Raw genomic sequence first — 243,793 nt, 5'->3', positions numbered from 1 at the left:
TTTTATTTGTTAATACATATACAAACAGTATTGTTATGAAAATTGAACAGCAGAGTATGTACTCTCTGGGAAACTGATTTTTGCATTTCTCTGCTCTACTGACAGGATAACAGCTTTTTAGTCCTATCAAGATTTGAGATGCGTAGAGGATGCACAGGCTAAACCCAGAGACAATTGTCATACTGGTTCCGTCAAAAAAAACCCTGCAATCAAAGCGTAATCACCTTTCTTTAACAATTTGACAAGTTCTTAAATACCTAAAAGGTGAAGAAGGTGTATGTGCATAAAACTTTCATATACTCATTTTAAAACAAATACTAGAAGAGATAATGTTAATATTTCAGTGTGCACTCTTATTTATGAACTGTACAGTAACTTCCATAAAAGCCACCTAATAGAGAAGGGTCCTTAAAAGCTTCCACAAATTATAAGAAAAATTCTGAAATATTGGAAACTTCTCATGTTCTAAACAAACAGGATTATCTAGACTCACATGAACGGATCACTAGAGAAGTAATTTGAATCTACAAAAAATGCATTTTATTTCCCTTCCCTGTATTTCAGTCATAATCTGAGACCAAGCACAAAACATTTCACACTAAGAATAGTAAAAAAAATAAATTTAAGAATGGCCAGCAATGTAAAGCGGGATTTCCTGACACTGCAAATTTAGCTGCAGTGATTTTTGCATGTATTTTGCCTCTATACCACAGAGAACTTTTCAGCTTATTCCCCTGCGCCTCTACTCTGTGGTCTGGCCAACACAATGGCTAAGTGAATGTAAAATATTAACACACTTCTGAAAGTCAAAGCTAGGGAATGACTATATTACCTTCAACAGAGTAATTTTGTTCTTGTCAAAATTCTGAACCCAAGTTGTTGTTCAAACTATGCCAAGAGTGGTTAACAGAAAATGTTTCTGTATGTTCACAGTGAGATGCAGCTGATGGATCAACAGTTTGCAATGGCCACTCCAGACATCCAAGAGTTGTAGAATATATCTGCACAGAGCAGGCAAATGCCATGCAAAAACTAAGAGACTAAAGTGAACTTCTGGAGATTCAAGTGGAACACCACAAGGCAAGTGAATCCCATCCTTTCTTGTGCTTATCAACTTGTAACAGTGACTTACTAGGATCAAGCAATGAATTCGTTCTAAACAATAATCAGATTTAGCATTGGCTATATAGGATGATACATACCATCTTGTAAAAAGTGACTGCAGCTCAAAATGAGCCAGGCCTCCTAGATAAGCAAACAACCCAGCAATGTCCACCTTTTGGCTCTGAGCCCAAGAGTCATGTTTTACTGATTGTTATGATTTGGCCTTTGAGCTCTGGTGACAGTCAAATAGGGACTTACTTACAATGCACCAGCCTACAAATTCCAACAAAGACGGCATGAGATCTGGGATGCTTCCTGTTTCTATAAGGAAATTCTGAATTTATCTGAGTGCTTAACCAATAATTCTCTGCACTTTTAGAATGTCTTTCATCTAAGCAACTTGAAGTATTTGACTACAAAGTGTTTCATGACTTCTGAAGAGTAGGAAACAGTGAAATGGGTTCCAGGGCATATGATAATTCAAATACATGCGGCTACTATATTCCAGGAAAAATCTCCCACACTCAACAGAAAGACTGTGGGTAGGAGGGACAAATGAGAGACAATGAGTCATCCACAATCAAAACAGAGTTTAGGCTTTCTAAAGTGAAAAAGGACTATTAGAAAACATTAAGAAATTGAACATTGTAGTTTCCTTTTAGAGAAAAGGCACAAATAGCAATGGACAGATTAAAAGAGAGCCTCTGAGAATACCATAGCAGGGAAGCACAATGGTCTTTGTGTGGGCAATCAACAACCACTGTAGCACTGCTCTGTCCTTTGCTTGGGATGAACACTGTTGAGCAACTCAGTCTCATCTCCAGAAGCTTTCAACACTTGCACGGCTTAGTCCCTTTCTCTTCTCACAGCTTTGTAGCCCCACATATTTCTCTTCACCATTAAAACAAGGATTTACATTTAATAAAGAATTGGAAAATATAAAGTATTTTCAGCAGGTAGAAAAAGATGACTTTAGTTAAAAAAAATAAAACAAAACTCTGGCCTTTTCAGATTGATTATTATATTTTCTTAGAAGGCCAAGCAATACAAATGTTTCATGCTCATTACTGCAGTTTTAAAAAGGCTGAAGTTTTCTTATCATTTGTTTAGATGTTTTCTGTCCAGTTAAATATATGTTCCTTTTGTAAGAAGCGCTGCTCTGTAAGTACTGAACATTAAGAACCATATGCAATACATCACTAGCAATCCCACAGTGTAAGTCAATATACAAATGCATTCACATTTCACATGTAAAAAAGAAAAGTTAAATTAATGCTTCAGATGCATTTTAAATTCTGTTTTAGTCATAATTGAGAAGAATGGCTAATTTAAATCTATTTACAAAGTTAAGACTGTAGCAGTAACCAATACACTCTGGTATTTTACCAAAACATGGTGCACCTGAAAAACAAAACTTACCTGTTTAGCTGTCAGCTTTTTGCCACTGTGGTGGCCAAAATAAATCTGCAAATTTCCCAGATATGAACTATTTATTTTTTTTAAATCCTACTGTTTAGGTGAAAACACTTCTCACTATGGTGAAAAGTAAAAATACTGGTTATGTATCTTAGACATAAGTATGTAACACTGTATTTTTAGCTACAGGTAGAAAATTTTAAAAAGCTGCTGAGGGCACTACTGTAGCTGAGATGACTGCATCAATTAAAATGCAGAATGTTATCCTGGACAGTTTTAAACTTAGGCATGTTGCTCAAAACAAACAGAAGGTAAAAAACCCCAAATATGTCTGAAAAAATGGTCTCTCAATATTCCTAATTTCCAGATATGATTATACTGTAATTTTTTTAACTTGAACGTGCATTAGCTGGATTTCCACTGGCAGGTATTATATTAAACAATGGTCAGTTCAGTGACCCATAAATCTGGGCAGCATTTACAGTAATACACACTCACTGCTACTCCCACCTGGCAATGTGGGGCATGGGCTGGCTACCAAGAGGGACAAGCCAGAAGCCACTTGAAATTCCCCCCTATGTGAGCACAGAGCTACACAGCTAAGGTAATAATTTTGTGACAGAAATGGAAAAGTGTCATATCCTAGCACACTAACTGAAGCCATGGGGCTAGAAAGACTGAGAAAACACTGCATGGTGTGTTTCAAGAAATTAGTTGGCTTCTTTTATTGACCTAGGAAGAGCATCAATTACTGATAATCCACCTGTAAAATGCACTAAAACAATGCAAGTGTTTATAAATGATGAGGTGTAGGAATATTATGAGTTTAGAGGCAAAACATACCTTCAAAATACAAGATTCAAATATGTTCTGTAAATAGTGTTGCCCCCCCGCTTTTTAAGTGCTGCTATGAAGACGATAAAGTAGATAAATTTTATGTTTACAATGCAGTACCTCAATTTAGTTTTCTCTCTGTAACTGGTAGCATATTTTGTCTTTTCTATGCCTTGTCAGATTGCTTTTCCTTTCCTCCTTCTAACCATTTTCTGCCTTTCTCAACAATGCTGTAATAAAACTGACATACCTAAGACCTCATTTTCATCTCCTATTGGACGGTGAGAAATGAAACCCATCTCAACTTTGTTTTTAATGCACAGAGATTCCTCAAGAGCACAGCAGAAGCACCACCCTCCCTAGACAGACACACCTTTTCTTCTTGCTAGAAGGCTATCTTTTCTAGAAAAATGTCTGAAACTTAAAGAAACTGCATGTATAGCCACTGGAAACCCATGGAATTTATCTACTCAAAAGTGCAATCTCATAGGCAGTAATTCTATGATGATCTTGAACACAGCTGTAATACACTCTACTACATACTGATTTACATTTTTTCCGTGCTTAACTCTCTGGCAGGCAGATAAGGTGAAACCCAATACAGAGGTACCCCTGCCCTGCCTAACTATGGAGAGTTACACAAAATGCTTAGCATTTTATCAAGCAGAATTTAGTCCCCTCCATCCTATCCAAGGAACAGTGTCCTGTAACAGTGACTTAAGGTATATGAAACACACACTTTATCAAGAAAGCTGACAGGTACAAGATTTAGGTCAAAAGTGGAAAAAAACTTTTGATTCACTTAGTGTTGTTCTTTCTCCCCAGATTAATGATTGCATAATTAATACACAACCACAGGAACACTGAGAATGTAGCTCTTCCCACTCTTGTGTAAGTGGATGAATCACAAAGGTCTCTCCTCTGGCTCCTTTCTTCCAGACTGAGGAAGAGCCAGTTCTACCAGGAGTTGATACTGTGGCTTACTACACCCTTCTTCACGGTTGTTGTACAGCTCCAAGTAGCTTTTAAAGTATAAGAGATACAAATCTGAATCCTTCCAGACTAAGGTGTGCTTAAAACCTTCATCTTTCAGCTCTTCAGCAACCACATAACAACCCTACTGGACAAATACAGGCATTATCTCTTCCAGGATTACACAGAATACTCGGACATGTCCCTTCTGAACACTACATCATCTGCTTACTTCTTCGAATGACACATTATTATAGCTTCTGCTTGAAAAGTTACCTGTCATTTCGCTTTAATGTCAAGGGAAATATGTTTTTGTTGTCAAACACCACACAGAATTTTCACGTAATTGGTCCTTGAAATTTTTAGTTTGGCTCTAGACCTTACTCTGTTAAGGCATTCATCACTTTGCAGAGATAAATGTATTTCGGATGTTCATCTGGTTTTGGGCATGTTTGATTACAGTACTATACTCTTTGTACACCATGAATGATTCTATACTGAATCACACACACAATATATTTTTTTCAAGCGAGTGTAATGGGTGAGTGAAGAATTGCTTCTTTCCCTAAAGAAGAGTAGTACAGCATATCAATACCTTCCTGTTACAGACAGCATCACAGAAGGCTGAGGACATCCAACAGCCTATGCCTATGATTTGGCCAACAGAGACACTGGAAATAACAGCCAACACTTTTGAAAGAGCATGCTTCCCAGTAGTCATTAGCCTTTGCCTCTATTTCCAAAGGTGTTATCAGCTATGAACATTATAGCAGTAATTGAATTTGCTTTTTATGATCATTGCAGGCCTTTACTGTAATACACAGAGGCTGCTGCTGGCATTATCATAATTCTTCTAACTTTGAGATTAGATTAATGCAATAAAACTTCACCTTAAAAGAGAAACTTGGAGAGTACTACAGGTTACATGATACAAGAAGGGCTACCTAGATGAAAACAAGCTGAAGATAGGAATTTCTGCTTGTGTCTAGATAGAAGTTGAGACATTGGGTAGTTACCAAAAGAGCCTTACAAGACCACAAGACGTGGTTATCTTGAACAGACTAAGCAACCTCTACCTCCCTGCCCCCTCCCCTTCCCCCATATCAACACCACACAACCTCTCCCCCATATTCACAGAACCTGTTTACCCAGGCCTGTCCTCCCCCCAGCCTTCCTTCCCCATGGGAAAGCTGTAAGATTTAAAGTGAAAAAGGATTTCTACTGTTTTAATACATCAGGCTGTAGTCATGCCAGTCTTGATGGAAGCTATGCCTTCTCACAGCTCTTTAACCTAAATTAATTCAACTTTATTCTCTCAGGAATTCTTAAAACACCCTTTTATACAATGTGGGAGTGTGGGAATGTAAAGGGAAAGAGCAGAACATAATGTATGCTGAGAGAGGCTTTCAGGTAGTGTTTTTGGCTTTTGCTGTATGCTTGCTAAAGAAAGATACCATGTTGATTTGCCTATCTGAAACCAATGATGAGCTATTTGCATTTTATTAAAACATTCTGCTTTTCCAAGGGCTTTTTTTTTAAGACTTAAATTCAGAGTTTTGAAGTATTTTGGAAAAAATCAAGGATGACAACTTTTCCTGTCATTTATGCCTAATTAAACAGACAGCTTCATCACGTAGCTTTGCCTCAATTTCTGTACTGTTCTGACTGAGAAAATAATTCAGCTTAACAACCAGGCAAACTGGAGCTTGAATTTTGCATTGCACTGGCATGAGTGATTCCACAAGTGTTGGTGTGCACCATTTCAGTTTTCACTAAATAAGAACAAAACACCTTAGGACGAACTATATTGCTCCCATTAGTAGTTACTGCACAACAACCTGCGCTGGTCTTTCTTACCTTGTATTGTCTGCTTACATTTGAGCACTGGAAACTCTTTGTGTGCAGGGAGCAATACTGAAGGGGTATGGGAACAGCTGCACCAAATCTGCTGAATAGCCTCCGTATGTTATTTTTACTGTGAGAATCATCAGTCCAGAACAATTATTCTAACATCACCTACGTTCACCTAATTTTAAGAGGAAAGCTTGCTGTTCAGCAGATGCCCTTCATCAAATGGAAGGATTTGACAGCATGGTTTCTCAGGGTTAAAAACAGCCTTCACTCACCAGCTAAAAATTAACAAGCAAAGGGCTACAAAAATGCATCATTGTCCAGACTGATGTACAAGAAACCAAACGATGGCAATTTTGTTAAGCATGTAAAGTTGTATTTTAGCTTGTCACAATCTTAAGACAAGGTTAAAACAGAGCAAACACAATCATGTTACTAAATAGAAACCGCATTGTTTTGTCATCCGTAAGCATACTGCGGTGTGCTGTGGGCAAGCTATTGATGAACTAAGAATCTATATTTAACATAGTGGTTTGTAACACTGCTATTCTTTGATAACAAAGATAGTATTTTCTTACTGAATATATAATTTTTTAAGGATGGAAGCAGTAAGACAGACCTTACATAGGCTGTTAATTTCTATTAATGTAAACGAAACCCTGAAATGACATCAAAACTCCAATGTCCAAATAATGAGTTCTGCCTACCTGTTTAAAGGGGCAATATACAATGAACACTGTACATAATGCAATAAACCAAGAACTACTAGAGAACTACACATTCTCTATATTTTTGTCGATGCACATCTTTCAGGAAAAGCAGAGTTAACACTGCCTGACAATACCCAATGACACTGTACACCTGTCAAGATGACGTGTGTCTGTTTCTTTTTAGTTTAGGAAGCATTGTTCATTGCCATTTACCTAACATTCAAAGTATCTTCAAATACTGCGCAGTATGTATTGAAATGCATTTGAATTTTTTACAGATTTCAAGCAATAGCTAGACTTTACCTAGTCCTATGACATGAGACTGTTTTCAGCGAGCTACGTGAAGAATGCAGCGATTTTTATCCAGCTTTGTTACAAAAGCTCTGCCAAGCTACCGCGAACTGCCTCAAAGCTTCCTGATAGCCTCCGAAGTGCTAAACACCAAGTAGGAGCACCGAGTAGCTGCGTGGGGAAGGAGGAATACGTACAAGCAACCGCGTCGCGCTGCTTTGCCTCTGCAGCTACAGTGGATGGAGCACGTTAGTTTTGGTTCTGGCTGCCGGACACCGCTGCTCCCGTCACGTCTCCCATCCAAACCCGTCAAACAAGCCACGGCTGATGCCAAAACGCGGCGCTGCCCTACAAGCAACAAGGGCGACGCGCAGCCCTGCCGGGGAGGCTCGGGCGGAAAGGAGCTCGGCGGGCCGGGATGCGGCCCGGGCTGCCGGCCGGGACAGCGCTGCGCACTCGGGGGAAAGGGCCGGCCGTGCCCGCCCGGGGCAGCGCCAGGGCGGACGGACCCCGACACCCTCCGTGGCCACCCGACGCTCCCGTGCCCCCGCAGCCGGGGAGAGCGGCTCCCGGCAGCCCCGCTCCTTCCTCCCCGCCCCCCCGCGGAGCCGGTCGGCGGCAGGCTGCCGGGGCACTCTGGGGCTTCCCCGCGGTTCCGCGCTCCCCGCCGGGCCCCGGGACCGACCGGGAATCGCTCCTCGCGCCGTCCGCGCCGCCCGCCGCCCACCGCCCGCGCGCGCAAGCGCGGCCGCAGCCCCCGCGCACACCTGCCCCCCCCCCCCCCCCCCCCCCCGCCCCCTGCCGCCACGCGACACCGGGGCCGCGCGGAGCGGCGGGAGCGCGCGCGCCTCGGCGCGGCTCTCCCCGCCCCCGGGGGAACAGCGCACGTGACGTGTCCCCGCCCCGGAGGTGCCGCGACGCGACTTTGTTTGGGAGAGTTCCGTGCGCGCGCGCGTGTTTCCGCGCGGCGGGGCCGGGCGGGAGCCGCACGGGAAGCCGGCTATCCCCACGCCGCCGCCCCGGGCCCCCGGAGCGGAAGGGAGGGAAGGAGGGAGAGAGGGAGGGACAGCTGTGGCTCCGCCAAGCGGCGCTGCCGCCGCCGCCGGGCAGCGGCCGCCCCGCCCCTGGTCCCGCCCCCGGCGTGTCCCACCCCCGCGGGCCCTGCCCCCTCCCCTCCTGCCGCCGCCGCCGCTGCTGCCAGCGCAGCCTGAACTGAAGCGAACTCCGGAGCGAACTGAGGAGAAGTGAGGAGGCGGCGGCGGGGCTGAGACTCAGCAGCCACAGGCGGCGGCGGCGGCAGCAGCAGCAACAGCGGCGGCGGCGGCGGGAGGGCGGGCGGGCGGGAGGCGGAGAGGAGGAGGAGGAGGACACACGCCAGGCGCAGCGCGGCGGCAACAACAGCAGCAGCGGCGGCAACAGCGGGGAGATACCGGCGGCGGCTCCTCGGAAGCGGCAGCCGCGCCAGCAGCGCCCGCCCGCCCCGCGCGTCCCCTCCCTCCCTCCCTCCCCCCCCCCGCCGCGGAGACAGGGGGCAGCGCCGAGAGGAGAACCGGGCTCAGCGTGTGTGTGCGCGGGAGGAGGAGGAGAAGGAGGGGGGAGACACCGAGGACTGCGCCGGCCGAGGGCGCACGGAGCAGGGAAGCGGCGGCGGCGGCACCGAGAGGCGGCGGCGGGTCCTTGTGCCCGGAGAGGAGGGCGCAGCCCGCACGGGGGTTTCTACCGAGTTTCCTCTTTTTTTTCTTCTTTTTTTTTTTTTTTCCTCGGTCCCTGGGACTCAGCGGCGGGTCTGCGTTTGTCTCCGGATTTGAATCCTCCTCCTTCTCCTCCTTCCTCGGGGAAGCTCCCCTCCCCGCCCCCTCCCCTCCCCCACCGCCTCCCTGCCCGCCCGGATCCAGCCGGGCGCCCCGTGCCGCGGTCGCGTTGCTCGGCAGAGCTGCTGCGGGCGCTCGCCGTCTCTGCGCGGGCTTGGAATATGGTTGGGGAAATGGAAACCAAGGAGAAGCCGAAGCCGAGCCCTGATTACCTGATGCAGCTGATGAACGACAAGAAGCTGATGAGCAGCCTCCCCAACTTCTGCGGGATCTTCAACCACCTCGAGAGGCTGCTGGACGAAGGTAAAAGCGCTTGCCCGGCCGCCCCCTCCCCCGCCCCGCCGCCCTGCCCTGCCTTCCCCGGCCCGGGGATCCCGCTCGGCCCCCCGCCCCGGCCCGGCCGGGCGGCGGGGGCGGCCCGGGGCCTGTTCCGCTCTCCCCGCTGCTCCCCGCACGCTCCCGGCCCCGGCTGGGGAGCCGAAAACAAAGGGGAAGTGCGGGCTCTCCCCGCCCTGGCCGCCGCCGCCGCGCGGTGCCGGGGGACTCGGGGAGCGAGTGGGAGGGGACAGGCAGCCCCGGCCGCGCGGGTCCCCGATCCCCCGGAGGGTTTTCCCCCTTATTTTTCCATTTTTTTTCTTTTTACGCTTTTCCGCACTACCTCCTTAAACCGGGGGAAGGGTAACTACAGCACGGAGGGGAGGGAGCGAGGAGAGGAGCTCAGGAATGCGCTCTGGGGGAAGGCAGGGAGGAGGGGAAAGGCTGGCTGGCGGCTGGCGCTCCCCTCCCTCCATCCCTCCCTCCCGCGGCGGCGGGGGACACTGGGGTCCTGCCGGCGCCCTCGGAGCGCTCCGCCGCCCGGCCCCAGGGCCCCCGCCGGGGGGGCGCGGGGTGTTTGGTTTCGAGATTTGGCTGTTCTGGAAGCTGCTTGGACTTGAATGACTAAGGCGGAGGGGGGCTGAGCTCTTTCTTCTGCTCCAGATCTACCCCACCCCGAACTGGCCGCAAACTAATTACGATTTTCCTATATCGCAAGGGAAGCGAGCAAATTCTTGTCTCAGCTATCCTTACCTTTTAAAGAAACTGAACTTGAAAGACTCCTACGTGTGACTTTAGTGAAGGGGGAGAAACAAAAAGGATTACGAAATTGCCTGATCTGCCCCTGCCAAACGTCCACCCCAGCCTCGCACCCTCTCCTGGCACGGGGCGAGGCCCCCCCGTGCCCCCAATTTTTTCTCTAATAACTTTGTTTAGGGTTAAGATTTCACAAATAAATAATCACGGTTTAGAAATTAACAAGAAAAGTACGAGCTGGGAACTTCCTGTGTCCCATACTTTTTCCCACTACAGTAACAGACCCACTGTGTATCAAAAATTAGGTGAAACACTTGTTCTTAGTATGTTAAATTCACCTTGTACTCGGGTTCACAGGTTTGTTTTTCTTGTCGAAGGCATTTCTTTTCCTATGGCTTTTAACCAAGGCTTTCTGGAGACTTAGACCTGTTTGTTTAATCGTATTTGATAACTTTGTAGAATATGGTATGACCATAAATAATTTATACAGTTTCAACTTGTTGAGATTCTTAGTATGAAGTACTGATTTTCGAGATTTTGAGTTAGGGTTCTTGTTTGCGGATGTATTCCTCTTCGCTAAAAGAAGTTTGGGAAGTTGTTGACCTCGGAAGATGAAAGAACTGGTTATATTTGGTAGAACAACTCCCCGCCCTCTGCCAAGACTGTAAAAATGAGATAGCGACTGTAGTACGACACAAAAATAGCATGTCGAGAAAATGCTACCTTCTGAAATAAATGATAGAGGAATTTAAAGAAACCCAAACAAACGGTGAAGAATACTGAAATATGGACTGTGGGAAGCCTTATAATTGGAGAGTCTGTTTTTATTTTGAAGATACTTGGAGGAGTTTGAATTTATATTGGAGCAAATGTGGACGTGAAGAGCAAAACTATTTTAGAACTTATATTCTTGGTCACCACAGTGAGCAGCCTCTTCGGAATAGTTAGATTTTCAATAAACATCAAGAAGAAACTTGACTGAGAAGACTCCTTTATAGCACAAATGAGCCTTCCAGAGGTTTGATAACGGATTTTTAAATTCTTGAATCTCTTCAACTTTATGTATTTGGCCAGAGGAGGCCTGAAGCTGTTTTTTTATTTTCAGAGAACAAAAGGAAGAAAAACATTTCCCGATGCAAAAAGGACACTGAAAAAGGAATTCCCTTAATATTTGTGTCTTGTCATATATTTTGAAATACTGAAAATTCTGGAAGTCTGTTTGCAAAGTATTGGAGTTCCAAAACCAGGGCTCTCATGACTCTTGCTGACAAAGTTTAAGGACTGTGTTGGAACTATTCTTCGCTCTCTTCTTCAAAAGAAAAGCAAACAAAATATAATCTGCGTTCCTAAATGGTCTCTGGAAGAAGCCTACTATCCCTTTAAGCTTTTCTGCTTTTCCTGTTTACGTTGGCAAATTGGTGGAAGTATTGTGGAGGCAGAAAACTTTTTGGAATGTTGAAAAAAAAGTTTCATGCAAATCTAGTAAATGGCTTCAAGACTTCAGAATTTGAACACTAAGGGGCGCCAGTTATTTTTTTTTCTGAGGCGTGAGTCCGCGAGCACCTCTATTGACTCGGGCAGTAAAATGATCAAATCTGGTAGAAGACGCCAGAGAATGACAAAATACTGGTGGATTTGTGCAGGTATCTGTATTTGCATGGACCTCCACGTAATGTATGCTTACAGGCAGTATTGCATCGGTGGAATAGGCAGTAGCAGTGAGCAACTGAGAAGCTGGAACAACTGTTTCCCTGTAAAACACCTATCCTGGGTACCGGTGGGGGCTGTGTTAAATATCTTGAACTGTATCCTCCACTGACATCCTCCAGCAAAAGGATTTAGTAATAGCAAACTACAGGTTTGCTGGAAAAGTCTGCAGGATTTAATGTGCTTACTGAAAAGTGTATTATTGCAAGGTTTCATCAGTTGTTTCCTGGCACCCTCGAGAATTCCAAGTATTTGGGGCAAGTGCGTGTATATATAGGTATATATAATCTAAAAATAAAGCTACAGGGTTCACATTCCCTCTTTGCCCCCTCCACCCTGTCATTTGATTTGCTTCTTCTAGTTTGTTGTTGTGTTCTTTAGGTAGGTGTTTGTTTTTGTTTTTTGTTTTTTTTTTTCTTAGTTATAATGCAACCATTTTCCTGAAGGTTTTGTTTATGCTTGAGAAGAATAATATTATGATCAGCCATTGTCTTTTATTTTGTGTGCTGATCAAAATGAAGAAATAAAGTCACAACCCTAAGAATTCAAACAAATAAAAGGTGGGATTGCCTTCCCTACTGGAATGCTAGGGTAGGTTTTTTTATTATTACTTATTTATTGTTACATGCCAGTATTTAAAAACAAAACTCAAATGGTCTTCTGCTGTGGTTACTTCTTATAGTGGTATGCAGCAAGAGATAGAGAGAGACCTGTGGGTTTAGATGAACAGTACATTTGATCTGGTTCAGTTACAGAATGTTCATCTGCTTATTTCTATGCTGTGTGTATTATCCAAAGCATGTTTTCCCTTCTGAACTCTATCCTACTTTTTGATCTCAGAAAATTTTAGTGCTTAACTTGATAGATGATCTGTCTTGAAACATTTAGTTTTTGAAGATTAGCTTAAATGTAAGAAGTGCATTGAGGAAACCTTTTGTTTTTTAAGAACTGCTTTCATAAAATATGAAAGTTACAGTTTTGTTTAGGTTACAGTTATTTTTCCATATGTGTGCTTTTAACTTGTTATGTGTAAATAAGTCTTCTGTGGATTAACAAGGATGTTTAAAGAGCACATCATAATAACTAGGAAGCTGAATTGTTTTTATCAGACTGGTGCAAACCTGTGGGAAGAGAGGGCTTTTCCTGAATCTGGAATAGGCTGTATTTCCTGTAATTGTTTGCACCATCAAATGTGACCTGATTTTTTTTTTTTTTTTTGCTTAAGCTTTTGAGATACTAACTTTTATGATGTTAACCTGGATTTTTTTTTTCCTGGATAATTTATATATTTTAATGCTTCCCTTTGTGGACAGTGAATAGAGCTGTACCTGTTTTCTTGCACTGTTTTTAAAAACTGATTTGGACATTTCAAACTCCTCAGTAGCATGTTGACAGATTGAAATTAATGAGGTACTTCAGTTGTATTCTTTCATCAGACTATGAACAAATGTGCCTGAGCTATTAACTGGAATCTGAGGAGTCTAATTTGTAAATTTACATTTTGTTTTCTTGAACCTGTAAGTGCACAGACTCTTGCACCTGATCGGAATGTACACAGATCAGGCCTGTGGTCTGAACTGTTTTCAAAAAGAGATTGAAGAGGACTTTATCAAGAATTCATTTTTCCTGGTAACATTTCCCTGAAAATCTTGCGTCTTTCCTTCAAAACTGTGTTGAAGGTGACTTAAAAGCCTGTCTACCTTTAAATATAAATTTAACCATGCATCTGGCTATTGGAGATTAATCTAATTTTGTGTCAAATAGACTGCCTCTTTCTGTCTACCAAGTTTAACAAAGCTAGTGTAAACACATCCAATTAGGCAAAATGAGGATAAATTTTTGGTGAATGTTGCTCTCTCTTTTTAGTTTTCTCACTGAGAAAAGTGCATGTGAACTTGGGGAGCTTAGTGCCCAAGAATGCAGTTTTTGCATTGGTCTGGTTGTGTTAAGCAAAACATCTGTGTGAAGTAGGGCTGAAGAGCTGTGTTCTGGTGTTGTAAATGAGTTCTCCCTGGAAAGTTATCTAGTTACTTTTGCACATGACCTTATTGTTTGTGATTATGTAAATGTAGCCTGTGCTTAGCTAGGGTTTTGCTGACTTGTCAGATTTGATGGAAGGGCACTGGCCACATTAGCGTGTCAGTTTTTTCAGTTGTATCAGATCTTGCAATGGACCCCCATTAATTCATTAAAAATGTGCTTCTTAGTGCAATATTCAGGGATGAATATTCTTTGGGATAAAGGCCTTACAAAAGGTGTTTGCCTAGAGAGTCTCAGACTAAGTTTTAAACTTGGTGTATTAATGTTAAAATTGTCAAAGCAGCATGCCACAAGAGCATGGAGTATTGTTTGTGTGCTGTTTATCATTAGTACTCTTTTGAATTTGGTTCTTTAATTATCTCTTAAAACTTAATGGTCTGAGGTGTTTTTTCTGATTTATGAATGTTGTAATGCTTCTAGAACTTGTGTTCAGAAACCTTATAAGAGCTATTTTGAGGTGTGGGTGTTTGGTTGTTTTTTGGCTGGGGGAGGGAGCGGCTTTAATGCCTTGGCACAGCCTCTTATAACGCCAAACCAAAAGCTCCATTGCACTTAAGAAACAGTGTGGCAGGTTTTTGGCTTGTGGAAAAATACTTAAACCAGCGACAGTTCAGTTCTTTTTAAATTTCGTTATGTTTGGAGCTGTATCTGCAGCATTTATAGGATTGCAGTCACCTGGCATGTAACTAAAAAACAACAAGAGTATTTTTTAATACTGATACAAGTTTTAAGTTAGTAAAACAAACTCCTACTTTGAAAGTGGTTTGTTCCATGTTGCTTACCAAGAATTATTTGCTAAAATACATGTATTTGGATTTTATTTTTTTTTTAAATAAGAGTCATCACAGACTTAGTTCTGTACAGAAGTGGCTGACTTTTTGAACTGGGAGGGGCCTGTTTGAATTTAATGTTTTTGTTTAGTGAAACTTGTTCATTAAGGTTGCAATTGAGTTGCATTTTCCTCCTCTGAAACTGAATGCAGTCATTTAGATAACTGGTGTCCTATAAAAATCCTTTGCTATGGTTAGAAAAACTGACCAAGTGCGGATTAGATTAGGGAGTGGCATGCGGTGCTTTTGTGATCCACAAGGGGAAGAACTGGAGATGTGTTGGTTAATACTGTAGTGAAATGGGAAAAAATCCCTAAACCAACCACCACCAACTGAGAAGAACTGTACTGATTTTAAGAGAGCACTTAGAATGTCCTGATTATGAAAATGAAGTTTATATGCATCAACAGACAGAAAGAAGTTGCTGATGTTCGATGAGGGCTGGGGGTGTGAAGAGAAGGCTGGACATTAAATGGATGGCCACTTTTGTGGGTCAGTCATGTTTTTTGACCAGGTTGTCTGTTTCAGTCATTCTTGGATTAAAACTTTTTTCCTCTGAGTATACTGTACAATGCCAGGTCAGGAATGGGATGCTTACAATGATTTGAATTGTGTAGACTTTGTTAGAAGAGCAAGTACATTTGAGCTGTCTTTTATTACTGTCTGTAGCCATAAAGTGTTCTCAGTTTTTGTGAATGCACACTGATGCAGGTATCCTATTAATTAGATGTATTATTAGATGCTGGTATATTTCTGTGGCTGATAGGGTAGACCTGTGTTAATGTTAATTACCAGACCATCCGACAGCTCAGGCTGATTGAAGTACAGCAGCAGTCTGCCATGGAAACTGATGGTTTGTATTTGACTGCTTATATGGAATGTTGGGAGGTGGGAGATGGGGGAAATGCCTTGCCAGGAGGGCTGTTAACTAATGAAATGCCCTCATTCACTGACCCTTGTCTTTATTGAAACAGAACTCACAACTTCTCATTCCTGCTTTGTGAATTTTCCTGTATTGATTTTAGTCAGAGTGCAGACTCTGAAAATCTTCTGTTGATTTTAACATTTCATTGAAATTTAATAACCCAGTGCTAAGAAAACTAGTAGGAACAGTAAAACTGCTGGTGTTTTTAATCTCACTATGCAGTTGGTTAGGTCAGTAGAAGTGCCACACAAGCTACATCTGTGTCTTGCTAGCAGGAGGATCTGTGTCTGTGAGGGATATTGAAGTTACTGTTTGAATCCTGAAATAGGTAATAGATCTAATGTTTATAGTCTGAATTATATACCTTTGCTTTGCTGAGAAAAAGAGTGGGGTTGCTGAAAGTTAGGCAACATTACATTTTTACTTTGGTTTCAGAAAATATCCTGTATAACCCTGTGCAATGCAGTTATTGTCCAGGTTTTTGTTTCTTTTGGTTGTTTTTCTTGGAAACGTTTAGTAGAAGTGGAGTTAGCTTTTTAATAGCAGAGCTTAAATTTTTTGAGACAATTTATGCATGAATGAACAAAACAGCTGTGGCAACACTAAAGAGAAATAATATCTGGCTTCGTTAGCAGAACTGCCCCTCCACTTTGTTATTCTTGCTTCCATTAGAAAGTGTCTTTTGCAGACGAGCTGCATGTCTGAGAACAGCAAGACAATGCAAGTTGGAGTGGAGTTGTGTTACTTTAACTTCTCTTTTCTGAGTTCGGCTCTAGAAGTTGCAGCTTTTTTGATCTCTGCAGTTATTTTAGCAGTGTTAGTGGTTGGAATGAGTGTGGTAATGCTAAAAGGTTTTTTATTTATTTTATTCTCGTGGTTTGAAATAGTGAGTAGAAATTGAAAGTACATTTTCAGTTAATTTTCATTTGAGAATTGATTTTTTTGTTTTTATACTTGGTGTCAAATAGTAAATTTTGCATTTCAGTTCAGTGCAAAAAATCGTTCTCTTGAAGGGAAATGGCAGTAGGTAGCTATTGATGTTTTAATGTTTTTGGTGGTGCATAGTTGAGTAGCACCCTGGAAGTAAATTTTTTTAACTGCTTTTAAAAATATTTTAAATTGTTTTGCTGCTACACTTGAATACTTTTACTTTACTCCTTTCTGTAGTTTGAGGGGTTTTCTGTGTCTCCAGTGCAGGCCATACCAGAGCAAGGTTTTGATACTGTGTACTATAATCGCAGTGCTCCAGGAAGTCCCCATGCAGGAAAGTCCTCAGGATACTCTTTTTTAGAAGGGATAAATCATGAAGCAATTTGTGTGGTAACTCACTGAAATCTGAGGGTATTCATAGTTGGGACAGGTAACACTTCAGTGATGTATAACCTTAGAAAAGTTGACGTTTCTTTAAGACTTGATTTCAAAAGTAAAAGCATCCTGGCATGACAAACAATTAAAATCTTGTTATTTTGCTGGAAACTTGCTTCTTGGTAATCGAGTGAGTAATGCATCAGAGTGGCTGCTGATGTCAGAGCAGAGGCAGGGGAAGATAATACAGTATTTTATACTCTTATCTGGTAGATCACTTTCTGGCTTAAAAGGTCAGCTGATATTCTGTACCGGTCAGGGGTTTTTTGAGTTTGTTTTTGTGTGGTGCTGGCTTTCTTTTCAGATGGATCAGAGCTGTGATCTCGCTCCCTGTGTGATCTCAGAGCAGCTGTGTTGGCACGGTGGCTGAGGTGGCTCGATACTGAAGATGTAGAGCAGCGCCTTGGGGAGGGAAGTGCATTTGCTTAAACATTTACTTAAAAGTCTGAAGCTCCTAATTGATGTCAACTGATGGTGCATCTAGTCCATTCAGAATTTTAAGGATGTGCTTATTTGCAGACTAGCTGACACTAGATGGAAGTCAGACTTTGCTGAATTCTTTAAACCCTTTAGCTATTGAAATAATGAACCTATGTGGCTTTTTTTCCTAATTCCAATTAAAGAACTTATTTAGAAATCTCTGTAGCCATTAGTTGATCAAAATGTCCTTTCCTAGGTATGGTATATTTTTTTCATTAATGTGTCAGAGATGGTAGGTACCTGAAATCTTAAAAAATAAGCAACAGATCTGCTAGCACAAGTATTAATACAACCCTAATATTCTGGTTCGTAAGCTTAAGTGGCAGCTAAACTAAAACATTCAGCTCATGTTGCATAAAGCTTCCATTATTTATCAGACTTCGAAGCAGTAGCAAATCAGTTAATATTCTCAATGCTGCTTAATCTAATAACCTGCAAATAATTATATTAAAAGTTGATGCACAATTTTCAATTTTTATATGCAGAGCAGGCCAAATCCACTTCTCTTTGCTGTGAATATGTTAGGTTTCTCTGCAGGAACCGGGAGGAGGAGGAAAATACAATTCTCTGACCCGATGCTGTTTGCTTTTGAGCAGTGTTGCTAATCATACTGCATTTAGTTAGTTTCAGTTTGCCTAAATTTGAAGGAGCACCGCATAGAGCAACATGGACAATTTCTCAGAAAGTTGTTGCAGTCGTCAGCCCCCGCCCAAACGTACAAAATAACTTTGCCTAAATACTACATGTACAATCTGCTGTCAGGCGTGTTCCCGTAACAGTTTGTGTGTTAAAGTTGAAGGTTAGAATGCTGTAATAGGCCCAGCTGTCTTGCTTAAAGTGTGATGTTTTTGCTGTGCAGATTGGCTGTGCAGTGAGAACGTGGTGTGTGTTAGACATTGGTAGAGACAAGTTGTTGATAGTTCTTTAATTGCTTAAGTATCTTATCATCTATGAAGATAAGTATAGTCAGAGAAGCTCATATACAGTCAGTTTACGAGGGAATTACTGCTGCTTTAAATCACTTGAGGCTTTTATGGAAATCTGATACTGCCTCTGAATCAACCTGAAGCAAAACTTGTTATGCGCGTTCTATTGTTCCCACTTTTCATGTAGTTATGTTAACTTGTTAACTCAAGTCAAATAGACTTGAGCAAAATCTGAGCACAGATGATGTGGTAGGGATCAGAAATGAATTCTAATGAAGATTCTATCAGGAAGATTGATTATATGTGCATTAAAACATCTTCAGAGGAAGAATGATACTTGAGTATCTTACGTATAAAATCAGTGACTGTAACTGTGTTTAGAAGGGAATTATACTTGGCTGTGCTAATAACATGTTTACAGAGATTAGAGTCATATTTTGAAATTTCTTGCAGTGGTTTTGTGTTCATTGCGTGGGTAAATTTTATTTTTCTGACAAGCATAATCCTTTATGAAAAAAACCCCTAACTACCAGAAAAAAACATAACCTAAAGATTGGATCCATCCTAGAAGGGAGAAAAAGTGTAAAACTTGCTTTCTTGAGTAAAGATTATTAAAGTTAGAAACGTCAAAAAAATTTTAGAGACCTGTGGCATTTAAGATGTATACTGACCTTTTGAGGGGGAGGAGGGGGAAAACTTCTCTGTATCATCTTAATTATAGGTTTAATTGAGGTTAAATTCTGTACGGATCAAAGTATTTCTGACTTCTAATAATTGAGGTGTAGCTTCCAGGGAAGCAAGGGACTACATGGAAGCTTTGTCTCTGGATGATGGGGTACATAAACTTAGTGCCTATTGATTTAGTAACTGTATGTTATTCATAACTATTCATGGGGAATCATGTTGGTTCCAAATGGGAGGTTTAATGCACACTGGGGGCACTTGGTAGTGCTGAGTTTTAATACTGTTAAGTGTCTTCAGCAAGGTATTCTTGCGTCAGCCTGGGATTAACATAGGATGAATAACAGAGCCATTCATCAGCCAGGCAGCTCTGAAGAGTGTCAGCAAGAAGGCTGACGGTGATGAATTGGAGAGAGATGGATGCTGCAGTAGATGGCTGCTCCAGCCAGCGCTGGGGTGTTGAGGGATGGCAGTGGTGTTCAGGTGTACACTGAGTGAGTGAGGAGGGACCGCGCGCTCGCGCTCAGCTGAACAGAGAAGAAACGTGTCCCTTCTCCAATCCAAAAAGGTTACTGAATTCAACAGCTTAAAATGACAGGGGGACGACTGGTTTTTCATTCATTGAAAAAGATTTGCGTCAGTCATTAGTATTGATAAATGTGAGGTATTTTTTGAAGACAGACTTGTGGACTTCTCTTGATCTCTGCAGTTTTAGCAGCCTTCTTTGACTTAAAATATTTGGATAAATTAACCTTGAGGCAGATTTAGTTTATTCTGAACTTAATTTTCTTTAAAGTTCCGCGTCAGCCTTTCTTGGATGTCACTGCTTTCAGTTGCTTTGTTGCTTCAGTTACTGATTACTTTCAGTTTTAACTTTTAATTTTTTTCCCTTCCAGTATAAAGAAAATAGTTGAGAATTGGAGGGGGATTTTCTTCTATCAGCCTAATAGCATAACTAAGTGGTTTTTGTTATGTGCACAGGTCTTTCTAATCCCATTTAGTATGGTTTGTACTAGAATTGGTTTTGGCTGCTTTTTGTTATATCAAACTGTTGAACACTTGATAAGTGGAGAACAGTTCAAGGTAATAATCACGTTTTGTACTTTATTTGGGCTCTTTTGGATTTTTTTTCCTGCTGGATTTGGGTTCTTTTGGATTATTTTTTTTTTGCCTGCTGACTGACTTTAGGTTACTAAACCTGTATGTACCGGCTTTCTGAGCCCTGAGCACAATTCAGTACTGAAATCTGTATCAAACATTTCAGTATGTTGTATAGTAGCCATAATTAGTACAGTGTAGTGGTATATTATAGCATAAATTGCTGCACAGATTAAACTACATTTCTAGTGTATTTTTCTGGATTGAGCATCTGGGCTGCTGAAAGTTTTCATAACTAAAATATGTTCATAATAGTCTGAAGCGTATTGCGATGTCTTCTTCGAACTTTGATTCTTAGTCTTCAATTTCAGATAAAATACAGGATACTAATAAAGCAGTAACCTTTAAGGAGCTTTTTTTCTTAGTCTAGTCATGGGTGAGTAGTTTCTTATAGGACGTGATATGGTTGAAACACAATTTAAGCTGGTGTAAACTTTTATCTTTTTCCACACCTTCCCCTGCCATGGAAAGTTGAGGCCTTTTATTCCCTCCATAGAAAGTGAAGGAATAAATATTGCTAGGAATGAAATATGGATAATTTACAGGTTGTTGAGCTAATGAATGAAACTTAATGCCACAAATATGGGTGCAATAGTATGCACCTATTAATATTGGTATAATGAAAAAGTTAATGGAAGGGACAGAGTATGTTTTAAAAACACGTTATTGTATAAGTAACAGCAAAAATCTTATTATATGCTGATTTTGAAACTGCTAAGTTAAACAGATCATTATGTGAAAGGCACAGAAAAATCATATTTCCTTGAGCTCTGAGATGTTTTTTTGCTCAGAAAATGTTACTAATTTTAAAAAATAACACCACGATTTACTGAGCCTTCAAGTGTTATGAGATTATACACTTAATACCTAAGAGAGATTGAGATATTTATATTGAAGTTAGTCTTTGTACAATCTAATCAAGATTTCCTTTGCAGATAGTGTCTTTTTCCAACACAATGTATGCTATTTTTTCTCATGCTTGTCACACTGAGCCACTCTAGCTATTCCTTGCCCATACCTTTTCTGACATAGCAAAGAATTCCAAAGCAATCATATTTTGTTTTGCAGCACCATTAGCGAAACTGTACAGTCACTGGCACCAAAAGTAACATCAAAGAGAGTTTTTTTCCTAAACTAAAGGGGTTGGTTTTCAAAAATGCATGAAAACAAAATAGTCTTTGACATGAGACCTTTGAGAGCACTTTCTCTGTGAAGTAGACAGCATCTTTTTTGTTAGCAAAGTTAATGAAGCTAAGTGAAAAGCAATGTGAGTTACCAGAATGGTGTTTTTCAGTCTTCTGTTTGCAGACTCACTGCATATGAAGAGTTGCTGCAGATAACAAAAAGGAAATCTGTTATTGGGAGATTTTAAATAGGCCACACTGACCTTTCACTTTTTTGGGAACCTTTTGTTTTAATGTGAGTGAAAAAGGCTGAAGACCACTGATTTAAGGGCATATGTATTGTAGTAATTGTCCTTGGCTGTGGGCTGAAGTAAAAATTTGAAACAAGAAACTTCAGTGAGATCACAAAACAAAATTGTGTTCACTTTTAAGTGAATTTAAACTTGTTTCACCTATCTACTTTTATTCATTTTTTAGGACTTCCTGATGTTATATATTTACTGAGCTAGTGAGTATGATGGTGTTTTCCCCAGTTGAGATGTAGAGAATCTAATTATATTAATCTATAGAGTCCAGTTTGCAACACTGGAGCTCCAAAATGTTAAGATGTTAATTACCGAAAGTACATGTAAGAGATGTAACCTACTAAATTCAAATTGGTATGCTGTTATTACAGAATAATTTCAGTAGTAAACTGTCTTTAGGGCATCTGAACCTTTCAATTTAAATGCCATTAAAATAGCCACACTGTTGTCATTCATGCACAAGGATATTAAAGCCAGTTCCAGATGCTCAAGTACCTTTAGCTTTAGGTAAATATTTCATGAAATGTTTCAGGTTGTTATCCCCACCCCCCTCAACTCTTTCTCCACAATGGACAGCTTTATGAGGTGATAGAACCTGTTGTTCGGTGTTAATGACAAATGGGTTTGGGAAAAAAAGAACTTATAACATGTTTAATACATAGTAGTCAAGGTACAGATCCTGCAGATGTCATTAAGTCTGTTCTTTAAATCAATCCTGAATATAAACTCTTAATTTGTAAAGTCTTTTCAGGTAGATTTAAGAAATAGATGGAAACAGTGTAAATTAAATCTCTGCTGTGAAATTCTGCTAAAAAATCACGTGCATTCAACTTAGCATTCAATTTAAATATTGGATGTTTAGTTTCTATGGTAGGTTACGCTTTTTTCGAGTTGTTTTTTGACTTTTTTCTACTTTGTTCCTAAAAGCAGCTGTTCTTCAGTGAGTTTGTCAGCTGAAGAGAAAATTGATGATTCTGTAGCTACTCCATAAAAAACTTACATTATCTTCAACATTCTAATTATGCAAGTAGCAGATTCCTTGGCTACCAGACTGTTAAAATAAATATTAGTTTTGTTTTAATATTCTCTGTCTATTTCTACCATGTGTGTATACAGACATGAGTACACTCTATCTCCTGTGCTCTCTCCCTTCCCCCCTCCCTTTTGTAGCAGTGGTACTTGTTAGCACTTCTCTTGTATAGTAGTAGGGAGTGCTTAGTGAGTTATAAATGCTGTCTCTAAGGGCAAGATTTAATTTTATTAGAATTGCATTTTTTTCTAATGGAATTAAAAGTTATACACCAGGTTGCTGAAGTGTAAAGCCAGAGGGGTGGAGGGGAGAATCTGCTGTACTTCAAAGAACTAAAATGTTTTCTTTGTGAATGAAGAACACGTACATTAGAAACTCCAGCATTATAAATCTTCACTTCTAAGTGCTTTTTCTCTTAAAAATTTAAAACTATCTGGTTTTAATAAGTAATGTAAAAAGTTTTTTATTTTCAACAGGAAGCAAAATTCATATTTGCATTTATCAAAATGCAACATTGAAATTTACTTATGGGACATGGTGAATGTTGCATGTGGATTTTTTTTTTGTGCTGATTGTTGCCTATTGTCTGATGTCCTTTGGTGTCTTGCAGAAACACCTTCCTTTATAATAAAAAATGTTTTAGTTAATGCTACGGATTATGACAAAACAGTTACCCTTCTTTCATAGTAGTTTCAGCCAGAAAAGCTCCAGTTTTAATTTTTGCTTTAGTGGCAAGAGGTAAACACTGATGCTGCATTATCTTATCTAGTTGATAATTTCATTTAACAGTCCCGGAACTTGTTGTGCCAACTGATGAATGCACCGGGCTGTGAAATAATCGGAACTTCAGCTTGCAAATACCAAGCTATTGTTTGCAGTAAAGTTGAGTTGAAATCTGCTTTCTGTGCTGCATTGCAGTGGGAACCGATTAGTTACATTGTGACAAGATACCATTTTTTTTAATTGTCAGAAGAGAGTTTCTGGTGTTATTCAGAAATGTGAACAAATGTTTGCCAATTTTTGTTGCAATTTAAGTTAATTTTGTAGACAAATAGGACTAAAGAGCCTTTGGTTGTTTAATTTTGAATTTGAGGGTTCATATTCACCAAATGGCTTCTCAGGTGATTTGTCTAATTTACAGTGATGCTAATGCCATGCAGTATGTAATTTTTATTAGTTTCTGAAGTCTAGATGGCACTTGCATTTCATATAATTTCATGGAACCCATCTTGTACAGTGCAAAACACCTTAGTTGTGCCAGGTTTAGTAATTTTTTGTATGTGCCCATAATTTATTTAAGTTTTAAACTTCTGACAGCTAGGTATCAAAGACTTAGGGTTTACCATATTTTTCTTGCATTTTCCAAAGGCATGTAAGAGTTAACCAGAACGGCGTTCTTTTGAATGTTATCTTCACTTAATGTGGCCACATAAAGTGAAATGACTTAAGAAGACAGATTGACTGTTGAGATACATCAGCTTTGTATGAGATACTGTTTGCTTACCTGATCACAAAATATTTTTGAAAACTGGTACACGTGATAAAAAATGCACCTTTTCAAGTACACCATTAGTTAAGATAACGGAGTAAAAAATAAGCTAACGTGTGAAATTGTCATGCTGTGCATATAAATGGGTTACTTCTAATACAATTTGATTACCTTTCAGTGTGAGCAATCCAGGTGTTTCACATGCTAAAATGACATTTTTGTGCTTCTTTTTTTCTTGAATACTAAAGGGTAATATTTTTAATCGCTTATTGCGTATTATCTTTTATTGTTTTACTGGAATTTATAGTCTTTTATTTGATGAAGCTGAAACCAATATGGATTTAACTCCCCTGCTTCATAAAAATTTGGCATGTGGCTTTTATTTAGCTCTTACTCCTATTGGTAGCTATCACTTTTCTGCTCTGTTCTTCCAAATAGTGTATATATATATTTTTTTTTAAGGTACAAATTTTGTATTACGTCCTGCTTAGCTCAGGAAGCCTTTATAAAAAGGAAACAAAGTGAAGATTGGGCCTTTCCTTTTAGTTATCAGAGGAGGACCAAGACTTTTAAGAAAAAACGCATCATATGGATATGGGAAAAAGCAGTGGAAAAGTCTGAAAAAAGTTGGTGGGAAAGAAAGGGACATTTACAAAATAAAAAGTAAATGTATGTAACAAAAATTCATAAAGAGTGCTTGCTCAAAATTGTATTTTAGTAAGGAGTGCAAGGTGTATGTGAAAGTGTCATTAGTATGAGGACAGATTTTATTCTTGGAAATGTTTTGATTAATCCAGGTAGGCAAGTTTAATGTCAACACTTGTTTTTAAACCCCTGCACTTAACAAGGGAGGTGTAATGGTGGCTTTAACTGAAAAAGTTGCAGTAAAGGTACCATGTGTGAAGAAGTTCCTCTGAGGTATACCTGCTGTTAGGGCTTTTCCAGGTGAGCGATAGGTCCTTGCATTGCATTGGAGGCGCTAATGTCTGAATGGATGTGATGGCTGCCTTGGAATGATGCTGCTGTTAGCAGTGAAAAATGTCTTCCTTAGGATTCTTGTGCAGCAGGCCGTGGAGTGCAGCACATTTTTATAATAAAGGTGATGAATTTAATCGCAAACTGGCAGCCAAATGGAAATTGCAGACCTTGATACTGGGAGAAAATTGCCTATAAAGCAACTCCTGGGAGAGCAGGCTTTAAATTTATCCACCCATTTCGACATTGAGGAGAACACAGGAATTGCAGGTTATTTTGCTTGGGCTGTTTAGTTCAGATGGATGACACTTTAGTCTTCCTTTATTTAAGAACTAGTTACAGTGTTGCATTATTTTCCTTTTTTATTAAAAAAAAAATTACCTTTCTGCTTAAACTTTACACAGCAAGTATTTTGGAAAAATCTGTTCCTTTATGTGCTTGATGCTTGCTCCTGTTAGAAAGTAGGACCTAATGTGCGTAATTAATTGAAACTTAGCAAGTGCCTCACAGATTTCCCCTTATGCCAGATTTAACCCTAATGTGATAGGAGGTTTAAAATCCACATAGCCTTGTATTTGAAGACTATTTGCATTGAGGCAGTTCCATAAATAATTGAACTGGTCTTGAAGTCCCACTGGAAGTCTGTAGCAGTATGTTAACATAATTTCTGATAGCAGCACAGCATTTTTCAAACCTGTTGGTGCTGATAAATTTCAGTAAATCTTAACCCATTATATTTAGTAGTGCTAAATGCTGATGCTCTTCCTATATGATAACTAGGAGCTAAATGTACAAATATGATTCCCGTGCATGGTGAGCACTCTATTAAAAAGAGAAGACAAAATGTTGTGTAAGAAGCTTAGTAAAAGATGGTATGGTTATAATCTGCTCATAGAAAGAATTGCAGATAATTAATTCAGAAATAAGTACTTGAATTGGACACTGAACTGAATGTCCTCACCACAACACTTTTGGACTGCCCTTTTGAGTGCTTTGAGAAGTGATCATACAGGTGGGAGTAAGAATGAATAGCATTGGATTTTGACATAGGCTTTAAGATGAAGAGAATAGGAATGCTTAAGACATCAAGTGTGGCATCTGTTAAGGTTATTCTTTAAAATGTTTCATTGGTCTGGTTTCTCCTCTTAAGTGACATCAGAAGTAAGGTCTGTGTTAGAATGGTTCTCTTGGTTATATGATCCCTAAGGTAAAATAAGGCCTAATTTCTTGGCCAACATGAAGAATTTTTATAGCAAGTATATGAAACAGGAGCTGCTCATTTCTTGTTCATGATTTAATTTTGTTATGCCCTTTAGAAAATCAAACCTGTTAGCAGTTTCTGATAACAGAAACTGATTCTGATTTTATTGTTTCTTTATTTTTTAAATTATTACTTCATTTTTTGGTTTTTTTCCTAAAGTAAGGCTTACTGGGAGGTAATACTCTTATTAACAAAGACATAAGGGTTATTAAGTCACTGTGTGATGAAAACAGTTGAGCCTGATTTGGGCAGTTGTTAGAAGTCAGTCCCACACTGTATCTGTAGTTCATGAGTATCTCACCCATATTCTTTTGCCAAATGTGTAGATTTGTAGCAAAAGAAAATAAATGGTTGGCAAGTTCTTGACTATCTGTTACCATATTGGATTTTTTTTTTTTTTTTTTATTTTTCTAGAGAAAATACAGAATAAAGTTCCTATAGAATATACTTCCAGTATAATTTTCTATATTTTCTGATAATGGAAAGCTGTGGCCTAACTTGCTTGAGAAATGTGCAGTTAGATTTGTATTCTTGTTATGTTCATGTTCTAAGACTGTAGTTCAGATGAATACATTAATGAGTTCAGATACAGACCTCCAGAGTTAGTTGTATAACTTTTACCCCTGTTACTTTGCTTTTTATTGCCTTCTGTCTGGAAGCATGCAGAGGCATCTCTTGAACTAGGAAAGACTTAAGTACAGGAATAGAATAGAGATGAAACTGGAATGTGTTTACTTACTATCGAGAGTGAAAGTATCCAACTGGTTTACTGCAAAACAGCTTTAGAAACTGTTTTTGTTTTGATTACTGGAATCACCTTGGAGAAAAGCTATGGAGAAGAGTTTTGAAGTAATTGAGCAGCTTTATGATGCAAAAAGTAGATTCTTGTTGGAGAAGGTGTCCCTTTTTCTTTTTGCTAATTCTGATATTCAATGAATTCTTCTGTGATCTCTTTCAGCTCAGTAACCTGGAAGAAAGTTAATCAAGCAAACCAGAAAATGACTAAGAATAGTCTTTAGCTTGATTAGTGAGTTGAATTGGCCTAGTAAGACAGAGCTGGTGTGAGAGGTGTTAAGAAACTTCATTTTTCAGCAGCAGTGTGTTGTTATGATTAGTTATGACTCTTCTTATCCTCCAAAGGAAGGAGAATTGGTGTAGCAAACCCGACTTTTGGATTAATAGTCCAAATATCTAATTTCTTCTGGACTTCTGTGCTTAATTTGGGATTTGTAGTTTCCCTCTTCCAGAGCAGTGAACTTTCTTGTACTGTCATTTTTTAAAATCTGTTTCTTACAACTCTCTCAAGATATGCAGCTGTTTTCTGGGATGAGTGGTATGTTGCCTTCTTAGTTATGCAATTTTTTTTTCCTTCTATAAAAAGAACTGAAATAATTTAATACAGCTCACTGTTACTATTCTTTGCATCTTCCATTTGGTTATCATTAACCTTTTTTTTCCACAGTTCTTTCTTCCTGTTGATTAAATGTCTTTGTAGACGTAGGCTTCTGTATTGCTATTCACCTTTGCTAAGTTTCAGATCAAACAAATATAAAACCTAGAAACCAAAATAATTCAATATCCTCCTAGAAATGAGTTGTAACGTGTGTTACAACTAATGGTAAGGTGTAACAAAACAACCAGCAGTAGTGTTTTACTTTCAGTGCAGTGTCTGGTTAATGCTCGGTTATCTTCAAACTGTTGTAGATTGATTTTCAAGTTAATTTTTTCCTACTGTTTTGGTTTGTTTTGTTTTATGCATGTATCAAGACAGAGAAAACACCCATTCTAACTTTTTTTTCACTATTTCTGTGTGAGTGTGGTGTTCTTATGCACCTATTGGCCTATTTCCAAAAACAGTGATTACATTGGTGTTTGCCCTCTGTAGTTGTGAAATGGGTTTCCTTTTGCAGCCTTCCTTTGATCCACTGTGGTTTTCACCTTGAGTTTTAACAAGAGAAACTGGCTTGAGTGGCTTTCTTTATGCCATTCATCTGCTCTTGTCTTCTTTATCTTTTCACTAAACTGGTTTTCTTAGGTCTGTGCTTGTAACCAGATTTATTATGCTGTCTACTTCCACCTCATTTTTCTACTTCCCCTTACTGATACCTACATTTTAAGCTTTCAGGAAGCTTTTTCTCGAGGTGAAACAAGATATCTACAATGAACAGTACAAAAAGTCTTGATATTATCATAAACTGCCATGAAGACAGTCTGTCTTTTGGCTTTCCTATTTATTGAAACTTGTGTGTTCTGTGCTGCTCCCTTAGTAATGATAACCATTGTTTTATTTTAAACATACTCTGTTTCTTATTTTCAGTTCTGTTTCTTTAGGGGTCCTAATATTAATTGTTTTTTAAGTGTCTTTGTTATCCCTCTCAGAATGACGTGTGATTTATTTTGAGTTGTTACCATTGAGCCTTACCATTAGGTATAAGAGAGCACATTTTTTTTCCCCACTCAATTTGCTTTTATGTAGCATTGGATTGAATCTGCTGCATTTTTTATTCCAGTCATCCTGTAGAGTCTCAATCTGTACTAACATTTCATAGTTTTCATAAGTATTGTTTACTGCAGCCTTACTGTTCAAAGTTGTTTCTGTTTTGCTTTGTTGACTGAATTTGTAAAGCTGTTTTCAGTTTCTCTCTAGTAAATAATATACCTTAGCATTTGTCATTAAGAAGACTTTTAGGTAGGGCATCTAGCCATTCTCAAGTTAAGGAATTGATCTCTGCATTTGATTGTGCTAAAATCAGTTCAACTGACTGGTAATGTCTTCTGAGAAAACTTTGTGAACATCTTGAAGTCCAGTTTTGTTCTTGTTGTTCTTGGTATTTCATTGTGATGTTTTTAAAACCAAAAAAAACCCAAAAAGCATCTTCTCCCTTGCAACTTTTTATCTTTCATGTTCTTAACCAGACATAGAATAGTGTTAGAAGCAGATGTTTGCTTAGAGCTGTTTGTTTGTTAAGGTCAGAGTGTGATTCTGTAAAATTAGAGTTGTCTTTTGCTTACTTTTTTTTCAAGAATGGAAAAGGAATAGAAGGAGGTAGGAAACTGAATTTACTTCCTGGCTTTACTAACTACTGGTACTTCTCTGAGAGATCAAAAGTCAATTCACTGACTTTTGGCAGAAACAACATAAATTTTAGTAGGCTTCTTCAGTGCAAACTGTCTGGTTCACAATTTTGAAATAATTTGGTGAGGTTGTGGTAAAGAGAAGCAGGTTGCTTAAATACACTGGTCTCTTAATTTCATTGCAGAATATTCTTCTATATTGATATCAACTAAAAACTTTAATTTAGGATCTCCTCCCAGTATAGGAAGTTGTGAGGATGTGATGAGGTGCATCATCATGCAGTCGGCAATATCTTCATGTTTCACTGTAATTTCAGTACTGACCTACAGGAGAGGTGTTGCAAGTGACAGATCAGTCCCAAAACATTGCGGTGGGTTTGTTTATTTATTTTTTTAATTTGCTCCTTGAAGAGGAGTTGGGGGATCATAGGAGACGCCTAAATGGAGTGCAAAGCTCCCAGTGTTCAGTCTCCTTCTAAAGTGCACAGCTGCAATTTGCAGTTCAGTGTTAAACTATTTTTGTCAAAGTTTTTAGAGTCATCATGAGAGTTGATTCCAAGGCTGCTGCTTCTTCTCAAAGCTAAGAAAATATACCAGCTAAGATGTTTTCATTTGATATTGGCCACAGTAATGAGGGAAACTAATAGAATATTACTCATGTAAACTTTCCCTGTCAAGCTGAAATGTATCCACCATGCATCCAGGCTGTTTTGAATAGTAATTATAGCTAGTGTTACTGGTTCTATTTCTAGTTCTTCTCTACATTGTATGGAGCTTTATAGACTTTACCAGAGTGCTTTTTTGGTTCTTCAAGATCCCTTTATGGTGTGATAGTGTGGTTCCATGCTCTGTAGGAAAATCACATTGAAATTGGTTCTGAAAGTGTCAGAAGACCCCAGAAAGCTCTTCTATATTTTTGTGTGTGTTTGAGTTTCATTTTGTTTTGCCTTTGTTTTTTTGGGGGGGGGGGTTTGTTCTTTTTTTTGGTTTTTTTTTTTCCACTGTGCAATGTAATTGAAAGCAGTCAAGCTCCGTACCAGATGTTCTGCAGGTCTAGTGGCAAGAGGGGATTGCCTATTTACAGGTTTTTTTTTTCGTTATCCTTCAAAGATTATTAAAAAAAGAAAAGTTTCCCCCTGCAGCCAGTACGTGAGAACAGGTGAAAGAGAAGAGTTAAAGAGCCAGAAAGTGAAAGAAAATGGTAGCCTTAAAGGCTGTTTCAGGGTTTAGCTGCTTTTTTACTCAAAGCTTATAAAAACAAGTCTGGAATGTTAATTGGAGGAAGAAAATGAAACTTTTCTACTCCTGCTCAATACAGTATGTGTTAAAATTTTATTTCCCTTCTGGTAATGTAGTCTCAGCTATATACCATTACTATTCGTGCATGGCTGGGATTTAATGAGTGATGGCTCATCTGCTTGGGTGGAATATAGTCTTGGCAATTAATGTTGGAAGCAGTAGTGTAAGCTGGTGTGTAGTTGAGGCCTCATCTCAGTTCCCTTTTGATACCCTGTATTTAAAGCTGAAATACATCTTAGCGTAGTGGGGGCATGGGGGCAGATAGCAGGGGTGGGGAGAGAGGGGGAAGGGTAGGGAGGGATGTTTCTGTGGGATGCTTGGTGTTTTTTTGAGTTTTACTAGGAGGTGGTTCTCCTTAAGATGTGTAAGATAAACCATGAAACAAAATTAGAATAGTGACTTTATCTTTCACTGTAGTATCTGGTACCAAACACTATGACACTGAAAAGAAATACACTATTAACATGGTACCAGTAATCCTTGTATTTCTAGTGAATAAATTGAAATCCTTTTTCAGTCATTCAGAGTATGGGTGTGTTTCTGAAGAAATGGATGAATTATGTAATGTAAAGCTGCAGATATGATCTCTGGAATGTGCTGTACTATCATTTATATTTTAAATAGCTCTGATACAACTTTTGATTAAGTTTGCATTATACTTTCCACTAAATGGCCTCTTCTGCTGTTTTAACTTTGCAGAACTACCTGAAGCTTTTCATGCCAAGTGTGTGGTCTAGGCTTCAGTTAAAGCAGTGAAAAACTTTTCAAGAATGAATATGGCAAAAAAGTCCTAGTATTTCAAACCAAAATTCTCTTAATTTTTCTGTGAGAGATTGCTAAAGTGAGTACTTTTATTGTTTTGTCTGGAAGTCTGCCAAGATTTAAATGAGATTGCATGGAGGATAACCTTTTTGTGCTCAAATCCTAACATGATCAATCTCCCTTACTGAGCTGTCTTATAGAACAGGGATGCTTTACTCCAACCTGAGAAAGCCATGTAACTGCAGTTGTGAGTTTCTGTGATTTGGGGAACGGACTTGGGAGAACGGGCTGCGTTTCCTGTGTTGCAAGCAAAAACATGGCTTTCTTCTGAAATCTCCACTTTTATGAAGCTATTGTTTTTTAGACAGGAAGATGCTGTTTTAGAGCACAATAGTCTGGAGGTGTAGCCATCCTTTGTGGTTTGTGGACTCTTTGGAAGAATGCAGTGAGGGTAAGGTTGGGTGAAAACTAGAACTAACTGAAGAAATGAAGAATTGTAGCTTCCATAGGTGGAAAATGGGACTTGAGTGTGGACAAAAGACAGTTTACGAGTATGAGAAGATGAGAAGGTTTGGGATGAGGAAAACAGAATGTATGTGTCTGCTAGAGGAAGCTGTTCTCCAGAGCCTAGAGTAAACCCAAAGTTTTGGAGTCTTGCCATGTCTTTGCTGTCAGAAAAATCTGTGAAACCCAGAGGCAAATTGTCTCATTCCTCCTATGCTGTGGGACAGTATCTTCTGCTGCTGTCAGTTAATACCTTATTTCATGTGGCAGAGGTCTCTGGATGGAAAAATGCCAGCCTAGCTGACTGGTTGAATTTAGCAAGTTACCAGATAGGAGTGCAGTTGTTTTGTGGCAGTAAAAGTGATCCATAAGATGCACACAGATGAGAACTTTCAGGCATGCTTGTTTTGGAAGAATGATGTTTCTGGTACTGGGGGAGTCTCAGGCAGCAGTTCTCTGAAGCATTACTAGTTTTTTTTGTTTTTTTTTTTTTTTTTTTTTTTGTTTGGTCAGGTCTTGAATATCATAGGGGAAAGATCACATCTTTCATTGCTTTGGAGTGTTTCACAAGATTGTTCATAAAGGTCTGCTTCCCAGCAGAGTGAGATTCAGACTTTTTAGAAAACGCCTCTTGGTGTTGAACAAGCGAATGTTAACTTAGACAATAAGCTAGAGACCAAGACAGTGCATGTTTATTTACATGGAAAAAAACATGGGGCTTGTTGTTGAGGGTGATATTGTATTGATGTGGTGTCACAAGGCAGGGCCTGAATATGCAGTAATAGCAATAATTGTTACTGATTAGTAATAGTGATGAGGATTAGAACGCTGAAAAATTATTTCAGTTAATGGCATTTTTTGCTGTTTTGGAACCAAGAGTACATGATAATATTGTCATAGTTCCTAGGATAGTTACATTGTGCAACTGTAAAAATATTAGTAGTAGTTTATCAAGGAATAGTCACCTCTTCACATTCCTGAAGAGTGTGCAATTTTTGAGGAAAGGCTGTGGTTTTGTTTTATTATGTGTGAGTGGATTGCTGTTGTGAGAGCACCCATAACCATGGCACTTGGAATCTTCTGTCAAATGGCCTGAGTTACCCATGAACCTTTACACGGACATCTCCAGGGTAGTTCAGACTTGTACTGACCCAAATCCTCTGAGGGCTGTTTTGACTCTGGCTGCCTCGCCTGTCAAGGCAAATCTGCCTAATGGAGAACTGATGTTATATGCAAATCAAATGCTGTGTGTAACATGGAAAAGGAGGATGATTAGAAGGCTCAACCTAGGCTGTTTTATTCTGATGACTTCTAGAGTAGTACCACTCACCAAATACTAACTTCCATTCGCATAGTAGGCAGGCCAGCTATATTCTCATTATTGTGAGTGAAAGCTCTGTTATGTTTGAAGGGGGTGAGCTAGTTGTGTGTTGGTTGAAATGAGAATCCACTTAATAGAGCAGGTAGCACTGTAGTTTTTGAAAAACAGGTATCTGTCATGTGAAGGAGCAAAAAGAATGTGACTCTGCGTAGACCTCTGAGAGTGAATGGGATTTTGTTGTAGTATAAAAATACTCTTAATGAAGGGGGTATTTTGAAGAGCTTTTTTCTTGACAGAAATGGAACTTTATAAGATGATCCAAGTAGGTTTTCACATACTCAACTGCAATTAAGTTGAACATTCAGTTCACTATGTGGAATAAAAAATAAATAAAAAATAGAACAGGACAAATAACAGTTAATATTGCAGTAAAAGAAATACAAGTAACAATGTTCTTATTTCTCACTTTGTCAGAGGGTGATGATGGTAGCTGTAGTTGATTCTGTAAGGTTTTGCTGGCTCTGCATGTTTAGAAAGAGTTGCCTTTCTGATTTCCTGCTGGTTGGTAATGTGTTGAGTCAGATGGCTGAACTAATGTGTGGTACAAAAGGATGGATAACAATTAGATTAGTATACTAATATGTCACTTCATTTTAACTTATGTTCAAGTCTGAAAAAAGTACTCAGCTTTAGGAAAAACTACAATTGCCAGCAGCCTACTTTTTTAACCTTGAATTTAGGTCTCAGTCATGTGAGATTTAGTTTGATTGTTGCCAGGTTTCACTTCCCTGGAGAACCATGTTTACATAGGTATATTTATCTTTTAGAAGATTATTGAGGTGTATGTATTTGCAGTGAACTCAAGCACACTGTTGTTTTTTTTTTTTCCTCTACATTGATGAAAAATGATCAGCTTTTCAAAGCTGACTGGTTATCTTAATCACTTCAACATGATATTGAAGTTGTTTAACAGTTGTAACAGAGGAACTCAGTGACAATATTCAAGTAGTTTTTTTCTTTATGTATTACCTAGCATAAATACAAGCATTTTTAAATTCCTCTGAACACCTTAGTTAAAGTAATTAATGACATTACTAAAATTTTTTTACCAGTTACATTTCTCATATATCGATTTTTGTCACTAGTTGTGTTTATGTAATAAATTACAATTTGCAGTAAGGTAAAACCTGTTCCTCTTAGCATATGTATTGTTCTTAATAGATTTTTTAAAATCATGTTTTGACAACCTTCTTTTAATCAGTTCTGCTTTTGGCACAGCTATTGTCACTGTGTTTTAGCTTATACCTTGAAGAGCTTTTCTAGGAGTACCTATTTCATAGAGTTACAGAATGGTTTTGGTTGGAAGGACCTTAAAGATCACCTAGTTCCAAATTCCTTGCCATGTTTTAACCGAATTTCTTTAGTTAAATTTTATGCAGAGTACTTCATGGGAAACCCAACTTAGTGTTGCTCTGCTTCTTGAGCACTCATAATTATAGTGTTGGTCTAGTGCTGCCTGTCTGTTGTAAACTTGTCATATGTATTACAGACTTTCATGCTGTTTTTAAAAAGTTCTTCAATGTGTTTGAAATATGGTGTAAATAATAAAAATTGGACTAATATAGCTGGATGGAATATTTGCTACAGAACTAAATTTTGGAGTGTTTTCCTGCACGAGTACTTGTTTGATTATTCTATATCCAGCTCAAGAGTTTTCAGGTGTGTTGGATATATATAATCTTTTAACAGAGGTGGGTAATGCTTAATTTAGGGTTGTAGTTTGGTCAGCTGTGTTGTCAAATGTCTTAAGCTGCGGTGTTGGTTATGTATTTGGTTAAATAGAGATTAGGATTACGTAGAGATCTTGTTTATGTACTGACTAACTCTGGGAAGTCTTCCAACACTTAGAAGTTAAATTGAACTTGCACAGTGCATCTTTGCGCTGTAATTTATATCAGAGCAGTGCAATAATTAATGTATTTAATGTTGTGGATGGCTAACTTGTCGGTGCTGGTAGTTGTCAACCAAAAATGGTTACTTTTTTAGTCTTGTGAATAAAATGCTGACAGAGGTAGGTAGGGCAGCATTTGCAGCAATGCTGTGTGATGGGGAGCAGTGTGTATAAAAGTGGGATTGTGTTACTGTTGTACGTGATCAGCTAAGAAAAAGTAAATTGGGAATGAGAGGCACTAGTCAGTCCTATTCAGATGGATTAGGTTCCACTTGAAGTGATGAAAGCTGTCAGGTTGGCCTCTTACGAAATTGTTCTTCAGAAATACATAGAGAATGACATTTCTTACAGGTACTGGAATAGCTTTGTCTTGACATGCTAGCAGGTTAGAATTGGAAATGTTCACTTATTAACTAAGCCGATTATCTCTAGGTATGCTTGCTTTCTCACATTTTGGTGTTTCTTACAGTATTAGGTAAATTCTTTAGTTGATAACCAACAATCAGTTTGTTTAGATGTCACAGATACAAAACCTTTAGTGCCTAAATACAATTTTTTATGATTATAAAGTGCTTTCATCAGCATCTCAGCAGCAGTATAGTTTTTATATATTCTTTTAATAAAGAATGAATAATGTCAGTATTTCACAACTAATCAGCTAATAATGACTAATTTTTTTCTCCCCTTTATCCCATGAAGCATATAGGGCATCTAGTGGTTTTCAATGTATCCAGTGATCACTGTGTGCATAAACTGTAGAAGATTCAGTTTTGTGAGGCAGAAATACATACAAAATTGTGAAAAATGGATAGAACACAGAGGGATGTGAATCTGCACTTCCCAATATTTCCTGTAATACTTAATATAAGTGACCAAGTTTAGTGTTTCTTTAGATTGCCTTTGTATGCTAAAATGTATGAAATTTACTTTGGCCTTAAAACAATTAATGAAAGAGAGAGAAGGTTCACATAACATCACTGTATTAGTGAATAGGTAATTATTTTTGGGTGGTTGTGGAAGTTAAAAAAAAATCCCTCTCTCTTTTCATACAAAAGACAAAGAGTACATTAACCAATGGAATGCTTTCTTGTAATTTCTGACTGTGGAGGATCATTGTGGATGGTTCCCAAAGACTGAGAAAATAACTCTGTATGTGCTCTAGGTTGCTCTTTGAAATTGGTCAATCTTAACGTGCACCCTTGAATACAGGAAAGAAAATGGTGCTGCTGTTTAGTTTTCAAGTGGAGTTCTATTAGTTGTTTTTACCCTCAGTTCCAAGAATAAGCAATTCTAAAGTTTAGGTAACTCAGTTGTAATTTTAATTCTACAGTAAACTTCAAAACTCATTATTTAGAAGGGTATATTCCACAAATTTGTTTAAATTTGTTTTGTTTGTTTTAAAGGTTGTAAAATAGTGTCTTGCCCTTTACTTTTATACACTTCTTGCACTTACTGGAAGAATAGCATAGAGTGGAATTTTGGTGCTGGTATCTGGGTGATTCTGATATTAATTAGGTTCTTCTGTTCTGAAGTGCTCAGCATACATTTTGAGAGAATGTTCTGGCTTTACTGGAGAGCTTCCTGTTACATAACTTCATAGCCCTTGAATGTAAATGCCCTATTTCATATGCAGGAGATAGCTGTGGTAAGTGGACAGCAGTGATTCTGGTGTGAAGGGAGCATGGGATTGTGTGTGGGTAGAGAGGGTCCATTGCAGACCAGTCAATCTACATTGCTCACAAAGATCAATTTCAAAAAAAGACGGTAAACTGAGGTAATGTGTTTTTTGTAAGAAAATACCCACCTGAGGAACTAAAACCGTGGAAGTTCTGTCTGAGCTGATACTGTCCAGCTGATGTTTTTAAAGTGCACCAAGTTAACGCTGTTGTTTAAATCTCATAGATGGCTCCTTTCTTTAAACTTTCTGGCGATTAGTAGTTCACACAGAGTAGTATTACTGCAGATTCTCCCACATTTAAGACATTTGTTTATAATTATGGTTACCTGACAAACATTGGTTGATGCTGCTGGGTATGGAAAGAAAAACAAACAGACAAGAACTTTGAATAGCTCTAGAAGCTTCATATATGTTTCACAGTGCTGCCTGGAACTAAGGAAGAACTTGAGGAGCTGGAGTGAGTCCAGAGGGGAGCAGAGCTGGTGAAGGGTCTGGAGCAGAAGTCCAGAGAGGAGGATCAGCTGAGGGAGCTGCTGGGGATGTTCAGCCTGGAGAAAAGGAGGCTCAGGGAGACCTTATGGCTCTGTTCAGCTCCCTGAAAGGAGGGTGTAGCCAGGTGGGGCTTGACCTCTTCTCCCAGGCAACCAGAGACAAGAGGGCACAGTTTAAGGAAAGATCAGACATGGCATTTAATGCTGTGGTCTAGCTGATATGTTGGTGTTTGGTCACAGATTAGACTGGATCTCAGAGGGCTTTTCCAACCTAATTGATTCCATTATTCTGTAAGTATTTAGGTGTAACTTGCTGCTAAAGGGAGCTAGAGTAGATTTTTGAGAGGGTGCTAGTTAAGCCTGATGCAGATATGAGCCACCAAACCTGCTTTAGCTGTCGTGCTGTGCTGAGGGACTTTGGCTTTACAGTTTTCTCTCCATCTGCTAATTACTCACCTCAAGAAACTTTCCATTTTCTAGTGCTGCTCATTTGGGTGCGGATGGATAGTGTATGACAGTTGCTGTATCACGTTAGTTGAATATGCCAAGTAGACTGCTGAAAAGTTCTTTAAAGTATCCTCTTGGGGAACTTAAAAACTGATTTTTATGTTAAATATATTTAGATTTTTGGAGCACAGTGCTGTGGTATGATGAGACAAATACAAGAACTTCATCTCAAATGTACAGCTTTTGGAGCTTACCAAGAAAATGAGGAAACTGTATTTAATCTTCTTCATATTATTTTTTTAAGCAAATGCAGATTGCCACTGGCAACTGTCATGCAGGGATCATGGACTTTTTCAGACTTGCTCTGGCCTTTCCGGCATACCGTAATGTTAAATAACTTAAATGCAAGTTTTAGTAAGTGGAAACAAATGCATGACTGTTTTTAATTTACCAGTTTATTATATTCAGTGTCATGCTTTAGGCCAAAATTGGAAATTTGTCAGAAGTAGACTGTTTTATCAGCTGTGCTTGATCCTAAGTCTATTTTTTTGTTTTTAAACTCTGTGTTGGTTTCGGAAGGACGGATGCTATGAATCTTGTTTGCCCGATGCTTAGGCATTTCGCTGCTTTAATATCAGGGGTAGGGAGTGTAAATGCTTGCCAGCATTTTAGATCGTGTACTGATGATGCGTGCAGGCTGCACGTCCATGTGGCACAATATTAAAAATGACCTGTTTTTTTCCTAGCATTGCTATTTCTGCTGCATCAGCAGTAGTAGCAAGCAGCACTGGTGATAACAGTGAAGACTGTTAAAATTGTGATGAATAAAACCAGCTATTTCTTTGCCAAGTAAGCGTACTAAAGCTGCTAGATTAGAAAACACATGAGTTGCAATGTTCCACCAATAATAAAGCACTTTAAAGCTTTCTGTTGACATTTACACAAAGAGAACAGATGAGTATGCTCTATTTGGTTTTGAAGTCACTTTGATACAAACCTTACAACTGCCCACAAAAGAAGGAGTTTTGCAGTCTCTTCTTGCAAAAAGAAATGATTGATTTTTGACACCAAGACTGCTGACAGATTGCTCGAAGTGCTGCCCACTTATCATTGGACTGACAGTTTAATCATCGAAAGTGTACTTCTAGATTGGGCTTCGAGGAGCAAAAGAGATGTACCTGTAGTTTTTCCAAAGCATTAAAAGGTTTAAATTTCATTGAAATTTGAAATACAAACACATCTTTTTTTTTTTTTTTTTTTTTTTTTTTTTTTTTTTGTGATAGTCTTGAATTACTTGTGTACCATAATCTCGGTGGTGGTGTCGAGTACTTTGACATACTCTTGCATTTCTTCTGAGAGACTTAAGTGTCTATTGATCTAGTGGATTAATAGTGTGATGTCACTTTGGTTTTTCTTTTAATTATTTTACAAAAAAAGTTGTATTTAAATTTGGTACATGCTGTGCCAACAAGATTCTTTATGTGGATGAACTCAGCATGCTACTCATGTTGTAGTTTGGTCTTTAGAACACTTTCAAGAGAAATTATAATTCACTATTTCCTACTTTTTCTGCTTTTTTCTCTCGATTATTACTTATATTTTTCATATTTTTTGCAACAATATTGGATGCTGTTTGACACACTGAGTATTATATAAAACCAGCTGGTATCTAGTTGCGGTTGTCTGATTAATGGATAATGCTTTAATGGCACATGGAATTAGTTGCCTGTGTGTATAAATCGTGGATCCATATTCAGTGCATTTGGATCCTATGAAGTGGTAGTTACATGTCTGTTATATTAGTGTCTGTAACCTATTTTTTCTAGTTTAGGGACTTACCTGATAGCAAAAAAAAATGGAAAAAATATTTTGTTGCTTAGAAGTAACTCTAAAATGCCTAAAGTGATGACCTAGCAGCAGTTGTGTGTGATAAAAACACTTTGTAAAAATATTAACTTATTGCACACATTTTGTTTCATTAAAAAAACCTACACTACATATTAGTAAAGAAGGAGAAGGTGTTTGATTCAGTCAGTTCCTCACTTTCCCTCTCAGTGCAATGCATGCTAATCACGTGCATTTGAGTGGATTCACTAAAAGTGGTCTCTGATAGAAGTTATTAGAATTCCTCACTTTTTGGAAAAAGCTATTGTGGAAATATGAAGGCGTTACTTGTGCTTCACTTTAGTGTCATAGTCTGTAAGAAAAAATTATAAGAATTATTTTTGCCTGTCAAAATGCATAAAGTTACGCCGCATGTAAAAATTTTGATGTCGTTGATATTTTGGGTATAACTTGATTTTTCTGAGAAAATAGAAAACTGAAACTGATGTTTTATGCATCAGTGAGATCCAAGTACCATGTAGATTTTTTAGCTGTATGAACATAGCTGTTATTCTAACTATAACTCTTAAACTTTTAACTTCAAACATTTGCTCCTAACTTTATTTTTTTTCATACGGAAACTAGCTTGTGCCCGAGAATCTTTGAAAGCCTGGTGCTTCACTTAGTTAAGGAAGCATGCCTGCTGGTGTTAGAAGATGATTAGTGTTTTGATTAATTCTGTATCTCTCGCTGATTCTGACTATTGGATTGTTCCAGCCCTACTTGCTGTGTATTGTAAAATAATGAAAGATAGTTAAGGTGCTCTTCTGTTAGTTTCAAAAATGAAATTCTGTGTTCATTGATGACTTCAGGTGATCTTAGGAAAAAACATAAGCTGAGAGTGGCATAGTTTAACTCTGTTTAAATGGATGTAGCTACATTGGAATATCAGAATATTTGTTTTAGTTCTTCAACTTCTTAGTTCTAGCTTAAACTACAGTGAGGAATGCATCAACTGAAAAACAGTAAGTCTGCTGCTCTTCCAAAAGGTTAAACTTCATAATGTAGAAGAAGCTTTCATGGTGAGAAATAGTAAAGCTGTGGCCACTGGTGATGAAAGTGATTTGCAGTGGTGGGACAGGAAGGATTTGAATCTTTTCAGTGATTTCCTACTTTGAATATTCTTGCAGAATGGTTTATGTAAACCCATTTTCTGTTGCAACCCAGCAGTTTTAAACACATGTGCAGAGTCTTACTTCCTCTAAAGGAATAACTGATAGCTGAAAATCAGTAACTTCTTGATGGTGTCTGATGTGATGACAGACACTCTCTTGAACACTGTTCTTTGTGCATTCTAGGGGGAAGAATACTCAAAAGTTTAATGAAGGAATCAAAACAGTACATATCTGTAGACAGATGTAAGCAGTAGAAACAGTATATCCTGCTTCAAAACATATCTTAGAAAGGTATTAGAGAGATTGAAAAATATGCTCTGTAGATAGAGAAAACAAAAGATTATGTTACTTGTATAGTTTCAGGGACAGAGGAAGAAAAATGTCCTCTGGACCAGCATGCATGTCTTTGCTACCATGGCTAGCTAGGTCACGCTGTATTAAGGTGGAACAAGATAAAGATATTGAAACCAGTTTGTCTTTTCTTTTAAATTTATTTCTCCACTACCCTGCTGTGAGCAAGACAAATTTGTCATTTACTGCTAAACTTATCACTTGGAATGTATAGACCAGGGTATTGTTAAAGGTGAATATTGTAGGTTTTGAAATTCATTTGAGTTTTTGCTTTTATCTACAGTAGAGATGGGTACTTGTATCCTTTAAACCTATTAATGCATTGGCAGAACTCACAGGTTTTAGAGATATGGGGAAGCTGCTGTATGCCTTTGGGTGTTTTTTTCAGTCATATCTGCTATTGTAAGTATCTCTCCTTACTAACACTCTGTTAAATCTTTAGAGTGTTATACAATGTAATTATCACTGCAGCATTAAGACAGAGGTGAAGTACCTAGAATTGTACTTAGATGTTCGCTTGGAAAGTCGAGTTTTCCTTATTTTTGAATCAGTTGGCTTTCTGTGACAGGGAAGAATCTAAAGAATTGTAAATGTGAAGGAGCTAAAGCTTTATAAATGACCTTGAAAAGTATGATTTCATGAGAAACATACCAAAGAAGCTTTTGGGCAAGGGAAGACCTACCTTGGTAGTGTGGCAGAAATATGAAATAAGTCTAAATAAAAGACTGTTTACTTGACTTTTTTTTTTTTTAAATATGTGAATTCAGTGCTAAACATAAAAAGGTGTGCTTGGAGGATTTGACTTTGCTACTTTAGCACTGCTCGTCAGATTTTTAGGTATTTTAATGTATTTCAGAACAGAATAAAATGATACTTGCTGCAGCTTGAGAAAGTAGAGCTTTTATCTCCTCTAATGTGCTGCTGGTGATGCTTTCTGAAACCTTATTAACTCCTGGAAAACTTGAGGGAGGTGCTGAAAATACAGTACCACATAATTCTGTCAATACACATAACTGCCTAAAGCGAGAGGCAAAGTTGCAAGATACTCAAGAGACTGGAATCTTGAATTGGGTGTAATGGAGACCATAAAAGGAAAGGTTATATCATCAAAATTCAATACTTTGTATGGAGTCTTGTTGAGGCATCAGAGGTGTGATTAAACAAGAGGCAGGGATGTGAGAAAACTGCTGTTAGTCATGAAAAAAAAAGTAGTCTTGCAGATGTGTAGAAGGATTCAGCAGAATCTGAAAAAAACCCAGGAGGCATGTCAAGCAGGTAACTTCATGAGTTGTGCACTTGAGAGATGCTTGTGGCCAGCTGCCTCATACCTTAGGAAGGAAGACAGGTTGTACTCCATCTATAGTTAGGAGTGAGAGACAAATCTCACTATGTCTGACATCTGTAGGTAGGAGTGAGAGACAAATCTCAAAAGTAGAGATTTGATGTAACTGTTTTATAATTTAAGCAGTAGTCCTTCAGTTCTGTCAAATTTAAGATAAGTGGAAAGAGAGTTTCATAGGTAATGTGTCACACAGAAGTGGAGTTTGGAGACTGGATCAGTTAAAGAAAACTGGGAATACATGCCTGTTATTTCATCTGTTGCTTCTGAATATTTCTTCTGAGGTCTTGGAGAAAGTATCTAAGACAAGAGAGAAGGTGAAATTACAAGAAGCAGAAGAAATGGTAGCACTTGAGGAGCAAGTGACACTGCTGATTGCTGTAGGTGACTGTCCCTGTCCTGATGTTTGTTATCATTACTGCTGGGTTGAATGTAGAGAGAGAAAATACAAACTTACACATGCCAAGAAAACTAAAGTTCAGGTGTCTGGTCATGTAGTGGAGTGTTCTACTCTGCAGAGTTGGCAGATGTCTTCATTCTCTATGAAGTTTGAGGCATGATAGATAGCTTAGGTTTCACACAAGCTGAAATTGAGGGGTAGTCTTCAAGCCAACTCTCATGCTGTCTGTGTGTGTTCTGAATGTTTGGCTTTCAAGTGCCATGAATGTGTCATAGGATTATTTGCAAAGGAAAGATGAAAATAAAAGTTCATTTTCTCCTGTGAAGACTATGATATCCAATGTTAGTGATTTTATTTTGCATGAAAGATATATTTTAGAAGGAAAATTTTGGTGCAGCTACTCAGTAGCTGCCAACCATAAATAAAAATGACCATGTTGTTGCTTAGGCTTCAGTACTCCTACGGACTGCCTAGCTTGTTTCAGTGTAGTGTAAATTAATGGAAAATCAGAAGAGAATGAAAAGGGAACAAAGTATGCCAAAAGATAGTAGTATTTGTTCAAAGAGTTGTGCTAAAGAATTTCTTTATATACTGAAGCCAGTATAAATACTGCTTGTACTTCCGAGGAATTTGTGCTCATTGCCAAAATTGTCAGTGTAGAAGGAGATGAGGATTTTTTTCCCTTCCGCTATATGGTGACAAAATTTGTGTTCCCCATTGTAAACAGGTGTTACCTACCAAATCATGATACAGTAGGCATGGCTGTCAGTTTCCAGCAGAGAAACAACTTGTTCCTGAATTGAGAGGAACAGAGATGGCTCCTTTCTCATGCTCTCCCCCACCCCACAGCTTTTCAGGTGGTGAAATCTCAGCTATTAATCATTTGCCAGAGAAGAAACTGATTATGAAACAGAGGTTGTATTAATCTCCTGTCTGCTGCTAGAGTTTCAAGTTACTTCTTTCTGTGGCTTCCTGTATTTAGATGAAAACATAAGATTTCTGTTTTCAGTGTAATGTTTAGTTGTGGACGTTTTGAAAGCGGTTGTTGCAATTCTAAGTAAAGGACTGGATTTACTGGTTGCTTTGTTTACAGCCCATGCTATTGTCAGTCTTAAAGCTTTGGGAACAATCCTGTTGAAATGTTAGTTTTTGGTTTGAAACTTGGTCAGTACATTCATTTTAAGTAGTTCTTCAGTGGTACTGAAATAAACTCATTGAGAACATTTTTACACTATTTGGGGCTCCATAAGTTATGAAATGTGATTCTTATAGCAGCAATTTAAATACCACGTTCAACAGATTTAGAAGTAAAATGTAACTTGTTAAATGTCTGTTTTGGTTAAACAAAAGGAAGTTTTGTGTTAATTCTTAGACTGTTACAGCTTAGTGATGCTAGTGTAGATTTGAATTAAATTACCCATTTTTAACTATCTTGTTTGTAATTACTGAACTGCATCTTCCAAGTAAATACTACAAGGTGTGAGTAACACAGGTGCAAATGGTAGGAACAGTACTTAAAAGTTCATCCTCAATATTCCCTGAGAAGGAAGCTCTTGAGGAGTTTTCCATTACTTTGAAATGAAGTAGGAGGGCTTCTGGGTACACAGAGAGCTTGCCCAGGTCTCTGATAACACACTTGACTTTATTTTTCTTATCTCTTTGGGGGTAGTCAGTGGAACAATATCTACCAGTGTTGTCATATCATGTGCTCATGAACTCCACCATTAAGTTGCCCTATTTCCCATAGCTGAAAGATGCTCCATTTAATTTCTAAGTGATAGTTAATCTATAACTAGCAAAAGTACTGCATTTCTCTATTTTTTGTGTTGGGTACAGATTTTTTTTTTTTTTTTTTGCTTTCTAGCTTCTTTATGATTTAAAAAAACATAAAAGAACTGTTTTTATACACCTTTTAAATGATGTGAGCAATCTTGTAAGTGTTCTGAGGAGGTGCACGTAATTTTTACATCAATAACTGAATTCCATAAACAGGATGAGTAGGCAGCAAATTTACAGACATGAAAGACATTTAAAGATGGGTGCTGCAATTTAAAAAAAAAAAACCAAAACCAGATGAAATCCTCCAAACAAAGCAGAAGAAAAAAGACAAAACCAAAGCAGATTTTTCAGCAACTATGGTATTCATGATAACATGAAGAAAATGGCATTAAGATTTGGGAAATAATAAAAAGAGAAGATTGTCATGTTAGATTATAATTTGTTACTGTATTTAATGCCTAATATATGGTTTTTCCCCCCACAGAAATTAGCAGAGTACGGAAAGACATGTATAACGACACATTAAATGGTAGTACGGAGAAGAGAAGTGCAGAATTACCAGATGCTGTGGGACCTATTGTACAGTTACAAGAGAAACTATATGTGCCTGTAAAAGAATATCCAGATGTAAGTATATCTTTTTTACTCCCTAAATTATTTTTTGATCCTTGCGGTCGTCTTTAAATGTAAATTTCATGTAATGCTACCCTTGGATCACGCTGAGTTTCTTTGGATACTAGGGAATCAGTGTATGTTCCACTTTACTTGATTTGCTGTGGGTGTGAGTGGAAGAAGGTTGTGTTAAACAGCAAACTAGTATGGATTGTTAAACCTTAGATGTAAGATCCTAATTATCTTGTTCATTCAGTGTTTTCTATCCTGAGACACTTGTGAAGTGAATTTTAGGAGGAAAGTAGTTCTTAGGATGGTGCTTTTTTCCTCTTGGTGTGTCTCTAAGTCAGCTGCAGAATGCTTCAGAGCCCTTTAAAGACCTTTTGGAGACTGTACTTAGTCTCAATTACTATTTGTCCCATACCTGTGTAACCAGTTCTGTTGCTTATAGAAGTGTCTTTATCTCAGGGTTGGTTGTCCTGTCCTCTCCTCTCCTCTTTCCCCACCCTGCTTAAGCAAAACTCTTCGCTTGCCTGTCAGTATTGTGCACTCCATGGGGTGTTCTGTTCCATTGTACACTAACCTTTTGAAAGAGAATGGTTTCATTTAACTAGAACTGTTTTGAATTAATCTGATCTGAAGTGTTTCTAAAAACTACTTGGGAAGAACAGTCCTTTCAAAATCTACCCCAACTACCCCCAACTGTTTTCATTGATCAGTGACAAAATAAGAAACCATGTTGTTCTTCCCTAATAGAATTTACAGGCTCTGTTGAAGTAGAGGAGTGCAGGGTCCAAGTAAGGGATTTGCACATTAAAGTGATATAAAGTGGAAGAAAGTACAGAACAGCAGAAACAGAGGTAACACTTGCATATTTCTGTGGCTTTTCTTTGTATGCTTAATTAGTTTAAGCTCTCCAAATGGAGTTTTATTATTTCAGTGCTGCTTATAACATACAGGTCTCTAAATAAACCTCACTGTGCCATGCTCCATTAATAAAATATTAATAAAGTTAAGTGCAAGTCCTTATTCAGAACAGAATACTTAGACAAATGTCTTTTCTCCCTTTTCAAGTTTTAACTGGTTGTTTTGCTTTGTGGTTAAAATACCTGTACTGGGAAAAGTCTTCAAGGAATTTGCACTGGCACTAAGGACATCTCTCTCCCTTTGTATTGCATTCTTCTTCTAAGTTAAACATATGTGTGTCTATATACATCTCTGTGTGTGCATACATGTCCCCACACCGAAACCAGTAATTCTTTTGAAACTCCTGAGTGTTTCAGATTTTTGAGAGCAATTGTCCTGTGCAGTTGTTCCACAGAGCCATATAATACCTCCAGATATCTTAGAATTATATTGCTTAGTGGCTTTTTAAAGCATTTCTTAGTTTTTGAAATCTTGGTTTCATAATTTGATGGTGTAGTCTTTGTGAAGAGTTGCCAAAGTTATTTGCTGTAGTTTTTACAGAGCTTGATGCCTGCTGTACTAGGATTATAGGTAAGAAAAAAGGTGTTGGATTTCCCTTAACTATTAAGCTGCTGTTCGAGAAATCAGAGGTCTAGTAGCTTAGGTCTTCACTGCCAGTTAATTATCAAATATAGTGTAAATGAGCAGGAGAGAGTTTGTCTCAAGTTTCTGACAAAGAAATTATTTCACTAGCTACTGCTAGCTCTTTGTTTGCTTTTAGAAAAACAGCCTTGAAGTGGTCACTAATTTATTTTAATAAACCCTTAGGCATTCGGAAGTTGGAGAAGCTTGTGATTTGTGTTCATGTGACCTGGAATAAAAAGGCTGTTGGCTCTTGTGAGATGATGTGAAGTGTGTGCTAGAAAATGTGAAGCTTCTGCTGCTGTGGTGGGACCTGGCAGTTCAAGCTTCACCAGGGAGCCAAGCCCGGTGTTCTCTGTGTGCTCCTGTATTTGTTCATTGCTACTTGGAATGGGATCTGCCCAGCCTTAATAATTGGTTAATCAACTAGAATATAACACTACATACAAATCAAAAGCTGTGATTTGGTATGTAGGCCATTTCTAAAATCTTTCTGCAAGTTAGATGTTAAGTCACCTGCTTTGAATTCAGGCTAGCGCAGCATTTAGAAGGTCTGGAGTGCAGTGACTCCAACTTACTAAAAAAAAGTGTAAAATTCATGGATAAGTATTAATTTCACCAGTGAAGGTAAATTTGTGTGTAAAGAGAGAAATTGTTACCTGTGAGAATTTTCACAACATATATGAAACTTCTTACTCATATTCAGCAGTTAATTTAGTTGTTACCAGATATAGGAAAGACATGCTGTATAGACTATGAGAGTTTCTCAGATAAATCTAGTTGATTCTTTCTATTGCCATAATTTTCTTCCAACTGTCTTGTCTACATTACAAAGATATAAAGTTGGATAAACCTAAAGTTGTTCAGAAAAAAAGTGACCAGAAACTGGTTTTCTGATGTATATTTAATAATATTTTTAGTAACAGAAATTTAAAAAATCAGCACAATGTTAGGATGTTCTAATAAGCTGTTGTTATGGTTTTTTTTGAATTAGAATTTTAGCATATTGGTTAGTTGACTGTAATGAATACTGCATAGTACTACAGGGCCATTTTGTGCACAGAATCCTAAGTTACTTGTGAGCATAAAAATAGTGGTCTACCATAAGTTTAAACAAACATGCTTTATATATGTGTATATATAAACATACACAGAAGATGAAACAGTAAATTTTCATAGCCTGCATCACTTTGATATTACTGTTTTACTATCCTTTGGTTATCCACACAAAAGAAAGAATATATGAAATTAAACTTAAAAGCTAAAATAAATCTATAAAATCCCCTGAAGGCTCCTAATCTTTTTTTTTTTTGTACTAGTGCATATTGAGTATTTTTAATCTAATATTTATTTGAAGGCCATAGTTGATGCAAGGTTCAACTTGCCAAAAAATTAATTGACTGAAACAGCCTGTAGTTTTTAAATGCTGACTGTGCAGAATCTGAATTTCTGCTTCTGTACTAGTAGGTGGAAGACACACAAAAATCTTGCTAGGCAAGAATTAATTTTCTTTGATGTGTTGTATTAATAAGGAGAATTTTTTCATTATGTAGTCTGAGTCTGATGAATTGTGTAACTGTTGGGATGGTCTCCTTTGTGACACTTTTTTTTTCATAGGAAGTTACTGTTACACAATTGGGTCTATTTGTATTGTTTTCTTCTAGCACCCTTGAAAGGTGTTTAAACTTTAGAGAAATTTTAGTATTAAAACTGAGATTTGAGATATTTAGCTTTTCTGAACCATGTATATGTGCTCCTGAAACTTGAGAGAGAACTTTTGCAGAAGGCACCCAAGGAATGAAATTCCATTAATTGTCCATATTTTGCCCTTAAGTTAAAAGTGATTTCTCTAACAAGTAATATTTGTACTCTCATCTAAGTCTTTGGTGTTACAGTTTGAAGACATTTCCATTTCATGGAGAAATAACTTCCATCAGAATTTTAAAAGTAAGAAGAAAAGGTGTCAGAGAAATTTTTGAGCTCTTAAGAAGCAGAAGAATGGAGGATAAGTTATTGTTTGTGGGTGAATAGTTAAAAGTCTTTAGCATTTCCATGCTTCAGACAAATGATTAATTTTCTTGAATTTCCCTAGAGAGATGAGACTAAACTTTCTGCCTGATATCAATTTAAACAGTTCTTAGAATTAGTACCTACAAATGTTGAACTGAATAAATGTTTTTTTTCTATTATAATCATGGCTTTATTGTTAATAAGTACCCTGTTCTTTCTGATTAATGTGAAATTCTCTGTTGGAACTCTTCTGTGCCTCTTCAGTAAAAATGCAAGAAGTCAGTAATTATCGCATCTAAAGTATCGTGTCCTTTGAGTATACTGGAGCTCAAAGGCCAGCAGTGATAAACAGCTTGTGCCTACTTCTGACCATTTTAGTTAAAACTGTTTAATTAGTACAACACAATGATGAACACAGGGACTCGTTTTACTATGGGGAACTTACTGACAAAGTGTTTAAATCCTTTTTCAATTTGTAATATCAGAGTTTAATAGCATCCCTAATATGGATTAGGAAAATGATAACATCATCTTTTATTTATTGTTCTGATTATTTACTTAAGCTCTTCACTCCCTAGTGGTAAACAGGGAAGGAAGCTAAAAGACTAGGCCTTGTTTATCCTTGCAGTTTGAAGGAAAGAGAGAATATAACTGATCTCTGTTCATAAACTTGGGATACAGAATAATGGCAGGGCTGAAGGAAGATTTGGAAAATGGTCAGCTACTGATGAAAGTACTAATGTATATGAAATAACTAAACTAATTTGATTACTAATTTTTAGTCTTAGTAGGGTCATTTTTAATAGAAGTAATGGGAACAAAGAATTTAATTTTTATTATGAACTTTATGTATTAATGAGAGGCTTTATGTGCTCTGGTTGCACATGGTAAGAATATGGATTGAGAAAGGGCCTGTTTGTTTAGATGCTATTAAAATGGAGACATGCCTTAATATCTGTATGAAGATTTCTTTTTTACCTCTTCTATCTAATGTTTTATTAGATATTCTTCCATTACTCACCATCTGAATCACCTTTGACAGGTTTTTTAAAATTTTTTTTGAACTATGCTAAACACTCAGTAGCTGGTTTGGGGGATTTGGGGTTTGTTGGTTTTTGGGTGAGTGTTTTAGTTTTGGGGTTTTTTGATGCAGGATGACAGATGTTGTCATAATTTTATTCATAGATAAGCTGGTCAGATCTCCAGGGCACATGTGTACATGGAGGCAAAAGGATGGAAGACAGTCTAAAATACATTGGAATTAAAACTCCTGTCCTTTATTCCCTTACAGTAATCTTGCAGACTGAGCAGCAGCTCAGCAGTACCAATTAAATTGATCCGTATCTCCATTTTTTTTCCCTCTTAAACTCTTGAAGAATTTAGTGGAATTAAGTCAGGTGATTGCCTTGTCATTTATCTCTTAATGTTCTTCTTCCCATTTTATTCCTACTATTTTTGCTGTTTGCAGATCCTGTGGTCTTTCTATGTATGTAAACAAAAAGAAATGAAGGTAGGGTGGAGGTAAGACAGGTAAAGTAAGAGCTTAGTAAGTAGTATTTGCTTTGGCGATGTTCCCCTTAATATATTTCAAAGTAAATTTGGAAATCTTGGAGAAGAAATGAGTTGTACTTGGTAGTGCTGGGAAAGCTGAACATATTTGTTAGGACACCATGTTTTTATTTTGATGCCTGTATTAGCAATGTCTTCAAATTAGTATAATATTAAACTCCTAGTTTTATATGCATGTTGATATACATGCCATGTACAGCATGTGTATGATACTCCCTTCAGCATGCAGTGGAATTTTTTTCTTTCTTAATCAGTATACAGGTCCAGCTTGTAAGGGTAGGAATTCCCTCATCTGACAGTAACAGCCACTGCTAGACATTTGGGTGCCTCTCTTCACCATGGATGGAGAGGACTGTGTGTAAGTGGGGAAGCCAAATGTTAAAGGAGAATGTTAGTCTAGAAAATCAGTCTAAATAGCTTGAAGATACCTTTTCTGTGGATGAAATAACTAAAATTGATGATTCTAAAATCATTTTTAGAATTATTCTAAATAAAAATTATTCTAATAAATTAATTTTATTAAAAATGTTTGACTGTGGGAATTAAAAAATTTGAGGTTGCAAAGGAAGTGCCCGGTGGAACTTCCTGAAATAGGTCTAAAAGTCAACATCCATCAAGATCGGTTTTGCTGCTGTAGTGCCTTTCATTATAGCTCATCTCGTTTTCTGTGCAGAGTCAGGCTTTCAATGGGCAATCTCTGCTCTTGCAAGACTTAAGTCTAGGAGAGCTGGGTGCAAATACAAGTGAAAAAAGTCAGCTGTGAGGCAGGTATTTGTAACATACTGATTTTGCTTTGTTTTATATTGGGGTTTTTTTCAGTCTGTTATTTGAAATGTTTATTTTAGCAAAGAAGGATGTTATACAGAGATGAGGATGTGCTTCAGCATGATATTTTTGCTTCTGATTGTGAGGTCAGGTACTCTTGGGTACACCTGCTGAACTTTTTGGCAGTTTTTTGTGAATTAATGTCCTGTGTACTTTAACTAGGATTGGAGACTGCAGTAACATGGAAATATGTCGAGTAAGTGCTGAAACAATACTTAACAGAGCAAGGTAGTGCTTGTGTTTAAAACACAGAGGTGAATTTACAAATTACTGTTTAGACATCAGAATCCCTAATCGTTGTACTTTGTTACTCAAAGTCAGGAGCAGATTTTCCTTCTGCTTTAGAGAGTGCAAACACACTCCTGAAAGACATGGGATTTGAGAGGCACAATGTTTTAAGGAAGGAGGAAATACAGAGAGAAAAACCCATTATTGAGGATTAGGTTTTTTCCACCTCTGATTAGTTGACAAAAGGAGAACTGTAGCACTAAGCTGTAATACTTTCCCCAGAAACTTAACCTGGCAATTGTAATACCATGCTGTCTTCAACCCCTCCCCCTGCAGTGGTCAGTCAGCTTTTGACACATATATTAAATATTTCTTCCTTTTTAGCAGCTCTGCAGTTTAAGTATTACTGTTTGTATAGTCAGAATTTTACGGAATTGCCCTTGCAAAAGTAATTTGATGCTTTCCAGTCAGAGGACAGCAGGAGTTTGGTAACTTCAAATGGGTAGGTCAGTGAAATGCGAGTCTTAGCTGCTTGTGTTTGCTCTGTGTTTTGCTGGGATAAGATGGCACCTATCTAGAATTGCTATTTAAAATAGTTTTGAGTACCAGTCAGAATACCAGCTTTTCTTTGTATCTCTCATAAATCATATGCTTAGGTAAAAATCAAAATTTACATGTCCTCAGTGGTAAAAGGTCTGTTGTTTTTTATTAGATTAAGTCTGCCCACAGACCTTGAAGGTGCATATTAATTTGAAGGAAAAAAGAATAAGTTGCCTTTTGAGCAGCATGGTTGAGTTTTTTTAAACAGGTGTGCTGTTTTGGTATTATGCTATTTCTGAAGTTACTAATGCATTTAAAAGTGTACATCACTTGTCAAGGAAAAGTTTTCAGTATAATGCTGCATCTATACCATTCATTTTTGATCTGAATTTGTTCCATATTTCAAAAGAACAGAGTTGTTTTGTTCCTCATACATGTCTCATTAATGTTGGTCACTTGGTTGTCTTATGTATAGAGTTTTCTTGAGGGGAAGATAGTACACAAAGCCAGTAATAAACTTTCCTTTTTCCATGTTTTGTTTCATTGCTTGAGAATGCCTTGGTTTGCAATGTTGGATTCAAAATAAAACACAAATGCTCTGTTAATAGGTATCTCTACCTAGGAGATTCAGGGTTTCTGTAGCTGTAGTATCGATCTACTCAGTCTATGAAATTAGTCTCTGCTATTTTTTAATGCTGGTAAGAACACTAGTTGAACACTGTTGTTTAACTTCAGTCACTTGGCATAATATTAATTCCCAGTTCTAAGCTTTTATGTGTTTATTTTCTGTTTAAGAGCAGTTTCTAATAATGAATTCTGTGAAGGCACTGATTCCTTTTGAAATTTGCTGCACTACTTTGAAACTGAGTGAATTATTTTGTTTCCAATACACTTAGTACTCTAAGAGAAATAATTTTGCTTGATGAACAGCCAGTTACTTTTTAGACCTTATTGCACTCAGTTCTCTCTTATTATATAGTATAGCATTTTCATAGCATTTTCTCTCTTCAGGAAAGCTCATGCACCTGTCCTAATTGTGTACATTCATCCACCCAACACTTCAGTTGCTTGGGCTGATTACTGCTTTTTCAGAAGGTTTCTGTCTCTTTAGAGTACTGATGTAAGCTTGATCAGTACCTCTCAGCTGTGTGGTGTATAAACACTCAGAACATACTGACCCAAAAATTCGAGTTCGTTCTAGGTGCTAACATCGTTATCTGTGGCATCAGAGGACACTGAGGGCTCTGCCCTGTGGTCAGTGATACTGCTTGTTTTGGGAAGATTATCAATTAAATTGTGGTTTGAAGTTGTCTTAAATATGCAGCAGTTTAATAGATTATTTTTTTCTGTAAAGTACAGGTGGTCTGAAAATGTGAATGGTGCATTAAATAAGTATCTCTGTATTGCTGTTCCATCTGGAAATGACCTGTTGTTATATTGCTAATGTATTTAAGTGCTGATGATAATGAATATATTATTCAAATCAACATCTTAAATGTCTGGGTCGTAATATTTAACCTAATTGCTTGAATTTTATAATTTGAACTAACTTGAAAATTTGATCATCTTTTTTTAAAAAAATAAATGTCACTTGCATTAAAAGTAAAGCAAAGTTGATGTCATTCAACACAAGTTCTCAAATAGTACATCTTGTGCTTCAGTGTCATTTGATTTTTTCAAATTATTGTAGCCACAATAATATTTTGCCTCTCTTTTTTTTTCCATGAGTGCAAATGTTGCCCTTAAGACTGGAAAAATTGTAAGCAATGGCCTTTGATTCTTCGTGAAGGACTACATTTTTTTCTGTGAGTCAGCTGATGGGCAAGCTAAAAGCAGGAGAGAGATGTGAAACTCTGGCTTTGTAATATCGATGGGGCTGGAACATATATCTATATATAAATTAAATAAATAAATATGTATATATATAAAATCCTAGGTCACTACAGACAGGCTGACATGTAAACCTGAAGTACATCTCAAAGCTTTATGATATAACTCTTTCTTCTGCTGTTTCTCCTGTGAAAAATATGCGGTAGTTTTTCTTCTGTTGTGGTGTCTGCAGTGATGTTGGTCATCACAGAACTGTAAGAAGTAGTAATACCCATCTCCTTACTTAAAAATCCCAGAGTCAAGCGCGGGAGTTAGTTAGGAATAAAGCCCGAATGAAGCAATTGTTGACAAGCTGCTCTTTTAGCAGTGTTGTAATTGTACATATTTAGGATAATAGATTCAATATGACTTGATATCCAAAGGGGCTGCTTTCACTGTATTACTGGGCTGTAATACTGCTGCTCTTAGTGCTTGATACTGGCTGAATCACAGAACTCCACAGTGCTTATGTTGTGGGGTTTGTATCCTTACATGCTTCAGTTTTCATTCATATGTCTTTTTATGTATTGTATTTTTACAGTTCGAACATAGACTTAAGGTTTCCTGAGCGCTTTTAGCAGAAGTCATTTAGAGTGAACAAGGCAGATTAGACCTTAAAACACTAAAGGAAATATTGAGCTGTCTTCTGTGTTTCTGACCTGTTCTGCAGATTGCAGATTTAGGTGTGAAATTTGCAACTTTACTGATTATGGCAGCTGTAAATATACGGAGAAGACTTTGTGACATTTCCAGAAGGTGAATGGAATTGCTCGTTTAATTTTTCACTTCAGATGTGATTAACACTGAGAGATCTATCTATTTTTTTTTTTTAGAAGAAATACTTGTATAACAGCAAATAGGCATTGACAGTTTCCAATTTTTTTTTTTACACTTGATTGAAGTATATAATTTAAGGTCTGTAGTAGAATGAGAAATGCTACCAGTTAGATAATCCTACTGAGTTTTGTTATAAATTTTGGAAGGGGGATTGCTTTTGTTTTGATGACGCAGTTTAAAAGTATTTTCTCTGATGTGTTTCAGTATTTTCATGGAATGAAATTCTAGACCTAGTTTGGTAAATAAACCCCTGATTAATGTGAAGTAGTATAAACTGTGTATGAAGCTATGACTAAGTGTGCTGTTTATTTAGAAAGTGAGGTTTTATAGTTCTGCTTGTGAAATACTGGAAGTATTTTCAGTATATTTAATGATAGAAATAGGTATTACAGAATTTGGTTTGTCTTAAATGAGGTAAGAATTCTGATTCACTTTCCCCTATGAAGGAGAAAATTCAGCTTGTTTCACTATAGAGCTCCTAGTCTATGAATGAGACTGCAGTTGTTACCAATTCTCAAATGTGTGTAAAAGTTAAAGGAGCAAAGCAAAAATTATCTAATATTGGTTCTGATTATAAATTACAATTTAGTCAGCTAAATTAAGAAATTAAAATCAGTCACATGAATGAAAAGCATGTTTATGTTTAGAAATGTTAAACACCTTGCTTTCTCACTCACTTCAGAAGCTTGATAAAATGCATTTTTTCCCAAAGTATGTTGCTTCAATATGGAAACTTTCATCACAGCTCTTATTGCTAAGGCCTATCTTTAACCACAAAACAATACTATGCATCTTTATCATAGGGTTTAGTTGCTTGGTGAGATGCTTTACTGCTTTATTTTTAACTTTGCTTATGAAAGAGTGCTATTATGGAGGAAAAGATAGTAATTGCTATTTATATAGTACTGCATTGAGGTCTTCTGATTTGGAAGTGTGCAATTTCTGTGTTTCCTCCCTTCCCATCTTCCAAGGTGGCAAATAAATGCATTTTTGCAACGTAGAATTATAAAAGACTGAATAATTCAGCGTAAAATCTGTTGCCTTAAAGGGATGAAGAACTTTAGACGAAGTTCCAGTAACTAATAAAATAAATGAAGTAGTTACTGAGAGCCTCTTCTTTGCATAAACTTGAGTATAACCTCAAAGCCTGTTTCTGCAAAGTCAGTTTTTCCTTTTGAAAGGAGAAAAAGCAGCTGCATTTGTCTGGTAAATTGAAAAAGAGAATAATGTCCCTTATATACAAGAATTCCATTTCTTCTCTGAAAGAAGATTTCAATTCCTTCTGAGTATTTTTAACTAGAGTGTCACTATCTGCAATAGTGCTCCAACTTAAATGTGTCTTTCTCACTTCTAATTACTGAGAAATGGAAGTAGTCTACAGCTAAATTGCCAGCTTTAAGTGCCTTGGGTAATGTCGTATGTAGTCACATCTAATTAAAAGGTATTATTATGGAAATTAGTTGTTGGACTGTATATCCTGAAGATCCTTTGTTACTGGAATATGAGTTTAATGATGTAAACTGTGAAGCTTAGAGGGCACTGCTGGATCCTATGGTTAGGCTTGGAGACCGATTTACACACAGCACAACTTGTTAATTCTCTAGATAAATGTGTCACGATTCCCAAGTAGAGCATGGAATTGAACAATTTTTACTCATCTCCTGGTGTTATTGAAACTGATGTCTTGTCACTGTTCTGAAAACCTCATTTTAGTGAATAGGATGAAACAGATTATTCACTATCTCGCTTAAGCATGCCTACTGTTAGATTGTTCACAGGATCTGATTTCCTGAGAGAGTTTCTGTTAACAATCTTTCAATTACTGTTTAAAGGGTTTTATGACCACTTAAAGGAGGGAACTACCAAACTGTTCTGTGGGCCTTTAAATAATTGCAAATGGGAATCTAATGATAACAGAGATTCCCATTTTAAAACCATGAAATTGTTAATTTGTCTATCTTTACAGCTTTCTCACTTACGTTGATAATTCTAAGCAATTTAAAATCCAATTATTTCCAAAATACGACAGTAATTAGATTAGTGTTTTTACATGAACAGAACATGTAGCATAAAAAAATCATTTTGAGGGATATTATTTTAGTTATTCGAAGTGGAATTGAATCTACCCAATTAAGATTCTCTTTAAACTTGTGGCATGAGGAAAAGATTTAATGTTAAAACCAGTATTAAATGGAAAGGAAATGTGACTTTAGTTTATATTATAATGTACAAAAAGTATTGACAAAGCAGAGGCCAAGCAAGAACATGCTAAAGGAACAAATTGCTATTTCACTAAAGATCTAAAGGTAATATTTATGCAAACAACTACACAATTTATTACCAGTAAAAATTAGTCCAGAAGTGGTGGGAGGGAAGCAAAACCCAAAAGGCTTTTTGCTGGAGTGTGTTTGACAAGGCATGGCTTCTGTCTCTGGTAACTGATAAGGTCTCTGCTTTGCTGTTGTGTGTTCTTGTATCTTGTGTCTGCTGATCCAGCCCGCAGTGTTGTCAGCTCAGTGAGGAATGTCAGGAGGCTGGAGCAAAAGGGACATTAAATGGTTGACACTGAGGGATGGCAGTAAATGAGATGGGAGCTAAATATATAGGTTTGTGACATTCTAGCAGCTGGCTGAAGTCGTGCTGTTTGTTGCTTGGGTATACTAGCCTTAAAAAGGAAGAGAATGCATTGTAGCACCGAGAAGAAAAAAAACAGCTGGTGGCTTATCAGTCAGCCCTAATGACAGAGAAGGTTAAAGAGTTTGGAAGGACAAATCTTGAAAGAGTGCTTTTATTAGTAACATTTAATTTTTAATTTGGTATGAGTAGTTTTATAAAACTACTCTAAAACTTGGCTTGTTCAGTATAAAAAAGGCATGAATGCTTCGTTTGGTGTCCAAATAAAATTACTTTTAAAATTTACTTATTTACTTTTGATCCAAGCAGCTTGTTAGGTGATTCTTACAGTAACTTATTTTTGATGTTTTCTTGCTCCCTAACGGAACTCTTGGAAACAGTTTGATACTTGATTAAGTATCTCGGAGTTTAATGCTTAATTTAAAGGAAAAAAAGGCTTGTTTTTCTAATAGATGAAAGTATGAATGTCCTCAAATGGTATAAACTTTATATATCTTAATCCCCATCTTTATTAGAGAGATAGAAAAGTGCCATGTGATTTAAATATTAAACTTTAAAAGTTAATTTTTGGAAAAATCTGTGTCTAATTGCTTAAAAGCTTAATATTTGACATGTAACTTACTACTACATCTAGTTCTTTCAGTGAAGGCTGTTTGAATGTAAGCTTGAAATAAGTACAGGACCTTAGTCGAAAGCTTAGTCCTGCTTGATACTCTTTGCTGCTTCTTCATGGCTGAGATTTTTACAGCTTCTTCTCAAGAACCTGTTTAGTTCTTGAACCCAGACTTGATTGTTACCACTGTCTTAGAGCTGACTCGAAGAGAAGTGAAGAGCAAAACCTCATCTGTGGCTCTTGAGCAAGTAAAGTGGCAGTGGAGAAGCCTTTCTGTGCTTCTCTGTACTCGCAGGGAGTGTCTGTGTGGGTGGCACTCTGAAGCTGGCCTCAGCAGGGCTCTGAAAGAAGCTGTGGCCCAAAGATGTCCAACTGTAATGCAGGTTAAAGCCTTCCCTTTTTGCTTTGAGTGTTCCTGGTGCTGTGGCATACTCTGACAGCATGGGAAGAGATCAGGAAATTCCAGATCTCCTGCTCTTAGCAGGAATTGCTCTGTCCCCTTCCTTAAGTTTGCTGGAGTGTTTGTGGAGGAGAGGTGTGACCAAGCGGCTTAGGGTCAGCTTTTACAGGACTGCAGCAGTGATCCTTGGTCTTGTTTGTTTTGATGTTCAGAGCTGGTTTTCTTCCTATTACAGGAGCAGCTTCTGCTTAGTGCTAGCAGTGTGGTTTTCTGTCATTTTCAGATAGTCTTGCATTAATTTATGTGTTTGTGTAGGTTTTTCTTTTCTTCAGTTCAGGTGGATTGTACATAGCAGGATGATGCACCAGATAAGGTTTTCAGGCCTTGAATTAAAGAGATTAGAGTGATTTGAGCTGCTTTGCTCAGGGAGTTTGATGCATTGTGTCTAGGCAGATTGACTTTTTTTATGGACCTCTGTATAGAGAGATTTATGGCTGTGAAGCTGTATAGTAATTTGAAAATCTTAGTACGTTATGCCATTTCTGAAGGGCTGGTTCCCTTTTTTAATTAGCACAGCAGCTCTTTGTAGATCATAATTTTGAGTTCTGTAATTGTTTAGGCCAATGCCAATATTCCCTATGTGTTACATTATACAAAAATATCAGAATAAATATTGGTAGATCTTAGCAGATCTAATAAACTTGCCTTTATTCCTTCTATATACCTAATGGAGTTTATTAATAGTATTAGCTTTTTGCCAAGTGATTGTTTCATTCTGCACAGTAAAGAACAGAAGCAAACAACTTTTATGGCTTTATGTTAGAGGTCAGTAATTTAAGAGTTAGTCTTCAATTGTCTCTACCTTTCTAGTCTGTTATCTGACTTCCACTACTTCTTTTGAAAGGAATTTATGGAGTGCAACATCTTCAGTGTTTTGAAATTTCTTGTTTCTTTGATGATATAATGTAAGGTCTTATTCATTTTCACAAAAAACATAGCTTTCCCTTCAGATTTGGATTGCTTTCTATGTTCCATCTGAAGGTTCCATTATCTTAATGCCAAAACTATATGGTGAAGCTGTAATTTTTCTGCATGAAAATGAAAAAAGTTTTGTTACTCAATCCTTGGTCAGTAAGCTTCTTAGTATTCACTTGATTTAGAACTAAATGGTTAATTTCTTGGCGTAAATGTTTGCATCTTAGGTTAGTTTTTAGAAAATTAAATTGAAAAAAAGATTGATTAGATGTGGCAATTTGCCAAATATAGAAGATTAGTATATCTGTCTCTTGGTATGCTGTTAGACTGATCTTCAAACAGGTCAAATAACTGCTGAAGAAATTATGTTAGCTCTTTAGCAGCTAATCTTGGAAAACAGTGCCTTTGAGGTTACAGGTACTACGATTGTGTCAACACAGGAATTTTTTGGTTTTTGTTTTTTGCACCTGTGATAACACATCTATACATTGTGTTTAAAATTAAAATGGAATCTTCTGTCCAGAGGAGCTGAAAATACATTTTCCAGGAAGACTATATTAGTGGTTCAATGTTGTTTCAATGGATGAAAATTAAGTTGCCATCCTAGATAACACTTTGGAGATACTGACTTTTGTATATACAGGAATTACTACATCCTGAATTCTTATATCTGTATTTTGATGATGAGCTCTGACAGATGCCCATTTCAAACAGATGACAAAAGAAAACTGTATCTTTGCTTCTCTGATTAGTTGTAATGCATTCAGCCAACTATGTGTAGCTACTCAGATAGTTCTGTCATATTAATTAAAATTTCAGTGGTGAAAATGAAGTTTATTTCGATAAATATCTAGCTGTCATTATATTTCATTAAAAATTTTCACTACCTAACAGAAACAACACCAAGCATTTAATTTTAATTTACTCAGATCTCCCTTTAAACTGCAAGTTTAGAATTTGGAGAAAAAAGTTGTATCCTTCAGTGTATTACTTTTGGTTTGTGTTTGTCTTTTAATATGTGCTTTGAGATTTCTTCATTCTTCAGCAAGAAAGCTGTATTACCATTATTAAAATGACCTGAAAGCTAGCCTGATTTTTATTTTATTTCATTTTTTTATAGATCTGGTCTAATGTATTTACATGAGGTTTGGAAAGCTGTTTGTCAGTTAAACATGCTCTCAAAGCCTTCAGCAGGGGTTATTAGAGGTGAATGATGTGGATTTAAGGGATTTAGTAATTCATTCTAAATCCCAGCTATATTTTTTAATGCTGGGTTTTTTTGTTTGGTTGGTTGGTTTTTTGGTTTTTTTGAAGGAACATTTTAAGCATTAGGATGTGGTCAGCTGGGTAAAAAACGATATTTTATTGACATCACATGGATAATCTGGTTTGTCTAGGTTACAGCTGCAGTGATCAGAAAGATTCCGAGCTTTTTGAATGATCACTGTATCAGTGGCTGATACTCTGCTCAGTCAGGAACAAATGCAAATAATCTGTTATAATCTGTAATGGGCAAGTAACTCTACCAGCAAAGCTAACATTGCAGAATTACAGTATGTAAATTGTGGCACCCTTACAGGACCTGAAGGGACCCTACAGGAGAGCTGGAAGAGGGTCTTTTGGGATAGGCAGGGGAATGGATTTAAACCAAAAGAGGGTAGTATTAAATTAGATGTTAGGAAGAAATTCCCTACCCTTAGGGTGGTGAGACAGTGGAACAGGTTGCCCAGAGAAGCTGTGGGTGCTCCATCCCTGGCTGGAAGTGTTCAAGGCCATGTTGGATGGAGCTCGAGCAACCTGGTCTGGTGGAACGTGTTCCTGGCCTTGGCAGGGTTTGGAATTATGTGATCTTCAAGTTCCCTTCCAACCCTAACTGTTCTATGATTTTATAAAATGCAGAAAGTTGATATTTTTATTTTAAGATGGTTATATTGCTGTGGTGCTGTGGCTTTCATTGTATGGTGGTGCTTCATAAAGACAATTTAGTTTTTATTGTAGCAAGCAATATTTCTATTCAAATTAATCACCCATTTAATATAGCCTCAGCTTTTTATCTGAAATTATATGGTGTGCTGTTTATTTTTGGCACATTCCAGAACACAACTGGAGGTAGTATTTAGTTTATTAAATAATGTTACAGTGCCAGAATACAGGTGCTAACAAAGAGAACTTAATAGTTGAATAGGGCTCGGGTCACCCTTTGAAAATTTAATACTTGTGATTCTAATAAATAACAGAGCTACTTGAAGTGGCAAAATCTTAAACTGAAATAAATCCTGATTTGTCATATTATAAATCCTAAAAGTTCTAATTTATTGTACCACTTGTTTTTGATGTTATGTAGAGAATATCACCAGTAAGAAATAATAGATGAGTAATTTTTAAGTAGACCAAAATTTTTGTTATGGTAATCAATTCTTTAAACCATTAAACACGTATTGCTGATTCCCAAGAAGGGAAGGCAGCACTTCTTAATCCTATGGAGAGAACAAGGTGCTACTGTTCATCACAGATTGTTTACTGTCTTCTTAATAAAAATTTTACTGGAAAATATAGATAAATTTCTATCAGCATTTCTTACTAAAGATCATGTGTGAGCAAGGTCTGTGTGGGCAAGGTCTGTTTATGACTGTCCAACAAATGCTAAATACTGAGCTCAGTTTTTGTGAGCTGACTTGCAGCATGCGTGGGTTCATTCAAGAGATTTTGTTCTGATCTGAACACAATGTGAACAGTTCAGTGTTTGAATTGTGCTGATGGCACCAGCTTTGTAGATGAGGTGAGTTAGAGGTTAAACAGCATTGAGGCAGACTGACTCATGCATGCCATGGAACATAAATACCCCAGTACTTAGAAGAGCGATTGAAGCTGCTCCACTTAGTGCTTACTAATAAGTTTGAAAAAGTTTCTGGAGATCTTTCTCTTTTCTTGAGATCTCATAGAATCTGTACTGTTCTAATTGTTTTAAGAAGCTGTGATTAAAAACCCAGTTAAGTAAAATGTAATTTAAAGGAATTTAACATGTTACCAAAATTACTCCTACGCTGAGTTATGTAATACTTAAAAGTAGTTCTGGGAAAGAGTAATAGATGCAGGTATTTGTATGCAGAGAACTCATTTCCTCTGTTACTAGCTGTATTTTTCATTGGAACCTCTGCAGTGAGTAATAGGCAAAACCATTGTACTAATGTGTTCTTTTCACTTTCCTCCAGATGCTGATATTTTCTGTATAGTATATCAGACTTCAAAACATTGAATGTTAACTTTGTTCTCCTACTACACAAATGCTAGGTTTTAGTAATGTATTACAATTATGTTCATATCCTTTGTTTTTTCATTAATACATTTCACAGATGTTTTTGAACTAGACCAAGCTGATCTCACTCCCACAATAATTATCAGTTCTTTCCCATAACAAGACAAGTTACTGTCTGGCTTTGATGTTGAAAAGTGATTATGGTAACTGAACTAAAACCTAAACAAAAAACAACCCAGAATGCCCCCAACTCTGTAATCTTTGTTGAAAATGTATGCAGTATACTAAATAAATACAGAACCAGTCCTGAGCGCATTAAATATGTACTGAAAATTATTCTTAGCCATTTAATACACTAAGGAAAAGAAAAAAATGTTTTCATTATCTCCTTTCTAAGATGCTGTTCTCCTCTTTGTGACACTCAAATTTTAGAGAATTAGTACTGCATTAAATATCTTAGCTGTAGTGACCCTTTTATTTAATGTTGGGGATTAAATTGCTCACACTTGAAGTCATCTCAGAGGTACTTCAACAGATGTGCTGGAAATTTTGATTTTGTTTATCTAGCACAAAAGTACCTAATTGAAAATATGACAGATCCTAATTTTCTGACAGTTGATATTCTGTATTTTATTTTCCAGTACCTTAATTGTTTTATTTTTGTGTTTAAGTGATGAAGAGATTATTTAATGGTTATTTGTATGTATAAGTTACTTGACAACACAGCATTTCTAACTTGCTACTTAACTTCATCACTTAAATGCTTCAATAGTTCTCATTTAGATTTGATTATAGTATTAGAATGGTATATATCAGATGCATCCAGCAAATGTAAGTGGATATATTTGACATAAGCAGATTATATATGTCATACTGTTATTCACTACATGTGTACTTTGGCCTTGATTATTTTGCTTAGAAAACATATTTAGGAATATTAGAAAACATATTTAGGAATGGAGAGAATGTTTCTCATGCATTGTTGTCTGCAGCAACTCTTCTATTGCCAGTAGTAGGTGGGTTTGGTAGAGACTTGAGGAAACAACACATGTTGTCACTAGCAGTCTTAACAGCTACCTAAAGTTAGTTTGTATGTAAAAATTAACTTCTAAATGTGGTTACTATTGTCTGTGTTCACTGTGTTGACAGTGATAATACCATCTGCTTTGTCAGCCTCTTATTCCTTCAAAATCTACTCAGATAATGTGTTTTTCTTAACTATGTTACAAACTTCCTGTATTCAGCTGGAGGACATTTCATCCTCCAACTACATGTTAATGCAGTTAATGAAAGATTTCACAATTTCAGGATTATTCTTGAAACATCATACTTTTTCCTCTTGATTTCTGAAATGTATACAAGTGGCTGTTTATGTGAACTTGGCCTTCTTTGTTTTTGGTTAATCTAGAATGTTGTCAATGAGTGTGGGATGCACTTCTTTTTATTTGATAGTAGTTCTTACTGCTTTAACAAAAGCTGTGTAGCAGTTTTCTACTGAGATAAGTGTGATGTTGAATCGCTGAAAATACTTAAAAAGGCATGAAATGTATCTGAGGTTTTGTCATCATGGAAAAAGAAACTTTCTGTTCTGTTAATTCCAACCTACCAAAAAATGTAGTAGTATCATCATCTTCAGAATGGGAGGAGATAGTGGCAACAGTTTCAAGTATTTAAAGAATTTTGACTGAAAGTAAGAGGTGGGGGCTCTAAATGTTATCTGAAAGGTTATGTATTTAATCCATAACTGCTCTTTTACTGGCAAATTATGTGTGTACAGGTGTAAATGCTAGTTGTCTTAACAGTATGTGTGTTTGTACATGTACAGAAGTACACATCACTATAACTGTGCTTGTAAAAATAGCCTAACTAACCAAACATGCTCCCCTCCCCACCCAAAAAAAACCAACCAAACACCCCCAAAAAGCATCAACCAAAAGCCAACTTTGATGAAGTTGTCATTGTGGAAATTGTTATATGGTCATGATATAGTAATGGAATAAATATTGGAAAATGTTATTGCTAGAAAGCATATGCAGTGTAAGGTAGGCTGAATTACCCATTTGTAATTTCTTTTTTCTCCTATAAAATGTTTCAGATTACTTTCTGAGAGGTGCCTATCCATAATTTTATTCTACAAGCTTTGCTTTTTTTATTAAACACTAAACTGCCTAACTGAAAGTATGCAATCCTACTGTTTAATATGCTGTATTTTGTTTTCTAATACCTCAAGTGGTTTTATAGTTGTTTCAAGTTAGAGGCTTATAAAAAATCAAATCAGCCATATGTATCTGATTTATTTTTTTATGATTGGCTAAGACTTGGCTGAGACCAATGCAAGATGTTCTAAGAAATGCAGAAAAATAACTGTATTGCCAGTATCATAAAACAATATTCCTTTAAAAAGAAGACAATGGAAAAAAAAGAAACCTAGATTTGCTAATTTTGGTGGGTCAGTGAAAGCTTTATTGGATTCAGTGTCCATTCTTGTATTTGTTTTGTCAGCGTAGTGCTATTTTTTTATCTTCTGCTGTAGTGTTTCCAGTTTGTTTGCATATAAATGTTACAATTAAATGCATTAGCTGATTTTCTTTGTAAATACATGCATGAAAATACATACTTGAATTTAATTGTATCTTTAAGAAATTTATTAATCCTTGGGGTAATGTTAATCTTGCACACAAAGAGTACTCACATTAAACAAACATCATTGTGAGTGCCATACACATTGATCATGCTTTGTTTTGAATGCCTTCATTGTCTTGCAGTTCCTTTGTGTCTCTTCATTACTCCATTTCCATGGTTGGCATTCTAGCCTGTGACTCTGTCAGATTAAGTTATATCCTGAATGGTCCTGGAGTATGACTACTGCAATCTGAAGACACAGAAAGTTTCTTCTGAAGTGGCTAAACTGACTGCCAGCATTGCTGCTTAAGATAAAATTACCAGATGTTCTCCATTATAACATCCAGTTTTCAGTTCCTTCTAAACCATGACATATTCTAACCACTGGACCACACAGAGTCCTGGTCTTCAGATGCTTTTTATTTGGTGTGGAAAATCATATGATGGTGAAATGAGCAGGAAATGCTGCTCTCCATGTCTTCAAAAAGGAAACTAACCACCAGGGCATTTTAAATTACGTTTTTGGGATTCTTTAGTTAGCTTAATGTATCAGTATGCAATCTGAAAAGTGATTTGACCATGGAGAAGCCTGAATGTAAGTTACAGTTTTCTCTCTTGATGAAAATCCGCTCTAAGCTAGCAGTTATGTCTAACACTTAACTAGGCTGTAAAATAAAACTGGGAAAAATACGGAAAGGGAAGGCAAGGCTGTTCACGAACGGATTGAGAAGCCTGAAGTTTTGTCCTGTTAGAATTTAAAAAAGGAAATTATATGTAAAGGTAGTCTCAAAATGGAGACCATGTTTCCATATATGACATAACTATACTGAAGGTGGTTAAGAATTAAATGACATCATCAAGAGTGGACAGTTATGATTACAAGTCCTCAGGTGTAGTAATTACAGTGGAGTTTTTTTAAGGGAAATAATAGAATTTATGTTTTTTCTAGGCTGGGGATCAGAAGGTGAAACCAAATGCTGGATTTCCAGAAACACAGATACATTGCTAAGCTTATGTAATGGATCATTAGTAAAGAAAGGGCTCCTTTTGTGTGTTTATAATATTTTTCTGAATTTAGCAGGTTATTTTATCTTAAAGTATGCTTAAAGTCAGCATGAAGGGTAGAGCATCTTTTGGTTTTGTTGTAAAGAGGAACTACTGAGCTTTTCTTGAGACTTTGCTTAAAATAATGATTAGGCTGAGTATGAAAAGTACTCAAATGCACAAATTGTACCTAAGAACACAAAAGCTTTTGAAAACTTTTCTTGATTTCCTTGCATTGAAATAGACTTGAAGAATAGCTTGTTTTTGGCTTTTTTCCAGTGATAAGTAACTGACTCTGCAAAATCAATGTTTAGTAAGTCACTGGAACATTTGCTAATAAGATGGTAGAATAAATGAGTTTTTAATTGAGTTAAATAATTGTTTGATCAAATGCATATGTTTATGTTCTTTCTTGCTAGATTTGAATATTTCAATCAAATCGGATTTTTTCAAATTAATTTCCCTTAATGAAGTAAAGAATTTTTTTTTCATAAGTTAAATTAGTTCTTGCCACGTCTTATATTCATATTTCAAAGGAAAACACAAAATACATAATTCACAATAGAAGTACAAAATTTTGTACTACTTGTCTGCCTGAAGTTCTGCTGATTTTAACATGCATGGAAAGATCTTTAACCACTGCATTTCCCATACTGTAAAAACCAGACCCACTTCTTTGTAGTCTCTTACTAATCAGCAGCTTTGAGTCTTTGGCATGGTTCAATCTTAGTTTTCTTTACTACTTTTGTTCCGGCTCTGGAGACTGATGGGGACTATAAAAGCACCTGGTTTGCTTAGGAAATAGTTGTTCTATGTGCAGGCAATAGAAGATGTTTTTATCAGAGGGTTTCTTGTGCAGTGGGACTTGTTAGGTAGGTCACCATATGGAAATTTTGTTGACTCTTGGGAGTGATGGTTGCTGCAGGATAATCAGTAATATCCCAGAGTAAGTAGAAACATTAGGATTTGGAGCATCTTTTTTTTCCCAGTACATTTGTTTCTGCTTAAACACTTTGAGTAACAAAGATCCTCATGTGCAGTCTCCCAAGGTATGCTGTCTGTTTTCTTTAAGGGTGTGGACACCTTCTGGACATCTTCTCAAAAAAAGGCAACAACTGTCTTACAGGCCAGCAAGATCCAGTAGTGTTTTCTACATGCTGAAAACTTCAAACGTGAAAAGTTAGCAAACTAAGGGGATGTGAGGGTGATGATGCAGAGAAACAGGCAGAGGGAGAGCAACAAGGGTGTAACTGGCTGGAACTTCTGCACCTGAGCTCCATTAAACATTTGTAATTCTTGGCTTTTAGGATGCTCTTGTATTTGTGTGTTAGCATCTTCTGGAGGTTGTTTCTTTAGTTCTGATTTTGAGTTGAGGAAGATTTGAGTGCATGAAAATAAAACTCAGGAAAATGACTGTGAAAAACCACTAGTGAAAATTTTTCATAGAGAAATATATTGAGTGTAGAGAGATCTTAATTATTGTGGAAGGGGAGACACTCCATTTGATTGCTTTTTCTGTATTGTTGTCGTAGAAGCAGTTAATCTTAGTTTAAGCCACTTCTGCTTAATTTTTAGCATAATCTCACTTTTCAACATGTGTGAGGTTAGATACATTCCAAGTAGTGCAGCCCTAAATTGGTCAAATTGATTTCTGAATTCTCTGAGGGTGAGGTGAATCCTAAGTACTCAAATGCGAAGTGGGAAATGCTCCAGGAAATCAAGGGGAAATATTCTTAGCTTTGTCTCTGTACAAATGTTAGAACAAACAGTATTCCTGAGCACAGGTGTGTCATTTGTAGAGAAACACGATGCAGTGATGAGTGTGTTTGGGTGACAGTATGAGACAAAGAGCACAAGAAATAGTGTTAGAGGTTAAGAATGGTCTTCTGAACTTGTCAGATGTCTCATTCTGGTAAAAGTCTGTTTGATAGTCTAGCTGGCCTGACAGGTAAGAGAAGCAGTAGCTGCAGATACAACTGGATTCTGACAAAACTGTCTAACTTGAAGGCTTACTCTGTGTTCCTGAGTTGTGGTCTTGCTGGTCACTGCTCTTTCTGACAAAAGAGTCTGAATTATATTTTTCTGTGAGTTCTGAGCTTGGACTTACAAAATGGTTGTCTGAGAAACAGAATATTGACAGTGATGCATTGGTACAAAAGGTAGGGGATCGTTTGTTAAAGCAATACTTGGCTTAATCTGTGATAATTGATTACTGATGACTGATTCAGACTGCACCTCGGTGGGGTCCTGCAGCATGCTTCTTCATCTTTTATCTCCAACACACTGAAGAAAATTTGGTTGGTAGGATAGAAAGGATGCTTAGAAAGAAATTAGGTCATTACCAAATGCTTTTAAAGTCAGTTTTGAATTTTACTTCTGTCTTGAAATTACTGTGCCTGAAGTCAACAACATGAAATTCATTACACAAATGTAGATCAATATGCTGTTGTAGGAGAGCATAAAAGTTTCATATGAATATAAAACTAGGGGACAGGATCAAGGCTGAGGTAATGGAGAAGAGTATTTGGGGACAGTGAATGTAAAAACAAACATTATAACTGAATTTTCGAGGGAGGGAAAGAAACAACCTGGGATGTGTTAATAAGAATGCGATTTATAAGATATAATTGTTCTGAGTAACTTCACATTGCTGAGATTTCAGTAGAAGTACTGCCTTGTCTAGGCATCCTGCTTTTAGATATGATCAAATTCTAGGGCCCAGGAGAGGCAATGGGAACAGGCAGCGGTTTGGAAGGAACAGCTATGCAAAAAGACTCCCAAGTGTTAATACATACAGTTTGGAAAGAAAAGGTTGCATACTTCAATAAAGTAAGAGTAATACAGATTCCTCCCTTTTTTTTCTTTGTATCCTGTATTGTTCTATTTAATTTTTTTATCCAAAGTATGTTATTATTTGATTTTTCTTTTACTTATGATCCAAATTAATGAAACAGTAGAGACTGCTGTTTTTCTTGGGAGAGTGAGAATATAGCAATAGTCAGCTTTTGTGTTGGTTAAAATATTGGTTTCGAATCAGCTTTGCAGTATTATTTTAGCATTATCAGTGGAATGGCACAGATATCTCAAGTTTTAGCATGCAGAAGTGTGGATGTGGAGAAAAGCAAGTAAGATACTGTTCATGTAAAACAATGGTACAGTTCTGGTATTAAACACAAAATGTGTAACATGTAAGATTTTAATAATATTTCACAGCTGAACTTTAATACTTGTAGCTAGTTCATTGCTTTATCAAAGCTTAGTGAATGTTTCTTTAATTTCTTATGATTCACAGTTTCTGTGTGTGTTCACAAGTTCTTTAAACGTCTTCACTACACACCCCCTCATCTCCCTGTAGTTGATTCAGACTTCATAATATGTCTTTGTTTTCTGAGCTTGCAATACCAAATAACTTTGGGAGTATATATTCCCAGAATAGTTTAGCTGCTGTGAAACACTGTTAATTTTCTTAAAGAACTTTAATTTGCTTGCATACATAATTTCTGCTTACTCTTAAATCATTTCTGGTCTTTGCAGTTTCATAAGGATTTCAAATACATTGAGTTTTAGTACTCAAGCCCAGTTTTAATTAGCTGAGGAAATGAAAGCCAACAGCTTCTTCACAATTCCAGTGAATACCTTTGTTTACCGGGATCTAAAATATCCAGAGCAGAACGCTACAGCAGTCTCTCTTCTTTTAATTTCTTCTTTGAATTTAATGTTCAGTCTGAAACTTCTTGTTTATCTATCATTTGAGCTGGTGCTTCATCTTGGCACTGCAGTTGTCACAGAATACTGCTCTGTGTTCTCAATGCTACCATCACTTAGTGCTTTTTTTATTTATGTCATAAATAAATTATTTCAGAATGTATGTTTGAAAATAATGAAAGGGAAAAAGCTCTTGAAAATAACTAGGAAATAATGTTATGTATGGCTAAATAGTGGTATTACTGTGTTGAGTGTAGGTGGGGGCTGTCTGCTGAAGTCAGCCAATTAAACATGAAATGCTTGCTTTATTTATATGTATAACTAAATAAATGGTACAGCTTACAAAAAGTGATGTGCATTTATTGTATCTGTATAGCCACATACATTTTTATATATACAAATATTTTATATATATGTGTGTGTGTGTATGTATGTATGACAATACCATATTTTTAAGAAGTGTTGCCCGTGAAGTCTAAAATAAGCACATAAGAGTCCTCATTTGTTTTTTCTGAAGGAAATGCCATGGCATGGGTAGATAAAGGTTTATTTTTGATGTCCTTCCCAGACTGAGTACCCAGCCCCTGTGTGTTTCCTGGCCATGGTGCACCTGGTTGGCCTGTGAATGAGCATGGCTGGACACGTTAATGGTGAGGGAGAGCAGCTCGGAGTTTCTGTAAGAGCTTGTACAACTTAATGAGGAGGAAAGTAGGAGCTGCTGCTCATGTAGGCTACCTGATGTTACATCTAAAAGACCTAGTTCCACCTGAGATATGTATCCCCAAAGTTGGGCTCACATGGGTACTTAATGTAGAAAAACAGTACCTAACACATTTTTCAACCTCAGGCATTTATTGTGGTGTCCTAAGCCATTAAACACTTGATATTTTTAGACACAGAAATACATCTTGTTAAATTTTAAACTAATTTTATTTACTTGATTTTTTAGAAATTATTTATTTTTTTTCCTTTCAGTTTAACTTTGTTGGAAGAATCCTTGGGCCCAGAGGACTAACAGCTAAACAACTTGAGGCAGAAACAGGATGCAAGATAATGGTCCGAGGGAAGGGCTCAATGAGGGACAAAAAGAAGGTAAGGTCTTGAAGGGCAGTGTAGTTTCAGATCCATAATTTTTGTTTTCTACTGGAGGATAAGCTCATGTCTCTCATTCTTGTTGTGTTCTTACTATTTTGCTTTTTTGTTATCTAGTGTCTTACACAGACTTAGTAAATAGCACAGGCCGTCCTGAAGAAATAAAATGTACATGCTCCATAATTCTGCAATTGGGAGTCTTAACTAGCAATTATAAAGTGTTCTTAAGTAACAATTAACTTAGAATTGTGTCACATTTCATAAGGTAAAGGTAAAAATTGAAGTTAAATGTATTTTTCTAGGAAAGAGCTGTTCACCTCAAAGGTCTTATTAATAACTTTATTGTATTGAATTACCAAAGTAATGATTTGTGCATGGAGTGTGGATTGGGAAAAAAAAAGTTAAATGTATTTCTGGCAGTCACTTCTGTCTGAGTGAACCAAAAAGCACTGTGTTTGTTTTGTTTTGTGTTCAGGTGGAGTTGCAAAGTAATTAGGGCTGTTCTTGCCTTGTCCTGGAATATGCATGTTCTGCCCATATGAATGGGCAAACTGTATGATAGAGCCTTCCTGAATGTCAGGCTGCTCTAGTGGTAACTCTGGTTTTCTAGGTTTATTTTCTAGCTATTTCCCTCTACCTCTGGCTACTGCTGCTGAAGTTACACCACCATCTCCACTGTAGTTTTGAATGTTTCCTCTTTGTTTCCAAAAATACAGTTTCTTTTTAGTCTTTTTTAGGAGAAACCCCCTTCTTTTCCTTACACGATCAGCCACATAATACATTTTATTTATACATATATAGTACATAACAATTACAATAGAAAGTTATTATCTACCCAGTTAAATACGTTTTCTTCCTAGTGCTTATAAATATGTTGCCTTCAAATTTCATTTAATGTCTCTTGTTTTCATAATCTGCTGGAACACTGTCACTGTCCTTTGTCCTTTGTCTTACTCCACCATCCTTGTAGGTTTTGGAGTTTGTGAAATACCAGTTAAAGAATCACAGAGTGGTGGAGGTGCACTCCTCAGGCAGAGTCACCATGTCCAGGTTTCCTAGAACCATGCCCAGGTGGCTAGGTGTAGCGTCCTCCCACCACTGTGCTTCAAAACCTGTCCTGTAGGAAGTCTTTTCTCTAGATAGCTTGGGCAGGTTTAATTTCTGGGCAAGTATTTTTTGACTGATTTCTCCTATTCTCCCTGCCTTTTTTATTGTATTTTTTGACAATTCACAGAAGATTAGGCTGTGGGAATTACTGGAGTCTTTTATTTAAGAAAAAGATTAGAAGAACTGAGACCACCTGAGTGAGTCACCTGTTGAAGTTTAGTAAGAAAAGAAAACTACCTTCAAAAAGGACAAATATGGCAGATCAAATAAAACCTCACACATTAAAAACTAGAAATTGATCCATTCAGCACTTGAATGCCCATTGCAGCTTCAAAGCTGGGTTCTCTTATCATTTTTAAGCATAAGGTACTTGACCATTGATAATTTAATGAGATAATACTGCAGATAGCGTGGAATATATTTCAATGATATCATATTATAATGTATTTGTATACCAAACAGTATGATATATGTTGTAAACCAGTGTTGAGTGCCAAATAATTTTCTTCAGAAAACTGATTTTCATGCCATCCATTCTTAATACTTTCAGCTCATTTGCTTTCCTGAGGTGATTTGTGTTGGTCATTAGTTTACATTTTTCAGCGCAGACTTTTTGGTGCTATACCACTGGTAATGCAGTAGGAAGAATTTCATAATACTTGATTATGATGCACACCAATAAGATGTTTCTTGTAAAAATAATTATTTGGAAGCTGATTTAAGACATAGCAATTGCAGCCAAAAGAAAGAATGAGTGACATCTGTCAGTCTGAAGCACGAGTACACTTCTTGCTGTTGACTCTTGCCTCTTTTCCTGATGAATTATACTTACAGATGAACTCCCTAGTCTTTCAGTGCATTAAATGATAACTACCTTTTTTTATTTTCTCAAATGGTTTCTCTCTTTGCAGGTTGTACTTCAAAATGCTAATGAACATCTAAGTATAAATATACAAGTAATGCTATTTTTTTCATGGCAGGTTAGGACACACTAATTAATTTTTAAAACCCTTTCCATTCTCTAGAGTCAGTGTTGTTTAGAAAAGTCAGTATTTGAGATTTTTTTCACTGAATAGTTGTGAAATTTGAAGGAGATAAAGATATGCAGGTTCATATTTTAGGTGTATTTTGTGAGTATAATTTATACCTGTAAACCTGATTTCCCACTGAAAGTTTATTGGTTGTGAGAGGGAGTAATTACTAAGCAGTGTCAATCTTACGTCACAGCTACATGGTACTAAATACTTGAATAAACTGTCCATGTGCTTTTGCTGCCTTGTTAGTGGTTGCAGAATCCAAGAGAAAATACAAAGACTGACATTCTGGAAAATAAACCATCCAGATATACTCTGCAGAGAATTTTGCTTTGCTCTGTGATCCTATGAAAGAAGTAATGAATTAGGAATCCTTGTCATGTGGCCAAAACACTTGAACTGGCATCACGTCTTTAAACTTGCTGACAGATTCCCCCCAGAAAGCAGGGGAAATCCTCCAATTGTTTGTATTTGAGGCTCAGCTGGTAATCAGAATATCTCTCTAGGCAGCTTTCAACAAACTTAAAATCAAAACCTTAATTGCTGAGAATACTGTGATTATAGCCTAGGGGTACTTGAAGGAGATTGGGAAGGGGAAAGGGGTTGCAGGCATTCATCAAAAGCTAATGAACGTGTAACCTTATTAAGACCAAGGCATTTTTTTGCTCAGTCTGAATGCACCTTTCATTAAGTGGAGAAGAAGACTAGTTACTTGCACAACAGTTAAAGAATGCGTATAGTGAAGACTGTGCAATGATGGATAAACAAAACATTTTTTTGCTTCTCCTTTGTCTTACAGAAATTCTGTAAAACAGGCATTGATGTGCTCACAGCGAGTCAGCCCTGTGATGTTTAACACACTGCCAGAATCTCACTTTAGAGAGGGGTATGAAGCCAAACTGCATCAGGCTGCTGGCTTGTGGCAGCCTTGGTCAACTCTGTTGGGTTTTTTCCATTTCTTTCTACTTTTAGACAGGAATCTCCCTTAGAACAGTGTGTGATGAGAGAGCATAATTCATTTTTGCTTCATAAGGAAGCCATCTCATTATGATATACGGAATATTTTTCTTACAATTCCTAGTTTCAGATAGAAGGGCAAGCAGCTATGCAGTTCTAAATTTGAAGAACTCTGTGCCTTCATCCTCTGTAGCAGTTTTAAGTCTTTTGCATTTCAGTCTGCATTATATGATTTTAACTTATTTATTTATGGTTTCTGACCTACTTGGTCTAGCTTACTTGTTCCTACAATCCTGCTTACCTTGCAAACAGAAACATAAGGTTTCATGAAAGACATGCTCTCAGTTAGTACCAGTCTTGACCTTTGACTTGTGCAGAGTTGTTATAGTACATAGATAATTCCATTTCTTTAAACTCTCAATTTTTCTGTTTTTGTAGTATGGCTAAAGGGGAATTAGAAAAACCCTGTCCTTGGTACCTGCACAAAGTTTGAGAAAATTATCAGAGGGGAAAAATTCATCCGTCTTGTGATCAGGATATATTTTTAAATTTACATGCTGTATAGTATTATGTATTTGTAATATTTTCTTCACCTTTTAGGCTTCGAAATAGCATCTGATCAATTTTGTTTTCCAATGGGAAGGCTTAAACATTCTGTTTAGCTCATAAAGTGATTTTAGTGACATTGGATAATTCATTGTTCTGTCTTGTTGAGTAAGCCCTGTTATTGCCACCTTAATTATAAGATGCTTAGCTTTTATATTCTGTGTAAAGTACTATGTATGAACAAATCAAAGTTCTGGTGCTGACACACATGTTGAAATGGAAGATATTTAGCACGTGCAAGGAAATGAAATTGTTCTGTGTTTCAAAATGAAAGATTGACCAGCCATCATTGTTCTTGAATTCCAGGAGTAAATTTCTTGGCTGAGCCCTGCTTCCTCTAACACGTGCCTCTGCATGAAAGCATGCCAGTGCTGTTTGATGATCACATGTGTCTGTGTTGGTAAATGGTGCTTTGGAATGGCAGTTTGAAAAAATCTTGTAGCTAGTTGCAAAGGTGGGGTTTTTGACTCTCTGTCAGTACCTTTAGGAACATTAGGGGAAAAAATACTTTAAATTACTGGGAACAGAGACATGTGAAAGGGAAAGCAATTTCATATTCATAATATGTGACTAGAATGACTGTCCTTTTATTTTAACAAAAATCCCTTTTTGACAATGCTGGTGAAGTTTCTGGAGGTAGGTCAGATGCTTACTTTTACAATTATAACTATAACTATTAGAATCCCTTGTCAACGTCCATCCTTAAGGATGCTGTTTATTAAAACTGACCTCTAGTTACTGGAAACTGACTGAGACAGTGTGGAGCAACAGCTCAGCATGTTTGAGATGCTGGGTTCTGCTTTGTTAATTTCTGTTGCAAATCAAAGCTGCGAGTGTTTGACTGTTAAATAATTTGAATGGCCATCAACTTCCATGGCTGTCCATTAAAAGCCATTTTATGAGCCAGCTCCTGACTGAGATTGAGACACAGCTTATATAGCATGTGTCCTGAATCTACTGCATTCAGGTTATGAACTTGGAATAGAAAATTACTGAAGGCATTCAGAATGAAGTGTTTAAGATACTACCCTGAGAACTTCACGACCTCATAAACTTCAAGGTCTTCTACAGTTACATTTCCTCTGAACACATTTTTTCATAGGCATGTATGCCTTGATTAAGTTTAATTTCTCAAACTAATCAGGCTTGGGAGACTGTTTTCATGCTTAATTTTTGGCTACTACAATAACTGGCCTTTTATATTTAAACCAACTCTGAACAAAATAGTACTAATCTAAACTTACATTCACTGTATCACAACTGCTGTTTTAGCAAAGATGTTTAAGAATATACTTAGTGGTTGATACTGCTTTGCCTTCCTAGAGGTTCATTGTAAAACATAAGATGTGCTGAAAATATTTTTGGCTGCTTGTAAGCTAATTTTTTTTTTTTTTTTAGTAGTGGGTAGCTGAGGAAATGGGCTCTTCTGTTCCAGTTTCAAAACCTTCATTTCATTTGTAGCCAACTATTTTGAATAGAGGGGGAATTGTGAAGCTGGATTTTTTTTTTTCATTATTAATAAAGAATGGTTGAAGCATGGCCTTTTCCCTTTTCACAGACAAAACAATGGTCTCTCGAGTTATATCCCTGGTAATATTGGAGCCAGTGACCCTTTCAAGAGTTTACACTATTAGCTAATAGTGTAGACAAAAAAAAAAATCACAGAAAAAAATTCCTTTTACCAAATTATTGATTTAATTATATAATTAAATGCTAAAGATTAGTGAATTAATAATTCTTTTAAATAGAGTTTTTACTGGACAGGGTGAAGGTAATAGATGTTATTTCACACTGACAGCAGACTCCTTTTAAGCTTGTTCCTGGGGGTTTTGTACTTCAGCATTTCTAGAGTATTATCTTTGGAATCTTACCCTCATACATCTTTTCTTTAAGTCAAAAATGTTCAGTTCACAATGACAGTATGTCATGACAGAATGCAGGCACAACTAGCATAGTTATGTATGGGAATGCAAATTTTACAAGAGAACATTTTCCTGAAGTTTTATATGAGATTTGACAAACGCTTCTTATTTGAAGTAATTTATTTCAAGAGTATTTTCATAGCAGCCAGGGGAATGCTCTTACTTTCAAGAGCAGAATAGTTTTATTTTGAAGGGGAAAAAAATTAGGTGCCTGAGGACCTTAAAAATTATTACAAGGCAATATTAGTCTTTCAGAAAAAATTACTGATACGTATCTGATGCAATGCATCTTTTAAATGGTTTATTTCATACATACTTCTGCCCTTTATTAGCTACATACTGACTATATCCAGTGCATATTGGATATATTTCTACATGAGCTCAATACAAAGTTGCAGCTTTGAGCAGATTTTAACACTGCTAAGACATGGGTTTTCCTGTGTAATGTGAAAAGTAGCTGAAGCCTTTGGCTATGATTAACTTAGCTATCAAAAATTCATTATATGTCATTTTGTTCTGAGAGCAGTTAAATTGGTTATTGAGCTAATTAAATATGGAAATAACTGACTTTGACAAAATACTTCTTTTTAATACCATCAAGTACACTGGAAACTGTGAACTGTAGAAGTGTAATCAAAGCCCTGCTAGTTGAAATCAGCTTGTATTATGCTGTCCTTATATTTGTTTTTCTGTCTGTTCCCTGTGAGGAAAAACCCTTATGAGCAAGCAGTGAGAGAATCTAGATATATTTTGAAATTAGAGAAAAGTAGCACGAAGTGTAGTGGAAAAAAAGTATATCAAGGGAATCCTGAATCACTGCCTGAACATCTGTGTATAAACAAACCTGGTTTGTAAATTAAAATGCTACGTCTATTGAACAGGAATTGACTCATCCTGTAACATGGCAGAAGGTATCTTTCTGCAGAATTACTCCTAAGCTTTTGTGAGGTGGGAAGCACAGAGAGTGTTAATTGTGTTCTGAAAGGTTGACCAGACCTGAATTTTTTTCCCGTGGTAAGATTTCTAACTTTTTAAAGAATTAATGCTGTGATAATCTTGCTTCCCAGAAATAATTTGTATTCAGGATGGCATTTCAGTGTGTTTGTTCAGCATTATGCAACTGTGCTTGCAATTCTCTGTGGGAAAGGCCATACTTAGTTTGAGGCTTGTGGGAATTTTCTTGTGCCTGCATGAAGATTGAGTCTACTTCAGTGTGGGAATGGAGTTAAAGCTTGTTGTTCAGGGGGAAGGCAGCATGGCTGTGTGATTCCTGAGTAGCTGTCACTTCTGGCAGTCATTGGTTCTCCTCATTTTTTAGGTGGCTTCTGACAGGCAGAATACAGGCAGGTAGGTGGTTGTTTACCATAGTGGATATGGCTCCTCAGGGTCTTATTTGGCAATTTGATTGAGACTGATAGGAAGGCTCTTTAGCATGGAGTAAAAGAGTAAGCACTAAATAACAACCACTTCTGTTGAAACCAAATACTTAAATTACTAATTGAATATTTAGAAGATAGAAATATTTGACTTCATGCTATTTTATTGTTTTCCAAATAGAGACAATTAATCTGTTTCACTGGTCCAAGGTACTGGATTTCTTGCCAGCTGTATGGTAACAATCACAAAGTGTAATTCCTAAATGAGTGATCAGTTTGCCTTTTAAACTTGGTTATAGACGGTGACTTTCCTTAGGTTTTCTGGCTTAGTATTAGCCTTTGTCATGCCTAGACCTGGATTGAAATGGATGTTGTGAATCACAGGCTGTACTTCTGCTCTGTATGGCCTACAGTATTGTCCATTAAACATATGAATGAAATTCAGGTGGCTGTGTAGTTCTTAATAAGGATGTGGCAGTATCCTCACGTTAGAGTTTATCCTATAGAGTTTATTTGCTAAAGTAAACAATTATTTTTTGTTAGTCTTTACACTTTTAAAGCAGAGGGAGGCATTTATTGACAGTTTGGTTGGACATTTTTTGTTAACCTTTCATAAGAGAGATTAGCAGCTTCTGTCTTAAAAGTTTTACATTTTTTTCACATCTTTCTAGGCAGTAAATGGAGAATGTTTTGATAAATACAGGACTCACTGAAGTGCATGCACACTGAATGTATCTTTAAAAATTTGCTTACAACTCAAACCAGCTCTGTTTAAAGTGTGTGTTAAGCATATTCATCAAAGGATGAAAGCTTATTTAACTGTTTGGTAAGGCCAAGTACACAAATCTGTTTTTCTTTTATAGAGAACTTGTTACTCTTACAGTAGTAGAACACTCCAAGCAATGCTTGGAGACTGTTTAACTTAGTAGGATCTGATATTCTGTGTAAATGATCTAAGTGCCACAATCTTACCGTGAAACAAACACAACACACAGTATTTATGCTTTCTTGGTGCATTTGTTCATGTTAGTGATTCTTGAATGTAATTTGACTCATAAGTCACTTCACCACTACATTCCTACATGACAGACAAAATCATGTCCTAACCTTAATAGCTTGCAATGAAGAAAACGTTAGGCTGGTTTTGGGTGTTGAAAGATCTGCAAAACAGTGACTGCATTCAGGCAGTAGCTTTCATGGGCCTGACAGAGTGGTTTAACTGGCAGCTGAAGTAACAGGAAAACCAGCTTTAGGAAAAAAAATGGGAATATCAAATTATTGGTTGGCTTCATAAGAAGGTGCTACAGAATTATGTACAAAACTTGATAAGAATGGATGGAATCAGTACAGGGAGGAGATGTCTAGTCAGTATAAAAATGTCAAGAATTTGACACAGTTGCTGGGAAACACCAGGATGTTTTGATGTGTGAAGAACTAAAGCTTGTGGGAAGTGAACATATGTATAGTACCGTGGAAAGTAACCTAAAATAATTTATGGAGCAGTTACATTTTCACAGCAAAAACTACAGGAAATTTTTGTTTTCTTATTGAGTCTTACATAGAATCATAGAATATACTGAGTTGGAAGGGACCTTTCAGGATCATTGAGTCCAATCCCTGGCCCTGCACAGGACACCAAGAATTGCACCATATGTCCAGGAGTATTGTCCAAATTATTGTTGAACTCTGCCAGGTTTGATGCTGTGACCACTTCCTGGGGAGCATGAGTCTCTCTTCGTTTCCTCTCCTCTTCCCTTCCTTCCTTTTCCTAATGTTTCTGCTACTTTGAACCTAGGTCAACTTTTCTGGGTTATTTCCCCTCCCTCTTTTATGAATTTCTCCCTTGTTTCATAAATTATATTAATTTTCCTTGATTTGACATAGGGTTCCTCTTGTTCTCTCTAGAAATCTTCTCTTGCTATCTTTTTCCATCTTGGTCCTTGAGTATCTCCTTCTCACTAGTCATGTGCTTTATAAATTATTGTAATAAAAGGAAGGTTAATTTCAATGGTGCTTCATTTATTCTCTGAAAATACACTTAGATGACATGAAAGTGCACTAGAATGAGTTTTGGTTTCTAACAAGACTTTATATATTTGCATTATGGTAGCAAATGATACAAACACTGGTGCTTAGAAACAGTTGTAACTGGGGAATCTGAGTAATGCAGGCAAGGAAGATTACACAAGGCAAAAGGAAATAATGACACACTTCTCATGCTACCAGCTAACAGTTGAAATTATTTATCATGCATAAGACTGTCAGAATGGGAAGAAAAAATCCAACAGCAAAAATATATGGGGAAAATTATTTCCTGAGAGTCAGGGTGATAATGCAAATTCACCAGTGTGCTTGCCTTGAAGTTACTGGAACATGAACTCTGAATGCAATAGCTTTTGAAGAGGTGTGGAGAGCAGACAGCAAAGTTGCTCTTACACTTGGTTAGAAGTTTCTGTAGGTAAGTAGCAGGTGTGACATGAGGATTGAGTAGAAATAAAAGGTTATGGTTAATTAGTATCTCAGAATTCCTGAAACCTTTTTGATTCCTGAGACAACTAAAAATAGGCAATATAATTATGAGCCAAACTGCCCTTTCTTTTATGCATCATTTTAGAAGTGTGCTAGTGGTATTTTTGCATTCACAAATGGAAGGGATTTTACTTCAGGAGCAAAGAACAGCCTGTTAATTGAGTGCCTTTATCTGGCATGTGGGCAGTGAGTACATATAACTTAAATATTTGGGTGTAAATACTTATGTAAACTATTATGCTTTTTTTTTTCTGCCTGGTAAATCTGATGTAGGTGTTACTTTCTTCCTAATCCTCCTGTAGTGTTCTGTGATCAGGTGCTGTGGCACAAGCTTGATACGATTGTTTCCGATGAGGGCAGCGTTTCATGGAGTTGGATGTTCTGGTATGGGTTTTGTTGAAATTATTTTCTTTGATATTGATTTGATATTGGTATTGTGGTGTTTTCTTTGTTAGATTTTTTTTTTTACAGTGTGATAGTGAAGTGGTGACAGCACTGGGTCCATTCTGTGGTAAGGTTGCTGTGAACTTCAGCAATTGCATGTTTCTCTTGAATGAGAAAGAAATAGTTTTCTGAAAGATGGGACCTGTTATATCTCTGCTTGTGGGCTCTTTGGAGTATTTCTGTAAATGTATGTCTGCACTGTTCAGTCCTGAGCCACACAGAAACAATTAAAAATGCTACTGTGGCAGAGTGATAAAGAATTGAAAATCGCGTTTAGCTGACTGAATGCCCCTGAGGTACCTGACTTTTACTTGATCCACGTGGCAGAATTATTTCAGAGCTGCTGAAGATTCTGAGCTACTGATTTCAAATGTTCCCATATTTACAACCATATGTATTCAAGGGAATTTCATTTTTAGGCTGTTGGCAGTCTTGGCAGTTATTTTAACTGGCTTGCTGAACTTGTGAAATATAGTATTGCTGATAGTTTCAGGAACTAAAAGCTAGTAGTTGACTAATTTTAGATTTAATATTAAATTTTATAGAGAGAAATAGAGGTTTTTCTGTGCTGATGAAGTATGTTGTAGTCATTTTCCCTCTAGTAAGTGATCCATAAATGACCAAGCAGTCTTTGAGGTGGCTGTGAGATGCTCCTATGTTTCAAGTTGACAGTGCTGGAATTGAATATTCACTTAAATTTTGACGGACAAAAAGACCTAGAACTTAAATCTGTTAGCTCACATTGACTCACACAGCATGAATCAGAAAAAAATCTTAAGATAAGCTGTATGGCAAACTGAAATAAGTGATAAATTTTAAAGTTACATGGTTTGAAATACTGAAGCTACTCTGGAAATTAGTATGCAATGAGGACACAAGGGTACTGCAAATACCAAAATTGGTTTTTGCAGCCTGACTAGTGGAATTTTTCAGTATCCAGCCTTTTACATGATAAGTTCAATTTAGCTTGAAATGTACCTTTTTGGAATAGTTCATTTGGTAGTAAAATTAACCTTCCTTAAAAAAAAAAAGCAACCCACAGTTCTCCATTTCTAAGAAAAATCAGATATACTCCTGCAGAAACATTTTGAAGAGGAAAACACATTTACTATTGATTATGTGTTTAGGCTCTTTTAAGGAACTCTGATTTGGTTATTGCAGGCTTCAAACCTCTTACTTGCAGTCAAATATATGGTTCATGACTTATAGTAAAAGAATCTACTAGGCAGAATAAGGTGTAATGATTTTAATTAAGTCATACTTGGAATATTACTTGTGTTCCTGTTAAACTTACTTGCAACTGGCTGATTTTGCAAATCGAAGTATTAAGCATCATAAATTTGACAGGACAATGCTGTACCACCAATCTTGCCAGAAGCAGGAATTGGCAGGATTGTGGCATTTTGAGCATGCTTTTTGGATCCTGGTACTTTACAGTCGTTGATACAGTATTTTCTCAGTGTCTTCTTGGAGGACCATGTAATAGATGAGGGAGTCTTTGCAGGAGACTGGGAGGGAATTATTCAGGTTCCCCTGTCAGCTGTATCATTTTTTATGTTAGGCTGTAGTGGGTAGGAGTTCAAATACACAGGTTTATGTTTGCTGCTCAAACAGTTGTTTATAGTGACCCTTAGGGAAGAAGCAACAGAAGGAATATAAACATTGCATGGGCAGCAGCAGCAAGCTGACAGGCAATGAGTTTTACCTTACTGGCTGGTTAAATAAGGCTCCTGTGTTGCAAGGGGAGGGGAAGGAAAAATCACTTTGAGTATTTAAGGGAGAGGGGGGAGAAGGAAATTTGAAGACCCTCAAAAATATCAAATAATTTGTCACATACATATTCATTTGTTAGCTCATACATGTCAGTTCTTGTAAAAAGCCTTTCCAGCTTTTTCTTGGATCTGACTTTGCAGAACATTTTGGGGCCTTCAGCTGGGCTGCAGACCTAAACTGGTTTTTTTTCAGGTTTTTGAACAGACCTCTGAATCAGGCATCTCATATAATTTTTGGTGCTTTCCTGGCCTTGAAAAAGGATCTATGCTTCTGTGAGAGACATCTTGAAGGGTAGTTGGTGATCATGGAATTAGCTAGGAAAACATTTTATTTACTTCACTTACCTGGCTTGAAAGCTTAACCTGAGGAAAGAACTGCTTCAGCTTCCCCTGTTGGCGTACATTTCTGCCCAGCTGAGTCACTGGGCATGGGCTTGCTTTTAGGGATCTTTTTCCCCCCCTCCTGTTAGCTTGGAGGTGATTTTGTGATCTTTTAGAGAAACAACTGACCAACACCTGCCCCCATCCCATTTTATTCTTTTGTTTTAGAGTTTTGCAAGAACAAGTTTTCCAACTGTCAGTGGTTGCCTGTAGCTGTGGGTAAGACTATTTTATTGACCAGTCCATATGGTTTTGCTGGAGCTCCTGCCAAACATCCTTTCCCACCATTTTAACCAGTGGCCAGTGGACCTGAAGCTGTGGACTGCTCCAAGTGAACTATGTCACAGAGAACCAAGAACCTGTATATGGTCTAGATGCATGGGAGATTGTAAGTCTGTATTTGTAATAAAAAGGACAGGTGTCAGAATGGCTGTTCTTGCCAAAACTATACTAACCACAAAACTTCATAGTGACTTCCTTTCTATAAGCACATTTGTAAGATACAGTGAAAAAATTGATAATAATTCAGAATCGATTTTCTATATAGGAGGAAAAAATATTGATATTCACAATTCACTGATTTTATCTGTGAGATTTACTCCTAACATGTTTGTCATTAAATTATAAACAAATGAGTTTTGGTTAATTTGATGGTGCAGTAAGTTTCGATATTGATTAAAAAAATGGTGGGAAAAATGCCCAAAGAAGATGATATGTAGTTTCAACTTAGTTAACCACTATCATGAATATATTAAAGTAATTGTAAGATCGATTTCGCTCCCCGATGAGCGGTGTTCTGAGTAATGTGCACTCCCAATGCTTCTAAAACACTGATAAATGCAATCTGTTGGAATGTTTTTAAGACAATAGCTATTTAATGAATAGCTTGTGTGTACAGGAGAAAAGAATAAGCTTGATTGCTTACAATCTGACATTTGGAAAAGCATTTTTTTGGATCTCTTGTATTTGCATATCTAATTGCTATGTAATCAAAACTAAGTGAACTGTAGCTGCTTGAAACTAAAAAATGAAAGGCAATCATCTTTAAAGGGGGAGATATCCCACTCATACGCAAGCCTGTCTGAATATTAGAATTATATTCTTCTTGTGTTTAATTATAGGTGTCTGACTGAGCAGTAAATTTATGCCTGTGTATTAAAGGAGTGAATGTGACCCTGAAACATCAGCTTTCCTTTGTTGAAGCAAAGCATTCGCATTGAGAGAACTTAACAGTGTTGTGTATTTTGGTGATAAGGGATTGTGCCAGAGTAGCTGTTAATTACCTGCTTTGTTTGATATGGAAAGTAGTGGTTCCACAGTTTTCTTCCCACCAGTGACAGTACTCAATTAAAACTTGTATTAAACAGTGATAAAGCCCTCGTTTATCTGGTGGAGAAGACGTGAGGTGAAGAAAATTAACAGGATATTTTCATCTGTTTGGAGATGGCTTTGGTTTTTCATGAACCTAGTGACAGTAAAGAAAAACGAGTTTTGTCCTTTTTGGTGTAGTAGTCTATGGTGAGCTTTGGTTATTTTATTTATTATTTAAATCTTTGTGACTCTTGCATCCTGCTGTTTAATAACAGTTGCTGTAGTAGAAGCAGAATAAAAGAAACCTCAACTGCAGTGTTAGAATTGCAAACTTGGAAGATGCTTACTCTGTCTTATTCCTTCTCATTCCTCTGTGTGAAGCATCTGTTCCCATTGGGCATTATTTCAGTGGTTTTGAAAATCTGTTGTATCATGACGTGACATTTTACATATCTTACAGGGCAGATTTTTTTTTTAAATTCAAGTTTTTCACTGAGGTTCTTCTATTCCAAGTATGTGAAGCATGTTTCCTAATGCAGCCTGAGATGGACTTTCTCTAAGTAGCAGCTTTTTTTGGCATATCTGAGCGGTAATAACAAGGAGGAGTAAAACAAAGAAGTTGACATAGAAGACAGTCTTAGTTTATTTCAGATACCAATGCTGAAGAATATTCTAACAGTGAAAATACACAAACTACATCAGTGGGCAGTAAGAAAGGTATAAAATTGTTATAGTAACACTTAAATGTTTTTTATTTCATTTCTCCAGAGAAATGAAGGAATGGGTTGGTTGCTTTCCTTATGAAATTTGGAAGGCCTGTGTTCAGCAAGCTTGAACGGCTTTATTGTGGAGTGAAAGCTGAATGTTTGATGCTAGACTAATTTGGCCAAAAATGTGAAACAGTAAGTGAAAAGGAGTAATTACTGTAGCAGCTTTAAAGCGTGTACGCGAAATTCTTTTAGTGGAATTCTTTTTGAGGAACTCAGTGGATGTAGCAGTGCATGGTAATTCAAGTAGAACTTCAGAGCTTCAGCTATTAGGTGAATAGAGGTCACATGCAGAGTAAGAGTGGTTGCCTGCAGTAATTAGGCACAATTAATAAAGTTTGCCCAGAAGGCATATTGCGAACACTGAATGGTTTGCAGTAATGACTAGTTTTAGAGATAACTATACACAAACAAACAAATTATTGCAGATAAAACAGTTTCTTAAAAGAATTTCTAAGTTGTTCACTAAGTTGTTGACAGGATGAAGGGAAAGTGCTGTGAAAAATCAGGTTTAGAAAACAAAAAGTTGTAACTGTGTGACTTGATCATGGTTTACAGAAAGAGCGCTAGAAAACCCACTTAGGTCATAACTGGCATGTTTTTTAAGTAGTCTGCTTTTCTTTCAAAGTAAATGTTCTTTTGGGCATATTCACTGATAAATTTCGTTTAATTATTGTATTTAATAATTAGTTGCTACATGATTATTGGTTACATTTTCTGTAGGTAATTCATAAAGTCAATAAATGTAGATTAGTTCCTACCTACAATTGCCCTTTCATGCCAAGTAAACAGTGATAAGCATTACATAAGAACTTGATAAGGTGTTTTATGATCTGGCATTTTGAAGTGCAGTTATCTCTGTCTGATTCTTTAACAGTTTTTCCCAGTTTTCTTTTTTCTGCGCTGTAAAAAAACCCCATGGAATGTGAGTTTGACATGCATTCAGATTAGCAGACATGCTTCATGGCACAGCAGTTCTGCAGCAGGCTGTCGGTGTAACTGTGTTAGCTCATCCATTTAGGAATAGGTTCTGCAGTGATTAGAGGGCTTCTCTGCTCAAACACTGAGTGGTCATTTCACTTTGTAGGTGAGCACTGCAGCCCACACTGTTCAGCCACAGACACTTTTTGTAATCCCAAAGCCACTCTGTTAAGGTTCCCTCAGACTATCATGCACTCAGTATAAATTCCCAGCCTCAAATAAAGTCAAAGGCTCTTGTTCTTCCAGAATGAGTAGTTTAAATGGATATACTGTACTTTTTGTTCCCTGTAAAGAAAATGCAACAAGGCTGTCACATTTTTCTGCTTAAATTGTTTTGATTATGTTTCATTGACTTTGCTCACTTGAAAAAAATTTGTTAGCATTTTTTGAGCATTTTCTTTGTTAGATAGTTGTTACAATTTTGAGGAACTCTTTCTTGTATTGGCTTTTAGAGAAATTAATTTCCTTATACAATTTTTTAAAATAATGTTCTAATATCCAGTTTTGAATAGATATTAATTTGCTATATTTTCTCATAATCTCTGCACACAGATCTTCTTGAAAAGAGGAAAATTTCTGTGTTGAAATTATGTGCTGTGTTAAGATGTGGAAAAGAATGGAACTTTACAATTGCCTTTCCTGGACCATTTTTGATGAGCATGCTTTTCCCTTTATGCCCTTTACTATTGTTGTAGGAGTTGCAGTTCCTTTTGGCTGGAATTGCTGTGTCTGTGCTCCAGAGTGAAGTTTCTAAGTCTAAGACTCAATAGGAATTCTCTTTTCCAGTGTAAGATTTTTGGGGGATTTCCCCATTTGAGAAATGCCAGCTGCAATGCACAAATACGGTAATTTTCTGCACTCACCCCATGAACAGTTTTTCACAAATTTCATTTAGAAGTTGGACAAAAATAGTTGTGTTAAGTTATACTCTTGGTCAAATAGGAAAAGTTCACTTTGTTGGTAACTCTGAAAAAAAGTTTAACTTTTCTGCCGGTAAGCTTTAGGACATGAAAAATCTAGAAGCTGAGAGCTTGCAGCTCTCCAAATAGTCATCCAGAAGAACACTGTTAAGCATTCTGTTGACAGGGTTTATGTACCACTGAGGAAAATTCAGACCCTCTATCTCCCCCCTATAATCTGAGTTGATGGTACTTGTCATTTGAAATATATATATACACCTGCTAAACATGCTTTTTTCTTTCTGATGAAAACAGTCCTGCTGAAAGCATGTCGTAAAACTTGGGTTTTATTGCAGAGGTACACAATGAATCATAATTTCCTGCAGGCTCAGATCCTGCCTATGTAGGATCAACAACTAAAAAACTGAAAATGTGAATGATATTTTATTTATGGTTGGGACCTATAGAGTATGTCTCACATTTGTACTTGCAGGTTTTGGCTGCATAACAATGTACTTGGTGCATCTGGTATTTGAAGTATTCTCTCTAGTGAGGTCACTCTGAGCACAACTACCTAAGATTTTTTAAAGTATTCAGCAATGATATTGATGATCTTTATCCCTTCTGTCCATTCTCTTAGCCATTTGGGCAGTTGAGAATGAGGTTAAGGTGTAAAGTTTTAAAATGTACTGTGAAAGAAAGTAAGGAGAATTTACCAGTTAGCCCTTGGTATATCCATGCCTCAAAGCTAAGAATTTTCTTTAAATCAGATTTTGAGTAATAGAGATTTCTCTGAGAGAAAATGTGAAGAATCCATCTAGAAACAAACTTTAATTCCCGTATTAGTGGAGTCAAGTTATGATGACCTTGGATACGCTCTAAACCAATTTTTAATGATTACTGTCAGAGCAGTTCTTTTTCTATTGAAAAGTAATGGCCTATGATATATTGAAGGCCAGATGAAATCATCCTGAGTATTCCTTCTGGTTGAAGTTTCTAAAACTGGGAAGAAAATTACTAGGAGATAAGCTTAAGTATAAAAAGAGGCATAATGGGTAGAATGTATAGAATAAAATTTCAGTGTAGTATAATGTACTGTCTAATTTACCAAAATCTTACAGAGATCACAAAAACTTTTGTTATGCCTATACATATGAATATACACTGTGTTTTTGTTTGTGTATCCATGCTGATGAAGTAGATAACAATTCTGTAATCAAGTTGCATGTTGTGTGTTTGGGGTTTTTCCCCCCTGTATCTGGTTTTGTGCATCATGGACTTTGTACATTCCTACATGCTAAAATGAAAACAACTTGTTGGTAAAGATCAAGCTAAAATTTTGGTACTCCAGTATGGTTTGTTTACATCTAATCTCAGAGAACTAAAATCTTAATCATGTAGAATTTTTTTTTCTTGGTACATTAAATGCTGTTATTGGTCATACTGTGTGACACGTTTGTAATATCAGTCGTCATTAATCCTGAGCAGTATACAGCAACACGTTTTAATTATTAGAGTAGTGGTCTTTTGTTGTGTGTCTTGTTACTGGCCTTAAATTAGAAAAACTAAAAAACTTAACTTTCTTTAAACAGGCAGGGTTTTTGGAGATTTGTTGCTTGTTTCAAATAAAGAAGGAAAGTATGCTCACCTGTGTGACCAATTTGAGACTCTTCAAGGCAGTTATTAAAAAGGAAGTGAGGCAACACAGCCAACAGGAAATGCAGCAAGTTTGATATGAACAAAATTCGGCCTGAGGGATCAGGAGGAAACTGAGAACAAGGTGTTAAGTCTTCACAAAATTGTGAAAATAGTTGTAAACTTTTTTTTCCTAATGCTTATTTATCTGTGATTTTTGCAAGTACATTTTTAAGATGATAAACAGTTTCTTGCTTTCTGTAACTGAGATTTTTCATATGTATCAAACTAGATATTTGAAATCTAGTCTGTTCTTCATACCATCATACCAGCCATGTAATTAGGTTGGGGTAGAACATTAGGACATACAGAACTTCCACAGTGCATGGAATTCAGTGTCTTGGGACTGTATGTGGTTGGTGACATACAACCAAAAATACCCCAAGCTTATTCCCATATGTCAGGGAAACATTTGAAATGTACAAAGTGAAAAGCTCACTGTGGACCTTTATACTAATGATTTCTGTACCTGGAGTTTCAGGTGTTATGTGCTTATTCAGAGGTAATCTAGCTGCTCTTTGGACTCTTGGTGAACATATACAGTGGAAACTTTCTCTTTTGGTGTAATTCTTTATTTTCTTAGTGCCTTTTCTTATACAGGTATATTAGAAAAACTGTTGCATGCCTGTGTTTTTGAATATTTGTGGCATTTTTGTGTACTGTTGCATCATCAGATTTAAGACGTTATTTGTTAGCATCTTCAGAGTAATGAAGTAACATCTCCTGCCTAAAATGGGGCAGTGTTTTAAAACTCCAGCAGCTATGTTATCCTGCATGTTGTATCATGTTAAAACAAGCTATTAAAAGAGATTAAATGTATTTAAGTGCCCAATTAAAAACATCCCATCTTGCTTTGAGACACCTCATCTTTTTTTTGATGTTCTCTCTTCATCCGTTGATTTGTCTGTGTATTTCGTGCTGTTGGTTTCCTTTAACTTTTTTATAGATGATGAGCTGTGCCTACTTTTTTTTTTGCATACACAGCAACTGCAATGCACACCTTCCTTGCCTTGTGAGGCTTGGGTGCTGGTGTGCAAAATAGTTGTATGTTACGTACTAAGTCAGTCAAAGTTTTAGTGCAGATGGTTTCCACCTTTTTGTCCCCATCACAAGAATATGACATCCTCCAAAAGTGGAATAAATCATATTAACTCTGCCTGCAGGGTAAGGGTTGGGGGCAGACAGGGAGGAGGGATATGGAGGTTATACTGTGTATGCCTAGCTGAGCATTGGAAACTTGAGTTTTACTTTTGTTGAGTATTAGAGTAGCTTGTTGAATAATTAAAATGTGCTTCACTAGCAGAGGGAAAAATCCTATCAACAACTTTCACTGATGATTTTTCTGACTTAGGCAAGCACTTTTTTGTGAAGGTGTTTTTCCCTGTGAGACCATATGGTTTTGCAGCAAGAAGTTAGAGTATACAGTTTAAGCATTGTTTGTAAATTACTGCAGAAGATTAATTTATTTCAAATTCCTGTGGAGAATAGCATTGAAACTGATAGTTGAGGTACTTTGATTTTTACTTGATTTTACTTGATTACTTACTTTACTTACTTAGATTTTTTTTTTTCCTCCCAAAGTCAGTCAGGCACTTCTGCTCCATAACATTTAAATAGGACTTAATACTTTGTATGAAGTAATTGCACAGGCAGAAGAGGTATCAAGATAAGTAGTTGTATATGTACTATATATTGCATAGTAAAAACATAATTTTAAAATAAGTAATGTGTTTGTATCGCTCATGTGTTTGGTAATCTTAAAGTGATTCAACACTATATAAATAGACTTTTCCTTAAGAAGGTGATATATTGGATATTGAAGTAACCACAGGTATCCTTAAATTAGAATTTAATTCAAAGTGTCTTTACTTAAATTTGCGTCAAATTATGCAGGATTGAAGAGGCTCACGCACTCTTAAGCAGAGTAATGCCTGAGCTCTAATCATATTAGTAGTCCTCAGAGGACAAAATCTTCTCTCTAGTGCAAATTATTGAAGGTTTTCTGTGTGTGCTGTGGCACTGTGTTTGGATTGATCTGATGGTCAGTTCCCATTAAAGGCCTTAGGACATCTGTTCCCACTGCTTCATGTGCATCCTCAGGAGTCAATTGAGTTTGTGAGTTTCCTAAATTGGCCCCTGCACAATTGTCTGAGCAGCAGGGGCAGCTCAGTGGAAGTAGCAGAGTCAGGGCTGCTATTTTCAGTGACAGCTGGTTGTTAAATAGACTCAACCTGCAAAGTTAAACTTCACCTTCACATTCCATGAAATGAAATACATGAGTGTCTGTATTAAAATATTTTCACTTTTACTTCTAGCTTGCTATGTCACCATATATTTCACCCAGAAAAGTAAGCACTTTTTGAGGAAAATAATTCTTGTTCAACAGAAAGGAGAAAAAAAATCTATAATTTTGGGATTTTTTTCCTTCATAGCTTTGAAGCATTTTTTTGTGACATCATGAAATCTGATTATTTATAGACATCTGTAAGCAATTTCTAAACAAAACATAATTTTCTTAATTGTAGTTAATTTTAAAATAAAGACTTTTCCCCAATATTTTAGGGGAAACAAAGGAACTTTGTTTCCCTTTCCTGTTTTTATTTAGTTCCATTCTTTGTTTATAATTTGTATAGGAGGAGAAAAGAAATTTCTACCAAACATGCCCCCTCCACCAACCAAAAAACCACAAAAGCAAAATATACCAAAAAACTCCCAAACACAAACCGACTGTCCCAAAACCCACAAACCAAAATAACCCCTTTTGAATTATGCCTCTGCAGCATTTAGTTAAGTGCCAGTATTGTTTGAATTGGTGCCTTTGACGTGCTGCAGTTGGAAAAGTAACATTAGAATTGTTGATAATAGAGAGCTGAGTTGAGTAACAGACCTGTGGTAAAGATGCTCAGGTCTTTGCCCTGTCTAATGTTGATTTAGCATTTCAGGAAGATCACGTTCCATGTGTGCAATCATGAGGACTTCAAGCCAGTTCACTGATTTGGCTTAAAATATACAACCCTGTTGAGTGTAGTTTTTCAGTGATATATAATTTATGAGAATATGTTGTCCTAAATAAATTCTAAAGATGTACTTTAGATATATTTTCCTTATTTTTAGGAATTGTGCTTTTATTTTTCTTGATGACTGTATGTTTTTTATAAGCAGCGCTTTAAATTTCCCTTTTTACAAAAACAAAATTAGACTTTCCTTTTTCATATATGGTAATTACATAGTTGAAGTGTGGATGGGAGGAATAGGAAGGGGCTTTGAACAATTTTTTGAATGGAAATAGATGGTGCCATCCCATCTCACGTAATACTAATGAGCTATTCTACTTGCCCCAGCAGTAATGGGCGTAAGTTAAAATAAACTGTACTCTTTGCTCCTTTGCATCTAGCATAAATTTTAATTTCATTTTGCTAGTGCTATAGAATGAAATATGCTAATTCTTAGGAAATACATTGCAGCAGCTTTTCTGTTCTGATAACTGCATCACTACAGCATACACAGGAAATGTCTTAGAGGTTATATTACTAGTGGAAAAGAAAGTCATGTTTGTCTCCCTTTTATGGCTAGCCAGTTCATGGATTTTTCAATTTTCCACTAGCAGAGAACTTCTAACAATTTTTTTTTTTTACTTACTTTCTTATTTTGAACCATAAAGAGTCCCTGAAAAGGACTTTAATTTTCCCCATTTGTCTTTTATCTTAAAATTTTAAAATGCAGCGTCTGTCAAATTTCTGGGGTTTTTTTCCCTGTTTTTTTTCCTTTAGCATGCACAGTGTTAAAACATAAATTCGTATGCAAATCACAAATAACAGTAGTGCAAGAATGCTTAACTCTGGAAAAGGATTTTGTGTTATTCATCACCCAAATAGAGCAGAACTTGAAGAAAGTAGGGCTGAGGGGAAAAAAAAAAAAGTTTGTTCTTTCTTCTGTGACTTAGGTTCTGTTGATTCTTGCACTGCTTTTCCTTTACTAGGTTGTCTTATATTATGGCTTCTTGAAATTTCAGTCTCAAGTGTAAACAAGAAGGAATAATTTGTGTCCATCACAGGGTAAAAGAAAAGCCCTAATTCCAACTCTTCATGCCTCTCAAACATCTTAAAGAAGCAAAATAGGGCACAAGCCCAATTTTTTTTTGCTTTTCAGGTCTCCTTTAAGAGCAGAGACAGCCATGATGCAGCAATTTTGGAGGTAGAGGCAAGTAAATGTTTTACTTCTTGTAAACATTCCAGTGAGTTTTTGTAAATCACCTATTATTTGAGGAGACTCTGGTTGAAAAAGAACCTCAGCCTCTTCCCCTTGCCTGAATCTGCTTTGTATGATTCTATGTGAGGAAGAATATATTTAAGCTTTTATTGATTATAGACAGGTTTCACATCAGTTGGGCACTGTTGGAATATCCAATTGGCGTAAAAATATGTAGGTCTAATATTACAAAGGTTTTTGTGATAAAAATTGTTGAAGTTTTTTCTTTTTTCTTTTCTTTTTTCATCTACAAAATGAAAATTTGTTGCATGGGTCGTAAGTGATTTTCTTCTTAGAAAAATAAAAGTAGTTTCAATTGTTTCTTGCCTGCAGCTGCTGGTGTTCAAATCAGCTCTGGCATTTTCACTGTGGACAGTTGAGCAACCTCTTACGTACTGGTACAAAACCTGTGACTATTTCTGTGCTAGGGACATTGCTGAAAGCTCACGTTGAGTTTCTCCTGATGACATCACATCATCTTGAAGGCTGTATTAGAGGTACAGGAAAGAGCTATCCGTCTGTTTTGCTCTTTTTTTTTTTTTTTTTTGACCTTCCTATTCCTTATTGTGAATAAAAGGCAGAGTTTGCATCATTGCATAAAAATACAGGATTATACATTTGGGAAAGCTTTGCTAAAGTTCTGTTTTGGGAGGTGGGAACAAATGTTCTAGTCTGTGTTAGAGGGTTACAGTGGGAACAGCAAAGAAGCTAGATTTTGGTCAGCTCATGTGAGAGAATAGTTCAATGGGCAGAAAAAAAAAATTATAGTTAATCTGTATTGGTCCAAATTAGTGCCTGTGCTAGTTTGAAAAGCGAAAGGATGGGAAAAGGAGGTGGGAAGTCAGGACCTGTCAGTTGGCCATAAATCCTTGTCAACTCTTGGAAATGCGTTTTGAAAAAAGCTGTAATGCTTGTGCTTTTCTGAAGAAGAGGAAATGTTTATACTGAAGAAATTTACCTTCTTCTACCTGTCTCTCAAGGATGTGAGCAAAGTGTGTAATTATTTTTGTCTTCAATTCATGTACAATGCTGTCTTATTTTCTAAGGTGGACGAAACCATTATAAAATGTAAGAAAGCTCTACATAATGACCTTTTCTACCCAGTCCTATCTCCTTCAACTTTTGTAATTCTGAAGTATTTTAGGTTGAACTGTAAAACTTCCATGTCATTTTTTGTGGGGGCAGATGAGTGTGCAGTCTGAAAATGTATATAATGGATAATTTAATGAAAGAATCTTGTCTTTTGAAGAGCAGAAGCAGTTTGGGTTTTTTAATAACTTTTTGCATGTTTCTGATAGTGTACTGGAATATGTTTAAAAGTTGCTCTTCTTAAAATAGTGACTTGGGTAGCACATCAAGGATTTATTTTGTTTCTGTAGCTTTGTACAGAAATGATATTCTGTGAGCCTCTTTTAATCTGTCCTGTATTTATTAATGATATTTCTCTCTCCATTAATATCTTTGGTAGCTCAGGGAAACGGCTAGTTCAGGGAACGTGTTGAAAAAAGCAGAACTTGAAATTTTTCTTAATAACTCTTAATTTTGCATATTATGGCGTCTTGCAATGTAGCTGTGATAATTTGGTTAGTTACAGATTTTAGTAGGCACGCTCAATTTTACTCAAAATTATACAAGTGAGGATGTCAGCAAATTCATTATTTAATGAGTTTTTTAGACAATTACATTCCTTTGGTGAATATTTTTCTACATTTTAGCAGAATTTGTGGGATTCAAAATGTTCTTGTAAAACCAGGTGTCTTTTTGGAGGGATGGTGAGGTCTCTCCTAAACAGCAGTTGCAAGACTGCTAATTGAATGGGATCTTGAAGGATGCACAACTAGACAGGCTCTCCTGAAAGCAGTATACATGTAACTATTGTCATATTTGACTTTGAATGAAAATTGACTAGCTTTCTTTTGTGCTTATGTAATGAGCAGGAGGTTTATTAAATGTTGTTTTCCAATTTGAAAAGTGGACATAATTTTCATAATGGCTCCTTTACAGAAATTACTTATTTCATTAATTTCACAAGGTTTTGGTTTTTTTAAATGTGTTGCACTGATGCTATATATAAAGCTGATGCTAGTGTATAGTATTTTAAATGAACTAAAAAATTTGTGGTTTTCAGCTCATTAAGTGTAGACAGTAAATAAAAGCTTCCAAACCCAGACCTTAAGGACAGATTCATTGAAGGACCAGGGAACTCTCTGTGAAAACCATCAGAGTATGAGGAGTTGCAGTGTTAAAGTTGTTTTGCTATGCATTGGCTTTTTTTTTTTTTTTTTTTTTTGTGGTGTTTATTCGTTGTAGGGGTTAATTTAATTTTTGTTTGCTTTAGGTTGGTTTTGGGTTTTTTTTTTAAGTGGTTGTGTTGGGCTTTTTTGTTTGGTTGTTTTTCTTTTTTTTAAATCACTGGATTGATGCTATCTGAGCAGCGAAGGGGGATCCTGAACATCCGTCATTTCTATTCTGTAGGAAAGGTTTCCCTAATACATTATCAGCAGTATTCTCAAAAGTAATTTAGTTTTAGTGCCCAGCTGGCACTCAGCTATACAGTCTTTGACTATTACTATGTTTTAATCCAGCCTGGGGAATATGTGGCATGTGCTGGAATACTCCTCATTCTGTAGCCATCCTAATCAATAGAGTAGTTGCATTAAATTGGTCGTAAAGAATGTTTGGAACAGTGGACACACTTTTGAGTTCTCTGGGTGGTAGCTTGGTTGTGTCAAATCCCATGTAATTGTAGCAAGGATTTGAGGCAACTTCTGTAATAAATCTGTAATCACAGACTGTGTGCAAGGTTTTGGTCTTAAATACAGAGAAAACTTGTGTGCTGAGATTATTTGAGGCAGGAGTTCTGAATTCTTTAAAGGACTCAGCTTTAGTTTGTTAGCCAGTGTTTATTGTCAGTTCTGTACTCAGTGGAAAATTTGATTTTTCTGTATTCTTTGTAACAAAGTTTAATTCATTTTTAAAATGTTAGTTTACTCAATCATCTCCTGTGAAATACACATTTTTAAGAAGATTCCAAACCTTTATGTCTAAGTGAACTTTATTTTAATCACTATGCTGTGAATGACAGGGTTTTTTTCTTTGACACACCCTTGCTTAAATACATGGGACATAGTGTGCTAGTTTCTTAGGTAAGCAACTGAGATAGCATTTGAAGTGGAAGGAAGCTGATTGCTCTGCAGGCCTAACTCGGCGTGGAAGCTGAGTTTTCAGAATATTTAACTTCTAATAGTAATTGATGTATTGCAGTAAGATTACGTTTGGTGTATGTGGCATTTTTAAATGCCAGCATGTCCCCTGGGCAGTCAGAGCGAGGGGCTCCCCACCCTCAGCACCTTTTGGGAGTGGCTGTGCTGCTGTGTGTCCTGCCAGAGGTGTGACTGACAGCTGGCAGCTTCCTACAGAGGGAGATCTGCCTGTGCCCTCCTTTGTGCTCAGCCTGCTGCTTGTGGAATGTGTCACTGAGCCAGTTCAGCTTGCTGAACCGGCACAACCTAATCTGACAGCAGTGCTTAACTGGCTCTGGAAGGCCCCAGCAAGAGCTGCTGCTGGTACAGAGAAGGGGGAAGGAGAAAGGAATGGAGCCACTTCTCTTGTGGGAGTGAGCAGTTACCCCTGCAGCTGTGTTAAACTGAAGTCTGTGGGGGAAACCCTGCTATAGAAAAAAACTCAGAACAGCTCTGCCTTGGGATGCAGGACAGTTTCTTTCGCTGAAGTGACAATGCAGTGCTCTAATTATAAGCACGCACAGTGTGTCTAAAGCTGTCAGTATTTATTGAAGCAACCACTTTCGGTAAAGGTTTGGTTTATGTTTATGATTCTGCTTTCTTGTTGGCATAAGAGGCACTTCTAATCCAAATGTACAGGGTAGCATTTAGCTGCCTAGGCACTTGAGCCTTCTTGCTATCTTGGCACACCTAGAGGAAGCAGGAGTACGTATTTCAGGAAATCTCCAATGGAGATTCATCCCAAGAATTGAAACAAGAAAAGGGAAATAAGCAAAATACGAAGTATTATATAAGTACTTGATGCACTATTTTTCACTAAGGTCAGGATTGCACAAAGCGCTTCAGTTTATGTATGAGAGCTGTTGTAACATTGATTACATCCCTCCCTCTCGCCCTGCTTTTTCCAGTCTGACTCTGCCTGCTCTTGTCAAAACTTGGTTATTATTTAGTTACATATCCAAATCACAAAGAACCATTCGCAAGAATTGCAAAATATAGACTTTGAATTAAAACTCTGGCATTGTAACCGTGTCAGCCTGGTCCTGGCAATCAAAACAGCTTTGCTTTCCTGCACAAGGTCTCTTTGCTGCATTTGGTGCATTCTTGTAGCCCACAGGTAAAGTTCTGTTGGCAGAGTGTCAAATGTTGAAGGTATATATTCTATCCTTTCCCTTCCCCAACCTGTCCCTGAACCATTCTGAAAAAATCAGTGATGTTGAATGTTTGTTTCAGCTCTTTTAATTTTTTCCTTTTTTTTTTTCCTCATTTCTCTGAGCAGTTAAACAGTTTCTTTTTTATGGCTTGGGAAGTTACTTGAGTTACTTGAAGTTACTAAAATACTGCCTAGGTATGTTTGGTTTGAGTCATGAATCTCTTTTTTAATTGCTTTGACAAACAGTAAAAGCCTAAAGATCACAATGTCCTAAAATAAATCTAACAACATAATATAACAATAATTCTCTTTTACACTGCAAGTCTCATTTGAGTTTATAGAAACAGTAGTTACTTCATGTTCTTAAACTGAGGTCACATTTCTGTACATAGAAAAAGTAAAAAATATCAACTTGTTACTTTTTTACTTCATTTTTTGGGGGGAGGGAAAGAAATAGGGAAGAATTTTTAGTTTTATTTTCCTAAATTTGGTTCTGTACTTAGCTTTATGCGGTATATGAAACTTGTCTATTATATTGTGAGCTGAGGTGGTGCTTTTTAATTTTCTTGGCACACTGAGGTTATGTTAATGTGTTCAGTGGAAGTTTATGTTAAAACTATTCTCTAGTAACATCTTTGTATGTTTCATGCAAAGCTTTGGAGTTAGTGAATTCTCACTTTTCTTACTAAGTGCTAAGCAGTCTCAGAAAATATGTTAATGTTAGTAATGGTGTTGTATTGTAAATGTTAGCAGCATGGGAAAATGGGGAAGAAAAATTCTCTTGTTAAAAAGTTTACAGTTATTTTGTAACAAAAAAAGCAAAGGGTTGGCAGGAGTATATTGCGATTTTACAAAGTTGTCTTCAATATACTCCCTTAAGACCTTCACTAAGATTTACGCAGAGGAACCCTTATTGATATATCTTGTATTTTGTATCTACATGAGAGGCATGTGCAACCTCTCCTTGAGGAAGTGCTAACAGCAGAATGGTCGGATTTTCAGGCAAGGGCTGAGCCACGGGACCCTGGAAGCAATAGGCAAATGGAGAGGAAGGATGTAGAAGTGTGGCATTAAAATGTAAGGTATCAGCAGCTGCTTATTCTGGTACTAAGATCCCTTAGCTGTTATATTTTTTTTCCTCTTGATATTTCTTTCCCCTCTTTTTCCTTAAGAGGGCTGTAAGTTCAGTTTGGAAAAAAAATCTTGTCATTTATTCCTGATTGTAAAAAAAATTTGAAATTTCATCAATTTATGTATGAATTACTGTAGTTCTGTCTACTTCACAGGCTTTTAATGTAAATGAGTGAAAGTTTCTGGAATTTGTGTTTACATTAAGCAGGAATAGCACCTGAAGAGAAGTGAGGGTATGTTTTGATACTTCTTGACCCTTTTAGTTTGTTCAACATCACATATATGTGGAGCTGTCATAAAAGAGCAGGAGCCCAGGGGTTGGAAGATGAGTTAAGCTGCAAAATAGATCAATTTAACACTGAATTCAAATTATTGGTGAGGGGAATGTTAATGCGTTGGTCAGGTTTGCTGTGTGAAGCAGCAATCAAGTCAAAACAAGACAGAGGAAATAAAACATGGAAGGGAGAAATAAAAATGGCTGAAATTCACTAAAGACAGATGTCACAATTATGTGCAGCAGTTACTGCTGTTGAAAGTTACATGATGGTGCTTCAAAAGAGGAAAGAAAATGTTCCAAAATGCGTACAATTTCACTGCTAGCCTAGGAGCTGATCATGCATTCCATTGAACACATAAGTATAATTTGTTTAATGTTTTTTTACTTGGCCACGTTCTAGTGTCTAATACAACACAGAGAGCAGTTTTCCAAATACAGCATGCTGTAAATGGCATTCCAGACTGGAGTCAAGAACAGTGGTTTGGGGTTGGGATTTTAGTTTGTTGGTTTTTGTTTGTTTGCTTGGCTTTCTCTTAACCATTAAAAAAAAGATTCTCAGAGAAATACTTGGGAGTGGTTTACTGTGTACACTAAAAGACTGAGAAACCAATGAGCAGACAGTTTTTTTTCTCTGTAAATACAGTTGAGGAATAGTGATAGCACTTTACTGTAAACAATACAGTAAATATTCCAAAATGTGAAGTCAGTGCTCAGATGTTTTTCTAAGCGCCCCAATATTAAATCAGAGGTGCCTGTGATCCTATCTACAATTTGTGTTTGTTGCACAGATGAAAGTATAAGTTTCATATTAAAGGAGAAATGAAAAACATGAAAAACTAGGACGATTACGTTGAAGCTATAAATAAGGGCACACCTCAGTATGCTGTTTATATGTTTTACTTGATCATTCAAAACTGCAAAAAGCTTCCAGTCCCAAACAAAAACACAGGAACCTAGCTCCTAATGAAGGCCTTCATGGTTGGGCTGGGGATGCCTCCTTTTTTTTTTTTTTTTCTTTCTTTTTCTCTTTCTTTTTTTTTTTTTCCCCTCACATTCTAGGCAGTGATTTGCAGGAGGGCGGAGTGGGAAGCACCTCCTTCTGCGTGTCTGTGGCCCAGTATCAGGGCAGTCCTGGAACACCATCTGGTGATGCTAGTGACTTTTTAGCTGAGGCAGTACTAGGATCTTGATGCTCAGTTCCTGGATGTGTACAAACTACTGCATAGTTACATTGCATTTTCTTAGACTTGCAACTTCTTTCTTCAAGCAAATTTCTCGAAGTTGCCAAGCCTTGAGTTAGTTTTGGAGCATGTATTAGATTAGGTCTTTTTGCACGTCAGCACTTTCAGATCTCCTAGTATGAGAATCCCAGATGGAATATGGTCATCAGATTTCAGTTTAATTAAGACTATTTTGCCTGTCAGCATGAACTTTAGCAGAGTTTTAGTTACCTTGGTAGGTTTTTGGGTGGAATAGAGGCATGTGTTAGCAAGGCTAGTGCCTTGGTGTCCTAGTCTTCTTTCTGGGTAGAAGGAAATAAAATAGTAAATTAAAAGATAATACTGGAATACTACAGAAATAAAAACTCAGATATACCAAAGAATCTTAATGTACTTAAAAGAGAAAGTGCCATAGTATTATAGAGTCACTATGATACTACTGACATGTTGGTTCTGCTTAAGAGATACCTTTTCATGTTCATAAAAACTGATCCATTGTAGATTTGTTTTCTATTACATATATTTATATATAATTTTAACATCCTGTTAATTATATTAAAAATAAAAATATTAAAGTGTTTGAAGTACATTGAGTAATTTACTATGTATGCATGGTACATAGATACTGCTTGATAATAAGGTATATAAAAGAACACTTTTGTCATTCTTTCTCCATCTAAAGCTGAATAGTGGAGTCAGCTTTATACTGACTAATAGTGCTCACAACTCAGAGGCAAATATGCAGTAGTTATTTTAAAACAGTTGGAGGTTATTTTGAAGTTAATTTCATTAGTGCCTGATGATGACTGGACTTGAGTCATGAGTTAAAACACACTTACTGCATGTATTTCCTGATTAGAGAATGCTCTGAGGAATGTGTCCACTTTCACAGATTAGGTTTTGTTAGTCAAAGCCTGCACTGAAATATGTCTTTTGTACGTTGCAATTCAGAAAACAGAGGTACTTCCCTACAAAAAGCCAGCTAAAGCTAACTCTGAACCAAGAAGACTTGCATGCAGGTGTTTCATTTTCTTTCAAGAAAATTTTATGTTTGTTTAGTGAGCGGTCAGTGTGTAAAAAGAATCACAATACTGTGAAATGTTTCATAGTGCTTCTTCCCTCTTCTGTAGGGGAATAAAACCATACTTGTACATACTTGGATAGCAGTGTAACTGTATCCATATAAAGTTTGCTATGCCAAGAATACTGATAGTGTTAAAACTCATACCTGTAGTTCAAAGTCAGAGAAGTGAATAGTCTCTACTCTTCTGCCTGGGTAAGGTTTGTTACTTCATAGTAATTTTAAGTATCAGTAGTAAAAGTTGCATTCCTCTCTAACGAATATATCCAGATATTGAGTTTACGCTGTGCATTTCATGTACTAAATTCTCATTCATTTCCCTGTGGATACTGATGCGTGCAGAACTTTTTTTATTTTTATCCCGCAACAGTGAAATGTTCAGTCTTAACAGGCTCTGGGCTTCGATAGCCCTCGACAATACATCTTGTTCCACAAACCTCACTCTTCACACGGGCACACCTTGAGGGAAGCATGCGGCAGGCGTTGCTGCGGGGCTGCAGTCCTGCAGGCAGTGCGGCAGAAAGTTCTGCTGTAGCCCGAGTTCCTGCGGGCCGGGCTCTGCGCACCGGGGCGGCGACAGCGGCGGTGACAGCGGCGGCGACAGCGATGGTGACAGCGATGGTGACAGGGCTTCCTCTTCTGTCTGCAGCCCCCGGGCTGCGGCGGCTCCGGCCACTCGTGCTGGGAAGCTGCAGCTTTGGAAGCGTCCAGGGCGGTGTTGGGAGCGTTTCGGAACCATTTCGGCTGCAGGGCAGATCCGAACTTGGGGCGGTGCCTGGTTTGAAGCGTCCTGGGCGCAGTGTCTGTGGTGAGGGCTTGAGACAGAGAGCAGCATCCTCTTGTGTCATTTAAACATTAGGTTGTTCCATGCCTCGAGATTTTTATTTATTTATTTTTTTTAGAACGGTTTTTAAAAGATGCTTTAGATAATGCCCTTTGACAGTGTTTGACAGCTACTGGCTAGTTTAGTGCGTGCTGGAAGACACCCACTTTTTCAATCCAAAATTGTCTTGCTGCAGGAGCTTGGTGTACAATAATAATTTATAATGAAAGATTCGATAAATAGCACCAACTTGTTTGACAACCAAAACAACAAGTATGTGGCTTATGGTATATTCAGGCATTGATCTCTTGTTTCTATAGGTGAAACTTCGGTCAGAAATTCTAAATGTGGAGTAAGCTGCCTGTTCTCCCTGACCAGGTGCTGTTCCCTCAAACCTTTGTAACCTTAATTTTTTTACCAGCTTTGTGCTTGTGAACTGCTGCCATTAGAAACTCAGTAGGAGCAAAAGTCTGTGTTAATTTGCCTGACTGTAACTGCACAATTAAAGCAGTTTATCAGCAGGGGTTAGGAGAATCAGTGTGTTCTGATGCTTCATGTTATAAAATTACTTCTGTTGTTCAAACAGATACTGTAATTAGTGCATCATTTTAAACTGGTTTTCTGCGGGGCTGGCTTGGAGTTTCATCTGATAAAAACCTCTTATTTTTGGTACTTACCTAAGCACTTATTTTGTTTGCAGGCCTTATCTAAATTAACAACTTCTATTGAAATGTTAATATCAAGACTGTATCGTTCAAATAAAGGTTTGGGGCTGGATGGGTTGTTTTTCAGGATTTTTTCTTCATTTTTTAGCAGCCAATCCTGTCCAGACCTAAGATTCAGTCACAGGAATGGAAGGAGGAAGAAGTTATTACTGTAATGCTATCATTTAATACACAGATCAGGAGGTTGCTTCATACCAGATAACAAAGATACCTGTTTTTTGTCCCTGGCACATGCATAATTGGGTTTCACTTAGGATAGTTTCATGAGACGTGGTGAGACAGTCTTTTAAGGGGCACTTATGTGTTAAAATATGGTCCTTCTCCTTCTTCTCCTTTTCCCAGCACTGACCTTGTGTTGGCACTCCGTAACCCTTCATGGTTGCAAACTTCCTTGTCCAGCAGAAGATGAGGGAGGGAAGTGGGGAGGCATCTGCTGCATCAGCATGTGGTCTGAAAGGCTGCTGTGGTGCTGGGCCAGTCCCAGAGGGAGCAGTGAGGGCTGCCTGGCAAGGGCAGTGAACCTTAGGAAGTTGTTACACTGCCCAGGAAAGGATGCAGTAACACAGCAATAAGAGATTATCCAAGGGATTTTTGCTTCATTACGTCTGGACTTTCCATGAATACTGATCAGCTGATGTGGAATTATTTGTGGACTGAGTGGTTTATTTCTTGCACAATGTTCGAGAAATCTTCTGTCTTCTGAATGCTTGTTTTGAGCTATCTCTGCAGCAGAGAAGCCAAAAACTTAAAAACACAATTCTGTAGCTCAGGTTGACAGGACAGTTGCAAGAACAGAAGTTTCATTAAGTGACACAAGACAGACAACCCTTGAAAGGTTGGGAGTATATGACTTTAGGGCAAAGTGCATTCCTCTAAGATTCCTCTGACTTGGTTTTACCAGTTCAGCTGTGTCAACAAAAGGTTGTAAAGATGTAGACTGTATTGAATGGTTGAATAATGTTTCTTTTGGACTTACTAATTCAGATATTGTTGCATGGCTGCAATACATATCATGTCTTACTTTAAAATACTAAAATTAAATCAGGGCTGGATTTTATTTATAATGACTTATTTGTGACTTTTTAGCTAAATTTAACTTCTATTTCAGAATTCTTTAAAATCAACATGTTGGTTCCATTTTTTTTAAATCCACACAGCTTCTTTAAAACTGTTCTTTGAATTATTTTTGAAACTTTGATATATATACGGGAATGTTTTCATTGCAGAAAATAAATACTCACCTAGACTTACTGTCAATTTTAATGTACCTATGGCACAATGTGTTAGACAAAATACATTGTGAGATTTTTACTAAATAGCTGAAGTTTTTCTCTCCACATCTTACCTCATCCATTTGACTCTGAGAAATAGCTGTGAGTGATTATATTGGTTTTTCTATCTTAGGATATTTTTAATTAAAGTTCTTAGTGTACTTGAATTAAACCTTTGTATCATTTGAAGGACTAAACCTATTCTGATGCCTTTTAATTCTAGTGTTCAATTTGACATTATATGAAAACATTCTTCCCTTTTAGTCTATCTTTTCTGTGGTTTTTGTCATTCAGTAGGGATACCAGCTTGCTTAATAGGTTGGTGAAAACAGAATTTAATAGCCTATCACTTCAAGATGAGTGAGAATACTAAGGTTAATTTTCTACACTTGCTTGAACTGGTGACTTTGCTTCTTTAAAAGTTCCCTGCTGTTGGTACTGAGCTGGTTTTGTATCTTTTTAGTGGCCTACAATACAGAAAATTGTGTGAGATGGAGTGGAAAAAAGTGCGCAGAATGGAAGCTGCACTTTTTTTATTACTATAGAATAGCCCATAGCTTTCTGAAAAAAGTGCCTTGTGGGAAAGTTGTTTTTACTCTTACCACACTGCATACATTTCTTTTTGTTGTCTAACTGATATTTCTCTGGCTTCATATAAGCAGATACTAGAATAGAATTTTCTCATTAGTGTTTATTTCATTTTTCTTTAATAGTATTCTGACAGTTGGAAGTGACTGGATCCTACTCTACCAGTTCTTAATCTGTCAACTTATTTTGTGTCAGTTTGCCATACTGTGAAGGTCTTTGGGGTAAGAAGTAAGATCTGAGGAGTTTTCTTAAGTTGATGATGAAATATTTTTGGTGATTTTCTTTGTGTTGATATTTTCCTTTTCCAAAATTTTAAATAATTTTTACTATTTCAGTCCGCCGTGACACTTTCATTTGGGTTTGAAGCTCTTTGAAACATATTGGCTAGATAGAGAAGAGACTTTGTATTCTATTCTAGAGGAGTTTTCAGTCTTCTGCTTTGTGTAGCTTACAGAAAGCTAGTAAGGTGCTGCCTCATTCTTGTTCAGTCACTGAGGAATTAAGAAGAAATCTTTGGGATGGGATATGAAGATGTAAGTAGGAATGACCATTTAGGCCCAAGATGCAGGAGGTGCAAGATCACAACTTGAAGTTACTGTGATATGGTGAAGTGTGTCGAAAATATGGGATACAGTTTTACAGTGAGCTGGACTGCAGTAGGTCCCCTGAAGGAACAATCTTTCTAATATTTAAGTATGATTTTATAGATTCAAGTCAGTTGCATCCTTTACCTGCACTTCTGCTTCCCCCTAAATCTCTCCCCAAGAAAATTCCTGTAGCTACGCTACTTTTTTTTTTTTTTTGTGCAGCTAAATTTTGAGGACTTGTAGCAATATTTTTTTTAAACTACCTAATACATTGACCCTAATAGCAAGATAAATATTGAGTAGTCCATTATTGTGCATAGGTACTCTGAGGATTAATGAGTGTATATGCACAGGCAAGAGAATGAAAAGCAAATCTATCTACAGAATTAGGCTATATTTAAGGATGCTGAAATTTCTGCCAAACAAGGAACACAGTGAAATTTCATCTGCCATTTATGTTGTCCTTAATGTTCTTTAATTTAGCAGACAAGATAGTTTGGTTATAATTAAGCTTTCCTAATATTGTTGTTCCCCAAGGTTTTGGCATAAATCACTTTGTAGTTCTGTAGTACATCTTTAGTACATCTTCAGTCTCCATTTTTCCTGTATAATTCTCCCATAGACAATCTCTGGGATGCAAGCAGACTTCACTCTGCCAATTGCTTCTCGTGTATGTAATATAATTTTGAATATATGCAGTTGAATTCCTTTTCCCCCAAGTCTTAGTCAGGTTTTCTGATTTCCCTGATGCTGTTTTTTCCTTCAGTGTGCATGCCCTTCCTGCTGCGGTAGCAAATGTTTCTTTCCCCAAATAATTCTCATGGCAATTTCTGTTACTCCTGACTGCTTTTTCAATAGGTAGGCCTGGCAACAAGGCTGAATGGATCAACAGTTGCTACTGAAGGACAAGGTGCAGTGTGCACACTGAAAGAAAAGAAATTATGTTTAAACCTAAGCAAAAGCTTTTATGTTGCTGTGACTGAGCGCTGGTTGAGCACTGAACAGGTCTGCCGGGGGAGGCGATGGAGTGTCTGTCCTTGGAGATATTTAAAACCTGGCCCATAGCAGCATGCTTGAGCTGACCCTGCCCTGAGCAGGGGGCTTGGATTGGATGATATTTAGGGTGCCTTCCCACCCCAGACATTTTCTGAATCTGTCAAGTGAACTGGTTTGTCTTATATGCAGTTCACTTCAAGACCACATCTTTTAGTTTCTTTGTACCGAGTTATGCAATGAGGCAAGTTCTAGTAATTCTTTCCTCCCCATCTTTTCACCATTTTCTCCCCCAAAAATTCAAAAGAAAACCCTAATCAGCCTTTAAAATCTTGGACCATGTTTCATGAGTTTTCAGAAAGATACCTTCCTGCTTGTGTTCCAGATATATTCAACTTTCCTGTTCAGGCTTTACTATAACAAAACATGGTTGAGAAAAGGTGTGTTCAGGATTTGTTGCACATAGGATTAGTTTAATATAAATAAAGGTTTTACTTGGGGGAAAATATGTTTTTCCAGACCATCCTGTTAGGATTTAAAAAGAGAATGAGGTAGCATAAAAAATGGTAGCTCTTAAGTGCAGGAGGTTTGCAGATTATCTCTCTTTCATGACTGTAACTCTGTGTTTTGCACCTGACTTTCTGTTGGAATGAATGAGCTAGTAAAACCTGAATTTCCCAATTTGGATAAAACCAAACCTGTAAATAATGAATTATACATACTGGTATAACATTCAACTAGCATTCTCAATCAAAAAAAGAAGACATGTCTTAGAAAACTGTTAACCCACTAAGAAAACCATCTCATGAGACAGAATGGGAACAGTGGATGAAATCATAACCCCAGTGTATTGAGGTTCATAAACATAAATTGGAAGCCCATTCCAAACTCTTTTTTCTTTTATTTTTTGAACAGTGGGCAAAATTTTACTTTTCTTAGCCTTTCTTTCAGTCATGTCATGTGGCTGAATAAATATCACTCTCAACAACGGCACTTTTATTACTGTTCTTTATGGCCACTGAAGAGCTTATCATAGTCATACACTAATCAGTTATCTTACTGATAAGTAGTTTGTATGATTGCTTGTGCTGTGAGGTCTCACCCTAATAATACCTGTGATCATAAACCTTACACACAACATGTTCCACGTAAAAGTTAATTAGGGGGATAAAAAAATCTTCAGTATCATTAGTTTGTCCTATATGCAGCTTGTTTGTCCTATATGCAGTTTTTGTTCTCTTTTTAAACTGAGGAAAAAATTCTCCTGCTGCAACAGACTAATTTGGAGTGCAGTGCCAATACTTGATATAACATTAATCTGACACATGTTTTGTAAACTTTGCACCATATTATTTTCATTATGAGAGAAAAGGATAAAACACCATAAAGCCCCTTTATGTTGGCTAACACTATTTATAAACATGGTGCATGGTGTTTAATGGCATGGTAGCTAAAACTGCATTTGGGCATTTCTTGTCTTTCAGGAGCAGAACTTGCTGCTTTACCTGGGGACACCTTTCCTTCACATTTGTTCCTCTTGGCCTTTTAAAGTTTGTTTTATTTGTTTTGCCTCCCGTGTTACTGTGGTTGTGCAGGTTTCTTGCATCTGGTGTTAGTAACCTGGGCCTTTCCCATTCCAACACTGGGTCAGTGCAAGAAGAGGTAGTTGCACATTTCTTCCTCTGCCCTCTGCTGGTTTTAGGAACTTTCTCTCATTCTTCATACCTGTAACATATTATTTTATATACTACCCCATATTGGTGTTGCTTGTCGTCATCTTAAAAAAAACCAGCTCACTCCTGCTTTGGATTAAAAAAAAAAAAAAAAGGAATTGTTTAAAAAGTAATAGTGGAGTTTTGATCACGCTTGAATAAATAAGTTGCAAATACCTGGTCATAGACAGTTCTTTTCAAAGATTACATTTCAACAGAGAGGATGTTTTAACTCAGCTGCACTCTGCATCACTTTCTGTATTATATCATAAGTGAGAGTTATTTTTCTCTTTGTTTCCAGCTTCTGAAGTTGGCAGACCTAATTTCACGGCTACCTTTGTTAAAAAAGTTGGCAAAGATAACATTAAAAATAACAAAACATACCACTGTATCTGATAGTGTGGAGTAATGTATATGTGCATGTTACATATACAGTGAAAAGTAGTTTCAAAGTACTGATTCCTTTACATACATTTTTCATGCATCTCTCATGGTTCAGTTCCCCCCCTGCCCCCCATTTTTATCCTTGTGTATTTCACAAAACATTTCAGACTTAGCTGAATTAAAAATGAAACACTCTAAGGAGCAGTGCTCCCTCAGGTATATATGAATATGAGGCACTGCAAACATTTGTTGGTATTAAATCTTAGAACATTTCCTCAATGCATCTGATTTCCTGGAGGAATTTTTCATGAAATTTGGGGGAAAAGACACATTTGCAATTAAAAAAAAAAGGCAAGGTTAAAGTGTGAATTGTGGTTAAGCCACAAGGATTTATCTTACAAATAGGAGACTCTTCTATTATACTCAGCTTTTAAAATTTTAAATAAGTAGGATTTGTTTATGTAGGCCTTTTTATAGATTCAAAGTTTTAGTAAGTAATAAGCTTTTTTTTTTTTGAGGTGGCCCCATTGTTTTTAACTTGCTGTATTATATTTTAAATACTGTCAAATTTCAATGAAGTTTCATTAAAATTTAGCTAGCTTTATTCACTGTTTAAAAAAGTTGTTGGGAAGTTGCTTCTGTGTTGTGTTTCATTATTCTATTTTTGGAAGACTGGATACTTGACTGTGTTACTTAAATTTATTGGTTTTTTTTGTTTAAAATTGAAATGCTTTGTTTAGCATGTTTCCCTTTCTGAAAACATTTCTAATATTTATCTTGATGAGTACCTGTGTAGTGATGACCATCCTGTCACGTGCCCTTACATAACTTCAGTATTAAAGACTTGTCATCTCCTCCTCTCTTTTCTTCATCCAGTACGTGCAGTTCTCCTTTGAAAATGGCTACTTCTGTTCCTTTTGGAGCGTTTGATTCTTTGAATCTTGTCTTCATGAGTATTTAAAAGTCATTCTTAACACTGAAGAATTGCTTTCCTGTTCTTTGTAGTGATTCAGATGGAGTTTCTATGTCTGCTGTCACTTTCCTTCAAAAGATAGGTTGCTTAAGCACTAGTATGTCTTACCTGTTTAACTCTTGATAGGCTCTAAATAATATTGAAAGTAATACTGTGTTTGTATTCTTATTCTTGTTCCTTTATTCAGCTGGACGAGGTATTCTTAAGAAACACCATATGTATTGTAGTCTTTAAAAAGTATAATATAGTGTAGGAGGTTCCAAAATACAAAACAATACCCCAAAAATGTTTTGAAGGCTAAGTTCATATGATATGAAAGTCTCCAAACTATGAAGAAACATTGGTGAAAATAAAGTTCATACTGTTTAAATAATTTGTAAATTAGAATTTGTCTACTGTTTGTGATTGTTTTGTACAGAATGTAAGTGCTTCATGGCTTCTATGTTTTCATTTTTTTTAGGAAGAACAGAATCGAGGCAAGCCCAACTGGGAACACCTGAATGAAGATTTACATGTACTTATCACTGTGGAGGATGCTCAAAACAGAGCAGAAATAAAGCTGAAGAGGGCTGTTGAAGAAGTAAAAAAGTTACTGATACCTGCAGTAAGTATTTGTATACAAGCCTCTGATTTCCATTTTCAGAAGGTACTTTTCAAATACAGCTCATTTGCTACAGGTGTAAGAGTAAGCCTGCAGAGTAGCATCCTAAAAGGAAGTTGAGATATGATTTTATAATACTCTAGTGATCTTTAAACTCCCTCATCCCAGATTGAATTATTCCTTAGAAGAGAACAGAGAGAGACTTTTTCAAAGAGACTTTTTTTTTGTCTGAGATACAGATACAGGAAATAGTTATCACCTTTAAAAGACAATGCTGAGCTGTTACAAAGACTACTTTTCTCTCTTTCCTTCAGCATTAGCATTCTTCACTTTAAGGCTGGGGAAGTATGACATGCTTTTATGTTTCACTTCGAGATGATTCTGATACTTTAAGAAACAAAGGCATGTTTTTTTAGATCATCACATTAAACATTTTGCAAAGAGAACAAAACCCTTTAGTATCAAAAAACTTTGCTGTCAGTATACTGAGGGAAAAATGAAAGAAGTGAAACTGGAAAATGGTTGTCTTTCTCATTTCCTGATAGTATAAACTGGGTTCTGCACATCTAGATGACTTAAATACTTTTTCAGAGACCAGAATTACCCTGTGAGAGCCCTTCTCTTAGATCTTCTCTTTATTCTGACTCGAAGCAAGGCGACTCAAGTGTGGCTGTATAGTGCATCCCATGCCATTAACTTGTATCTTTACCACCACTTCTATGCCCTGTAAAATGGTAAGAAAAAATTAGATCTTTTTCTGTGGTGGAAAAATTTTCCATATTACAAGGAAAATTGGGACTATCTTGTGAAAGAAAGTAGTAGGTGGTATTAAAATGACCTACTCATTTTGGGTACTTAGTGAATGCTAATACATGCTGGCTGTGAGGAAACTTGTGGTGACACATGCTGTCTCTATAAGCAGATTTATTCAGAAGACATTTTTAGAAATTACTAAAGATGGGGAGAGAGACTTAATTTCTGAATTACCAAAAAATGGTAGAATATTAAGCAGAAGGTACAAAAATTGTGATTTAGATCTCTTGATATTGCACATTTTCAATTTCTGAAAGCAGCAGACAACTAGAGAAAGTAGATCTTCAGAATTTACTCGCATACTAAAGAGACCTTGAGCACGTAGGATTGAGTTTATAGCCAGGATTTTTATGTGGGCAAAACTTTGAAACCCTTATGTTCATTCTTTAGCTACTACAGAGCAAACAGTTTAGAAATCCAACTTCTGTGTGAATTAATTTTGTCAGGTTCATTCTTCTACCTGCCCCTTATTGCTGACTAACATGACTGAAGGGTCAGCTTCAGGATGATAGGTTACAAACCCCCAGTATGTCTGAAGTACTGATGTGTATACTCTGTGTGTGTTTGGTTACACTTGTTTTGTGGAGCTGTGGGATGGGTGTGTTCCAGGCCTCAAAAAATGAAAGGCATTAGTAGTTCTTTCGTTGTGAAAGTAACAGCCAGCTCTTTCTCTTGAAAGCACTCTGCCTCATGCAGTAGCCTAATCAACTGGGGAAGCACTGTAATCCTGATGACAGAAATCATTGTTTTTCCCCTTTAATGAAAAATAATAACACAGGGCTAACTATTGTCCAAATAGAACATCACTTGAAATACCCTATGTCAGTTCACTTCATTATCATCTTTCTGTATTATGCATATGCATAAGAGATTTGGGTGGTACATATTACTTGCACAAGAGTTAGAGGTCTGTTGGCTCTAATTTCTCCAAATTATGCCTTGCTGAAACATACTAATGAATTCATCTATAGGTGAACTTGGGTTTGTACTACCTATTGCATCTGTAAAAAATGGAATTGTGGCTTCAGGCAGCTGAGAGCTGAAAAATTCAGTTTAGTGTTAAAAGATAGGAATTGAAAACTTCTATGAGGGAAGTCATAAAACTTCAAATTATCAGGGTAAGCATAAGGAAAAAAGAGAAATCCTAGTGAATTATAACAGTAGAAGTGAAACTGGGGATGTTGGAAGATTCCAAAGATAATCTAAAATGTAAGAATGGAAAAAGTAAAATTCCCTTTCATGTGGTAGAATGCCTGCAACTATTAATGCTTTTCCAATAAATGTCAAAGGATTAAATTGGGGAAAAAAGTTATGTATTTCTATTCTGTCACTGTCCAGCTTGATTAAAATTTGAGACTATGTAGGAGAGAATACTCATTTTCATCTTGCCATACAATGTGACAATGTATTGGGTTAATGAGATAAGTTTCAGAAACATGTTAGTGTTCTAGTGTTCAGAGATGGAAATTAGCTGCTAATTTTTTTGGATGATCAGTTATTTTTTGTACTCAAGATGTTAAAAAGCCTAATTACATTTTCTAGCAACAGTGCAGAAATAGGCACATTTCTTAAAGTGGATCTTTATTTGAATGTACTTGGGTGAACAGACACTATTTCAGTACTAAAGTGTATTTCTTACATTTATGAATCTGGATCATTAGTGATTTTTTTTTTTCCTTGTGGATGTGGATTAATATTTTCCCTTTTCACTTTCTCCTGCATTTTACCAAAATAGTCATATAGTCAAGTAGTTTATCTTTAGAAATGAAAAGCACAACTTGAGGAAGATTGGCTGAGCAAGCCTTTTTTTTTCCTCCTTGAGGAGAAAAGCCGACTATTTTTTACATTATTACTCATTTGTATTTAATTTAAATTTCTTTAGTATGAAGCAATTTTTGGAAAATTTTTGGCTGTACTTCAAGTTCCATAGGATTAATTCTCTTCCTCTTCCCATAGCTCAGTAAGATCCTGGTCTTTATCTATACCTGCAGGATCATACACTATTACTTCTTTCATGTTTTTCTTCAAAAAAAGAATTAATAAAGCAGCCTGCAGATTTTTGGGATCACATCAAGTTGTACTGTTCTTATGCCTCCTTCTGAAGTGAATCCTCCAGATCATTGATCTCTTTTTATTGTGTGAGCTTTGAGAGTTTTTTGTTATTTGCCTGAGTTATGTGAGGATGGGTGGTTCTCTTGCAAAGGAAAGGCAAAAGATGCTCTGGATCGAAAAATCTCAGAACCTGATTAGGGGGCATACATGATAAAGAAGTAATAGCATACCAGACCAGAGCATCATTACAGGTTTGAAGTTGTTCTTGGGGCTCCTGGGCTGTAGGGTTGAACTCCTCTGCCAGAAATGTTAGGCCTTCTGCATTTTCTAGGAAGTGATGAATAAATGTTTCTAGCTGAATGAGTTTATCTAGATATTCCTTGCATTTTACAGATGACCAGGTCTAGTTTAACTGCTAATTCACCTTCATACTAGCTGCTTTTGTAAGGGATGAGGCACATATGACAGAATTCAAATTACAGACAGATACTTTTTACCCCTTTTTTCTTTTGATTACACATTTTTCCTTTCTGAGGAAAAGATTGTATTTCTGGTTTCAACTTAGTTATTCTAAGTTGGTCTGGAATCTGTGTTGTTCACATTTTTTTATTGTATTTCTTACGTTGGGACAGCTGTAATTTTACTTGGTTGCTGCCTCCATCTTCTTGGAAGACAACTACATCACAGAATTATTCAGTGATGCTCCCTGTCAAACTTTGTATATTATTTGTCACTACAATGTAGAGTTTTACAGTTGTGATGGGTAGGAGATAATGTTTCAGTAGAAGCTTGTGTCATTTTGCTCCTACATTTGGATCTTGCCTGTAATAGTGATTTTAGACTTTTCAGTCTTGAATATGTTTAAATTTAGTTGTATGGGAAAGTAAATGTGCTGTATATGGCATGATTTTTACAAATTAGAGCATTTTTTATAGTGGGGCTTGCTATGTACTCATTCACTGTCCTCCTGTTTAGTCGCTGTTACCAGAGAAGTTATTTTGATAGTATTTCTGGTTTTAGTCACCTATATACAATGCATTTTTTTGATATAACAGGAGAGAATATTGTGAAGGGGCAATGGTATTGGTAGAATGGTTTGTTTTTCAGTTGAATAAGCTAAAAGCATTCCCTTCTAAAAGACTGCTTTCAGCAAGTGTGATGAGGTGGGGCTTGTTTATTAACTGAATTTCTAGTATTTTCCTTATAGGTGTGGTTGTAAATTTTCCTTGTGGTTTATTTTCAGCTACTTAGGGTAAACTGAAGAATGTCTTAAGTGTTACCCTGGGAGTTTTGTGTGCTGTGAATTCCATTGCAAAATACAGAGAAAAAAAATGATTTAAGAATGTTTAACCATGCTTTAGCTTTAGTTAAGAAAAAGAACATAGTTAATATAGTAATGCTGTACATAATTTGTTGCTCTGTAATTAAGACTAGCAAAAGCTTGACATTGGAAAGATATTAGGAGAAGATTTCATTATTTTATTAACCATCTAAAAAGCCACAATAAATTCTGCGTGCAAGTTTGACTGTCTTGAATAGCTCTTTCTAATTCATTCCTTCATGGTGTGTTGGTTTTACATTTTTGCTTTTACAAATGAGAATATAGTGCTGGCTTGCACAGTTTCCCCGTTGAAACGTTGGTCATGCTGTTCAATCCATTGTTTGCTGCTTATTCAGTTCAAGTAATGAAATTAATAAGTGATACAGTAGCAGAAAAAGGACGCTGCTGTCCTTAAGCGAGTTTTAGGAAATCCCGACGTGATGCCTGTTCTGTCAGTTCCGATACAAGGATACAAGTCTCTCGGGGTGAGTGATCAGACAGGAAGCTCTGCACCAAGGGCAGCGAAGCAGCCAAATATCTTGGCAGGGATTACTGGATAACGTGGTAAACTTTTTGATGTGGGGGAGAGGTGATAGTGCATTATTTTTAGTAGCATGAAGCAGGCTTAATGTTTCCATGGCTGTATGAACTAAGGGCTGCCGCAGTCCTGGCATTCCTTCATGATTTGCTGTTCCTGCTTCCTGTTTTGCATCAGAAAACCCTGTCCTTCCTATGAGGGTGTGGTGAGTCCCTTTGGTGGAGAGCTGAACCTCGCTGAAGGACTTGCTACGGAGTCAGGCCTCGTTTAGCACTGACAGAATTGATGGCATGAGAACAGGCAGATAGGGAAAAAGGGTACTGCAGCAGACCACCCTTAAATAAATTTCTGTAGAACTGCAAGTGAATATGTTCACCAGCAAATAGCATGGGAGTTAAATATCCTGCTACAGTGAGTTTCTGATTATGGCAGTGAAAAACAATAGAGGATTGTAAGTCTTCCTTTTTGTGTGTTCCACAGCCCAGTATGTCTAGTCTGTCATGCAAGTCTGGGTTTTGAAAGTGAGAGCTTCTTACACCAATTCACATAGGAAATGTTTACATATTGTACTTGATATGTCACTGCAGCTTTCAGGTTTTGTGTTTGCATTGGTATTAACAAAATTATTTTGGGCCAGCTGCAAGTGAAAAGTAGCTCTGTCCATCATTGTCTACTGTGGTGGAAACTCTGTAGACCAGTGGTTCGTTACCACCAAAATAATATCTGTTGAATGGAAATGGTTTTTTTGAGACCATATTTGCTACAACATGTCTTGATGATTTTCAGCTGAATTGAGGTAAATCTAGTTTAAATTTTGCTACGTTGTCGACTCTTCTGAAATGATTGTCTTAGTACAAAGGAGAACATTAGAATTGTTCATCAGAATATTGGTCACAGTGACAGAGCACTGGAACAGGCTGCCCAGAGAGGTTGTGTAGTCTCCTTCTCTGGAGGCGTTCAAAACCCACCTGGAATCTGCTTTAGAGTGAGGATTAGAGCATCCTTTGAGGTCTCCTCCAAGCTCAATCATTCTGTTATTCCATGATGAGAATAATTTTGAAAAGAGATATAAAATGTGCTGTTTATATAATGATTATAAATTTGTTTTCAACTTTACATTTTCAGGAAGTTGACAAATAATTAAATGGTAAATACAAAGTTATGATGATCTGTGGCCTCACGTGTTTCAGTTTTGCAGATTTCGACACAAAGTCATGATGAAATATAACTATGCAAATAGATCTAGTTTTATAACTTATAGTTTAGGTTGCACTTCATAGGGATTCTTCTCCATATAGGCTTTTCTTATACTAATTGTAGAAAGAAACTTCTCCAGCAGTTATTTCTAAGCACCTTAATCTAGGTTTTACTCTGAATCTTCTTCTGGACATCTTTGATGGCTTCTAGAACCCAAGGAAATTAGTTGTGCCTACACACAGTTACTGTTGAATACCATCTCTTTTCCCTTTTCTTCTTCTCCACCACTCTCCGCCTTTGTTTATTTAAGGTGTTATAAATATCTAACTTGAGAAATGGTAGATCAAGTTTTTGGAAAAGACCTTAGGAAATCGAGAAAGTAGTCTCTTCTCAAAGAGAAACAAAGACACTCTGTTGCCTGAAACTCAGTAGGGACATGCCCTTCCAAAGTGGGATTATGCATGGATTAGGAGCTGTGATTGGGTTCTGCATGGGTTTTGTTTGTCTTTCAGAAATGTGCCTAATCTATTAGGTTTTTTGGTAGACATAGTTGTGGAAGAAAAAATGGTATTGACCTATTCTGGTAATTTTTGTGGTACCTGTAACTTTTTAAATTTTTCATCCCATTTTTATAATTTGCTTCCTTCAATCTTGGCTATTTTCCCAGTGCTTCCTCTAGTCGTTTTTTCTTCTTTTTATTTCTTCTTCCATACTTTTGTTCTTTTTCTGTGGATGGTCCTGGAACAGAACATGTAAGTTGGGATCTTTATATAAAATTTTGTTAAAGCATTTCTCCTCTTATTCAAAAAGCAGATGATCAAACTATGATTCTCCTTGTCTGGCCATGTTAATGAAGATGAGGGCAAATCCTTCATTTCTAGTTACAATTGGGTTTTGGTTGATTGATTTTATTTTTGAAATCTCAACTTTATACCTAAGTGAAAGAAATGGTAATTGTAGAATTGTGATTCCTGGGGAGATGCAGTATAAAGAGTAGGAACTTGTCACCCCACACTTTTAACACATTTTAACGCTTGCTTATCACTAACCAGACTATATTAAGGAGATCAGATCACTTCATGTATGAGTCACCTTGGAGTTGTTTCTGGAACGATCTTAGCAATTGCAATGATTTTTGTGAGTGAAACAATAGTAAAGTAACCAGTAAATATTTCCCTTCTTCGGCCGTTTAAAACATTCTTTGTTGCTAGTGTTAGTTTTGAAATCTAGATTTCTAATTAACAAAATTAACATAAGTTAAGTTTGTCATACAGACATCTGTGGTTTAATGGTGACTGCTGATTTACAGTCATCTAGTTGCTCTACATTGTTCTATTTTGACATCAGACAGAAAATTCTAACCTGAGGAAAAGTGCCAAGAGTTTTTCGCCTACTATTCAATAGAAAACTTAAGTGTTTCTATTTTTACCAGTACAGAAATACCTGAGCTTTCAGTGGGAGGAGTAATATGGTTTCTTTTTCTTTCATAAATTGTTTATAGGCTAAGACTTTAATACAGGGATGTTACAGATACTGTCAGCAGGATAAACACAGGTGGGCATGATATAAGAGATTGGAGCTGATTATGTTAAGTAGCTTATATGATTTTGGAATAGGCCATTTGTAACACATTTATATTGAATTGGAGAGTGGTAAACCATCCTGGAAAGTGATTAGATGAGATCTTACTGGCAAGTTGCATTGCTTGGAAAATAGTTAATAAGGGAAAGCATTTAAGATTCCATCAAGTAGTATATTATATTTCTTGTGTGTTATTGGAAATGGTATGGGGTTTATAACTTTTTTTTAAATCCTATATCTTCTGTATTTAAATAAGTATTTTAAAAGCCCTACCTTATTTTCAAACTTACTTTATTAATATAAGAGATAGCTTAATGAAAACAGCACTGCCTTCTATATTTTCACCATTACCATTATTAGCTAATTTTTAATGTTTTCACAACATCTGTGTATGTAATAAATTATGTTCATCAGTTTGAACTTTTATTGTAAAGTGAAATGTGTTTTATATTCCATATCATTTGGAAATACTGGATAGAAGGAAATTTCAACACCAGCAAATCTAACAAAGTCAGAAGTCTCTAGTATTATATCCAGTTCTTTGATATTGCAGCTTTTTATAAATGGATTGGAAGATGTGAGGTTTTCTGTTTGACCAAACACAGCTGTAGATACTAAGAATTTCAGCTGCTTTATTTATAAATAAACAATTCTAGCTTTGATAGGTACTTTGCTACAGCCTCCAAAATGGTGCATTGCATTACAAATCCTTTTTCATGAGACTGAAAAAAATCAAAGCCCCGAAACCACCATTTGGAGTTGGCTGTCTTGTGATCATTTGAAGCAGTTTTCATGAAGAGTAATTTTCAGTCATGTAATTGCATGCATTGCTGTGCCCTCATCTTAGAATCTTTATGACTCCTTCATTCTCTGGCTTGTGTGCTACTTCGAAAACAGAATTTTAACTTAGACTACCCTGACTTTCTTGGCAGCTATAGTAGCTATGCTGATACAGTTACACTAAAGCAAGCAAGTGACACATCAGGTGAAATGTAATTAGAAGGTGGAGTGGGGATTGGTCAAATGTACACAGGGGTACTTGAGTGCTGGGGTGATGGCAGTGGGCAGTTCCAGTTCCTTGCTCAGCCTTTTGGCTATGTTAGGTAGCGGGTGGCCTTATTTTTCTGCCTGCTGTTCTGAAGTTTCAGTTTTTAATAAGCAGATCTGTAGCATCTGGGGTCTTAAAGGAAAGTTTCAGAGTTTTAAAATAAAGCTTGCTTATTTAGTTTGTTAAAATTAACTGTCAATTACTGTCAACAGACATCAGATATTTTGAATAATAAAACCTTCACATGTTGTGCAGAAAAGTTGTTTGCAGGAGTAGAATCACTTGTTTTATTTTGGAAGAGAAGTTCTGAAAAACCATGGGAGTGGAGAAGCGTGTCTGGATTTCTCCTGGTTTAAATCTACTATAGTATATATGGTAATACTGTGCTAATCTGATTTGTCAGTTAATGGTATCCTGGCATTTGGAACAGAGAGGCTATTGATACAGTGTTGGGAAGAACACGATTTTTCTCAATGCCTGTAAGAGCAAAGCCTGTATTTGCCTTTTAGTCATCATTTCTGAAATTACTGGTTAATTTCCAAAAAAAGGTGATTGGGCTGGGGAGGGGGTCTCCCTTAGTCATCCTTGCAATATCAACTCCTCTCCTAGTGGATGGTGGAGAACTCTTCAAAGAGATACTTTATTACTCAGCAGCCAGGAGAGCTTTAGGGAAATCTCTTAATGATCCAAAGGTCAATCAGATTCAAAAAAGATAAAAATAAAAAAACAAGCTTTTAAAATACATCAGGTCATAGAAACACTTGTTTTCTTTTATGATAGCAAGGGTACTTTAAATTAACCTTAACTTTTTCATCTGTAAAATGTGGTGAGAGCATCCTACTGTTTTTTTAAATACTCTGAGAGGTAAATGTTTGCTTAACAATAAATATGTGAGAGGTCATTACTGGAATGCTCTTCTTTTGTAGCTATCTGTAGTTTTAGAGGTGATTCCTGGAGACAGAAGAATGAGCAAAATGTTTATTATCCTGTAGGATTGGAGATTGCAGGGGTGACTCTGAAGGTTCTTGGTGTTCATTAAAAAGTTAATTAATAAATGGTTTCATTTATTTCAGTTTAGAATCAATTCAAAATCATTTTCTTGTGTGTGTTGCATAAACCTAAATTCTGTGTATTGCCAAAATATTTTTATGGAGGAACTTTTTAACATTTATATAAATGTATCTTCAGCTATGTTGCCTTTATGCTGCAGGTAAACTTGGCATTAAATTATATATCTTGCCTTCCTTACAAAGTAAATGGGAAGATTAGCAGTTGTGTAGAATCAAATAGAAGTCTTGCTCAACTGGACATCCTTAAAGGAACTCTGCCAGTATCATATGAGAAAATGTCATTGCTTGTTTCCATGTAAATCATTCTGCAGTGCTTGGAAAATAAAGTGAAGCATGTAAGACACTAAAACTGACAAATAGCACGATTTATTCTTATTATGTCATGATTTATATTCAATATATTTTACAGCATTTAAAAGTCATCTGTTTGTAGCTTATCAACATACAGATGTTAGTAGTTTTTATATAATATTTTTTTCACTACTGTCTGTAGGATTTTTTTTAAAAGATCCTATGTGGCTTCATTAACAAGATCCCATTAAGATTAGTAGCACTTTGTACATCTGAAGTGTACAGACTCTTCTAAAAATCTTACTCTAGGTTACTTGTAATAGCTTGAAATATGCATGATTGTGTGCATGTGTGGTGAATGTTTGAAATCTGGGAATTGAGTTTTACTAAAAGTCTCTAATTGGCTTGGAAACTTTAGAAATCTTTGCTAAGACAATGTGTATGATGATGTAGTTGGGACGTAATCCCCAACACACTTCAGTGCTGGTTTTATTTATTTCACTTTAGTCCATTTTCTTCAAATGTGAATCACACATAGGCTTTCAGCTGAATATTAAGGTTCAGGGGAACTTAGGAAACTAGATATGATTCCATGTCATTTAATGTAAAGCACCTGTAATTTAAGGCATGACTTTTTCTAGATTCAGCAAACTCTTTCTGATGGAAGTGTGTAGTAGAATCATGAGGGGAGAAAGAAAATTACTTCTTTTGGTGTTTTCATATCAATCGCTTTGGGTTTGTTTTTTTTTTAACAAGTTTTGCTTTTTACTTTAATTTCTTTCACAGAAATGTCCTAGTAGCATCCTGTTCAATTAAAACAATTTATTAGCAGGGAACCTTAACTGGCATAAGAACAGTAAAATTGTGACATTTTGCCTTCTCCAAACAGCTTGTATTTCTAGGCAAGCTTATGTAAAGAGTAGAAAAAATCAGTTTTTTCTTCATAATATCATCCTGTTACTTACGATTTTTAAAAAATTAATTTCAGAAAAAGAATTAGTTTGAGAGTTGTATTTATAGAAATCAAACATGTCCATATTGCTCTAAAAAGTATTAATAGCATATGTTACATATCCAGACAAGTAAATATTACAGTTACCAATCCAAACAAGTAAATATTACAGTTAAAAGCATAGAAATAAGGGTTTAGTGTGGATTCTAGGGAAATGTTTTTTTCTTTATCCAAATTATCTTCTAAGTGCTTCTCTGTACAGTTACCTTCTCACTTTACTGTTGTGGCATCCTTTAGATGTCTGAATAATTAGACCAATTCTTTTCCTGGCTTTGACCTTAGGCTTACATCTATACTCCCTTAACTTTATCAGGATTCTTTTTGTGTTTCTGGTGATTAAAGTTTCTTTTTCTCAAAAGCATGTGGATGTATTGCATTTATGGCAAAGAACAGTATCTGCTCTGTCTGCCACATAACCCAGTTTTAAGAGAGACTAAAAAAGGTACCATCTAGAAAGCAGGGTTTAAGAGTTTTTCCACATAGTTTCTTGGAAAAGGGAGGTTGGTACATGTGTCTGTGCCCTCACTTGTGTCAGTGTTCCTTGATTCAGAAGTATAAATAGATCTGATGATGATTCAAGTCTCAGTTCTGCTTCCTATGAGAAGTACTTAGCACAGTGCAGAGCTCTTCTTTTCTCTTGATACCTGAAGTTCAGCATCTTAGGAGTGCTAGTCAGAGCATGGTTCTCCTGTCCTTTTTTTTTTTTTTTTTGGTAGATGCAAGTTCTGCAAAAGGGAGAAAAATGTATTAAACCCAGAGTATCATTCTGCTTTGAGAGAGACTTGAAATCCTGAAGGATCTGATGCAAGTGAAATTGCTTCTCATCTCAGTAGTGATGACCTTACTCCAGAACAATTCTTTGTTTCATTAATCTATCCACACTTGCTTTTGGAGGTACAGGAAACTACTTCCAAAACTGCTTCTGTAGACTCCCCACCACTTTTCCACAATATTTGTTCCGTGTTCCTTGTTTAAAATACACTGCTTTCAGCAAAGCATAGCAGCTGGTATTTCTGAATCCTTGCTGAGTCCTGCCACCTTTTCTGGAAGATGTTTTGGGAAAAGAATTTGTAAAATCCTGTATGAACTAGTCTGTCACTTAGGTCTCTGTAGTTAACATCCAGACCTCACACTCAAAAGTTTTATGTATTGACTTACCCAAAAAACTTCTGCTGTGTTAGTTGCTGGTTATCTTCAGATAAACCAGTTGGCTTTTCTTATTCTTGAGACTCCCCTTCCTCTCCCCAGTAAGACTGACAGTATGTTGTGTCTTAGACAGTTGAAATAGGAGCTTCCAGAAAGCTTAAAACTGGGGGTACAGTTGATAATAAGGGTGACTTGAACCTTTTTACTGAATAATTTCATAAGCAAAACCAAATTTTTTGTTGTTTTCTGGTGGCTCACAGCGCAGCCAAAAAAGCAAAGGAACAAACTTAATGCAATCTAAACTATGAAGCCATATAGAGATTTCAGATGCTGTCCAGATGGGCTGATGAACTGTTTTCAAATGGCAAAGCAAGATAAAGAAGTGTGGGTGGTAGTTTGTGTTTTTACCATCACAGTAAGGCAAAGGAGCTTCTTTGTATTTGTAAACTGCCAAATACAAGTGGATAGTACAGGCTTACACCCAAAAAAAATTACCAGAACCTCAAAATGAAAATGATTATTTTATCCTTATTAAAGTATTAGTAATTAACACCAGGCCATAATTATTATTTAAGTGGAGATGAGTGATATTTCTGTAGTTGAAATTTGATGTTGAACTGTTCTTGGGGTAGGACAGGAGTGAGTAGCACACATTTCTCTGTAGAATTTGTATGGAGCATTGGGCACTGTACTGCAGTTAATATGCATAGGTGGTGTCTCACATGTAATATAATAATACATTCACACTGTATGTGCAGTGTAGGATGCATTGAATGTTCTACAGGCATATGAAAACCTTACCTAGGACATCAATAGGCACTTAATTTAAAAATTAATAGAGCTAGCAAGTATAATATATGGGCAGGCATAATTAATGCATCAGTATGGTTTTATTTCAAATGCTCCTTACATCTCAGATGAAAGTTCATTGTTAGATTGTTTGTACCTGTTGTTTGGTGCAGACCAGCATCCTTATAAACCACTCAATGAATTCCATGTAGAGGTCAGATGAAGCAATATATGAGGGGTTATTTTAGATTGTTTTATTTGGGTTTTTTTGTTGTGTTTTTGTTTTGGAGTTTGTTTGTTGTTGGGTGGGGTTTTTTTGTGGTGGTGTTGGTTGTTTAGTTGTTGTTGTTTTATTGTGGGGTTTTTTTGTTTCGGTTTTTTAGGTTTGGGTTTTGGTTTTTTTTTGGTTTTTTTGTGCTGGTAGAAGTTGTACACTGCTTCACTAATTGGGCCAGATGGATCTAACTGCTTTGTTAGATGAGTCAGCCTACTTTTTAATGATGTTTTTAACAGTACGGCTGCATTTCGTTAGAAATGTTTTGTGATGAAATTGTCTTTGGGTTTCTTGTTTGCCATTGCATATAGGATTTTAGAACTAAATCTGTTCTTAAAACAAATAGGCAGTTGGTTTAGAATATCTCAGTAATTTTTTAAGTGAAAGCTTAACTTCTCAAATGTTAATGAATCAAGCTAATGCACAATTTAAAGTCATTCTTTGAAAAAACGAGTATGAGATGTTAGCTGTTCAGATTAAAAGAGAAATCAGATGATACGTTTTGAAATTAAATGCATTGTTTGATCTCTGACATTTTAAAAGTTGACTTCCTTCCCTTTTGGGTAACTTTCTAAGAATGTGTCTTACTTTTGCACATTTAGGTTTTTTTCTAGTTTTGTTAAGTTTTCATTTGGAAAAAGGAAGAAAAGTTGTTGTAATGTTTACAATGGGTGTTCTTGCTCCAAAAGAAATGGTGGTGTGACCAAAACAGATTAAAATTAATTTTTTGGGAGGACAGACCACCATCTTCATTTGCTGTAGAATGAGTTAAGCCAGTGTTTAGGCTTTTCCAATACACTGTTAGTCCAGAGAGAGCAAATGTTTATTCTCTTCAGCATCGAGCTGCTGTTTTCATGTCAGTGAAAGAGGGAACAGCTAGGGTAAAAGAGCAAGGGTGCAGTCATAGGTTTCCTTCACTTTTCTCAATTAAAAATGACGGGGGGGAGGGGGAGGCAGGAAGCTTTGCTACAAAATCCGCACGACCCTTCTCAAAATAAATAACGTTGTAAAAGGGCCTGGGTGGCTTTTTAAAAACTGGTACATTCTCATGACGGGCAGGCAGTGGGCACATGGAGTCTAATGACACAATACTCAGTAGCATTTTATGTAGGTCCTTGAGCTGTAGTTTAGGCTATTCCATGCGGTATATAGTAGCAATAACAAGATTAATTAATTTCATTTGAGAGGTGACTAAGTATCTTCAGTAGTCAACACGCTGAAGTTAGTGGTTCGGTTGTCTCGTTCGCTGTCATTCCGCTGGCTTTTTGCCTTGCTCAGTGTTTGTTCTGCATGACTTAGTGGATAGGAGATGCTTTGTCTTCGCAGTCTCGGAGCCTCTCCTGTAGCAAGCCGTAATGTGAGAGTACATCCCTTCCTGTGCGCAGAGGTGTTGCTGCTGCTCTCTGCCGCGCTCACCATTTTAATCTGAATGGGGAATCTGTCTGGGGACCCAGTACAGTAATTAGCAGTCTCTTCAGAGTGTCAGAGCAGAATTACCATTGTAATGGTTTAGCAGGAGGATAAAAGGATTGAATTTGGGTCTGCCTTCCTGCCAAACTAAATGAGTTGCCATGGGAATTTTCAAATATAAGAGGCGTTTACTTAAAGCAATTTGGCGAGTTTGAATAAACTCATAAATTATGGGGTTTAGAGGAGAGATCCCTGCTTTCTCTGGCTTGGGCTGAACAGCAAAGAAGGCTGTTAGAAAGCTGCTTACATTCTTAATGAGAATAAGTTGATCCATGCTCCCTTGCAGGCTATCAGCTTATTAAGGCTAAACTGTTTCTGCTAAATACAGTACAGTAAGCACATTTTGAGAGACATAGTTTGCAGCAAATCCCCGAAGTAAAAAGCAACATCTGATTGCTCTAAACATAAATTGAATTTCCTTTGCTAGATTAGATCTATTTTCAAGTAATGCTATTAAAAATGGTTCTCTGTATTGTTTCAATAAACATTAACCTGCTATTGATTTCAACTTTCCTCTGTGCATGTAATATTTATTACAACACTTGTCAGATCTGCTTCTGAAAGGGGAGGGAGGGCATTGAGGTTTCTTCGGAAAACAAATAAGGTCCTATGGCCCTTCAAACTGTTTTTTTTTCTCGGGTCACATGTAAATGTTTTCCCAGCTCAGGCCTGCCTGCCTTCTCTCTAAAGGGAGTTGGGCTTTGACCCGCTGACTCCTTTGTCAGCACCGATGCTATTGAAATGTGAGAAGATGGACTTGGTGCTTTCACAAGTGCCTCAAGTGATGAACATCACTTATGCTTGTTTAACCTTCAGCTGTGCTCCAGAAGTCAGCTGTAGTAGGCTGGGGGAGAACTGATGGCCGGTGTTTTGGAAGCATGTGTTCATGTTCTCCCAGCCGCCTAGATAGGGTCACTTAAAGAAACAGGGAAGATCAGACGTGCCTGAATACTTTGATGCCAGCTTTTAAATGTATATTCAAGGACATGTCATACTTGAAACAGTATTTTCCCCAAAATAATTGATATCGGTTATATAGCTTAAGGCTTAAGTGTTGCTTTGTGATCCTTTCTAGTACATATCTCAAATCTTTACCCATCATAAGTATTAGGATATGGAGGTGGAACTAATTAAAAAGAGAGCAGCACTGCCGTAATGGCAGTAATTTTAACTTTCGTTCAAAGCCATAAAAATACGGTTAGAACTCCTTGATATAATCTTACATCACTAGCAGGAATCCTGTAAATTAGCAAAGGAAAACAGTAAATTCGTGCTGGTGATTCAGTGGTTGAACAGCTGCTAAGTTCTAACAAATTCCTGAACTGTTACTAATGATGCAGCTGAAGCTGTTTGGTAGCCTCGGGGTACTGTTTCCGTGAAACTTTAGAAATATCTCCTAAGAAATTAGAAGAGAACAAGAGCAGCATTTACTCTTACTAATACTCAAAATTTTAACTGTTCATTTAAAGTTACTTTGAGAAATACTGTCAGGGAATTGACTCCATCAGACTTGATCCCCACCCCCATACTTTCTTACTTCTTAGATGAGTTACTGCAAGGCAAAATTTTACAATAAAATATTTATAAATATTCACAATAAAAAATTTTATCTAAATGTTTGTGAAGTGGCTTGAGAAACTGAAACTATGAAAATTTCTACACTCTGTATTATAAGAGGGTTGCTAAATTATTAGAGAACATTATCAGCATTAATATATAGAAAAGGCAGTGTTACAGGGGGCCGTTTGGAATACTGGGTTGAACTGAGTGCATCACTTGTCCTTAGTTCCAAAACTTTACAGCATCTCTGCAAATTGATGCTATTTACAGAAATTGGGTAGTAAAAAAATCTGAAAAAATAATGAGGTATAGATTGGTGTTACCGTTTTCAGATTTCACACTCTGGGATTTTTTCTGCATTTTAGAATTTTAGTTCCATAGGTTGTGGGACATGATTGGGACCTGTATTATATCACATTTTGTGTGTTCTTCCTCTTCTCTCTGCTTGACTTGCAAAACTGAGGTGAAAATAAGTGGCGGTGGGAGTGCAGGAAAAGCTTAAACTGGTGGGATTTTTTGGCTAGGTCAGATGTTGAGATAGGGATATTTAAAGATAACTGATAAGTGAATCTAGGCTACACAGTATGAATTTAGTTTTGCAATATCTGTGAAAGTGCAAGATGGGAATTGCTGCCTAGTATTTCACTTTTTTTTTTTTAATGAAGGATTTTCACACCCTAAAACTTACTGATTGCTCACACCAGAGCATCCTTCTGCAGAGTTCATGAAAACATACATCAGGCAAGTTACCTGATAGAAGATGGATATTTCATTTGAAGGATATTCTGTCTTTTACCTTGTGATAAGTGTAGGAGGTAGAAGAAACCTTATCATGTTACCATCTAGAAGTATGGCATACAGAAGAAAAGTCTGGGTTTAGGTAAAACTGAGATGGGCCTGCTTAGATCTGAATCTGATTTCAGCTAAAGTATGTTCTCATGACTTTTGATGAGCCTGTTGTTTCATAATGAAAGCAGAAGTCCCCTTTCTTCTTTAGTCCTGAATGAAGCTGCAGCCTAATTAATTTGTGGATGGATATAATAAAAAAGTAGATTTTTCTGTGAGCTGACTTAATTTCTTAAGGGCTAGGAAAGGAACTCACAAATTTTCTGAGGCTTTTAGAGAGGTATATCACCTTGTTGAATGTCTCACCCAGCACCAGAGAACAGAGAGGAAGTGTCAGGGATATGCACACAGAAAAGGTGGGAATACCGTAATGGGGAAGAAGTGGGAAGCTATGCAAAGTACTTGTTCTCTGTGTTTAATTTGTTATATTTTGAGGGTTCTTGGCTCCTGCTGGTCCAGGAATCCAGAGAATCAAAGAAATGTGCCTGCTGCTAGACCAGTAGGGATAGCAGCTGTTTCTTCTCTGGGCACTCCCTCTTTTCTAATAACCTCTCTTGCAAGGATTTTTATCCAGTCTCCATTTAATTCTGCTTCTGCTGGGGCATTGTTACTTTTGCCTTTGATCTTCAGATTCCAACAGTTTGTTTCCTTCTGCAATTTTTTCACATACTAACTTGTAAACTTTTGACAGCAGGTTCTTTTTGCATGTGTATTGTAGGTATCTGAACTCCAGGTCAGAAGTGTTTATATACTGTTATGCTAAAATTAACATTGCATGCAGAGACATGAAAACAAAATGCATAATCTAAGTCTTACAATTCTTGGCTAAAGAAAATCAGCAGCCCTCACTTGGGGTAGTTCTATAGAAGAATGTAGTACACAAAAAAGAGAAAAATATCAAGAAGGAAATTTATTTTTTTAGAGTCCTCACACTGTCAAACCAAGCATCATTTTCAGTTTCTTAACATGGAGCTTTGTGAGTACTGGATGCACTATTTAACTGCTACGGATTTAAAGTTGCTGGTGTATGGTGTAAGAATTGCCAGTTTGGGATGATCATGTTTTTAGAGGTTTGAAATCAGTTTTTTCAGTGCTTTTAGAAGATGGATTGCATATACCAAAGAAGTTCAAAGATCTCTGCAAAATTTGAATGTGTGTATTTAGAGTAGTAGGTAGATGGTTGAGATTGTAGCCATTGCACTGGGTGAGCAAATCTACAAATGGAGGAATACACTTCTGATAGTTTCAAGGTAACGTAGAGGAGTGTGATCAGTACAGTTGGCCAAGAGAAGCTGTAATAGTATTTCTTCACTGAAGGTTGGCATCAAGAGAGAAGAAAGGAAGAAAGAAAGAAAGGAAGGAAGGAAGGAGAATGATTATAAGTGAAAAAATGGGCAAAAACTATAAAAAAAATTGTAGGAGAATGAGGAATCAGAAAAATATTAACAGAATATTTTAATATGAAAAAAAATCTTATCTTTTAGTTGCTAGGTGGGGGTTTCCAGTTAGCAAAGAAGATTAAACTGCTGGGCTTCAGAATTAGCAAGACTAAGACTCCCAGTTCCACATGGAACTGAGTCAGTTGGCACACTGAGGTGTCAGCTCCCATCAGTCTCTCCTCCCTTACTGGTGAGTCTGCAGTGAGTTCTTTCAGTTTTGTAACCTGGCAGAAAAATGAACAGGTTAAAAAAAAAAAAAAGTGTTGCCAGATGAGCAGATGGGCATGGTTCAATCCTGGATCCAGTGGTGGGTACAGGAGAGCAGCAGTAAGGAAAGAGTAGGACTGTGGCCACCACTATCTAAATTGGCTTAAAGTACCCCAGGAGTGCCAGTTGAGAGGCTTTTTACATCTTGAAAAATAATTTTTGACTCCTTTGACAGCAATGTAAAACTCCAGCCTAATCATCCTGAACTAATTTGTAGCCTGGGAAAAAGTCTTAAAGATGGCATTTTAATTTTTTACATTCTGGAATCGACTGTTGTATTTGCTAGGTAAACTTGTCTCAACTTGTTTCCTCTGAAATTATTTTCCCTAAGTTTTCTGTCTGATTGATTCCCATTCCATCCTCTGTTTTTCAATGTCTTAGCTTTCTGAACTCATTCATGCACGGATGCACAGCAACTTACTTTTGCACATTCTGGAAACAAAATTCCATTAATTTGTCCATTCATTTGAATCGCTTCAGAATTATATGCCTTACTTTTCACACCTTTTGTACCTCTGTTGTCCTTATTTCCTGTGGCTTAAGGAAAAGAACTTAATTTGTCTCTTCCCATTAATGCTGAGTATGAATGAATATTCTTCAGTTACTCAGTGTCCAAAAATTTGCATCATTTTTAGGTTTGCTTCTTAATTTTTCAGCCGCATCATGTCACTGAAAGCTTGAAGTAAACTTTTTCTGGTTTTGGATTTTTTTTCCCTACGTATTAGTTTTTACACATATTAAGGGAGGTTTTTACTGCAAAGTGCTATCTATAAGAATATAGTCCATAAAATTAGAGACTCTGTGAATTTAGGTATTATTTTGAAATATTCATGAGATTCTGAGGCTCAGGAGATTAAGAGGCACTAAGGTGATTTGTCTTGTAGTAGAAAATGTATTTTAAGCTGCTTTTGCTTCTGGTTGTGCACCTTGTCTACTACAATACAAAGGTCTAATTCTACAGTCTGAAAGACAATTTAATTCTACATATTTCCAGCATCAAAGTCTAAATTTGTTTCTCCTAAAAATTGAATTAGAACAATAAATGTTCAGAGAACCAGAGTGTCTGAATAATATTCAGACAGAATGATGTGCAGAATTGAGTCAGAAATCGGAAGATGGGACACTGTTACTTGTTTAACAGGACTCAAGGATGATTCAGAAAGCAGGTGGAAATCTTGTATCAATACAACAGAGTGAGCGTGTAGGGCAAGGCACTGGTAGGGAATGTATAGGAAAAAGTGAAGTTACCACAGGATCAGTTTGGTGTTTTTAGGGTGGAATAATGTTTTTAATAGCAACATTTCTTGTTCTCTGCAGAGGTCCTACAATATGCCTGTGGCATTTAAGGTTAGTTAGAAGCTACAGGGGAGATGCTGCATAGAAATATTGCAGGAGGATCCTGTCAAGAATGGTTTCCTGAGCATGACATGACAGCATTGATCTAGGATGGCTCAGTGGCTGCAGTTTGTTTCAACACAGTTCAGGTACCCAGCTGCTTAAAAATGAAAAAGGAAAACCATTAAATGAAGTTTTGGTCTAATGTCAAGAGTCTGTAGCAAGCTGTTCAGGTGTAACACTATAAAACATGTAATGATCAGCAAAATAGAGAAGCACAGAAGTCTTGAATATTTCTGTCCCAGTATAGGCTTTAATTTGCAGTGAAATTTGATCAAATTTATGTAGTGAGTCCTGCTAAATGGTTACTTTAGTGTCTGTGTCTGCTGAGGAGGCAGATTTTTAAATTAGTGTGTAGAACAGCAGGGAAGAATGGTCAGATTAATTATTTAAGATAGGCCTGATACATACTTCTCTCATTCTAGGACAGAAGATTACACTTAAAGAACTTAATTGTCTTATCATAGAGGCTCAATTATTATATAGAAAAAAATTATAATAGTTTATTCTGGTAATGTAGGATTTTAGAAGAAAAAAAGATGAAAAAATTCTGTTCTGTAATTTATTTGGGAATTTTCTAAATAGGTTAACCAGTCCTTTATTTTGGCAAGTCTCTAGTCAGGTACCTTGTGATCCCAGTACCTTCTGAACAGAGGATGGTGTTTGCTGTACCACAGTCTCAATTCTATATGTGAGCTGTCATAACCTATACTTGCTTGTGAGAGAGTTCTGAAACATGGCCCACATACAAAATGGGTAGAGTTTGTTATGTGTGCATGGCATCTGAATAGTCTTAGGCAGGGAGGGGGGGAATGTGTAGGTTTTACTGCAGATTCCAGAAGACACTTTTTATAAAAACCGTGGTTTTATTAAGGGGCGGGGGGGGAGAGTGCATCGGTTAGGGGTGATTTTTTAATTGTTCTTTGGGGTTTTTTGTTTGGTTGAGTTTTTTTTTTTAATTTAACAAGTTTTAGGAAAGTTCTCTTAACTATGTTATAAACATAATTTGCAAATTGGTGGATAACAGGTATTTTTATTGCAATTTGGCATCTTTTATCAGAATGTAAAGGGTATTTTTTTTAAAGCACTAGGAATACTTTCAAAACTAGATTTTCCTTACTGCTGATGCACTCTATTTTCAGTAATAAGTATTTGTAATCTGGTTTTAAAACCTAGCAGAATAAAATTAATATATAAAGTGGGATATCATAGGAAACTGACTTCATCTTAATACATTATGAAAAATAGGTGGTTCATATTTGTCAAAATCTGGATGAGAAATACTGATCTTAAGGTAGGTATGTGATTAATTCCCAAAGGCCAAAAGGTGAATATCTTCAAAAATGAAGTTGGCTTAATTGTCTTTGACACTTACTTCAGCTTTAGGTTCCATTTTTTTTTTCCTCAAGAACTATGATGAATAATTAAAACAAGACTTGTGTATGTTTGAATTATTCTGGGTGATTTCCCTGGAGAATTATGTGACTACATTTTAAAAAAAGTCAAATTATCATCACTTTTGTTATTCTAGAGTAGGTACAAGAAACTGCAGTATGTTGCATGATTTTCAAGATTTACTAAGAATCCACTAATCTTCTGTAACTGAAGTTGCTAAGATTAAAGGAATTGATTAAAAAATTAAGATCTGTTGCATGTATATTTTTATGTAATATTTGCAGATGACAGAAGTATTTTTGCGAATTGAGACTATCTTAAAAGGCTTTTAAAAATGTTTTTAATGCTAAATTTGTTATGTAGAAACAAAATGATACAAACTGATAGGCAGAACTTCTGTGCTCAGCTCCTAAGTGACAGCAAGAATAAATTTTCAGCGCTGTCAGGAGACAAAAAGCTGCCTTTTGTCAGTTTGTGATCAAACCTGTGCTTTGCTGCCTGATGCTCTGAAGTGATGGACACCTGGCAGCACCCACACCTGTGGCTGCTGTGTGCAGCTCGGGCTCCTCAGGCAGCCTGCAGCAGCCAGGATGGCTCTGCCTTTCCTCCTTGGGGCAGAGGTGGTCACTGGCCATCCTCGCCCACAGTAGCCACAGGCTAGGGCTGTGTCTGAAGGAGGAGGGAGCGCGGTGCTGCTCAGGTGTGCCCAGCAGTGCTGTGGCTCCCTGGGGAAGAGGTGCTCCTCAAAGGCCCTTTGTGCCAGTCCCTGCCGGTTCTCGCTGCTGTCTGTGGAAAACAAGGGTTGGCCGGGCTCTGAAAAGAAGGCTCAGTAAATAGCAGGGAAAGCTTTTCCCTAGCAACACGCTGCCTCGAGCAGCCCGAGCCTTCGGACCGTAGGTCGTATGATTGGCATATTTGTCCCCTAAAGAGAATGCACACAATTACTTTTTTCACTTCTCTGTGTTTTTAAGCTGTGTGAAAGTGGGTTTTAGCAGCCATACAAGAGGAGATTGGAATACCATCACCCCCTTCTTCTGGACTTTGTCAGCTCTGAGAGTTCAGGAACTGGAGAGGCATCTGTGGTGTTGATGGAAGAGCTGACTTCGATTTTTGAACAGCATTTATTAATTGGTATTGGAGTACCAGTAAAGTGCACATGAGACACACATGTGGTGTTAGATCCAACACAGCTATGGGCTGCTTGTAGGCGTTTAAGCAGTTGGAAATAATTGTGACCATTTAGTACTCATTCACTTTTTAGCAGCTGCTGAAAATTACTGCAAGTATATCCTCAGTGCATATCTCCTTTTAAACTTCCAATATTTGGTTTTGTTTGTTAGATTAAACTTAAATTGGTTCAATTTTTGGGCATTTTGGGTATAAACAATGCTGTTTCTCTAGATGGTAGTTTTATGTAAAGTTCTGAATGAGACAGTCATTACATGCCTCAACCTGGGAGGTTCTGTGTGTGCAGAAAACAGTAATTTTGAAAATAAAACCATTAATGCAAGTATTTTACAAAAGGGAGTGTAGGTAAAATGCAGAAAAAATTTTTTTATATCACATTTAGCTGTCATGATTTCTGTTGAAAATAAGAGCAGAGCAGTAAGTGTGACAGTTGAAGACCACTGCTCCCTGAATACTAACATTTTAAAACTGGAAAAACCTAAACATTCATGGGTTTAGTCCATATTGTAATAAAGTAGTTTATTTTAATTAGTCAGTATTACATTTTCTGGACATCTCCTGCTGAATTTAAAAATGTCTTAGAAGTTCCTACTGCAGCTTGAATTCCCATGTGGTAGTGTGCAGCCCTGAATCGTGTGTTTAATGAAACACGTGAGAGAAGATACCCTTGAAATTTTGACATGTGCTAATTTACAGCAACAGTCTTTGTGCTCCCTGTCACCAGCAGTTAGTTTTCTTCTGTTGCTCTAAAGAGCAACTCCTCACATTCTCACATTCTTTCTTGGTTACTAAATTTGAGATGAAATGTCATTTTTCTTTCTTTCTTTTTTTGTTATTTCTGGGTGGGAACAGATTTGAAACATACTGGGCGTGTTTTCCATATGAAAACATGCAGTCATATCTCAGTGCCATTTTGAAAATGAGAGGCTTTGTTTATGTAGTAAACCATAAGCATAGCTGGAAAGAAGACTATGTAGCATTGGGATCTCTGGAGTTTGCAACAAAAAAATAGTTTTGAAACCCTTAAATGGGGGTCTCCAGTCCCATCTTGGCCCCCGTACACCCACCCACTTCAATATTTGAGTCAGGTGTCTTTGCAGTTCAGGGGAATTTGCAGCTACTATAAGTGTATAAACTCAAACTTTGAATAGAGACCTCCTAGGATGGCAGAGGGAGAATAGATGTTGCAGGTCAGGCTGCGCTTAACTGTAAATATTTTAATTAATCATTTTGTTGATATATTTCTAACAACTGCCTCTAATTTGTACCTTTTAGAGCAACCACCTTGATCATAGGTTATTTTGTAGCGTATATTAGTTAAATTGTTTTTATAATATACTGAAAACTTAAGATGGGTTAATGAATTTGTCCTGATAAAAGTGGAATGTGTCAACACTGTCTGAGTGTTCTGGCACTGTTCAGTCTGTTCCAAAGGCTACAGCTGGAATAAAGACCTGCATAATATAGGTCGTGTTTGCATTCTGCTCTCTTCAGATTCCAAGGATGCTGATGGAGCTCAGGATGTTGCTGGTAGAGCCATATGTGGGAAATTTGTACGAGAGGCTTGCCTGCTACTATCTCATTTGCTGTACTTGTAGTTTAACTGCTGCTTTCAGAATTGAACTAACCAGTGAGGAGGAATTTTGAATGTCTAGCATTCCAAAACTAGAAATACCAACAGTGAAGTGTTCAGCTCTGAATGTTTTTAAGCTGGGCTTGCACATTGCTAAAAATAGGTCTAATGCTTTAGATTGCATAGATGCCTTCAGATTGATAGGTATTTCATTTGAATCTTAATACAAATATCAGCAGATGTCTATGCTAGCAAATAAATCTGAACGCGTCTCAGTATTATTCTACCTTTTAAAAACATTTTGGAATGTACTGTAATTTTTTTTTTCGTTTAGAATTTTTTGGGGTTTAGTGTGTATATGTGTGTCATGGAAGATGCATTCCTGTTATGGAGCTTTATGAATTGCTGAAGCTCTCCAGGGTGGTGTGTAGAGATTCTTATCACAGGTTTTATTACAAACAGTAAAACAGACCTGCAAGGAAAATAAGAATGATAATTAAAAAAAAAAAAAAAAGAAAAAAAAAAAAGAAAAAATGCAAACAAAAAGCAAGTTCTGAAATTAAGTATTGTTGAGGGTTTGATTTAACCTATCCAGGTGACCTTTTTTTTTTCCTTCAAAGCCCAAAACCATGTGGTTTAAACATGAGATCATCACATCTGTCATAAAGAAATGTTGACCTGTTAAGGTCAAGTGAAATTCCCCCCACCCCATTATGCTACCAACTAGTATCTAGGGGGATATATGGTGAAGCAAACTTGTAAGTTCCACTGATGCTGTATTTCAGTCTGGCTTGTAAAACACACTATCTGCCAATTTCTGTACCTTATCTGTATTTTCTTTGTGCACAAATGGAAAGTAGGGGAGGGAGGGCATCAGTACTCTCAAAAGTATTACTGGTAAGCCAAGTATCATGATTAAACAGGAATATGTCAGATAAGGTGATGGGGAGTGTAAAAAGATAGGCTGTCTTTTTCCCCTAGTGTATCTTTAACATTATGACCAATTAATTTGTCAAGTGAAACAGCACAAGTCTTCTTTGCATATCATTTGAACTGAGAGCTTGCTTTGAAGAAGATAAGCAGACTGTGTTGCCCAGAAGAAATAATGATGCTAATTTATCTTTGCCTGTCCTCATAGCCATAGCAGTATATGTCAGTGTTGAAAAGGAAGTAGAGAAATAACTGAGCTATAGTTTTACCACCTGTTCAGTGCCATAGGACTGTTGATGTACAGGACTCTGAGCAATATGGCTGGTCTGGAAGTCGTTGTCGTTAAAGCATTTGGCAAAGTTTCCTCCAATATAAGAATAGGAGCCAAACTGTGACAGAAAAGACCTCTTTGACCAATTCCCCTCAAAACAAACAAAGCTGTGGTGTAGGATTTCTGCTCCATCACCCTCAGAAGTGTATAGTCAAGAATGAGAAAGTCTGTTGCATATGTTTACTAGCAACTTCTGACTATCAATATTTACATTCTGGGCATGGGAAACTTGAAGGTCTCTGCCAGATTTTTTTGTGGGAAAGGGAGGATGAGATGTTTTCTTTAATACTGAGTAATAGAATAATTTACCAGGACCAAAAGCCTTTACAAAAGTAAAATCTAATCTCTTGCACTAGGTAATTGATTAATAGTTGAGGTACTCCCATTCAGAGTCTTACAAAAAAGCTCTTTTCTTTGTCTTTTACATCTAGTTACCTGTAATCTTGTCTAGGATATTGTTGCTATAGATACATCACTTTCAACAACTTAGCTAAGAAACAAAAGATCATCCAAACATGAATTTTAAGCATATATACTTCAGCTTTAAAAATTCCAATGTGTTTTTAGCCTTTGTAGTGTATTTTACAATATCTTGATGTCTGAGATCTGTTTTTTTTTATTTAATACATGTATGTCTAGGATTTTTTAGTATAATGTTAGTAAGGTTTTTTTTTGTTTATAAATTATGAATGGAAGGTTTTTGTCCCTGAATGGAGACATTCATGTGTAAAGACTGTTTGACTGGAGCGTGGTATGTTAGGAATACTTACTGATCTACAAGTGAATTGCAGTGGAAGATTTTTCTTTGTCAGGGAGATAAAAGCATTCTAGAGCCTGAGAATCCAGCCTGTGTCACAGTGCAAGCCTGCAAGCTGCAGCTGTTGGGCTGTAGAGCAGCTGGGGCCTGTGGGAAGGCAGGGTGACAGACCCCTGAGGAGCAGCACTGCCTCCTGGATAAGTAGGAAGAGATCAATGGTAGTAAAATATTTCAGTGCTGCATTTTACCAAAATTCCTCTTCAATTAGTAAATAGTAGATGGCTTATACTATGCAGATATAGTATGCAGTCTAAAGAATAATTAAAGTCTTCATATTTAATGGGTGTATTTCCAGGTGGTAGAAAAGTTATGTTTATTTTATGTGGCAATTCTAAATTACTTTTCTATTTGAAGAAGAGTTTTAAGTATTTATTCTTGTTCATTAGTATAATGTTCTTCCATAACTGCTAAGTCCTCTGCTTGGAGTGCATGTAAAATTATTTATCGCCTTTACACGCATTCTGAAAAATACACTGTGTTCTTAGAAGAATTCTCTCTGCTTGAAGCAAATGTGTGGAAGGGTGCATGGATTTGGAAAAAATGCTTGGTAGCTGGAAGAGTTCTCTCCAAGGGTGGCAGGAAAGCTGCTGGTGAGAGCTGCTGCTTAACCAGCAGCGGTGTGGAGCAGGCAGGGAGGCAGCTCTGCAGGAGAGGTTGCTGAGGTGCTTGGCAGGCAAGTGCTCTTTGGTGCTGTCATGCTGCTGAGGCCCCTGGTCCTTCTTTCCATGAGCCTGGTGGGACAGGCCTGCTGCAGTCGGCAGGGGAAGATGGAGACGGGTTTCTGGCCCCTGTGTTCCTGGCTGATCTGGCCATCGTTTTGCTTCACCACCACTTTCTCTTCCCACTTGCTGCTCCTGCTCTGAGCCTGAAAAGACAGCCCTGGAACAGCTTATAAAGAACTGGTCCCCAAAGCCAGACTTAGTTGCATTTTATCCAAAATAATAAAACTGTCAGCTGCCTTTCCCAGGGCTGGGCTCACTTCAGTTCATGAGAATTCAGCTGAAGTACCGGGATGTGACAGGATTGCAAAAATGTGACCCAAAAGGCGTGACATCTGGAAGCTTTCACTGGACTGTCAGTGAAAGTCATTGACATCACCTAAATATGAGGATCTATTTGTTATGAATGTAGGGAAAAAGATGTGTATCTGTTACATTTTCTAAAGCAGTTATTTTAAAAGAAAATGGAGCATTATATGGGAAAAGCACCTATGTTTGATGCTTGAATGTGTTGAAAGCCTTCCCTTCCAGCCCTGGTAATAATGAAAATCAGAGAGCATTTTGAGACTTGTGCATTGAGGCTCAAGAAGCCCTGTCAGAATAAGGTATCCCAGCTATGACACAAGTGAGTGGATTGTTTGGTTTCTGAATTACCTGAGCTTCAGTGATGCTCCTTTTGGGCCTAGCAGCAGTATGTCAGGGCAGTGTGGCCACTGGCTGTCTATAGGTCTTGTTTATGGATCTCTGTCCCAAATGCTGCTACTTGATCCATCTTTTAAATACTATCTTTCTTTCCTTCTCTGCTGTAATTTGTTGCAGGCTTCTCAGAGTTGACAGAATCTAACAGTCCACCTTTCACCTCTGAAAACTGTTGTCATCTGCTGAAGTCCTTCATTGACATTGCACAATGAAGGCATTTACCTTTGGAGTCTGCATGTCTGTCTGTCTTCCACCTGGATAACAAATTTATCTAGTGTATGTATGTTTTGTGTATAAATAAGAAAAAGTGTATGATACTCCTTAGGGTTCTGTATGCACATGAGAATCAGAGGCATTTCAGTGCCTAAAAATAAAGGATTTTCTGGAGGTCTTGGGATATCTGAGGTTGAAGTATAGCCTGGACATTGATAATGAAAAGAATTCATTGGAGTGTTTTATCTAAGCTCCCCGTTTCGTGACTTGAAACAAGCTCTTACTAATAGCAGTTGTATAATAAACTGCTTTCTTTTTTTTGTGAAACTGTCAGTATTGCCCAAAAGAGAGAAGACAATTACAGTTTTAACTGGGCATTTGTATGGTCAGGACTGTCTGTTTAGTTTGAAATTGTGTTTTTAGGATGTGTTTCCCAGAGACTTCTAGGTGCCACTTGTTGTGTTTTGAGCCTTGCAGCTCTGATCCTACACTGACGAAAATTAGATTAGAAAGCAAGTTACTTAAAATGATAGTCCTCCCTGGCATTTGGTCTTCTTTAGGTCTATTTATTGCTAGCCCAGGTAGAGTTGAGCTACTGTGAGGAGCTACAGGCTTTGTGTTCACAGAACAGCACCCAGTGGTGTATGTGCGCAGTTGGTTTTGTTAGGATTTACTGCTCCCATCTCTTCTGTATTTGTATTCAGTGAGCATTTGCAAGTAGTTGCTTACATTTAAAGAATTATGTTTCAAGATACCATTTAAGGCTTTTCTTTTTTAATCTGCATGTTATATTGTACATGATAAATACGAGGAAAGCACTGGAGATTTAAGAGGATGAGAGGTTTGAGTCAATCACTTGAGCTTCAACTTAGTAATGCAAATCTGGTTTTAAGTGACCTTATTGATGTTTGCTCAAAGTAGCTTCCTTTTGGTACAAATGACTGAGCTTTGTTGCAGCTGTTGTACAGGTAATGTACTGTCCCTTTAGAGATTGCCTTTGTATCCCTGATGCAACCTCTCTTTGCTTTAACAGAGAGTGCCTGCAGGAATGCCTGGAGCTAAGATAGATCTCGTGTGCCTCATTTGATCATCTGTCAGCAAAGAAGTGAGAGGATAGGGCAGGGAAAAACATGTGCCCCTTGCTCTGCCGCAGCTCTTGGAAGTTTGAGGGGTTGGCTCTTGGTGAAGGATGTGCAAGTGGAGGGCTTGGTACCAGAGAGTGAAGGACACGACAGTGTGTCCCAGAGGGTCCTGGGCGCTTCTGTGACTTCACCATGAGGAGAGGTGACAAGTGACTGTTCCAGGGGAAGGGTGCGAGGGGGTGGCAGGATTTTGGGCAGCAGTGGTAGGGTGGGTGGTGCCAGCAGTGCTGCACACCCTTGTCCTGCTGAGGTGGCATTGTGCAACAAACAGTGCCATCTTCTGGGAGGAGCCGGAACCATGACCTGGTGGTCAGCATTACACGTGTTTTTCGAAGTGGTGGAATGGGTTTTTTGGTGGAGTTTGGGGGTTTTTTTGTATCTAATAAATGCTTTCAAAATTAAAGCACCGGAAGTCAGTGTTAATGTCTGGTAATGCGAGTGCACTCCTTCCATCTCTGATTTTTTTTACTGATGCAGTTATTAAAGGGATACTTTAAGCTATATTTTGGGTTTTGTTTAATAGAAGAAAAGTTTATCATCTGCTGAGCATAGTCCAGAGAAGTAAATCTCAAGAATAAAATTAAGGACTTGGTCTGCTTTGTTTAAGTCCACTGTTAAACATACTTCATAAAGCCTAGTAATTCCAACGTCTTTTCTAATAGAAAGCAGTAGTGACCAATAGGAAAATGTTACAGTCAGAATGATTACTTGAACTTATATCTCCTTCTTCTGACCATATCAAAAGGGTAAAAATATTTTCGGTCTTAAAATATTATCCTATAAATAGTTATATTGGGAAATATTCATTGTGGTGCAAAATCTGGGATTAGGGTTACTAAAATTATCCTAGCAAGTGGAGTGTAATATTCAGCATGTACTGAAAGTCATTAATGGCGTAGATCAATCTCCTGAAGGTCTTATTTGGAGGAAGTGTGCAATTTTAGTAACATTAATGGAACTATATGGGAGATGCAGCTGACATTGTGAGGAGGTTTTCTTGTTACGCACTTTCAAATAAATAAATACCTGAATGCAAACAAAAAGCAAATAAGAAAGTACAACTTACGGGGGAGGGGAAAGATTAATCAATGTGTTAAAAAAATCTTTTTTGCTAGAATAACCTCGATAAGGTATATCCAGAATGACGAGAATTTGTGAGCTCTGGATAGGGAAATAGATTTGGAATTGGTTTTATTGTGTCATGATTGCCTAGGTAATTGACCAGCAAAGATGCAATGGAAAAATAGTTTATTTTAAAAAGAAGATAAAATTATTTTGCACATTAATTATAAATCTGTTCTGTGTCATGTTAAAATTGCTAGAATCTGCACATTTTGTATTCCAAAGGGGCTGTGGGACTATGGGGTCTGACGTTTCTGCATGGTACTTAACTGTACAATTAATTTCTAGTTAATATGGTCATTGAATGTGTATTTCCTTTTTTAGTATTATTGTCACTTTGCCCTGTCATACAGTATTTATCATACAAAGAAAATATCTAACTTTCAGTATATTCTGAATGTTTACTGTGTCATAAATCTTGGTGTTTATGCAAGTTGCCAGTATTACAGTTGGGACTTTCAATTTCTGACATTTGAAAGGAATTCAGTGTTGGCTCATCTTACCATATTGCTTTTGAGTTGTTGATAAAAATCAGCTGCTAAAAGTTCCCATTGCAAGGGGTCGTGGCCCTTGAGCATACCTCACAATAAGTTCTGGATTTGCTTAGATAAAATTTGAAAACCATTTTTGTCTTGGACTTTAGTAAATTACTAATACATAGTTTGGGAGTAAAGTATGTATAACAAGCTCATTAACTTGGAAAATACTGTTCCAAATACCCGGAAAATATTGTGTGATTCGATAAATAAAATGGTAAGAAATCCAGTTTAGCAAAGGAAGAATGCTTTGCAGTTCACAGGAAAGCTGCCCTTCTATGCATCTGACTTAAGAGTTTCAGCAGTGGCATTCCATACAGGAGGCAAGGTGGTAACCTAACATTAAAGTAGATGTTGACCATCCCTCTTGGGTTTCCTATATCATAATCACATTTTCTGCTCGATAGACTGTAGACTAAACAAATAGTAGTGTTTTTGGAAAGACAGATCAGAAAATCTCTGGTCTTAAAAATGAAATTATGCTGCTAGAAATGGTTTTATTATTAACTGAAAAAGTGAGCATTGTTCTGCTGAACGCTACTTAATATTTATGCAATCTGCACTATATCAATGGAGTAGGTAACTTCAGGGAAGTAGTTTTAATTGAAGCAAAACCAAGAGTAATGTGTGCTGTGTAAATAGTAGTTATATCCTTATCAGAATACATCTGCGTGTGCCAGAATTAGGAATTCAGCCTCAGGGCAGTTGTCAATATCCTGTCAGGAAAGCTACTCAAAGATTGTTGTTTATTTTTTTGTTTGCCCCACCCACCCCCCCCCCCCAGTAGTCAGTATTGACTGTAATGGAGCAAATTACAATAAACTGCAGTGCTTAAAATTTGTGATGGCTATTTGTCCTATGGCCCAATAGTACAATTTTTTTTAAAGACACCTTTAGAAGTACATAAACATGCATTTGAGAAAAATATTCCTTAAATGATTTCTATGAAATGCAATTAACCTTTAATCCTTAATTTTTATAATTTATGTTATGAACCTTTTCCAAAACTCTTTTAAGATATTTGTTAACAAGTCTTAATGATAGTCAACTGGCAACTTGCACTTAATTTTATGGAAAAGTTGACAAAGCTTGCTGCTTCTGTGACTAATGGTAAACAGGTATTTTGCTTGGTTAGAACTTGAACAATTCTATTCTAGGTCACTTAGATCTTGTGCACTAGTGAGTTCATAATCCTGACTTCCTTCTCATTTTTTCATACGCAGGCAGAAGGAGAAGACAGCCTTAAAAAGATGCAGCTGATGGAGCTTGCAATTCTGAATGGCACCTACAGAGATGCCAACATCAAATCACGTAAGCATGTCATGAGCTCAAGGGTCAATGCCATAGAAGTGTTTGCAGGCTTTGAATATTAAAGCTACCTTTGGAAAATGTACAGTGGCAACTTATGTTGGAGAGTGGAAGGCAGTAAGAACCCAGCAAAACTGTAGGTAGCTGTTGCAAAAGATTTTTGGGGGATAAGTTATGTCCGTTTGCGAGGTTTTTTAGTTTGTTTCTTGTCCCCATTATTTTTTAACAGTATGTATGGGTTGAAATATTTACTAATACATATAATATAAAAAAAACTCAACCCTTAAGCCGGATTTTTCTATTTTACAGTAATTTTTTCCTCAAAGCATCTAAAGGACAGTAGACTCCTTTGCATTTTTATTATTTGAGATTTAATTTTAAAATGTTGCAGATATTCAGGATACTGTGAATACATTTTTCTGTATTATATTCCTTCCTTTCATCTTGCTTGCATGTGTACCCCCAATGTTATGTTTTACCAACAATTCATCAACTGATTTCACAGCTGAGTTCACATGGATCAGTGATGTAATGAGCCATTTTTACGATTACTTCCATTACATTTGTGTGAAAATGCTTTTGCAAACGCATGTGTGCACAAGTTTACACTTGAAAATTAATTACACGCACCTACTAATGAAAGCATATACCTATTATGTGTGATACAAATTATTTTCTTCAGTTTAAAATCTAATTTCTCCTCCTGAAAATATAGTTGCTGACACTGTTCAAAAGTTCATTTTTGTTGTAGCTGTGATACAGATGTCAAATGTAAGCACAGTTAAATCAGTCTTTTCACTAAGGACCTACTGATATTTGCAAATTTGTTTCTCCACACAGTCCCCATTTCAGTGTTGATTATGTTTAAAGGTTGGAATGCAGTTAGGTCAATTTGAGAGTGCTTACACCAGTGTAATTATTCTGATTTGAAAAGGGACATAAGCAAGGGCTTTTACAACTACAATGATAATGGTAAGTCTTTCAGCCCTAATGAACACAATGATATTTAAAGCTAGATCAGTTTTAAATATATGGTAGTCTCTAAATTATTGCAAATTCATGATTAAAATAGCTTTCAGAATAGCTTAAATTTATGCAAACTTTTGCAGAGAAATGTTTTTATTAATTTGAGCAATTTCTTTTTCTGGTCTGTTCCCATTGGTCTATTGTATCAGTGTAAGTGGGAAGATGGAATTTTTTATTTATTTTTTGACTGGAGATTGCCACACTAATACTCATTATTTGATAAAACAATTTCAATCTGTGTTTGCATTTTAGTGGAAAGTTGAAGATGTAGAAGCTGTACTGGTTTATTTCTGTTTAAGAAAGGAAGTATAAATATTTGAGCACTAGTTTTTAATTATCTGAGCATTTTTGTTTAAAAAATAAAAAGTAATTTTAAATATGCACCAGTCTCAAATCTGAAAAACTTTGCCGCATTTCTCTTTTCAGGCCACCTGTAAGTAAATTAAATCAGTGTAGATCAACAGTAGTGCATAGAAATACATAAATTGTAACTCTTTAAGATTGACTGTTACCAGCAGATGTGCTAGTGCTTAAATTGTTCATCTGGTGTGCCAACAGGCTTCAAATAACACTTTATTGAATGTGCTAGCACCACTTCAGAAAACAAACAAGACCACCACAAACAAGGAAAAACCAAACTAAAAAAGAAAAACCACCTATTTTCTTTAACTTAAGCAAGGCGATGTGAACTTCTAATACAAAGGAAGTATGTTACTTGGTGAAATTTTATATGGAAATAAAATTTGAGCATGTTTTATTCGTGTTAGGGTAGGAGAGGAACCAATTCATGTTTCTAGGTCACCTTCAGCTTCACTGTTCCTGGAAATGGGAATTGTGTATATGTTTAAATACAATTTTAAGACACATAAAAACTCTAGACTCATACAGCAGCTCTGCATAACTGAGTGTCTGTGGACTCTATAGATGCACTAAATTTTGTACTCTGTATTTGATTGTGATAGTATTTTCCTTGTATTTCCTGCATGCATCTCAGTCTCATGCAGTCTTGATAGCATAAATGAAGAAACGTGGTCTAAATGGAGCTTTTGTGCTGTGTAACCTGTTTGAGAAATCTACCTCACTGTTTTACAATGGCTTTTTTATTTTGCATGTTCATACTTAATCACACTGGAAAATGGAAAGCTGTTTGCATTTGAATGGTGTGCTTTGGCACTGTGTGATCAGCGCATGTACTAATGATTTCCTTTTATTTTTCTTCTTTCCTACTTTTTCCCTTTTTTCCCATTCTTTCCACGTTTTGTACTGCTATCTCCATACTTTCCTCTGAATTTCTTTGCTTACTGTAGCAGCCCTTGCCTTTTCTCTTGCAGCAACAGCCCAGGCTCCAAGGATTATTACTGGGCCTGCGCCTGTTCTCCCACCAGCTGCCCTGCGTACTCCTACGCCAGCTGGCCCTACCATAATGCCTTTGATCAGACAAATACAAACCGCTGTCATGCCAAACGGAACTCCTCATCCCACCGCTGCAATAGTTCCACCCGGACCCGAGGCCGGTTTAATTTACACACCATACGAGTACCCCTACACGCTGGCACCAGCTACATCAATCCTTGAGTACCCCATTGAACCTAGTGGTGTATTAGGTAAGACCTTTGTACGTGAATGACTGGAGAATGTGTTGCTTGTGCTTCTGTTGTGTTTGCGAGGTTGAGGTTCATGGAGGTCAAAGAAAAAAATCTGAAGCGACAAACTTATTTCAGGCCTGTCAAAACCACCCAGGAGAGATGCTCAAATGGTGCAGCTCTTAAACATTTTAAATGTGTTCGGCATTCCTGAATGTGTGTGCTTAGTTTATATTAATAAATTTACCAAAAATAAAGTCTTCATGTTTGTATGATATTAGATGGTAGATACATAGGCAAGGGGGAAAAAAGCTAAATACAAGCTGAGGTCTCTTACATGTCACCTGGGCTCCCGTGAATAGCAGATCAGTTTGTATTCTCTTTAACATAAATTAACCTCCAGCAATTTTTGGAAGAGAGGGCTTCTTATTTTGCTATATCGTATTAGTAGCAAAACTGGAGGGAGTGGAGAAGTCTTTTTTCGGTTGGAGTTTTTGTTTATTTAGTACGCAACTGATAAACCTCTCATCAGTGTCAGAAAGCACTAAATTATATTGTGAGCAGAAAATTATTTCAGTGAGTGAATATAAAGCAAACCAAGTTCTCACCAAAGGACAATAAAATTAGCGACTTTACTGATGGCTTCTTTTATATACGTTGCATTGAAATGTCCATCATTCCTAATATTTCAGACCACTGACTTGGTGTGTGAAGGCAACAATGATAAAGCAGCCGTGACAATTCACTTAACTGGCCAATATGGAACAAGCAGTTCCAATAGTTTCTTCCTTCCCTACCCTCTTCAGAATCTAAATAATCTCTTCTACTCAGTTTGTTCTGAATTGCATATGACCTTGGTGCTGCATAATGTTGATTTTATAGGACTTTGATCTTAGTTTGTTCAGTGGCAGTTATTGATTTACACGAATTCTAAACATCTCTAATGAACACAGGACAATAAGGTTCAAAGTCAATATTTTGTTGAAAGTATTGCAAAAAAAATCAGTGTTGCACGTGACAAATACTTGGTGAGTTATCTGTATGCGTGCATGTTTCCACATTACGTACAATAAAAAAGAAAATGTATTTCAGGCTTCTGTCTTGCAGGATTAGTGAACCAATAACAAAAATTCTAGCAAGACAAAAGTATGCAGTACGTCTGTCAGCTTATGGTTGTTGTCAGTTAACCCATTGCCAAAATTCTGCGAGCATATGATAACGTTATCATTTATTAATTTCTCACAAACATGTAAATATTCTTCCTAGCTCCTCCACCCCGAGTCTGTGAGTCCAGTTGTGGTACATCCTGGGATAAAGTCACAGTTAGAGAGTTCATCAAAGTAGATGTTAGTGGTTAGTGGCAAGCTCCTCTTTTGAATTCAGTTAATAGCAAGTAAAGAAATACAGCATTCCAGAGTAAATTTTATTACAAGGCAAGGAACTTGGATTTCTCACAGGATTTTCTATAAAGAGATATGAGGGAAAAATTAAAATTACTTCTAAAATGGCATCTGAAACTATTGTATACTCTCAGACCCAACTGTGTGAGGTGTATTTCCCAAAACACACCTCATCAAAAAAATGTTATTTAAAGAAGGAAAAGGGAGCAGGGGAAAAAAGCCCACACTCCCATTTTAGCTGCCTAGAATATATAACTCTTAATTCATCTGCTCGATTATCTGAGCAGTTGTATAGAGTTTATTGCATTAAATTTGGATTTCATTTTGTTATACGCTCATTTTCATTAATAGTATTTAGTCCATTTGTGTGGTGGACCTTTAAGATGTTTTAAAATAATTCTGTTAAAAATGGCAGAGAAATGCATCCCTGTCAGTATTTTTGGGGATGTTGGTGTTGAGATCAAATTTTAGTTGGTGACTAACTTTGAATTCCCTTCCTTTTATCTTCAGGTATGGCTTTCCCAACGAAAGGCTAAGAATTCAAGAACGGTCTTAACTGATCCTTCATCAGATCTGAATTTTAACAAATGCTTAGTTTTCAGCAGCCTTGAAAAAAGCTTGGCCTAGCAGTCAGTGACTTACTTGCACTTTTTTGCACATAGATTTAAAATAAAATAGTGCTATTAATTTGGATTAGGTCCTACTATTACAGAGTAGCTGTAATTTATGAGTGTATAGTAGTATACTGACTGCTAAGTGTTCTATATAGTGTTTGCTTTACTAATCACCTAATTCATTGCAGTTCATACTTATTGACTTAAAGTTTAAAATCACAATCTGTAGGCTTGAAGAATTGCTTTAAAACTTTTTTTTTGTGGTAGAACTGGAAGTGATCTTAAGGTTAGCAAATAATTGTCAGTATTAAAGATGGCATTATTTAAAATAGTCCTGCTGCAAGAAAGGCACTTCAGTGAATATGTGACTAGTAAAGCTTAAATGTGCTTGGGTCTAATAGATTTCATGAAATACTGTAATTTTGGGATTGTAAATGAATGGATTAAACAGGTTAAGGCCAGGATGTTTAAAATAAATGCAATATTAATCTGCACAGATAAACTCCTTTTTAAGATTAAGATTTGAAACTACTGTGCCTTAACTTGTTGCTTTTCTTAAAATGAACTTTTGTAGTTAATGATCATTTAAATCCATTTTGATAAACCTGCTGTTAATGTTTTCTGTGAATGTTTTCTAACTTTGTCTTGGTAATTGCAATTTAACTAGGTGCGGTGGCTACTAAAGTTCGAAGGCACGATATGCGTGTCCATCCTTACCAAAGGATTGTGACCGCAGACCGAGGTTAGTTTAGTTCTGCAGTTCTTGTTTGTAAGAAGTGCTTTGAGTGTACATGAGATTTGCAACACCACAGCTGGTTAACCAAATACCCGGTCTTGACCCATTCATGATTTTCTCGAAAACCTGGACAGTTAATATTTTAAAGCTTTGGGAATGCTTGCAGTTTTAAAAAAAAATTCTAAACTTGGCTTTCCCAGCTCAATTAAATATATATACTTGGATATATTTAACAGAAATTCTATAACTGATTGAGTTTTGAAAATGAAACATCTATCTGCATCAGGAAACGCTATGAAATCAGTGCTGCAATAATTAATTTGGTCGTGTTCCCCTCTTCCTCCCCACCCCCGGTTCATTCTTTTAATTGGCGTGGAAATATCAGATTGGTGTTGCAAAACAAAATGAATGGATGGTTGCTTAATGAGAAAGAAGTAAAGGAATAAATGCCTCCTGTCTGTGTTTGGAGAAATCTGAAGATTTAGATTCCTTTTTTTCCAATAAACTTTTGAGCCACTGTACTGTATATTATGAGGAGGATGCATGTTCTCAGATACCTAACTGAATTCAGAAAGGTAAGGGCTGTGAAGATAACTTCAAAAGTTGTTTGAGTTTGAATTAGTATGGGTAGGGGAAGGGAGGGTGTTTTGGTTGTTTTGGTTTTTGTTTGGTTTTGGGTTTTTTTTCCAAAATCTGTTTCTTGGTATTTGCCTTTTGCTGCTAAAATGTGTAATCTGAAGGAGAAACAACTTTTGAAGACCTGTTGGTGAGATGACATCCAATATTTGGGCATCTCTCTTTAACCCTTGAATGGAAAGTAAATCTTCATTTTTCTCCTGTTACTCGATTGTCATGCCTTTGGACCCCTGAATGAAGTGTTTAAGCTAATTGAGAAAACTGATATTTTCGGTTTATTGACATTGGCTAGGAAGCAGTGTGGGGGATGAATTCTTATCCCATCCCTGCTGCTGACTCACTGTGGTTTTCAGCAAGTCATTTAATCTCTCTGTGTATGGTTTCCCATTGGTCACATAAGGATAATAATACTTCCCTACCTCACAGGGATGTTGTGGGGGTTCTTGTTTTGTACAGGGCTTTGAGGATGCAAAGCATTATGTGCCAAGTATTATTATTCTGCTCTCACCCAAATCAGTGTTGTGCAGATTTCCATTATATTGTAGTATTCAAAAGCCAAATTCCAGTGACAGATCTGACATCTCCTAACATTGACCACACTTCTCACGACCTTCCATAAATTAACTACCAGAGAGAATACAGATTCTGGTCAATACAGTTGACAGGGCCCTCCTGGATATTTGCTATATTTATGTAACATTTTTATCTTTGATATGATAGGCTTTGCAGAAAGCGTAAAGCTGATACAGGACACTATTACAGTTTTCTGTAAGATTGTTTTATATCACTGCCCACTACTTGCAGCCCATTGGCTCGTTCTCATTTCTTGATAACTCTTCAGTGGGGCAACAGGATGTAATCAGTTTAATGTCACAGCCCATGTTTCCAAACAAAAAAAGAGAGAGAGAGTAAAAAAGAAAATTGGTTTTAATATTTCCTTTTTTATTTTTTTTCTGTCTCAGTCAAGAGAAATTGGTGATAAGGATTTGGTTGTCTTTGAAAATTTGACCTGATGTTGCAAAAAACAGTTTTTTGCTAATGATGCTTCATGATCTGCAGTGACAGTTTCAGGTGACAGACATGGCTTCGTGGCTACCTTTTTAGTAATTAGCTATTTACCTGAGACAACTAGTAAATACACTGATAAAGTGGGGATAGGGGTGTTTTCATGGAGAAAATACCGTTTCGTAGTTTATCATTGTAATGTTTGCTTAACATGGATTTTAAGTATTTTTGGAAGGGCCTTGATGTTTCATCTGGGTCACTTTAAAGTAATTTAAATTAATTATTGGCATAATTTCACCCTCTTTTAAAATACCACCATTTTATGATAAACCAGCATTCATTTCTAACAATACTGAAAACCCACTGTCTTCAGTAGATAAATAAATACATGTCTTTTTCCTGTGGAATAAGTCATGCATACCTCTCTCTTAGGAAAACCATGCTGATATTTCAGGAAAACATTATCTTAAAGTCTTATCTAAATAATCCCAGTTAATTTTACAGCTGAACTTCATTGTATTTTGAATTTTAAATCCTAGGTTATCACTGCACGTATCTAAAAGTCTCACACAAACGGTTTTGGTGACAACTTTGTTCAGCATTAATTTTTTTTAATGTACTAAAATTATACTGTAGAATTAAAATACTGTCAGTATTTTCCATATTCACCTATCTGGCTGTTCTGTCACCAGGATAATTCTATAGCTATGGCCACAAAAAACAATGTCAGCAAACCGAAATACTTTTTTTTTCAATGTGGAAAATTTTTTTTACGTAGTTCGGTGTCACTAAATCTGTCTTTGCATTCATCGGGTCTAAAGTTGGTGGGTTTTTTGGGTTTTTTTAAAATTCTAAATTGACTCTCAGATGATTTTGTAGTACTACTGCATTCATTTTTTAAGTAGTTTTTATTCTTTGCATAATTTTGATTTTTTTGTTGGGGTTTGGGTTGTTTTTCCAGACATAAGCACTGCATTTAAAGCAAGAATCCCCAAATGTGTACATGTTTTGCAACTAAGCATCTAGAATTGGTGAAGGGCTGGAAAATATAGCTCATTTTAACTCAGAATAAACCCCCAGTTTATAAATAATACAAAATTGAATTTGATTCATATAACAGAGAGACTGACTGATTTAATTGTAATAAACTGTAAATGGTGTTGCACAGTTGACAAACCTGTGTGTACTGTAGAAGGCCAGAGACTTGGCAGAGGATGTATCACAGGTGTCCTGGTATTTTTTAAAGGTAGATTGCTTTGATTTTAAACTCCACAAGAAATATTAATGCTGAGAATTTTCTCAAATGTTTTATCCAAACCAATTTTCACATAATTTATATATAAATTTTAATACCTTTTAATCAAAATTGTAATGAGTATCAAAATGCTTTAAGAGTCTGTTTCTAGTATACCTGTAAAGTGGTAAGATTGTGCCACATAAAATATTTATTTTTATTTTTTCTTCTTTTTGAAACAGCTGTTATAATTTAAACAAATCCCGTTTAGCATTATTCTGAAAAAAAATTCAGGGAGCGTTTGGTCTCATTTATGTTACAGTAGTAATTTTTTGTAGTGTTATGAACTGTATCCTAAATGATAGGCCACTTTTATTTTGTGAAAGTAAATGAACCCACAAGAAAGATTGTGAAACCGATGGTATCTGTGAATATTACACCTACTGGACTTCATTTATGTAATGGCACAAATCTGACTTTGCACTGAATATCTTTCTCACTTTCATCTCCTCTGCCTTAGTCAAAGTGGCAACAGTACAGAAACTTTTATCAACCTCAGAATTTATTAGCTCTAATTAAGCTGTTGAATGAGTCTTAAAAAAAAAATAAAAAAATTATACTACTGTTAAGTGGACCAAGTTTGGTGAAGGAGAATGCGAGAGAATGATTAAAGAAGGAATAGCTCAAGAACATTGGGAATGATAACTTTCCACTTGAGAACTTTTTTATGTTTTACTGTAATTTGTTTGTGGTTTTGGGTTTGTTTTTTTTGTTTGTTTGTTTTGTTGGGTTTTTTTCTTTTTTCCTTTTTTTTTTTGCAAAAGAAAATAGTATTTACAGGTGGCTTCTTTTAAAATATAAAAATATAAAGCAGGAATGTATATGAAATGTCAGATTTTATTGTATTTGCAGAGTATTAGCTTTGAAAATGAATAAAGAGAGCTGTTTGTAGTTTTAAAATGCCTTATTAGTATCAATTAGATATTTTCTCTATTTTTTCATGTACTTAGAGCTTTTTAAGTATAGACTTTAAAATGGCAGGACTTCTACAGTGTTTACATGCAAGTGCATTTTATAAGTGTCCTATATGTGTAAAATAGTATTTCGAACGGGAAAATGCTAGCTATAGTAGCAGGCTGAGCGTTTTCCTGGTTTCCACGATGATGCCTACGTTGCTAGACTACAGTTTATAGTACTGCTTTGTATCATGAGGCCAAGAAATTCCATGTTGTTTGTAAATAGAATAAATGAAAGGCAATAAAAAATTTATTGAACAAAAACCCTTTGTTTGGCCCATAGTTTGTTGAACCAAATTGTTTCTCTAAGTCCAGAATTCCTTAGATGACTCCATTCTTTTAACAACCAGTTATTAATAATCACATCCATCATTAATAGTTGCTTTAATGCTTGCACCTGGGGAGGTACTAATGCTTAATAGCAGTCAGATACTGATGCTGTGCACTGACTGTTGTTCCAGAAATCTTCTACCCAGTTCAGAAACTGTTCATCGTTTTTTGTTTTCCAATTTCCTTCATCGACTGCTACTAACCATTAGTCGTTAGTCATATTTTATCTCTATTTCTCCTGTTAACCGGTTTTGTGGGAGTGGGCTTCTCCTTCACGTGTCCAAATCATGATGGAGGGCTGTCATGATTTTATTGCATTCTGTAGATGGTGTCGATCAGTATGTCAGAATTAAACATGCTTGTTTTTTTTATTAGTTGTGATTAGTTTTCATGTTGTCATTAAGCCGTCACTAGCTGGAACTAATCTCTTCTCTATCTTTTCTTTCTTTTTTTTGTTTTTGTTTTTTTTTATTTTTTTTTTTATTTTTGTTTCTAACCACCCAGCCGCCACCGGCAACTAACCTATGACCTTCTGACCTCTGAACTCTTCACCCAATGATGACCTGACCATGCCTGCCTGCTGATCAGTTAACTGGTAAACGCCTTTGCTTGCCTGTCTTCAGTGCAGCGAGCTGGGGCACTTGTCCGTTCGTCTTACCATCTAACAAAACAGACAAAGAAATTGTTGTCCTCCAACTCCGCTTTTTGTTGTTCTCCTGTTTGGGTGAAAGTGGTTCTAGAACCTGCACTGAATAGTAGTAAAGCAATAAGGTCCAACTCATCCCTCCGCACTGATCATCCTCTAGTGTCCCGCCCCAAGCGAACGGTAAGGAGGCCTCGCACGAGATGGAGACAGATGTCCCTTAACTACCCAATGACAGAGGCAGTTACTGTGAGAGACTTCTAGGAATATTTTTCTTCTCAGAAAAAAAAAAAAAAAAAAAAAAAAAAAAGTCAAAGCTCTCTCTGAATGTACTGTGTGATGATGCATCATGCATGAACCTTTGGTCAGGGATGTCATTGGGGAAGGGATTCCAAAAAGTATTCAAAATTTGATATGCTGTTTAGTCACTACCAGTGCCCTCAAAGGGCAGATGTTGCAGCCTTTTTTCTATTGCCTGCCAAATTGGACGTTTTAAAGGAAAGTGTGCCATGAAATGCAGATTACAATGACTTTTCAGAACTACATTAATGCAGAGAACAAAACAGCAACACTATTAAAGCGAAATACAAGTTTAAATTGTTTTAACCATATTTTAATCTCCTTGGAAGATTACATGAGAACAAGGTACATGCATTATGTGTCACATTACTGGGCAAACTGTTCAAATATTTTTTTTAAACCTCCCTGTATAGAAAAAATTTCATTAAGGATGTAAAAGCCATGCTTGCCTATTTGCTGTATACATGTAATGAAATGTAGATAAAGTGTAGTGCATTGAAACAAAATGAACAAAAAAGTAGATACTTTTACTATACAAGGGTGCTGGTGCAGAAAAAAAATATATTTTTGGAAATGTAGCATTTTATACTTTCAAGTGTTATAAAAAAAGAAAAAAAGAACAAAGAAACCCTTTATTTCATTAAATGATTTTTTCTGGTGGTTGTCAAGAAACAAAAGACCAAAAGAGCCTTTTAGTCTTTCTTTTTTATTTTTTAAGTATTGGAATAAGTCTAAAGAAAAGGAAGTGCCTTATTTTCTTCATGGTCATTTAGTCAAATGTCTTGTTATAATCAGCTTCTCCCTCAGACAAGTTACTGCATGCCACTCAGTCGCCCAGTATGTGAAAGAAGCTGTGAGGGAAGACAAATGATGAGTTGACCATATTAATTACCTGATTTTTGCCATACTAGTGTGATGTGACTTTGCCAAAATCTCATCAAGTGAAGTATTTGCTAAGTTTTCATCAAACCAGCCCATTATTATTTCAGCCACTCTACTTTTTTAATCATAGCAAATGCCGTACTTGTGCAACGTAAACCAAAGGGTTCTGTGATACAGACTGTCTCATGCTAAAGGAGATTATTAGCTGACAAATGTTTGTAGAGCTGGAAGTTACGTCATTTTTGTTCAGGGATGGAGAGGAGTTTTCTTGATTCTGGTTGAAATAAATATTGCATCAACTGTAGTAGGCTTTGGCATCACCCAGAAAACGGATGTTCTGCAGATAATGAAACTGAAAGTGCTTAGCCAGTTTTCAGTCAGTGACTGAGCACGTCCCAGTTTCCAGGAACAGCTCCTGCAGTGGCAAACAGCACCCAAGTTGCTTTACTTTTCAGCTCGTCTTTGACCATTGTTAGATCTGGCCCCTTGGCTTTTCCTGAAAAGATAAGCAGGAGAGGGACTTCAGCCATTTGAAGTCCAGCTATACTTTACTTTTAACCCTTGTTTCTACATGAGGTCCGAATAGCTGGGCAGCTGCAAGAGCTGAAGCTGTTGAACGCACAGTATTTAATTCTGAAAACATTAAGCGTTACATTGCGGGGCTCAGTACTAAACTTGGCAAATATCAGGTGATGATTTTACTCCCCTCTTGTCAACTTATTCTCCTCCTGCAAATCTTCACAGCTTCCAAATGAAAGGTCAATAGTAAGCTAAGAGGGCTTACATTTTTAAGCACCTGCATGGTGACCTCATCTAACATCTTGTCTCACCTGGAAATAATTATCAGTTTATTTACTATGCAATAGACATTCATCCTTTCGTATTCAGCTAGATTTTTGTTTATTGTGCCACCAGCTTTGTCTTCCTGTTACACATACAGTTGTGTTGGTTTTATTTACAGTATATGCTGTGCCATTTTGATTTTATTTTGGTTGGTTGGTTGAATAAACTTGCGACACTCAAACATTTGAAGAGAGATTTGCTAAAACAATACCAGTATTTGATCCAGTTTCATCTCAACTATGATAAAACCTGGACATTTTAGACATTTATCAAAGGTCTTTTACTGGGGGGGAGGGGAAGTGTATGGAATAGATGTGTGACATGTGAAAGTAATGTTTGCTCTGAACAAACTTCTGAAAACTTAGTTGACAAAATTTTGGATCAGCTTAAAAAAAAAGCATGACTTTTGAAATCTCTGAATGCCTTGGTTCTCAGTATTATCATTCTTTAATGACTTTTTCTTTATTAAAATAAGTAGTTTTAAGACTTCTTTCTGACAGTATTATGTAATTTTTTTAGAGTGGGTAGATGGGAGTGTCGCTTGTATGTAACCGTACAGATGACATGTATTTGTCTATTCTTTATTATCTTAGTAGTTTCATGCTATGTATGTACCATAACCAACCTATTGCCTATGAGAAACATGTAAGATAATGTATTTACAGCCATTGTTACAAGTTTATAATGTATTTTTCTATCTTGTTTTATATGTATGTTATATAACATTCAAAAGAATTTTTTTCCTGATTGAGAAAAAAGGATACAAAATGCAAAACCCACAATTTTGATAACTGAAAAATTGCCAATTGTTTTGCAGTACTTTATTATATTGGGAGTGTTGTCTTTCTTGGGCTTTTAGTTAGCTACTGGATGAATACATTAGACATATTTGGGTTTTAGTTGGGTTTTTACATAGCTTGCATTTTAATTCTTTGGTTCTTTGCTGTTTCTATTAACCCATAGCATTATTTTAATAAATGTTATAATACCAACCTACTAACTCTGGATTATGTCTGTTTATTAACCATTACATGTTTAATTAAAATAAACAAATAAAGACGGAAGAATGTAAAGTCGAGTTACTGGACTAACCCTGAAGAACGTGACCACAGATAACACAACGTGACTTGTTTTTATGTTGTTTGTCAGCTGACATTCTGCACACTACTTTTAAGTTGGCTTTGGTCATTCTGGCCTTTTACCTTGGGGAATAGGTGCCAGTAGAAATGGGAACAAAGTAGCGTTTTTGAGGCATTCTTCTTGTAGAGTCTTGCCACTTGCCTTTCAGCATCTGCATTACTAATTCCACACTTTCTTTTTCCTTCTCTAAAATAATTATTGTTGGCTCGCAGCAAAAGAGCAAAAGATGCCAGTGTATTGGTAAATTGTGACGGTGTACAGAAACCAGTTTGATTCTTTGTTGAACCATTCAGAGGTTGCAGTTAATTGCACAGTAATTTGTGATTTGTTGGTTTTGGCACCTGATTCACTGTTGCATCACGTGATGTTTCTAAGCACAAAATATTTCTGGATAGAATTGCTGAAACAATTGAAACACAAAACCTGGGGGTTTCCTTTGGCAAAAGTGCCTTATTTATACCACGCTGTTTCAAGTAACTTTATTTTTTCGTACTTTTGCTGAAGTCTATCAGTATTGCCTAGCTCAGGGGAGTACAACTTCTGGAAGCCAAAGGTCAGACTGGATCTTTTCCTAGTGACTGCAGAAAGTACAAAAATACACCTTTCACTAAATTACCAAGCAACATTCATTTCAAATTCCAGAGCTGCCTTTATGTGATCTTTATCCCTGTGGATGACTGGAGCAACATGAGTGCAGGGAATTGAAATGGTGAAAATGCTGTTTTGAATGTACATCTATGCAAATATTTTTACAGATATGCTTCCCCTTTCTTAGAGCTACACTGACTGAGGCTCCTTTACATTTCCCAAGTAGTTCTAGATTTGTAACCTTGAGTGGGCAGTAATTACTGTTAATGTTGAGGGATCTCCTCAATGTTGATAACTTTTCAGATGTCAACAGTTTTCTTCCTGAAAGTCCTTTTTTTTCCTGTAGATAGTAAAAATTCAGATGAGGAGTCTGAATCTGTTCAAATTCCTCCTTTAATTTATGACTTTTCAAACTATTTATCTTGAAATACATGCAATATAAAACTTTATAAATAGAGTTCTCACAGTATTGCTAGTAATTAAAATTTTATGCATCTTTGTTTTATGGAGAAAAATAGTCTAGCTTTGATGACATTTGTTAGTTTTCTAATGGCATGTAGTTCTTTGTTTTACAAAAATTGTAGGTAGAGATGAAATACTAATTCATTTTGAATAGTTTCACTTGTGCAGAATTTTCCTTTTTAATTTAACAGATCATGTTGCTATCCTAAAACTCAGCCACAGGCAGATGATAAGAATATAGCTATTTTTAACAGATAATACCAGGACCTTTTGACTGGATAATGGAACAAGTGTCATTACTGAGCAAATAATTTATATTCTTAAAGAATTTTATCAGAAGCACACACATAGTTTGGTGAAGTACTCTGTCCAGTATAGGTGAAACTATTCAGATGGAACAAAACTTTAATGTTTTTATATTGAAAAATACTTCTATTTCCAGAACTACTGCTTTTCTGTAATATTATTTTGTGTTTTTATCAATAGATGTTAACTACTGTTATTCTTTGTCCACAGTGCATTTTCATCTCATTCTTCAGTATATGCAGTAGTCGAAGTTGCTGTAAATTTTGTAATACTTTAAAGCTGAAGGACAGAAAAAATTAGGAAAACTCTAAAATCAAAATAATATATTCATTATTGTTGCCTGCCAAAGGTATTTCTCAATTTACCTGAGTGCCTATCTGAAAATTTAACTATTTTATACTTTGCCTGCTTACAGGAAAGGTACGAACTGTTATTATCACTGAATTTGAGGATGACTTCAGTATTGCTAAATAACTGAAGTTAGCTTCTTTTTTTTCCCTTATCATTCTGAGATTAAATTGTCTTAATGTTTGAAAGGTCATACATTCAAGACAATTAGATAATTGCTCTTTGATCCAATAAAGTGGGATTTATCTTAGGGTAAATATTTTTTTGTAGGTGAGAATATAAACAAAAATATCATCTAGACTTTAAAATCTGAGCAATGCTGTTCACATCTTAAGTGGTACCAAATTATAAATTTGGTTTCTTCAAGAGTATTTTTGTGCATATTATTAAGTGCCTTCAAGAACATCCTTAAGTTACTTTTAATGAGCACATGTTCAGTATACTGACAATACAGATCTTTTATTTGAATATACCTTTTAAAAGGGTTTCCAAAATCTACATGTAGCAAAAGGTTTATTACCACATTATATATACTCCATGAGGGGGACCACTAAAAGGTTTTCTGCCCTGAAAATGCAGGGAAACATTGAAGTGTGTTACCATCGATTAAGAAATTAACTTGGGGGAAACATGAGTATATGAAACTGAGTTCTTTGTGTCTGGATAAAAATACCAGTTATCAGAAATAGTACATTGTACAGAATGGAATCTGAGTAACACATTCCTAGGGCTGGAAGTACATAACTGTTCCCAGAATTTCTGTTATGTTTTAATATGTTTGATACATTTTTTCTAAAACACTATCCAAATAACACATGACCCATAACATTAACACGTGGTAATCAATGTTGAATCAAACTGGTTAACGAAAGTACAGTGCTCTTCCTTCTCTGTGCCTGCTCACTAATTGCAGGTGGTGCATAGGGGCTGGGGCTTAGGCACTGCAGGCTGCAGTCCTAATTTCTTGGTGCCTGCAGTTCGGGTGTCCGTCTTTGTCAAGAGACTAACTGGGAGGAGTCTGCCTCCCAAGGCAAAGATTAACTGAGATCTGAAACTCTTAGTAGAATAATTGAAATACAGCAACAATAAAGCGACATATATACATATATGCTTTGACTTGTACTATGGCAGTTTGTGTGAAACATTTAAGGTTTTGTTTGTGCAAAGTAATGTATTCTGAGGGGAAAAGCAAGCATGGACGTTGCCAGAACACATGTAAATAAACACCATTTATGACTGTACATTATGTGCAATAAAGTAACTGGAAAAAGTGCATGTACTTTATCCTCAAAAGAAAACTGACAGCTCTCAAAGCTGTAGCTATAGTTTTATTTTCTGAAAAGTTAAATTTTATTCTGTATCTAAACCGCAGAATAAAGAATGTACATTTTTCACATTTAAATTTTCATCAATGCTTCTAGCAGTGTTATGAAAGATGTGAATTGTTGAAGAGGCTTAAACTTTCATGGTCGTCCGATTATCAGGGTATATTTTGCTTAACAGTTTCTTATTGCATATGCTGTTGTTTGTAACTGTAAATGAAGGAAAATGCATTATATATCATCAACATGAAATACACTTTTTGCATATGGGTTTGTAGATGCATCAGTTCTATAAATTTCGCAAAGATAACCACATGATTTTGGGGATATTGTACTTTTGTAGCATAACTGTTACAATTGTTCAGAGCAAATAAGAAACAGAAGTACTACTTTACTGTAACTTTAACACATTGGTTTGGGGCATAGTTTCTGATTACTGTAGAAAATGAAGATGTCTGCCACCCCATCTAGTGTGAACCTAGAAAGAAACACACCTTGTAGGAGAACTAGATTATGGTGTTCTATGTTTTCCTTAATATTTATGTGATGATGCTTAGTTTTAGTTAAGGACAGTTTCTTTACCAAGGTATTCTTTGCTAAAAATTCCTTCTATTTTACACTGCTTAAATAAAAAAATGGTTTTTTCAGAAGTAAATTAAGTAGATAAGGTTAAGTGTGACACCTTTAGAAGTCTGGTAGAGTAGAGGAGAAGAGGCTAAATGCCATTGTTCAGGTACACTTCTGCACTTACCAAGGATGAAAAATTTGGCATAATTTGTCTTTGAAGACACCTTCTATGATGTGTTTCACCAAAGTACTAGCATATAGTTGTATCTGAGCTAGTATTCTTGGAAGTTGACAGAGTGTAGGGATGCTGTTTGGCATGTGCAAGTTGAGCAGATAAAGCAGCCTTTGTCATCTTTGCTGTTACTCTTGAGTGTCAGCTGCCTGTACCCTGAACTCCTGGCCTGGAGTGGGGGCACAGCCTCACCTTCTGTGCTGTGTCTGGGTGCACTGTGCAAACCCCCTCCTTCATCCATCTGGATCCCTAGAGAGCAGAATTGTCTTGACCTTTCTTACCTCTTGCACCAAATCATTAATACTTGTTTGTGGTCACGTTCACATTAGGAATTGCATTTATAGGTCTGCAAGTTAAAGCTAGGTGTGGAGTTCAGAATTTTTTTTTCAACAGGCTTTATCACAATTCTACCAGCCCTGTCTGTATTTTGGTATGTTTATGGGGGATGGCCTGATACTACTAGACGGCTCCTTATTGTAGTTGCCTTGAGGCAGTACAAACGTAACCATTATCAGTGTCAGAATAATGAGAGACAGTGATAGAAAAGAGTACAAAATGCAGTGTCAGAATTACTCTTTCATGTTGGCATTCAGGTCTACCAGCAAAAGTAAAAAGAGACTTATTCCAACTGTTTTCTTGGTGACCCTGTGAAGTTCTCAAGCAGTTAAAAGTAGACAACTGACAGCCAGTTCCTGTTGAGTTGAACTCTAAAAATTAACAATCACAAATAATTCGTAACTCCCAAGGAAGGTGGGTTTTTTATTTGTTTGTTTGTTTTCACAAAGTAGCATAGTATATATTTGTCCTTAATTTCTGTCACAGTATGTTCAGTGTTTTCATCTAAAGCAATAAATAAGGTTACTACTTTGAAGAGTAAACTGGATAAACTCAGAGTTAAGGTTCAAGGAGAAAAAAAATCAAACAATGGCCCACCTCAAGACTGCGTAATTTCAGCAACTTATCAGTAAATAGAGGTGTTTTCTCTGAAGTTCATGTACTTTTAAGCACCTTATACAGACAAGAGGCTAAGCAGAAAAAATATTTTTGTTTGTGGGACCTTTTTAGAATGAATTCTGTAGATTTTCAGTTCACTGAGGGTGGCCTTTATTTAGCAGATGGTTTATTAACATCCTAAAGGTAGGAAGTTCCCAGGTCCTCCTGCCATAGGTCAGCCATTGAGCAAACAAGTGTTCAGCGTGTATTCTGGTTTGCTTTCATACTCAAGTGAAAATGAAGCCCTGTCTCTTGTATCCAGGTCTTCTTAATATCATGACAGATATATCAGTCTGTACCTCCTAGAGTAGTGGTTTAAAGGGATTTGGTTTTAATTGAAGTTACTTCAGTAAAAAAGCAGGTTGAGTGAGCAGGAGTATTATGGGAAATGTGTTAATATATGATAAAGATACTGGGATCGCTGTTTGTCTCACTGTGTTGTGTGTATTAGAAACCTACAATAAAATGTTAGTGTAATATTTACCTTGTTAGTTGTCTACACCTTTCCAGTTATGATTTCCAGACAAGGTTTTCATGAGACTCAGACTGCCTTGTGCAGTTCAGAGGTAGTGAAATGATGAGATAACTGCAGATCACTTCTATGTATGTGCCTTTTCATAGAGCACAGCCTTTTTAAGAGCTTGACCTCAGATACTGGGTAAAACATAAATTTGTGAAGCAGGGAGCGCAGTTTGTTAGCCTATCTGCTAACCATTGAAAGTTCAAACATTGCTACCGGTTCAGAAATGTTACTGCATGGTAATTGTTGTGGCAAATTCCATGTCCTGTTTCTAACATGGGTGCAGTCTGGAGACCTTCACATGCATACTGTTCTAGTTAATCTCTGGATCATTTTCATGATCTTTCATGAAGAGTGGGTCCAGCGCTGCTGAGGGGGCCACAGGGCCATTACTTGCATGCCCTTGTGTGACTTTCCCATATAACCTTAGTGATGAGACAATTTTGATTCTTTCTCTGAAAGACAACGAATGAAGCAGATCTTCAGCTTTGTTTCTGAGAGAAAATAGGAAATGTATACCAGTGTGGACTGAAAGAAGATAAAGAACAAGAATAATGTCAGAGCTTTGAACCCTGTCCTGAAATGAAAATTACTCTGGACTTTGTATGAGCCAAGAAGAGGAGACAACCCTAATACAAGAGTAGCACTGTCAAGCCCATACTGTGTTGACAAGAAGTTCATCAGAGACTGTAGTCTGGAATTTTAAGTGAAAAAAATTGAAATTATCTTGGTCCTTAAAGAACTGGTTTACCATATCTCCCTGTTATCATCTGGACCAAGCTTGTTAATTTCTCTGTGACACTATTTAAAAAACCTGATTTACCTACATGTGAGTCCAAGCAGAAAGAGAACTATTTTGATACTGAGGGCACAGATCTAATGTTTGGAACGCCTGGGTTTCAGATGCTTCTTCCATCGCTGATGATTTGTGCAGTTTTGGGCAAGACCCCTGCAGCCAAATCCACAAAATACCACCATCACCTTAAGTGATGTGTCAAGACACAGAGAGTGGTCACCGAGGTTTTCCTCAAAAGAATCTTTTTACAGTCTCCCAGAAAAGAACACACCACTGCCTTATCTTCTTTTGCCAGTTTCAAGCAACAACATCATCCAGAAAGAAACCCCCTGGTACCCAGAGACAATACACCTGCCTGAGTTCAGAGGGGAAAGCACTGGTCAGTAAATCCCCATCCTCCCACCACAGCCATGGGAGCCAGCTGGGCTGTTTGTGGCTCCACCTCTCTCGGGTGTGTTTCTCCCCAGCATGTCTGGCTGTAACTTATTCTTTTGCATTCCCCAGCCACCCATGATGAAAGCTACTCTTTTACTCAAGTACCTTTGGTGCTCCTGTTGTGAATCTTTGTCTCTCTGTTTCCTGTCAGGGAAATGAGGTTAACAGGAGAGCCCCAGCAGAGTGTCAGCTGTGGATGGCCACATTTGAGTCTGTAGAGTGCTCGAGCAGCACAATGCTGAGTGCACTCCAGTATCATCACAGTGTCCAAGTGTCTCACCATCTTGAATGTACTTGAGAATAAAGCACGAGAGCAAAACAAAATACCTTTGACTTCTTACTTAGTCAAACCCATGATAGAGTTTCCAGAATCTCCTAGGCCAGCTGAGTCCTGGTCTCAGACCAGATCACCTCAGAGGGTATCTACCAGTAGTGCTGTCTCAAGGGATGGTCATCTCAAGAAGTGATGGGCACAAGTTACTCCTGGGAAGATTCTGGTGGGGCACAAGAGGACATTTTTTACAAGGAGGACAGCAGCCACTGGAATAACCTCCCCAGAGAAATGGTGGATTCTCCAGTTTTGGACACTCAGGTTCAGCTGGACAGTGTACTAGCCCATGTCTAGACCTTGCCTTTACCAAGAAAGGTTGGGCTAAATGGTCCTTGCAATCCCTTTCAACCTGGTATTCTCTGATTGTGTTCATAACAATCTGATCCCACAGGCTCACTGGGGATGGACGGAGCTGCATCCCTGTTTTCCACAGTTGGCAAGTCCAAGGAGAAGCAAAGGGAGAGAGATGCAGCTGCTTTGTCTCTTCACCAGTGAAATGTAGAAGTGGGCAGCACTGACAGCACTTGAGACCTGGGAGGACTGAGAAAAAAATGGGATTCTATTGAAAACCTGGTGGGCAGGAGTGAAATCTGCTCTGCAATCATGCGAGGTTCACAGTGTTCAACTCTCAGCTTAACATACAACTTTTGAAAGTGAAATACCTTAAAATAATTAACTTTGAAGCAAGAGCAACAGTTTTTGCAGCTTCAGGCCTGTAGTTGTGAATGGTTACAGTCAGCATGCAAATTTTTCAGTGAGCTTCCAATTTGCTTTAGAAGGAGAGGGATAAATGCTATTTGTGAGAGACAGCTTTGGGTTTCTTAAGAGAGAACCAGATAGATATTAGCAGATAGATATTAAACAAAATCACCTCATCAGCCACATCATTAACCTCAGCAAAATCCAACATTAACCCGTTTATCCCTGGTCACACTCAACTACAAGACAGCTAGCAACCAAACACTTCTGGCCAGCAGCAGTGTAGTGGAAGGTGGAGAATTTACCTCCTCAGTCAAGACTCTTCCAAAATTTTACCTTGGTGAAGTAAACAACTGCATTTTACTGGTTGTCATGTGCCTCATAATGATAATAATAAATTATATTTATGAAGTAGGACTTCACCTGCTGCGGATTTGTCTTCAGACTTTCCTATGTGAAGGAACCTTGAAATAAATGATTTCCACTCTGGCAAGCACCTGGTTTAAAACAAAGGTGCAGCCAATGAATGAAATAGTCAAAACACCTGACTCCTTTTAGGAGGGAGGGAAGCAGTAAATAATGTTGCCTTAGAGCAATTTCTCCCTTGTCATGCCTTTCCCCTTGCAGTTTGCTGTCACTAATCACTGTGAGCCAGACTGTGTGCCTGGAAGAATCCTTCAGACGGAGTCAGTGGGGCTGCTCATGTGAGTAATTTGCAAAGCACTCAATCAGGGCAGTCAAGCCCTGTGGTATTAGACTCATTTGGGCTATAAATTCCCCAAGCAAGGACTTTATTCTTGTCAGTAAAACAGTGGATGCAATTCTGCTGCAGTGCTTTTTTTTTTTTTAAATTTTATTTTTTCCCTTCCCACAACTTCTCATTTCTTCTCACCTTTTTCCTCACACACACAGAGAGCACTAAGAGACTCGGAGAAGCAGCAGCTTTGACAAGCAATGCTAACATGCCTCCCTGCTCTGAGCAATTCCTTTGGGCGATTTAGCAATGTCACTCTGGCTCTCTCCATTTCTTTCAAGTCAGGAGCCTCACTGCTTGGGAAAGGGAGAGCCCAGGTGCAAAGGCAGGAAAAAGGTTCTGTCTGTGGCTGGCAGCAACAGGAGAGTCTGGTTGTGCCGGTGAGTCAGCCGAACAGCTCGCTCCACTTGCTTATTCCAGCCACATGCAGGCAAGTGCAGGCAGGGAAAGTTCCTAGCTTTGATTGTGAGGAAAGGGCCTGCCTGTGCCACCACAATAAACTGTTTTCCCAGAGTGAAATCTCACCAGGCATAATTGCCAAAATCCAGGGACGAAATACTTCTGCTTAACCCCTGACACATCTTGTTCTTTTCACTGGGAGAAGAGTAGTCGCTTATGGTTTGGTGTTTTGTTTTGTTGGGTTTTGTTTTTTTTTTAAATTCAATTACCAGCTTTGATGTGTCTAAAATGGGAATAATGGCAGAGAATACAATATCTCCTGTCTGCACTGCTACCTATACACTTGCATATAAATAGCACTTTTGTTTCATGGGCTGGAGTAGAGGCTGAAGAGACATACTGACAGTGCAGCAGCTCTTTTCCTTTGTAGTGGATCTAATAGGCCTGCAGTATGAAACACGCTGCTTGTGCTTTGCTTTTAGGCTGAAACTCGCTCTGTGCAGAGGTCTAGCGGAGGGCAGAGGCCCCACTTAAATCCTGCTGAGCCTTCAGAAAGGCTTTCCATGTTCCTCTATGGTAGGTATAAGGATTCAGACAGTTTTGCATTCTTTTCGTGGGTAAAGGCATGTAAATAATACCTTTATGACTCAGGTATGCCTTGAAATATGCAACCCGATGGCAGAGAGTTCTGCTTTATTGTGCAGATATTTGTTCTGAACCACATGGCTTGTAAGTCATGAAATATTAATGGCCATGCAAATCTTCTCTTCTGTATCACAAGCTTTTCTGTGTTCCTGACCCCTGGCTCCCTTTAATCATCTCCTGGGTGTGTGGTCTGTTACTATTCTGAGATATCTTGTGAACAGGGGCAAAGTAATTACTTGATCCTTGCCTGCTGCAAGAATCTTTTTGAAAAGAAAATTGATAACTTCAGAGACACTTCCTGCTTGCATTAAAATCACCCCCACCTGCTTGCTTCACAAGATTTCTCTTTTGGTGGTCTGAATGCAGACCTGCAGTGTTCAGTGCTCTTTTCAGGACTATAAAAACAGCATTCTTGGATCTCCTAAGTTGTCACCTGCTCCTCCACAGATTGATTACAATTTTTGGTCAAATGTTTTCTCCCCTTCTCTCTTCCCCCCCCTACTGATTTTTTTTCTGAAGGCATCCTTTTAAGGCTGCTTTATTGTGGCTTGTTACAGGAATGATCTTTCAATGAGCAGCTATAGTGCCTGTTGTTTACATGGTTATCTTCACCATCTCCCTAATAATTGGAGGCTGGATTAATGCCTGAAACTTTTTTGTTTTTTTTTAAAGAACAAGGACCTATATTTTTGGCAAAAATCCCCTTTTCTTTCTCCACCTGTTTTCTAACATCCCAAATACTAAGAATAAGGACATTACCAATGTGGGGAAATATGGAAATGCTCCTTAGCTCCCTGCCAAACATAGGAGAGGTTGGTGGTTTGGTGCCATGCAGGTCTGACAGCCAAAGGAGAAGGAGATGTACAAGCAATATGGCTGGGGAAAGAGAAAACTAACCATGAAAATGCATTTGCCATGTGGGAGCTATTTTAGTGAGCCAGTGTGATGAAAGCACAGACATGATTTGTATTTGTACAAATGAGCTCACAGTGACTGCCAAGTGCATGGTGTAACACAGGGGCAGTAATGACCACACAGTTTAATGCAAGGTTAGTGAATGTTGACCTACAAGTTTCTGATTTCTGGAGCAATTTTGCCCAAGCTGCTGGAATCAGCAATGCAGCACCAAAAGCACTGCTTCTGAAATGGTGGGTTCATACAGATAAGGAGGTGGGGAGCACTGGCTAAGGTCAAAACATTCATTATCAGAGCAGAGGTAAAGGAGCTGGGATACCTCAGGTGTTTGTAATGTGCCAATTTGCAAAACCTGGGATGACACATAAGAACCTTCCTGGGGCTCTTTCTGGGGTTCAGCCCTCAGTGTGTGCTGTTTCTGAGGATCAGGTCCCAGCCTGGGAGCAATCCACAGCCTGGCTTTAATAGGTGCCAATAAAACCCACTTCACCCTTGATTTCAGCAGCAGCAGGTGCCCGTGAGTCTTTGAGGACAGTGATGTCTTTCTTTCACACTTTCCCTGGAGCTTTCTTTCCCCAAAAGGACCTTGGTGACTTCTGGGCCCTGTGAGAAGGGCAGACCCAGAGCTTGGCTCACACAAGTGGCTGCTGTGAAGCAAAGTTATTTGGTGGCTTAAAGCCTGGCAGCCTCCAGCCTGGGAAGCACCCACGCAGTGCCTGTTCCCTGTGCAGGGAGCAGCAGTTCTGTGCAGGATGGTGGAAAGCTGATGTGCCAGCAGCTGCTGGGTGCTCTGGGAGTCAAAGAGAAGGCAGACAGAGCAGGGAATCCAGAGCATCCCTCCTGGCCCATCTGCAGCACCGTGGTGTCTCACCACAGGGTGATTTATATCAGCCTACATGATGGTCAGGAGCCCTGCTGCCAGTCTGGCTACCCTGTAGTCTGCAAAGGTGACAATTGCTAACTCAGGTTCTGGAAGGAGGTGAGCTCTGATCAGCTGAAAGGAGCAGTGAGTAATCTTCATCTACCTGGCTTTGTACCCAAACTGTGAGTCATTCTAATGAGCAACACCAAAAGTGCTGACCTGCCAATCTCACGCTTCCTCCCTTGAGACTGCAAGCTAACCTGCAGCCTTGGTGTGCCTCGGGGCTGCCTTTTGGGCACAGGGGAACCTGGGACACCGGTTTTACTAAAAATTCTCCAGTGGAATAAATGCTGCTGTAGGATGTATGTGTGCCAAAACAGTCCGTGTCAGTAACTGGGAAGACTTCAGTGGGTTTTCTGTATGTGGCATCCCTGCTGAAACTGCAGAATTGTTTTTTGAGTTAAAGAACATTTTCTTACCTGTTGCCATCAAGATTTCGGTTGCCCTTCACTCCCTCCTGTGCCCACCAATGTGGCCAGCTTTGGCTGGACCAGTGTGCAGTGACTGGGCAGAGGAGCACGTGGGGTTATCGCTGGCTTAGTCCATGGCTCCGTGTTCCTGGGGTCAGCATGAGCAGCCTCTCCTGTCCTCCCTGCTCTACACTGTGCCCACATTGCAGCTCCTTTGAGTGCAAAGTCCTGGATGTCCTCACTTGGCTTTAAGCTCCACGTGTGGTACCAGCATGCTGGGGGTGGTGAAAGCTGTTTGCCTCTGGTCTGAATGCAAGGCATGGGCTGGCCTGGCTGCATGCAAAAACTGCACTGCTGGGCGTTGTCAGCAGCTTCCCCTGGGTGCATGGCACTATTTAAAGTGAAAGTACTTTGATTTGGAAGAGGCAAGGATGAAGGTGAAGGCTAATGATGGAAGTTTATAAATGCAGCTGACATCTTAGCACCCTGTGTCTTTCATGCTGTCCTTCATTTACTCTGCTGGTGCTCTCTCCTCTTATAATTCTCTCTTGTTTTTCCCTGTGTTAACAAAGTGCTGCTGAGAGTAACTGGGGTAGCTGAGTTTGATCCCTTTATATGCCTATGGATGTAGAGGGGGCTGTTATTTAACACTGAAATGTGTGAAATGATCCATGAAACCTCCAGGGTGAACTATGCTAAGGGACAGACTTTTATAATCTGTGGATTATACTCTACAATGCATGTATATTTATAGGCCATGACTAATATGGAAACCCCTCTTACAGTTAATAGCTTCTAGTAGAGACCCATCCACATAACATTTCTGTGTGGGTGGGTGGCTGTTGGCACCAGAGTGGGATGACTGACTTTGGTTCTGATCTGGGCTTCTCAGCTAGGCTCCTGCTCCTTGTCAGCTGCAGGGTGTGGGCAGCAATAAGGGCAGTCAGCCTAGATTGTAAGAAAAGTCTGATACAAACAAGAACTTTTCTCCTCCTCTGTTATCTGCCTGGGCTCTCCACGTAGGTGGCTTGGTTGGATGTGAACCCTTCAGACAGCAAAACCTGTGTGAGGTGAGTGTGACTCACGCTGAACATCTCTCAAAGCCAACAGCAGGTGAGGAGATGGTGAGATCCTGAGTCCTTTTCCACAGCCTTGAAATGGGACCATCCCTCCTCCTCTGCCTCTGAATCTTCTCTGTCCCTCCTGCCTCTGCTTTGCCAAGGGAAAGTCCAGCTGGAGGTGTCCAACAATGTGCACACACAGCCAGCTGGTTTACACTGAAACCTCATGTATTTCACAGATAGGCTGAGCTTCCCCAACGTAGCTCACTCATTGCCCTTCAGATCCCTGGGGCCTTTGTGTCTCACAAGAACCAGGGGAACAACTCCTCTGCCCCAGAATCTTCCTCAAAAAGCACTTGCTCAGAGGTAGCACAGGGCAAAACAGAGTGAGTTCCACAGCTGAACTCACATTCACAGAATTATTTCAAGCAGTCTGTACATTCCTTCTACTTATAATTTATTATTGACAGTCTGAGAGGAAGAAAAATAATTCATTAAACAATCAGTAAGGCATTCATAAGACATTACTGAGATCAGGTCTCAGGGAAACACATGAGCCTTCACAAATATTAAGTTTTATCTACTCTGTTAAGTCATTTTACATGGGAAAGTGAAACTTAATCCAGCTGCTCTGTCTCTGTAGCTACTGCTCAAGGGGAAACAAATTCAGATCCACCATAATCTGACTAATAGGTTCAATATCAGCTCCCTCTTATCAGAGGGAAAGGAGCAGTTTCATCTCAGTTTCTGCAGTCTGCCCCATGCTTATCTATTCCCTGGTGGCCAGCTATCAGAGCAGACCAGCGAGAGGAGTCTCTTCTGGGGGCTGGAAATTAAAATGCCTTGCAGTGAGACCTTCTCCCTTGCTGCAGGCAGTGAGCAGGTGCTTTCTTTTCCGGATGGGAGTGGCTCATACTTGAGAGAAGAAACTGCAATTTCTCCCCTAGCTCAAACCTGTATTCTTGGTTTGGCCATCAGGGAAGCAGTCAGGCACTGCTCAGTCAAAGAGCCACTCAGGAAGCCCCCGCTCTCCCTCTGTGAAGGGACATCTGGTGCACTTGCCTCTAACCAGTGATGGATGATTTGGTTTTGTTCAGAAGCTGAAGCTCACCCACCTCCTCAGTTCTCACCCCCGTACGTTGCTTTCTGAGCCTCTGTCATTTGCTTGGGCTGTGCAGTGATGATCCTCTATGGGAAATGACTTTAAAAACATCACAAAGACATTTCTGGGAGCAGTGGAGTCTTCAAAGGAAAGTTCTTGGGAAGCTGGAAATATGGTGGGAGGGAAAATATAATCTTTCTCTCATTTCAGATGAACTTCTGCCTTCCTTGAAATTCCTGTGAATTTCAAAGCCTTTGATAGCCATGAAACATCAGAGGAGCCTTTATGCTTAGCAAAACGTGTGTGAAAGCAGTGCTGCTTCTGATCCCACCAGGAGCTGCTGCACATCCCATTCCTCTTCCTTATGTTTGTCTTCCCCCGGCTGATGCAGTCAATTTGCATTTCTCTGGGTGGTGGTGGCCGTGCCCTTACTCTGCTCTGCTGGATGACACCAGAGCAGAACCCATTTCAGGGCTTGCCTGCGTGGCCAGTGGCCACCCCAGCCGTGGGCCAGCCTCGGTGATCCGCAGGGATGGCTGCGCCCCGGGATGCCCTGCCTGCGGCACCGGGCACCACTCACTTTGGTTTTGTCCCAGCCTCCCTCTAGGGATCAGGCAGCGAGGCCGTGGCACAGGGATTTCCTGGAAGAGCTCTGATGGCAGCAGGCACAGGTGGCAGATTTATAGGCAGACACAAATCGCTGTGCGTGCAGGTCACCGAAAAGGACGGCACAACCAGCCTATCCTTGGAACAGGTACAGCCTGGGCACAGCCAGTGGGGTTGGGTGGGGAATTTCTTCCATGTAGCACATCCAGCCACAGGAGACTATGCAGGGGATGCCATGGGAGTTACAAGAGCTGCAGAGCTGGAATGTGATCCCCACAAGCCACTCCTGAAGAGTTGCACAGATCTCTGAGTAGGTACAGCCTCCCGCTTCCCGCACCTCACTGCCCAGCTGCTGCCAGCAGTGTTCATGGGTGTTCCATCCTGCACTCCTTCCTGAAATGAGGCTGCAGGAGAGCAGCATTCCCAAGGATAAAGCGACTTACCTGTTTTTCTACCTGGGTGATGGTTATCCTGTGACGACTGATGCCTTCTTGTCTCCTTCACCCAGTAGGAGGGAAAGGCTGCCAGGGCTGCTGGGCAGTGGCAGGTCCAGGCTGGTCCCCTGGGGCAGCCCCTGCTCCAGCCAGCTGGGATGTGCCCCTGCCTCATGCTTCCCTTCCCTAGGTGCCAGCCAAGTGGAGAAGCTGCAGCCTAAAGGGGCAGGACATGGCATGGGCACCCCCTGGGAAAAAATCCAGGGAAGCTGAGTTGGGAGAAGACAGTGAGAGCAGTGAGGAGCCTTCCTGCCCCCACAAGCAGGCTGCAGGTAGGTGACAGTGTGAGGGTAAGCATTGCTCAGTCCTTGTGGAGCCATTGCCAGGTGGGATTTGCCTCAGCTTTCACCACTGAGGGCTGATTTGTGTTTGACCCGCCCAGGTCCAGTTCACCTCCAGGTATATCTGGTCCATGTGGATTTGAGAGCCCACACAAAAGGGCTGCCATGCTTCTCTCTCATCTGTCACTGCACCTGTCTCCTGGCATTCCTGAGACTTCCCATCCCAATTTACTTCCCCTGCCCCCTTTGGCTGCTGCTTTGCACCATGTTGCTTTTCAGGATCCTGTTTGTCCTCTGCCTTGCTCCAGCATGCTCCCTGCCTGTAGCTGTGGGTTTTGTCTCCAACAGGTAACTTCACTCCTCTTGGGCTGAAGAAGTAGTGGATTATTTTTGGAGTAATGTCATGTGTTCTACAGCATGTGAAGCTTATGCTTTCTGCTGGAGCAGTGTTGGGAAGAAAATTCCTCTTGATGTGAGCCAAATGTAATTTTTGAACATGGGATTGGCACGAAGTAAACAGGCAGTGACTTTCTACAAGGATTAACTGAACTAAGGAGTAGAACAACTTGGATTTTTTTTTTTCTGAAGCTGCCTTGGCTGAGGTTCTGCCTTTGAACAAGGGTGGCTAGGTGCTGGGCAGGTGTGGGACACAGCTGTGTAAGCATGGAGACACAGGAACGTAGGCAGAGCTGTGAAGCACGTCATGAAGAGTCAAAGGCCTTGATGATTTTGGTTAAGATATGCCACAGAAGGACAATGTTATGACTGGAGTTATATGGACCAAGGTCAGCACATAACTGAGGCAGAAGGCTGCAAATAAAGCAACAGCCTTGTTCTGTTCTTCACATGACAATGAAGCATCCCTTCATAATGCTGATTGTCACTGCCAAACACCAATTTAAGCCCACCCTGCAGTGTTTATCAGGCTGGTCCCCTTCAAAATGCACTCAGCACTTCTGCAGAGCCTGCAGACATGGTTTAATGATTAGCCAAAGGCCATGCTGAGGATGAAAGAAGCTATCACCTCAAATTACTCCCCTCCCCTTCTGTGGACAACATGCAATGATGTTTGACTGAACTCTGTTAGAAACCCAGTGTACTGATTTCAACCCAGAGAAGAGAAAGAGTACAGCTACGTGTGCAGCTACAGCAGTAGGGCTGCCTTGACATCATGCTGCTTGCTACTGAAAGCTCTACCAAATATGATTTTTTAGTCTATAATAAAGTGTCCAGGTGTGGCAAGAGGAAGGAAAACTATGCTGAAACCTGGCAGTACAGCAGAGTGGTTTGGAAGACAAAACTTCTGGAGGATGAACAGTTCAAGTAAGTGTTACAGTAAATGAAGAAATAAAAACCTGTGGGCTAGCTAGAAAGTGTCTGAGACAAATTAGAGGGCTGGGTTATCACCTGTATGAAGTTTAACAAAGATAAGTGATGGATTCTGCATCTGGGATGGGCCAAAGTTGGATGACATATGCTCAGAATGGGAAATGAGAGTCTGGAGAGCAGAGCTGTGGAAAGAGACCTGGGGGTCCTGGTCCATGGCAAGTTGAACCTGAGCCAGCAGTGCCCTGGCAGCCAGGAGGGCCAGCCTAGGATGTCCTGGGGGGCATCAGGCACAGCATCACCAGCCAGGCAAGGGAGGGGATTGTGCTGCTCTGCTCTGAGCTGGGGCAGCCTCACCTCGAGTGCTGGGGGCAGCTTTGGGTGCAGCTTTGGGTGACACAATGGAAAAAAGACACTGAACTATTAGAGAGTGTCCAGAGGAGGACCACAGGGATGGTGAAGGGCCTTGAGGAGCAGCTGAGGGCGCTTGGTCTGTTCAGCCTGGAGGAGACTGAGGGGAGACCTCACTGCAGTTACAGCTTCCTCATCAGGGGAACAGGAGGGGCAGGCACTGATCTCTGCTCTGTGGTGACCAGTGACAGGACCCAAGGGAATGGCCTGCATCTGTGTCAGGGAAGGGTTAGGCTGGATATTGACAAAGATTCTTCACCCAGAAGGGTGATTTGGCACTGGAACAGGTTCCCCAGGGAAGTGGTCACAGCACCAGCCTGGCAGAGTTCAAGAAGTATTTGGTTAAGATGTGCCAGGTCTGTTAGGTATGTGGTGGAATTCTTGGGGTTGTCCAGTGCAGGGCCAGAAGTTGCACTTTGATGACCCTTGTGAGAAACTTCCAACTCAGGATATTCTGTCATTCAAGGAAAAGTCTTCTAAAGAACCTGAATTATTTTGGGACATTGGTCTACCAGCAGACTAACACACAGGTAGAGCTACAACCTCAAGCTACCATTCCTAAGCAGTAAAAGTCAAGGAACCATTGGCCTTACAATGCCCAGACACCCACCCACCACCTGACTGCTGTCAGCTTCCCTACATGCAGGATCATTTTCACAAAAACCTCCTCTGGGGCTTCTCATTTTTTCCTGACTCTCAAGTGGAGCTTGGTTGTCTGATCTGTGTGGTGGTTTCCAGATGTTCTGGAACAGAGGTGTAGGTAAAATGCCCAGTGTTTAGCAGATCTCTCTATGGAGATAGCTGGACTTGACACCTCTGGCAGAGCTCTGGGAAAGGGAAGGAGCAGCCCCAGTAGAGAGGGGCAGGCAGTTCCTCCAGGACTGGAAATAGGGAAAATCAGAGAATGACATTTCAGTTGCCAGTAAAAATGAAGTCCTTTATTTTTAATCTAATGTGGTTAGTTTCCTTCTTCTCAAGAAAGAAGATTTCAAAAGCACATGGTGCTAGCATGTCTGGGCACCCATTAAACTGGTATAAATAATTTCTTTACTTTTGTAGGGCAAAGTAAAGCACAAGTGCTGCTTGAAAGAAGAGCTGGTTGAAGATTGCACTCATCCTGCAGTAGGTTTTAGGGGGATTTTTTCCTTGCTAGACCAAACACAGGTTTTTAGGTCTTTTTACAGGAGAGAGATGTGCATTGTCAAAGTCAAGCTTATTTTGATTTGCACTTTTTCTCTACAGATGCAACAGAGGAAACATCTTTGTGAGGCCCCGTGGATATCTTTCATCTTTGACAAGGGAGTGGATGCAGGTGATCTGCTCCCTTCCCACAGCAAACAAAATTTGATCAGAAATAATCTGTCTGATTTCTAGTGCAGCCAGAAAAGATCAGATGAGCATTCCCTGCACTGAAAACTTCAGCAACTTCTATTCAGCTGGTAAAAAGAAAAGGTGATTCCAGCTCTAGATTTTCAGGAAATTACCAAATCTGGTAGGTGGTATTTGGAGGAACTGTTGGGGTTTGCCTGTTTTAAAATCCATGTACAATATTTATTATGTACATGCTTCATAATCCCGTAGTAAATAACTGTAAATTCCCCATTTCACCAAGTTAACAGCCCATGTGCTTTCTTGCACACAGAGAAAAATTGATCAAGGTGCAGCCTGAGGAGTTTGGAAAGGTCATTTTCAAGACTAGAGAGAAATTGAAAATGTTGCTGCTAATCAAAGAAGGGATATTTAATATCTTTTTGACAAGAAATGCAAATAACATTAGTTCCACTACCGTCCCTCTGGCCTAGAAGTACTGTTAAAACAGTTCTTGCACTTTAATATAAATATTATCCACTGCAGTGTCCTCTGTTGTCCTGGCTGGCCTGTGCAGTGGTTAGTGGTGCAAAATTCCCACTAGTGCTAGGGATCACATCACCACTTCAAGTGTTGCCTTTTTTGCACTTGTGCTTCTTTCCTGGGAAGCCAGCTGGAGGGACTGCAGGCGCTAGCTCCACTTCCTTCTTCCTCCTCCCTGTGTTTTTGAGCAAGCTTACATTACCTGCACTCTCTGGATATACCTCCCTCCCTGCTGTCCTCTAATATCACCAGACATCCCCACCTTCCCCATCCCAGTCCCCTTCCTCTGAATGCTTAAAGATGTGGGAGCTCAGCACTGCTGCTGGGATTTCAAAACCCAGCCCAGGCTTAAGTGCCAGATTTGGGCTAAACAGCTGCTATGTACTGTCAGGTCTGCACATGGCAATGATTTGTGCAGCCCATTGCTGAGCCAGCTAGAGCCATTTGTTTAAAAAATAAAGAGACAGATAAATTCAACTCTTCCCCTTCTCCTAGCAAGCTGGTATCATGTGCCTATCTTAAAAATGGCTTGCTCCAGAACGCATTAGAGCTAAATTATCATTTATGTTTGTCACAGGGATTGCTAATGTGTAATGAGATTTTGGAGTTAATGTTTTGTACAAAGCACTTAGCAGAGCTGGGATGAAATTGGTTCAGGATTCTGATGTGGTGTTTTAATTAAAGATATTTTCCAATCAGGGCCAAGCAAACGACTTGTCAGAAGGTTTTGTACCCATCAGCCAATATACCAGCGCAGCGTTGGTCTCGCTTTCTGCTTTCGGATTTTCTTCAGGGAATTAGAGGAGAGAGCCTCTCCAAATCTAATGCAGAAGAATCTTTCTTAGCTGCAACCCTTCTAGGAGAAGAAGTACATGTTTGATTCTCTGAAATCTTTCACCTGGTGTCAGTGCTCTGGTTCACTGCAGCGTGACATCAGCCTCAGGCTGCCTTGGTTTTGTTGGACTCGTAGCTGCTGCCATGCACTCACATGGACTGAAAGCAGGGGGAAGCCCAGTGCTGCGGGGTGAATCCTGAGGTTCTGTCTGCTGTAGCAGCATCTTGAGCCTTTGACAGCAATTCCTCATCTCCTCTGCTGTTGGGCAGGATTGCCAGGGAGGAAGCAGGAAAATGGGTGGTGCAGATCCAAAAAAAGAAGAGAAAGGATTTCCCAAAATTGCGCTTGGTAAAACCAGCGTAATAATGACTGAGATGTCCCTGGCTTAAACAGGCTTTGGATGTGTGATTTAATGTAAACATCAAATGCATGTTAATAGGCACAACTTTTATTGATTTCTGGATAATAAGGGCCATTATTACCAAATTAACACTTTTTTTTTCTTAGCCACCTCTGGTCTATGCAGGGAACTTCAACAACCATCAGGTCTTAGGCTGGGATATCTGCTTGGAACAAAATCACAAAACTCTGACCAGGCACAAAGTGTAGCTCTCAGGGCTGATGGCAGGCACAGGCAATGCAAATCTCTGGCAGAAAACCAGCTGCCACCGTCAGCACTCGCTTTGCCCATCCTCCAGCCATGAGAAACTCATCTGTGTAGAGCTATGGAGGGAGGCTGAGGGGATGCAGGGAAGCGGCTCCCGCTGGGAAGGGCAAGAGGGAGGAGTTTCCCTACTCAGTGCTCCTCACCCTTAAACCTCCTTCCTTTCTGTTCCACCTGGATAGCTGTGACGGAGAGTCCCCTTTTCCCTGCACTCCCTGGTTTTTGCCCCACTCCCCCCTCCCCAGGCAAGGAAGGACAGCGGTCCCACAGCCAGAGGAAGCTCCTCTGGAGGCTGAGTCAGCTCCATGGATACAGGACAGCACTGCTGGAAACCCACCCTGCGGGGGTGTGCAGCTGTGACACCACAGCATCATTAACTTGGATAATGGGACTGAGCCACGGCAAACCACCCTGGATTTGTATAGCTCCATGCCGTGTTTGTTTTTGCAGTGTTTCTGACATAAACCCCTTTAGAGCTGCTTAGCTGAGAACCTTTTGGTAGTATGCATTGCATCCTGCTTGCTAGGATAATAGAAAAAAAATCCTTCTTTATGCGCTCGTGATTTCAAGTGCATTTGGTTGGTTGGTTTGTTTGCTTGTTTTTCTAAGAAGAGCAAGGAGAAGGCTTTCATTTTATAGACAGTCCTGATATTTTAGCATATAAATGGATGAGGGTTTTTTGTATTTTTCTTTTTCAGGTTTGCCCGTCTACAGGTTCCAGGACTGTTTGGAAACAGACGAGCAGTAAGTAGGGATTTTAATCCCAAAAGCAAATTGTAATCTGTTCATTAGGTGAATTCTTTAGCTTAGCATGGGAATTTGCCTGAGTGGTGTAAAAGGGAGCTATTGACTAGAATAGAGAGATGAAGGTGAATTTTGCAGAAAAAGAAAAAAATCTTATATTCTTACCTCCACTGTACAGAGAATACATGATGGATAATACGCTGGATATTTTATTGTTACATTTTTTATTACAACATTTTCTTTGTGTACGCCTTGCATCACAGGATTTCAGAAAATAACAAAGAAGGAGGCCAAGGTACATATTCAGGCCAGCCCCTCCTCAGTGAAATAGCATCCTGCTCCATAGGACATAACACACACTGCAGCTTCGCTGTGCCCCTCCTGGCCAGCTGTGTGGGTGCTCTGTCCCTGAGAGCACTGACACCCACTTGATGAGTGGCATCGACGCCTTCAGGGACAGCGAGGCACAGACACGTATGGGGCATCTTGTCCTGCCAACCCCAAACGTCCCAAAGGCATGAGTCAGGTCTCCCTGCCTCGTAAATTATGAGACTAGATGAAAAAAATGGTAATGAAAACACCAAATAAATGTGTTGATGTCCTTCTCTGCCATGAATTTTATGGAGTCTATGGATTTGAGCCCTCAGAGGTCACTCAGGTTAAACCTTAAGTCTTTTGTTCTCTATAAGTGATAGAAAATTCTGCTGATTCATTCAATTACAGGACTAAGTTACAGACTCTGGGGAATTATGGTGAACTCTCTAAGAGAGGCACCTTTGTGGTGAACTGTCTGTTGCAAATCTCTGCCAACATGTGCTGAGCTGTATGAATTAAATTCTGCAAAATGTGTCAGGAGATGCAGAGAGCTGGACTCCCATCCACGGGGATGGTGCTAAAGCTTCTGAGTTTCCTGCTCACTGCTGTCAGGATGCTGAACCATTTCACAGGTGTCAGAGATTCCCTACCCAGAACTGTGGGGGAGAGAGGAAGAGGAGGTCTGGGTTGGTGCAGAGACAGGATAATGAGCCATGAGGGGACTCTCCATTCTTTTTACCATCTGGGAAGAACGAGTATACTCTGTAGGAACAGACCACTCCAGTGGAAAGGCTGAGGTAGAATTTACAGGATTGTTTTGGTCATGCATGAGAAAGACCCACAACTCTTTCATTTGGAAAAAGGTGAGTGAGTGAGTGAGTGAGTTTTCTGGTGAAAAGGCCAGATTTTAGCACAGGGCCATGGCCCCATCAGGGTCACTGTGGTGTTGAGCAATGGAGCAGGGGCTTAGGCACTTCTCAAGCACTGCCTTCACGATGGCTTTAGGCACCAGCACTTGCCATTATAGATTAAATTCTTCTGCAGCAGTCCCAGCTCCCAGGTGATCAGGCTTGGTGTTTTTGAGAGGAATGATTTCACAGCCACGTGTGGGGGGTTGATGGAAGGTCAGTTCTCCTCTGCTCTGAGAGAGCTGTCCCTGCCACCACGCCTGTGACACGGTTGGTAGCCCTGGTGTGAGTGAGGCAGCAGCAGCAGGAGGTGAGTTAAAGCAGTGGGTCTGGAGGTGCTCAGGAGCCATTCCCTGAGCGTGGCCTCCCACTGTCTGCAGTGGTGTCCCTGTGCTTCCTGTGGTGTTGAAGCAGGGGAAGCTGAGAGGGATGTAGCAGGGACAGCTGAGTGCAGGGATCATCCTTCCCTAGCACAAGGAGAGGCTGAACACAAGGATGTGCTCCAGGCCATGTGTGCCCATGAACCTTGGGCTGACTCCTGAGGAGGTGATTTCAGAGAGCAGCTTGAGGTGAGGATATTAGGCACTTACTAGGTCTGAAATATGGATTAAATTTTCAGTGAGAACCTGCTTGTGTCTATTCTGACTTCATGTTCAGAGTCTTCATTTGTTGCTCACTCCTATAAGGTGATGCTTTTCCTTCTTCTGCACTGGCTTTTTTGTTCCAAAAGGCTTTGGTAGCCTCAGTTTGAGATGTCTCTTTTTCATCTGCAGAGACAGGGCTTTCAGGCCCTCCAGGTGTCTGGCCTTGAATCTTGTCACAAGTTGGGGATGCCAGTGCTGTTCTGGAGGCTGCTGCCATCCCTTCCTCAGTATCTCACTGCTTTAGCACTTCTGGCTGTGCCCTCTGGCAGCCTTCACTCGGTGCCTTGACGCCACAGTTTTGATACTAGAAGTGGTACTTCCTGAATGCACCCCTTTGAGTCTTCTCTCACCAGTACAAAACATCTTACTTTATAAAGTGGTGCTTTTCCAAGCCTCTGGAGCAGGACTCATCTTGATCCAGTCGTGGATTCATGGGAAGAAGATGCCAGTGGGATGCCCTGGTTCAGCAGCTGCTTGTGCCAATGCGCCTATTTAGCAAGTACAGATGGAAAATGCTGCTGTTTTCCTCTCATTGATCACTGTCCAAAGCATCTGAGACTCCAACAGAAGAGCCAGAAGAGAGAAAAGTTTCTGTTCCCACAGCTTTGTTATGTTCTCCCGCGTCTCAATTTCTTTAAAATTTACCATGCTGTACTTAGGCTTGGCATTGTAGCTGTGCTGGCCCCTCATGACAGGTCTGTTTTGGCACAGGGAGGGCTGCAGGGACCTGCAGCAAGCAGTTGAGCTCAGGTGTAGAGGGACATGGATTTCTCCAAGCCAAGAGGTTTGTTCATCCTTTAATTATGCCCTTTTTTCCTCTTTTCTTTCTTTCCTTGCTGCAGGTGGCTGGAGTACGCTGTGCAGCTCTGTTTCAAGCAGATAAAGACATCTGTAACTGTCAATATCTAGCAGCCCTGTCCCTCTGCCATTTTTCTTCTGTTGTTTTAACACTTTTACAAGTGGTTCCCTCTTAAATTTCCAGTGAAATGAATAACATCAACTGAGCTTGTAAATCTTTCCCTCTGAAGAGGGAGGAAGATAAAATAGGCACAGGAATGCTGCAGGAGGGGCGGAGGAAGACACAGTTGCAATTAGGCTGAACAAGTACAGAAACTTCCCTCTGTTCCATTTCCACCCTAAGCAAGGTGCTGCTCTATTGCCCACACAGGATTTCCTCTCCTAAATGCGGTTTCCTTCCACACTCTGCTCTTCCCAAAAGCAGCTGAGCCCATAATGGGGTGTGACCCACACCTTGAGGGTCCCCATCAGTCCCCTGGCACCTCATCAGTCCAGGGTCTCATTGCTGCATTGCTTTATTTCATTGTCTGCCCAGGTAAGGTTCCTTCTCCCCCTTTGCCAGTTTTGCTGTACTAAAGCATCCCTGGCAGGAGTGAAGCCTTGGTGTCACTTGCTCCACTATCAGCTTCAGCTGGGATGCTTGAAGGGACATTGCTGCCAGCCAGCCCAGCCTGCCAGCCCCAGCCCTGCATGCTGGAGACAGGTCTGCTCCCTCTGGAGATTGTCTGGACCCCAGCCCTGTGCTGGGAGCACCACCACATCTTCAAGGTGCCAGGGGCAGGGGAGCAGCAGGGTCAGCTCTCCTGCTGCTCCTGACTTCTGTGCAGGAAAGCATCACCTCCTTTAGGACACCTGCCTGTGGAAGCTGCCTCTGAAACCTGGCTGGCCTCTGCCACTGCCCTGACAGGCGACTGTGGTGGGAGCACCACAGCTCTGTGTAGGAAGGCACCATGGCATAGCAGACAAGCCCCTGCCTTCTTGCCTTCCAGCCACCCTGCTTGCCCCTGCACCTCCTGATATCTGCGGGCAGCAGCACTGAACAGAGGGATGTGCTGGCACAGCTTGAGCAAACTCTCAGAAGGCTCCTTAAATTTGGTCCTGACCATTCCCCAGAAACCTTCTCTTTGTTTAGAGGCCATTAAACTTTCCTAAGTGGTTGCAGCAGGTGCCTTGCCCTTCCTTGCTGCCCATCAGCAAGTGGCTTTTCTTCTCTCTGCTCGCTGCTGAGTGCTCACCGTGCAGGATGTCATGGAGGGCTGTGCCAGAGCCCCCTGTCCCTGCTGTCCTCCTCCTCCAGCCCTCTCTGCTTGCCCTGGCATGGGCTCTTCTTACAGGAGACGTAGGGATTTTTTCCTGGAGTGCAAAGCTTCTTTAGCAAACCCAAGAACTGCCGGCTGCTCACGTGGCGGGGCCCAGGCTGGCTGTGCAGCCAGGAGTGGTTTATTATGAGAAATGGTCTGTCGGCTGCTGCAGACTCACAGCACCATAAATGTGTTGTCTGCAGAAACACAGAGGAGTGGGGAGAGACAGAGGGAGATTAGCTGTGAGTGGGAGGGTGAAGATATGGGGAGTGGAGGTCACAGGAAGTGTGGGTTTTGAAACAAGACCAGAATGTAATGCCAATTGCCTTGTGATTTTAATTTTTTTTTTTTTTTTGAGTAAAGAGGCAGATATCGCTGGCAGGTGTCCAGAAACTCCTTCCAACACTATTAACTTATCTGTATCTGTTCTGCAGCCCACCTCCTGTCAGCACTGCTCATGGGGCCATCAGGAGAGTACTGTGGTGGTGTTGGGTCACTCACTTCTCAGCCATCAGATCATAAAAAGAGGTTGCTATTTTTTGAGACTGAGAGTAAATTGGAGAAAAATCAGTGGGTCCATGTCTGACCGCTGACCAAATCAAAGCCTCACTTCAGAGTGGGAAGCATCAAAGAGGGTTTTAAGTACTGAATATTTGTCACTGACTTCGCAGGCTCCATTGCTTTTACCCCTAATCTTCCTCACTTGCTCATGCTGTGCATGCAGAGGCAGGGAGGGATGATAACGGACTTGCAGTTGTACTTGCTGTTCCCATAACAAATGGCAGGATCTTCACATAAATTGTTTGAACACGTAACACTGCTCTTATTTCTTAACGATAAGGGCTTAGGAGCTGCCCTTTTCCAAAATGAAAGAAATGAACCAAACGTTATCTCTTTGTTTTAAAAAATGATCCCTGCAACTACAACAACAAAAAGCCATTATGATGATCTGTAAAGGTCTTGCAAGCTTTTACAGGAGAGATTTTCCGCTCATCCAGTCTGGCTTCACTCCCGTTCCCTCTCCCTATTCCTAACCCACGTGGTTCAAGCTTTCTAGGGCACTTTAAGCTTCTAGATACAGCTGAGCTGAATGAACCTGGCCTGGAGGACATGTCAAGGTCAGACTTGGGGGGAGAAGTATCTCCTCTGGATATTGTGCTTAAAACTAAGTTCTTTAGATCTTGCTCTGGTCCCAAGTGCATCCATCATCAATTATATATTTATACTCATTGTTTACACAGGTTTCTTGTTGATCATGAAATATTTGCTTCAAGGCTCTGCATCTGTTGTAGCAGTGCTTATTACCTATGCCAAGGGAAAAAATGTCACCGTAACTTTTCAGTACTATGGCACAGATCTATCTGCGGTAGCTGGTGTTGGACCTCTGATAAGCCATGGTGAGTTGCTTGCTGACTCTGTCCTGGACCAGTGGACAGATTAGAGGTGAGTTTGAGCTTGAAAATTTCTGAGTTTAAGGAAATAACTTTCTCCTTTATCTTGCACGTAATAGATCTATGTTTCTGGGGATATGGGGGAGAAATTGTAAAAATGCATTTGAGCAGCATGTACAGAGACACCCACATATGCACATACACATTAGAATTTGTGCTGATGAGTGAGGTAAAAAAATTTGATGATATGAGGTCTCTTTGTGACCATCCCAAGACAGAGCTTGAGTCCTTGGAGTGGTTTCACAGTCTCTGGAACAGGAGGCTTGGAAACTTAACCCCTTTGATTTCTGCAGAGCCCTCCTAGCTTGAACATGCTTGTGCACACACCCATTAGCTCTCCCACTGCCAAGTGCTGTTAGTGCAGCTGCTTAGTGCCCTGCTGGGAGGGAGATGGATGGACTCCTCCAGATGCTGTCCTGCTGCTGCTTCCTTTAGATCAGTCCCAGGGGATGCAGACCCACTATGGCTCTCCTTGAGCTGTGAGTGGCCAAGTGAAGCAGTCCATACACATGCTCTCCCACATTAACTTTCCTATTTAACAATACCCATGCTATTCTTCAGTATATTAGGTGGAAATAATGTTTTTTTCAAAGTGGATAAGCATAATTGCTTCCCAGGTGGAAAAAAAAAAAAGAGCCACAGCGGGCTTCAGAGATATGGGCTGAGCCAGCTGCAGAAATGTGAATTAGCTCCCCAGCTGTAAGAACTGCCAGTCAGCCTTGTACCTAATCCACTAGATCATGGCTGAAACCTGGAGTCGGCATGAGGAGGTGCTGGGAATGGAGGGGGAGACAAAGGAAAAAGAGAGAGGATGATACATGAATGAGAAAAATGAGACATATAAAGGCAAAATCCTCATCTCTCTGCAGAGGCCTTACAAACTGAATAGCTGGTGATAAGAGCAACCTCCTTCCATGCATTCTGTATCAGGTATTTAGCATGGCTGTGTCTCAGCAGTGTGTTCCCCCACACAGGACTGTGAGGAGATGGTCAGCATCAGTATGCTGCATGTAGTAGGAAGCAGGTGGATTTGCCTAGCTCTGTGGGTGGCGAAGAACTGGGAGCATTTTTCATTGTCCAGGCAGGAGTTAATATTAATGTATTTTTCACTGTCTTCCTCCGTATGCGTCACAAAATCAGTCTATGCAGGGAGCAGCCAGGGAGGAGAGGGGAGGGAGAGACATCTAGAGCCAGTGCAGATGGGAGGCATGGCTGAGTGATGGAGAGTGAAAGATGCTCACCAGGCTCAGGCCACACACGAAGAAGGGCTGGCTGCCCTTCCTGACCCTCCCTAGCCGTGGGGACAGACAGACCCTGCAGGGCTGTGGCTGGGAGGGAGCACGCTCCTTTCCCTGCGTCTGCGTGCGAGCACCGTGCAACTGTGGGGTCAGCGTCATCTTCCAGAAGGAATCCCCTCTTGGCAAGGAAGGGAAATGGGTTTTGTTTTGCCCCATACAGAGCTGATGGGAGTGTTGTTCTCACAACTGAGCTAGACAATTGGGTGGAAAGTCTTCCAGCTGCTGGACACCTGCTGCTGGAGGAGCTCCACCTCCCCTGCTTGAGAAACCAGCCTGTCTTGGAGGTACAACCCGTGGCTGGAGACAAGAGAAAGTATCTCCAAATCCTAAGCAACTTCTGCTTTCCTGAGGTGTTGCTGCTTTGTACAATTTCTGATCTCTTGTTGAGAATTACCCCAAATCAAAATGAATAGTCAGCTGGCTGCAGTGCAGGGGTGTGGGGTGCAGCCAAGGGTGTTTTGGCAGTGGATGGAGGGGAGGAAGGGAGAGAGCTGCTGCATTCTGATCCAGACCTCATTGCTGCTGCTTAACCTGGGTCTGTAGCAGGGAGAGAGGAGAGCAGCACTGCGCACCAGGTCCAGGTTCCAGGCTCTCAGTGCAGACCTTCCCTCTACCCAGCTCCTACACAGCCCAGGAGAGGACTGCCATGGTGGGGACATCCACCCAGGCTGGCCAGAGCAGGCAAGGTGGCTTCTCAAGGTGCTCAGAGTGGATCTAAACTCCCTCTAGGAGCTGCCTCAGGGTGGAGGGTTTGACTGTGTTGGTCTGGCCCTGGGATGGTGCTGGGTTGCTGTGCCTGATTTTCACACACACAGCCTTGGCTGTGCCTTGGGGCTGGCTGGCTTTGGTGGGTGGGTACCACAGGGATGAGAGAAGACCAGGGCATCTGCCCCTGGGTCTCTCCCACCTGTGCTGGCTCACAGGGCTCTGTGCTGATGTCTGTCAGAAGCCTGCTGTTGTTTAGGAGAGAAGTTGTCATCCTCACACACCCACAGCTCCTCTCTATTTGCCCGACCACCTCTTCCCTAGGCTGGGGAAGAGCAAAGCAAAGGCTGGACAGATGTGCCTGGACTGACCTGTGGCATCCCAAACCGAGGGCTGTGCTCCCTGGGGAGAAGCTCCATGCTGTCCTATTTAGGCACTTTATATTGCTTAATTGGAGCTGCTAGGGACTGCATACATCGATCAGTGGAGCACAAAGTGACGTGACAACAGCTGCCACGTGTCTCTGATTTTCCCTCTCCTCCCTGAAAGAAGTCTGGACACACACTACACGTGTTTGTTGGCCCACAGAAAAGCACACACAGTTGTGTGTTTGTGTGCCCTGGATGGCAGCTCCTTAGGGGAGCTGCAGTCGGAGCCGTGCCCTTTGTGGGCAGCAGGAAAAGGGGCAAACCTGCAGCAGCCTCTCCCTCCAGGCTGAGCTCCAGCTCTGAGGCAGCTCTGACCCCATCCCGTTCCCCTGTGCTGTGAAGCTGTGAGCACAAACACGGGGGTGGGAGGACAGCCCAGCTTTTATTTGTTTTTCACGGTGGATTTTGGTGTTTTCTGAGTTCAGGAATGCTGCCTGCTCCTCCGCCCCCTCTAGTGCAGCTGCACCTCTGGGTCCCAGCCCCAGCTGCCACAGCTTAGCTTTGCCTCCAAACACATTCTTTTGCTGGGTGCAGTGCCTCTGTGCTCTCGGATGGAGATTGGCTCGTAGCTGTCTCTGCCTGCATGGCATCTGCTTCCCTCTGCCTTTTTAATCCTCTGCATTTTCCATAACCTAACATAAACGAGTAACAAATCTGGGATGCACTTCTCCAGCCAAGGGGACAGATCTGGGGCTGTGGCATTTTACTCCTACTGTGATTTCTGCAGCAGTCTCTCTTTCTTTTTCTTTTCTCTTTTTTCCCAATACACATCAGACTTGTGAGAAATGTATTCTGATGTCAGTAATGTTCAAAGGCGAAAAGAAAAGCTGCCAGAAGAGAGCTTTAAAAGTCTGACATATTATCATTCAGAGAAGAGTTTTCAGTACAATTATTCTGGATTTTTTCCAATAAATAAATTGTACAGACTTTTAAGGGAGAGCTTTTAGGTTAATGGAAATATTACTTAAATTAAAATACATTCCATTCAGCCATCAATTCCATTGTCATTGCAGCATGTGTTTAATGTTAATGACATGCCCAAATAAAAAGGAAGAAACAGATTTGTTTTATTGTGTCCAAAGCTGAGTATGATCTGTTGTGGAAAGTTAAATACAAGCCAGAGGGGGCACAAGGCAGCATCAACAGAAGCATGGCTAAAATGTACTTGCAGAAGGCATATTGCACAGCACTGCATGGGAATGGTAAGAAACATATTTTGTCTTGTATTTTCAATTAATTGATTTTTACTTTTTTTCTTCTCTTGGTGACTTTATGAGGAGGCCTTCTACAGGCTCTGTCCCTTTGTTTTTGGAACCTGACACAGGGGAGAGTGGATCCCAGATTCCATCTGGGGAAGGTTCACTCCTGCTCCAGGGAAATGGTGGGCAGCTTGGAGAGGGGCTGCCAAATTCAAATGATGTCCTGAACTGTGCAGTTCCCAGATGAGCTCTCCCCAGACGAGGTTTCACACCACCTGCACGAGGCACTTCTGCTTCCAGCTGAGCTGGGCAACACCAGAGAGAACTCCCTGGCCTTTGGAACCTGTGCAAGGGAACAAGGTCAACAGACTGGTGAGTGAGCAAAGAGGAAAAGCTACCTGGCTGCTGCCTCTTTTGCCTTTTGATTTATGATTTATGCTGGATTGGGAGGGGGAAAGGCAGCAGGGAAGGTTTCTACATTTTCTAGCGTGTCACTTGTCAGCGGGGGACAGGACTCTTGCTCGGGATGGACATGGGCTTGGCTGCTCACCCCCTGCAGGGGTTTTTGTCCTGCCACCCGTAGTGAAGATACTTATTGACTCAGTTCAGGCTCAGGTCTATAGAGTGAAGCATTTTATTCAAAAGAATAAGCCAGCACAGGGATTGAAAGGTGAGAGGGATCATTGCTCATTGGTATCTTTCATGCGCTTTGGTATCTTGCTCATGGCAACATCCGATGTCCGTGTCAGGATAACTGCAGTAGCAGTCTAGGTGATAGCTGCTTCCTGCCTTTCAGGTGACAAACTGGTGGCTGTTACTGGGGACACAGGAACACTTCATCCTGTGGAGAGAATTGAACAGGGTTTTCTGGCTGCAAGGGCAAGTTCTCCTTGCTGCATTTGTCCTTCACTGAAAGTCTTAGGGCAAGAGAGCCACTCCCAAGTCGAAGGCACGACAAGACCAGGCCTTGAATCTGTGAAGATTTTACCTAGAGCTTGTTCTCCAAACTTTCCTGACTTCTCAGTGCATTCAGCAACGTGTTGGGAAAAGTACTGGATCCAATATCATGCCCCTGGGGGGCTTGGGTAATGTTTGTAGCAAAGTGAGAAATTACTCAATTTGAATCTTGACGTGGCTTTAAGAGACCAGAACTCCCAAGCAAGTCACCAGAATATCCCTGGGTTTCTTGTGCTCACTTCTCAGGCTCTGCTATGCAAAATGAACTCTGCTTTTCTTGTGGAGACTAAGAATAACTTCCAGGCCAAGTTCCAAGGTCAATCCATCCATCTGACTTTTTCCAGCTATGTGAATTAACTATCTTCAGCACAAATTTAACAGCACAAATGCATCACTGCAAGAGCATATTTAGAGGACAGCTTCAGGATCACCGAACACATTGTTAGTTGCAGAGAGACAGGGCTCCCAGACATTACAGTGCAATTGCTATTTGGGCTCAGTTGCCACTGTGGCTTCCCACTCTTTTTTCTTTCGAGGTTACTCCTTTGCAACAGAAAGAATATTTGGTTTTCACCAGTAGCACAAGGTGCATTTTCTTGGGATTCCCTTGAACACTGCTTGCTTATGACCAATTGAAGAGACATTTGTGAATCTGATTGTTGTGTGTTGTCATAGCTACTTTTCTGTCCTCCTGGGGTAGGGGTAGGCTTTCACTTAGGGGCACTGCAGTTCATGTCAAGTGGGTTTTGTTCCTTTTTTTGTCCTTCTCCACATTCACATGAAAGTATTCTTGCTTTCATCTTTCTAGCCTGCTCCTTCCTCTCAGATCCTATGTCTTGGTTCAAAGGGTCCTTGTGCCAGCAGGCTAATGCACACCTGGTGCAACCTAGGGACAATTCACTCCCAGGAAAACAATGGGCAGTTTGTGCATTCTCATCATCACCAGGGGCTTCCTGCAATGGAAAACAGCTCAAGGATTCTAAGGCTCTCCTATCCCACAACAAAATAAGCCTGTGGGCAGATGTAAAATCAACAGGTCTGTTTTGGCCTGGAGCCCACCACTGCCAATACTGTCTTCTTTGGGAAGTGAATTCCTTTGTATTACCCTCTGCTTCCCTGTGCTTGGACTGTCTGCTTTGCAGACCCTGTCTGCTTAGTGGAGTCCCCAGGTGAAATTAGTGCTTTCCCTTTGAGCAAAGTATTTTCTTCATATGACCCTGCTTCTTTGGCTGTGCGTGCCATTCATCAGACAGTGAAAGACCTCCTTGGTATTGGCACATACTGACTGCTTCCCATTTGGGAAACGGGCATGGCAGTTCTTCTGTCTCTCCTAGGGGCATTCTGAAGGAGCTGTGTTGAATTATCCTATCCCGGTAGATTTATGTAGACAGGCAACACAGGATATAAGATGGACCTTCTAAAAATGGGACAACTCATTGTTAACAAATGCTTGGTGGTCACTTTGACCTGAGAGCTGGGACAAGCCTTGTGCTCCCCTGCTTTACCAGGAACACCCGTACTGCCCGTGAGCAGGAAAATATCTCTTGGGGGATTCTGCAATGGTGGGAGGCATACATGCCATGGGAGAAGAATTTGGACTCCATCCAGTCTATCTATGGAGCAGTCACTTGTAATCATTGCTAATCCAATGAGAGTAGTAAATTGTTATGGATGCCTGCATAGATTTATTGGTCTGAGGTTATACCAAGTGGCAGAGATAAAGCAAGGGACAATATTTACCAGAAATATATGTTGATGTTTATGGAAAAACCAGAGTGTATGTTCACATCTATTTTGAATGTTTTTGTGAGAGATACCTGAGAAGTATCCATTATGGGTATATCTTCATAGGGGTAATAAGTTTTTCTCTTAAGCTAATATTCTAAAGGGATAGATTAAATTAAAGGTTCATTTAAAAACTATTTCTTTTCCCTTGGAAGGTGAATAATATTTTTCACTTACACTGCTGCAGTCCATCATAATGTTTATATTTGCATGCGTAATTTGGTTATCTGGTGCTACTTCAAGCTCAGTATTATTCATTTCAGATGAGTAAAGAACAATTTGAGCTCTGGCTCTTCACACTAAATTATAAATTAAACCCATTAAATAAAATCTTTTCCCCATTAATTTTGACATTACAAATGCCATGGATGTCCCTGGGGACAGGGTTCTACTCTTACACTTGAACACCCACCTCAGTGTTTGCAGAGCCCTCATTTCACTGGCCATCTATGTGCCAGAGGCTCTGCTTGTGTTTAACAATTACAAGTGACTCCAGTCTGTGAAGACCTCAGTCTTCACAGTTTTTTTGCAAAAATGCTGACCTGCTTCTCATATTCCAAGAGCAAAACTGGTTCAAGGAGAGAAATCTGGGCTGTCCACGCTGTTTGCGTGTGGCTGTTACTCAGGGTCAGTGTTTCCCTGCGCAGTCAGGCAGGGATAGATTCTTATTTGCCCAGGTCTATCTCACAGCAACAGAGACAGACCTCATAAACGTGGGGAAATCTGACACAATATAGCTAGCAAGGGAAACTGTCCAGTCTTTCAGAACTAATATATATGCATGCATTTCAGGAATGGCATATTATGTAGCTGAGGCAAAAATCTATTGAAACATATCAGAATTGCGAAGTGAAACATTGGGTTATGGATGGATGCTGTTTCCTGACTAAATAAACATCCTTCGTGGTTGGCTTTGGTTTATTTTGTCTCTTTATTTTTCACTCTCACTATTCATTAGGGGGTTTTGGGTTCCTTGCACTCTGCAGAGGATCAGTCATTTTCTCCCTGTGGCGTTCTCAGCAGAGCATCTTCATCCTTTGTCTGTTCACAGCTGACTGGGTGCACTGAGGTGTTCTTATTCTTTTTGTTTCCTAGAATCTTAGTTGCAGAGAGAAAAAAATCAAAAAATAAGGCAACTAACTGGGCAGGTCCCTGTAGGGAACTCAAGAACCTTGCTTTTGTTGAAATTGCTTGGAGCTCCATGATGGTAATATTTCCATCTGATAAGTTAGCCAGACACAAGAGGTCATGGTTAGTTTTTACTGAAATGATAGAAGTGTTTTCTTGGGGCTTATTTTGTTTTGTGTTTTGTTTGTTTTAATACAAATCCTGACCAGAGCCAGAACCAAATGACAGTGTCTGCACCCAGCTTTCTGCAGCACCAACACAAAATGATAGAACGGCTGGTTGGTTTGTTTGTTTGTTTGGGTTTTGGTGCCTTTTTTTGGTTGGTTTTTATTTTGGTTTTTTTTTTGGTTTTTTTTCCCAGTTCTTGTTTCTTTTTTTCTATATTCTCTGCTTCCCTGGAGTATTGCCATTCTGCTGCAGACACAAGCCATAACCAGATAAGCTCTCCCCTTTGCACCTGCACTTACTTGCCTGCATTTAGGATGGAAGCAGTGAAGAGCCCTTCACAAGGGCTCTGAGTTTAGGACAGCAACTGCATCTGAACAGCAAGAGTCTCTGCACATGGAACAGAGATCATCTTCCCTGTTTCCAATAGCACCTGCCTACCCTGCAAATTAATCTCTGGGAGCCTGAAGATGGGCACCCAGAAAATGAGGTACAAACAGTGGCAGCGTATGACAAATTTAGATTGGAAGTGATCTTTCACAGCCAGAGTTGGTACTCATTTCTGATCTCATGGGCAGCAAACACTCATTGACATCAGTGGGGGCACAGTGGGGGCTCACCTTGCCCCCAGTTACTTATTAAGTGACTTGTAACTCAAAAGGTGTTGGATGAAATTTATTATTATACACCAAACACATCGGTTTACGGTGATGTTTCGCTCAAGACAAAGCCTGAAGAAGTGATAAGATAATGGAAATCAGGAGAGGGGAAAAAAATTTAATCTAGCTTATTTTATTATTGATTTTTTTAGTCTAAATACCTGTGGATATTTTTGTTCCAATTCCACAGAAAATACCTGTGGATAATTTTGTTCCAATTCCACAGAAACAATCCCTCTTTGCAAAAGAAATTACAGATCCCACCGTTTCCAGAACAAACCATGCACTTGGAAGGTTTTATCACAGAAACTATGCTCACTGTTGAGTAAAGAAAAATTCCCTCTTATTTCTTATAATTAATACAGGTCCTACAGGTCCTTAGCTGACCTGCTGGACTTTCCTAGTGGTCTGTTGGTGGTGCTAGTCAAAAATATTCTGCAGTCTCCAGGTATGTGCCTGAACTGACATGTTTCTGAAATGGCTTCTTCAAACACTGTCCCATTGCTTTTTCAGTTTGGGAATTAAAATGGAAAGTGCATTCACTCCTTAATATAGAAAGAAAAATGGAAATTATATATTAAAATATTTAAAGTGGTTAAATTAGCAATCAGCACAAAGTGAGTTTGGTCCATTTTTTAAAAGCAGCCCCCCAATAACAGGCAAATTACAGGTCATCAGACTCAGATCCACTCTCCCTTCTCATTTTGATGAGATTTTGTGGCTCTTTCATTCATTTATGGTAATGCGTCAAATTATGCTTTAAGAAAGTTAGAAATGAAGACAAGAGATGCTGCTTGTTTGAAAGTATTTTGCATAATGCAATGACTTTTAAGTTTGGGTAATGCCAAAGATTGATAATGCAGTCTAGAAGCAAATAAAATGCTGACATCCTCTGCAAGCTTTTCATCTGTTGATAAATATCTTTGCTGCCACTGATATATGCATCTTTGTCCAGCTTTGTCCAGCTGTGTGCTGTAGAACAAAGTCATCATTTTATTCTTTAGACAGCCAAAATTCTGAAACGTATAGGCCAGCAATTTGTTATACTTAGTGGCCTGATAGAGATTTCCTAATGTTATGTGGACATACCAGAGCAGAGAGATAATGTGATGATCAAAATCAACATGTATGGGATTACTTACATGCAGTATTTTCCTTTTTTCCTTAGCCTGAAACTAGCTAACCCTTCAGACCTATTGGTAGTAACAGAGATACGCTTCCATAATTGCAAGTGGAAACCCTGCAAGGATTGTTCTGCACCTCGGCAAATGATGTTTTCTCCAAAATCAGTCGTTTAGAAAAATCATTAATTAATTAACTTGCGCTTCCGTGAACAAAAGGCATTCCAATTATTATTTTCTCTTGTCTGTTTTGTTTAGAGGCCTGTTTTTTTGTGATACTCATTCTTCTAACTCTGTTTGGTAAGTATATTTCCATATCCTCTACCTGACAAGTCATCTATAATACACCATTCAGAGAAATGGTGGCTAAAGCAGTCTGGGAAAGAGTCTGTTTCCCTTATTTGCTGGGCCTGCTAGTCATGAGGTGTCAGGACAGAAAGGGAAATTTCACTGTTTCACTTCCCTGGTTCTTGTCTGCTTATGGGTATTTTGAAAGCACAGGCAGAGGTGTCACTGAGCCAGTGCAAAATCCTGTGAGGCCCTAGGGACTGAACCCATTCATCCCATGTAAAACATGGCCCCAAATGCCTTGGGTCAGCTTTTCAGGGGGCAGGCAGCTAGCAGCTCAGCAGGAGCAATGGTCCATAGCAGTCTCACACTCTCCAGGTGTGGTCTGTGAGGGCACCAATTCTGTGACTTCCCCCTCTCCAAAACAAGAGACACAGCTAAGTGGGTTGGGAGGCTGCTGATCAGCATCCATGGAGGCTGGGTGACCAACACTCAGGTGCTGCTGGTGAAGAAATGCTGCAGTATCCTGAGGTCAAGCACTGACCTAGAATAAGCTGAAGGTCTGGATGTGCCATGGTAGGAGGCCAAAGCACATGTCAGTGTTTAAAAGCAAGCATTGGTTATGGTAGCTCATAAATATTATACTTATCATCTTTCCCCCTCCCGGTAGACCTAGATACTAGGCAGGTTTAACTCCATTTTAAATCTGCTATGTCTATGACTGAAACCATAATATTTATGCAGGGTGGTTTTTCAAGAAGCTTAGTGAATGTGAAAACAAGTTCCTAGGTTTTCCCCTTTCATGGAAGCAAGCTGAAGGTCAGATTTACAACATCTCAAGCTACATTCTGTGCTCATTTACACAGCTGTAATCTTGAGTTATGCCACTGAGGACAAGCAATTGCTCCAGACTTACAGGATATAATTGACAGCAGAATTTAGCTTGGGGTTGCCAAAGCTTGACAGAAAAGGAGCTGCAAGGGTGGAATTTGGTGCTCGTGAAGTAGCTTGTATATATTCAAGGAATGTATGAGCCCAAAGATTTATTAGTAGCATTTCAGAGCATTATTGAAATTAGACCTAATTATCTGTGTAATTTGCTGGAACCAGCATTTTAGCATTTTTGATCAAGTATATGCCATTAATTTAAAAAAGAGATGTACCAGGCTGCTCTCAAAAAGCCAAAAAAAAAAAAAAAATTAAAAAGAAAGCCCATCATTTCTAAATAGTGTGTTTCAAAAATTTCAAAGGTTGTTGTTGGTTGAGTCCTTCTCCCCTCGTTGCAAAACAGTCCATTTGCAGTCTAATTGTATGTAAAAAAGTTCACATCACCCCGAAGGTTATTCCAGCAAGCAGAGAAAAGAATTATCTCCTTGTTCCCAGACTAGCTCTGCCATCCCTCTCCCTCTTGTCCTTGCTCCAGCCCCACTATGCCACTTGGAAATGGTGCTGGCTGTCTCTGGACGAAGAAGCAGAAGACAAAGCTGCGAGCAACAACCAACCTGCTCCTTGGCAATGAAGAAAGTGCAAGGCTCCTGTTCAGACCTGTACCCCGTTCTCTCTGTTCAGGCATGACCCACAGGTATTGCTTGGTTTGAAGGTGTCATCTCCGTGCCTAAGCCTCTGTTTCTGCTGTGGCTTCTTGCCAGCCTTCTGGCACTCGTGGTCACCTGAGCTCCTGGCAAAGAAGAATGTTCTGTTGGTGAAAACAACAGCCATGCAAAGGTGCAGTGCACCTTCCTTTTCTGCTGGTTTCTGTGGAAGCTTTGGAGAAGATCCTTTGCTAATCTCTTTGTCATGTGTTCAATAGTAACAATGATGCTTGCCTCTTTCTGAAAGTGTGCTTTGAGGATACAACCATTGTTGTGTACAAATAGCTTGAAGCTTACATGAACACTAAAGTTGAGAGCAAGAGGAAAGACAACACAGCCAGGTTATTAGCCATTATGTTTTGCCAAGCCTCTGCTCCAAGAAGCCTTTGGTTTGGGACAGATGCTGTGTGGTGCTTTTTTTGTGGTCAGCACTTCTCTAGTTCAGATTTTTCACTTCCTTTTTTTTTCTTTTCTTTTTATACCTTCTTGACCCCTGCCTCCATGTAGGTCTCCAGCAGCATAAACGTGGTCAGCATGTCATTTTGGGAGGCAAGCAGTAAACGTGAAGGGGGGTGCTCTTACTAAAGTGTTCTACACACTGGCTCAAAAGGTGGAGAAGCATCAGCTCAGACTTTCCCAGTAAATGATTAACTTTTGTTTGCACAGAGGAGAGAGCCACAGTAAGAATGCAATTAATTACACTGGCAGCCCAGCCAGGCCAGCAGTCAGCAGTGCTCTCACTTGCAGCTCCTGGCTCTGCAGGTCTGATTTGAGAGTAACTAATTAAACGCAGGTGCAGGCTAGCAGACTTGTTGAATTAATGCAGTGTCTTCTTTTTGGTGTTCCCAGGCAATTGTAGCTCACAAAAATAGAGCAGGCACTTGGTGTTACAAATAATAATAGAGTGCTGATGACGGAGGTAATTAATCCTTTATTACTGTGGCGTGATAGGCTGCTGCTAGGGCTGTCATTCAAGTACTTCTTATGCAAAAACATGTCTCAGAGGTGAAAGAACATGGAGCAGGAGAAAGAGGAGTGCTCTAATGGACTTGCTTGTGTTATGGGCACAGATAGATCCTCAGGGTTTTGGCAAGATTGTCAAAACCTGGTAGTCAGAACTCAAGACCAAAACTTCACTGCACTATATTCTGGGTTCTACCTTTGATTCACCAGGGCACTTTTAGCAGGCAACAGCTTAAAATAAAAATTCAGTCTCATTCAAATGATACACAACCATGAAAGAGAAATGCAAGGCCAATAACTGTAGCTCACTGTGGCCTTTTTTTTTCTCTTTTTTTGCTTCCTGAAGATCCTCAGTTGGCCACTGTCATTAACAGGCTACTGACTCCAGCAGGCCCTTGGTTTAACCCCAGTACTGCTCTTTGTGATGGTGCAGGAGGTGATTGTCTTCCTTTAAGGGAGACTGGCTTTGAGTGGAGGTAATGCAGATGTCCAAGGAGCTGCAAAAAGAGCAAATACTGTTTAGGGTTATTTATTTCCAATAACAAATACTGTTCCCCTTACTGGTTCATATCAAGCTGCAGGGCTCAAGTATCTTTTTTAGCTAAAATTAAGAGTAAACTGTGAAAATGTTATCAGCCTTCTCTCTCTGTTGTCTTTTACTTGTTTGCAATACCCCTTCTTCCCAGACAAGGGAATTTTGGGATTTTATGAGATATCAAGAAGGAAATAACCTTCTGTGGTAGTTGCCCCAAGGAGAGACAAACATTAAGATACTTCAGCCTCAACACAAGGAGAAACCCCAAAACACAATGTATGTGTTTACTTTAAAGACAAGGAGTGATTTCATGTTCGTGTTACTTCACGATGAAAATGGTCCAACGTTATTAGGAATGTCTATAGTGGGAAAATAATGCCAAGTCTAATAAATGATCAGATAGGACAGACCATGTTTTATTCAGTGTGGGAACCAAACACTGCCATATTGTACAGATTTGCTGATCTGGAAGAATTGTTCTTGCCTTACAGAATGCAGCTCAAAAGCCGAGAGCATGAATATGACAGTTTTCTTTTTTAATGCAGAGAATTTTAAGACAGAAACATTGCTTGGAGAATTTTCTGAGGGATTCTGATCAACTTACGTAAGTTCAGGAAATCAGCAATAATTTGTTATCCTTCTATATTTTCCAGTGGCTTTTGTTTTCTTGCATCACAATTCTTATCCCATTAGAGACAAATAGTATTCAAGTCTTTGCACGAGAACTAGTATTCTGCCACAAATTTTAATGCTAACTCCATGGTAGGTAAATAGCTGAGAGCAGTTCTTAGAGCAAGGATAATTTCTGATTCTTTTCTTGCTCTTTGCTAGTTACTTGTGGCCCTGTGGGAAATTTACATGGTGGAGTGTTTGCCCTCACAGGGCACATAAAAGGTTTGTAAAAACACTTTTCTATGACCATGTGTATTTTTCAAGAGCATGAAACATGGCTGATTTTCTCCTGGCTGTGGGTCCTGATGGGAGAAAGCTGGGGAGGGTGAGGCCCTAAATTACTGCTCAGCTCACAGAAAATTGCATGACTGTGTGTGTGTGTGCATACCCAACCACAGGTTGTGCTTGCAACAAGCATGATTTTTTGTTTTCTGAAATGCTCTGAAATTTCTTGGAAGCTGCTCTTCTCTGCTGACAGTTGCTATAGGGGTGATGGCAGCAGTGAGGTGGTTTTTGTTCATGTCTTCTTGTCTTCATTAATTTCCAGTGTGTCATTTCAGCTGAAAATATGCAGTTGCTCTTAATGTGTTCAAAAGCATGATGTTGGCTAGGTGGTTATTTATGTCACAGTAAATATTTGATGAGGAGGTGTGTTTTTTTTAGCCACAATCACAACATATTATTGAAATTTATAGGCCTGAAATCGGCATCTACACATTTACAGTTACCTTTACAGTTTCCTGAGGGTTTTTTCCCATTTTCCTTCCCAATTTGAACTGGAAAGGGGGCGATTCACAGTGTTGGTACAGATTGTTGCACACAAGCTGCACAGGGGGGGCAAGCACCAAGGCTCAGATTGCAGGACCCATGCTGATGGGGGATGCTGCAGCCTCTGAAGCAATAAACCCCTAAAGGCTGTGCAAATCCGTGAATGTACCAATGGATCTCAAAGCTGTGATTTTCATATTCCAGCAATCACTGCCGTAGGAGTGCATGACTGACAGCACAAAGGACTTAGATTTACTGTAGAGAGATGTAAATTGATAAGCCAGTAGACAGCCATCATTCTTCCTTTATTCTCTCTCTGTATCCCATGTCTTTCTCTGCTGGCATAATCAAAGCTGACACAGTGCATTCTATACCAAGTTATATTTTTCGTAATTATAAGACAGTACACGAGATCTGAAGTTGTTATTCAGGAAATGGCACAAAGCTCACTGAAATACAGGTTTTCAGATTGATCCTCTGATAGTATTGTTTTTCACATAGACTCTGGATATTCAGACTCTACATCTATGTCTTTAAGCTGTCTGGGTGCTTTAAGAAGGGATAAGTACCGGAGGAAAATAAAATGAGGGAGCTTTTCCTTTTGTGCAGAGGGAAAAATATACAAAGCATGAGATACTGGCTTTCTTTCTCCTTACCAGCAGCTGAATCTGAAGCATTTTGCCACACTGTTTCTAAAAAGGTTTGTAGGGAGCTGACTTGGGGGGAAGAGTTACAAGAATTCAAGAAACAAAAATAGAGAGATCACCCACAAAGACCTAGATGAGCAGTCAGCCTTCCCCTCAGGTGACTGACTGCTGTGGCACACCTCTCATGTCCTGAGGCCAAAGGGTCTTTTTCCACTGATTCATCTCATTAGGCTCAGCTGCCTCTGACTTGAATTGCAATGTTTTTAGATCTAAAAAGAGCAGACTATGAGATGTAATGGAGTTGTTATAATACAGATGCATTCCGAAATCTCATTTTTCCTCAGGTCTGAAAAAGTGTGGCAAAATCTGAAGGCTAATATTGCAGCCCTTTGACCTCGAATGCATACGGCTGAAAATTCAGATCCCACCTGGACCCAGTGCGACTTGAAAGGGGGCAAAGGAATGAAGCCTTCATGCTCTGGAATCTCCAGAGCAGAGAGGTTCTGCAGATCACCTGGGAAAATCCCAGTGCTGTAAGTAATCTTCCATATGTTTCATTTTTAAATTCTCTGGTATTTTAATTGAATTAATGAAAATAGCAAGGAGAAAGAAAAATGATATTTGGATTTTTGCTTAAAACAGATTGGAACTAGTAAGAAAAATGGGATTATCTCACTTGATAGAGATCATTACTTTTCATTGAAAAACTGTTGTCCTTTTCAATGTCAGACCTTTTTTGCACTTCCAGAAATAAACTGAGAAGGCTATAGCTATACTTCATGGATGTTTATGTGCAGGCCTTGTCTGCTCACTGGGCTTCAGACTCATGATATCTCAAGTCTTGCTTTGCCTCACTGACCTACATGCACAATGACCATAAGGCAGAAAGCAAGGTCTTTCTCTCCCTTTCATCTTTAATACAGGAAACTTCTAAATCCCAGTAGCTTCTCTGCTTAAATATGGTTAACAGGTAGCTTTAAGCAGCCAGAATTCATTTTTTCTTTGAGCAATTAACTCAGCTGCCAGAATTGGGAGCCTTTTTATGTTAAATTGCTTCTGTAGTTGATGGAAAAAGAAAGATGCTTCTGCCAGGAGATGTGGATCTTAGTTGTCCTTTGGAAGCACCTGGTCCTTGGTGTGGATGTACCTGATTTCAGCATCTCAATTTTAAATGCTTCCAATTAAGCAGGACAGACCTAGAGCTCTTCATGCTGCTGGGAGCTTGCTGGGGACATGTGAGGAAAAAGCATTGCTGGTCATGCACTCCTGTCAAAAGGCAGTTCCTTGTCTTAGGGCAACTCGGGGAATTACAAAAGAGGAAAAAGTTCAAATCTTTTTGGCTCTAGTTAGTGAATAAAACAGCTTATTCTAACTACAGTAACTTAAGTGAGAGTGGTTGTCTGAAGTACTCTTAAAGATGAGCCCTGGGTTACTCCATCAGTCTGACTACTGTTTAAACCTTTCACTTGCATGTATTGATTGATGCATTATTGCTCATGTCAGTGAAGGACTTGTCACGAGAAACCATCTTCTGGGGGGTTATAAGGAGTATATTGGAAAAGAATTGAAATGCCTCTGTAATTTGTGCAGTGGATACATAGCTCTGTGACAGCTGCCCAATTGGACACTGCCAAATGATTTTACATAGGTCACTGAAAAAATCTTTGGAGTATCCATACCAAATTGCTACGAGCACAGATTAGTTTCAAGCATAGAAAGAAAAATGCAAAATCTTATTACTAGTTTCCTAGCCCATGCAATTCACAGGCATCCATACAAAAAATGTTTTTACTGGACTATTTTCTTAACAGGGTCATTATGTCTCCTCCAAGGTAATTCTTAAAGAAAGGGTTTACTTTTCCTCACTTTTTCATGTCCGTGTCTCTGGCAGGAGTAGGCCTTTGGGAGCATCTTAGGAGTGCAAGTGTAAGAAACCAGAATGCCTGCTGCATGTTTGTTGCTGCATATTCCTTCAGAACTTGCTTTTGAAATGCATATTGGTTACAAAATAAACCCGAATGAGCCATTATACTCTGGTGTGTAATTATGTATTTAGGACACATACTACACACAGCCTTAAAAGAAATCTGTACGGAAACAAATTGCATTACATTTGCAAATAGCTGAAGGTAGCTGAGCAGCAACACCTCAAGCCTTTCAAAATACTGAAGTCATTTACACCATTTTCTAAAGTAATTATCTCCCTAGCATCAGATTCCAGTTGTTTCGATGCCTTTGCTGCAGAGGAGCTGCAGAGGTCTCAGTACAGCATAAAAGACCTGGTCTTGGCTGTCTAACAGCCTTGATATAGATTTAGTGCTTCTGCTGCTGTGCCATGGCAGGGCAGGACTGCTGGCCCCAGGGAGGGAAGGCTACTTGGGCTTAACACCTCACACTGAGAGTGGAGATGTGTGCCTAGTAGAGAGGCACCCCCGGGGCAAGGGTGAAAGCCAGCTTCTTGTCTCCCCAAAGTTTAGTGAGGAGCAGAGATTTAAGTCTTGGTTGAACAGTTCTGTGATTTAGTGGAGTGATGGATTTACTTTTGCGGCCAGCCTCGAGGATGGAGAACCCTCTGGCTTCTTATTTCAGGGTTTTGAGCTGCCACTAGAGCCAGACAGTGCATCTCCCCAGCTTTGACAGTGTTGTACCACTTATTTTTCCTCTTTAACTGGTGCTTGGCAAAGTACCTGCCTCCCAGGAGGCCAGTCCCTGGAAATAGCCGTGTGTACCCGTAAGGAAGCTGTGTGCCTGCCCGGGACGATGATATGGAACAGCATCAGGCGTGCTTCCCTGCCTTGAGACAGCAGCTCCAGCATTAAATCTACAGAATGCCTTTCTGGGCACAGAGCAGTTGGAGATGTTAAGAGTCACGCTTGTTAGCACTGGCACATATAAGGCAGAGCTGCAGTAAATGAGTTAAGTGTCCCGAGGATTTGAGGACTGGGGTGTTGCTTTTCCTTTTCTGGAGCTGAGCACTCGAGAGACTTTCATTAAACCTGGGACTTGGCAGATCCTCATGCTGATTCTGCCACTTATTTGTTGTTCGGCCCCGGGCTAGTCACTTAACCTCTCGCCGCCCTAATTTCCCCATCTGGAAAATTATATTTACTTACCTCTCCTGGGGATTGCACGGGGCTTAATGAATGCCCGTGAGGGATTCGAAGATCCTCAGATCTGAGATGATACAGGACTGCAAAAGATTCACTGCATGTGCAAGGAGGAGGGGATGTGTGCCCAGGCGGGAGAGCCTGCCTGCGCTCCTGGCCCGGAACCAAGCCTGAAAATCTAATCAGCAGGGGAGGATCTACTCTCTGTTTTAGATTAAACCCTCTCCCTCGTGGCCTTTTCAGATTTGCTGGTGGAAGAAGGAGGCAAGTGACTGAATGGGGAGGAGGGCAGCTGAGGTTAACTGCTTTCTCCTGTTGGTCCCCTGGATCTTTTTGTCAGCGCAATAACAGCTGGATCTCCCAGGAAGGTAATGATCTTCCTGGGCACTCCATCTTGCTGCAGGCTATTAGAGAGGCCAGGCTGCCCTGTTGCTGCCCATTTCTTTAGCAGGAAAAAATGAACCTCTGACCAACAAAAAAAAAAAGTTCCTCCGTATAATTAAGCAGCATTAGAATGAGGCCTGTGCCTTTGCTGATGAACTTCAGTGAAAGCAGATGGTCACAATGGTATTAAAAACTAAAGACTTCAGTCAAGCTTTTAATTGAAAACAATTGGACCCTGCTGGATGGTAATTACCTTGGCTGCTTGCAAATAATATCACAGCGCTGCTACCTATGAAGGAAGAATGAAGACTGAGTTAATAAGAACTGCTTAATCTGCATACAATAAACAAGGAGCATCCAAAACTATTTTCTCTGGTAGCTTCTTCCCTGCAAGAGGCTTTTAAGTGGTTAGCAGTGTGAAAAGGAACACGGAGTGGCAGAAATTGAAACGTGTGAAATGTTTGCTGGGTTTATAAAATAATTTGAAGAGCCCATCTTCCCCCATCTCCCTCCTTTTTTTAACAGCTGAAATTCCAGACGCATCTGAGCAAAACAGCAAAATATAATAAAGTGGAAAAGCTCTAGATTATCCAGCATTCCTCCTCTTCTGAATGGCAACAGTAATGAGAGGCTGCGTTTATCTTGTTTTATCCACTTTCTTCTTCCCTTGCCTGATCGACTGGAAGGCTGGGGCCTTCCAAACACCCAGAGTGTTTTTCACCATGTTCTTAATTGGATTTTAACAATCATTAACTCAGTATGCCTCACTGTCTAACAAAGCAAATGTAGTATGTGGCATATTTTGCCAGACCATTTTCTCATTTCTCTGCCTAGTGCTGGCATCAGATGAGGGTCAGAGGGCTAGACCACCTAAAAGGGTCCTGAGTCCTGACATGCTACATATTTGTTGGCACAACAAGACATTAATACAGCTTTACAGCCTCTTCCCTGCTGTGGAAAAGGACCCGTGTGGCTGTGGATGTGCAGGTGGAAAAAACAGTCCTGGCGTTGTCTCTTTTAAACACAGGTCCTAGATGTGTATGGAATGAATCAAATCTTGTCACCTTCCATGTAAACACTATTTTTCATGTGGCTGTTCTCTTGGGCATCGCTTTTTGTTCCCCTATGAGCAGGCAAGATGCCTTGCTGCCCCAGTAGACCTCAGAAAGCAGCAGCTACTGCAATTTTGCAAAATTAATGAGTAGTTGTGAACTGCTAGTAAAAGTGATGCAACGATTTTCCATAACATATCATTTTAGAAGCAGTGACTTGAACTGCTTTTTCTTTTCCTATCCAAATATTTGTCTTTTCAAGGCACCAGCCAAGAGTTTGTCTTGTCTTGTCTGGCAGTATGATGAAATTAACCTTTCCAGTATGTTTCACCTGGATTTGATGATTTTATGCCTGGAGTTCAACTTTCATTCACTTAATGTGCCATGATTAAACAGAGAGTGAGGTCCTGAACCCGTGAAAGTCAGAATTTGTTTTCACAGTGTCTTTGGTATGATTTTGCTTATTTTCATGTAAGCAAAATATGCTTAAAGCTTTGTTGCTGCAATGCCTTGGAAACTGCTTGCTGACACAGCCACAAGACACAGGTGTATTTCACAGAATCATTAAAACTGGTGGCTTTAGTTCCCGTACTGCCATCTAAGTTGAGGTATTCTCATTTGTGCTTAGGACTTTCCCTTGGTCTTTCCTCTGCTGCTGGACAGCTGGAGAACAGCTGTGCAGCTGGTGGGGCTGGTGTCCTGCTCTTTTGTTCAAGCTGGTGGCAGGGTCTGAGCAGAATTTTGCTCTCAACCTTGTCCTTTACCCAAGAACTTGGGACAAATTTGAAAGACCTTTCAAAAGTGTCTTATACTATAGTGGCTGCGGTGATTTTATCTATTTTATAACATCTACTTTTAACTCCACAGAGTGTTACTTTCAAATCTACAGAGTGCAATCTTATTGTAATTACTGCTTGTGGCTTTAAGGCAGCTGGTGTGGACCATACTATTTTAAAGGTATAAGCTCTATTGATCTAAAGTATTCTGAGCGATAAACAGCTGCTCAGGTTGATTAAAGCTGAAGGGAAGCTGAAGCATTTAATCAATCTCCAAAGCTGCTCCAAGTATATTACAAAGCAATTGTGATTATTGCTATTATATGACAAGCTATATCATAATAAAGAAAGAGGGATCATTTTTCTTGGAAGCATTTAGAGGTGTTGTGGTGCTTCTTCTCAGCCTGCCTCATGCTGTCACCTCTGAAGCTTGGCTGAGTGACAGAGCATGCCACTCCAGCAGACTAATCTTGAAGGGAAAATACAAGAGCAGGGCCTTTCAGCTCCCCAGAGCCTTCTCTTCCCTGTGTCTCTCTGTGGCCGACAGCAAGTGCTTGGGGAAGAAAATCAGGAAAGAAGGCAATTGTACAGTACTGCTGGCCACATTGTAACTGCCTCTGATCCTTGCATCCTGCATGGCTTGGGATGTTCTGGGCTGTGGGATGTGTTTGTGCCTGTCTAAAAGTCCTGAAGGCACCTTTCTTTTATTACTTTTTTTAATCACTTCTTGAACCTTTCTTTGGGCAGCCTCGGGCTTCACACCATCCCGTGGCGGTGCATTGCACAGTGCTCTCACGTGGTTTTGTAGAATAACACTTTTTTGTTCTTGTTTTTAAACTTTCAGCCTCATGTTTTCTGTTAGTGCCTTCTTACTCTCATGTTAAGAAAGGCAATGGATAGTAGCTATCTGTTAACCTTTTCTATTTCATAGGCACAGAGCTCTGCCTTATCCTACTCTGTTGTCCCCTTTTCCAAGGCCTATTTAGTCTCCCTTTTTTGGAAGGTGACTTATTCCTCTCACCATCCCTTTCACGTCTGCATCTGCTGCCCTTCTCATTTTGCTGCACGCTCTTCAAAAGGGTGTAACCAGAATTTCATACGTTACTTTAAGACGTGAGTTTTTCTAAGTTTATTATTTCTTTCTTTTTCAGGTGCTCAATGATCCATACTTATTACATAAAGCATGCATATGTCATGCACTATTGAAGACATGGATGTAAGATTTCTGAAAATTAAGGTGCTGCGTGAAATAATCTTAGGTTTAAGATCCATCTTATGTTGCACTTAAAATGTAAAAATGGATAGTATATGAACAGAGTAGGACTCTTCCCTGTAGAAAATATATTATGAAAACAAATTAATGTATAATTTTATTAAACAAAGATTAATAAATAAATAGACAAATTATTAGATGAGTTTATTAAACTTTGTCCTTTCTGTAATTTCAACAAAGAAATTATAGTATTTTAGCCTGGAGAAGATAGCGTTTACAAAGGTTAACTTCTCCAGAGGGTGTCTTGTGTCAGTCCTCTCAGTGCTTTCTTTAGTCTTTCTCCACCAAAACCAGTGGAATTGTCTCAAAACCAGGAAGCCCATGCTGTCTGAAGCTCTCCAAAGGTGTGCACGCTGTTGGGAGCTTCTGCTTTTGCTGAATGCACCGGTACAGGCAAGTCAGACCCCCTTGGGTTGGCAGGCAGACACAAGACGTCCCTTCTTTTGTTTCTCTATTATGATATCTCTTTGAAACATTTGAAGCCTCTCGTGACCTTCATGTGAAACCTTATGCATGGCCCCGGTGTGCTGGAGGCTGAGCCTGGCGTCGTTATCTTCGTTGCTTAAGATTTTTATTGCAACCACTGTTCAACCTTCTTTACGGCGGTTTCACATGAATGTCACAAGTCTTCTGGGAAACTTCTCCTGAGCTTCACTTTATAGTGGTGTGAGAGTCTTGTGAGTCTTGTGAATGTAGGTTTTTAAGTGAGAGTTTAGGCCAGTAAATAAAATTTGAATTGGGAGATCTGGAGGCCCTCAGTGGATGGATGTTTGCCCTGTGAGAGGAGCTGTTGGGTCCTGGGCCAGTTCAGCTGGGGAAAGAGAGAACTACAGGTAAGCCTAAGAGCAGCTCAGGTCCTTGACTTAGCTTGGCTAGGACGAGTTTCAGTGTGCTGAATGGGTTGGACAGCTGAAACTACAGACCTAGCTGTCAGAGGTTTCCCACTGGAAAGTGGGCCATAGCACTCCACTGGCAGTAGCCTTCCTTTCCTTAGGATTTGAGGAGCATTTCCTTTGCTCTCCTGTGTTAATTTAGTGGTGCCAGTCTGGTACAGCTACATGGCATATCATCAGGGAACCAGTTCAGGTTGAAAGTAATCCTTCTTTTTTGTTCATTTGTTTTAACCAGTTTTAAAATTGATTCCTCCCACAGCTCCATGAAAACATCTTTGTGCCACTGAGGCACAGTAGAATCAGCCTTCAGGAAGGGCTTCACCTGGTACTGGGTTCCAAAGAGGCATTTTCCAGACTGTGGCTTTACAGTCAGTTTTTAAGAGCCTCCTGGAAATATCTCCCAATCCCACGGCCACACGGATTGCCAGCTGAAGATGACCGTTTGTGGAACTGGACTTCAAGCCAGGTCTGTGGCAAAAATAGACTGCAGAAACAATGAATCACAGCTCAATGCTGCTGCACAATGCTACACCAATGCTGTTCTGCCATTTTTTGGGTCGCAGTCTAACCATCTGTTAATTGGCCCCGTCGCACATGGCTGCAGGATGCTGAGATTCACCGTAAGCCTACAGAAGGATTGGTGTCTCCTGAGCCTTTCAGGACGGGGCCTCGCTGCTTTTCAGGTCCTGCTGCTGTTTACATCAAGTGTCCTGAGACTGGCTATCCCAGCTGCCATCCTCCATCTGATGGCCTCAGCCTCATTGCTATTTTATGACCAGAGATTGTGTCTGAGCAGAAGGATGTGAGTGCGTCACCTGCCTTCAAGAAAATCAGTTTGTGCCAAGGAGAACAGGACTTTTAGGCACTGCAACTGTCAGTTAACATCACCTGGAAACCAAGTGTGGTGCTGTGCATGGGGTGGGACTGATCCTGCACCCCAGCACTCAGCCTTGGCATTGCTTTCACAATGCTTTCACAGGGATCAGAATAATTCCCGGCCAAGCTAAGACCCACTTTTGTTTATGTTCCTTTCTAAAACTTTCTAAAACTAATCTCTTTTTTCTCCACCGCACATATTTTCACATTTGTGCTAATGAAAGCGCTAGATTGTTCCAGGGGATCACATGGAAAATATCTGTGAGCTTTGGCCATCTCTCTGAAACACTACAGTCAATTTGGTGTTTGCTTTGGCATGTTGCTGTGAAAGACTGTGGAGTGCTTGTGTTTATAGGCATACAGGGAAAGCGGGCTCCTGCTCATTGTGCCTTTGTGAGGCTGCCAGACTGTCTGGCCCCATCTATTCTACTGTAAGTGAAAAGAGCCTCGCGAGCGCTCGCTGCGTGCTTGGACCAGGCTCTGCTAGGTACTATGCTTGGGAGCCATTCTGTCAGCTTGAAAAATATCTTTCTGCCTGAATAGTGTTTACTCCCCTGTTGTTACAAGTAACGTGTAGGATTGCTTGTCAGTGAAGAAATTTTTCCTTCTTCCCTTTGTTTCTTCCGTGTACTGGGCAGCTTTGTGCGCGGTGCGTTTTGGTGGCCCTCCCATAGCAGGGCAGCCAGCTGCCCTGTGAGAGCAAGAGAGGATTTTCCATACAGAAGAATGAGAAGTGATGTGTGACACTTGGTGGCAGGTTGCAGCCCTGGTTGAAAGATTTGGACATTGCCCTTGAGAAAGGACTTACTTTCCTCCTGTAGCCCACTGCCTTCTGAAGGAAGATGAGACAGAGGTTTTCAGGTGGAAGGCTTTTCTGTCCAAAGTGAGATTTCTCTGCTCTGTGTAGAGAGATATTGTCCAGCTGAAAGCTCCTACAACACCCTTTGAGAAGATGAAGGATGACTCCAGCAACCCCTCTATTAATTTTCCTGTCTACAAGAAAGCTTGTTCTAAAATTTAATGATATCTCTGAGCTCCTGCTGAAAAGTCATGGGCTGCAGGACCTGGACTTGACTAGTAATTATAAAGTGCTTTGATATTGAATAGCAGTTTGCAGAATTCAGGTCTCCTTTCCTTTTTCACGTGACAACAAATATTTATTTCAGATTTCCTCTTCTGGAAGGAATAGCTGGAAAACAAATGTGCATTGATGGGAATTGCCAGGTCCCTGGACCCAACCTGTAGCCCAGCTGTAGTCCTGTCTGTAACTGCACAGAGTATTTGGAGGAAGATGCAAATACTGCTGCAGTGCATGATTGCAACTAAACTGCAAACACACCTGCTCACTGCTTCCCTGAGAGCTCTGTCAGCTTTTGTTTCAAGCAGTGGCTCCGTTAATTTCAGCAGGGGAGGTACAGTAGCTGAAGCTTAGCAATTAATATTTTTTGTTTTCTTTCAACTGTCACGCTTTGCCAGCCAGTTTTGCTTTACAAAATCCATAAGTAGGGAAGATAGGTGTTTTCTTTTGTACAATGGACGTGAAGGAATTAAAGGATTCAAGACTGTAAAACCTTAATGAATAATTTAGGCTGTTTTTACAACAAATATTCACTCTGCTACGTACACACTGATATTTGGCTCAGACATTTTGGTATCAGCAACAGAGCCAAATCCCCAGGAGCCAAAAGTAAATACACTTTTATTCGGTGTCAGCCATCAATCTCTTTCCAACTTTCAGGACTGACTTGTCAATTAGTGGTTTCAGCTTGAGAACCTGGCCTGCTAGCTTGCAGTGAAAATAGACAGGACCAGGCACATTATCTGCACAAAACTCCCTAGTGAGGCTCTGTGCAGCCCAGCCAGCCTTGCTCCTCCTGCTGCTGTTCTTGGTGTTGCTCCTGTGCATACACAGTGCTGCATGTGCTTAGACCAATAGACTCAGACACTTGGCTTCTCACTGACGTGGCTGAACTACCTGAGGCAGGAACAGCCAGAACCTTCTCCAGAAAACCAGTCAGTGAGCTTCTCTCTGTCTTGGCCTGATGGTCTTGAGGGATATTCATGAAATCATGGAGATTGAAGAAGGCCTAGGAATTTGCAGTTGCCTGGTAGCCTGCGTCAAATTCTCTTAGTCCTGCCAGTGTGAGACCTTTAAGGAAGGCTTTTCCCTGGTGCAGCCTTTTAGTTTTTTGGTTGAGGGGGTTTGCCTGATATTTGGAAATACTGAAAGCAAACTCTAAGAAGGCTTACTTTGTCAAGAAAGTGCCTTACCAAGGCTCTGCCTAGTACAAATAGATCAATCCTCCAGCTCAAGGGCTGTTTCATACTCCGTGCCTCAAAGCATTGACCACCCTAGCATCAACAACCAGCAGGGTGAGGAAGGACCAGCAGGGCCCTGGATTTCACTAGTACCAGGATTAAACATTTGTTTCCACTTCTCAAACAACTGTGTCTGAGGGTTCAAAACACCGCTGTGCCTGCTTGCATGCCCCCCACCAGGGCATGGGCACACGCTTCTGCAAAACCTGTCAGAGGTAAGCTGCTGCTGAGAGCTACACAGCACCGAGCGCAGCCCTGCGCATTTGAGAAGATAAATGAATCCAGAGGAAGAGGCTTTTGCTGTGCTGCTGCTATTTCAATGGGAAAATGGAACCCTGAAATGCTCTGTTCTACTTCAGTAGCTCTAAGAGGAGCCTCTCTCCAGAGGTCTCTGGCACCCAGACTGATTGAAATAACTCCAAAGGGCTCTTCTAAAGCCAATTCTTCCCCCATGTTTTCAGGGTTTTTTTCTTTTATTTTTTTTCCCCTTCTGTCTACACCCTCTCTTGAACAAAAAGCTTTAAAACTCTTTTTTTTAGAGAGGATTCAAATGTAATTTGGATGAAGTTAATGTGAAGTCAAGGTTGATTGCTCATCCCCCTGAAACCACCAGCAGTGACTGAGTGCTGGTGAGTGTGAGAAGGGAGGTCAAACATAGCTGGGAAAGTTGTGAGCAAGCTGAACAAAGGGTGGGCTGGAGGCTGGGGATCACCGCTCCCCCTCCCCCGTGTGACTTTCTCAGCTCACGCCGAACCCTTTGATCACTGTCCAGCACGGGGTTGTGTGGCAGCCTGGGCTGGGGCCAGGGATGTATACATGGGTGGAGGCTGCTGCAATCTTCATATGCCCTTGATCCACCCTGTACCCTTATTTCCACAAACACTGTCGCACATCACAGTGGGGTGCATCACTGCCGGTGCTCCTTCAGCTAAAGCACGGGACTGTCCCTGCCAAGCACAGCTCCCTTTTCCAGAAATCTCTCTGATAGCCACATTTTGAAAAGTGTGCTTGTAACCAAGACTCTATTTTGTAACCATGACTCTATTTTTGCCGAGCACATTTGTGTGTGAGACCGAAATACAGTGCTGTGAGTACAATAGTGCTATTCAGCACGCAGAGTTCGTGTCTTTCAGAAGTGGCTGTTCTGGGAGAGCTGCACAGGCCAGCATGGCTATCTTGGGAAGGTGCTGCTCATGAAGAGAGCACTGCCAGAATCTTACCTCTGGAAGCACATTCTCCAGACCACCTGCTTTAGGGCAGTATTTTAGCTCCATATTCCTCTAATAAGGATTTTAGTACTGCGCTTAGTGGCTATTAAGAACTCTTGAGTCCAAGATAAGTTCTTACAGATGTGCTACCATTATCATTCATACTTAAATGTTGACACAGTAATCTGCAAAATGAGCTGAAACTCTTGAAGAAAAAGGCTGATTGTCTCTAAGGTAAAGTGGATGGGAATCAGTGAGGGAGAAGCAAGCTGTGATCCTTTGTGCTTTTCAGTTGCATTTGTTCGTGGCCATTCACCATCAGAAAGTGGGTAGAGGGACCTGGTTTCTCCTGTCTGCCTCTGCCTCTGTGTCTTTGGGTAAGTTGCCTTCAGCACAGTGGCACAAGCAGACTTTAGGTGTTTGAAGAGGGCCAGCAACGTGTGGCATGTCAGATTTCAAAAAACTCTCTGTTTTCTATTAAAACCTACAACGAAACAGATATGGTTTCCACTCTTCTATATTGTTTCCTATTTATTTTAGATGGCCAGAGGACCCTAAAGGAACTGTACCATTCCCTAGAAAAATCTTTTTTGGCTAATTCCTACAGTACAGTCATGTAGGCCCCTCTTGTTAAGTGACACCAGCTTTTCCCAGGTGGTAGATCCACTACTCCTAGCAGGTCACACTAAGGATGTTGCAACCCTGCAATTATTTTTCTACTGCAAATGCTGAAACTAGTTGAAGAAGATTGAGAAATCTAGCCCGTGTGTCTTCAGCTCCCCCCTCCCCCCAAATCACTTCAAAGGTCAATGAAATGCAGTTTTGCCCAGACAGAGGAAAAGCCGTGGTGTGGAGTCTCCTCATTCCTCCACGCTTCAGCACAACAGGACCAAAACAATGCACAGGCAAGTGTGTGGAGTGTGAGCCTGTGAAAGTGCCATGAGCCTGCCTGCCAGCTGTGCAGCTCAGAGTCCATCTGGAGCCACACAGAGGGACCAGGATGCTTGGGACAATTGCCCAGGGCTTGGGCATGGGTAGTGTGCCGTGCTGGGGATGGTGATGCAGAGAAGCAGGTCTGACTTGAGGACCCACGGGACTTCTGCCCTTCCTGTGCACTTCTTACAGGGAAGCAGTAGCCAGGTGAGCTCAGCCCCTGCTCTGGAACAGTAGTGCTTGCTGCTCTGCTATGTAAGAGCGTCCCCTGTCCTGTTACTCTGTAGTTACTGAGGTAAAAATCCTATGTTGTAGATAAAGATAGACTATTTGATGCTCCACCAGGGAATAATCAATCCCTTTGTACTATGTAGGAGATACAGCTGAAGGAGCCTGGGGTACCTTTATGCCTATTTACTTATTACTGTATCCACACTGGGAATGGGGCTGCATTAGGACAGAAGACAAATTCCCAGGGCTGCTCCCTCTACAGTGCCTTGGAGCTTGATGTCACCACAGGAGCAGTCCCCAGATTGCTCTGCAGCATCTATCAGCCCCAAAGGTCTGGATGTGGCCCTTACCCTGGGCCTGAACTGCAAGTCAGCCCTGGGGTGAGATGCAGTGATGAGCAAGGATGGAGGGAAAAATGAATCTGGTTTAGGAAAGCTACCTGTCTTTAAGATTATTTTCAATGTTCACAGTTTTATGCAGCATTTTAGAACGTTACAGCTGCTCCCATTTGGAATTCAATTCCTCTCCCTTTTAATCAATAGCAGGCCTTAACAAAACAATATCTCACAGGAGACACAAGCACACGGTGCTGAACAAAGCAAAAGAGGCACTGGCTTACAGCAACAATTGCTGCTACACAATGGGTTTTCAAAGCTCAGTATATATTTTGTCCCTACTGAGAAAACTATAACAAGACTGAATTAGTGGCTAGGCTTGCCAAAGGGAGAAATTAAAGTGTGACGACTTGTCTGACACCTTGAAGCACCTTTATTTATTTTGGGGGAGAAGACAGCATGGGGAAATAAGATGCCTATTAGGGAAAATTATTTTTCTGTTGCTTTCCAAAGTGTACAGCAGATATGCATGCCTAAGGGCTTAATTCAGGTCAGGGATCAGGAGTACCTTCTGGTGGCTCTTGAGAGGAGCTGGCAGGTGTGGGGATGCTGCCCACAGATCTGGGGGTGCTCAGGGGTGGATGTAGGAGTGTGGCTTTCAAGGGCAGGATGGTCTGGGAGTCCTCCTTGCCAGGGCAGGCTTGGGGTTGGTTTGCAGGTGGCTGTTTGGTGAGGGAGAGAGAAGAGGGAGATACTATGTGAGAGCAAAGCAAATTCCCTTCTTCCCTGTACGTGGCCGGTCACCCCTGAGCTTGCAAACTTGGCTTCTCATCTGTGGATCTAGACAGCTCCTTGCTCTGGCACTAATGGGTTTCAAGAGCTCCCAGTGAGCTGTAATCACCTTGGTTCAGGGCTCAGCTTGCACCTTTACAAGCACCTTCACCCCTTGCTGTTAACCTGTGGTCTCCTCTATTCGGCAGCTGAGCTTGTAAATTCATGTAACCAAATAGCTGTGCTGTTAACTGCCTGCGCCAAAGCGAACAACACATCCATCTTCCAGTGCCCAGCCAGCAGCCTAATGACACTGCTCACCGTGCTCGTGGGCAGCCTTTCAGACATAACTAACTCTGGCACTGTAAAAACAATTGTTTCAGCGCTCACACAGGCCACATGGCTCATCTGGGCAGAGGAGGGAGGTTGTGCAGGCAGAAGCCTTCCCACGGACTGTCCCTGTGCACCAGTGCCCCGTGCCATCGTCATCACATTCCACGGTCTGGTAGCTGGCTGGGGAGAGCTTCACCCTGCTGGTGAATTGTGCCTCACGCCCAGAGCAGCAGCCTGCTTGCAGTAGTTTTATTTTCGATTGTGATTGATGTTTGACGAGTCTTTTTTAAAAGGCACGCCTCAGTTTTGCTGTCTGTAATCTGAGTGCCATTCTCTAAAGTAAAGTGCCACCAGGAGGACAGCTGCTAATGAAACACTGAATGGTGCTGAGGTTTTCTGGCCTCTCTGCTTCTTGCTGAAGTCCATGGCTTGAATCCTCTGGTCTTGAGATTGATCTGGTGACAAAGATTGTCTGAAAGCAGCCCTGGCTTCTTATGCCCAAGTGTGCAGGAGGCTGGGCTGCAAGTTCACCCTTGGCTAGAGACCCCACAAAGGAGTGGGGACACCACTGAGGGAGACAAGGCTGCTTCCACTGGTGCTCGTGTCACTTGTTGCTCCTGGAGGAGAAACAGTGCAGCTTTCTGTCTGCAAGTAACTTGGACCTGCCATGGGCAGCGATCTGATATGTTCCCTTCCTCGCCCCACAGCAATCAAAGTTGGGAGCACATGAGCTGACAGGGGTTGAATGGTCATTGCTTTTCTTTATTTGCTGCCTGCTTACCTGGTGCAACGGGCACTACAAGAGAATTTCTTAATTTACTGGGCTCTGTCCTGGGCGGCACATGTGCGCTGCCAATGGGCGCTATGAGAGCGTAGTTATTGCACTTTGGCTTGGGAAAAAACCCGATGCAGTTGTATTGTTTAGGAAACACTCTTGGAGGAAGGGAGAGAAGGAGACTGGTCTCCACTCTAAAGGCTGTTTGTTGTCTTAAACATCGCTGGATCTAACCTCGGGGGAGGTGGAGGGTTAATTTGAGCTGCCTTTGAAAACAAATTTGAGCAGGGCGCAGCAAGATCTCAGGGAAGCAATGTTTATAATCTGTATCCTGCTTCGAATTGTATCAGCACCGCATTTCTGCCCCACTGCCAAAATTAGCTGCAGTCACCAGGAAGCAGCTGGTGTCCAAAGCATGAGTCCTTGCACTCAGCCATCGTTGGGTAGCTTTTATACAGTTACGAGGATAGAGTTTTTCCTGGCTATTGAGCATCACCTACTCTTTGCCTTTGCAGCAGCAGGAAACTTCTCATATGTGGAGGCTGATCCAGTGCTCTTAATCATGCACAGTTCCTGCTGATTTTAGCAGGAGAATTGTTTTACAGCGCATAGTTGAAACGTGTTCCTCGAGAAGTGGTCTGTCTTCTGTCCTCTCTGAAGGAGGGTGGGGAATGCACTGCTCTGTCAGCTGTCTGCCCCTGCATCATTAGAAGGTTATGGTACGCTGTCCTTAAATTTAAACAACAATATTAGGGATTTTGTCAAGCTAGGTAATATTGAATCCACAGCAGTTGTCGATTAGCTTTGCCATCCATTAAATCCAGGGTGCTTTCAGCTTTTAATTCACTCTCCATAAATTAATGCACTCCTTTCCTTCATCGTCTTGAAAATGAATAGCTGCTTCTACCTCCAGTCTGGACTATGGAATATTTGAAAAGTGGCACTACATTAATTTCTGCCCCAGTGGAGCTTTAGGGAAGAACAGCTCTTTAGGCTGTTCTGTGGCCACAATGGAGAGTGTCAGAGCTTTTTGTAATTATTTGAAATATTGAGTAATGCAAACAAACAGAAACAAAGGAAAATAATTGGGGAGGGAAGGAATTCCTCTGCTCTCCCTCTTCTGTTGCAGGTTTTACTCTGACAAACCAGCTTTGCATTCCCCAAGGTAGAAACTTTTATCCTGTCTTTGTGACTGTTTTACTTCCCTTTTCTCCTGGGGGAGGGGGAAATGAATAATTTCTGCCTTCCTCCTGTTTCTTCACCTTTATCAGGAAAGAGGAGATGAACAATGCCAGGACCCTTCTCATTCATTACTCAAAAGAAGTTTTCTTTCTCATTCCCAAAAGACTGAAGAGGGAAATGATGGCAGGCACTCAATATTCACTCATCTTATCAATCCAGCTCTTTACCTGCTTTTGTTATTCAATGGCATGATGGTCTTTGGTTTGTTATTTACCAGCTGCTTAATTTAAATCTATCCCCATCAGGGTGCCAAAAGATCCAATCTTAGAGCTCTTTCGCAGGATTTGTTTAACCACTCTCTAAATTATTTAACATGGCTCTGAACTGTTTGGAGATTTTTTTTTCCTTTTAAGCACTATGACTTGATTCAAAACATCTGTGAATCTTTGATTCAAAATATCACAAATGACCTTACATCTGGGCAACAGCTCAGCTCTGTCGTGAATCTGGGTAGGGTCAAGTGTGCGAGCTGTTTGAAAAGCCTAAAATTCCTGACATGTTGAAATTCTTTTCCTGCTTGTTTGTTGACAGAAGATGGGCAGGGAAGGCAAGGCAAGGCAAAGCAAGATCAAGATGCTGTGCCGCAGGGCCAGAAGTGAGTAGAACATCTTGTTACGGAAATAGCCAAGAAAATGCTCCTCCCTGCATTAGAAAAACAGCTATTTAAAGCATAAAGGATCAATTGCCAGTCCTCTTTGCCGCTGTTGTCATTTGGATGTGGCATGTGCAAATAATATTTCCTCACGAAAGAAAACTTCCAGCGATGACAGCGCTGCTCTGGCGTATCCTCTCCCAAAGGATCAGCTCATCCATAGAAATGGCGTCTCCCTCTGAAAAGACTCCCCAGGATCTGTGTTTTGTTTTTCCTCTGAGACTTTAGGCAAGTGGATTTTGATCCACCAATGACATCAAGGTGGTGCAATTTTTAAGATGCGTTTGGACATTGGAATTATATAGGACAGTGCTCTTGATATACTAAAAATACATGAAGAAAATGAACAAACATACGTGACATAGAGCAAAGCCCACTTGTCCCTAAGATATGCATTATAAAACTGGCAGTATACGCCTTTGAAAGAGCTTGCTTTACCTTTAATGATGTCAGTGAGCAAAAATCCTTTTATTCTTGGCAAATCACAGTGGGGTGGTATCTTTCAAAAAACTGGAATTGTCAAACATAGATTTTCCAGGGAGGTGAACCCAAGCTTGGCTTAAGCACCCTCAAACTTTCCTCTAGTTGAGATTCCATCTGTATCCCTGCTCTACAGCTCAAGCCTGCTGCTGTTTGTTATTGTTTGCATTACTTCAGGGCCCACTTAGGGATTGAACAAAATGTTCTTTAAAAAAAAAATAAATATTGAAGTGTCCGTACAGCATTTGAGAGAAGCACACTCCTTTTGTAAGGTGCTGCCATCTGATCATTGCAGAAGTACAGAAAAGAAATCTTGGGGGCATGCAGGGTGCTGAGGTTTTGGGGATAAATGTTTTCATGGTATTAGGGGCTAGGAGTCATCCTCATTTCCATGTAAGCCCCTGTACCAAGTGAAGGGAGAGCATCAAACCTTTGAGGAGTGTTTATATGTCCTATGTAAGCAAACTTAAAGAACTCACTGGGCACAGGGATTGGAAGAGATTTAGACCACCTGAGCCTGGATTTTAGAGCTAAGGATCCCTTCTTGTTCTAGCAAGTCCTAGCTGAGAAAGAATTTTTGAGCCACCCTGTTGCTGAGTCCTGAGGGCTGTGAAGATAGATCAGAGTTGATGGAGATGCCAGAGATACAGATCATCCTCTCGTCTCTCTTTTATTTATCTCCTTTTCTCCAAACTCCTTGTTTTATTTTTATTGGGATTTTCTTTGGATTAACCCTATTAAACGCATCACTAGCACTGAAATTTGCCGGTGCCAATAAACCCATCTGTTTTATTAACTAACCACAGTCTCTGGAGTGTTTCTCACTGGCTGAGACATGAGCAGCCCTTTCTGCTGTCTCCAGCGCTGTGTGTCAGCCCGGGGAACAATGGGAGGGAACCCAGGAGGTCTCTGGCAGGAAGTGCTGCTTCCCCTGGATAATTAACCGGCTGGGAGACTGAGGAATGAAGATAGCACATAAGACACACACAGTACAAACTGCTAAAACAATAAACAAACAAACCAACGACCATCACTTCCTTTTCTTATATTGTTAAGGCCGCTTCCTTAACTCAGGTTGCCCCAAACCCACCCCTCAAAAAGCAGCTTTTTAGGCTCATGAATTCTTAACCTCTTCACTGCCAGTTCTTGCTGAAGGCACAAATTGATTTTTGCCAAGGTGATGGCCAGCACAGGGTCTGTGGCTTCTCCTTGGGGCTTGCTGGATAAGTTGGAGATTCCTGTTTCTGAAAGTGATAAAGGCACTTTTACACAAAATTCAATGAAAAGAGATTTAGCTTGGCAATAAGGCTGCATGGTTGCAACACCCTGGTACCAGGGCTGCTCCTCCTGTAGGTATCAGCTTCCAGGTCAGCAGCTGATATGGTCTAGCTCTGAAGAGGTTAATTTCCAGAGAAGCTGGCCTCAGAGTCGAGACCGGGAGGAAATCTGGATCAGGGCTCTGTGTCTCAAACCCAGCTTTCATATCAAGTCATCCTCCAATGTGCCATTTTTTCACCATCTCTGTTAGAGGGAGGTCAGCTGCAGACAGTGCTAGCTACCATCTACACTGGTGAGCATCCACTTGCACACTTCCAGAGGAGATCCTCTCCTCTGATTCCAGTTAGACTTATTTGCATGGTTTTCTCCCCCTTCCAAACCATTCTTTGGAGAAGTTGCTGTTTTGTTTTTTCTGACCTGCTAACACCAGAATTATGAAAGCAGATATCGGGCAGTGGCAATGCCAATCCCCGCCTCCCTCCAGCTAATTTTTCCAGATGTCTCACTGAAGAGCAGTCAGAGATTGTTTTTGTGCACTGAGTGCTGTGTGTGTGTTTAACCCATGGAGGCCAGTGCCAGTGGCCCCCAGGAGCTGAGGTGACTCTGTAGCCCACATCCATCACATGTTGATACCAGTCAGTGCATCTCTTTTCACCACGTCCTCGTCAAATCACTGCCAGCGAGAAAGCGCAGGCAAGGATCTTTTGGGGAGAATTATGCTGATCCTGCTGGAACTGGGAAGTTTGGTTTTCAAAAAAGATGACCTGTCTCCTCATCAGCCTGCAGATTCAAGGTGGGAGCAGTGGTACTCAGGACAGGGGCCTGTGGCCCATCCCTGGACTGGCCCCCTCCTGGAGCGCTGGCAAAGGCTGTCCTGGGGCAGGTCCTGCCTGCCACTGAATGCTCTCAGCTGGCACCTTATTTGTTATTACTTTAAGTACCCACTGTTTGTGTTAGGCACAGCAAGAAACCTAGTAAACTGAAAAGGTGACATTTAAAAAATGAAGTCTCTCAAGTAGACATTTAATCCTTCTAATAAGGAAGTAATCTGCTAAATATCATGTTTTACAGTAATACAGTAAGTCTGTATCATACAACCATAGAATTATACACTCAGAGAATCATAGAATCACAGAACAGTTTGGGTCAAAAGGGATCTTAAAATTCATCTAGTTCCAAGCCCTGTGCCATGTGCAGGGACACCTTCCACCAGACCAGGCTGCTCAAAGCCCCCTCCAAGCTGGTGTTGAACATTTCCAGGGATGGGGAATCCACAGCTATGGGCAAGCTCTTCCAGGATCCCACCACCCTCACGGTGAAGAATTTCTTCCTGATATCTAATCTAACTCTACCCTTCTTTAGTTTAAAGCCCTTCCCCCTTGTCCTGTCACTACACACCCTTGTAAAAAGTCACTCTCCAGCTCTCTTGTAACCTCTTCTTAAGTACTGGAAGGCTGCTGTAAGGTCACCTTGGAGCCTTCTCTTCTCCAGGATGAACAATCCCAGCTTGCTCAGCCTGTCTCCATAGGACAGGAGCTCCAGCCCTTTGACCATCTTCTTGTCCCCGTGGGCTTGCTCCAGCAGGTCGCATCCTTCCTATGTTGGGGGCCCCAGAGCCAGATGCAGAACTTGGGGTGGGGTCTCAGAGGGGCAGAGCAGAGGCTCAGTATCCTCTCCCTTGCCTGCTGACCATGCAGATACAGTTGGCTTTCTTGGCTGCAAGCGCTCTCTGCCAGGCCATGTGGAGCTTCTTGTCAACAGACAGCCTCAAGTCCTTCTGCTCAGGGCTGCTCTCAGCCAACACCCTGCTCAGCATCTACTTGTGCTTGGCATTGCCCTGACCCAGGGGCAGGACCTTGTTGCCCTTTACAAGGTTTGCACAAGCCCATCTCTCAGACCTGCCAAGGTCCCTCTGGATGGCATCCCTTCCCTCCAATGTGTCGACCACACCACCCATATCAAAATGTATCTGGTGAGGTGTGGTTTAACACTTGGTATTTAATTAATCCATTAAGAATTCCCTGCTTAATCTAAATTACATATACAGCCCACAGATTAAGGTGCAGTGCTGGAGGTTTTGACAGTAAAACTGTTGCTTTAAGTGTTGTGGTACCTGGGGCTTTGGGGTGGCTGGGAGAATGGTGGTGACTTTGTGCTGCTCACAAACCCCTCAAGCTGGGCTGAGTCCTCCCTTCTCCCCTGCCCTTCTCAACAAAGGAGCTGTGGCTGCTGTTGTCCTGCCTGCCACCTCCTCAGAAGTCCTCTCTGGGGGCTTTGTACCCTCAGTGGAGCATACTTACAACATCCACTGCTGCCAGCTCTGGCATGCCATCATATAGATAAAATCAGGCATAGAGGGAAAATCTTCAATGCTTCCTGTGTGTTTAGCTGAGTAGATGAGGACACACATGGGACACCACATGGAGAAATAATGAAAACCAGTTATAGAGATTAGGGAGTGTGGTAGGAAACCTGCCACCAGTGTGGATTATCACAGAAAATATGCCCTGTTTTCTGCCATACATACTGCTGGATGCCCTTCAGCTCCACTCAGAGCTGGAGCTCCAGCAATGCTCTGCATGCTCTGAGCCACGGCAGGCCACCCCAGATCAGGTCCTCTGCTGCCACTCAGGAGAAATAGTGGGAGATGTGGAAGGGACAAGGGACTGTGGATCCTGCTGCTCTGCTGTGACTGACATCTGCTGAGTGCTGGTGACATGCTTTTTTGAGAGGGGTGGGAGGGAGGATGGGGGGAACACCTCTCCCTCTCAGGGAGATCAGCCTTCCTCTCACAGAGAAATGCCTCTCCCTGACAGGTTTCTGTTCTCAGTGCCTGGTATATATTGGCATGTTTAAGAACTCGGTGTTTTTGAAGCTTTTCTTTTCTACTGCCAAAATCCCTCTGTGTCACAGTGTGTGTCTCCAGCAGTGCAGAGTCAAATAGAGAAGTGATGGATTTGCACATTGAAACTTCAGTGGAAAGGAAGAAATGTGGAACAAACTCTTCCTGAGCCCAAGTCCTTAAATTTCAAAGCGTTTCCAGCAGCCAAAGCCACTTGTATGGTGCCATTCTCCTAAATTCTGCAAAATTATGCCGTGTTCAACCAAGTGCAGAAGCAAGAGGTGGAAGAGTGGTGCTGTGGGAACAGCTTTGAAAGGAGCTGGCAAGGGACAGGTGTGCTGCTACACCAGGGAGGTGCTGTAAAAAGCCCAGTTCCTGCTTTTGTGTCATGAACCAATGCTTCCACCTAAATCACCTTGCTAACTGATTCATTACTGTATGTCATGCCAACAGCAGGCTTCTGCTATATGCTTCTTTTCACAGTGTTATACAAAAAAAAAGGGTTTTACAGTTAAATAGCAGTTCAACAGTTTACAGTTTAAATTAAATAGTTTTATTTCTCATGGAAAAGATAGCATGTGTGCTGTTTAAGACTTTACATAAGGCATGGATGGATCATCCAGAATATTATGGAAACTCATTTTTTAGGCACCAGCAGTCCTCTTGTTTCCCTCTTTGTAAATGCTCAGTGATTCTGTGCAGTGAAGTTGCTCTGAGAGCCTCAAGGAAACAGCACAATTAGACATGGAAACTAGCTCCCTGTTCTCAGAGGACCGAAACACAATCCCTAGCTGGCTGTGGCACTAAACAAAATATAAAACCACCTTCACCAGGAGCTCACAGATTCTCAAAATCCTCGGGATGATGTACTTGGAGAATCATTGGGATAAGAGGAGCATGCATGTTCTGCTGCTGGATTTTCCACCCCTTGCACCTCTTAGTGAAGGGTGGAAAAGGCACTCAACTTCAGACACTGAAACACACAATAACACACTGGGAGTGGGGAGCTTGGTTTTCATACCAGCTCTGGTTGTAAACCCAATGGGATGGCTGAGCAAGGGCAAGAATGGAGATTGGAAGATAGAGTTGGGAGATGTATGTGGCAGCTTGCTTCCTTCATAGTTTTGGGCAATGAGACAATACTGAGCACTTTACCTTTGTCGTGCTGAGTGAAAGAGAAAAAGAAAGCGCTCAGATCTCATTTCCAAGGAGACCAGATCTCTAGGTGGGCAGGATGCAGGGCACTGGTCCTATTAGAAAATGTTTGGGAGTATTACACAGTCCCAGCCACTTGAAAGTTAAAAGTAAATGTCAGCTCATGTGTGGCATGCCAGAATATTTTGGCACAGTTAGAAAGAACACCATAACATACTTCTTGATTTGTGCACTTTATTTCAGGTTAATCTGGCCTTTTAACTGCATGTCCACAGCGGATGAAACTCACTCATAAGTGGAGAAACTACATTGTCCTGAAGTGCAATAAGTCTGATAGAGTTGGGGTAAACTTACACCACAAAAAATCCTGTTCTAACTGATGGGACCCTCCTTATTCAGAAGAGATTAACCACCTTTTGTGAAACTTCTAGCATAAAGAAGACATTTTCCATAAAATGCTCCCAAAACTAAATTTTACTAGTTGTAAGGCCTTGGATGCATGCATCTTGTGTTGGGTGGAGTTAGGAAAAAATAAAGGACCTGGTTTTGCAGCCACTGCTCTTCTGTGGAGGAACCTTCAGGACCAATACTCAGGTCCTACATTGCATTGTATGTAGGCCACTAGTAATAACGAGTATAATCTCAAAAACCAAAACAGCAGCTAAACAGCAATGGGAAAGATGTGCCACAGTGGCATTGGTAGTGGATGGAGGCCGTGGTACACCCCAACTCTTCCCTGTATCTGTACCAGCACGGTGTGCAAGGGTCACAAGAGATTTTGAAGCTCTTTGGCTTTCCCTTTCTTCCCCTAGGGCAGGGCTTGCCAGGCTGGGTGGGCAGCAGGTGTTGGGTGTTTGCAGGTGCTGAGTAACTTATATAACTGAATGGGATGGGGCTGGAGCAGGAGGCTGAAGGTGTTTTCCCATCCTGTGCTCCAGTGGCAGGTAGATCATCCTCACACCACGTCTGGGGCATAAGGGCACGTTGGGGTTAGTGCTCCTGGGAAAAATGGCTCTGCCCTGCTGCTCCTGGCTCCTTCCTCAGCAGTGACAGGGAGGTCTGCTGCAGGCTTCTCAAGGAGCTCTGACACCAACCTAAGGACTATGTGTGTTCAGAGGGATATATGGGCAAATGTATATTTTGCTAGAGCTAGTATGCCCGCAGACTGTGATGCAGGAGAGTTGTCAGAGCTGTGAGTGCTGGCAGATGATTTCAGCTGCTTTCTGCAGTGTGTGTGACCACAGCAGGGTGGTGGGCAGCACAGAGAGGAGACAGAAGTGGAAGAGGAGCACTGTGACTTTCTTGTATTCTCCCCCATGAAGACACAGCTTGATTCCACTAATGGCAGTAATTGGAGATAATGCTTTGCTGAGAGTTTCCTATTTCCTTTATAATTAACCCTGGGGAGTTTATCTATTTTCTTACCTACAGCAGCCTGTCATATGTGTGGTGAGAATTTGTTGAATTTTTCTTCATGTTTTCTTTTCTGCCTTTCTGCCCTGTGTGCCCCACTTCCCTCTGTGCTCCAATTCCATGACAAAATTTGGCTTTCTCCATCCATAGATAAATGGAACATCACTGATGGAAATTGCCACCTCTTATATCTGTGAGCTGATAAAGAGGAAGGGTTTTGGGCTCATGGCCAAGAGTGGCACCTATGAAGTCGCTATGTGGCACAGACATGTTAAGTGACTTGCTGATACCAGCTGCTAGAATTAGAAACACTTCAGGGTCTTGGTGTGGTCTGAGAGGAAAGTTTTTATAGTTCCTGTTTTCCTGGCAGGGAGATTAGCTAGGATAGCTAAAGCAGAATTTAAATATAAAGCTAAAGCATAAATTTAAATAAATTAATTATGCCAATTAATCATTTGCTCGGATTACCAGTTCCTTACCTGAAAAAGCATTAATACACCCAGAGCTGAAATCAGGACCCGGCCAGGGCCCTGTTTTTCTTTTGCTGTCTTTCTCTGACCCCACCTATCTCACACCATTTGGGTCCTGGGAGAAGGATGCATACATGGGTGGCAGAAGTAGATGGATGTCTGCTCAGTGGCTGTATCTGTCCTTTCTTCATAAGCTTATCCCTGGATAAGCTTATGAATTTCCTGAACTTCAGGTTAGGTCCACATCTTTGTATTTAGCCTCAATTTCTTTCTCTTTCCTATGAATTTTTATAATTAGCACCCAAATCTGCTTGTACTTTTGGTCTTTGCACTATCCATTGGCAATTAATTCCACAGTTTAACTTGGTCTTGTGTGAAAGTCTACTTCTTTTGCTCCTTTTTATCTTGCAGCCTGATGATTTCTATGACAACTCCCACCTTTTGCATTGCAAAGATTAGTGAGTAGTATTCCCTGCTGAGTTTTTAGAAGCACTTCTGATAAGCATTCTTGACATTCTGCATGATTTTCCTCAATCACAGATCTCCTTTTTCAAACTAAGGAGTCCTGTGCATTTAATCTTTTCTTATATACCAGCTATATCACTGATGATAGTTCCATAGTTAGTAAAAAATTCAAGTATTACCAGGAACTAATAAATTGCCTGAACAGACAGAGAGAAAAAATTTGTTTTCCACTCCACAGAAGCCTCATTAAAGATAGGAGGAGGTGCAATGTAAAATGGAACTGAATATCCCTCTAAAAATGGCTACTTTAGTATAGTATGATGTCTTGTGCTTTTTAGAAGACCGCAATTCAACAGCACAGAAATCTAATCTACTGCCCTAAAATTATATCCAAATTAATTATTTTTGAGCGCCGTCCTTTCCCTGTAAGATCTGAAATGAGAATTAGTATTTTTCAAATGCTTCATATGCTACATGCTCATGAGGACAAATTACACGTGTTGTACCTACAAATACCCATGGCCGTGTATTTTTAATTTAACTCAGATACTGATGTCAGTAACCAGAGAGACAACACAGATGCTTTGGGTCTCAGACCCAGATGTTTTGGTCGCTGTGACAACACCTGTGCTGACACTATTGGCAGCACAAGCAGCCCCAACACAACTGCTGTCGCTGCACAGTCCTCAGAGGAGCAAACAAGCCTGGTCCTCTTGTGGCAGAGCCCTGGGTAGCAGCCTGAGCATGATGCAGAAGTTTATCTTCATCGCAAAGTTACCTCAGAAGCTGAGGGGAAAGCGTGAGTGAAGCTGTTAATATTTTACTTCCTTTGTTCTCTGAAGAGCAGAGGGAAGAAAGACATAGTTTGTTGTTGTTTAGATCAAAGCAAGTGGGTTTTTTTCTTTAGTCACACTAGAATGTGCAACATAGGAAGGGACAGAGATGAGGACATCCCAGTCAGGCACCTGTGCCCAAGTGGGGAGGAAGCGGCAATAGCTCCGATGTTTGAGCAACTGGCAACACGGGGAATTAATTTAAACCATGACTTGGTGAGTAGGCTACCCTGTGTAACCAAACCTTTCACAGGGTCACTGGAGTGATTTAATGTTTCATTTCACACTTGTTAATAATTAGCTTTTCTATCCTGCCTTAAGAAAGGCGGGACAGAGGCAGAGAAGTGCTTAAAATACTCTACATATAGCCCATTTATTTTTATTTGTAAGTTCGTAAACAATTTATTTCAGTTTTGATGCATTATATCTGCATGAACACAGATGCCAGGCAGTGATGCTCATACACATCTTCCAGAGAGGAACAGTGATGATTTGGCTAGATGTCAGTGCTTTGTTAAAATTCTCCAGGTATAATTGGTGACTTTCCTGTAATCAAATGAGTAGGTAGAGGATAGAGGGTTGTGTTTTCAGTTGCGTTTTGTTTGTTTGTTTTCCACAGTCAGGTTGTTATTATTGCTGAGAAGATGGGATATATAATGCAAATGACAAAATCTAAATGATGGCTATATTACCAAGAAGCAGAAAACAATCAAATGGAAAAGAAAATCACTAGACGAAGTCTTGACAAGGTCATAGTGCATGCCAAAGGAGCTGCATGACCAGGAAGATGTATCAATCCTCACCCAATTAACAAGGCTATTTAAATGTGAAAAAAATTCTGGTTCAGTCAAGGTTTGAGTGAAAGCATTCAAAGAAAGGTAGCCATCAAAGATTAGCAACAGAGAGCAGGGAGGAACACATATATATATTTTCTCCTTGTCAGTAAAGTATTTTCCAGTCATAAGAGTGTCTTGTGCCGCATGCTGATCTCACAGATGGTGCTGTAAATCAAGGCTAACTCTGAAAGTGTCAGTGGAATTATCTGTGTGTAAATGGTATCTGAATTGGTCCCTAGCTGTGAAAGACAGGGATTGCCTTGGGGCAGAAGCACAGATAGAACTAAAGGGTTTGTTTTCCCCTCCTTCCTCCCCCCTGCTTTTTTTTTTTTTTTTTGCCTTGGAGTCTGACTCACTTTGTGATTTTGAGGATTTTGCATAATTCTTTTGCCTTGGTTTCTTCCCTGCAAAGTCAGCTGATAGTTCCAGAGGAGTGGAAAAGTTTGATTATGGAAATTCTTGTTTATTACTGTTAATAGAAGCAATATAATACATTAGAAAATTTTAGCTCAGTCAAGGGAATTTGAGGGCAAAGGGCTCTACAGATTCACCAGTAGCTGGTTTTTGAAGTACCAGCTACCATGGTGTATGATGAAGAAAACTTTCAGCTTTGAGAAAAAAATACCCCCCAAGAGTAAAGCGAAGCACACAATCCTGTGACTGCATGGGTCAGACTTCAAAACTCAGTATAAGTTCCTTGTGACTCACATGTGAATTCAATGTCAGGCAGTAATGACCACAAGCCATTCTTCTTTGATGTCTGTTCAGCTTATATTAAATTTGAGGATGTTCTGCAATATTTCTGTAGATGAAAAGGATTTTAGAGGTCTGTTACCTCAAGGAGAGACTCTGGGCTTGTCCAGCCTGTTGTACTCTTTCCCTACCCTTCATTGCTTTTCCAAAAGACACACCTAACTTTTGGTTAAAGATTGGGAAGGGTGAGGTCTGTGCTGGTTGTGTATTCAGTGTCAGGAACATTCATTAACACATGTGGGCATGTTACCACAATAATCTTGTTTGAATCTGAGGCAACGGATGCTCACATATCAAAAATCCTACCTGTGTACTACATAAGGGTTGATGTGCTGCCAGAAGGGAGCAAGCTGGCAACCTAGTAGCAGTGATAGATCAAAGCCAGTGAGCAATGTTATCCTAATGTCTCAAATAAATTATCAAGTGCTAAGTAAAGAAAAAGCGAGCTTCTGAAATTGTGAACTTGGTTTCTGGAAAGAAAAATCCAGAAGCCTACTCAATGTGAACACATCCTTCAGCTTTCTAATAGCGGAGGCTGGGATGTGCCAGCAACAGAAGTTTTCTGGCCTTAACTATAATTCTGGCCATGAAAATGGGATTAATTTTGCCTAAATGTGGCCAGGTGTCTGGCCTCCTTCCACCATCAGTGGAGAAAATGGAGTGATTTATCCAAGCTCTCTCTGTCCCTGAACTGTGGAAGGAACCTAGTTAGACCAGATAGTAACTTACAGACAGATAAAATTAGCAAGATGAATTGCTCTTTTACTACATTATGTGTTTAACAAATTGCACACTTTCCCCACAATTGTGTATAGGGTCTCTGTCTCTGTTTTACAGAGAGAGGAACGTAAGGCTGAGGTGGACTGACTTCCCCAAAGGACAGATAGAACACAACTGAGGTTCAAACACAGATGCATCTGAGTCCAGCCCCCACCCTTCTTCCTCTGCCTCTACCCTACTGCCTTTTAAGCTTATACTGCCTCCCAAGGACAGCAAATAACTACTCCCTGTGCAGAAAACCATTCCCACTTCACAGACATAAAGAACGGTCCACAATTATGGCAGAGCGGACAAGCGCAGCCAGCTCCATCAGGCAAGTTTTGAGATTTAAAATTTCTTGTGGGATTTACGGGGCTTATTACCAAACTTGGCCAATTTCAGTTTCCTAAAGTAGGGTGAAATTTTCAGAAAATTGGTTTTGTGAAGAATTATGCAGTGATTTACCTGCCTTGCCTGACAGCAGCATTGCATTGTTGCTGTTGCTCTTTTTGCCAAGCATATGGAAGCTGAGTGCTCCCTGGCTAGTATCCAGACATCCAAAATTGATGGGAATTGCCATGAGGGTTCTAGCTAATGGGAGACATAAAAAATGAAGCCTGTTTTATTTTTACTTGTTTCTTTTCTTATGAGGGTTTTCTTCACAGAACAAACCTAGGTGTGACTGTGTGCAGCAGATTTCTCCTGTGTTGTCCCCCTGGGCATGACTTACACCAAGCTGCGATCAGTTCTGCTGTTCCAGCCCATTGGGCTCTTCAGTTTAGTCAACTGATGTTTTAAATGACCCTATTCTTCCTGACTTTGGAAAAAGTGGCAGGAATCTAATTGCACCTCTGGGTATGGGATGTAATGCCAAGGTGGTGGAAAGAAGGAAGAGGAGGGCTCTGCTTCTCAGGAGGAGGAAAGGTCACTGGCCAAACCCACTGGGGTGGCTTGGGTGAGCCAGTCATCAGTGCACAGGATACACTTTAAGCCACGGAGCTGGTGTCTGCCCAACCCAGTGTAGGATGCTCAGTGGTTTCTTATCCACAGGGACAGATGTTACAGAGAAGCTTAGATATGCACCTGTAGCTAGATTAAATGTTTGAGGGCCTATCTTCTTCAAGCCATTAGAGCCTGGGGTCCCTCTTCACAGATTGCTGTATTTGAGCTCTCTGGACCAAACTGTAGATTAATAGCTCTGCAGGTGGAGAAATATTTTTTTTTTTCCCTAAATTGCTGTTCTGTTTCATTTTATGTTGCTTGCTAGATTAAGTTTTAGAGCTCTTTCAGGTTTTTTTTTTGTATGCAAAGTGAGACCAGAAATTTTTACTGTTGTGCAGTTTTGAAAGCTTTTTTTTTACCTTTTTGCCGTAAGCAAAGCTCAGGAAATCGAAGGTGATTCATCTTTAAGCAGCAAGTGATTTAAACCAAACAATGCTTTTTGATTTATGATAATGAAAAAGATTGCAGAGTGATGACAGGTCAGATGAAAACTCACACTGCACCGATTTTTATGATAAGTATCATTACATTCCTGCACTCAACTAATGCTCCACTATCAGTTTTATTTGTGCATTTCATTTTTATTAAAAGTTTTTATTTTGAGAATTTATTGCCAGGGTGTGATTGACAGCCTTGGAGAAGGCAGTGTGCTATTCAGAGAACAGATATAAAATTTCCTCATGCAGCTCTGCCTGCGTGCTGCAGCTCATCAGGACCACAACAAAAGTAAAAGAACACAAGACCATCTTTCTGTGGTCAGATTAAAAGTATAACCTGATATCATGTCTTCTACAGTGCCCCATGACTCCTGGGGGCTACCATGAAGGAAAGGCAGGGTAATATTTTCTTCCCAAAATTTTCAGTCACCAAGAATTTGTGGCTCAGGGATTTCCAGTGCTGGAGTCTCACATGTGTAGGCATTCTCACAGCATTACCACACACACACTCTCATGCTGTGGCAAGATGTTCCACATTCTTAGTCGTGTTTTTTGTGACAACAAAATATTTTTGGCCTCTTTATTTTTATTTTTGTTTGTATGTTTGTTTGTTGTTGATGTTTGTTTGAGTCTTTTTGGTTCATTGGTGGGGATTGGTTTTTTTTTGGTTTTTTTTTTTTTGTCACCATATCCCTAGGTCTATGTCACTCTCTGGGAGGGCCATTTGGTTTCTGAATCTTTCCTTAAGCAACAGAATTTCCTTTTGTGCTAACTTCATGCCTAGACTTAGGATGGCCATGGAAAACCTTAAGTATTAATGAGCACTAATGATGGAGTCAATCCCAATCATAAGATTTCTTTAATCAACTGATTTTTGATTTTTAAGCTAAATTATGTATTTCACTTCTCTTGTGAATTTATAGCTTCTGGAAGTACTTCTCTGTCATGCTTTTAATTTATTTGGTTTTTTTTTCCTGCAACATAAATTTAGACAGCTTTTTGCTTATTTAAATTCAGCTTTCATGAATCTGCTTGATTCCAGGAGCCAGAGTTTTAAGAAATGGGCCAAGTACAGTAAAACTGAAGACAAAGCCATAAGACCATACAGCATTAGGATATTTACAATGTTGTAGCTGTTTTTGTTTCAGAAAACTCATTCAGGGAACATCTAAACCATCCTGTACTTAGGCTGCTTCAGAGAGCCACAGCTGGATTCTGTGTTTAGGAAAGAGAATCAGGGAAAAATAGGTCTGGAAAGGGCCTGTTAATATCATTTGGCTTATCCCCCTTTCTGAGATAGGATTTCTGTGCCATTGTTTTCCAAGCTAGACTTAAATTGTCTTCTGGGACAAAGAGATTGCAGCCTTGCACCTATCCTAGTGCTTAACTATCCTATCACCAGAAAGTTTTCCTAATGTCTAAACTAAGTTGCTCTTTTGGCAGCCTAAGCTTATTATTTCTTATCCCACTCTCCACAGAGATGAAAAACACTTATTTACTGGTTCTTAGCAGCAGCCTTTAGAAAAGCACTATCATGTCTTTCCTAGGTCATCTGTTCTCTATGCAAAACAACCTCCGTTGTCCTCTTTCTTCTCACAGGCCACTGTTTCTAGACTGTTCACCTTATCACATTTCAATTCCCTTGTTTTGGCACATTGAGGAATGAAAGTGGACCCAGCTGTTTCTTTGGGGACGACATCAAGCCTGGGGCAGCGCTGCAGGGAGGAGATGGAACACTTCTCATATCCTACTAACACAGCCACTGCAGAACCCCATCCCAGGTCTGAGCTGTGCCCGAGGTCTCTCTCTCCTGTTTGCCCATCCCTTTGTGCATTGCTGCCCTCCCAGACAGTCCCTCCCACATTCTCCCACCTAAGGGCAGCATTTTGCACTTCCCCCACTCCAGCTGATGCCTTTGTGTGGACCAAGGCCCCACACCTGGGCACACAGCTGTCTCACACCTCATCTGGGAGACCTCTGGACTTCAGCGTGACCCCTGGGGATGACACAATGCAGAAGACAGGTGTTGCAGGGATCTGTCTAGACACAATCACTTCATTACTGAAAGCACTTGAAAAATACTGGAGGCTTTGACTTCTCCCTGTACCTTATATTTCTTGCACCTGCTCAGTGCTACAGGATAAAATGTATTGCTTCTCTCCCATGAGACATGATTTCAAATAATGTCCAGTAACTTGTTTTTCTTACAACTACCTGTACCTGAGACTGTGTCTCTTTGGCCATGTCTTCAGTCGTGAGTTTACAGCTCACATTTCAGCCAAGTTTGTTCCACCCCTGCTGAGTCCACAGGGACTCAGCTGATAGTTAAGAGCACTGTACTTGCTGTCTTTGGACTGGTGTGCCACCTTTTAGGGATAATCCTCCAATGTGTCCTGGCATTTTTTGTGGCCCAGCCTGTCTGGAATGCACTATTGTCACAGTTCTTGCATGTCCTGGGTGTGGGTTCAATATAGCGTTAGAGTTGGAGTTCACTGATGAGTACCAACACATTGCACTCTTCACAGTAGTTCCACGTTTATAGTTTTTTTGCTTCATGCACAGTGGCCTCAAAAATGTGCTGAAGCAGCATTTTTATTATCTTGGTGATGGTGTTGGCAGCATCATAAACCTATCATTCCTTCTGTCCTGCACTGGTCAAATCTGCCCAGTCCACTGATGTCCACACTTTGCAGCTTATAAAAACAAGGCACTAGAAAGATGTACTCACATCTCTTTTAAATGAGGTAAGCTGGTTTTCACCTCTGTCTGACCAGCTTTCATCAGTAACTGCTCCGTGCTTGCCTCACACTGTGGAGCACACACTGTACTTGGCACTCCTTGCTACCACTGCACGATGCAGATCTCCCTGGGCAGTTGATGAGTCACTTTGGTACTACTTCTCCCTGCTCCTGCAGCTCCCAGATGTCAGCAGAGCCTCCCAGTAGAATGATATTTGGAGTTTCTGACAAATCTGAAGGAATTAAGTGGGGACCTGTTTTTACTGTCCATTGCCAGTACATCATCAAACTGACACGATCTTATTCCTACACAAGCACAGAGCCTGCAACCTAATGGCAAGGATTAAAGGAAATCCTGGAAAATTAATGTGCTAGTACTGTCTTGCCATTTTCTTCTTGTTACTCCCTACAGCCCTCTCTCCTCATCCTTCTCCCACTCCTTCTTCAAACAGGGCAGGGCAGAGATGAGGAAGATCTGGCCAAGAGATTGAAATGTCTATTTGAAAGGCATCTGATAAACTTTATTCAGTTAAGCAGATAAACCTGTCACTCATGGAAGGGGCATTAATGAGATCCATCTATGTGCTGCTCTTATGATTACTTGCTTATTTGTTCAGTTTGTTTATTTTGATGATTTCCAGGAAGATCAAAGATCTGGTGCATGGGTAACAGGGAGGAGAATGGAGGGTGGAGGAGGTATTTGGATTTAGATAGGACTGTCTGGAGCATAAAGTTTACAAGTTTACAAGTTACAAGCAGAGATTGAGACTGAACTGGCTGAGACAGCAGCTGGATTACCTTGAATTAAAACCATCTCATCAACAGTTGTATTCTGCAAGCCTGTCAATTGCTCAGGCTTGTCAAATTACTCCATGTCATTTTTAGTAGCTTGATATCTGGAGAGCTATCTCAGCCATTAGAAAAGATGGTTAAAACGACATCAAATTATTTGTATGTAACATAACATTGCTGTTGGGTTGCAACAGCCACTAAAAAACTTTCTGACATCGCCTCCAGTGTATCACTTCCCGCTGAGTAGCAACTTTTAATACAAAATAGAAGCCATTAGCAATGCTATATGGTAAAGTGCTCAGAAACTGGCCTTACTCATGTTTTGTTTGGCTGCCAATAGCTTTAATCAGAGTTACCTTTTCTGAGTCATCAGTGTGACTAATACCCTTGTGAGGCCACCTAGAACAGACCTTTTCTGAAATTGCTTGTCCTCTTCCCACAGAGCTACCTCTGATCCATAAAGGCAACTTTGGCAAATCCCTTTGGTTTTCCATTGTATCACAGTCTACATCACAGAATTAAGTAAGTGAAAACATTGGTGTGTTTCCTTGGGGACATCATTAAGTGTTCTGCTGAAAGGAGAAGTACTTGTCATTTTTGATGCAAAATAAAATTAGTTAAGTGACTTGCCCAAACTCCCATTTTGAAGCAGTGTTAGAGCTAGGATTAGGATCAATCACCTGAAACCCAATAACAAGATTTATTCACTAAAAATAATAATAAAAAATCTCAGCTTCTCTAAACCCATTACATTGGATTTTCAGAATCAGTCTAATTGGGAATATTGCCATATCATTCCAAACATTCCACTCTATTTATACCTCCTTCTGCCAGCACACCTCAATTACCACATTTCTGCTTGTATGGACCGTGTGTTAATTGTCAAAAACTGTTTAATTCAGCGGAATTGCAGCTTGTTTGTAGGTATGGCAAGGAGAAGAGGTGTATTATATTACCAGACATAGACCTTTTTTTCAGAGTCAAGAAGATTATTCAGAGTCAGAGTCATGATCCTTTCTGTCCTTGGTGCAGAATGCAGTGGAAGCCTTTCCCACAAGTAGGTTATTTGAAGCTTAAGGTCATATTAGGGAGCATCACTTCATTTTTTCTGGGAGGTGAGTTTTATGTGTTAAACCCGTGGCAGCCCAGCAGATCTTGTTATTGATAATCAAGGTATTTGTTTACTGTGAGTGGTTTGACAATTTCTGATAGCAAGCTAAGGATTTCATTTTTGACTTTTTAAATTAAGTATGATGAAAAGTTATCAATGAGCACTGAGGCCTCACATGTCTAGTTGCCTTGATACAAAATTTGCTCTCATCTATGTGCAGCTGTGGGTTACTACAGCCTCTGAAGTCCCATTCTTGTGTGTGTAACAGCATTGTTTTACAAGCATCGATCTTCATGGGAGTATTGTGTTAAGTATCTTTCTGCACACCTTTGTGCGGGTGCTAGCCAGGGCCACCTTGGGATTACTAAGGCTAAAATCAGTTTACTTGTGTTCTGCAGTTGATCTAGCACAGTGATGATGGTATGTGCTGCACTGGCACATGGCCTCACAAAATCAGCTGGGCAGGCAACACTGAATCGTGACATAGGAGAGCGAGGGCCAGGAGGAGGTGGGAGAGGGAGACAGGGGAAGGGATTTCCACACTCATAAGGATGGTTAAAGATTCCCCATTCTGTCACTTTGTGGACACACCCTAGAGCAGTTAGATCTCATTGTGTTTCAATATTCAAGCCATGCAGGCGCTGGATACCTTGGGTGTCATCAGTCATGGGCAGGCAGTGAACCCTGAGAAGCCTCTGTGGCACTTCTGCCATGTCAGCTAGCCTAGCATGGATCAGCATTCTTTAATTTAAATACTTATTAAAGGACTCCTTAATACTGCCTGATAGAAACATGCATGTAAGTGTGTATGGACATGTGTGTATCTACATATGCCACTCAAAGAAACTGTGTGTCCTCAACAATACTTCACAGTCCGACAGAAAACTGTAGGCGTGTTTGTCTCTAATTAAATAGTTTCTGATCTAGGATTATGTACTTTTAACTTCTATTTAATGAGATTTCTCTAGCAAGATCTGGGCAATAGATTTTTTTCTTTTTTCTTTGTGTTTTAAGTAACATTTTTGCTTCCATATGGATTACATGATATAGACATTATCATTTATAGATTACAAAGTTACAATTAAAGACCTGGATAAGACGAACAAGTTGAGCGTGGCAGAAGCATTCTTTTCTTTTCTCAAATGAAATTCTAGCTAAATTTTAAATATGCAAAAAAAGGTATAAATTCACAGTGCAATATTGATTACAAAGAGTTAATTTGTCTAATGAGTCAATTCTGAAAAATTCTGCAACACCTAAAAAATGAAGATTGCCTGGTGCAGTGTGGTCATGTCCTTCTGCACTCTCTGCTCCATCATGCCATTAAAACTGCATTTTTCTTGTTACAGATGCTAAATGATTTTTTTAACAACTAATTCCTTAAAGCAGAAGATTTTTTTGACTGCAATTTACCCTGGATCCTTATACATTGTTTATTCAGTTGTCATTCAGCATTTTTGTATTTTCTGCTCGTGGTGGGTAATGTTCACCTAGCTCTGTTTTAATATTATTTATAATTAAAATGTGCTGTTCTTCAGTAGAAGAATATATTTTCACAAGTCATCTAAGACATGCTTTTGACTTTTATCTTAAACTTTCAGTGCCTGAAGTCCAGTAATTCTGACCAGGCAGTTACCCTTCAGTGCAGAATGAAAGGAGGAGAAAGGGTGTGCTGTGACTGGATGATGAGGTACACTCTTGATAACCTACTGGGCATTTGTGTGTTAGATTGAACCAAGACACTTGGAGATCTTCAATTTTTTGTTCTCTTGCTTTTGTTAAATGCAACCTTATCTCAGCAGCTGCTCTCAGAATTCAGACCAAACCTTACTAAGTGGCTGAACAGTTTTGCTTGTTTATTTATTTATTTATTTATTTATTTATTTATTTATTTATTTATTTATTTTTCAGTGAGTACAGATTAGGCAGGGAGAAGAAAAACTCAGAGGAAAAACTGGTGGAAATTCCTGTAGTAGAGTAGGTTTTGTGGTGTACAAATCTTTTAATTTTTGGCTTTGGCTTTGGCTCCGCAGAACCACGAAAAACTCTAACATAATTTATGGGAAGGAGTACAAGAGAACAGGAAAAAACCTTCAGGAAAATGTATGTGACCCTCCATGCTGCCAATTAGAGGGCAGAGTTCTTCATGGAAGTGCAGGTCCCTTTCCTCAGCCTCCTGAGTGCTGTTGACCATCCATGTGAGATGGTAGTTTCAAGAACTGCTGAAGTTTGAGTGCAAATTTCATGTTCTTTCTCCTTCAGATGAGCATGTGTTTATTCAGGTTGCTTTAAATTACTTTCCACTGATCCAGATATTTCATGCTCAGGCTCTTTCATACTCAGGCTAAAATATAAAAAGGTCATATACAGTAATTAAAAATATATTCTTCTTGTGAAAATGGAAAGAAAAATGTAAGTCTTAACTAAGTCAGAAAAAATTTGAAAACCATAATTTTCTTATTCAACAGCTTTTCCTTGAATGCACTTTGCTTTAGGCACATGCACTAAGATACTGTAATGCATTTGTTTGCTTTTTAAAACAATTATTAAATATATTACAAATTCTTTATCTCTGTGTGCAATCAGGAGAGCTTTCACCTTGTTCACGTTTGCAAAGTCTTTATTGCTGGTAATGACATGTAAGCATGGAGGAATTGTGATAAGAAATTTAAAAATTGCTGCGATTTAAAGCAAGAGACAGACGTTTCATGAAATACATGTACGTGGGCCAGAATAGGTCAGTATAAGGATTTTAGCAGAGGGATGACTATTATGTATATGCTGAAAAGGAGGTTCTCAGGTACTTCGTGTGCTATGTAATTTTTAATGTAACTATATCTCACCTGTCTCCAGGAAGCGGATGGTCTTAGATTATGCAGGGCCTCAGATGAGCACTCTGGGGTATTTTAAACCAAAATATGCAAACTTTACCACTCTTTACTTCCTCCTAACACCCTGAGGCCATGCTACATATCTTTGACAGCCTCCAAACACTCACCTTATTTCTGCAAAACCCAGTCCCAGACCTCATCTAGCCCTCTTCTTCATCTGCCCAGTTTCAAAAGCAGGATGCCAATGACTGTGCCCACACATTTTCTTTTAAGAGGTCCTATCCATTTGCTTTGCTCTCAATTTCTGTTGGAAAATGGAAAAACTCACCTCACACATGTAGGAGATATTTGCTGAAATTCAGCCTAGGGGACTTTCTGAGAGCATCACTTCTTCCTTGCCTATGACCCAGGGGCAGCTGTTTTCTTTTTCTTATCTAGGACTTGACTGGAAAGAATCTGTTTCTTTTACAGTTGTGAAGTGCATCTGACAATATTTGTCCTTGTATTAATGTGCACACTGCAGAAGGCTGCAGAAGGCAGATGCTTCATCCTTTTGTTTTCCTGATCTCAGATTCCCAGGAGGTTAAAGGGAATTAAATAAAACACAGGAAAACTTTAGCATCAGAGGTTTCAATATTGTTAAGGAGTCTTATATATTGTAATTATTCAAGCCTTTGATGTTTTCTTGTGGGCCTGTTTCTCCCTCACTATGATTAAGTTCATGGTGGTGTCTAGATAAATATGACATTTAATGCAAGCCTATTCTTGCTGCTATGGAGACATGCCTTGTTGAGTGTGTAGACTTCACTGTGGTCTGGAAAGCATGATAAGTTTAACATGCTTATGCCAGGTCTTTCTAGCTCCTGTCTTTGTTGTTAATAGCTTAACATGCTTGTAAGTATAATAATTGCCAGCTTAGCACATTTGTCTTCATTAAAGTCCTTCAACAGACCTCAGTTAATGAAGGCTTTGGGAGGAAAAGGCCTTTTACAGTACAGGAAAAATAGTGAAATTGAGGGACAGAGACTCACTTCTGAGTCTCTTACATCTTCTGAGGTGTCCAGGTACCTAAGGTCTGGGTTTTGCGTTAGGGTCTCTCCAGTGGCAAAGCCATTTACAAAATTTTTCTGTTCTTCCCCATGGTTCCCCCTGAAGTTTGTCTGTCCCCTCAGCCAAAGTGGTTCTGTGTTTGTGAGACTTCTGAAAGGCTGATCATCATGTTGCAAAGAGGACATCCTGGCCCCATCTCCTTATCCAGCCCTTAATGAGGATGGATACAAATGGAAATTTTTTCATTATAAAGATGGAAAAAAAACCAAACTAGGATTCACGTTTTGCTCACGGTGGCAGGGCGGCAGTCCCTTTCAAAAGAAGCATCTGCTCCTTGCTGTGCATAGAAGAGGAAGACAAATTCTCACCCTGCCTAAGGTGAAGAAATGCCATGTAAACAATGTTTCTCTGGGTTTTTGTTCGTTTGTTTGCTTTTTTTTTTTCTCCAGTCTGCATTTTTTAATGATCTCCTTAATCCATGAATTCACAGCCAACTGGGAGGAGTTGGAATTAGTTCTTACGATCAGAGGGAGGGCAAGAGCTTTGCCAATAAAGAATTCACATTTTGGAATAATTTCCATGGAGATTAATGGGAGCTTAGTATAGAAAAACTAGAGGTACAGTGTGTGCATATCTGTATATAGTAGGTCAACACGAATACTAAAACCACCGTGTTCTCCAGCTGGTCACAACTTAACAAGCTGGAAATGGGATCTTGCCCTTGAATTGCTGTTTAAGAGTGGAAATCCCAGTGTCCACAGGAAAGCAAGGGCAAACTCCCATGGAGCCAACATGTCACCTACCTGCACCATGGAGTCCAGGGTGGTGTCAGCTTTATGCATTGTTTTGCATAATTTTTATTTCTGCCCTCTCTACATAGGTTTTAATAAAGGACATGTTAATGAGCGCTAAGTGACATTTATTATCCAGACAGCATATCATGGCCAGTTAGCCTGATGGATTGGTAGGAACATCATAGTAGGAAGTCCTAGCTCCATACCATTATTCAGTCCTTAATTAGGAATATTTCTTTAGTAACTGCTGAAAACCATGTAAGGCTTTCAGATTTACCTTGTGTTATTTGTAAGGAACAAGTGCTTCTTCTGCACACTCCAGAGGACGCAGTCTTCCACCAATACCCTTGAAGGGCTTTGCTCTAATTTCTCATTTAGAAGAATTTAGTGTGCAGGGGCTGTGTCTGCATGCAGGAGAAGACCCAGGCAGATGTCGCTGTGCCAATCCTTTAACTCCTTTTATTTTAAATGTGTCAGAGGAACTTTATTTTTCCAAGTTTGGAAATCTCTGGCCAAAATAAAGCTCTGGTGGCACGGACAATCACTGCATCAGGAAAAACCTCAGAGAGTATTTCTTTCTGCAAGTAGTGGAAGCAAAAGCACTATAACTGCAACCTGTTAGCAACCACTCAGTGCCTTCTATCAAGTGAAAGAAAATTGTACTTTGATCCTTTGGGAGATGCATTTGGATGTAGCTAGTTTTGGAATATTTCAGAGAGCCTTAGGGGGAACTTCTTTGCAGTGAGAATGTTTACCTTGCAGCCGCTACCTGTGGTAGCTGCAAACTGTCATGTTTATTTTTCCTCTCCCGGGGAGATAAAAACCATGCCTGTTTCCAGTGACGATGGTGGCTTGCCCTGTAAAACACCTTCCTCTGTATATGGTGCAGTGTAATATTTGTGGGGAGGCAAAACTAAGCAAATCAGATTTGTTTGCAACTAATAGAACTTGCTCCTCCAAGGCTGCTGTGGTGCAGCTTCCCCAGTTCAAAATGATGCTAATTTGTTCTCACCTAGTTACCAAGGGGAGGCTCTGTGATTTCAGATATGTCACCTGCTGGAAATGACTAGAAGACTGAAAAATATATTCAGTTCCTCAGGGAGTGTTTTTTTATCCTTTTAAATGAGTTTTGTGTGAAGAAGTATTTGATAGACTATCCCCAGTGTAAGATAAATAGTTTCCCTGAGTTCAGGACTAATTATCCTCAGGGACACAACAGACTGAAGAGCTAAATGAGCCAGAAATAAACTGGTATCTCTTGGCTGTGGTGGGAAGCAGGCATTTAGTAACACACTTAGTAAATGGCTGTTGAGCTTCTTGCTGCTGGAGAGTAAGTGGGTGGCTTTCTCCTGAGAGCCTCCACATGCAATAAAGAACGCGTGCACGGCAGCAGTGCCCTCTCCATTGTGCACAGGTAAATGTGCACCACTGGCAGCACTTGCTGGCTGTAGGTATTCCAAACTAAACAGGCTCTTAATATGGCCCAAAGAGAGAACTTTTTGTGCATGTGGCATTGCACATGCTTTTCTTGTTTATGTAAGGGCGAGAGACCGTGGTTTTGTTCTTTAAAAATCCAGGAATAAAATGAGGTTTTGACGTGTTTGCCCAGTGCTTGAGATCTTTTTCTGTTTTCTTTATCTCTTCAGTTTTTCTCAGATATTTTTCATGGACACTTAGCTCAACATTTGAGGCTCCAGGTTGTGACTGGAAGAAGGGTAAATGCACATTGAAATTATTCTTGTAGCTTGGACCAAACCAACCAGAGCTTTCACGAGAATTTCAAAGAAAAATTAATTTTGGCATCTTAGGGTTAAGGTGTTTGGTTTTTGTTCACCTCCTAAGACAAAACTCCACATAAAGCCAAATGCTGGATGTGAATTTCCTAAGTACTGCAAGATCTAGCCAAATTTGGCAGAATGAAAAGTTCATTTGCTTCTGGATGAGTATCTAAACTCTGTGCCACATTCCAAAATTAGATCATTCCCCATGCAAGCCTCACTCCAGGAGAAAGCCAGCCAGGCCGTGCTGTGGGCTGTGCTGGGAGAGGCTCCCGCAGGGTAGAGTTCCATCTGTGGGGCCACACAGGATTTCTGGGGAGCCCCAAGACCTTTCAGTGGAGAGGGGCAGAGGGAAGGGTGAGGGCAGAGGGAGAGAGGCAGAGCACTGGTCGGAGGTGTGCAGTTCAGCATTGCCAGGTGTCACCTTGCCCACCAGCGGTGCGGTGTGCAGCCGGGAGGTGAGAACGACCTAAAAACCTGGAGCATGGCAGTGCTGGCCCCAGGCAGCAGGGATGGGTGCAATCTCTTGGCTGGCTGAGGGCACATCTCATCAGCTGTGGCTGCTATTTATAGCTGGGGGAGATGAAGTGTGATAGCACTCACAGCCCCCCTTCTCCCTCTAGGTGTTTGAAGGGCAAATGCCTCCGGGGCAGAGGGCAGTTTCTCCGTGAGCTCTTTCAGGTGCTCTCAGAAACTGTTTTATTTTCTAATGAAAGCTCATTTCTATCAGTCTGCTAAAACTGGGGCTTGGGCCAGAGCACAACAGTGCTGGAACAAACACCAGCTCAGTGATCCTCCACCCCACCTCCTGGGGCAGAGCAAACACATCAGCTACAAGTTCCTCTCAACGTCTGTTTGGAAGTGTTTGCTGATGAAGTTGCCAAATAGAGAGACATAAAAAGGAAGGAAGTCCTAGCTTTAGCCAGTGGATTTGTGCTTAGCTTGGAATATTAACTACCTGTCTGAGAGCTGAGAGTACCTTTGAGAGCAAGGTGTGCCTTGGGGAAGTGTGAAAATAGGGCTTGTCTAGCTGAAGGAGGTCTTTTGACATTATCTGTTCCTCTGTGCCCTCCAGATGCTGCTGCTGCTGTCAGCACTGGAGAGCTGTTCCTCAGCATCCCAAGGATTCCTAAATTTAAAATTAGCATTGTGAAAGCAAAGGCAGCATTCATAAATTATGATTCTCTAAATTGAATGCTTGTGACCTGTGAGTTCACAACTTGCAGTCACAAAGCTGTGAATTTTCTGATTCTGATAAGATTAAAAAACCCCACAGGTATATTTGATCCTGCTGACTGGGTTGCATAAGTAATTTCTTGTTCAACTGGAATCTAAAACTTTGGAGATTTCATGTCCATTGGGATGTAAAGTAATTTATCAAATCCCATTAACTTCAACCACCAATCAGGAAAGTTTTTCTTTTCATTTTAGTGAAAAGGATTATGTAGAGCACTCTCATTTTTTTACAATAACAGAAGTTTCAGAAAGCAAGCAACTAAAGCTGAGCCTCTGCCTGTTTGGAAAAAACCACCCTTTTGCTAAGAAAATCAGAACTTTGTATTTGATCTGCAACTTTTATGAGGAGTAGCATTTAAAAGTGAAAATCTGCATGTTTTGAGACTTGCCCACTTTGATCAGCTTTGTGGGAGCTTTTGGCCTTTCAAGCCTCCTAATTTTGAATGTGCATATCTACATTTATTTTGGGAGCTGCTCTTCTAAATTGCAAACATTTACTAATGATCTTAAAATAGCTGCAGATTACATTTTCTCCTGGCCTGCAGGCAGAAAAGGAGCACTTGTCAATCACTTACAAAAACAAGAACAGTGACATGAACTGTGTTCATTTCTTGTAAAGATAAAGAGAGCACAAAAAAGAAACATTTTGAAGGTTAATTCTGTGAAATTCCTACGTTAGAACATTTGAAGAAGGAGAGACTTACTCTTAGTCAACTGTATTGATTTCCACCACTAAAGGGAAGTGGAAGAAAAAATATTTACCGTGCTAAATTGCTGAAGCTTTCAACCAGTTCATATTGAACTCTGTGTCCTGCTGTCTTGTCCTGGTGTTCTCTCTGTGGAAGGGAAGACTGGAAGAGCCACTAGAGCAGAGCAGTGAGAGGGAGCTGCTCTGTGCCTGTGAGCTTCCTCAAGGGAAACAATCACCTCACTGTTAGCAACGGGTCACAAAACCATCTTCATGATTGTGACAAATCAAGTGCTGCTGCAATTAAAAAGGGGTCATTGCTGCTTTTTGGTCTGGTTCCTCTACACGGCCTTCTCAAGTGATACGAGTTCTTGCAAGTATAGTTACTAACATGGCAAAAAAAATTAGTTCTAGTTGATTTGTTTCAGGCTGCATGATATTTAAGCTGAGTTGCCTGAGAAATTTTGTTCTGTTTGGGAAAAGTGGAATAATAGGTGTCTTAGTTTTTAGGGCAGTTTTTGGGATTTTCTTCTCTCTCTTTTCTTCTCTTTTTTTAAACAAACATTAAACCTTAAACATGAACTGTTTTCTTCCTTAACAGAAGGCAAAGAAAAACAAGCTCAGACTTTTAACTAAACTCCTAAACTTGAAAATTAATAGATGGATAGATGTATTTTATAGTGGGGCTCTACTCAGAAAAGTGGCTGGGTAATGATGGTGTCTTCTTCCTCAGCATGACACTGTGTGCATTCAGTCAGATCTTTATGGCTAAAATAAGTCTTGACTGCTTTTTACTCATTAGCCCTGCAGAGGCCACATAGCTAAGCAGCAAATATAGCTAAGAGCTAATGAGCTAGATTTTCCAGTGGTGAGCACTGAAGCCTCAGCAGCCGAGACTTCTGCAGACTATTGATTGCTCCTTACAACAAGGGGGTAGTAGGTGCAACACCATATTTCTCAAAAGAAATTAATTCCAAATAAGCCCAAACCAGCTGCCTGTGTACTTGACTATTAAATTTTAATACAATTCTAGGTCTGAAAAATCAAAATGAAATGGAAGGCTGAACTTGAAACACCAATTTAAGTTCACCCTTTTAAGGCTTAAGTACTTTAAGACACATTTATTTTCATCATTATTAATTTTTTTTTGCAACCAAAAGTTCTTTTAATGCAAATTAGATTTCACATTGACACTAAATAGATGATATATTATATATAAGACTTCCTAGATTTGATTATTAAAGCTTTTACTGTAAGAGTTCGGTGCTGAATCATTAGTGTTTGAAACTGCAGTATGTGATAAGTTGCTGTAATAGATTTTCTGCAATGTTCCTGAAATTAGTCCATGAATTTGTAATCTTCTTTCAAATAGATAAAAATGACTGCTGTGACTGTAGAAATCCAAAACGGAAACTGAAAAGAAGATGTGATATTTTTGTAATTTTTGAAAATTATGAAAAGTATGAATGGGAGAGCATGGGGAGCTGTAATGGGAACTGCATATGCTGAGTCCATTTTCATTAATAAAGCAGTGAAGCAAATGTTAAGGGATGAGAGCTGCTGAACAATAACACCTTTGTACATATTTTAAATAATCTCTGACATACTAAATTGATAGATATTTTTTAACATTACTGAATTTGTAGCCAGTGGTATCGATGGCGTTACTAAAATACAGGTATTTCTCAATATTATTGAAGAATTTGACAAAATACCTGCAACCTGAACAATAATTTCCTAGCAACTTGTGTATAAGCATTGTCTCACATAGGGAAAGAGTCTAAATAAATGATGGTGATTCACATCAAAATATTGAATCCTGGAGGTGCCCAAGTGATGTGTTTCTGGACAGTGTAACGTAGATTTCTTTTACTGGTGTTAACTAATTGTTGCAAGAGAAGTGTAAACTGCACATTAATTATGTTCCACATGGACTAAATGGGGAGGTGTAGCAGAGGATGGACTAATCACTTTATCACTGAGCTGGTATAATTTAGTATAGTCCAACTAAAAGTGGGAATAAATTCTCCCTGATAGGAAATTTATTTCCTGAGCTGGTATGTGGATCTGTGCTTTACTTCTTTCAGACATTATATATCTGCTCTTATATGTCAAGGCTGCTGGTTTTTTTTGTTATTCTGGGTTCTGGGAACACCGAATACTTCTTAAACTGCTTGTAGATAATAAGTGCAAATAAAACAATTTTATTAAGGATGAAAAGAGGAAGTGGATAAATATTGAGGCTCACACAGTGATACAAAAAGGATCAGAAAAGGCTGGCAGAGCACGGACAAGCTGCTGCTGAGCCAGACATCATTCTTCAGGTGTCATATATTTACAGGGTGTGCTTAGGGCCATCCATGGAAAAGTCTTGTGCAAAGGATACAACCTGATATTTTGTAAGAAAATTTCTCTAGTTATTTTAGCTCTGTTTCCACCTTGATAAGGACCCTCTGAAACTGGATCAGCTCTCTCGCAGGGCAGAGGGGGAAGCAGGGGAAGACAGAAATTCCCCTGTATAGGACAGGCCTCAATTTTTTGGGTCTGGAGGGTGGATGTGTGTTTCTCAGCCAGAACCTTCCGGAAAGGAGGTGTTTTCCTGTCAAAATGAGTTCCAAGGATTTTTGATGCCTACACAAGACCCCAGCAGACTTTGGGTGCGACTGGAGGATGGCAGAGCTGAGGAGTGACTTCGGCGAGAGCTGAGCTGGCTTCCATCAGGATGTCTCGGGTGCCAAAAGTACAGAAGGTGCAGGGTAAAACCTTTAGCTTTTGCTCAAACTAGCCGAGTTAAAATGAGGCAGCTACTTGTGCTCTGACTGCACGTAGGGCAGGTGCAGGCCAGCACAAACTTCCTTCCCCTAGATCATGTTTTCATATGGAGGAAAGAGTTTGGAATGGCAAGTTCAAAGGCAGCCGGGACAGGCAAGGTCGGTGCATCTGAGGCTGCCAGGAATGGTGCCTGTAATTGTAGCAGTATTTATCACATTGCAGTGGAAATGAAAACCCTGTAACATCTTCCGTGGACCCTGAAGATGCTTGGAGGCAAGACAAAATTTTGATTTAAACCATTGGCTTAAGTTACTTAAAGCAAGAAGAGTGCCTTGAAATAGCTGAGGTATGATGACACATTTTTACCTCTGCCTCTGGTATCAGCATGAAAAATTTTAGGAGAGTAGGACATGGGGTGGTAGAAGTGAGTATACAATGAACTTACAGAGGAAGTTCTTGCCTACCAACTCCTAAAAGGCTCCATGTTACCAGTGATTTGAGTTAGTGAGATGTCTTATTTATTCCTTTGGAGTTTTCCATATTGATTGGGTCTAAATGTGCTCCCTTTACAAAAATGTCCATGGGGGTGATTAAGTCTTGCATTACAAGTGTTGTAAATTTTTGCAAGCTCTAGGAGACTCTTGAGCAGTCACTTGGCACCAGCACTTCCTGGCCAGGACCCTGTAAATCAGGTACCATCTGGCAATTTTAAGTTAGTTCCCCTACTTTGTCTATTCTTTGAGCAAGCGCTATAGACAACTGCGTTTGGCTACATGTGCAGTCATCTGCGATGTCCTGTGTCAATTCAAGGCTGGAAAGTTTGAAAAATGGAGGGCATTGGGATGGGGATTGGAAGTCTTCCTCCTTCTGCCTCCAGCCTCAGGCCCAAACCCATGGGGAGGCAGCTGCTGGAACAAACAGGAAAAAAAGAGGGTGGATCCACGTTTTGGCAGGTGCAGGGTGATGTTACCCCTACCAAACTCGATGGACATGCACCTAGTAGTGCAGGGAATGTGCCTGGGGTTTCCCTACATACAGGGGAAGTTCATCCTGTGTAATGCATCCTCTGTGGTGTCTTCTGGGCTGCTAACTCGGATCTAGGGAGGGTAGGGGGGCTCCACTTGCTCTTGAATGCCATGTGGGGCACTATCTAGTGAGGAAGGAGATGTTCATGACTGTCTTTCAACATGGAGATTGGAATAATTTTTTTCCTGGACCTCCCAAGTCTGGATTTACTTGGTTACTATTTTCTCACAGTCAAGAGCACCAGACTTTGCCTTTCAGTCATGAGAGTGGCATTTAATGGTGGGCCTTGTCTTTTTGTTGATGGAGAACCCATCAACCAAGGTGCCAATGCCGTTGGATTCACTTAGACATGCCTAA

At 39.3% G+C, this 243,793-nt stretch overlaps 1 protein-coding gene across 3 annotated transcripts; it reads left to right on the top strand.

The window, feature by feature from the left end:
- The first annotated feature begins 8,416 nt into the window (after positions 1-8,416).
- QKI (QKI, KH domain containing RNA binding) lies at positions 8,417-158,203 on the top strand. Of its 3 annotated transcripts, none has more exons than XM_084203690.1 (8): positions 8,418-9,292; positions 45,237-45,379; positions 71,015-71,131; positions 109,781-109,924; positions 141,919-142,006; positions 144,337-144,633; positions 147,294-147,368; positions 152,088-158,203. In XM_084203690.1, the coding sequence occupies exons 1-8, from the start codon at positions 9,151-9,153 to the stop codon at positions 152,102-152,104; spliced, it is 1,023 nt and encodes a 340-aa protein (XP_084059816.1). In that variant the 5' UTR covers positions 8,418-9,150; the 3' UTR covers positions 152,105-158,203. The 3 variants fall into 3 exon arrangements, with proteins under 3 accessions (XP_084059818.1, XP_084059816.1, XP_084059817.1); XM_084203691.1 differs by having other exon boundaries at positions 8,422-9,292; positions 144,361-144,633; XM_084203692.1 differs by lacking the exon at positions 152,088-158,203 and having other exon boundaries at positions 8,417-9,292; positions 146,523-150,672.
- Positions 158,204-243,793: the final 85,590 nt, after the last annotated feature.

This window comes from Fringilla coelebs (genome assembly GCF_963513975.1).
Source record: "Fringilla coelebs genome assembly, chromosome: 3".
Classification (NCBI taxonomy): domain Eukaryota; kingdom Metazoa; phylum Chordata; class Aves; order Passeriformes; family Fringillidae; genus Fringilla; species Fringilla coelebs.
Note: the sequence above shows the minus strand (reverse complement) of the source record. Positions and strands in the feature narration are given on the sequence as shown.

Coding starts and splice junctions, on each gene's coding strand:
- QKI (XM_084203690.1), top strand. CDS start 9,151: ATGGTTGGGGAAATGGAAACCAAGGAGAAGCCGAAGCCGAGCCCTGAT. Junction 142,007..144,336: donor AGATGCCAACATCAAATCAC/GTAAGCATGTCA, acceptor TGCTTACTGTAG/CAGCCCTTGCCTTTTCTCTT. Junction 144,634..147,293: donor TGAACCTAGTGGTGTATTAG/GTAAGACCTTTG, acceptor CAATTTAACTAG/GTGCGGTGGCTACTAAAGTT.